The sequence below is a fragment of the Grus americana genome, chromosome 16 (genome assembly GCF_028858705.1).
Source record: "Grus americana isolate bGruAme1 chromosome 16, bGruAme1.mat, whole genome shotgun sequence".
Taxonomy (NCBI): Eukaryota; Metazoa; Chordata; class Aves; order Gruiformes; family Gruidae; genus Grus; species Grus americana.
Window position 1 is genome coordinate 3,577,924 of NC_072867.1, and position 288,358 is coordinate 3,866,281.

The 288,358-nt window shown below is 38.8% G+C and overlaps 1 protein-coding gene across 3 annotated transcripts; it reads left to right on the top strand.

Annotated features, from left to right (window-relative positions):
• Positions 1 to 8,908: 8,908 nt before the first annotated feature.
• On the top strand, positions 8,909 to 209,114 carry MED13L (mediator complex subunit 13L). Of its 3 annotated transcripts, none has more exons than XM_054844011.1 (31): positions 8,909 to 10,923; positions 30,553 to 30,790; positions 103,425 to 103,509; positions 108,050 to 108,133; positions 153,659 to 153,804; positions 155,177 to 155,371; positions 155,762 to 155,953; positions 160,934 to 161,096; positions 161,890 to 161,994; positions 165,338 to 166,069; positions 167,342 to 167,564; positions 168,263 to 168,368; positions 168,803 to 168,927; positions 170,327 to 170,426; positions 173,442 to 173,662; positions 176,843 to 177,048; positions 179,397 to 180,343; positions 181,015 to 181,194; positions 182,753 to 182,976; positions 183,566 to 183,758; positions 185,777 to 186,224; positions 188,239 to 188,458; positions 191,187 to 191,375; positions 194,196 to 194,419; positions 194,874 to 195,016; positions 196,676 to 196,834; positions 197,832 to 198,008; positions 200,240 to 200,394; positions 203,634 to 203,795; positions 205,857 to 205,969; positions 207,191 to 209,114. In XM_054844011.1, the coding sequence occupies exons 1-31, from the start codon at positions 10,852 to 10,854 to the stop codon at positions 207,321 to 207,323; spliced, it is 6,660 nt and encodes a 2,219-aa protein (XP_054699986.1). In that variant the 5' UTR covers positions 8,909 to 10,851; the 3' UTR covers positions 207,324 to 209,114. The 3 variants fall into 3 exon arrangements, with proteins under 3 accessions (XP_054699986.1, XP_054699988.1, XP_054699987.1); XM_054844013.1 differs by lacking the exon at positions 8,909 to 10,923 and adding an exon at positions 11,112 to 11,223; XM_054844012.1 differs by lacking the exon at positions 8,909 to 10,923 and adding an exon at positions 11,357 to 11,584.
• Positions 209,115 to 288,358: the final 79,244 nt, after the last annotated feature.

Here is a 288,358-nt window from a genome sequence, read left to right on the forward strand (position 1 = left end):
GAACAGAATTTAGACACTGCAGTATGAGCTTTGTCGGTCATTTAAAAAAATCTCCGTTAGCAACACTCACTGTACTTCTGACTAAAAACCCCCACATTTCAGAATCAGTTTGTATCCATAAAGCCTCAACAAATGTGAAATAGTCAGCAAGTACAAACACTACTTGTTTCCTAATATGAGTAGAAGGGTTTGTTTAAATCAGCAGAGCTGATCTTTGCCCAAGTTAGGTCCATGTGCCAGAAAGCTGAAGGTCATCCCTGATGAGACTAGAACAGGATCAGAAAATAGTCGCTAACATGAACGCCTGCCTCTCAGTCGAAGTGGGCAGTGGAAGGTAAACCATGAGAAGGCAAGGACAGCCACTGGTTTGGGACCAGAAAGCACGCTCCTATTGTTCTTCCCATCTGGCTTTGCAAATCCATTAAATTTTTTAGTTGCTCTTCAGCATAAAATCTCAATGAAAGGATTTCAGAAAAAAATATCAACTGAGTTGATAGATGGGTGTTAGTTACGTTGTATGTCCTTAAATGAGGCCAAGAGGCTTCAGCCTCCACGTAGGAGAACAGTACATATCTCTGTGTAGTTCATTTACTTATTTGTCAAGCAAAGACAACCATTTCAGTTTCTTCCTGAAATGAGTGTCGGAAAAATCAAAAAAAGCAATACTCACTGGACTGCAGAAAAACAGAAGGAGGAACAGATATCTCTAAGCTTGCCTGGCAGTCTGAAAGATAGGTTCCCTTTAAACAAACATTTCAAGCCATGGCTAGTTTCTTGTGTAATCAAGAAAGCAGTTGATTAAATTAAAAGCAGTTGAAACATTTTATTATATATGACTATAACTTCTTATAAGGTTAATATTTTAATTTTTTTGTCGTAGGAGTGGTAGTAAAATAGGATTTGCTCTGTAATTCCTTTTTAAATTAGGGCTTTTGAAACCTTAAAATCTCAGAGGAATGAGTTGTTTCATTTAAGAGAGCTTGGAAACAGGGATGTCAACACAGGGCATCTATGGAAGTCTTATGTCTAATTCTTTTATTCCTTCTCATAATTTCAGCAAAGGCTTTCAGCACAACATTTATCTGCAGTTGATGGATCACTGAATGCTTACAACTGAAGAAAATGAACATCAAAGATATGCAGTAACTTATTTTAATGGTCGGATCTTTCACAGAGCAAGCTTCACCTTTCATATGTTTTGTTTTCTATAAAAATACAGTTAATATATGTTTTAAAGGCCGAATTTAGCTATAGCTTACTATTTGCTTTGATTTACATTTCTTCTGACCGAGCTGTAAGTGAACTTGACAGCTTTGTGGCCAAAGGGAAGTCCTGATACTAAGGTTCCAGAACAAAAGGGCCTTAATGAGGTCAGAGTGGTAACTGAATGTAAACCAGAACATTTTGTATTCCATCTCATTAGTACTGATGAGCCTCCAGTGGGTCCTCACTAGTTGTTCAGACTCCCAGTTTGGAATGGGGTGGGAGGAAGCGAAGACAGAAGGGAGAACTGGCATAAACTGTGAATAATACAGAAATGATTACAAATATTGAAATGTGTTTGCCTGCTCAGAGTGAAATGCAGGGACATAGCCTTTGTGTTTTTGTCGGTACACCTGTGACTGACAAGCTTGTTTAGTTTTTAGATGAGTTCTTTTCAGAGATATGAGTCTGAACCTTAATCTCTCTTTAAATGAAGTCCATGACAGTGGCATCTACTTCAGACTGGTTTCTGTTCATCTCGTAACTGCTCAGTGACTGCTTGTTTTGTTCAGGATACAGCAGGAACAGTTGCACACCCCTCTTTGGATCTAAAACTTGTTTAATGTTTTGTTCTTGTATCAGTTTGCTTTGTAACCTCAGAAATCTAGAAGTACAAAATGTGGGAGTGTTACGATAGGATATACTTTTAATTGTAAGAAAAATAATTGTACAGGAAAGAGGAGAGAAAAAATTGGCAATTCAAAATTAGTAGTGCTTATGAGGACTTGTATGTGAACGATGGGTGTATGTACGATGAAATATTAAAAATTATCCCTTACAAAGAATCTGCACGCTGGTTGCTAAAAGCCTGAAATTCTAGAGCTGTCATCTAGAAAGAGTCTGTCATACCTTTTCTGATTGTGGTAACTGTTTCTGTATATCCATATAGAAATGCTCTAGCCAAGGCTTTGATAGCGTGGGTACTCTGTTCTTCTGTCTTCTAAAGGATCCTGTTTTTCTTTCTTCCAACAGTGTGTGAAAGTGTTTACACCAAAGTTCAATCAATCAAAAGAGCAAAACAGTTATAAGGAAGTGTTAAAGTCAACTCTCACAGAGCTTTTACTCACTTATAACTGCAGAATCAGGCCCCCAGTATAATTCCATGTCATCAGTATAAAAGCAAAATAACCTGTAATTGAAAGTTACCAACTCCTTTATCTAACATGTTTGCTAACGTAACATTTTAAATTCAAATATATTGTATGGTTGGTTTGGGGTTTTTTTTAGTTTCTTCAGAGTGCTTCACTTTGCAGAAGGATTGTGAACTGAAAACTACAGCTTGGAAATTGCACAATTTGCAACAAGAGGAACAATAACTCTATAAAAGAAAGAATGAATATTTGAAGGGGCAAGAGTTGGAAGATAACAGAAGACAAAGACAGCGAGCTGCATTAGTCCGGGCTCTAATGTGGTCAGTGATCACACACCATAAGCCACAGTTTTTATTCATATTTTTTGTAACAGAACTTGGGCATGACTTAAAAAAGCCCAAAGATTTCTTAAAGCTTACAACAAAAACTTTATCTTATCTTTTCCCACCACAGTAAAGCAAAATGATTTTTAGAATAAAAAAAAAAATTTGACTTATATACTTGATTTGCCATTTGCCTATACTTTTGCTACACTTTGTCTAGAAAGGCCATACTGTCCCTGACAGATTTTTTTTCTGTTTTAATTTTAAGCTGCAAAGTAAACCTCGTAAGCTTGGCAGGAGAAGTCCATATATATTTCAGGGCAATATTTTGCAATTCTTGTTTTTACAGCCATAAACACCTTCTAATGCCAAAGGGGAAGAGGACTTTAATCCAGATAAAATAAGATTCTTAAACACCGAAAACTGTACTCAGATTTATGGGCCAATTTTAGCATTTGAGCTCCCATGCCAAAAGCTGCACATTCCACATGTGCAGCATGGGGTGTTGCTTGACTGGCTGCTTCCAAGGTCAGAGCACGTCAAGCTACATCACCCATCCAGAGTTACCCTAAAATCTATTCCAATAAATAAACAAACTTGGAGTTTTGTTCTCAGAATGTTTGCCAAATGTTATTTCCATATTTACTTTGCCTTTTAGCCTTCAATCTTTTCATTTTTTTCTCTTGTAGTATTTTTATCCTGTATCTTATTTAACACCTTTTAATAAGATGAATTCTTACCAAGCGAGCACAACAACATCTGAAAGATGAAATCTATCTCTTTGATGGTATGAAACCGTGACCCAACAGGCCCATCCTCTGCCTAGAGGGCTAGTAGGAGCTTCATGTTAGATTATTAAATCCTTTAGAAACTGAGGTATGTTTATTCATAATGCAAGGTATCTAGCCAACATCACAATTCTTTCCTCTTCTGAGTGCAAAAATAATTTACAATTAAAAAGTATTTGCCATTTTGCTCTGCCTAAATCATGTTCCCCTTTTATTCCTGAATAGTTTCAGCTGTCATTTGCTGCTTTCTGTTTTTCCAAATAGCTCATTTGCTTTGGTTCTACAGAATATTTAAATGAGCATTTACAATCGTGTCTCACAGAAACCAACAGGGCATGCTGATGCACAAAACTGTTCCTTACCTCCAACTAAAAATAAACACGTTCATTTGTCTTCCTTTGGTAGTTGCCTTTGCAAGATCTTGCTGGCCTGTTCACTTTATACTGAAACTTATACCTTAAGTTCTCAAAGGCCTCTGTGACACATAGAGCATTCTCTTTTTTTTTTTTTTAAAAGTGAAAACTTGCTACCACAGCAATAGCGTTTTGACTGCCCAACAGGACTGCCTAAAGCTTTATTTTTTAATCTTATCTATTACTATTTTAACCACTTTTATTTTTAGCATTATATTTTCTTGAAAGTAACGGTTTGCATTTTGCTATTTGCTTCATCCCTACCAGTTATACCTGAAATGTCATCGAAATATCAGCATGATGTAGGAAAGAAATCAATCTACTTCTCTGCTCCTGAGCTGGTTTTATCCTTCCATCCAAAGCCACATTTCTAGAGACCTTCCTTGTCTTTTCTCAGATTGCTTGCTGGCAATTTAAACTCTAGACAGCCAAAGTTAGCCATCCTTTTTTCCTGACTCCCTCGCACTTCCATCACGAGTAAAGGCACCGTGCTACTAGTATTATGCTTTATAACTAGTCAGGCACCTTTGGTGCCTTCCTTTCTTGCACTGCTTGTTCCTCTGTTCATACCACTCTTCACCGCTCTCACTCAACTCCTGCTGCTACTTCATCCCTAACAGTAAGAGATGACCTTTTCTCTTTCTAGACAGTAAAAGGCCTTTTCTAGGCTCCTCTTGCCCGCCACAGCTTCCTGTCCTGCCTCTCTTCTGTCTTTTACGACCCAGAGAACAAGGAGCTACTAAGATAATTTGTCTATTTTTGATAAAAATATAGGAGCACTTTCTTTTAACTCCATGTACAGCTTTACGTCTGCTTCACCAGAGTAAGCTTAAATGTCTCATTCTTGTCATTATGACTCACCTATTAACTTGAACTTTTTCTCTTTTCACTTTCCTAATGATATGACCTTCAGTTAATCTGAGTCCTCTACAACAGTTTGCAGATTTCTTTCAACATTATCTTGTAGGTGGAAAAAACTTGCCAAAATTGGCTTTCCAGGCCATTCATCTTTCCTCAAACTGCTCCTTAATAGCTACCGTTAGTATACTATTCATATGAGGAAATAAAATAATTTTCAGGGAATTTTCATGTATCTAACTCTCAAGAGGTATGTTGAAACACTGACCTCTGCCACGTGTGTGCTTTTCTGAACCCCCGCACAATCCTGACCCTGAAACAGTTGCGCCTTGTGAGAAACTCGGTCATGTAAATAGTCCCAGTGACATCGATAGATCTAGTCAAGTGAAGCTATTTATTTGTGAAAGGCGTTTGCAAAATCCCCGCAGTATAACTGCTGTGGGGTCTAACATCACATCTGGTACCAGCCTACATTCGGTCTTTTCTTCGTCCTGGAAAAGGAAAAGAAACAGAAACTCTGTGAAGTCCCAGCAGACTGTCCCTGCGGCCGTTGGTTGTCACAGCACAATGCTTAGGTACTGGTGAATGGTAGCACTGTCAGAATCTCAGGTAGCATCGCTTGGGAAGGTTTGGAGTCCTACGGAATGTGTTTGACTTGCTTTTGGGCACTATAAAATAATCCATGTTACTAATTTTGATTAAAAATATACTTCATTTCTATAGGTATTTCTATACTTAGGGATGGTTGTAAACAGACTACATGGATCTATCTTTCAGTATTTATTGATAATGATGGTGAGCAAGGATGACTAATTCAAAGACCATGGTCTAATCACTAGCAGGACTTAAACTATGGGCCTCATGAATGACTCCTCTACAAACAGATCTTTTACTTATGTATTTCTTTCCTCTTACGTAGAAGCACCTATCCCTTCAGAAAATCAATATCTTGTTTTAAAACTCAGGTAATTTTTTATCTTTACTAGGAATAAGCAAACTTACTAATGTGGCCAGTCCTGTATCTTAACAAAATTAAAATGTTAGTTTAGAGGCAATCTGTTTCAATGTTTAAAAAAAAAAAGAACTATTTAGTATGGATTTAATGTGTGAAAAATTTTTATTATTTCTTATGTTAAAATTAGATGCTGTTAATATCTTTATGCCAGTGAAGTAGGTTGGTTTTTTTTTTTCTTCCTCTTAAGTCTTCAATTTGTGGAAGTAGAGGTTTTTGTTTTAATACCAAAATCATTACGGGTTCTTATGTATAAACACTTGAACAAAAAATGTCATTACTGGATGAATTTAAAAACACTTAAGAAATTAAAGCAACCTCATAAAAAGTAGACAATGAGAACACTAGAAACATATCTGGAATTAGGCTGTTCATCTGCACTATATTGAAAGAATGTGCAGTAACAAACTACATAAATCATGGACAAAGAACTTCTAAAATTCTTCGAGTTTTAGTCGTCAATGAAATTACTAACTTGAGTAGGATTTATTTAAGAGCAACTCAAGGAGAGAGAGGAAACAAAATTATTTGCTTTGTATTTTTTTGACATGTAGAATAGTTAAAGACCATTTGCTTGTATTATATTCATAATTTCGGTCTATTATCATTCTCCCCCACTCTCTCCCTTCCATTACTAGGTATTGTAGGCAACTGGAGAGGAAAATTTAGAAAACAGTAAAAATTACACTTGATTAAATTAGACACGAGGCAATCGTTACTTATACTGCCAAAGCTGGAATTTGAGCTGATGAATACCCATAACATCTAACTCAAATATGTGGAAAAATATGTTTTACCTAGAAATGAGTTGTCTTCGACATGAAATGTCAAACATGGCTTCTTTTTGAGTAAAAGACAAAAACTGGCTGATAAAACTTGGCTGAACTCCAGTTCTGCTACTGGTATAAGAAGGACCAAACTCTCCATACCCAGAGCTGGCAGAGCCTGGCCTGAATTGAGTGCTGAAGCCGGTTGTATTGCTCAAGTAAATATTCTTTTCGTAAATCAGAGGTACTTGAACATTCAGCAAAGTGGACATTAAGACAAAATAAACCCAAGCAACTGCTTGACTTTCTAGCTTTGCTTTAGCCTCCTGACATCTTTGTTTCTTCCTCCATCTTTAGTTTGAAGCATAAGCAACACCTGCTGGTGAAAACAAAGTCTATGAAACTGCTGAGCCATCCTCCTGGAAGAACAGGTTGGATCATTACTGTAAGCTCTGGGTAAGTTGTTCTAAAATAAAAGAAGCTTGCCTTTCACTCTTTGGACTAATTTAGTAAGGGCAGGTAACTGGCTCCTTCCCAGAGTGCTTATCAGCTGTGTATGGTGAAGGCTAAGTGTGACCCAGCTGATCTCCCGGAGCCTGGAAACTCCTTTCTGCTTCGGGGTTTTGGTCTTGCAGCTTGCAAGTTAATACATTGGCAGAATTAATTAAGAAGTTCCTGTGCCTTGCTACTGCGGAAAAATGGTTATTTTGTTAAAGCAGAAACCCCAATGTTATTGTTCATGTTCATTGATCAATTTGTTAAAAGAAGTAAAAGAAAACAGGGAATAAAACTTGAATACCCTGAGTTGGGAAACACGTTCCACCGCATACCATCTAGGATAATTAAGCATGAGCAAGTGTCACTTGTATGTGATAACTGTGAGTGGAACAATTTCTGGTTTAAGTGACGCTATTGTCAAAAAAGAGCAAGCAAACTTTCCTAGTTTGGTACTGCAGAGTGAGTGATTAGACTGTAATGATTTCTCTTGTCTGTGATCGCTGAACATAATACAAAGTCAAGTAACTGGCAAACTATATAAAGAAATGCTCTCTTTTTCTCCAGGTTAAAAACAAAATGAACTTTGCAATGCAGAGATGTGGTCAAGAGGTTTGACCAGTAGCCTTTCACAAATGCGAGCAGCAACCTTCACCTTCAGAACATTGACCCGTTACAGGTAATTTAATTATACTAAAAGATGTTTAATTTAAAGAGTAGTTGATGTTCATAAGAATCCTGAAAAATGGCCAAAGCAGCGCAGTGTGAAACATTTCTCCCTGTGAAAATGGATCTGAATCGTGTGTTAAACCCCACATTTTCATGAGAAAATCAAGCATAATAAGTCGTCTCTACTTGGAAGATCCAGAAGAGGAATGCTGACAACTGGAAATACCATTTGGAGGGTAAGCAGCATATGGAAGAAACATGAATTCTGCAGTGTCTAATTCTGTAGAGTATTGTTAGCTTTCTCTGGGATAAGTAATAATGTGATTCTCGATTTCAAAATATTTCTATAATAAGAAAATAATTTTTTCATGATAAGAGATGTTCTTTTATTCCAGAAATAGAACGGATACTTCATCAAAACATTTGTTGTACCCTATGTGTCATTTAGTGATGGGACAGATAACTGATGCTGCCGTGTATTTACAAAGAACTGTACTATTTTAATGCCAAAGGATGTGGCTTTGGGTTGGTTGATACGTTTTGCTTGACATATTTACAAGTGTCAGATTGTGTTCTCTGTTTATTGCCAAGAGAAAGGGTAGTAATATGGTCCAAAGTACTCCCCTGATTCCGGACTGCCAGGCTGTAGCAAGCAATTTCGAGACTCTGGCAGTTTGGCTACTTTGTCAGCTTTGCCTCTTCCCAGTTTGGGGCTTTTATAACATCTTTGTGCCGGTTTTGATTGTCCTAGATGAGGCCCAGTCTTTGCAAGACAGAATTCCTGTTCGGCGTGACGGCGAAGGGAACAGGGCCCGATGGATTGGATTTGTCAGACGAAGAAGGCACGTGGTAAGAACACTGGTCTTGGTGGAAATTTTCTTTTGGCCTCAATTCTATCTATCGCTCTGTGTACGTAAGTTTGCTGTGATGCTTGTTTGTCTTAGAGATTTGTTACTATGAGGTAAGTCCAAACAAACTCCATTCAGTCATTAGAATAGATGCTAATCTTAATATATTACGAACAAAAGTAAATTGCAAAAAAGACGCTTAAATAAGATTAAAATCATGATAAGAAAAGCTGCCATTGAGCACAGAGGGAGAACTTTTTCCACTGAATCAGGTCATTGAAAATGTGCTACGTTTCTGTTATTAAAGCTTATGTTGACTTGCTAAACAATCTTCATCTCTTAAGCAGCAATATTTGCTTTATGTCACCTGTGGAACGCTCCTGTCGGTGAGAAACTCAGGCGGGTGAGCTTTAATCTGCCTAAGCAGATCAGGCTCCCACTGGTTAGAATCAAAGGGTCATTATGAGCAGTGAAAAAATTATATGTTATGAATTATATATTTTCAACGAAGTATTTAAAATTTATTGTTTGTTTTGCGTCTATCCTTTCTTGTGCTCCCGACCATGACTATTACAGGAATGAATTTCACTTCTTTATTTAACTCATGTATTTTTGGGTTCCTTTTGTAAAAAAATAACTGTACGCAGCGTCCTAAAAGCCGTTTCTAGCGGAACGAACGCGGGGCCGCTCTGGATTTCAGCGAAGTCGTGTTTCATGTGCTCTGCGGAACCTGGGCTTGAACTTGACTTTTAAAGGGGAGCTCGTGGGGGCACGCCCCGAGTTAGAAACTGCAAAGTAAGCGTTTTGAAGCCAGTTTTAAACTACTTTGGCAATTCTCAGGTGCTGTGGAAAAACCCGTCGGATGTTTCGCGGAGCGGTTCCACGGACGGCAGCGGGGTCGGGCACTGCCGACGGCTCCGCCGCTGTCCCCGCCCCGCGCAACTGTTTCTAAGTACCGTTTTCTGGCGGCGAGCGTCCCTGGCCACGGGACGGCCGAGCCGAGGCGGGGACAGCCGGAAAAGCGCCCAGGGCAGGCGCCGGCAGAGCTCCGGGGCCGCCGCACCGGCAGCGCCAGCAACGAGAAAGTTTGTCCCGTCCCAAGAGACGGAGGGCGGGAGCCGCTCTCCGGCAGCGCCGTCTCCGGCGGTACCCGGCAGCGGCTCAGCCCGGCGTGGGCGGCCCGGCCGCCGCGGCCTCCCCCGGCCCCGCCGCCGCCGCCGCAGCGCCGCCCTCACCCTGCTCCCGCGCGCCCCCAGCGGCCCGGCGGGCGCCCTGGCGACGGAGGGAGGGGCCGGGGAGAGCCCCAGCGCCGGGCCCCCGCCCTCCGGCGCGCGTCACGTGGGGCGGCGGCGGCCAATGGCGAGGCGAGCTGCGCCTGGCGGCCGCCATTGCTGTCAGAGTGGAGAGAGGCAGAGGCGAGTGTGTGAGGAGGAGCGGGTGAGCGGGGCCGCTGGGCGGGCAGCGCCAGGCGGAGGGGGGCGAGGACGGGCAGGGACAGCGCTCCCTCTCTGGGCCGGGGCTGCCGCCCGCCGCCCGCAGCACCGGGAGCCCCGCACGGAGCGTAAACAAGGCGGCGGCAGCGGCGGCAGCAACAGCAGGAGGAGGAAAACACCATCCACCCACAGCCAGCGGCGGCAGCAGCGAGGGGCGGCCGGGCGGGGAGGGGAGGGGACACGGCCTCCGCCGGCACGCGAGACAGCGCCCCCCGCCCGCCGCCGCCGCCACTGCCCGGGGCCGGGACCCTCCCCCGCCCCGCCCGGCCCGTGTCCCGCAGGGGCCGCCGCCGGGCCGCGAGAGGAGACCCTCCCCTCTCCTTCCCCTCCGCCTTTCGCCGTAACGTGTGCCCTGGCCGGGGGGGGGCCAGACCTGGACGCGGAAGGAGGGCCTCGGGCCCCCCCCCCTTCTTCTTCTCTTCGCCCCGGCGGTGCTGAGGCGGCCTGGAGGACCGGAGAAGGCTTCCCCCCTGCTGCGTGCTGAGGGGCTTGGACCGAGACGCCCCCGCGCCCCGCCGGAGAGGGCCCCCGCCGGACCTGGCCGCGCGGCTTGAGGATTACCGGGCCGGGGACGGGTAGAGAGGATCGCGCCCGCCCCGTCCTCGGCGCCCGCCCGGCGCCCGGGCCGCCCCCCCCCGCCCGCGGCGCGCCCCCTGCCGGCAACGCTCCCCCGCTCCGCGCGGGCCGCCCGCGGCGAGGGGCCGGACCGCGGCTGTTGCCCCGGCCAACGGAGGCTCGGGCCGCACCGAGGAGTGCCTGCTGCTTCTCCCCCCGCGCCGGGCCCGTCTCCTCAGACATGCCCCGCTCTGGCGGCCGGGCTCGCCGAGGATCATGACTGCAGCGGCGAACTGGGTGGCGAACGGGGCCAGCCTGGAGGACTGTCACTCGAACCTCTTCTCGCTGGTGAGTGCCCGGGGATGGGGAACGGCGGCTCCGGCCGCGGCTTAACCGGGCGCTCCGCCGCGCGGCAAGTTTGCCGGTTGGGTGCAGCTGCCAGGGGCTTTATAGTCAGGGCCCGTGGGGCTGCTCCTCCGCTGGCCCCTCCCCCGGCCCGGCTCCCCGTGTTTATTTTGCTCTTTAACGTGGTTTGCTGCGAGTGTGTGTATTGCTCTCCCTGCTGCGCTCCTCTGCATAGGGGAGCGTAGAGGCAACGGATTGTGTGTCCCCTGCCTGTGCCGCCTGCGTGCGCGACCATCTTCTCGGGTAAACAGTCTCTTCTCCCCGCCTCCCTTGGCACTCCGTGCCCTGTGTGCTTTGTGCCTACCGAACTGTGGGGTTTTTCTCTCCTTTCACAATGACAAACGCCATTTCAGCAGCAGCAAACGGTCATGTAGCGTGATTGTCTGTCGGACTTACGCTCTGGGCTCTTGTGACTACATGTCAGCTGTTGTTACAGCGTGGGCTCTTCTTTGCATAGATCGTGCTTGGGGGCAAGAGGTTAAAAAAAAAAACAAACCAAACCCCAAACCTTTTAATTTTTTTCCTTCTCTGAGGAAAAACAGTGGCTGAAAATGTAGTATGCTGCATAGCTTGTTTGCATAGATGCTGTCTACCTATCTTACTGGTAATTGCCAACTTCCTACTCGTATTGCGTGGTTTAATGTTGCAGAAATTATGATATCAGTTTTGGCTAGCTACAGATTTGTAATTTAAATTTAAAACAAGAAAATAATTTGTTTCTGTTTAAGGGTAAAGTCACTTGGAAATACCTTGTTTTATTTTACCTGACATGTATAGGAACATTATCCCTTCTGGCTGGGCTACAGCTGAGTGAGTGAGAGGACTGTTTGATTGTCAGGAGCCTTCTAGTGCTACTAGGGATAATGTTGGAGGGAAGGAGGGACTCTTTTAGTGCATGGTATTGTATGGTACAGTTAAAAAAAAAAACTTGTAACACAAGTTTGGGGATAGCATGTGTGAAGGATTTATGGTAGATACCCCCTCCCCGCATCAGAGCTCTGCCAGAATTGGAGGTGGGTACGTATGTTGTTCTTTCTCTAAGAGAAAGGAGGAGGTTGTTGTTAGCTCTCATATAGGAATTAAGGGCAAAAAAAGGAAATTAATTAAAAATGCAAATGATCAAGCATTTTTTACCTTTTATTGCTGTATGTTCATTATTTTGCCTCTGGGTTTTTGTTTTGGTTTTTTTAATGTTCGTGTGTTTGGTTTTTATTTTGCTCGTACCTATTAAGAATCTGGGACAAGCCGTAGTCACTTATGCTGCTATTAAACAGGCCCAGAGATTCTACCGTGAGGATACATGCAATTCTTAGTTTGTTTTTTTTATTCATTTATTTGTCTAAGTCTGTATCTGTGCTTCTGTTTGATAACACTTTCTGATATTTATAAATATATAGCAGTGCTATATGTGTCAAGATGCAGGTATTGTTACGGTGATTTTGAATACACTGCACTTACCCAGTAAGATAAATGAAGCAGTAAGCATGAGGAGAAACAATTGTATCTGATTGTAAGAGCAAGGTAGTGAATGGTTTGTTCTTTATAGAGAGCGAGCTGTGAAGTGCCCATTTATTAATGGAGACTTGAGCAGCGTGTTTTTTGAGAAGCATAACTTTTCATGTAGTTGCAATCTGCACATCTGTCACTGGTAAAAATAATTGTTGGCATGCAATTAGCATAAATTACACAGCAAAGTTATTTTGTAGTTATTGTGGTTTGGTCTCTTTCTGTTTTTCTCCCCCTCATGCTAGAACAGCAAAATGTTAAATTTTAAATGGGTGTGTAATATCATTGAAATAAGTTTAGCAAAATTCTTTTGCAAGTATGTTTAATAATAACAATGAGTTTAATGTGCAACCCTTCAATTTCCCATGTCATTTTGTGGGAGCTAGCCATACCTGCAGTATGGTGCTATGTATGAAACTAATGTTTTTATTGTTTTCTGGCTCTACTTGCAAAAAAAAGAAGTATTTTTTTAAATATAGCATATATACAAACACACAGTAACTATTAGGATGATTTATTTTAAATTACATTAGTATTTGTTAGTATTTATGCATCAGTGAAAGATACTGAGAAAGGAAATACTGACTGGAAATATGTGGCCAACACCATTGACCCTTTAACCTCAAATTGTCATATTCATTTCAAAATTTATGAAGTGTTAAAGCTGCAGTGGTCTGGATTACTAATTAGAGAAACTTTTGCTAATAATTTATTTTTTCAGTGCAGACAACAAAACCATGCACAAACTAAATCAACTGTTGATGGGAATTCATTCATTCCTTAGGAGTGAGGTGGATTACAAATATTTATTCTTTTTTTAAACTGATTCTGCTATTAGAAGTTGGCAATTAATTTTTTTTGATCGCAGGCTTTCTTCTGAGTGTGAAAAAGAAATGTTTTTGACTGGAGAATTACAGTTCCGAAATAGTTATAATCTACCGTCATTCTGTTTGTTTATGTTTAAATAATATTTCTTCCCACAAACATTTGTTTTGATTGAGAAGGAACGCTGTCTCCCCTCCCCAGAGAAGCCAGAGCTCTGTGGTGAGTCTCGTTGCTGTAGTGGATTCGGGCTGGTTTAACAGTTCATGATTTCTAGCTTATTTTTCTGTCGACTGTAGACAGTCTTTAGTGAGACGTTAGGTACTGCTCTTTCTTCTGAATCTTTTTAATGAAAACATGTTCTGAAAGCTTTTTAGTAACTGATGCTCTTTTATCAGTGATGTTCAGAAAATACAGAGGTCCTTAGTGTTCTTAGCTCAGAATACTTCACGTGAGGGGAAGGCACAGCCTTAAGTTAAGCTTTTAAAGTTAGCTTTGAATATCCAGATGCTGAGTGTGATCCCAGGGTTTGTGAAGTGTCCCTCTGGACTTAGCAAGGCAAAGGGCTGTTGTCTGTATTGTGCGTTGCTCTATAATGAAGCAGAAATCCAGTGCCATTCTAGAAAATGGGTTAATATTTGTATATTCTGTCAGGCAAACCCCCCCATAAACGACCTACACAAAGAAATCTAGAATTTAACTCTAAATGTAAAGCATTTCTTAGTAAGATAAGGGCCAGTTTGCATATTTGTCATCAAATGTAAACTTGTTTATACTGACATACACAGCAGATTAATAAGCTTGCTTATTAAAAATGAAATTGCTATGTTTCTAGCACAGCAGTAGAAGAAATTATATTTATCCTAACTCTGTTTTTGCAGTAGTCAAAATGTCTGCTGCTGCTTCTGAAAAAGAATGTTTATCAAAACAGTATTTAATAAACAATTATTAAGGGCTAGTTTATTTAAATACTAATTAAGAGTTGTCTAATAATTATTTAGAGACAAAATGGTCTGAGGTAGTACGCTTTGTATTAAAACTTAAGACTTGGCTAGCAAACAGTCTTCCTGTGAATAATTCTTAATCATAAAAGTAGCCTTACTGAAATTAAGTTGATTTTTCCTGTGAGTAAAGGTTAATCATACGACAGTGAGGGCTTGCATGAAGACGTTTTCTCAACTCCCATGGTGGATCAAAAGGCACAAGTCAGTCTCTGAAAATTGGGATGAAGTTGCATGACATTTCCTATGCTGGAGCTGGAAAAAGAGTACAGTGAAGGGTGTCAGGAATGACGTAAAATTTGGAGTGGCTTTCATGTGGTAAAAGATTAGGTACTGTAGCAGTAGGAGTCTTCAGCCTGGAAAAGACATGACTGTGTTCTTGGAAAGTGAGACCTATTTATAGAGGACTTTATGGAAGCCGGTATGGAAGATGTTGTGAGTGCTTGTTTGAACATGTTTTCACAGAAACCTGCTGCCAGAAAGGTCCAGTTAGTAGGAATTGTGTCTTTGTTCCACTTAATGTTGCAGGCAAATTTACAAACTGTAAAGGTCATTGCTACTGTTACTTTTTTCAGTTCCATAACAGGAACAGAAGTTGTTGCCTTCGATCATTGAGTTTTGTTGCAGTTTTCAGAATGAAACTGAAAGGAATCAAGGAAATCCGAGATGGCATTTGAATTATTTTCTTAAAGCCTTTTCATGGCATCAGAAAGTGAAGAACGCAGAGGTTGCTGGTGAAGTACTCTTTGGTGTTGCATAATTGTCAGTAAAGGACTTCATAGTAAATGGTTGATTGCCCAACCAAATCCTTTAGTAGTAAATTAACGAGTAGTCATTCTTGCTTATTGTATTATCATAAATGCGGTGCTCCAAGCAGTAGGTTGTTATTTTGGCATGCAGGATGTTACATCACTGCATAGTAGATATCTTGCTTGGTTGAAATTTTATGTAGGTGTGAATTTACACGTGTGTATATATATAAGAAATGGAATTAATCTCTCAGTTTTTCCAAAAGTGTTTGATTCTTTAGTTATCTTTATCCTGAATTTTATTAGATAACAAGATAGAAGTAGAAAAATGACATTAGAAAACTTGCTCATTTCCTGCTAATAAAAGATTATTTCAGGTTTTAAATCACTTCAGCAATAGGCTTTTATTATGTCCTGTCAGAGTATTCAACAGTTTAAAGGTATCTACTAGGGCGTGAGTTTGAAGAAAATAGACCCAGCTTTACAAAGAGATTGGGATGGAGTGACATTCCCATTAGCTTGCCCAGCTTTGGGAGTGGGATTAGTGAACCCATGTTAGGTAACTCACCTCTTCGGAATGTTGCACAAAGAAGATCAAGCGCGTAGGAGTGACATTTGTAGTTTGGGACAAAGTGTGCTGAAGAATCCCAGGCTAGCCACTAAGATATAGTCGAGTGAGGTTTTCTTGAAATCCTGATTATCTTCTGAATGTACCCATATACTGGGGCTGTGAATCCTTCTCCAGTGACTGTGTTCTGATCTTGTGACAGCTCGAGTCCTGTGATGAGGCCGCGGTTGTGAACATCAACATGATTAAGAAAATACTCAAATATTAGACTGATATATTAAAAAAAAACCCCTAGGTTACTATGTCTTAAGAATCTTACTTTTCACTTGCTGTAATACTGTCTGAAAGTACATATTCCTGGATTTTTCCACATGGTGCAGTATTGACTACACAGCCCCACTTTTCAAGCCCCCCAGGTTCATTTGATCTTGAATTTTTTTCCCCTTCTGCATCTGAGAGCACTTCCTCAAGTGAGAGTAAAGAAGGAACTCTTTAATCCTGTATGTAGACCTTTCTTCTATTATTTTCCTTCTTGACAATGCAATTCTTATGAAAAAATCTGAAGAAACTGAAATTTTTGAACTTCAGTGGAAAAAAAATTATGGTGCATATGAGATCTGCCGAATGTGTTAACTTGATTAACTTCGCTCACTTGATGGAGGAGGAATTTTTATGGATTTTGTTTTAATTTTTTTTGAAAACTTAAAGAGATTAAATGTTATGCCTTGGTAAAGGGAGTGTGTGTGCAGATACACTGCTTTTTAAATACCTAAAACTTTGTCAATGTTACTGGAATGTTATAATTTGTTGTAAGCTGAACATCTGTGCATGTATGAAGCTTTCTCTTTACTGGCCGAGAATGCTTAACCTGTTGTCTCCACTTTTCCTTGATTGCTATAGGGAATTACACCCACCCCCAGCCCCAGTCTTTGCTTTTACATCCTTAGTTACTGCAGAATTCTTTTATTGGGGCTTGACTAAACCATCCCTGCTCATGTTAAGAATGCTGGTACAAATTGTCTCTCATGTCCTGTGACTGGTACTGTGTTCCACCTTTCTGTGTTCTTTCCTTGTCTTCCCTTGCTGTTACATCTCCTCGAAGTTACTGTGCTTTCACTTCCAAAGCCTTGAGCCTTGTTCCTTTTCTGCTTTTTATTTTTCATTCAGTACTCACTGACTCCTGACTCCAATGTACACCAGGATCATCACATTATAAATAAGTATTTTTTTTTCTAGTTCCTTTGTATTTGTGGAAGGTTACCAGTTGATGTCCACAGACTTACTATATTGCTGTCCTACAAACCCTTTTCCTAAACTTGTTTGTGGCCTCCTACACACAACCTAATGACACTGAATAGGTGGTTGGTCTTTTCAGACGGTTGCCTTTAAGGCTGACAAGTATAGTTTTATATTCTGTCAAATCTGTGTGTATTCATTTACCGTTCTGTTGGTGAGTAGTGCACTTTTTTGTGTAGAGTCTAGCACAGTGGGATTTGCGACTTGTTGGTGCCATAGTAACACAAATAATATGAAAAAAATACTGCTTTAACTAGAAGCAAGCTTGTTTTAGTATTATCTTGCCAGTTTTAAAAGTGCACAAGTGTTTTCAACAGAAGATCCCAAATCAAATCCAGAAGATTTCATAGAATGGTTTGGGTTGGAAAGGACCTTAAAGCCCATCTAGTTCCAACCCCCTGCCATGGCAGGGACACCCTCCGCTAGGCCAGGTTGCCCAAAGCCATTTGTTTATATGGCATATGTATTTACATGGGGGCATCCTTCTTCCTCAGACCAAGCTTTTATACCGCTTTCATTTAAAGCTCTAAGTATTGCTTTGGAAATAAGTCCTCTTTCCCTGAATTCCATCACATCAACTGGTAGTTTCAAAGAGAAACCAGCTAATAAAAATATTCTACTCTAACAGACCTCAAAGTATTACGTTGTGTTAGATTCCCTCTGCACATGGTTGTGAAGTATACACCACAGGGATAACAGGCCTGTGATACGAAGAATGACAGCTTGCATCGTTTCCTGCTGTGGCTTCAGCTAGGTACGCAGTCGTGCATTAGTATGATCGCTATACTGTAAAATGATAATGACATCTGAACATAAACCACTTTGATACCATATAGTAGGTTTAACTTTTCAGATTGGGAGGGTTCTTAGCATTTTACTTAGTAAGATGATGCCTGTTTTTTAGTATTTCACAAATGTAGAAGGTTTAAGCAGTCGTTCCTTTGGCTTGTGCTGTGAATTTTGATTGATTTTGATAAATCCTGACTCCCACTTCCTACCTCTGTTAAAAAAAATGTTATTTCTCATGGAGTCATGTGTGGCTTAATTCACTTTCCTGAGCAAAATTGCCACAGTGGATATGGAAATGTGACTTGGGCTTTTAGTGGCATTCTCTCTCTTGTTTCTTTGAGAGACGAAATTTTATTGTGTGTTGCTGTTGTATAATGTGCCCCCTAGGCAATATTTACATTTATGTGACTAACGCAGATGAGCTCAAACATACACAAAGACCTTGTCCCTATACTAAGGAATATATTTAATCAGCTTATGAAAATGGAGAAAAATCAAGTCTTGTAAAATTAATTTTTGTATAAGATACGACACACTTCTGTATCATTTCTCATTAGGTACTTGCTTTCTTTAGTTAGCTAGTGTTACAATGTAGTGTACTATTCTTGTTTATGGAAAGAAAAATAATATTAATTACAGAGGAAAAGGTGTGGGTTTTCCCCTCTTTCATTTTTCTCCCTCCCCCTTCACTCTTCTTCCATGCCTTGGTGACCCCAGAAGGATTCAGAAGGTCACATTTAAGCCTGAATCAGGGAACTGACCTAGTGAAAAACTTTTCTCCCTTCTCACTCCCTAGCCAGCTCCATGTACCCCTTATTCCTCTCTCTGCCTACCAAGTTTTGGCAGTGGCATGGATTGAAGCGAGATCAAAGTGGCTGTGTAACCACAATCCACGTCTTGGAGAAGGAATTAAATCAAGTTTTACTGAAGAAGCTTTAAACTTAATCTTTTAGCTTTAAAAGAGCTATGCTGTGGTCAGCGCCTTGTTGTTGCCTATTTTTATAGCTCTGTATTTGCCGATAAATACAATATTTTGTGAGAATAGGGGATTGAAAACAAAATATAGTGGAAAACTCTTCTGTACCTACTGACCAGGCATTGGCAACCTTCTGGTTTTTGGTAATGATGCGTTCATAACTAACAGCTATGAGACACAGAGTTTCAAAATGGCTTGTTTTTTTTTACAGTATAAAACTATGACTTTTTTCTTACTGGAGTCTCTGGTTTACTAGGAAGTTTTCAAATCTAGTCTAGTATATCTGCAATCTCTTAGTGCCAGGTTTTTCTGAGTCTCAGTTCACATATGTCCACAATATTACTGAATTTGTAGGTAGTTCTGTATGAGTTATAAAATTAATACTAGGAACGTCTTCTGGTGACCATGTCAAGTATTTTGATTAAAAAAAAATAATTCTTTGACAGAATACGTTAATTGGTTAAATTACTTTATTCTGAATTTGCTGGTTTCATTTTTATCCCAGTGTTTCTGGTTATTTAATTTTTGTGTGTGTTAATAAAATTTTGACTTGAGTTCTCTGTGAATTTCCATAATCTCCTTCTGGCAGGAGTTGCTGGATTCCTGTCTTTGCAGGAATGACAGTAAGAAAGCTGGCAGAATGAATCTACATGACCAGTCCTGTAGTGGATTTATTTACTACTTTCTATATAAAGGAAGATTCATATGAAGGAGTTCTTGAGGTGGTGGTTTTTTAAAGGGCTAAAGGATTTTGGCAGACTGCCTAACAATTTGAGCTTTATTTGATGTCACTGGTCAAGACGCTATTGATGTTGAAGAACCAGGGCTGTCTGATGGTATTTCTGCACTGCTGCTACCTTCCTAGCCTGGAGCCAGGAGTCTGGGCCAGGGCCCACTTGGGCAGGCAGCGCAGTTTGCTTTGCAGTCCAGCGATGGACACGTGAAACGACTGTGTGAACCGTTGTTGGTATTCACTAAGCAGTTCTGCTTAGATGTGGTGTACAAAAATGCTCTAGTACTGAGCTCTTAAATACAGGGGGTTTTGTATAAGGAAAGAAAAGGAACTGCGTTCTTCAAGTCAGTATGCCAAAGTTTACTCTACTCGGGTTGTTACTTCCTCTAGCCCGCCCCCTTCTTTATTTTTCCTGCCCATATGTCAGATTACTTGGTTTGGGAAACATCTGATAGTCCATTGTATAACTCTGATGTTTGACATTTCCTTCCTCCTTCAGTTAAAAAAAAAAAGAATTAAAGTTGGGGAAAGAGAGAGGGTTCCTTCATATATTTGCAGATTTGCTTATAATTTGGCTCTCTTGTGGGTAACGTGTCCCTTGTCATCTTTTTTTCATGTGTTGGACTACTTTTCTGTAAAAGGGGATTTATTTATTTTTTTTAATTTGGAAAATAGTGACTTAGTTCTAATTTTGCCTTTTTGAAGGGGACTTGTGGGCCTAATCATTCACCCTGTCTTGGAATGAGGAAGAGATTCTTTGGCTAGCAAGCTGCACATTTGTTTGCTTTGTTTTGTGTGCTATCCGAAGTGTGCAGTGGTCACTTTCATTCTGTTACCTGTTCTCAGCCATCTACTCAGAAGTTAAAATATAGTTGATTCCCTTTTGTAAAGCAACTGGCTTAAGTGTTTTGGAACTCAGAGGTACTTTTAGTGTGCTCTGTAAAATAGTGTCTGTAACCTGATCTGCAGGGTAGTTCTCTACCTAAACCTAGGGTTTGTTAAAATGAAAAGAATGTATTCAATTCCTTCTGTCTTTTGTCTTGGAGATGGCTTTTTGCTTCCAGGCATTACATTACTACACTGATATACCTTCGGTCCTGACATGGGTCAACTTCATTCCACTTCTTCCCCTCTTCCCCATAAAAACACCCAAAACAAATCAAAACCCACCTTGTCTTGTTTTTAAATGCTTTTGTCTGTCTTGGCTTTATTGAGTAGGTGTGTTCTCAAAGAACATGGACAGGTCTTGCCTAGTAGCATCCTCTGCAACCTAGATTCATGCCTGGTTTGTTGTTTAGATTGGCTTTTCCGTTTCCCTTTCTCATGCATGGTGGTGAGAGTCTAGCCCGATGTGTCCACATTGTACTTAACGGGTTTGTGCACCAAGAGTATGCCTCTGTGAGCTTCAGTGGCATGCTGACCTGAGAAGATGTTGCTGTCATCTTTCAGTTTCCTTACATTTTTGTATCTTGAATAGTTTTGACTTGAAAGCATCTTTTCAAATAATGGCTAAATCTCAGCCCTTTGGTTTCCAGTCATGCTTATTATGTTAGCCTTTTACATCTCTGATGAACTTAGTTACAGCCTTTACAAGTGGAAAAGAGGCGACGAGCCAGGTGCCAGTTTGGAGCAGTGTACTGAGACTTGCTACATCAGTTAAGGGACTGGAGATTTGCAAACCAAAGCCATTCACTGAAGTAGAAAGATGTTGATAGAACCCAAAGGTCTTCTCTCAGAAATCCCTTCTTTTGTTAATTTTTCTTGTTTTACGATGAAATATTTTAAGAGTTCCTGGAGTTTGTCCTGAGTGATTATTACTGGTTTATTGATGGACTGACTCAAGGGCAGCAGATCTGAGAGCTATTTTGAGGGTGATCATTAAAGCTGCTCCTCATGTGCTGATAAAGATAGCAAAGATGCCAATATGGTACGTGGCCATAAGCATTAGCAGTTACCTGGAGGAGGATATAAGATTAGGTCAAGGATGTAGTAATACTTCCCTTGAATCATCTCCCAGGCTCTAAATATATTTGGTTGAAAGGTTTCTTGAACTAGGTAGATATTTAATAGACAATTTTTAAACTAGTACCTAAGTTTTTATCCTGCCACAAAAACTTCAGCCATCTCATTTCAGTTCGAGTCTGCATTCTGCTAATTTAGTTTGATAACTGGAAGACAAAACCAGCAGCTGTTCTCTAGAGACCCTCATAATTTCCCTCATTTAGACTGAACAGTCTTAATCCTGGAATGCTTTTTGTTGCATGAAATATGTAGTTGTTGAACATTCTTGTAACTTTTCTGTTTTCTCTACTTTTCAATGTGGGGAAACAAGAACCGCAGTTGGCGATGAAGGTGCAGACCTGCGTGTGAATGGTGATGATCTAACAATTTCTGTGTCATCTTCTGTTTCTTTCGTAAGAGTTTGTGACATTCTGTTCTGTTTTACCAACCTGTTTTTACAGTGGACTCTAGGAGGATACTGTTTCTCTTCCAGTATGTCAGCATGTGCTCATTTTCCTTCCTTCTGTTATGTTTTATGTTAGTCTTTTATTTTAGTACTTAACCCTGAAATTCTGTGACTTTGGGATACATATGAGCAATTTGGGCCTTTGCATCAAATTACTCTTTCTTTTATGCTTGCCAATCAAAACTTCTTTGTTGGTAGCTTCTGCATCTGCCAGAGCTGCTGAAATTCGAGCATAAATATTGGAGTCCTTTTATATTTTCCACTGTGAAATATGGTACTTAGTTGCCATCTCGAATTGCTTTTGTGACCAGTCTGACTTTTGTTTCTTTGAAACAATCTATTAGCCTTCTCTCCCATGTAGGTGGAATCACGCTGACATTTAGGAGAGGGGAAAAGAAAATTGATTTCTGTCAGTACTGTTAATGTTTTAGGCATAACAGCTCATGCTATTAGTTTGTGGCTTTTAATAATGGTATATGTGGACTCTATTTTAGAAATATCTTGGTTTTCTGGTCCCTGATACTATGATGTAGTATCTCCAGTGTCCCCGGGTACAGAAGTCCATCAGGAAGATATCTGATAATAGGATTTTGGTTGCAGCTAAATCCTTTGCTGAGACTTGGCAAAGATAAAAGATGACGTACGAACACCCTGACACTGTTGCTTGTCACAAACAGCTCTGAAGTAGTAGCACTTAAATAATCTGTTCCAGGGGGTACGAAGGAAGAGGGCAGCGTGGTATGAAGAGATTTATCCAGCAGAAAGCTGTTTCGGGCACACGTGCTGCATGCAGTAGTGTGCTCAGTTTCTTGCTGGTTTTAAGAGCAAATGAACAAAAAAAAAAAAGGTAATTTTTTCATCCTTCTCTTTAAAAAGATGTCCTTTGTCTAGCCACTTGACTGTGTGCTTACACAAGGAAAGGAATAAAGTCAAATGTTATTCTGCTGTTGATCAGTTGTGTATTAGGAGGAATGATGCTCAACTCAGCTGATCATGCAGGTCTTTGAAGCACTAAGCATGGCACGGGTTTTCTGTTGGCCTTGTGAGGCCCATTTCAGAATTAGATTTTTTTTTGGATGTGTTGTTTTTTCCATTTTTGAGTTCAAAGTATGAAAAAAAAGAAGAACTTTGCTTATGCAGTTATTGCAATACTTGTCTGCCAGTCGCTTTGCCTAACAGAAATGTCATGTTGAAGTTGGGCCACGGCTCGTTCGGTGCACGATAAGGCCTCTCTTCACTGCCATATGTTTCCTCCCTTTTTAAAGGGCAGAAGCGATAAGCCCTGAGGGAAGGGAACACAAACTATTCCTTTTAATTTTATTTTTTTTTAAATGGATAAGCTAAAGAGAGGAATGTTAATATGTAGTTTAGTAAATGATCTGATTTCAGGAGACTACACAGGGTTGAGATGTTTGGTTTGTTTTGGTTTTTTAAGCCAAGAGAGTTACAGACCCGGGAGTAAAAGATAAGAGAGAGCATCTGTGTACAGGTGCTTGCTGCTGCTTCTGTCTCGCTCCAGAAAGTTTTGTTATCCAAATAGGAATTGTTCTGAGTGTAGGAATAATATATAGCTATGAAGGAAATTATTTTTTTTTAGTTAAGCAGTCTCCCCTCTTCCTTGATGTGTCTGTCTTTTTTTCTTGCCTCTGTTCTTTCGATTCACTTGGCAGGGACTTAGGCAGATGTTACTAAATATTTGATTTCAGTGGGAGTGGGGACAGGAGTTCTTGTCAGCCTGTGTGTTTGCCTCCTCCATAAGCACGCGTTGTTACAGTGTATTTTTTCAGTCCTCCTGTCTCTGTCCTTTTGTCCTTCCTTCCTAGGGAGGCATAGCAAGATGACATAAATTTTAGCTGGTATTTAAATGGTTTGAGTAGAGTGTGAAATGATATTTTGTTGCTGTGTGAGGAGGATGTAGTGAAATGAAACACTGTAACCAAAACAGATGGTGCTAATCTTGAATCTGTCTGCAAGATCTTATAGCATTTAATTAAAATGGTGGTGTAATTCCCATGACACCTTTAACTACAGTTTAAATTCTTGGACTATGAACTAAGGGCTTTCTTATGCAGATTTTTACTCATGTGAGTAGTCCTTAGTATGAGTCTCTAGTGGCTTCAGAATAGCTACTTACTTGAATGAAGCTCTCCAAGATGAGACTCTAATAAAACTGGCAATATATATATGGCTTTTACATTTTTTACATTCCAATTTGAAGCATAAATTGTAGACTGAAGACACTTAGCAACTACAGTATCCTACATAGAAGCAAATGTAAAATCTAGATGAGAGGAATTATTTAGATTGCGCCAAACTTCAGAGGCTGGTAAATACAGTTTTAAGGTACCCTGGACAACTTAACATCTTCCCCTTAGTTAGAAGGGTATATGATGAAAGCTTTTTCACTTTTATATTCCCTTTGGTTAACTGAAACTTGTTTGTAGAAATAAATTTAAGTATGACAGATGTGGTGAAGCTTGGTTTAATTTTTTACATCACTTGCTGCTTTTCTTAAGAGAATTAGAGAAACTGATATTTGAAGCACTGTGCAGACCTGAATTTGTCCAGGTAGCACCTTTTGGACAGGCAATTGGGAAATATTTTTATACCTGGTTATTCTGGTTTTGTTTCAGATAGAAGTGAGAAAGATAACATGATCTGAGCAGTGCCATGGAGAAAGTCAGGGTTGGAGCTGAGGGCCTGTGTGATGGATATCTAGTCCTTTTGCTCATAAGACCCTTCAAGCTTTTTCCGTAGATCTTTGCCTCCTTTTCACATGTATCCTTCCTATTGTGGAAGTACTGGGGTGCTGATTTTCTACACTTTTCTCACCTTTCTGTACTAGATGAAGCAGGAAAATGACATGCCATTATGTAATCTTTAGCCATTATTTTTAATGTAGAGAAGGGCAATAATACAGAAATAACTCTGCTTTACACTTGGTCTGACCAAATACAAGAATTTCTCAAACTTTTGATGCTCTGCTTTTTTCTGGTTCTGCTGTGTCTGTATTCTTGTATAATCTCACCAAGGGAGCTTCGTGTATTAAAATGGGTGGAATTACTCAAGTCTTCTGGAGAAGTTAATTTAGAATTGGTCTGTCCGTTTCCTGTACAACACATGTAGTCCAAAAAGCATTTGGTGGAGATGAGGAAAGAAAAAGAGGAGGTGGAAGATGTGTTTTGTTTGTGTTCCATCTGTGAGGACTGCAGAAGAGGAAAATAGTCACAGTGGCTACACAGCACTAATTAAATCTTTAGGGTTGCTGGTAGCATGCCAGAATCAAGTTGTGCAGTGTGAAATGTTACTGGGGAATTGTGATTTTTAGCAGCCTAAACTCTGCCAATCTGAATGGAGTGCTATGAGATCAGCAGAGGACCCTTCCTGCCTGTCTATTACTCTGATTTAAGCCTGAGGGGGAAAAAGAATCAGAGCTTAGGTTTTTCTCTCTGCTAGGAATTTACAGTTCTGGATGCTGTCCTGGAGTTAAAATGGCTACAGCCCTCAGTGGCTGCAGATAGATGCGAAGGTGTCTGTATGTAGGGCAGCCCACTAATGGTTGTAAGAGAAAGTGCTAATTTGCTTTCTCTGTCTCTGCTGCTTGCTTATGTGTATAGGGGATATCAGAGGTTTGAATACTCATAGTTAATTCTTTTGGAAGCCGTTTCACTCTGCAGAGTGTAACAGTTAAGTCACCTAGGAGGAAGGAAACCTGTATTTGCGCTCCTTTTCAAAGGACTGTATAGGACATTCTTTCTACAGCCATGTTTCTGAATGAAAGCGCTGGCCTGATTGTGTTTTCATTAATACCTATTTCTTGGGTGTGTTTGGATGCCTACATGGAATTTCAGGTTTGAACCTTCTCTTCTACTCTGATAGCTGCTTTTGGATACGTCAGAGACAGATCTTTTTGTGGGAATTTTACTGTAAAAAAAAAATTGAAGGTTAGTAAAGATTTTGGATATTACTGTTAGACGTAGAGATCTGATTACTCTTGTTTCCTTACAGGCTTTGCCCAGTGCATTTAGAACAGGCATCTTACAAACACTTTATTCTGTGTCCAATTGCAGTTAACTGAATTTAGAAAAAAAAAATTTTTTTTTCAAAAAGCCCCTCTTATCTTGGAAGTCGAACCCTTCACAGCACAGTCCTCCAAAACATATGTTCCTTTATAAACCACAGCAAAAAAAGTCTCTTGCATAATGCATGATTTACTAATAACGTTGGTTAATAGTAAGTATTTGTAAGGGGTTTTTTTGTCAGGCTTTTTAGTGTTAAGAACATTGCAGCAACCATAATAAGCCAAGACTATGCATATGGGAAAAGATGCAAGAAACACAATAGATTACATCACCTGGCAAGGCTTTTGCTTTGTTCTGCATTCATTTGTAACCAGTTGTGAGTAAAACAGCATGTTCACAGTTTTGTCCTTAGGTTGGCAATCTTGGTTTCTAGCCCAGTGAGTACCTCTGGCTGCTTTAAAACCAGCAGCCTTACTAAAAGGAGCAGCTCTACCCTCCCTGACCTGCTTTCCTGTCCTCTGTCTTACTGGTACAAGCATCTCTGTGGCTTGTTATGAATCAGGTATGGGGACTGATCTGAGTAGAGGGGAAAAAAACCCCTTTAATATAATAATTCTGATTTTTAGTCAGTTCACCTCAGTATGAGTCTACGTGAACAGCAGCACTGCCAGAAAGTGGAAGCGGTGATAAAACCAGGAGCAGAGGATTGATGCAGGGAAGGCAGGCCAGTCCAGGACTGCTTTTGGCACCAGTGCTTGCTTGTGTTGGTTTAAGGTGTACATTAACAACAGCCTCTGTGTGCAGTTTAATGTTCTGTTTTATCTGATCGGAGCCGTCACTGAAAGGGGAGATCCCACTCCACTGCCGCTCTCAGCTGTGCATTCTCACTCCTGCTCTTCTGTCTGCTCTGGTGATGATGTGGCTGCAGGGTGAGCTGTCAGCGTGCTGATCTGATAAACGTATTTCTTTTTGTTTCCCATCTTTAAATGGGTGAACTGATTCCATTCACCCAAGGACTGCGTGATGACAAGCTCTAGTGTCAGATGGGGAGATGGAAATGCATGGCTGGGGTGAGGCAGAGGCTGCCATTTTGGTAGCACCCTGTCTTCACTGCTGATTAAGCATAAATGAAACCACATTTAGTTCTTTAATACAGTCTTCAGAACCACAGGCCATTAGCTGTCTTGTTTGTAAAAACCCTGCTACAGATTGAGGACTTTCAAAACTAGGAATTTTTTGTTGTTTAAATAAGTTGATTTAAAAAAAACCCTCCATGCGGATGCAGATATTCTCCCTATAGTGTGTTAAATACTTTACACAAAAGACTTGTAGAGGCATAGAATATATGTAAGTGTTCCTGGTGCAGTCCTCTCTTGTGTACTACTTCTGGATTCGAATCTTTTGAATTCAGTTTTAATGAACATGGGAACAAAATGTAGAAGTTCTGAGGGGTCAGTATCGATGCTTACCTATAAAAAATTTAAACAGAAACAGACATATCCAAATAAATGCACTGAACCACATCTCTGCAGCTTCAACCAGGTAACGAGGCGTGAGATGTCATTTTATGCTGCTATTAAGTCCAAGCCCCCAGTACTTGTCTCCTTCTTTTCTTGGGAGTCGCTTTCTGTGTGGGTGGTCACTAGTGATCCTGGTTAGCTCTAGTAGTTCATCATTCCTCACCATTTGTAGAATTAGACACTCCAGAAGTTTGTTAGCGTAGAGTGAAATTGGATGCAGCTCTGCTGGTTTCTGTATGCTTTTCCTGACTATATTTAATCCATAATATGGATGGGATGTTATGGGTTGATAACCCTGAGCTGCCAGAAAGCTGCAAGAGCTTCTTCAGCAGTTTCAAACAGCTGATCCGTAGTTATGGCTGTGTTGACCAAGTGAGTGGTGCTGTTGAGTAATGTTTTTTTGTTCAGTTGGGTGGTTTTTGGTTTTGTCATCCTCCTGTTGCATGTTCTTGGTGACTTACCATATATTCCTAGTTGATTATGACATAAACATTTAACACGATTTTTTCCCTAGGTTGCCTATGCTGGCACTAATCTTTGGTGTTCTGTGATTCGTAGTCATATTCCTTACACTATTTCAGAAACTCTGCATGTTCCTTTTCCAAGCTATAGACGGAGATCCATGTAGAACAGATGTAGATGTTTTGGAGGAGCATGTGCAAGTACTTTCTCTTAGAATATTACGTAATGTGTGAGGTATTCTAGTGCTATGCAGCACCCTACTGTGAAAAAATAATTTTCGTCCTTCCCTTTTGCCTCTTCCCTCCTGTGTTCCCATGCCCTCTTTTTGTGCCACGAACATGGCATATACGCTGTGCATCTCGGCCAGTTTTGACTACTTTTCCAATTTGCTTTTCCATAGTTCCCCAACATTGTGAATGGATGATCAGCGTTTCTGTCTGGGTGCAAAAAGGGTAGTGCTGGCTGTAGAAAGTCTTCAGCAGGGATAATCCAGTACTGTCTGCGATTTCCCCAACGTTTGTATCCTGCTGACATGATACAGGATGGTAGCGTCACTTCCACAATGTGGAGCTGAAGATGACTGGTGGTTTAGGAGCATGAAAAAATAAAAACAGTTTCACTGCTGTTGAGTGTTTTGTCAGATTTTTCCCCTTCTCAGCGGAGGTCAGCTACTGTATTCCTGTGTGCTTGGGAGGCCTTTTCAGAGGAAAATTAAATAGGCAGTCTGGGTAATCAGTGTTTGGGGAAATAGTCCTTGAGGCATAGTCACAGGAACTTTAGTCATGGGCCAGAACCCTGCTGTGCTAGGCAGTATACAGGCAGAACGAGGTGAAACTGTTTTAGAGGATATATTTATAAGATCAAAGAAATGCCAGTATTTTTTGCTTGTGTTGTTGGTAACCTTTAGCTCCTCAGCAGTTACCCAGCTAGCTCTTGGACAAGTAACAGCCTACTTCCAGTTATTGTGGTGAAGGAAAGTAAATTTTAGAGTTTAAACTTCTAAATGAACTAAGTTTGTGGAGTTGAAAAGGGAGATTCTTCTGTATTTGACATGCAGGATGGGTTTTGGAGGAGCAGTGTAGGCCAGTAGGTTAAATGTCCTTGTGCAGATGATGAACGTGGAATACGTGATCTGCAAGTCTTTTGTTTTCTTTAGGAGTAAAAATTCACCCTTTTTCTTGTTGATATTATCTATAGGTACTGTTCAGTGAAAGGAAAGGAATGTTTATAGTTTAGATGCAGCTTTATTTATGACTTGGTGGGGGCGGGCATTCCTACAGCTAGTGTTTCCCCTGCTGGGTCTTTCCTCTTCTCCCAGGCAATGACTTTTCTTGTCAAAGGTGTAGATGCTGTATTTGAGATTTTGCAGCTTGTTGCTGTCGACCAGCTGGCTTTTCTTGTAGGACCACTTTAGAGCTGAGCACACCGGCTATTTCTGAGCAGCAAAACGAAGGTGTGAATACTGTAAATGAAGCAGTAGAGGGAATAACAGCAGTGAGAATGTGGTAACACAAGTTAGAAACTAGAATACAAGCCCACTGTGAACACAGAGTATATACATACCACTTTCTTATTTGATAATGATACTCCTACTGGCTAGACTAAAAAAGTCATAGGAGTATTCCCCCTCGTGTCCTGGGCAGGCTCCCAGAGCCAGGGGAGGGTGGAGAGAAGGGAGGTTGGAGCAACAAACTGGGAGCGGAGGAAAAGCAGGGAAACCAGGCAGCAGGCTGGGGAGAGGAAAGGATGAGGGTGAAGGGCAGGGTAATAGAAGTCGATAAAAAGGTAGCAATCTGGGCATTTCAGAGAAGGGAAACTGAATGTGACAGCTGTGAGTATCTGCTATTAAAGGTGAAAAGAAAAAAGAGAACCTTTGCTCTGATGACCTGGTTCTAGCTGCCACCTCTTCCATGGTTTGAGTACCTTGGTGGTTTCTTCCCTGGCAATTGTTTATTCGCACTGCTGTGAATAAACTGCACACTCAGATTTTTCAGCCTGTGTAGAAGAAAATCTTTCCCAAAAGTCTGGGTAGCCATTTTCCTGTTCTTTTTATTCTTCCTTGATTGTTAATAAGAGAATTCTGTCTAGTTGAGAGACAGTAAATGGCAACTTTCTTTATTTTGTTTTTGTTCATTTGAGCAACATAAAAAGCATGTGTGGTAAACCTGTAACATCACAATATGAAACTATATTTCACCATTTTTAGTAAGTCGCTTGTTTTCTTACATCCTGTAGTACTTTCTGTTTGTGATTTTTTTCAAGAGATCGACTTCTAGGCTGACACTGAACTCACTTGACCACCAAGGGAGGGAATGGGCCTTTTTCCTTCTCCTTGTTTGTTTGTTTTTCCTTCTAATTTGTAAGAACACAACAAGATAACAGTAAGGTTAGAAATGAATGAATTTACTGGAAATGAGTCAAGTTGTGGTAAAAAACATAAATGCAAGAGTAAACCAGGCTTATTCGATACGGTTTCTAATTATTTTTTTCCCTGGGTGGGGGGGAAAGAAGAAAATATGGGAACAGGAGGAGTTTAACTTTGGCTGCTTAGAGCTAAATTCTAGGAATTAAACACTGAAAATGAAATAAACCAGTACTATAAATATAACTGAATTTTGAAATAGTGATTTAATGCTGCTTTTTTTTTTTTCCCCCCTGTAGGCTGAACTCACAGGCATCAAATGGCGTAGATACAATTTTGAAGGTCATGGGGACTGTGGCCCTATCATTTCAGCCCCAGCACAGGATGATCCAATTCTGCTCAGCTTCATCCGCTGCTTGCAGGCCAATTTGCTTTGTGTGTGGCGCCGTGACGTCAGACCGGATTGTAAGGAACTGTGGATATTCTGGTGGGGAGATGAACCAAATCTTGTAGATGTGATACATCGTGAATTGCACAGTAAGTTACTCTTTCTTTGTTTCTTGGTTTATTTATTATTTATTTTCCCAGTGAGAAAGGAACGTTGTCATTAAAGGCTTTAACTTGCTACCATATGTGACTTTATCACAATTCGTGTTTTAAGACCTAAAGAAAAAAACCTTTTAATTTTGACTTTGCTGCTGCAAGGGATCTGCAGATAAAGTACAAAATGAAACTTGAAATGATCTTGGGAGACTTATATCCAACATCGTTACTTAGATTTTTGTGAAATCTCAGATGTGCTGTAAGATGAGAGTAAATTCTAGTCTGAAGGATAATAATAAAAAAATAACCACTGGCATAAGGTAATAGTGGCTGGAATAAAGCACCTATACCATAGAGTCAGGTAAACTCCACGGCACCACAGGTAAATCTGCATGGTTAGAACTTGCCATGTTGGTCACGCTATGGGATTTGAGCATAAATGGAGACGGGTTGCAAGAAGTGAATGTAATGAAGGAAGGGGAGGGCAGGACAAAGGTGACAATAGGTTTATGTGATCGTAAGCTTTGTGAAACTTGGGTTGTCCTCAGTGTCTCCAGAATGTGTAGCCTTAAAATGACAGAACAAACCTAACTTTATCTGTTGTGATCCTTTTCAGCTTTGACTATATCCACTCTATATTAATTTCTTTTCAGTAGTGTATTGTTGCTATGAGTAGACCTAGTTTGCCTGAAAGTATACACTTGTAAAAGTTGGTTTTTTTAGACTGCATGAATTTTACCTCTATTCTACCTCTTGTATCTTGAATGAAAACAACTAAGTTTCACCAATCCTGGAATAATAATAGTAATTAAAAAATCCTCCCAACCAATAATAAGCATCAGTTCCTTGTTTTTTTGCAATAAGTTTTCATCCTGGTAGCCTTTAGACTTTCTGGTTATTTGGTGATAAAATTTGTATGCCAGTTCAAATATATGGAATATTGTATTTGTCAAGTGTGCTTTAGTTGTCCTTTATCTCCTCACCTCTGGTTTTGGTTCTGGGTTATGCTGTATTAATTTTCTTATTTGTTATCTTGTTCTAACCACCTATCTTCAGACTGCTACAAACTTCATACTTTCATGAATACCAGATTGTTTATTTGGTAACATAGCCTGTGAAATCACAGATATGAAACCCAGTGTATCTTTAGGCGTATTTCGTGCAGGTAGCTATGTGATCATGTATAATTAAAGAGATGGCTCGGAAGTGCTGCACCAAGCCATTCCACTGACATGAATTTTTTATGAGGCACCTGTTTTGAATGAAGGCATGGGTAGTATTTCTACTTGCCCAGCAAAGCTTTAATAATATATGCTTTTCTCTTTGTGAAATATAGTTTATTTAATATTTCAATATGGGACTTAAGTGTCTTTTTATTTGAGGGGAGTTGCAGGTGATAGCTTCTGTTTCTGTTGTAAGTTGATGTAGCTTGTTTATATCTAACATCTTGGTTACAACAATATAATGCTACTTCCAGTGGTAATGATATGGTGAAGTATTTAAATGTGTGAATAGCTGAACCTGCTCTAGCATAGTATGGGACAGAGTACAGCAAATAGAGAAGAGCATCACTTTGACACATTTTTTTTTTTTGCTTGGTCCAAAATTTTATGAAGCATCTGGGCTGAAGCCTTCAGCACAATAATTTTTAAGTAGAATTAAATCTGAAAATTGTCTGCAAGAGCACTGTTTAAGTGTCCACAGCAGCAGTATCACGCTGATGATAAACAGGCTGAGCGTAGTGTGTTTCACAACACTGCAGTCAGCTGTACTGAAAAGATGTGCCAGCCCTGGTACAACAGCACTGTCACTGAGTGATCCTGATTTGTAATGCTCTCTCAAATGAAAGTAAAAACATCCAAAACAAAAAGAATGCGCAGAGGGATGCGAACAGATGCAAAGTTGAGTTTGGAGATGGAGAAAGGAGGACTATGCCTAACTCATTTAGGGGAATGAAGTACATGGTAATTGAAAGAAGAAGAAATATGCTGCTGCTAACTGTCAGGACCTTACAAGAATTTGGGAAGTAATTTTTTCTGTTCCCTTCCGCTGCAGGTTTTGGAATTCTTTGTAATGTGTGTAAATCATGTAATGATAGCTTTATTTGTTCTGTATTAAAAGCACATTGAAATGCTTGTAGTGACTTATAGGATGATAAAGTGAGGTAATTGTGAAAGTATTATAAATTTTACTGCTGATTGAGCTGTCTTGCTCTCTTCAGTAGTTTTTTTAGAGTTCAAACATTAGTATTGACAAAATATTGAACATCAAATTCTGCCAGCACGAGGCATTTACGTACATGGATTCCTTGAAATAGGACAAAGGACACTGTTCAATGTTTCATGCAGCAGTACGGCAGAAGAAACAAGGTTATTTTGCTTCTTATTGCACTGAAATATTTGATTGTTGAAATTAGTTTCCTGAGTTTACATGCTCTTGAAAATATAAAGGACTTAGTGGGCGTACAAACAGAAAAGAAGTAGGTTACTGAAGCATAGTATTTACTTGCCTGTCAGCTGAGCCACCATAGCGTGGTGTTTGCTTGGGTATAACCTAGTCAGGAAATAGGCTGCATTGGCTTAAAATCTTACTGGTATGGGTTGGATTGTCACTGCAGTCAATAGCTTAGAGTTCAATGACCAGAGCTTTGGTTTTGTGTTGATACTCATATGTTCAAGAGCACATGCCCCAGAAATCTGACACTGCAAATCCAAGTGGAAGACTAGAGTCTATCCAAAATATTTTCAGCTTTACCAATCTGTCTTTTGAAATGTCCGAACGGTAGGAAATAATGGCTGTTAATAAGATCATGAATTCTTACCAAGTACGAAGTTGTTTACGATGTCTTGGATTTCTCTTTTCCTGCCTAGGACTTGTGCTTTAAAGGAAAAAATTTTCATTAGGGTATAAAAAATTTTGTGGCAACTTAAATTTAAGTCTTTATCTTTTATTCATTCAAGTCTAAATTAGAATTATTGATTTTTCTGAATAGCAGAGTCACTCAAATAATATTGATTGACATTTATTAAAATGAGAAGTCCAAACTCAGACTTTTCTTTCAGAAACACTTCTTAAAGTTTTGCAGATAAACTGTGTGGGTTGCCTTACCTTTATAACATTCAAGATAGATGATTTTGGAAGCAACAGTCTGCCTTTAATAAAAGAATTTCAAATAGTCATAGGGAAAACAACTTAGTAATTATAAACAGGAGGTACTAGGAACGGTTGATTATGTAGTAGCTTTCCAAAACTCTGTAGATAATTAAATGCTGTCATGGGAGATTAAGTAAAAACAATTATTTACAGAACTGCTATAGATCAGTTAAGTAGTTAGATTAGCTAGACAGCTGTGAATCTCCTAGGTGTGTCCCTTGCACATACTCCTACACTTTTCTTTCCTGCCAGCCTCAGCCGTTGTGTTCTGTTTTTTATTATGATTGGATTTTAAATCTGAAGACAGGCAGAAGATCTTTATTCTGTCCCAAGTGAAAGAAGCTAATTGGTATGGGGTCACTGAGGGGGAGGAAAAAAAAAAGAGTGATTTTACAAGTTTGAAGATGTTGGGAGTGTTTTAGTTTGTGGAAGTTTTGTTTTCTTAAGGTGTCCTGGTTTTTGGCTGGGACAGAATTAATTTTCACAAGGAGCTGGGAGGGGACACAGCCGGGATAGCTGAGCCAGACTGGCCAAAGGCATATTCCATATGATGTTATGCTCCATATATAAGGGGGGAGCTGGCTAGGAGGAGGAATCACTGCTCTGGAAGGGAGTGGGCATCGGGTTCCGGGCAGCGAGCAAATTGCATTGTGTATAACCCGCTTGTATATTCTAAGTACTGTTGTTATTTTCCTCTCCCTTTGCTGACCCAATAAGCTGTCCTTATCCCAACCCACGAGTTTTAACTTTTTCTTCCGATTCTTCTCCCCATCCTATCTGGCTGCGTGGTGCTTAGTTGCTGGCTGAGGCTAAACCACGACACCAGGGTAAATGCTGTTGAATGATATGCCTGCCTGAAGAGGTTTGAAAAGTGTTACAGCTGCTGTACCTTTTCCCATAAAAATATTTTTTAGTAAATTCCACAGAAGAAATGGAATGGAGAGGAGGTAATATCCTACTGTTGGCAGGTCTTTTGACAGGAAAGTTGTAGATTTGCAAGTTGCAGTGATCTGATTTGCATTTGGTGACCAAATACCATCTGGAGCAGCGTGGAGAATTCATACTTGACTCTTGAGTTTTTTCTTTTCTCCCACCTCCCCCCCCCATGTACCCTATGCATTCCGTGTAGATTATAAGCAGGTGATATCTGCTCCTTAGTTGCCTTCTCTGCTTTTGCAAAGAATACTTAGGTCTGACATTTTAAACAACCTTTTTGCCTGACAGTTTTGTCTATAAACATGTAATCTGCATATTGAGTTTAGGGATATATCCAGCTTTGTTGCATCTGTGGTGCAGAATACTTGAATTATCAGGAATACTGTAGGCAGTATGATGTGCATTGCTGCTGAGAATGTAATCTTGGCCCTGGAGGTGGACTCTGGAAGACTGTCAAAATGTTAGACAGCATCTTGAAAATAAGTAATGAAAATTCTGGGCGTTTGATAGAAGGATGCAGTTTCATTTCAAGAACTATCGACTTGTTTTCCTAAAATTACTGATTCTGGTAGGTAGTTGGCATTGTCATCACGTGTGTTCCTCTGTGGAGCTATGAAGACAAGACAAATGAATATGAGGAACTTTGGGCATCAGTGAGAAACCCCAGACACCCATCTGCACCCTCCAGCCGTTATTGCTGGCCGAAGCAATGCATAGCACGGAAGTGAAACCCCTGTATTGTGGCAGGTGCTTCATCATATAGGTTTAAAATAGAAACGTAACAGTACAAAGTTCGTTGAGAGAAAACAAATATAGTTTTAGCATTTTGCTACTCTTGGGACAATCATCCTTGAAGTGCTGGTAAAGATGCAGTTAATTCTTGACTCGCTCTCGCTTAAAATTCACTTAGAGACATTTTCTCCTTAAATAGATCAGATTGACAGTTCTTCCCATGCAACCTCTTTGTGAAGGAAAGCTGGTATATAAAATGTTACTGTTTTTTCTGCAGGTTGAATTCTTTCGAGCCAAAGTCTTTCTTTTTATGTATTGTTTGGTATACTGCACTTGATCATTAATTGCTGGAGGTGCTTTCCCCCAAAAAAGATACTAATAACCTTTTTACTGTATTGGATGTAGAACATCAGGATTTTGATGGAAACTCTTATGAAGAATATATAATCTTGTATTAATTAGGTAAATCTTTCCTGAAAGATTATTGTTCAGGATATTCACAGCTTGGTAAGTTTAAAAATATAGTTAAAATTTGATCTGTGGCAGGAAAAACATGGAGCTTCAGTTCATTCCTGTTTATGAATTCTTGGCATACTGGGCTGACGCAGTTGTAATCCCCAAGTGCTGACAAATGTTGAGAGGAAAAAATGTTAGCTGTAGGAAGAGCTTTTTGTAGGGTGACCAGTTTAGATCATATAGTTGTGACCCAGATTTAATTTCTGCTGTTGTTTCTCTACCTGCAAATTGCTGATGGGTAGATTTTCACCTACAGAAAAACTGAGCGTGCCAGCTCTGTTTTCAGGGATGTTTCCTGAGAAGAATAACTTGCCAGAGCTCAATTTAGGTATTTTTATTACAGCTAAGTAGACTTCTTGATGTTCGCTTATTAAATTCCAGATTTGGAAGTTTATTTTATCAGTTAAGTCTTCTAAATTAAGTAAATTTTTAACCTATAAGTGTTAAGTAGGTGATTTTTTTTTTTCAGTATTTATTAGGAATTTGAAGAAAATAATGGAACACTTGAATTTTGGGGAAAAAAAATTCTTTTTTTGTTCCATTGATGTAAAAGAATATAAAGGAGTGAGAAATCTCCTTTACTTTCTGTTTCAATTTAAAATATACTATTTAAGGTTCTTTCAAGGTACTGTGTTTGATTTACTGTAGTTGTAAGGAATTGGAAACTCTTTCAGGAGAGATGAAATATGTTCTTAGCCACTGTGTAGCAAGATATGTTAATTATTGAATGAGAAGATGTTCCTGTCTGTCAAAACATATTTTAAGTGTGTGAAGCAATGTGTAAAATGAAGAATAAGCACCCCTTCCTGTGAAATGGGTATACAAATTAATAGTCTTGCTTTTAATGAAAGTACTCTTAAATCTTTCATTCTATTATAAGAGTGTGAAAGCGGGAAAGAAGGGAGTGTTTGCTGCTGAAATTGCATTATGACTAGCTTTGATACTTTCTTGAAATTACCCAGAGGTTATCTCCTTGTTTCCTGCATTGGCGGGCTTAGTTGAAGGGTGTGCAAGCATGGAATGTGTATGACAACAATTTGTTCTATGTACTCTGGAATACATAAAGCCTGTAACTGTTGTCATGCTCGGTATTATTTAGAATGAGACCAGCTAATACATGGAAAAGCAGTTTACGAACAAGGGATAAAAGGAACCTCACAGGAGCTGAAATGGAAGTATTTTTGAAGGCTTTCAATTTAAAAAGAACTACGAATATCAAGCAGCTGAGTATCACTTATTAATAATTTGAAGTTAAATCTGAAAATGGTTAATTACCGGTTCTTGAGTTAAGAGTGGAATTAGCAAGTAGGTTCATATGAGAGAAGACTTTATTGGAATATTAAGTTACTGAAAAGTCTGCTTCTGGGTTGATTAATTTCAATAAGATAAATCATTTGCATTTTCTTAATTGCCTAGCATAGATTATTTCCAAAGAGATGAAAACAAAGTTAAACTTTTACATCCTTTTGGAAAGAAGATAGGACTTAAAAGTGAATTCATACTTTCTCAGCTTGCAGAATTGTTCTGTGACCCTTATATTTGACACTGTTAATTGGTGTCCGGTGATTGCCAGTTGAAGTTTAGCTTAGACAAAATAAACTTTTTCTTTTAAGGAGGCATATTAAATGAGGTTATTATGCCATCATTTGGGATTAAGGAATTGCTTCATGGGAAAATGCCAACTCCTTTTATACACATGCAGTTGACAAGAGCCTTATTGTGTCTGGGCAAGATGTCTTCATTTTATTTTGTTTTCTTTTTAAAATAAACATTCTTCCCACCACCCCAAGTTCTTCCCTCTTTTTACTTTAAAATCGGTTTGTGGTTGTAGACAAAAAGGGTATGAAGTTTTTTTAAAAATAAAATTGAATCTGAGTCTCCCATTTAGAAGTCAGCTTGCACTTACCTTTTCCTTAATTCTTTTTCTCTTCTGTGGCTTTTCTCTCAGCATTAACAGTGAATCCCAGCGTTCGGAGTGGTATCAGATGAATACATATGGCATTCGTGAATTCATTATCCATTCTAGTCAATGATGTACTATTCTAACATACTGCATTTTTCTCTTTTAACAGTCTATAATATCTAAGTCTAAAAGGTAACAAAAAATATGAAATCTACCTTTTTTTTTTAATCTCAAGAATTACCGTTCAAAATCTTTTCATATTTGGAAACTCAGAGGTTTTACCATTAATTGCAACAAATTCCCTTCTGAAAATAGTTTGAAGGAAAGACACTGTTGGAAGGTACAGCCAAGAAATTCTCTACTGAATACCACACTTTTTCCTTTTAATCTTCCTCCTTTCAAACTATAAGCTTAGTTCAATTGAAATAGTTGAAATGTTGAGTAATTAATCTTTAAATTTTATTGGCCACATGATAGCTATTGTTTTTTCTGTTGTGTTTTTGTGGAAAAATGAAGTGGCATTCATTGTGAAACATTAATAGCTGCATTCTGCAGTGCCCATTTAATGATTCTTTTGCAGCACGTAAGACTAGACTTCATAGCAAACCATATACACTTAAGGACAGTATAGGTTTGCTGCTACAAACACGGTAGTGTGCAGAATGTGCTGGAAATCTGAAGCAAGATTGTAATAGCTCAGAATCCTTTTCAAATACAAGCTAGAGTGAGGTATTACTAATGAATTGGAGAGAACTATTGTATAGTATGTGCTTGGAATTAACTGGAGTGTTGAGACCAAACTGAAGTCCAACTTTTGAATGTAAATAAAATTGATGTGTTACCACAGGCAACTCAGTGAACCACGTAATTAGGTTTTTTCCATGAAAAATGAGACATTATACTGCAGCTGCAGCAAAGCAGTATGTAAAGGATTTATATTCTAGTTATATGAAAATTAAACAATCATTAAAAGATTGTATTTTTAAAAGTGCTGCTTGGGGGAGGAAAACGAAAAAATCCAATCAGTAGAATTTATTTTTCAGCAATGTGTTGGGCAATATCATCCACAGTAGTTGATGTTTTTTGCTTCAGGGTATCTTTATTTTTTTTTTTTTTTCCCAGTGAAATGAACTCACTTAACTGTGTGAAGTAAATCTAAGTTAGCTTGAAGTGAAATCTGCATTAATAGAGCTCATTACTGATGTTTGTATTTTCATGTATTCAGTAATCCTAAGAACACAGACTAAGCTCTAATGGTAAACTTCAGCTTTAAAAATAAATGAAATGCCACCTTCAAAAAAAAAAAATTAAAAATTTGCATACAGTTGCATTTTGGTAATGTCATATATGGAATAATTAATGAACTTCTAGTGACATACACATGCTACTGGATCGCAAATAGAAAACCTAGAAACATGACTCTTCTAAAGTTAACCCGTCGTTTCTCTTTAGAGAGGTATGTTTTCCATTACATAAAAGTTATTTTTATTTTAATGCTCCTATTAAAGATTATAAATCTTGATAGAAAATTCTTACACCCCAATTCTGAGACTAGTTTCATTTTAAGTGGACTTAATTATACATATGCACTTACTTATCCAAGGACTTGACAGTAATCTGTATTACAAGTAGCTTGGATACCTAGAAACGTGTACATACAGCAGTTCAGAATAAGATTTGATGTATGGTTCAGTGTGTCAGTGATCAGCTGTGAAATTTAAGAAGCGATGAGAATGAACGTTTTGAAACATGAAGTCTGTTTCCCAATGTTTATTTGAAACTACAGGGCATGCTGAGGTTGGAATATGTCATTTATGAAACAGCATGCCATAAATATGCAAACAAAAACATATTCTTGCATAGAATTAAGAGGAGGAGGGAGTGCAAAGCAATTGAGCTGTAGTACACAGAATGGCTTAAAAATGAGGTTGGATTCTTACCTTTGCTCTTTGCCCATGGGAATTGTGGGTTGCAATAGGAAAAGAAAAGGGTGGAGTTTTGCTGTTAGTTAAATATTAGTTCCTTGTTTAAAAAAACCCAAACAGCTGTGTGTGGCAGTCACTCATGTAATGACAACTAGAATTTGAACTTCCAGTGAAACAGCATTAAATTGATTTTTTCAATACTTAACATTTAAGTAGTTTGAAGGAAAAGCATACACTAGAGGAAAGGCACGCTACTGAAATGTTTTTGCATTCCTGTTGATCTAAACTACACTTTAAATTTTTTTTCCACTTTGAACTGAGCAGTGTAAGCATAACTTGTAACTGAACTACCTGTGCTGACTTTGTCCTCTATCAGAAAACTGACTATTCTCTTGCCTTTAGTCATAAAAGTGCCCTTCAGTTGTTGTCTTTGTATTCTCTTAGCTCAGGTACAGGCTGGCGTGAGACAAGTCACTGTGCCAGTTTCTGTTACAGCTGATGACAAGGTTTGGAGAATCACAGCCCTCGGCTCGCTTCTGCCTTTTACCATCCAAAATTTGACTTGGAATGAGACCACTGCTACTTCTGTGATCTAGCGCAGTAAATTTGGGTGTTCCCCTTAGCGGGCCGTTGCTATGGCTTGAATTACCTGCCTCTGCATGGAAAAGCTGTGGCCTGAAAATAGCCATTCTTGCTAAAAGACCTTTACAGCCCTTATTTCCGTTTTCCACTGGTACAGTATTTGCCAATCTTTTCCTGGATTTTCACAAAATCTTGGGGCATTTTTTGCTTTGGAATAGTCAGTGGGACAGAGGGGTCAAATGGAAATACTACAGATTTGTGTAAGAAATTGATGGGTGGGTAGTGACAAATAGCCAGGTAAAGTTAGAACCTGAAATTTCTGGAGAAATTTAAGTGTGAAGTTCCTATATTAAGGAGTGCGTATTGATAAGCTTGGTCTCAGAAGGAAGAATAGAAGGTGGCAGGTATGGTGGTTTCTAAGCAGAACTCCAAGAAATAAATATCTCTCTTCATGTTTTCAGGAAAACATTTCTTGTTTATAATTCAACTTGTTCCATGACATTCTAGTTGCTCTGTCTTTTCTGAAACATAAGTACTACTTTTTTTACAGCCAAGGGAAACTTCAGCTCATAGGTGATGAAAGTATCATTGTACAGTGTTGTGGATTTTTTTTACTTGAATGGCTTTAAGAATTTCCTGTGTGTTCTTTAATGCTCTCTAAAGAGATGGGAAGTATGAAAATTGTTATTGTGTCTACAGAGGGAACAGAAGGGCTTATAGTCTTATGTGTTTATGGTTCTGGAGAGTTGGTTAACCACTTGGGGAATGGAAGTTAAATCTCTTGGCTCCTTCCGAGTTCAATAAAATTTGTTCTATGCAATACTTTGCAATATATGTCAACAAAATTCACTGGAATCTGCTCTCTAAGGCAAACGAGGCAGAAGTGCGTGGGGTTTTGTCTCCCCTCTATTAAAAGGCTGCTATTTCTGATAACATCATGGTAATAAGGTGTGTGATTATAAAGCAAGTATGGCTTCCATGTTTGATGTTCTGTGCTCTGGTTAAGCAGTGGATATGATGTTGAACTAGGTTGGGTTGGGATAGAATGATGAAAGGCTTAACTGAAAATCCTCCTCTTTCCAGTGATATTCCTGAATGCGCCTGGGAATTCTGCCACTTTAAAAAGCTACTTATCAAGAGGAATATGTGTTTCTGACAAATGTTTTGTACGTTTACTTTAGCATGCAATTGGCCTACTGAAAGATAACATTTTATTTTAATTTTGTACCTGCATTATATTTTTAATAACTTAAAAATGACTTGTGGATTCTGTTGTTGTCCTTATTAGCAGCCGTCAATTGGTAGTCCAATTCTGTGGGGGTTTTTTTGGTTTTTTTTTAAAAGCAAAGTCAGATTTTTTTTCATGGCTGCAACACAACAAGAGCAATTATGGAAACAAGTGTGTGGTGTGGGGTTTTTTTTGTTTTTTGTTTTATTGATGCAAAAGAAATAGATGCAGCTAATTCCACACCTGGAAAGCAAAGGTGGTGGTTCTTTCTTTGTTTCTGTAATAAGTGGAAAGAAATATCTGCTGCAACTTTTTAACTGTTAATATGGACAGTTATCTCCTTTTCATGGTAAGTCACTTCAGAACAAATTAAAAAAAAAATAGACTGATACACGTCTGCCTCCTGGGAAAAGGAAGTTTAGTTCAGTTTTAAGCCATTTAAACCTTTGTGCCATTTCACCTGTGTGCTGAGTATTGCATTGATGTCACCACGAGCTTCATGCGAGGAACTGTATCTCTTTATGTAGATTGCAGTATATTGAATATTATGCTGTATATGCAGAAACTGTATATTTGGGGGGTGAATTGTTATAATTCAGCAATGTGAAAAAAGGATTGAGATAAGTGAAATGCTGGGCTGTTTAATAGAACACATTGAAAATGTAAAGTGATATCAACATTGTTGCTGCTTCTTTTCTGCTGGCTTCTTGGTGCTTGCAGCTATGGTAAGGTCCTCTGATCCTCTGTCTTAGAGTCTGCACAAACTTAGAGCTACAGTTTATACCCAGAAGCATTTTACAGTCCAAGTGGAGGAGTTTCTGCTCATCTATTCCCTTTCCCATTCTTTGGGAAATAATTTGTTCAGGAGCTAATAAGCAGGTGAGGTAAAGCTGAGAGCAATAAACAGCTATGTGTTTCAGAGATCTCTCTAGAGAGACTTTGTACCTGGAGAAGCTATCTATTGAAACATAGAACTTCTGGACAGGTATCCGCTGTCCCAGATGCATGTAGAATTATTGCTTAGTTCCTCCCATCCTTTGCCTTTTTCTTAAACTAAACCAGATTGCAGTAAGCATTATTTTTTATTATTTCTTTTGCTATAAACCACAGTCAAGGCATGAAAAGTGGGAAGAAAAATGTTTTGCCTGCAAGACTGTTACTGCTTAGTTTCAGAAGAAATACACTATGGTACTCCAAACTCCTAACACCTCCCTTTTGCATATATGGGTTCCTGCCTGGCCTTGTCCTGAAAGTTTCTCAGTAAGCCCACAAAATCTGTGTAATTGGTGAGCAAATATTACACACAAGCACTCCTCATTGTTTACTTGGATGTCCATCCTGTCCCAGACAGCTGTCTAAGCTTTGTGCCACAGAGAGATGCTCAGCTTTTAGTGTGGCTGATCCTGTGTTTAACAACTTCTCCAATTAAAGTGCTCAGGTTATTGTCTGTTAGTAATTGAACCAAAAGATCATAATGCTTATAGACAACATTAAATGTGTATTTGTATTAAAAAAACCTCATTACTATTTTTGAGAAAGTAACTTTTGAGTTGAATGGGAATCTACACGAGTTCAATTTTCGGTTCTCTGTCTGGGTTTACAACTACTTTACATATTTATTTATTCCCCAGGAGTAAACTTACCAGCAAACCTGTGTTAATATCCTCTAGGAAATAAGTTTGTTCACTTTTTCTTTCCCGCGTTAGTAACTTTGTTTAACATAATGCACTGAATAGGAGTTAAAAATAAGTTTTTGAACTCAAAACTGGCCAAAATACAAAGTCTGTAGGAGAGCCATGGTAGATATATTTAAAAACAAACAAACAAAACTCTGGCAAAAACCCCTCTGCTTTTAGTAAGTAGAGTCTAGAACTTCACCCCTTGCTGTCTCTGCAGGCCTCCTGCTTATGCTCCCCATCCCTCCCTAAATATTAGAAGCAGCAACTGAAATTCAGTATTTTCATCTGAATTTAATTGCTTAGTTTAATTGACATGTAATCGTTTCACTGAAAAAGTAGAGACCTTGGATTACTCATACATTGGAAAATCTATGGTAGCTATTCATTATTAAAGATACCATTTTATATAGCTGAATGGTATACACAAGAAACACTGTGCTGATTTAGCTGAAATAGCAGAGGGATGTGGAAGGAGCTGCACACAGATAAGGCCACATGATTCATTATGATGTTAGTTCAGAATCTTTCATTGCTCAAACTGCTGAGCTCTGTAGTTTTGTACTGTCATTTGTCTTTGTTTTAATGGGATTAAGTAATTATGTGTGCATTTTCTTTCAACTAACTAGCCTGATAAAAGCATGCAAAACTGAAAGCCTATAAATTGTCAGCTCTTCTGTTCTAGAAAAAGTGCTTTGATTGCACTGCAGTTTTTGAATCTCGGTGCATATATTTAGATGACCTACTGAGGTGAGTAAGACTATAGAAGTAGTTTATGTAACTAATGGGCTGAGAGCCTCCCCTTGGGAATGCGGCTAGGGGAAAGCAGAGCTCAGCCTACAGTACAGAAATGTTAAGAGAACAATGCACAGTGTTTTAAAGCAGAAATAACAGACACGTAACCTAAGGCAGTGTCCTAAGTGACTCTTCAGCTGTTCTCCCAAACCGTGGAATTTGTCTTGATCACGTTTGGTATTGACATTTATACTTTGGCTGTATCAGTAGTAGTTTCAAATTTTGCTACTGCTTTACAAAAATCTCTGCCTCTGTCCCACAACGGTTAAGACTTTGACTAGTTTTTTGTTAGCTTGATACCTGTTTGATTTTTTTTTTTAAGTATTAACTGCTAGTCATGGATCATGTCATATGAAAAGGGGGAACACTTGTGCTTAATGAAATCATCAGGTGTTTGGTATGTGATATCATCAACCCACTTAATTATTTTTATAACTCTATACTTTCTGTATGGTGTGTTTATACATGCAATTTTATCTTTACTATTAATTTAAATTAAGTCTTGTTTTGAGAGTTTATGTAATCTCTTTCATAAAGTGGTTATGTTTGCTTCCTGCTTCTTGTTTCTTATAAATGTTGGTCTGGGGAAGTAAAGGCTTTCATGTTTTCAAAATGATAACTAGCAGTAACTATGCCTTGGTACTTTCTGTTAATTCAATTTTAAATGATATGCATATAAAAAGATTTTTGTACTATTATGCTGTCTCATAATTTCACGCTAGAACAAACTTCTGTTAATTGGCGTTAGTGCTGGTCCATATGGGTCAGAGCTATAGTTTTTTCATTCCTCTTCTGGCTCGAAGTTATGTTGTCAGCAGATCCATTTCTTTTCTGAAGTTTGCAGCTTACACTTCATAATACAGTTTCTGAGTTTTGTGGAATTGTGACTAGTTAATCCCAGGTAGCCATTTAAATTGGCCTCTTATGATGAATAATGAATGATTGTATCCTAAAACAGATTTTTCTTGTCACCTGTACAATTTACCAAAAGGCTTTCTGTGATTGTCCGTATCAGCATTGCGCGTATTAAGCAGCCTTGGTGTAAGAGCAGTAACTTGTAGGACCCATGCTATTAGTGGACAACTTTCCCAATGTCTGCTTTTTGTTATCTCTGGAGGAAAATAAACCAGTCTGTTTGTTTGCCTGTGTTACAAATGGAATTAGTTTGCATCCTGGTTTCTTCATGGAATGGATACACTCTACCAGAGCGTTGAATCTGTCCTATTTTTATACTAGATCTCACTTGGATATTTACAGTGGTTTGTAAACTCTCCTGTAGATTGTTGTAAGACTGAAGATACTAGTGGTTACTCCTGCTTTGGGATTTTTAGCTGCTGAGCTGATTGTAACCAGGAACCCTGAGGTACCTTAGCCCAGCCAAGGTGCCTGGTTTTGTATTTAGCATTTCCCCCCTGGCCACCCGGTCGAAGTTTCCTCAGCACTTTAACTTGTGGGGTTATCCAGGACTTTTGACTGAGGAGGAAAGAGTTCTGGTCCGTGATTGTTTTTATGTGCTACGATAAACAAGCAGGCAATGCAAATGATAAATGAAAGTTAAGGCTTGCTTGCTTATCACTTTGTGGTCTGGTAGCAGAGGCAAATTGGGAAAAGGAGAGGTGTTGTGGAATTGTTTAAAAATAGCAGATATCCAGCATCCCTTTTTGTTGCTCACACTACTCCCAGCTAAGTCTTCATGCTAATCCTCATGTGATTAAGAATGTTGGATGATGACACAAAGACCTCTACAAAGTAATGCTGTAGGAAGATATCCTGCTGTGGGCTTTTGATGCCACATCTGGGATGAGATTATAAATTAAAAAAAAAAAGAAAATGAAACCCTATGAACTGTAGCTTTTTAAAAGTCTTTGAATATATAGAGCTTGAAGAAAATTGAAGGAGTTAAAATGTTTTGTATAAATATATTAGAAAAGAATAGAGAGTGCATTCAGAGTACAAAGACTCAAGTTTTATTTGCCATGGTTGTTGTCAGTATGTAGAGAAACACTTAGCAAGTATTGTCTCAGCCTGTAACATGTTGAGCGTTTGTAGTTGTAAATCCCTGTCGTGTCAGAAACACGAAATTTTGCAACCAAATAAAAACATATTGAAACTTTAGATTCACAAAACTTTATGCCATTTACCATAACTTTGGTTGTAGCTTCTGTTCAGTGTTGCAGCTGGCCAACGTATAAAGGGAGTTTTCAAAATTGTATGTACTGTGAAGATGTAGCTATGTTTATGTAATGATAGTTTATTTAACGGAAGCTTTGCAAAGAATTTGACTGCCCTGTGCAGTGTCCAAGTTAAGTAGGTGAGACACAAAAGAAGTGCTAGGGCACAGCAGAAATTATATTATCAGATTTTTGTGAAAGTAGATTAAGTTTTTCAGAGGTGGTATCTATGTTAGTAAGTCAGTGAAATAAAAGCAGTTCAGTAGATCAAAGCAATCGGGTGGCAGGTCCTGTACTACACACTATATGAAATTTGGGAGTTTGTTTCAGCTGGACCAGAAGCCCTCACCACACACAGCTTTGAATGAATTTAAACAATGAACCTTCAGTTCAGGCCCTTTTGTCCCCTTTTGGGGTTGGGGTGTTTTTCAGCATGTATGTGGAACAGAGATCCTGTCTTTGGTGCTGCCAAAAGGAATCTGTTTTGCATATACCAGAACTGGTGGAGTGCTGAGATAATAGCTGATCAGAGTGGCCCAGTATTTACTGCATAGATGGCATTAGTTCCTGCTGACTTTTCCCTCAAGAGACACCATTTGTCGTGACAACATTTATTTGTCGCATACGTTGGTTTGAGCATGCAAGAGATTCGCTGCATCTTGGAGTTTGTGTGCAAGTACAGCAAGTCTGTTCAGCACGTGTACAGCAAACCTGATGAAGCCAGGGTGTGTTGAATTGATGGTATCCGTGTTACTCTGCTGGTCTGCTCCAGGGTTGCCTTATGGTGGTCATTTCTGTGGGCTGCCAAATGTCAGGAAATTACACGCGAACGATGAAAGTCCTCATGTTTCAGGCACAGTTTCTCGGTATGAGGGGAGAATGGAGCCGCTGAAGGTGTGTGGCTCGTTGCTGTGAACGTGTGTTTCCCTCCTGATGCCATACGTGCTTTTTTCTACTCTGAACGTCAGCATTGTGCTTCTACGCGAGGGAGTGCCTGTGTTCCTGGCCTGTTCGTTAAACTGTAGCATCAGCTACCCTTTTCTTTTAAAGTTACGAAATATTTTAACATTTCATTACTATTTATTAAATATTTAAAAAATGGCCACCACTACTGAATTAAAATGTAAAGGGGCCATTGAAATACAGTTGGGAAAAGCAAGTAGCCTTTACTACTGACTCTTGGATTTCACTTGAATTTAGTCTCGTAAGTAATGTGGTAATGGTTGGCTTCATGTTGTTCTGGATTTAAACTAAAACATCAATTTATATGAGTTATAGAGTTTAAATGCTTTTGCTATTCACATTAGTGTTTCCTTGTATTTTTGTTAAGCAAAATACAAATATTTAACAAGAAATCAAAGAGGATTTCAAAATACTGTGATTTAGTTCTTTTATTTTGAAAGAAATAGTTAACAAATAGGAAAACGCTTTCGGAGTGCTGAATTTCTGGCAAGTACCGTCGGTACAGAGTGTACTGAACTGTAAGTGTTGCAGAGTTAGCACAAATTGTCTGATATAAAAAGCACGTTTTTGTTATAAACACTGGCTGGTTAACAGAGTTGTTCGTCTTACAGAACAGCTTTAAACAGTGACTGTTGCTTTTGAGTAATATTAAATATTTGTCTTTTGGTGAATGTTGTCCTAGGAAAAATCACTGTTGATAACAAATAAACCAATCCTTTTATTATGCAGTATAAGCGCATTTGAACTTGTTTTAATCTAGACTGTTTCAGTTTAACTTATGTGTGTTCGGGAGCTTATTTTTCACTTGAAAAAGTTTTGAGTTTGTTTTTTTTTTTTTTTCTTCAAAAAAGTGTTTGTACAGGTGTCTTCTGATTTCAAAATTAGCTATGTTCTTTCTGAGCTTTGTCTTGTTTTCTTTCTGGCTTTGTACTGAGGCTTTAGTGTGTCTGTTATTGTAGTGTTTCAAGTGACAGGAGTCGCAACAGTAATGGAAAATACCGACTTAAGTAAACATTTTCAGGAAGTATAAAGCAGTGTGAATGTGTAAACCTTTCCAAGCTCAAACTCTGTAAAAACGTTCTCTGGGGTTCTACCTTGTGAATGATGGGCTTACAGATTTATTTTCTGTGGCTCTCTTTTTAATATTAAATGCTACGAACATAATGGCATGCCAAGTGTCTCTAGACGCTGTATTTTGTGAATGATCTGGGGTGTGTTAACTTAGAACAGGATCAACTGGCCTTTTTATTATACAGTGGGATTTGTATATTCTAAATTCTGGGCTTTATATCACCATTCCTTACTTGATCCTGTAGTGTATATCCATCTTTTTTCCAGCTGTCTCTGTGAACTCAGTTGGGGGAAGTGATGCTGTTTGTTTATTTGTGTAGTAGTACATACTAAAAAAGAACAGAATGGAAAAACTACCATTTTGGAGATAAGTTGCATGTTGTTAATCACGATAACCAGTTTACAGTCAAGGATGATAATTTCTGAGGAATCTGTACACAGATTTGTGTTTGTGTTAGAAGAGGAGGACAAAATCTTTAATTTGGTTTATCACTTTAAGTGCATCCGCATTATTTTTTTGTGGGGCTATAAATGACCCAGTTTAATCTTATTTGGATCTTTGGGAGAAGGAAAGCAAAGCCAAAAACCTCTTCCATTCTGTATAAAGCATTTATATATCTTTGTTAGTATAGCAATAATTTTTGATTTATGTCTAGGACACCCGCCAGAGGCCTGCTAGATGCTTGCCTATACCTCAAAGTGTCTCATTACCTTTTAAAATTGGCTCTTGTGTGGCAACCCATCTTTTGAGTCAAATACAATAGTAAAGGTTTGTCTTGAAAATCATGAAGATGTGCCTTGAATGGCATTTTAAATACCTGGAAAGTTACATGTTCGAAACTCCCACCCTGAGACTTGGTGGCTCTGATGAGGAGCAAAAAGGCTTATTGTCCTTTGATGACTATTTTTCTCTTTTATTCTAGTGACTATGTTTAATATTTTAGGAAGATAAATTATCATAGATTTACAGAATAGTTGAGGTTGGAAGGGACCTCTGGGTATCTAGTCCAACCCTCCTGCTCAGAGCAGGTCAGGTAAAGCAGGTGGCTCAGAATGATGTCCCGTTGGGTTTTGAATGTCTCTGAGGGTAGAAACTCCACAGTCTGCCTGGAGAGCCTGTGTTCAGTTAACCTTATGGTACAAAAGCTTTCTCTTTGATTTCAATTTGTGCCCATTCCCTCTTGTCCCACCACTGGATCAAAGAGAAGTGTGCCTCCGTCCTCGTTACTCCTTCCCATCAGATACTTATATGCAATGAAAGATGCCCCCAAGGCTTCTCTTCTCATGGCTAACAGTCCCAGCTCTCCCAGCCTCTCCCTGTGTGACAGCTACTCCAATCGCTTAAGCATCATCATGGCCCTTTGCTGGAATTGGTCCAGTTTGTCCATGTCTGCCTTGTACTGGGGAGCCCAGAACTGGACACAGTACTCCCAGCATGGTCTCCCTAGTGCTGAATAAAGGGGAGTGGGGAAGGAATCACCCGTGTGATCCACTGTAGTTCCTCGCAATAGCTGGGAACCACCGAAGAGACATTTAGGTCACAAGTGTCTACAGAACATCTACCATACACTTTTCTATCAGGAGTCTAAAACTGCTCCTAACACAGTGTGTCATACTTAAGCTATATAAATTAAAAGACCACAACTTGCAAAAACTATCGTGTCACAAAAAACAAGCAAGAGAGATCAAGAATAGTACCAATGTCTTAATTTTGGGGGTTTTTTTGGTGATTGCTCAGAACTGAAGTGAAACGAGTCCTAGGAAATAATAGTTCGAGCATTATAGGAGGGCAAAGTCAAATACAATTTTTCCCTTTTAGGTACTGTTGGGGGGTTTGTGTGTAAACTTAACTTTCTTAACTTGGTTTCATCATCTTTGTAGTAATCCTATTGCTTTGTATTAACCAGAATCGCCTGTTGATTTGGGCACTCCGGAGTGAATAAAGTGCATCGTTGCTATTGGATTTTGAACTGATGGCTACATGACCGTAGCAGTCACTTTGTCTTCACATAGGATAGTTGTTCCTTCTAGTCTTGAAAAGGCTGATGAGAGGTGTGTGAGGGTAGTGTGATTGCTACTGTTGGCATGCCAATTCTATGCTCACTGTCCTTCATCTTCAATGAAATTTAGGTCTGTGTAATTCATTAGGAATATTTTTCTTTAACCCCTCCCCCCTTTGTTTTACTGTGCCCATCTTAATCTAAGCTATGAAATTCTTGGGGGATGGTAGGTGCCTCTGTCCCTTTTCTGGTCTTTGAAGATGAAGCCGGTGCCAGCTGTGTAGGGACCGAGTGCTGGGGCCAGGCCCTCCAGTCAGCAGGAGAGGAGGAGCTGCGTGTGTCGCACCACTGCCGAGTGTGAAAATAACTAACAAATAATGCATTTCTGCTGTCCGCCATCTCCTAGTGTCCCTTCAGAAAAACTGTGTTGGTGGGTAAAAGGGAGAGGAGGGTACCTTCAGGTTTAGATCATAAATGAGCAACCTGTTTATCCCCTTTTTAACAACAAGGAAAATCTAATTACTTAATGCTTAACAAACGAGCCAACCTTAATCCAGTCTGTTTCTTTTTAACAAATTAAGTGTGCATGTCATTATTTAAGTATCTAATGAGATTCTGGAAAATTTGATTAAACCTACTAAGAAAACATTGTGAAATGCAGCCAAGATGAAGTAAGAATTATACTGCAATTGAGCATAAATGATTATTTTTATCAATCTGAGGTATCTATAGCAGTGTTCAGTAATGGAGTGTGCGATATTTTTTTTCGTCTTTGCTTGTTTTGTTTTGTTTTTTTTTTCTTCTGTAAGCATCAGTCTCCCACTGTCTGTTCCGGGAATTCTGCTATAGTGGGATGCTGTGCAACCAAAGGGTTTGAGAGTAAGGAAAGAAGGAACTTGTTTCTTGCTGATAATCTCTCCAGACATCAAGGGAAGAAAGTATCAAAAGGAAACTTTTTTTGAGCTGAACAAATTTTGATTGGAAATGCAAGATTTGGAAATACAAGGCTAGTTTGAAAGGAAGTTGGAAACTTGACATTCTTCCTGTAAAATACGTCCTTTTTCTCTTTGCATGCTACATCTTGTGAGCCTCTGAATCTGCTTCTCTCGTTGTTTTTCCTCGCATGCTTATCATGTGTAGATTCATACACTTATAAAACAACTGAACTTCCTTTGTCACTGGGTAAATGATTAGCAATGGGAAAACGTTAAACAAGAAATACTTTGGAATGTTAATTGTAAACCTAATGACTTCCTTTTAAAATGAACCTGAAGCAAAATTCTAGTAACTGTTATTAGGAGGAGAGACATGTGGCAGTGTAAACTAGATGAAGCTTGCAATAGTTTAAAGGGGATCTGGTGATTTGGGCTTAAAGGGGACTTTCCACTGGCATTTCTAACACATTTTGGGGATATTTTACAGCTTATAATGGAACCGCTGCATGGGGTCAGGTTTTGAAGCCAATGCATTTCTCCTCAGAAATAGTTTTAATTTGAAGGCTTAAAGTTTGGATAAAAGTATATATTAGGAGAATTGAAGGAAATTCAGTTTTGGATTACTGAGTCTTAGAGGATGTGTTGGCAGCAGTAGCTCTTATATATCAGTGGTTATGTAGGTTTTTTAGAACTTAGGTCTTACGTCAACTAGTTAAAAACCAAACAACAATAACAAAAAAACACCAAAAAACAAACCACAACACCCCCCCACCCCCCCCAAAAAAAAAACCAACAGCAACCACCACCAGCCTACTCTCCAAATGTCACACCTGGCTTTAAGTTTTCAGCTCCTAACTTTTTTACTTAGTGTCTTTAAATTTAAGGCCACCATAATATAATTTCAACACTACTAAATACAATTTCAGCTTTCTGTGTGTGACTGTAAGAAGTGACCCCCAAAAGAACAAAGGGAAACTGTAAAGTTAATAATGGAGGTGAAAAATAAAAATTTCAAGTGATGCGTGCTGCGAAGAAGCAAAAATGTGGGCATTTTAATCACAAATTCTCTTGTTTTGCTACTAATATTTGAGAGTCTCATTTGTTGTTTTCTAAAATGAATGAGAAATTATACAAGTGAGGACTTTGCAACATAGATGTGCTATTCTGCCAGAGCATAGCAATTGTATATTTGTATGCCTGTAAGTGTGTCCACAAAATTGGGAAGTGAGGATTATTCTTCCTATTTCAAGTCAGCCATAAAACTTCCACTACTGGGAAAGTTGCTGGATGATTCTTGGTGCAAGTGGCACGACACAATGCGGGGAGCTGCGGTGCAGTCTTGAGTATCTGCTGAGTTCTTACTGGACATCTGGAGTTCTGTGTGTGTCGGTGAAGGCGTATGGTAAGAAGCACTGATGATAACGGAGAGGAGTAAAAATTTCCTTAATTTGGTTAGAAATGACTCCCTCCTACCCCCTTTCAGTATTTGACATATAAAAGGAATATGGTAGAAGATCTCTTCGCTTATTCTGTCACAGCAAACCACAAGAAGAGAAGTTGTTCAAACTAGATACATATTTAGTAGTCACCTTGCCAAAAAAACTTCTTCCTTTCAAACTGTAAATAGTTTTTTCATTCTGAAATAATGATCTTTTTTTATGTGTGTTGCACTTTTCTCTACAGCTAGTCCCTTACTCATAGAAGTTTATTTTTGTAAGGGTTTTCCAGATTTAGGAGCTGCGTTTGATGACTCATAGTATTTTTTTTTTCCTTTGCTTTATGCCAGGTATGAGCAGCTGTGTACTTGATAATTAGCTTACTCTCTGCCTTTGCTTAAACACTGCATTCTTTTCAGTGTGTTCTGGCTGAGGGGGGAAAAACGCCGAATTTTTCTCCCGTTTGCTTTTTGTGTTCAGCCTACAAAAGCCAGTTTTACTAGGCTGCTGAAGCAGCCAGAATATTTAAATAGAGCATCTAAGTAAAAGGAGGACTATAGAACTGCTGTAAATAATCCTTTTTTTCCCCCCTCCATGTTCACTTTCTCTGAACATCGTAATTCTGCGTAGTATTGTGAAAGTACAGAGGCAACAAAAAGCAGATGGTTACTACAGTTTCAGTGAATGAAGGCAGAGTTTTACTTGGCTGAAGGTATTTTCTAATTTCTGTCATCTTGCCTGACATTCATGAAAGGCTTTTATAAATGCATTGAAGTACCGACGCTTTTCATATATCATTTGATCTTTCTTACCTATAAAAGCAGAAGTACTATCTCTGATGTTTTTAAGTACATCCTTATGCTAACGGTTTTATTGCCGCTATGGTTTGCTCGTAACTGCCACTGTTATGCAGTGTCAGTCACGGTCCTCTTCAAGTAAATACCTCCCCCTTTGGATGAAGACAGCTATAACTTCAGGCAGAATTTATTCACCTGAACTTCAGAAAACAAAGCGACAGCCATAGCTTCCATGTAGCGAGTTGAGGTTGCAGTACGGGAAATCATAATAATTAGAACTGTGGAGGAAGCGATTAGATGACATTTTTATGAATCTGCAGTATATGTATGTCTCCGGTCATCTAATAGATGATGTTGATAGAAGTTCTGCAGGAACCTGTGTTATGATAAAATAGACCCTTCAAAATATGAAAGGGATTCTTTTTGCCATTATTGTATTAAACGAGGATCTGCCCTGTGGAAAGCCTTTTTATTTAAAGCTGATGTTGGAGTGGTTAAATCTGAATTTTCTTAAACCAAAACTGTCCCCTCATCCCTGTGTGGACTCTTCTGTTGCAAGATCTTCAGGTCTTGTGTAAAACTTGCTCCATGCTGCTCGAATGCCTTGTCGGGTCTGTGACAGCTGATTCTGTAGCTAAATGATAGCTGTGATCCCAGACAAAATTCCTGTCACTTAATGACATCAGCAGCAATAATTATTCAGCTATAGCCCAATGGCAACCCACCCACCAAAATGAAGAACTTTTACAAACTTCTGCCATAGCGAAATTACAATATATAGGCTTTGCAATATTGAGAATGGTTTTTTGCTGGATATTTAACATTGGAGATTGAAATAAGGAGATAATCTTTTTTCAGAGGAGAGCTTAAGAGTTAACAGGAACATCCCCAAGTAGGTCTGTGCATACTGTTACTGTTAAAGGCACGTGGCCATGCTTTGTTCTAACTTTTGTGGTTGTTGAGCAGAGTTTGACAGAAATTATTTTAGTATGCGTTTAGGTAAGCACACTTACTAGTGTGGAGGAAGACTATTAAAAATTATAGCTTCCATTTTGGTGATACATTTTTGATTTAAATTCCATGAAAGCTTCATGAAACATGCATGACTTTCTGAAAACAAAGTACAAGAAGCGTTTTGTGGTTTAAGTTTGTTAAATTTTTCTTCTGTAAGTTGGGCTGTGTAGATGTCATGCCGCTCCTGCGCACCCTGTGCCTTTTTCTAAACCTCTTGTCAGGAGTTTGGCATCAAGGGGTAAACAAAGACGACATTGTACAAGGGTTCTGACTTCTCTGAAGATGTGGGTAGTAGTAGTAGTCTGTAGGGTGTTTGGGGTTTTTTTTGTTTGTTTTCTTTTTTCTTTTCCCAGACACTTATCTTCCTTGCCTGATAGCTACCCTCTTACTAAAGAATTTACGATAGAGCTTTCGAACCCCTGGCCTGCTAGCCCACAGTGTATTCTGTAAGACAAAATGTAGCGTAACATTTTATACGCTGTATAGCTTTGTAGTGGGTGGTAGGCATTTGTGAAAGAGGACTTCTGTGCAGAAGCCATACTCAAAATAAAAATATTTTTCAGCTTTAAAAAAGCTTTTGTTATAAATTCCGGTGTTTTAATCAGAAATGGTGTTTACAATGGGATCAGTGAAATGCTTCCCCTCTGGAATTGCTGAGCTTTTTAGCTCATGGCTTAAATACTTACATTTAGGGAACCAGAAGCCCTCTGGCTGATCTTTTTTAGTTACTTTGGCTAACAGAAGAGTGTATATGTATATACACAAATATATATACTTAATATATATGAAAACTAGCATTTGAACGGAATACTAAGCATCTTTTGTGCTTCAAATTCAATTAGGAAATCAACATCTTCATAAAGATACACAGGACCGTTCACATTTAATGAATATTTAATTTTATTAAGGTGCACACACTGTGGGGGGAACACGGACATGTGAATCCGGAACATAGCTGGAGTTCACTAATTGCACCCTATTTATATACATTATAAAGTAGTGATCTTGGTATTTCCCTGTATTGTGCATGGTGACTTTGGCATTTGAGAGGTGCTCATTTTGGCAGCATTACAGTTTTCATCACTTTTTTCAGTATTTGAATTGGCATGTAGAACTGAGGAGGAGTAAACAATCCCAACTATTTTAAACTACAGTTACCATTTGTTTTTTAAGATTGGATGAAATTCAGCTTAAACTTCCTTTGTGCCAGCATTGGAATAGCAAGTAAAAAAATAATTACCATTTTAAAAAAAAAAAAGTGAATGTGAAGAATCTACAAGTGAATTCTTTTGATTTATTGATACCACCTCAGGCTGATGGGGTTTTATATTAAATTTATCCCTTATTTTAAGTAATAGATTTTTGCCTTTATAGGTGTTATTGTGACTGTTAGTAGTGTTTTTGCTCTAGAGAATTGTCAGTTTTGTTGTCTTTCACGCACTCTGTAAAATGCCCGCATAATTTAGCATTAATCCACCTTGATTTTGTTTTTTTATTTTCTTACTTGGTAAGAAAAAATTAAGTGACTAGAATAGTAATAAACATAGGAAAGGTTGCTGCTCCATAAGGAAATGCAAGCTGGGAGCAGAGATTCACAGCAAGGGAGGCGGCAGCAGTGGTGTCACCAGCAAGGTCACAGTGTCATCACCGTAGCTGATCAAGGACAGACGGTCCGTGAGGTGGTGACCGGCCAACAGTCCTGACCACTAGATGTGTCCATGGTGATGAAGCAGGTCTGACATAAAGCCAGAAACCTGCGTCAGTGGCTCAGGATCAGAGTCGGAGAGGTACAATACCAGGCACAGGTAGGCACAGACGTACCCGTAGCTTAAGCTTAGGTTCCCACCCTGAGGCTCTGCCTGGACTACAAGCAGCAGAAGGGGGACAAGCCCCTGCTGAGGCTTCTTGTATCTCTTGGTTTCATGCTTGGATGGTTGCACCAGCGAAATTGGCCTGAGCCCAAGTATGTGAGCCCCCAGGAGTGGGGGGATTTGTTCAGGGATCTGACAGAATTATGTAGGATCAAAGATCCATTTAGTATCCTGTAACCGATAATGACCTAGCAAATGTCTAGGGAAAGGATGCAAGAGGAGAGCAAGAATACAGTGAAGTGTCCTCCAGTTCATCTCCAAAGTTCCAGCAACCTCAGACTTCATGACATTTCTTAGCCAGAGGCTGCTTCTTTGTATTTCAAGTCCTTACTTGTTCTGTCCCCCCCAAATTTGTCAGACCTACTTCTTGAAACCCCTTTAATTGCTGACATTAACAGTATCCTGTTGAGAGGTGTTCCCCATCTGAACTCAGCTGTGTAACCAATTCTCTTTGAGCGTACTGCCTGTAGATTGGGCTGGGGTCCCCCTGCTCCAAGGTGCTCTAAGTCACAGATAATTCCGTAGGGAAGAGAAGGCTCTGCTCCCAAGCTGCTTGTTGCTTTGTGCTAGCAAAAAATATTTTATAGTTATCTGTTGAACTGGACTGCGGAACTGTCTGGGTTAAAATGGGAGGAGAGGAGCTGAAAAACTGGTTGAGGACCAGTTTTGGGGAAGGGATGCTGTATTTTATCTTCTTGCTTAATGTGTGATTTGAAGGATGCAGCTTTTAAGTTCTGGACTTGAAGCTTATAAAAGGCTGAATGTAGAGAAGGCAAAACTGAGGAAGGCCTAGAGAGCTGAAGTGATTGCATACAAGGTGAAAACTATCACTTCTAACTGAAAATTAAATAAGCTAATAGGAAATCCGGCTTTTAAATCTTGTTTAAGCTTGTTCTTTTAATTTTTTCTTGGTTTTTTTTTTTTTTGTTCCCCCCCCCCCCCCCCCCCCCCCCCCGCTAAATACAGCTGACACAGACCAAATCCACCACTCCATAACCAGGAAAATGCAGCTTTTTTTCGTCTCTCTCTTTTTCACTTTTTTTTTTTAAATAAAGCTAGCTCTGTCACCTAACATTTCTTAGATTCCTATCTTATGTTTTGGCTATCAAGAAAGATTGCACTTAGTTACTAGATTAAAAATTCTTCCTTTGGTTTGTGCATGTTTTCACTTGACTAAAATTTCAATTAAAGATGTGAAACAAAAATTGTAATCTTACAACTAATTTTATCCTAAATATGTTAAGGACTTACAAAATAGATCAAGCTAATCTAAATCTGTTTTGCCTTGAGACTTTACCAATTGCACTTTTTAAACGTACCTGTTTCGGGCAGTCATGTCTTAGCACTACCAATCTACAAGTGTCTCTTATTTTGCATTTAATCATTTATTTGGTGAATAAGTATCTATGAATACATTGATTGTTTACTTTCCTCTCCTGACACAGTAGATAAATTGAAAGGCATCTTGTCCGAGACACTGAAGGCATTATTGGAGAGATGGAAAGAGGGCTGTAAGAGTTGCAGCTATGAAAGCCAATAGAGAACAATTTTCTGATGTAGAGAATCAGTGCTCAAGTCAAAGGATGGAGAGGAAAGAAGATACGGGGAGAAAAAATGATGTTGCTTAGTAAGGGAAGGGAGAAGACCCCGGTGCGTTGTAGGTAAAAATCTACACAGAATTTGGTGGTTGTCTTGAATTTTCCACACACCCCTTCCCCTAGCTCTCAAAATTTGGGTTTAATAAATGCCTTTTACAGCTTTGGCTAGAAGCCAGATGGACACTTCTAAGAGAAACTAGTGCCAGGACAGGAAAATCTCAACAAGGATTACTATTTCTAGTTAAAAGGTTGGTTAGACTTAAACACTGAGAAGGCTTTGCGCAATCTGTTGTGAGGAAAATGAATGATTCAACAGTGTTTCCATTTAAGAAAGTTATTAACTATTCCTGGCCTCCTCCCTTCATCTTCAAGGCGCAGCTGTTCAAATCGTAACAGGCAAAACTTTAGCAGCTTATCTAAACCAGGTGGCAAAAAAGTAACTTCAGTCTGTAGAAGAAAATAAGTTTTGTCTCTAGGCAAACAGATTGTTGCTGACTTTATCTGTGACTGTGCGTTCCTGTAGACACTGATATCAGATGGGTTCACGCTTTATGATAACTATCAAAGAAAGTTGGAACAGAGTCAAGAAGCCTGTTAATAACACAAAATAACAACATAATGCTTTGTCCCGGATGAAAATTTATGATACAGCTTTTTGAATAATAGACCTCAATAATTCTGCTTTAGCAACGGCCCTTTGTTGTAAAGGAATCCTAAGTCGTTGACATTTAGAATTTGTACTTTTACTTTAGAGATGTTCAGACTTTGTTCCTGGCAGACTGGGCTAGGGTGGAGCAGGGGCAGGGAGAACTGATGTGACCGTGGCTGTGTAATGCTGTCTGTGAACTGTTATTAAACCTTGCCAGCTTGGCTTAGATCTGTACACCCCAATCCTAACACACAGAAATGAATCAAATTTGTTTAGTCTGCTTGAGCAACTAGCATTCCTGGGGTGAAATAAAAATTCTCCATGAAGCAGATCTAGCAGTTTAACCACTAATTGGCCATCTTTCTTTTGATTTCTACAGTTAACTTTTTTTTTGTTTGTGCAGCATCACTGTGTTTTTAAATATTATTTTTTAAAAAAAGAAAAAAAAAACTAGATTCATAAAAACCCAAGACACTGAAATAGCACTGTTTTGTTCAATATCATGATATCCCTGATACCCAGAAGGAAAAAGATTATTAAGGAAAAATCTAAGATCTGCAGGAGCTTCAGCTTTATTCCTGCTTGGTTATGGAGTGGATAAGTTGAAACCCTAAACATCTTAATCTCTTAAAGGGTGCCACGGGGTTTTTCCTGTTGTTAAAGCCTGGAAGACTTTGATGTACATAAATATAAGGGGGAGTAATTGCAAGGCACTGTACTGTATGCGTATTGGTCTTTTAATAAGTAATAAAAATATAGATGGACTGTGATATGAAAATAACTTGCTGGAGGAAAAATTCTCCAGTATACCTGATTATTCCCGGTATGTACTGCTGTAAGTATGGAAAACTGTACAACAAATCATGTCTGATATTAATGTTGTGCTTTTCTGAGTCTACTCTTTAAAGATCTGCGCTTGAAAAAATGAAATAATTTTTAAAGCTATTTTGCTTACCATTTCAGAGGAAGTTTAAAATTGAGAAGGGTTGGGGGTGATTTGGAGGCTGTTGTTACCTATAATTTTGCAAGGTGTCTATTTGGAAAAAGCATTTTATGGCATAATCTCTTTTTTTAATATTTAAATTTTATTCACAATGAGTTTAGAAATTGAATAATCCTAGGTGTACTTTTCTGATAGCTTTTCACGTTCCTCTAATAAATACCAGAAAATCACTTCATTATCAGAAATAATTAAAAAGCAAAATTACTAGTGGTCTTTCCTCCTGTTTACTCTCTGAAATTCTGAAGTATGACTTCCTGAGCATTTATTACAAAAATAAGAAGGTTGGTTTTATCTGTTATCTAAGAATTTTCAAAGGTTGAGCTTTTAGCTTTTGTAGGTAAAACACTTTTCATCGAAAAGTCTGTTTAATGTACACTTCTGGAACTACAGTGGGGTTTGTATTTCTGCTTTAAAACATAACAGCAGTACTTCTTTCTTCTTAGTAACCCAAGCTCATCTGCAAGAGGCACAGCCTGATTTAAGATAAACATCTCCATGTACCGTATTTCGGAACCCTTGGCTTTACCTCATTAGTACTTCCTGCATTTTGCATTGAATTCAATGTACGCTGCCTTTTGTAATAATCATGACAAACTAGCCTTTTGGTTTTCTGTTGTTTTGTTAGATTTCTGTGAATCCATCATCTCTGAATTGGTTTTACATCTTAATCTAATTATCTGTACTGTTGCTTGCTGAATTCATTTGAACAAATAGAGCTGAACAATTTATGAAAATTTTCAAAAACTAGTTCATTTATGGTATTTTTGACCTTACTATTTTTCCTAAACTTACACTTTCTTCAATGAAAATGTGTATGAAGCATTCATAAATAAATTTAAAATATAGATTGAGCTGCTTAAAATTCTGAATTGCCACAGTAGCATTAGACTTTCAAAAAATACTTTGCAGTCAGAAGAGCCCTATCTCCTTGTGAGCTTATTATTTAAGATCTTCTCACTGCCTAGGGCAGCGCAAGTAATTTTCTCTTCAGAGAAAGAGAAGAAAAAATTTATTTAAAAAAAAAAAAAAACCACCCTGTTGTTGAAGCCCAAAAGTTATCTTTTTAAGAAGTGGATTTTTCAGAAAGCTGTAATAGTGAAAACCAATTTCCTTTACCTTTGGTTCCATTAGATGACAGTCTTTGGTTCAGTCCAAGTTTTCCTGCTGTGTTATTCTGCATTCTCTATTATTCAAAGTATCGTAGATAAATTGTGTTCTGTGCTCACATACGAGGATTAAGCTGATAGAGGTGGTGTTTGGGACTTCAGTGTTTTTTTCCATGCTAAAATTATTGGCCATCCCTGACTGCCTCTTTCAAATGCCTCTTGCTCACTAGAAACTTGTTTCAGTCAAGAGCCAGAATGTGAGCATTAAAATATTTCCACTTTTATGGAGTGGGCTATTGGATGTTTCCTCATCCCACACCAAAAGCAGGACGATGGTTGGATATTGTTCAAGAAGTGACTTTCAAGTGTTGAGCCTGGCAGGAGATGATGTACAGTGAGAGGCTGGTAGCAATAAATGCCCCAATGTGTTCCCACTGGTCTTTTTTATTTGTGTTTCTGTGTTTCAGCATCGTTTGGCTTTCTTGACACTTCTGAAATGAAAAGAAATTCCTAGGGCAGCATAAATATTGACCTCTCTCAGGTTAAAATACTATTACGTAAACTGGTTTTCCAACTGATCTATGCAACTCTTCTGGTGGATATCCCGGCGTGCGAGGAGCTCTCCATCCTGTTCGATAGCCACTGTGCTTCAACCAAGTCTGTCGCAGCAGAGGGAGGGGACAGTCAGAGGCTGCTGCTGTTTGGATCGGGGTTGCTAGTAAATATTGTATCAGTCCTGTCTGATGGGACTGGTGTCTCAAAGAATGAGAACTGGCAGTGTTCCCCATCCGGATGAGCGTTTCTTTCCTTCTGTAAGTTTTATCAGCCCTCTGAACTTCTTTAGAAAGAGTCTTCCCAGTCATTTTACTGCTTTGAATTTCTTTTTCTTAAGTCTTCATCAGGCCATTGTTCCCTCTCTGCTTTTCTTACAAGGGTACTGTACAGTGTGTATCTTCACTGCACTAACCCTGCTGTTAGATTAGGCTTTATTTCCAAGCACTGATGAAACCGGGTTATAGAATTAGAAAACCAACTCCGGTGACTTTGGGTTTTGTTTTCCTTAACTAGAGGTTACAGGTTTTCCCGTGGGTAAGAGGAGATACACTCCAAAGCTAAATTTAAATCTGTTATTTCAGGAGTTTGAGCACATAATGCTTAAACAGGGATTGCTTTTGTAGATTTGTTTGTATACATTAAGTTTACTCCGTGGTGGGATTCTGTCAGCCATTGGTGCTACTTACCTGATTCAAGTAACAGTTGATACTTTTTTTTCTGGCTATTTTTTAATCGCTTGCTTATTTGTTTTCCCTGTTCAGCTCTCATGTTGAGTGAGGGAAGAACTGTCAGCTGTAAAAATATTTGACTATACTTTGAGAATATATTTATTTGTTTAAACTAAGAAATACTGTCACTAGAAAAAAGCTGAGTGGAAGATGATGAGCATGAGTGATATATTGTGGTGTTTAGTCACATTAGGGGGCTTTATTTGTCTTAAGTGAGACCAAAATTTTAAATTACTTAGCTTATTAAGTTTGTAGATCTTACTAAAAGACCTGCTTTATTTCAGCGCTTTGGTTTGGAAACACATTGCCCTGTTAGTGTTATAATAAGCTAAATGTATTTAACTGAGTAGGCTGAATTGGGTAAGTTACAGGATAACATTAATTGCAAGGAGACTGGGGTTTGTTTGTTTTGAGCAGAAAAATAGAAAAGGCCTGTGGGTTTTGTTGGGGTCCCTTCTTTCCTGTGAAATGGCTTAATTTTTATTCTGAATACCCTGGCTACAGAGCCACGTAGAATGGATTTCATTTCTGGCAGCGATGAGACTTCAGACTTTCAGTGTGATGGAGCTGAAGTGAAACTACTGCTGAGTAGCAAACCTGGTGTAATGTAGTGACGTGCGTGTTTGGCGTGCGTGTTTGTTTGCAGGGCCAAATTCTGGATTGGGGGGGGGGGCATTGGGGATTTTTTTTGAGTGCGTAATTGGTCTTTGTTTAATCCAAACTCACTGAACTGCTGCCATTCTCTACTTCAGTTAAGCAGTATGGATTCTTTACTGTGGAGGGAGAGTCCACATACTCTGTAATGTTTTCCAGGGAGGAATCGGCATTCCTTTTGAAGTGAGCCAAAACTGAAATGGTAGCGTCTTTATTTGCATTTTCAGTAACTTGTAATAACATCTGGGTTATGTAATCACCATATTTGTCTTAAGTGCGCTCTGCTTTCAATATTTATCTACTGCTTGGTAACTTCTGGCAAGTAATTAAAACCCTGAATCTGTTTGATGTTGGGGATTCCTGTCTCACCTCCATTCCCTCTCCCACTTTAAAGGGTAAGAGAACTGATTCTGTATGTAATGTCAGTCTTCATGGGTTTCCTACTGCTGTTAGCACTTGCTAGTCTCTTAGGGCTCCTGGATTTTATCTGTTAATTTTCCGTTGACCAGTACTGTCTGTATATGCGTATATAGCTGTCCTTCATTACATAAGGAAGACTGAGTTACCTGGGTTAGACATCTGGGCTTAAAATGCCAACAGGCAGAGGTTTATACAAATCTGTGTTTAAAAAAAAAAAACCCAAACAAAACCCCAAACCATTAGATGCCAGGAGTAGAAATTCTTAATCATACTTACAGTTGGAGGTTACTTCTAGTTACACTCAGATGTATAAATCCAGAGATACTATATAAGGGAAAACTTTTTATGAGAACTTGCTTCTTAAAATGAGAAAATTCTAATAACACTTGCAAGTTTACTCCTGTAATAAAGCTCCGTGGATGATGTTAGGCACTCTACCAAAGAAAAAGAATTAAAACCATCTTTGTACTGAGTAAGAGTTTCTAGAATTGCATTAAAGAGTTACTTCTGTAATCTAAGTGATTCCAGTGTTAAATCTAACAATTCATTTTTTAAAAAGAATGAATGAAAGTGATTTAAAGGGAATCACTCGGTATAATAGATACCTGACAGTAGTGCTAATAGGGAAGCATTAATTGTGATTGGCAAGCATTCTCACCACTGGCAGAAATAGATGACCGTGCATTTAGGACACCTGAGGAAGAAAAATACTTTTAAATTGCTTCCTCTTTCTTTTTGTTTGTTTGTTTTAATTTGTTAGGTAAAAAGGCAGCTCAGAGCTTTGTTAACTTTACTTGGCTTTCACCAACGACTTTCAGAGGCCCTCCACCAGTAGGGCAGCCCCTGTGAGGAAGGAAGACAGCAGCCGTATGGACCAGGAGCTGCCCGTTCTGGGTGACTTCTGATGCCAGACTTGGGGTTGTCTTTGTCCCCTCTAGGAAAACACAGATCTGTGGGTTGTTAATGCTGTAAACTGTAAGTTCTGAAATGCATCTCGTCCAAAAGACACTGCTAGGTCAAAGTAAATAACCATTTCTTGACATAAACGTACTCATTTGAAATTCAGCTCAAGGGATGCCCTGGATATAAAGGGTATCACTAAAATGGTCAGGGAAGCATTATGGTAATGTTTTATGAAATTGTATTTATTGAATAAGTATTTATTACCTGCTTTTCAATAGGTATTCTAAGTGTTATTGCTTTCACACTATTACAAAAATAAGATACAGAAAAAGTTGTGGCTTAAGTACCTCCGAGGAGTCCCTTTATTAGCTCAGACTGAGTCATGTGTCTTACTTGGGATGACTTTGGCTTATAATTTTAAATGAAATTACTGAAGTTTGCAGTGTTTTGTGCAAGGGCAATAAAGGTAAAAACAAGATTTGATCACCACACCTGTTCAAGGACTTATCTTGCAGACAGTAAGCAATTGTTCGATTTAATGGAATCTCTTTAGGAGAGAGAACAGTAAGTGCAAACATATGGAACTTATTCCCTTGACAGGCTGTGCCAGGTTTATTTGTATGCAGAATGAGCTGTGCACAGATTTTGAATCGCTTGCGTTGTAACCAGTGCTGTGACTTAGCTTTTCCTTCTTTTTTATTCTTTTCCTTTACATTTTTTATTCTGACCCAGCTCTGGGCTTAGATTGCTCAATAAAATATGTGTATCAAAGTTGTGTGGAACACTTTTAGATTACTGAAAGTCCTGAAAAGCCATAAAGGTGATTCCTCGTTGATCGCTTGAAACAGGACGCTTTTCCTACAAGTCAGTGGTGTTACGCATACTGCCACACAGGCCTGAGGCTCATGATATACAAGTTTATGAATATCTGCTCTGCATAGTTTAGGAAGATACATTTAAAAAGCAGAATGATTTATTTTCAAATTAATTACAGAAGTGTTCTTCTCCTCTTACAGGATGGTATTGTCTAATGATGTTTTCATTCATGATAAGAGGCATTACTAGATGCTGTCGTGAATCAAATATTTTTGATGCAAAAAAACCCTTTGACCTTTCTCAAAAATCAGTTTTTGTGGAGACAGAGTAGGTGTTGGTAAAAGATTTTTTACTTTTTTTTTTTTTTTAGTAGGACAGTTTAACAATCAAAAAACCAGCATATTGTTAAGGAATGACAGATTGCTTCATTCCAAGCATCTGAGATCATGAATAACCTCAGAAATCATCTTTATATTTTTGATTTCCTGAACTGAAAATCTGATTTGGTTGTGAAAACAAAAAGCACTTGTGAGTTTTTGCCGTAGCCCCCTTTCCACTTGCATTTTTCAAAAATTTGCACAACCTTAAACAACTTAGATGCACAGTCACTTTTAGGGGTGATTCAGTCCAGTCCTAAATCAGAGCTCCTGCCAGTTTTCTGTTCCTAAACTCCTTTCAGACTTTGCAGCATCTTTGCTATGGATGTCATATTCCCTGTCTGTCTTCATTTGAAGAGTGCTGTGCTAGTAAGTTTGCTACTCTTGTCGAGACATTTCAACTGAAATTATACTTAATGAAGCTTTTTATATATTGGCAGTAGTAATAGCAATGCAGAGCTTAATATTAACCTGCGTTTAGGCTGGTGTTAGAAGCAGTGATCTGCATTTGGCCTCTGTGCCAGTAAGACTTGTCATCAAAAGGCTGGAGAATGCCAGTGGGCTTTCTAGGCAGGTACACTATATATATATTTTTTTTTAAAAGTGGTCATTTGATTTGAAAGCCTTCAGAGTTTCAGAATAATGCAAGGTTTCAGCTAACCTGGCACTGTCAATATTAAGTAGGAGTGAATCCCATCATTGGGAAAACCACTTGGGAAAAGGACTGCTTTTCTGCTGTAACTTTACTAGGTAACTCAGGAAATACCCTCTTTGCCTTCTGTTCTGAAGGTGATTGAAGGTTAAAGCAAAGTATTTTGCTTTTTGTTTTTAATGTACTAATTTTAATTTTTCCCTCTCTCACAGCGCTCTTTAATTCCCTGTTGATCATACCATTTTCATTTCAGTCTTCAACTAGTCTGAAGTATCCACTAGAATTTCTGCAACTTCCAGTAACAGATCTTAGATAGATCAGGCTCTCCTCTGTTGTGCTGTCTTTCCATGGTGGACTTCCTGCCTTTTAATTTGTTGCTGCCATGAACCTGCATTTTTAAGAACAAAAAGGAGGCTTTCCCTGCAGAGCAAATTCAGCTTTGCACTACTGCAATGGCAATCCAGGGCTTTAGCATAATTTGATGAGATTAAACACTGCTGGCTAAGGTGCAAATTATTATTATTATAATTTATTTTTTAGTGCATTGAACTAATGTTGTCTGGTAAGGATTTTAAGCATGGTAAATTGCTTTCCTAGCCCTGAGAGCAGTATCTGTAGCTTCAGTTACTGAGATCCCTGTCATAATTTCTCGAAACTCTCAAATTCTACTGCCATTATTTAGCTGCAAAAAAAATCCTGGTGGTAAAGATGAGTACAGTGTTACTTTCGCTATAGTTTTCAGGAGAAGCAACATAGTAAACCACTGTATTATTTCTGGTTTACATTGCTCAGAATTTGTGAAACAAGTGCAGAAGTAGTCTTACCTCCATTGGATTTGACCCTCTCTCTTCTTAGCTTCCGTAATGGAATGCTTCATGGCCCTAGTAAGTTTTCAATATGTCGTTCTTATGGAAGTTAAAATTCTGCTAGGTAATATTTGTAGAAAATAATGGTTGAAAAACAATGCATGCATACATGTTTGTATAAATCCAGTTAGTGTCTAACAGTCATCTTTATGCTGTTAGGTCACCTGCTTCAGATGGTTTTCTGACAGCTGTGCAGTTAGGTGGAGAGTATTGGATAAAAGTGTAAAACCTAATATGTGGTAAAATTAAGAAGAGCACGTAAAAAGGAGTAGGGTATCTGCTGCACTTCAAACAGTGGAAGTGCATCAGTAACATATATTTCATTTTTTACCATCTGTTGGGACATCACAGGTTAATCTAAAGTTGTGGGGGTTTAGGGTTAACAAGAGGAAAGTGTTTGTAGAAACACCATTTGTCTCAAAGGTGCCTGTGTATTCTCGAGCTGTTGATTGAATAATGTTTGTGGAAAAAAATGGAGCCGGTTACCTTTAATAAATACAGTGATATAATTTACTAGGAATTTTTTCAGTGTTGCTCAGTGTTAAAATTGAAGAGATGAGTTTGAACAGGCATGGACTTGATTAAAACAGTTGAATCATCCTCCAGAGTTAGCAGATATTGGTCATGTGTAGGTGGACTCTTTAAAATGTAAATTAGGATAAAATGAGCTGTTAAAAGCATACTGTGAGTAGGTTTTGTTGGATTTGTTTGTGATCAAATAATGCAGGCAGGGATTTGTGAAACATAAGAAGCAAAAATTCCTTTATGGATAGCTTTTGATAAGCAACCGAAAAAGTAATATCTGCTCTAACCCTCCTCCTCCTGTAACTTTTCCTGTTGCACACCTGCAGTTCAGTCATAGCTGTGATCCAGCACAGGTATCCATATGGATAGCAAATCGATTTTTAAAGGCTGAGAGGGAACAAAACCAGTTTTCCATCCCATTTATCCTTACAAAAAGTCAAGTATTGTGGTGATGATCCCGCAGTTAGGAAAATGAACTGCAGCCAGATGGGGCTTGCGTTTTATAGTAAAGCTGTTTAATTATCTGACTTTCCCCTGCCTTTATGGGCTCAAAATGTGAGAGTTTTAAGGTATGGCATTAAGTATTTTATTAGACTGACTGTCATTATTAGCAGCATTACATGTCAGTGGGTGCTTTTACATCAAATGTGCTGGTTTCACAGTAGTTGTGCTCAGTGCTTCAGAAAAGGAGAATGAGGTGAAACTAAAGATAAAACCTACTGCTTTTAGTAGTCTTAGAAACAATATCGTTGGTTGGGTAAGCAATAGCAAGGTGCAGTAATCTTGATGTTCAAGTACTATTGAAAATCCTGTATGCTTTGTGCTGAACAATGAACCAAATATGTTTCCTGTGGTATTAACTATTACAAGGAGACTGGAGCGTTCTGAAGAGCAGCGTATGTCTGTGTGCTAATATACCAAATGATGTGACTTGATTGCTTTCTATTGAGTTGAAACAACTATGCTTTTCAGTGCTTTGTCTTAGAAGGTCTGCAGTTGTTATTAAAAGGTTTTACAGTGCTCTTACTTGAGTGGCTGAGAATGAATTTTAATTTGCGACCTGTTGTCACTATAAGGATTCTATTTTTTGGGGGGAAATAGTCTTATTTCTGTGAATGTCAGAAGTTAACGGTCAGCTGTGTTGCTGTTTCTATTTATGAACCTCTGTTTACAGACTCTTTATTTGGTTCTTTTGAAAATGCATTTTATAAGAATAGTCACGTCATTTGAAACACTTTCTTGCCAAAATTGGATTGATCATCTGCACCGCTCTACAATGTTGGTTGCATTAATTTAGACATCCTTGGCTTCTTCTGTTGCAACTTAACTTATCAAAGTTTATACCTTCCACGGTGTGTTTGGAAATAATGGTATGTGTTGAACGAATTCCATAATTGCATTGTGTAGTAGGTTTTGACAGAACTCCACGTGAAACCATTGAGGAATAAGCTAAAGCTGGAATATTAATAGTGTCCAGAGCAAGGAGTTGCCTGTAAATTGCGATTTAATGGAAATGGTGTCTGAATTCCATGAACTGTTTTGAGAAATTAACCTAAAAATCTGTTCAAGCCTATAATAATAATTTAATAATAATGTGAAATGACAGTATAATTATCTCATTTTTATTTAAATTCTATATTGCAAGTGTTGCTTAGTGCACAAGATGAATTGCTGCATAGTGATAGTTTTCTCTAGCTTTAATGTTCTCCTGATAAAGAGCCTTTTTATAGGTGCATCAACCACACTGTTTGCTCATGGGTTATATCCACTTTGAGACTGGATGCAGTTACTATTTGTTGTGGATTGGGTGAATGGGAAAGGGCAGGTGATCGGCACTCCTCCAGCTTCCACAGCAGTACCATTTTTTGGAGGCTGTTTCACTTCTGCTTTAGCTCATACTTTTATGGGTCAGTTTCAGAACTGTTATTGTCTCCCTGACAAAATAAACAAGACATGAGTATTTGCGTTTTCTATTAAAAAAAAAAAAGAATATGAACTGCAAGCAGCTATGAAAATATTAAATGCCTCTCTTGTTTGCAGGGAAGACTATGTGGACGTATTTGAAGCTCTGCGTTTCCTACTGGGGTGGTTTGTGTACAATTTCTATCCATGACAAAACAGAAGACAAAGTGGTTCATGAATTGTCCAAAATATATTCATTCTTCTTGCTTTGTGCACGGAATGCTTCCTTTTCATCTTTCTGCAGCAGAGGAGTTGGTTGCCAGGTCAACTTTCCTGTTTGCTGGTAACTGTTCTGGGATCCTGAGGCTGAACTCATGGAAGAAGCGACTTGAATTCCCTTACAGAGACCTTAGCGGAGATGTAGGCTTCACAGTGCTTGGTGATCAAAGTTCATCTCCCTCTCTTAGGCACTGGCTGACAGTTTTAGGGAATATGTATTTGGATCAGTCAAGGTCGAGTTTCTTCTCCAGCGAGCCCTGGAATTTAACTAATTCGTTTCTCAAGTAGCAGCAACTGTACGGTGTAGCGTACTTTGCAGTCCTTGTTCTGTGTGTAATTCTTGGTTTAAATATTTCTTCCTTGAAAGCTTAAAACTTCATGTTAAGTAATATGACATCTGTGAAATTCAGTGGGTTAATAGCAGGGTACTAATGAACCTTCGGAAGCTCTGGGTTTGCCATTTTGAGATGTCCTTTGTCAATTCCATCGTCTTCTACAGATTCTGAGCTTAACTGATGAGGTTTTAATATGCACATCAAACTAATTTGCCTCAACTGTCATGTAGGACTGATGAAAATGATTTCTAATGTTTTAGCGACCATACTGTTCTGTTCTTCTTCAGGGTAAAACTGTAGCAGGCAGGTTTTCAGTAGAAGCGTGATTCTTTCCAGTAAACCGGTCTTCTGTAACCTCGCTTCCACCTTTTTTTGTTTGTGTCCGTACAGAGAATGACAAAGGACATGCTTGGAGTGCCGTACAAACAATACAAGACCCTGAAGGCATTCATTTATTCATTCATGATTTATGGGCTTGGAAACAAAGGTCTTATCTTTCTCCAGAAGTAAAAGAAAACAAAATGGACAGAAGTGCCAGAAAATAAACAGTAGCATATTTCTGGTTTTAAATCAAGTTACGAATCAAGAAAACAAACCATTTAACACTAATCTATAACATGGAGTTTCAGCCATCCTCAGATTCCTCATTTATTATGCTTCTGTTATTATTAAGCTCTCATTGTTCCTCGTTTACTGTGCTTCATAAAACAGCTGAAAAAAATGGTTTTCTGTATGTGGATTTTGTGATTAAGCTCTTTTAACCTTTTTTTTCTTTTGCTTCCAAAACTTCACAATTACTTTTTTCTAAGGAAGAGACTTTCTTCGCTTTTGTTGGTTTGGTTGTGTTTTAGCTTATTTTGTGATATAAATATGCCAGTCTTTCCAGTCCTCTTTGTACTTATTTTTCTTTAGGCAGTGCTTAAAAAAAGTAAAAATGTTATTGTTTGAAGTGTTTCAGCTAGGAAGAGTTATTTCTGGCAGAGAATGTGCCTTCTCTCAGCCAGCCTGCATCTGCTGTTCTGTAACCGTTTCCTGTCGGGAGGCCTGATCCGTGAGCTCTTTCCTCCCCGGGTACTTAGGGAATTGGGGGGAATGAGAAATATCGCCAGAATCTGCACGACAGGTAACATGGAGTAAATGAATCGCTTCGTGGATTTGTTTATAAGTAGTACTTCCATCTCGCATTCGGAGCCACCCTCCTGTGAACTTGAGCTTGAGCTTCAAGACAGGTGAACGACCTCATCACGGGGGAAAAAGGGGCAAATGTGCTTTCCAGTTCTGTTACCTCCACAAATTTAGAAAGCCTGTTGCAACACAAGGTTTAGTTCATTTCAGGTAGTGAATTTGTAGTATTAACGTGCATACTATTTAGGTATTAAAAAGCTTTAATAGGCTTTGATAATCTGGCGCAGTGCGTAGGAAGTGTGCGCGTGGGAGCCCCACCGGCAGGTCTGAACCAGTCTTCGTTCTCATGCTTGTAATTGTGAGAAGCAGCTGAGGACGGTGACCTCTGGCACAACCGCGCGGACGTATATCCACAGCGACAGTGAGAAATATGAGAGTTTTGGTTTTTTAAAGCAACTAAAATAGAAAAGTAACTTTCGTATGAAATTATCTTATTATCAAATTACTTGGAGAATTTTTAAATTGCTTTGAACAGCTGTGTTACCTTCAGTATTGAACACCACTTTCGTATCTACAGGGTTTTTTTAATGGATCTTGCAGATTTTTTTTCCTTTCCCAAGTTAGGCTTTCCTTTCCTTTGTGGTAAAATGTGTTTTTAATATAATGAAGAAAAAAGTCGAACCCTTCTTCAGAGCTATACTCTGTTATAAATACCTTAAAAAAAATTTCTATTATTCCATAAGAAAAAGTTTGTTTCATTTTATAGAAAATTTCCTCTGCAAATTTAATTTAATCAAATCCTGAAAGCTTTATCTGACAGTCATGATAGTCAGTCATTTTCTATTTGAGCTATTTTTATTGGTTATTCTTTCAGGAATTAGGCAATGGTTATTTCTCATTATGGGAGGTTTCTCCATAACCTACAAAAATTATAGTATGTACTTTTACTGCAATTCAGAGAAAATAAATCTCTTACCAGACTTTTTTTTTTTTTCTTAAATTCAGATTAATTGGCTGTGGTAGTAGTTGTTCTTTTAATGATTTCTAACAAGGTCATATATTGAACAATAAAAGGTTGCAGTAGCCTTCTGAGATGGTGTACTTCTGTAAGGTAAGCATTTTGTCTGAAAGGGAATACACGGGAGACAGCGGTGTTGTACATCATTCTAGGCATGAAAAAGCTATTAAATACACGGAATGAATGAGAAATGCGGCACTGTTGTTGGCACTCTCCTGTTCCACAGACTTGCATGTAGGCAGGGCAGACTCCTTTCTTGCTGTTTTCAAGAGGCCATTTGCTGGTTTTTGTTGAAAAGAAAAGCCTCCCTCTCTCCTTCCTTTTTTTTTTTTTTTTTTTTTTTTTTTTAAGCAAAAGCTCCCCAGGCCCTGTGAATTATTAAGATCTGTTAGCACAGTTGCTCTTTCTTTGGGAAATTGGCTGTCAGAACTAGCAAGAGAGCTCTTAGGAGTCTCTTTGCTTTTGATTAAGTGGAACAGTTGGATCGGTAACAGATTCCAGATTTTATATGACAGTTACTCATTTCTACACAACCTGTGCGATTAGAACAAATTCTCTGAAATATGCATGTGTAGCTCCATGCACATGCATATGGAATTACAAGAATTTGCCCGAATCATAGGCATTGTGTGTATACACACACAAACACAAAATGAGACATACTTTAGGTTGCCACAGTGTTCTCTTTGTGTTTCTCTGAGCACAAAATGTTCAAAAATTATATGTTGAGGTGGATTTCATAGTGGTGTCTTTCTTACTAAGTAGAATCTACAGTGATATGATATGATAAATATCGTGTCACTCAAAACGTAATGAAATTTGTATCTGCCACCTACTAATAAAGATATAGTCCAAATTCTTTAAAATCCTGAAGTGTTGGTTTTGAAAATAATCTTTGAGAGAATCAAAATACACAGCTTTCCTTCCCTGTAGAACCGGGAAGACTGGCAGTGTATTCTATTTTTAGGTCAGTTGGTCTGTTTTCTTTAGCTTCTAGCAGGAAAAGAGGATTTCTCCTTAAGTCCATGTTGTCCATCAGTTAGGGACAAACGGATGCACTTGATTCAGTTTTCCATTGAGCCTGTTTGCAATGTAGTGCAGTGTGGTACGTTCATGTCTGGGAGGGTAATGAATATGTATTTCAATGAAAAGCCTTTTTTGATGAATGTTTTGAAGTTTACCTCTTCTTGAAACAGGTTTAGAGCTCTGAGGATTAGCTTACTGAACTGTTAGCATATATTAGCATATATAACTTTATGGTGGAGGGAGATTTGTTTGCAGTAGCATCATATGGAATATGTTTGCATCTTTTAAATGGAATATTTTTCTTCTTACTGGACAATTCTGACCTGGGCCAGTTTAAAAAGCTGGAAAGACCATGGAATGAGCCTTCTAGAGGGGGGCAACAGCATTTAGAGAACTCTGAATTTTCTGATTTCAGTGCCATCTTCTGGAATCTACTTGGACAAACTTATGCCTGCTATTTGAATACTTTGGATCTCTGTAGTGGCCAACTGGCTGAGCCGCTAGGCTCCAAGACAAATGGTTAGTGGTTCAAAGTCCAATTGGCATTCTAGGTTAGCAACACTGTTTTTCGATAGTTAATACTAGATTTGATGCAAAACGTTGCACCTGGGATGGAATAATGTTATGCACCAACTGTTACAGCCTGGAGCCAACAAAGCAGTTTTGTGGAAAATGATCTGGGGTCCTGGTGAGCAACAAGTTGAATATGAATGTGAGTCAGTAGCAACGCTCTTGTGGATAATTGCCAACTGCTCTGGAAATTGGACAGTGGTGGGACTGCGTCTGGAGTACTGGGTTCAATTTTGAGCCCCTCAGATGGGGTGAGTCCAGCAGAAGGTGGCCAGAGTACGTCTCGTAGCGAGGGGGCTGTGTCCTCTGCGGCCTGAAGAGGAGAAGGTTGAAAGGAGGACCTGATCGCTGGTCTTGGCCAGCTGCTGCGGGGCTCTACAGCAGGAGGATGCAGACTCTTTTTCTCTGTATATGGCCAAGAAAAATGAAAGACAACAGAAACAAATTACCACAAATGGATGGAAATTTCAATTAGGTATCAGATGTATTATTTTTTCCAACAAGGATGGTCAAACACTGGAACAAGTTGTCCAGAGAGGTGGTGGAATCTTCATCGTTGGAGATGCCCCAAACTTCTCTGGGTGCAGCATTACCTAACTTTGGATTCGACCCTGGTATGACCAGGGGGGTTACAGAAGTTAGCTTCAAGGTTTTCAGTCAAAATTATTTTGTGATTCCTTTGCTTAAAGTATTTTTGGAAGCCAACACCTCACTTGAGGACTTAGGTGGCCCAGAATAGATGGAGATGCAGGTCTTGTTGAGAGGAAGAAGCTGCCTGTTTTCTGGTGTAATACAAGGTTGATCTTAAGAGATTGGACATAATGAGCGAAATAATATTATGAATAGAATTTCTCTGTTTGGTGCACTCTGTGCCACACACCACCTGCTTTGTGAAAATTTCCCCCTTTTATTTCAGCTTGTTTTCTGAGGTAGAAATATTTTTTCTATAGTATTTCAGTCTTAAAGAAATTAAAGTTCTCTGAACTGAAACATCCACTTTGCTATTTAGAGCAGTTTGAACATTCATCGGTGGTGATGCATTGTGCTCTGACCCCTTTTTATACCCTGCAAAGCATTTAATTACCATTCTGTAATACAGCCTTAAAAGAAGAATACAGCATTTGCCATACTCTCTATCCTTTCACACATGGTTTTCTGCTCTCTTTTATGGGCCAGAGTTGCTTTCTGTTTAAATTTAGAATCGCAGTTTCCTGATATATAGCAGTCAAGACTCAAGATGATGTAAATTGAACAAGAAGAGTATTTTATGCTCAGTTGTACAAAAGACATCAGAATTAAAAGACTCGGGGCATTGGCAAACCTCTAACTAAATGCATGAACCAATTCTGGGCTGTCTTACGGATTTTACTTGGTCATCAGCCTGACAGGGATGTGTGTGCTTTGTTAAATCTTCTTTTTCTCTTTAAGAACCTATGCTGTAGCTGCTTTTAACTACCTGCTACCTTCCTCTTCTGTACTGTGATTTGAACGTCAGAATACTCTGTGACCTTCTGTGGATCTCTTTGTATAAGCCAGATATTTATGTTGAGGGGACCTTATTCTTAATGAAGCTGTGCTGTTTTGGTGGTGCTGAGGAGTTTGCATGTGTGAGATCCTGGGTGCCTGACATGCCTTCTCCACCTAGAAGTTATGCTTTAGAAAATTAGAGGAAGTTGGTAAGAGGGAGAGAATAATTTGTGAGATACAATCAAGCTATTTTTTTTTTTTTTAGCATGTTATCTGCTTCCTCTTTTAGGAAAATATTTCCTCCAAACTATCATCATATAAAGGTCCATCATGCAATTTTGTACTCTGAAACCAAAGCCTGCTGTTGGGGAAGTTGCTAATTAGGCAGAAATGGGATTTAACCTGTCTTATCTTAAAAGGCCAGTTCATCCTGTTGTATCTACAGTCATGAAAACACAAGCGTAGTATCTTTTTAACACACAAAGTCAAGTCCTGGCTTTGTTGTGTTGAACCACATTTTCGGCAATTTCTATGGGCCAGAACTTGTTGTTCCTTATTTTCAGACAGATTACTGAGTTTCAGAGGACAAATAGTTTGCTAGCTACAGCAGGATTGCTTGGCACATAGCTTTGTGTCGAAAAGTTATTGAAATTGGTAAGGAGTGGGGCTGGGTCTATGTCACAGCAACCCCATAGCTTTAGTGAAGCAAAGATTAAATAAAACCATATTTATGTATTAGTAAAATGGTACAGCTACCCAAACCACTAATGTTTTGGAAAGGCTGAGCAAAAGCCACGCCAGGCAAGGTGAAAGGTTTCCCGTGAAGTAACGTTGCAGTTGCAAAAGCAAGAGTACCGATTAGTGACTCGTGTACTTATTTTAGAGAAGCAGGAGAAGCTATCGGAGAAGTCGGGTCAGGAAAACTGGAGCCATGATCAGAATAAACTTTGCAATGGAGCTGTAAGAAAACCTCAGAAATGGTTTGGATCATTTGTTGTGTAGAAGGAAACTTGGAGCTGTGACCAGAATTGCTATTTCTTGCTGTTTGATTTCAGCTCTGTGCAAGGAACTAGAAAGAGTCGAAGGATGTAGCCCTGATCTCTGTTTTGGTGATTAAAATCTTTTGAAGGTGCTGTGCCCAGGATTGATTCTGGTAGGCAGTGTACTTTCTAGGGGCACAACGTGCAAATAAAGCTGGATTCAAGTTTGGATCCGTATTGCTATGATAAATAGATAAAATAGCTTAGGAAAGCTTTTTGTTTTCTGTGGTTAGCTGTATATTCTTTCATGCCTTGGAGGAAATTGGAATGGTTTGTTGGGTAAAGCATAAGATTTAAGACTAAAGAGATGTCAGATTTCATTGTTAGCCCACTTCCAGTAGGAGCTATGGTGTATCTCCTTTTTATGTTCTTCCTTGCAAGTTAAAATAAAAAAAGACAAGATCTTCCCTCCCTTACAGGAGGGCTGTGTTTCAAATCTTTCCTTTCCTTCTGAAGCTATTTGAAGGACCGTATATTTGAAATATTGTTACTAATAATATACATATAAACTTTAAAAAAAAAAAGTTGGAAGATCAGTATATTTTGTATAGGTATAGTGCATTTGACTGCAAATTTTATAATTAGGTAAGGGTAACAAAGTTTAAAAAAAAATTTTTTTTGCTTTGTTGGTGTGACCTGCAGAACAGCTCCAAACAGCTCTGAAACCTTCAGAATTATTATATGCTGATTAAAAAAAAAAAAAAAAATCCCTTTACTCTTATTAGTGTGTTATAGTGTGTTATTACATTATCCAAGAACCACTTACAGGTGGTACTGTGAATCATGTTTAAAGTGGACTTCCCATTCCAAAAGCAGAGAACACAGTAAGCACACATGATATTTATACGAGGGCTTAGATCACTTCTCGTTCTCCCTCTGTTTCAGCTTTCTTTTTTTCCTGTTTTTGTTTCCTGGAATTGGTTTTTCAATAGAGCTGTAAAGTAGCATTGTGAAACTACACTGAAATACAGCAAAATGTGAGTGCTGTGCCTGTTTCTTTGGAACCTAAGATAGGGCAAAGCTGAAAATTGAATTTTGGGTAATAATGCCTCTCAGTCTCACACTTAGAAGAATTTTGGATGTACACAGCAGCATGAGATAGTGGTGATGATTTATTGTTTCATCTGTTTATCCCTCTTCTGTAGGTGAGCTTTAGAGGAGATATGTAGGGAATGTTTCTTCTAGAGATAGAGACACTTGTTGGACTTTGTTTTATGACCTATGGGTGGTGTGTATAGTTTGTCTTCTTTTGATTACAGAAAAGGATGTAAAGAATGTAATGAGTTAAGATAAGGAGTAGAAAACACAAAGAAAATACAATGGCAAAACTTCAAAATAATACATGAATAACCTATAAATTTAAAATAATGTGAATACCGTGTGCCTATATAAATAATAGGTTTGAGTTGCGGCATGAGTGAAATAATTAGAAATTATGTTTTGTTTGTCAACAAATAGGGCATTCATAAGGAAAAAAATACAAAGACTAACCTAAAAAAGCATTTAAGATTTCTTTTCCTCATTAGATGAAATAAACCTGAACAGCTGCAAAAAATAAGCACTACCTACCAAGTTGATCCTGTATTAGGTTAAAAAATTAAAAAGACAAATCTGTAATTTTCATAAATTGTCATGTTTGTACATTGGAAGAGGTGCAGTGCGCTCTTTCATTTTAAGCAGGTGGTGTTCTCTTAAGGTTCAGAAAACAAAAAGCATGGTTAAAGAGGCGAAACCGAGATGTAGAATGTAGTTACATTTTAAAAAGATTACGGACAGGAACTGGAATGCTAACACTTCTCAGGTGGAATATGAGAATGGTAAAAACACAAAGTCGTAGTCTTTGTAAATTTACCCTTTGATTTGCACACAGTTATGAAGTACTACCTCTGGTGCTGTCTGCATTCTGTGTATATTCTCCATTTTCATATTTTTAGTAGCGAGAGAAACATTATTTTATCAGTGTCTTCTTTCTCTAAACTACAAATTAGTGTAAATTAATCACAGTTAGTGGTTGCTTTTGAAGGAAGCGCTTTGAGGATGGATGGCTTTTGTGTGTGTTTAATATGTTGATACTTCTTGTCGAATAGACTTTCTCACACTGAGTATTCTCTGAGTAATGGACTCTGAGAGGGTAAGGGAATTAAATCCCCATTTATTCAGTGGCTTATTGTTTCTCTATTTCATCCCTGAAAACCTCTGAAAGATTAACTAATGGATGACAAACATCTCAGCTTCATATATCCATCTGAAACACATGATGTAACTTATGGCTCATAATAAATTTATTATTACATTAGCAGTAAAAAGATATTAAATAATGCAAAATTGACAGAAACCCCAAAATCTCCAGCCTAATATTGATAAAAGGACAAAGAATTGTCCCAAAGTTGTGATATTCCTTAACCGATCAAGGGCATTTAGCTCTTAATTGCTGTGATTGAAGCCACTTCAGCACGCTGTGCCGTGTTTTCCAGGAGGAAGGCCGAGCTGCCACGCAAGGGGCAGACTGGCTTCTCGCTTCGTTTTGTCCTCCTCGTAACAGCAGAAATATGAAATTTGTTCTTACAAAGCACTATAAAATGTCATAACATAAAATGCCCTTTTTAGGCCTCTCTGGATGCTCTGAAGAAAAGTTATTTATGCACTGCGGCTTTTTGCAACCATAACAGGATTACAATATCTTAGATATTTGTGTAGTTGTTTTTAAGCCCTTTAGGCTATACAGAAACACAACGTTGTATTTGTAATTACTGTGTGCGTTACACGTGTAGCTTGTTTAGATGTTTTAGACAGGGACATGTTGTTTACGGCACATGAACCCTAATTCACAGTCATGTATATTGCAGAAATTCTGTTTAAACAATAATTAATCATGCAATTTGTTTTCTATTTCCAGATTATTTCCCATTAAGCCTATATTCTGAGTGATACTGGAAATCTTAGGTCCTCTTGCCTCTAGAAGGAGACGCTTCCAGCTGTGTTTTCAGGATCATCTTCCCTTGAATCTGATCTACTTCCAAAAGAAACTGCTAATTCCTTCTCCCTTGCTTCCAGATGTGCTTTTCTGTCCCCATCTTTGTCACTGTTAGTGACTGGAAGTCACACGAGGTCTACATGCTTGCAAATTCTGATAGAAGCTGAAAAACAGTTTGAGGAAAAAGTAAGGATGACAGAATGGAAGAGAAATAGAGGGAGGAAAAAAATGAGGGAGAGAGAGGTCAGGCTGTAGAAGCCAGGGAGCAGATGTCACACGCAATGATAGAATACATAGTCAGCCTGTGTTGTGACAGGGGTAGTAAGTTGTAGACCTTGAAATACCTTGAGGGCCTTCAGTGTAGCAGCATCTAAAGTGAGAAGAGCGGGGACTCAAGTGCTTACGCTAAGTTCAGACAAAAACTCTGCGCTGGGGTTTTCCTAATGCTGTGCCCGAAATGTGTTTCTGTACCTTCACCGCTGTCGAATCAAAGTTTTTTGTGCTCTCTGTGGAAAACGATCTTGGATGTGAATTGTTAAAAATATATAAGGTGAAATTCTGGGAGGTCCTGGAAAAAATACCAGGGTGTAAGTGTAAGTAGAGGTCTTTAGGTACCAGCACGGGAGCAGTACCTGCATTCCCGGAGCGCTGGATGCTGCGTAGCTGCACTGAGCACAGCAATGAGTCCTGGCTGGTGAGGGTCTCCAAGCTCTTGCCTTAAGTCCTGAGTAAGCATGCCACGCTCACGTTTCCTTCACGTTGGAAGCTTATGCATGGCTTTGAAATTTTCAGTCATAATTTTAGCAAATTAATCTGCAGATTAAATCAAGAGCAAATTCTAGTCCGCACCTGTATCCAGGTACGTAATTCCACCTGCACGGTGGCGTGCGTAGCAGCCATTACCAGATTGTGTGTGTGCACATAAATACCTAGATGACTTCTTCTCACTAGGAATTTTTTTATTGCTCCTGATCCAGAAGCTATTGATAGTTGCTTTTCTTCCCCCCCCCCCCCGCCTCTGAAAGAGAGCCAGAGCAGGAATGGCCAGCATTAGCCTGTGGTCATACCTCGGCCGTTGGCTTTCCATCGCGTTTGTCAGACGGTACAGCTAGAGCGTAGCTAGATTAGGGTGCGTCTGTGTAAGGAATTTAGTACAGTAAATGTAAATCACTTTGCATGATGATAGGACATATTATAGGGTATTTCCATAAGAGTATTTTCCTTTCTTTTTCATAAGCAGATCTAAAAAAAAAAAAAAAAAAAAGAGGAAGGAGACCTAAATCTTCTAATTTTTATTAAGGTTTATTTTAATTTTCATTCCATCCAAAGTTTGAGATAATTGGCGGTGTTTTGTGCAGAAATGTCCCTTACACGCGTGTTAGTCATAGGTGGGAAAGGCTGGGTTGGTTTGGGTTTTTTTCTTTCTTTCTAAGATGAATGAATTCATACTGGTTGGTCTTTTTGGATGATGAAGCTGAAGTACAAATATTGAGTTACTTAAGTCGTGGCTTTGTGAACAGGAGGAACAGGAATAAAAGACAAGATTTCTCATTTTGATTTATTTTTAGAGCTTTATCCATTATTTCTATTTCCTTATGACTCTAGCTTAAACACATAGATCAGGTAGCCAATGTGGTTTTGGGGGAACTGACAGAATAAAATTTCCCAGTATTTTCTTTGAAAACATATTTTCTGTTCATAAATGCTCTAATATTTAAAAAAATTTATTTACTCTCCCTCTTTTCAGATGTGGCTATTTTGCTGCATAGTAAATACAACTATGTATAAAAAAAAAAAAACCACTCTGATTTTGAATTCTAAAAGTTAACAAGGTCTTGTTTTTCAAAAATCAAACCATTCCAGATCAGTTTTAACCTAGATATTTCAAACGTGAATTGGTTTGAGAGGAACAGTTCTGTGAATGCTAACTAGAAAATATCATCCCTCTGGGCAGATGCCATTAAATAAACATGTGTTCACTACTACATAAGAATATTATTTTTTCTAATGTGGCATATGCATGACAAGCACAGAAGGCTTAACTGTCAAACTTGAAAAAATATCTGTATAGCTAATTCTGTGCTTGCTCTTAAACTAGCTTTTGCATATGCTGTAAGTGTTGTTTTTCTGCATAAAATTCTTTACTTTTGCTTTTAAATATCCATTGTAATACTGGGACTATAATAATCCATGAAGTAATAGAAAATCACTGAGCCCCTTTCAGGAAAATGATTTAAAGGAGAATATATGCTGATATAAATTAGATGGTATTAAAACACCTGACATATGTCGATGTAATTCATGATTAATTTGTTTATACTGAATAATTTTGGAGAACTCTCTTCTCTTCAGACACTTTGAATAGGCTGAACAGAGCAAAATAAAAAAATCCCACCTGCTTATCTGAGAATGAGATCAATTGAACTGCGTTTTGGAAAATGTCAGTTCTGTGCTTTCTAACCCATCTTTAAAAGGAAGTTTAGCACAAAATCCATTTTACTGGATATCATAGTTATTAAATTAAAAAATAAAAAAACTTAAAAATCTGTGTTTTAAAAAGAAACCTTCAGATTTCTTCCCTGATCTTCTGGCCTGAATAAACAAGATGGAGGAAATGCAAGATTTGCTGGTTAGAAAGACATCATGTTCTAATACCTAATAAAAACATTTTTAACTCTAAACTCAAGATTCTTAATTATCCTCTATTAGTATTATCAACAACCTGTCAGGGTGAGAACAGTGCAGAAATCCTCTGTGGCTAAATAATCAGATTCTTTTGTTTTAACTTTTGAAAACGGGCTGTTCCTAAATCAAAGTTACTGGATTATGATGTGTTGTGTGTGTTGATTAACGTATGCAGTAGTAACTCTCTTGGGAGGTTATAATGTTAATTTTTCAAAAGTGTCGTGATTTACATTGAGATTAATGAGATTTAAAAAATCCTATTTATTTCAACTACTTGTCTATGGGCAATTATAGATGGTGGTTTTCTTCTGTTGGATATTGTTCCGTTCTGGAGTTTTCCTTATTCAGGTTCTTGAGGAAGTGAGACTTTTTTTTTTGTTTTTCTTTCTCCTCCTCTTCTGCCTCCCCAGAGCCCAGGTGAGGGTTACTGAGAACACGGGAAGGTTTGAGCATGGCGTACCGGTGGGATGATGTCAGCATGCTGAAGCTGGGGGCTTATCCTGGGATGGGATGGAGCCCTGTGAAAATTGCATTCTGCATCCGTTCCTCATTCCTCACCTTCTCTTCCCATCACCTTAAAATTTACTTTATCTTGTGCAGCCAAATGTAACATTTACTTTGTGCCAGTGGGAATAAGAGCCCTTACTATGAGCGTAAATGTGTACAATGTATTAGACTTGAGCATTTGATAGTGAAGGGTAGGAAGTAAGATGACTGGAGCCAGTAGGTATGTCAGCACTTGGGACAAGCGAAGGGGAGAGAAGTGGTTCTAGAAAAGAAGTTCTAGGTAAGAAGTGAAAAATTTTGGTAAAGGTGATCTTTGGCATTTCCAGACATTTGATCTATTGATTCTGTTTTTGCTGTCTAGACTATAGTTTGCTTTGTGTCCTTGGACTAGCAAAGTCTTGACTTTGAAGTTCAGCAGTGAGTACTGGTTGCATCTGTGTTTTGGGAGGGGAGCAGATGAGTGGTTCAATGTGTCCTGAGAAATGATCAGGATTAATTTATGAAATTAGCCAGGCCGAAGACCTCAGAAATATTAGCTTGGTTCAGCCCATCCTCTTTCTCTTGACAACTGCCTAGAAACATCATGTGTTCTCTCCAGGCCAAGGTCTGCGCGAGCGGGCTGCGCAGCACGGACAGCTTTCTGCGAATTGCTGCTTCTGGGTCTGTAGGGCACGACCAAAATGAAATGATTGCTTTTAAAGGGTCCATTGTAAGCTTAAATATAATAATCAACAGAGATTACATTATTAACAGTGTCTTCCTTTCCCAGATGCTGTAAAAACATTGTCTAATTAATCAAATATATCTGGACAGTTAAAATAAACAATTTTGCAGTGATGCATGTCTGTAGAGAGCAGGAGAAAATGATGTTACTGTCTGTGGACTGGAGAGTCACAGTGGTGGTATGTCACCGGGACGGACACGGGGCTGCTTCATGGCTGCAGGAATGGAGCCATCAGTTTCTTGTAAGGCTCCAGATTAAATTTTTTTGGTCACGAATTCATCTGTGACTTAACATTTGTCCATTTTACAGAGCCAAAAAGCGATCCAGTGAAATGGAATTGTTTGAAAGTTTTAGGCAGCAGACAGACAAGAAGAGTAACTTAAGTTCACAGCAGCTTACGGGTAAGGTGACCTGTCACACACGCGTGTCACCTATCAGCCATGCATTTTGGCTCAATAAAAAATTGCTAGTTTCTGACTTCGAAGTAGTACCTTTCTCCAAACCTACTAAAAATGATGAGCAAAACCAAATGCAGCACATCACACCTCTGTTCGTTAATTGTGGTGACTCCTACTTACATAATCAGTTGCATCTTTTACTAAATTTTGAAAAATCAGGACATATCGACATTCTAGAGAAGGTTTTAAAAAATGGAAGTTTAGTAATCATAACACTGAGAATTGTCTGAGAAATCTGTATGTTGTAGATTTTTCTAAGTAGTAATCACAGGGCCTACTTAACTAACTCCATATGGCCAAAAGCATGCAGTCAGCCTTTAAGTGGGACAAAGAGTGTTGGAGTCTTAATGAAATATGCAGTAATCATCGGGGCTGCGTGGCTGCGTTAGCTCTTTACGTTATTTCACACTGCTGCTTTGAAACAAAGAACAGGATGTGGCACATTTAATGCTTTCCCCTTGAGAATCAGTTGGAGTAAAGTTCAGTTTTTAATTCAAAAGGCAAGGGAAGCTGTTACGGAATTAAAGATGTGGATGCTGCCCAGATGAGCTATAAATAACTGATCCATGAACAGCAAAACCTCTCTAACAGTCATGAAAAGATAAATGTACACTCCTCCCAAACCTCTTCTCTCAGATGTAGTTTTTGGTGGTGTGGGGTTTTTGTGTTTTTTTCCTGCTGAGTAATTTAGCTATAAAAGACTGCAACCAGTTAAACTGAATTAAACCAGGAGATGCAAATAAGAACTGTACCTTGCAATCATAATTGCAAGTGCCTTTCTTTTCGTTGTTACGTGTACCTCTTCTCAGAGAGCGTTTTGTGGTTGTGCTGTTGGGGTGTGCGTACAACCTGTGCTCCTCGGTCTTCCGAGGCATGCAGAGTAGAGTGGCAGCAATCTCGATTCTTTTGGCTCCCATCGTTATTTTTTTGGATTGACACTCACACTCACTCACTCACTCACTCATTCACTCTCACACACACACACACACACACACACACACACACACACACTCTCTCTCTCTCTCTCTCTCTCTCTCTCTCTCTCTCTCTCTCCAATTTACTGTTTAGCTTCTGGTGCTGAGTTTGTATAGCCAATGGTTTTGGTAGATTTTAAGGAATATCAAAGAGCTGTTGAAATTGCTCCTGTCTCTAGCTGACTAGCATTCCGAACTATTACACACGCCAGGACTTCACAACTTAGTGTCAAAATTTACTCAGCTCGTTTCAGGAATCTAAAAGTCTGAAATAGGTGAGCTAGCAAGTAGGACTGTGTTCTTTGACGGTAATTCTTGGCTCGTACACCAAGGTCAGGAGAAGAGCATTCCAGTACCTTTTTGACTGGTGGATCTGCAGTTCTTTACGAATAACATCATGGAAGGGTGGTTCTTGTCAGCAAGCTGCAGTGGGATCCTTCTGCCGTATGTCCGTGGTTCTTGCAGACGTCGTATCCCCAATGCTACCTCGTATTTCTAGCTGTTGGAGACTGCGAGCATAGATAATGTAGGTGTGCTCCTACAGGGGCTTCTTGGTTAAAAATAGCATGCTGAAGAGCAATAGTTGCTGTAGGGTAACTGTTCTTTTTTTGGCACAACTCCCAAAGTGAAAATGTTGTTATTGTATTGAGGTAATACTTCAATCTTGATAGATTTGAAATTGCTTGTGAGGTTCCTCCCTCCCATTCTGTTGTTTGGATTCAAATGTATTCTGGTATCCACTGGGCAGCCAGCCAGTACTAAATTAACAGCTTCCACTGAAAAGCCTTTATGTGTTCCAAGGTTTTAGTGTGCACTTGTTTGACATGAATATCTCAGAGTTTGGAAGGTATCATTCCTAAGCATTATCAGTAGATAATCCAGTATGTACTTTCTTTTTTTCCTATTTTGTGTTTAAAAGTGACTGTGGAGCTTTTGCTAATATTTTCTTGAATAATGAATTTACTTGAAAATTGATTTAATGTTTTTAAAGGGTGGTGAAGAGTATAAGACCCTTTTAATTTTTTTATATATACACATACATGCACATCTTTTTTAAAAAAAAGAGTTTGTTAAACTGCTACAGGATGATGCCTGTCATTTCCACTTCTCTTTCTTAATTCGTAGTTTAAAAATGAGCCAAATGAAACGTTAATTCATTTTTTCCTTTTACTTCAGCTTGTGTGTATCTGATTCTGCGATTTTTACCAAAATTACCTCACTTATAAATACTTGTTTGCACGCTATAGCATCTCCTGTGTCTCTGTAACCTCTGCTTTCAAAGTATTCTCCTAGTACATTCAGCAAAGCATGTAAGGAATCCTGCTGTCTGTGCTTAAGCGTGTGCTTAAATCCTGTTCTCATTTACTATTCGTTTCGTAATGGCTTGTAAGGGGGTCAGTCATCTCAGAAATCCTTCTGTTGCCCTGTGGACAGGATTGGGCTGAGACTGTTACAGGAAGGAGTCACTGTTGTTTTGAAATGATCACTTCTTGTAAATAAGAGTTGCTGAGAATTAAGCAAGCAGTAAGTTCAAAGAAACTTCCATTAATCTTGTCAGCACTTTTAATTTCGTCATCTTATTTTCTTACCCGGTTTGGTGTTGGCGAGCGTTGTCTCCTGCTGACAGACACAGTGACACCGTGTGCTGTTCTGAATGAAACTTCAGCCGTGAAGCATGAACCTGGGCTCCTGACACAGAGAATTGGGGGGAGTGGGGGGGTGTGTGTCTGTCTCAAATGACCAAGGTGGTGATGTAATCTATTTGTGATCCATTACAACTGCCTCTAGTGTAATTTTTTTAATATTATTGTTCATATATTGTTTGATTTTATTTTTTTTAAACCTCTCTGATGTAAATTGCTATCTGTACATTAATTTTTCTTGATTTAAGGTGTCCTTGGCTGAGCATACAGGACAGGGAATCCATCTCTCTAGTTCTGTGCTTCTCTAATGGCTGGAGAAAGGAGAAGCTGTCACTTAATACTGTAATTAGGCCCTTAGCATTTCCAGCGTAAGAAAGTCTCAGGATGAGGCCAGTGTACGAGGTTGCTGTGTATGTGCAAGTGCTAAATATTGTCCTTAACTCTGCCTGTGAAGCCACCCATGGGTGCAGCAGTACTGAGTCTCCGACAGATGTTTTGTGCTAACGCTGGCCATGTGCAGCAAACGAGAGGAAATGATGCAGTAACTTCTAAGTCTTTTGGACTAATTTGTCTGATGTCATGTTAAAAGGCATTTTAAAATATATAGAGACCAAGTAGAAGTTGAGTGGCGTAGACTTTTTTTTTGAAATGCAGAATAAATATAGCGTTCCAATGGTGACATCTTGTCAAAAGAAAAGACATTCGAAACAGTTCTTGTGAAATGCAAGAAATTACAGCAGTGAGAACATTGAGTATTTATTGCCTTACAGATTTGCTGACAATTCATTGGGAATTTGTTGGGAATGAGAAGAATTTGAGGTATCAAACACTGCTTTAGCAAACTTGTTTTCCTATTGCAGTATGAATCTCTTGCTTTATGCTGAAAGATATTCCAGTGGAAATGAGCTACTTGTTAAATAATTCGTCTGTCACTTACTGTTCTGTCTTGTCCTTGGTGGTGAAATTCTTTCTCATGCTTAAAGGTAAGAGCTTATGCCTTTCCTACCAAGGTTCTGGAAGTTTTTCATCACTTGATTGATTTACATCTTGCATAAATGAAAAATAACAATAATTTTCCAGAATTACCCCCACTGACCTAATTTGTATTCCTTGCTGAAGTCACAGGCAAAGCCCACCGCTTCTATGGCTGAAAGTAACTGGTGGAGATAGAGGTTAAATGCTAGCAGTAGTGACCTTTATTTTTTATTTTCAATGAAAACAATTACTTTAGACATTAAATCCTCTCTAATAATTGTTATTAGAGAGAGGCTGCATATTGACAATTCAATGTAATAAATAAGGGGGGAAAATAAGCACCACAGAACATAGATATTGGTTAATATTTGTGAAATTAAGATATTTTTTGCTTCTTGTGTGATACTTTCTGCAAAATACGAGGGCAATCGTCATGTGTCTGTAGAATTAAGTTTATGGGAAACAATCACTGCCATGATTACGTTAACAGCTAATTCAAGGAGGTGTACGACCAATGGAGTATTGATGGTGGATTGAATACTTGAGTACAGTTGGGTCAGGAGATAGAGCTGCATAGAAAGCTGTGATCAGAACGTAAGGAGCATAAAGATTGATACAGGAGATGATTTTTATGTAAGACAGCTTAAGATGGTAGCTCAGAGCAATTACATCTAGCATTATTAAACTGGGATTATCTCCCTATTTGCTACCCTCTTTAAACAACCTAGATAGGTTTTGTAGAAATTTAAATGTATTATGTCTGGGGGTTTATGCCAGCAAAATAATATCTGGAGTAATTGCATGTTTTGTGCTTAAAGGCAGAGGCCTCTTACGGCTAAACAAGGAGGAAAGAATGAAAGAAAATAAATGAAATTGTCGGTAGCATCAATCATTGATCTGTTGGTTATGTTTGATAATTGCTTTTTATCAGGATAAAGAAGATGTAATTTAATAAATTTCCAACAGGATATGTTTCCAGTTATTTTATATTCTACTGGGGGGGGGAGCAAAACCCAGCCTTGTAGTAATTTTCAGTTGGAAGCCTCATTTGCTGTCAGATTATGTTTAAATGTTACAAGCTAGTGAAATTCTTTGGCCAGGAGAGATCAAGCTGAGCAGAGCTGCCAACTTGATGTGATATTTCAGATGGGGATTTTTCATTGTTAATTTGCAGTTTAAACTCGAGCGCTGTGATTTTTATTTAGCAATGTAGGAGTGTGTATGTGGTTTGCAGTAGTTAAGAGTTGCTTTTTACATCCCTAGCATGACAAAGTCAATTAAGTATGGCTTTTCTGCTTCTGTTGTAAGTAGGTGAGAATTTGTGTATGGTTGTAGGCGTTCTGAAGTGAAAGATTTATCATACATGTAAGCTTATTTTTGCTTACAGTTCTTGCAGGCAGTCTTTTGGCTATATAACTGTATGTGTACTTAGTTTTTGACATTAAAATTGTTGACAGAAAGGGAAAATTATGATGTCTGTTACAGTAGCTAAATGTCAGTTAAAACAGCCTGACCTCAGATTTCTTCTCCCTTCCCTCCCCCCCATTTGATAATGATCCCACAAATTCCCCGTCATATTCAGTCAATATCCTGAATTTCCTTCTTAAATTTTGGAACGTCCAGTGGAGTTGGTTTGATGTACGTGAGAGGAGGCTGTGGCCGAAGGCAAGCACAAAAGGACGAAACCCTTCACTGCTGCGCAAATGTTATCTGAAGCTAATGCGTGGTGACGTGGGCTGCATGGTCAGCCGGAACAGAGTTTCGGCTTACGGCGTACGGAGATTGCTGGGATCACAGTGTCAGCTCTGATTTCAATTAAGTCTTTGCAGAGCGTTCTGTGCGTAGGTCCTTCTGCTTGACAGCTAAGGTCTTTCTTTTAGGATACATAAATATATGGGGTTTATTTACTGAAATATTAGGAAAAAATTAAGTAGACTGAAGTATAATCTTCATATAGGTGTGTTTTTAAACAGGATTACATTGTTTTAATAAAATAAAAATTCAATTTTTAATTATTTTTTTTCTTAAATAGCATTTTGTGTTCTCATGTACAGCAAAGCCCTGGGCTAGATGCACAGAACCATTTTGAGTCTAGAAAGAAGCTTCATGGCTGTGTGTGCATAGCACTGTCCTTGAGTGAATTTGTCTAAATCGCAGCTAGATGCCAGCTTGTGAGTGTGCGGTACTACCGTGTGTGGATTGACGAGAGCAAATCTCTGCCAGCGCGGGGATCTCTGCACTTCATATTGCATCCTGCAGACATTCCTCAAACGTCTGTGCTGCTCTTGCTCATGTTTGGTTCCATTTGATGCTTTTGGTATTTCAGCATGGTGCTGTAGTGTGTGTTCAAGACTGTCTTGTAGTCTTGTCTACGTTTTATTGCCTTCTGATCCTGGACTTTCTTAAATTTTTAGAATTACAGGAGGAATATCCTTCAAGGAAGATAAATTCTTCATATTATTCCTTGTACAGTAGCTATTGCTTACTGTTCAGGGCTTATCTACGTGGCTGAGTTCCTGCTGGCGTGCCTGTATTGGTGGCCCCCCGGCCCCACAGCGGAGATGTGTTAGTTCTAGAATAGAGGGTCTGGGAATCAAATTGAACAGTCCCAATCAAGAAATGTTCTGAAAGTGAGTGATTAATTAACAACCCTGATTTCTTTAAATGAGAATATGTAGCAAGTAAAATACCAAAGACAAGAAAGTCAAGCCAAGTTAATGGGTGGTACCCCTCCTTGCTTCCTTTGGGTTACACTTCAGAAACAAATCCATGTGTGGAATAAAACTGTCCTTAGCTCTTAAACTAACCCTCGCTTCACGTATAAAGCTGATGGCTGGCAGGTGGAGGGTAAGGTGCCACGGCCTGCCCCTTTTTTCCCAGTTACACTCTTGCGTATCTCACTTTTTCTGTGTCTTCTTTCCGATATCCAGAAGACAACATCAACCAGGGTGATGTTGGTTTGCGGCTGTTTTGCCCTTTAAGTTACTGAATTAAAAATAGGAGCAGGAACACAGTGTATAGGTGACCCCTTTTAAACACAATTCTTCAGATTATTCCAGAACACCTGATGCACATCTGCACCTGCTGTAGAATTGAAGCTAAGAAATACAGCTTGCTGCGAGGGACCGTGCTTTCTGTTTAACTGGAAGGGTTACTGTTCATTGAGTATTTTATTAGTAGTAGCAGATCTTATAAGCAAGTGAATTAAACAGGTTAAAACAAGGAGTTAGAACATCTTCCAAAGGCTAGTAAAGCTGCAGTTACAGAATACCTCTCTTTTAAAAAGACGTCAAGAAACTATTTTTATTTTCTATTTGTTCAGCTTTTCAGCAGCCATTTGAGTTTCAGAGAGATTGGAACAGCAAGCACTTTTTTGTGTGCGTGTAGATAGATATATATATCTACACACACACAAATATATATGTTTCTTCTCTCTCTGCATGCTCTTTCCCCCTAAGTGGGTGGGGACATAGGAGCAAAAAACCTATCTAGTGAATTATGATGGAGAGCTCAGTAGTGGGGGACTGAGGAAAAGGGTAAGACTCCTCATGAGGTGGAATGGGGAAGTGGAAGCCACAGATGAGACCAGGGAAAATAGTCTTGGATTGTGAAAGATGAGCTCTGTTGTCTGAACTTGTGTAAACGGTGGATGGCTGGTTTGAATGCAGGGGTTGGATTTTTTCCATTTCATATGCAATTCAAGTAAGTTTGAAAAGAGGGAGAACACTTTACGTGCCATTGTAAGTAGATGAGCTACTTATCATTGAACTAGTAGACTTGGATAAAAGCGCCACAAGACCTCAGAAACATAGGCCAGTTCTGAGGCTTTTTTTTTCCTATTTGAACTGACAAAGGCAATACTCAGAAGTTGAGTGACTCAGTTACCAAGAGGGTCGGAGAGCTTCACAGTAGTGGAGTTGGTTAGACAGCGCAAGAATTCTCCTTACAAAAGTGCTGCCCCCACCTTTGGGGGGATCTTTGGTGTCTTGGTGACTGTGATGGTAGGAAATGTGTATACGTTGATTCCCACGTCATGTGAATGCTCCAATTTGTAGGCAGTTTATTGCCTGGCAGGCCTGAGTAGGCAGGCATGGCCATTCCTGCCCCAGTTGCTGTGCGTCTTTCGACTTAATTAAACCCACTTTCAGAAAAGCTTAACTGGGAAAAAGATTAAACAAGACATTTTGACTAATTGAAAATGAGAGAAATCCTGGATTCCCTTCGTTCTAAAAGATGTAAATCGACTGTGAACATCGGGTGTGCTTTATACTGCATTACACTTTTCTCTAAGCTAAATTATTCTTTCCTTCTGTGTGTGCGTGTGTGTTTACGGATAAAGTAGATTAATTTATCATATTCCTAACTATTGTTTTAATAAGGCAAAGGCAAGTTTTGTTACTGTTTATTCCTGGAGTCCTTGGAGAGCAAAACTTTAGAAATATGTGCAGGTAATGATTTTTAAGGGCAATCTGCAAACCTGATTTTTCAGAAATAAAGAACTTGCAATTGCCATGTTTCTGACATGGTCCATTTTATGCAATAAATGTAGTTGGTTAGTTAAAAAGTAGCTGGAATAAAAGGAAAAGGTGGAGGGAGTCCCGAACGCATTGCTGGGATGGTTAGCCACTGCCTGATGTTTAAGGTGAGAGATTTGGAAACAGCGAAGATGTTTTCAGCCATGGTGAAAAGCTAAATTACAGAAGTGCTGCTACAGTTTTTGCTGAGGAGGTCCCACTGTGCAGGTAACAGTCCAATAAAATTAAAAAGTAAAATTAAATAGGTAATTTGTAATTTTTTAGGTAGCATTGTTGAATGTTTCTTTACAGGAAAACTAAATTAAAATACAAATTTGTCTTTTTTTCTGTGTGATTTGTACAACAGTTGCTTAAATATGCTTTCTTAGATGAGTTCTTATTCTCCTGCTTACAAGCCCTTTCATTTTGTTTCTGCAATGAAGATGTAACAATTTATGACATCACATTAATATCCATGGCAACAGACTGTAACGTGAACAACATATTACATTTGCATTGCAGAATCAGCAGCGAGGGAGATGGCCTCTGTTGAAACACGGATATGGGAAATAACTATCAGGAGATGCTCGTGAAGGGGAAATCTTTTTGTGGATGTGTTTTTTCTCAAATCTTCTGAAGCTAATCTTTAAAAAGGATTCCAAGTACAAAACACAGTCAGAAGTTGCATCACTTCTTTGGTTGACTAGAACGTCGTCATTTCTTCCTCACGGTGCCTGCTTATCATCAGGGCAATCGTTCTCTGTTCTGATTTCCGTTTGCAGTCACTCTCGTAGAAGAGATCTTTACAGAAGAGAGATCTCTGTAGAACAGGACTGGCTTTAAATAAGTAATTGCTATATATATTCAGCTTTAATGATTATGAGAAAAGGTGCATATTTGATGGTCTCGGGTAGCCCATAAAATCTTGATGCTTAGTTCATTATTGTGCACAATTCCAAGGATTCACATATTTCCAGAATGGCTCTGCAGTAATTTGTTTTTTTCCATTCCCAATGCTGTATACCGTGTTGTGTCATCTTCATTACTTTTTCCCTGTAATAACTTCTGTTTGTAAATAAGGATAAATAAACAAATACTTACAAATAAGAATATGCTGATTAAGAAATTGCTTTTCTGTGTCCAGCAGAAAGACCATCTATATTATTCCCTGCTTGAAAAGGCTGACTGGACTAGATGGGGATGGGGAGGCAGAGGGTTTGTTTTTCAATGGTGAATTTTCAGTACGTGCGGTTTGGGGCAGTAGCGTTTGTCCCTCGTGCTTTGGCTGGCCAACCTCACGGACAGCCGTGTACTGTGCTTGTCTCATCAGCACTTTGGCGATTCCGTGAAAGGGGAGGAAGAATCTGAGCACATCTACATTGATTAATTTTATAGTTGAAGTTTCCTGTGTTGAAAGGTGCCACCAACATAGCGATTGTAATAATAAGTAGCGGTAGTGAAGCTCAGCATTATAAAAAAGGCACCTCGGTGTCGCGCAATCCCTAATCGTTGCGGCTGCCTGGCTAAGCGCGAACTGAAAAACTCGGAAATGTGGAAACTTTCCAGGGAAGACTGAATGTGTGAAACAATATTAGTTAAAAATCAAAGGTGCCTGAAAATACAGAAGTATCTATTCAACCAGTGGAAGTAATGGACGTGGGGACTTTCAAAGATCTTATTTAGCCTTTCCCAAGGGATCATTTTACAGATTTGATACTGGGCACTTTGACTGGAATATTTTTCAAGGAAGTTATTCTGCTTTTAAAGCTGTTTCATACAGAGGGTTTTATTTTAAAACTGGCAATTAAACTGTTCCTACTCAAAATCGTCCCACTTCTAACATGTTTATTATTGAATGCAGTCATTTTTTTTTTCCCCGAAGTTTTATTTTTAGCATGTATGATCTCGTATCCTTTTCTTAATCTGAAAAACAGATCCTCCGGGAAGACTGCAGGAACTGGTTCCATGCAGCTCCCTCTGCCGGCTCTCTGTCGGAAGACAACAAAAATATATTTAAAAACCCGCTTGACATTCTGCTGCCTGAATTTCAGACCACTTCGTTGGCAGAACTCAATACATGCTGGAGTTGCACAAAAGCTGTTATTTCACTTCAGTAAAAACTTAAGCGGCCAACGACAGCAAACATTTGCTCGCAGAAGAGCACAGAGTATTTTGGCATGCTTCTTGGGGAACACTACAATCCAGTAAAGAACAAACAAAAATGACAAAAATATGGTTGTCTGGTCTCTGAAGTCTTTTCTAGCCTTTTATCCTGTGCCTGTGGTTTTGAAAGTCTACTGTTCTCTCCAAAAAGACGGGTGTATGGGGGAAACGGTTTGCACTGTCGCATTTTTGAAGAGAGACTTCATTTCAACCCCTTCTGTTCTTCTTAATACCTAAACTTCAGAAGCACTTTTTTTTTTCCAAAATATAGTAGCAAAACTGCGAGACTGGAAACGTACCATTCCTTTTGAAAATACAGTACTTCATTTGTAAGCATCTAGTCTGACCGTAAACATTTTTATGGTGATGTTAGATTATTGCTGAAGCCTGAACCCTCTGCTTCTAAAGTATGTATCAACATTATAGCTGAAATATATTGCTTAACTTTGTTACACAGAAAACCCTGCCAGCAATCTTAAATTTGTTTTTGCCTGTTGCTAACTATTAGTTTCGACTTGTATATTTAGTGATTGATGGGTGGGGTTTGGGTTTTTTGAAATTGCTTCAACTTTCGCTTCAGCAAGTTTTCAAGTAAACAGATTGCAAAGACGGTTTTGTAGTTTACTCCTGTGTGAAAAATTATAATGGCTTCCAGTAGGGCAGTAGGAAAACAATGGGTAAAATAAGCTTTAGCACATTATTTTCAAGTGATACATGAACTAGAAGCAAACGTGTTTGCTGAATTCTTTTTCTTGTTTTCAAAATGTAGTGGGAAGAGGACTTATCTAACGTGTTCCGCGTATAATGGAATTAGTGTTGTAGTTCACACTTACAACCTCTGGCTGTTACATGACGTATGTTTAAATTGGGAGGCTGCTATAAAAATATTTCCCAATATTCCTTAGTCAAATCAAAATCTTGTTTTCTCACAATATAGTGTTACAAGCAAGTTAAGGAAAAGAAGACTTGCTAATGAAAATTGTTATTTCTAATAACAATTAGATTGAAAAAAAATAAAAGGAGGAGACAGCAGTCTGGAGGCTCTAAGTAATGACATGGTACCAAGAGGAAGCATGAACTGAGAAAAAGGGAGTCCAATTCTTTATTTTCATGCAGAAAAGTAAACTCTAAAATTAGCTAATGGAAACCCAAATATTTGCTTGGTTAAATAAGCATACATCTGACATGGAAATTGTACAGGTTTTTGTTCCACAGTGTACAGCATAGCTGGGTAGAAGGAAGATAGCCGTGATCAGGGAGAGACTGGGCAACATCCCACCCTTCAATTCTCTATAAATGTATCTTTGGATGCGTTGGAGATCTTGTCTGTCTTCCATTAATCATCTTAATGTATCAATTAAAAGCTGTGGCAGCCTGCAAGCGTAGTGCAAAGCAGCAAATAATACTGAAAAAAAGCTGGATTTCTTAAAGATGATTATATTTTTTGCTGTCTGTAAATGTGCTCGTTGTGTAACGCGAATGCATTAGCCTCTGCAAAATGTAAGAAATGAAAGGCAGCAAGAAGCTGTTCCATTGTTATCACTCCAGGCATGTCTAATGAATCGTGTTTCCCTGTTCTCTCGGTCACGCTGCAGAGTGCCCTTAGCCAGGGCTAAGCCTCCTGTAAAATGCTCTTTAGGGTGATTGTAGCAAGCGCAGAAATGCCGGCTGTGGGGGAGCGGGGAGGGAACGCTGCCCTGCTTTTCCCTACAGCTGCGGGGATTACTCACCAGGGCCGGCGCAGGAGTGACGGCCAACTGGTCGAGTGGCGAGTGGAAGGCTTTTCAGGGACTTGGCTCATCAGAATTGCAGCGCAAAATGGAATCGTCTGTCTTGAGCTGTGCAAGTGTTTTGAAGGCAAACCTGTGTTGAAGAGGAGGGAACAAAGTATCCCGGTCCCGCTTTCCAAAATGATCTATCTGTATTTCAAGAATGACGTCTTGCATACTTTATAAATGAGAAAAGACTTCTGGTTCCTTTCGCTTTCCAAGTATGGATTAATATGAACTGTATTTTTCCTAAGAACAAGCCTTGCGTCCCTCTCGTGATGGCTGAACTTGCTCTAATTTCTCTTTAGAGAGGCTTGCAGCCCTTGTACATTCTGTTACCTCGAACAGAGCTCCTCGGCTGTAGGGGATGGGGAAATATGCTGTACGTGCTTTCAATGAAAACCCAACATTTTCAGAAGAAAAATAAAAGTCTACATTCTTATTGCATTATCAGTGCAGAAAGGAATATCTTACTGATGCAGATCTAATTCAGTAGTTTTATTTTCTTTGAACCTGGAAAGATCAAAAGGCAGAGGTGAGGGTTTGCAGCTGAGGAATGAGCGTTGCACGGGTTGGAAGTCTGATGTGGTCAGTGAAAATGGGAGGAAATGAAGAAAACTTGGAGATCTGAAAGGGGAACAAAGAGAGCAAATCAAGTTTGGAGGGTAGAGATTGTCTTCTGGGATTAGGAAAGCATAGCAATACTCTTAAATTTATTTTCCTTCAAATTTTTTTTGCATTACTTTTATGTTCTTCTGAGAAATTTTTTTTTTTTTAAATGACCTTATACCAAAGACTCAAAGAGGGGAAACAAGATGTACCAGAAGTGGAAAGTGCAGAATTATGGGAAGACATGCTAGAAACTCCCAGGAGTAAACTCTTAAGAAAGTACTTCTTTCTTAGTGGCATCCTTAGCCCGGAACACTTTAGAGGAAGATGGTGAGAATCTCTCCAAACTTTTAGTCCGTTTTCACTATGGTCAGGTTAATGCTTTTCATCTATAGGAAATACCTCTGCAAAGAAATATGAAGCAGCTTGAAAACACAAATACATGGTGGGACAGTGTAAATCAGGGATTTGGGGGGGATTTTCTGGGGAACGAGAGCAGGTTTCACACTGCAAACAACTTCCCGCTTTAGGAAGCAGTGTAAACCACATAAAAATTAGACCGTATTTATGTTCATTTTACTCTTTCTTGGGATAGAGTGGGTGATTGTAAAAAGCATTCAAAGCAAAAACCGCACAGCAAACTTAACTATTTTATTTGGAATCTCTTACATCTCTGAAGCAAGCTGCTCAGCTCTCTGGCATAGCTAATTTTGCATTCCTACATAGAAAGCAGACTTGAGCTATAATTACACAGAAATGTTTATACTGATTTCATAGATAATAATTTTGGTTTTGGAGAAGTTAGATATTACCCCTGGATTTTTGGAATATTTTGAAGTGAACTTCTAAAGAACCAGAAGTGATTACATATTTTGCGTGACTGGTTTGTTCCCGATGCCTTTTGAAATAGTTTGTAGTTTACCATGATACTGAGAGAATTCCACTGTAAAGATCTGCCTTGTGGTGTGTACAATGGAAAGGCAAAAGAGACCGTGCAGGGGTAAAGGAATGTGAGAATATGGGAGGAAATGTAACATATAATGTATATTTTTAAAAAAAAAAACCAATTTTGTACCTACTGGGAGTGAGGAAGCGATAAAAGTAATACTTTAAGTAGTGCTAACGTAATCTAAGTGCAGATAGTTACCTACCATCTGTTTTTCAATAAATAGCTATTATGCTAATTTCTGTTTCAATGCGCAACAATTAAAGCGCCGTAGTATTCCTGTGATATTCAACAGCTGTTGCCTTTGAAGGTTTTATTTATCTTTTTCTGAAGTGCAACAATTTTAGTTTCATAGTCGACTCTGCTTGGAAGTGTAAGTTCTTATATAGAAAATTACGGTCCATTGAAATGCAAACGTGGGTCGTGTCTGAACAGCGATCTTCAGCGATAGTCTTCATTAATATTCTGATTTCCCTGGAAGTGGGGTGCAGAACTCGTGCCGTAACAGATACCTTGTAGGACACTGATTGTAAATGGTTTTGTGCGTGCACGGTGCACGTTCGCAGAGCTTCGCGTGAGCTCTGTTTGCAGATAGATGACCAGAAAGGGATCGCGCTGGTGAGCGTTTCTTCTGTGTTGCTTCCTTGTTGGCTGACGAGTTGACTTGGGAGACGGAGAGCCAAGATGAATTCGCAGTACTGTAAGAGTAAGCAGTACAATTTCCCTACAATCATAACCAGGGCAAGGAAATTAGATCTCTAAGTGGGTTGAATCTGATTTAGTAATAAGTCAATTTAATCACTAATGACTTCAAACGCAGATTTTACAAGGTGATCAATGGCAGTATAACAATGATCGATCAGTAGCATTGCGTTTAATTGGATTTTTATGGGTATAATATAGTTTTTCAGAACTAATGTACCATTGCATTGCTTTGTTACTCTTTTAACTCAATTTTTTAGAAGAAACGATGCTTCAAAATGCTAGCTGGTCTTTGAAATATTGTTGTAAGGGCACAGTTAATAAAAATTAAAATGAAAAATTAAATGGTAGTTTTTAGTAATTGAATTTCTGATTTTGTTCAAGTTATTTGGCCCTGTGTTTTTAAAAACTGTGTCTACACAGCCCCACATTCTTCATATTTCGTGGTAATGGGGAGACAAGATACCAAAGAGTAAGAGGGAACATATACTGCTCTGAATATGAATCCTGAGTACCTGAGTAACTCCCCTTCCGTAGCAGTTTGACATAGTAATCTTCCCTCCAAGTAATCTCCCTGTCCCATGTGTCCTGCTTTAATCTATCAGTATTTCTGCAGTGTGCAGCAAGAAATTGATTTTCAGTAATTTTAATGGCTGAATAACTGGTCCTGTCCCAGAGTGTTTTTTCATATTTGCAGTGGCCAATGTGGTAACTGAAGTCAGTGTTCTGGATAATAGGTTTCATTAGTTTTGATGCCTGAGGTAAAAAAGCAGTAGGTGGGAATAAAGACTGTTTTTGATGTCTAGACGTTCATTTCAGCTGTTGCTGCAATATGATACATTAAAAGGAAATATGTAACATAGCTCTGAGGAAATATGTATTCTTTGAAACTAATTCTACTTTTAAACTGCATAAGGCAGTGTGACCTGAATTATTAAAATGTGGGTGGCTGAATTTCTTAAAGGTGTAACTATCTCTGCAATGCCGACACAGTCTCAACTTGCTTTCTCTCCTTCCTTCCTAGATTTCTTTTAAGTAAAATATGTCAGTTTGGTCACTGAAGCAGAACAGAGATCTTATTATCTTTCCAGTATCTCTGCTGGGAGACCTAAAATTATTGAAGTATTTGCTTTGATATTTTGCTGTGACTTCTCTCCTTGAAATTTTTATAATGGTTCTTTCTTTCTTTTTTTTTTTTTTTTTTGAGAACATGACTGGCTTAATAAAAATCATTGGACACTTTGAAGACCTTAATATCTCTGACTTGAAAATAAAAAAAAGACCCCAAGCACACTAAGCTGCTCATTAATGTATGTTTAAATTATAAATTTCCAGTGTAAGTCTAAATTATTGTAGTTGTCTTTAATTCTTTTAACATCCAATCTGCAAGGATAAACTTCAAAATCAGCACAAATGTTGTATTCATTTTTTGAACCTATGAAAACAAAATTATAACAAATATTTAAAGACTTTATATGTAAAGGGTATTGATGAATTCCCATTCTGTATGAATACTAGCAGTGAGATTTAGCACCTCAGTCATTAGCCATTACGATAAGTGTCAAATACACCTTTTTTCCCTTTTTGGGTTTTCTGCTAATAATCTTTTGGCAATCAGAAAATAAAAAGTATTTTCTCTGTGGGAGATTTGTTTGCAATTGAAAAACACTGCACTTTAGTGTTTTATTAACTTTCCATGAAAATTTAAATGACTATTTATATTTTCACTTTCTTAACTCTTTTAGATTGAAACAATGATGCCTCTTCAGATAAATGAGTAGCATATTCTTGTACAAAACTGGTTATCTCAAGCTGTGGGATTGTTTTTTTCCTTCCTCCTCACTTTTGAAAGATACTGAAAATTTCGCAGTTCTTTCTGGATCCATATGCTTCTTTAGTGCTCTCTACCTCCACTGTATTTAAAGAACCTGTATTGAGAATGATGTAGTAAGGGCGGTTAGACTGACTATCTTGACTGAGCAGTTTATAGAGGTACAGTTAATGGCAGAGATGATATGACCTTATCTTCTTGATTTTTTTTTTCCCCAAGAATCCAGATTTTTTAAAGGTGGAGTATTAATAGATTTAGTTGTTTATTCTGAGAGGTGATTGCATTTAAAAAAAAAAAAAAAAAAAAAAGAACCAACACCACAAACACCCCCCCACCCCCCAAACCCCCAACAAAACACATGTAGTAGTTGCTTATTTTGGTGAGAAATGTAGTGGTAAAGTTATCCCCCTATTGCAGGACAAACAGCGAGAAGGGGATGAACTGCCTTTTTTCCAAGAAACTAAATGCTACTCCCAGTTGTCATCCTTGACTAATCTGGAATGTACACATGCTTAGATAAGGTATTTAGCATCTACAGATAAATGTGTGTATATGCACAGATACAGAGAGATATAGATATTTATATAAATCTTATCCCAGCAGAGGATCAGTGGATCTGACAGATCACACAGGTGAGAAGGAGCTTGGGCTCCTGGAGGTCATCCAGCCTGACATCCCACTCAGAATGGGATTGCCACAACCAACGGCTCAGATTAGCAATGGCTTTCTCTACCCCTGTCCTGGGAAGTGGTGCTCCACGGTTTTGTCCTATCTGCTTTGCTGTCGCTCCAAAATTCTGGTCTCCTCTCTAACTTTCATGGAGGAAAAGGTAGTTACCTGCTCTGTCCTACTCTTTCTCTTACTAAAGTTCAACCGTTACTTGATTCTTCCCCTAGAAGTTTTCTTTTTCAAAAATGGCTTTCACAGCTGTTGTCTAGTGTCAAATCTGTTGCCTCTGAAGAGAAATATTTCAACTAGAATAACAGAAAATACCATCAGGACAGGATATAGGTGCTTGGCATAAGTACATTTCTGAACCTGTGCAGCACCTGCTTTCTGTTAGCTGTGTGCCTGAAAATGCTGTCAGGCACCACTGACAGGGGGACGAGGGCTTGAGTTGAAAGTATTGAGTGTTAAAAGCATTACAAATCATTGTGTAGACAGAGACCAACAATTATTTCCTACTCTTCAAAATCTAAAGTCTAGTTGCATCGTTGCAGTGTGAGGAACTTTGCAGTTTACAGGGATAGCCTAACCTCTAGTGTTTTGCCAAGTTTTGTTACTGCTCACCGTCTGCATCTCGAAGTTGTAACTTGCTCTGATTATTGAAGCTCTTTTCTTTCGGAGACTGGATCAGGAAGCCAAAGAGAAGGGAAGAAGTGAAATGCTGCATTCCTAAATATTTTTCTCCCCATTTTTACTGTAACAGACACATGTACATACTCGCAGTTGTGAGATGAACATTTTAGTAGGATGAAGAAGTATTTGAAGTAATTAGAGTAAGTATAGTGCATTAATATACTTGGGAATCAAAAGCATTATTTATTATAGGAAAATGGTTATGATGATGTCCTATGATATACTTTGAGTTAAATTTAATAGGGAGATAATTTTATTTCCATTTCACATATAATTTGTGAATGCTGAGTAATAAAAAAAAACAACAAATTGGAAAATTAGAATATTGAGCGATGCTACCACTTCAGACTTTCCCCTTTGCCCCGTCCCACTCAATTGCTGCCCCTCAGCCAGTCCGATCTCACTGGCAGACTTGACCTTAGGGACTTCCACCGCGAGGTTAACGTTGCTTTTACAGCATAAAGCTGTGTGATCTGATCGTCTGTCTTCTGGAGGCAGTGGCAAAATGAGGCTTGCAGAAAATAGTTTTGAGAGATGATAGGAGCTGGTCTTTACTTGGGGTCCCGTTAGTTTGTTGTGCATGCTCGGGAGTGGAAGAGAAGAGGGATAGTGAGTTAGGATTGAGAACATGGGAGCTGGCTGTGAGAAGTTTCCTGTAAAATCTTGTCTCTTCTGTTTTGCATGAAGTTTTTAATGGAGGTACAGTACTGGCTTCTGGCACAGATGCTCAAAGAGCATTAGGGTGAAACTTGAGAAGAGCTCAGTGCTGTGTAATAGTGAATTTCTTTGGGCTTTTACAAATTCTGACAAAACATTTGAATTTTTATTTAAAAGCGGAGTTTTCACAGAGGTCAGCTCAGGTGTGATCTTTCTCATACTGTAATACATAACCGCTTACGTATTTGAGAATTGTGCAGTTTTTAAGTGCACGCGTTTCTTAAGGTTCAGTAGTTCTGAACTGTATAGAACATCAGTAGTTCTGAAAATGCTTGGAGATCCTGAATTTTCTTAATACTGTTTTAAACATGAAATCTGAGGCCACGTGAAGTTCTACCTAGTAAACAGCTACAGCGCATTACATACTCAGTGTCAGTAAGGTTTTGCAAGCATTAAAGGGACCTTTAATGGTTTTACAGGGAAGGATATTTGGCTCGCGCTTGTGCCCAAAAGCACAAGTCTGCCTTTTCATTCTTCTGAGGAAGTAACTGTGCTATTCGATAAGGTGATTCAGGTAGTAAAGCCCTGACTTTTCCATTCCGCAACAGGAGAGAGACTCTGTTACCAGTATTAGCATATCACAACATTACACGTTCAAGTGTGCCTCCTCTTGTTTGAGGTTGCGTGACTTATGGTTACTGGGAGAAGCAGCAGAATAACGAACAATGCTGGGTTTTGAGGCTTTGAAACTGTAGTTGAAGACTGCTGGCAAAATTAGCATTTTTCATACAGCAGAAACTCTTTAGAAGCTTTACTTTAAACATGATTGTAGCGTAAACTATACTTAGATAATAATCGCTGCATGATAGACGTGCTGTTGGAAGGTTTCAGCTTTTAAATTGGCCAAGGAGGGGTGTTAAGTATTCAGTTCTTAACACGCTGGAGAACTTTGTCTGCATTTCTGAAGATCTGCAGAATATTCCTGTTAAATTGAAATGACAGAACTCAGATAATTAACAAATTCTTACTCCTTGACAAAGTTATTTAATCATCTGTTTTTACTCTGCAGCTGAGATTGCATCTTCTGGCTGCATAAGATTTAGACTCTGGTATGGGCGTACCAAAAATAGTTTTACTCTTGGTAGTTTTAGCATCCAAAAGCAATGGAGTAAGGACAGCAGATATTTTTGAGGTTTGTATATCCTTCAGGTGCTCATTCAGGTGACTAGTTCATGCTGTGCTCTGCAGTCAGAGATTAACAGATTATTTAAGTCTCTCAAATCTCGGCAGTTTGGTACTGAGTTTACAGGTTTTGTTTTGGCGTAAGAAACCTGCTGTGTATTTCATGTATTTGCTGTGTACTGCTGAAACTGCAATAGTTTAAGTCAGTACAATGGAGGAATTTCACTTGAGTGTGAGAGGTGGGATACTTGTTTAATGTTGTTTAGGTTATGTAAATTGATTTTATGCCTTTAACGATTCACTTTGCTTCTTGATCGTCTGCATCTGCAGTTAAGTGTTAAAGGATCTCTCAGCAGTCATGGCAGGGAAGGATCATGAGTTCTTCACCTCCCTGCCTTAATATTGAATGCTACGAACAAACGTGTTTGCTTTTGTATTTTCGTTTTTTTTTTTTTTTTTAAGTTCAAAGTTGGTGTCTTCAGCAAGCAAAGATTAAAGCTACTTTGGCAATATAGGTAGTTGTTGAAACACTTTCACGAAACATGCTGCTGTTGAAATTTAAAGCTGATGGAGCTATGTTTTGTACAAATCCTTGTATTGCCCTGTTCTGAGCATGTTGACATTTTATGTTTTTGTAGTGGTGGAAGAAGGATTGTGGGAGAATGGACTTTCCTATGAGTGTAGGACCCTGCTCTTCAAAGCAATTCATAATCTCCTGGAAAGGTAAGAAAAATTCTATTGCACTCAAATATTTCATTTTGATATTTAAAATAATGCAGGATATCTACAGACCATTTATGTTATTATTGATCTTAAACCATATTTTTTGAGAGGTAGAACTGTAGTGCAGGAGATGCAGGATAGAGATGGATCTCTCAAGTCATTGACTCTGGTAATGTATCCTAAAATACTGTGCAGACTAATTAAACACACAAAGAATAATGTCAATATGTATTTCTCCTTGAATTCTTGTTGGGGAGCTATTTCAAAAGAAAAAAAAAGTTTTCACCTTCTTGAAGTGCTTATAGAGAATAATTGTGCCTGACCCCCAACCCCTTTGATGAGGTTAAGTAGTATATATCTTAACAGATAATGTTTAAAGATCTTACCTCTGTTCTTCCAGTCATCCACTTATGTGCATGTTACAATTTGACTAAATTTGTGCACAATATTCAGGGTGAAGTTTAACAGTTCTTGGCTCTGATGCGTCTAGTGTATCCTGGAATTGCTTTCTTTGTCATATGTATATACACACACATGTATGACTGACTGCAGAGTTATTATGTGATTAGTTAATACACTTACGGCTTTTTCCTCTTAATCCAGCTATCAACTCTTAAGCTTACTGGAGATTATCGTGTTATTAGACCTCCAGTGTATGACCTGGCATCTCGGACTATTGCGTTTTATTCCCTCTCTGTTACTGCAGTTCTTCATCATCTTCCTGTATTATATTTCAGTTCTATTTACAAATGTGGAGATGTTCTCAGAATTAAGTGTCTTTAGGCTATTCATACTTTTTCTGAATGCATAATAATAATAACAACAAAATATAATGTACCTCTCCTGTACCTTTTATTTACAGTAATTTTGCAGAATGTAGTGTTGAATATTTGTTCTTTCAGAAAATAAGCTAATTGAAAATACTTTTATCTTGTCTCATTTTAGTATCCTGTTTGCTTTGATGTAGATTTACTAGTCCTCGGGTTTGCCGTATGTTCCTGAGGTGGTGTTTCCGTGAGTGTAGTAACTGTCCCCTTGACTGTTTAGTTACCTGTCCGTAGCTGCTAGCAAGTGCGGTTTGAATGGCATGTACACAGGTACAAGGACTAGATGTTGTATTTCCTGTTTTCTATCTCGTCAGTCTCTTTAGGGGATTTTTACGTAAGTAATAGACTACTTAGAGTGAATAAAAGCATAGAAATTAAATCCCCAGTCTAGAATGTTCACTAGTTCTTTTGTAGCTTTGCAGTATATAAGTGAAAAATAATTTTATATGTGTTTATTAGTCTGTGGTACCCAGCCAAAGTATGACTTCTAGTGGATATTTTTATTCATTTGACTTTAAGCTTGTGAAGTAAATTTTTAATTATCCTTTTGAAATAACTCAATTGAAATCAGTTGGCAGAGTTAGAATTGTTCTGTCCAGCTGTGACCGAAAAGTCTTCAGCGCTCTCTTTCTCTGTCATAATCTCTGAAATGCAGTTGGTCAACCAAATCTTGTTAGTCATAATTATTTAATTTAAAATAGCAATAATTGTGTAGGCTTTATTAAAAAGAGAAGTAATACAGTTAAACACCCATTTTAGGAAAAGCTTGATTAATAAAAAAAGAAAAGTTAAATTTCTTTCTGATCTTATCAGGAGGTGACAGGGCTGTTCCCTGTGTTTGAAGTTTGGGGCCGGGGGGGGCAGTGTTTGGTTTGTTTTGCAGTTAGTGAAGGACAGATTTGCTTCTCTCAGAAACCTGGTGTCCCCTCAAGATGTTATTTTCCTAGCAGGGCAGGCTTTGGTCCCTCTGACTCCTGACAGCTTGGGCACTTCAGCTCCTACAAGGAGCGGTGGCCTCCATGGGACAGAGGGGAGAGCGGGTGGGAGGAGGCTGCCAGCTGCCTCCTGCTGCCCAGAACCAGTTCCAGCCGGTTCTGTCACACAGGGATCTCCCGCCAGCCAGGTGAGCTCACAGCACCGGGGCTCAGCACCGCTCAAGGAAGAAAGCGGCAACCACTGGAGAAGGAACATGGAAAATTATTGCTGTAGAAAGCAAATGGTGGGAGGAAGCAAATGGTGGGAGGAAGCGCGGTGATGTAGGTAACCCCCACGTCCTCCTCCACCCCTCACCTCACCCAGGAGCTGGGAGGGATTGAGTGAAACCCGCAGTGAAAATCTGAGAAGTTGTGACTAGAAAGAAGGGAGGAGAGGTGTTTGGTTTAAGTTAACCCTGGGAAGGGAGAGAAAGGGTGTTTACACAACTGTTTATGTTCTTTTTTTTTTTTTTTCTTTTTCTCAGTACCCAAATTAGTGATCAGGAGTTTATGTTAATTAGCAATTTAGAAAATGTTAGAGGATCTGAGGAAATAATACTCAAAATATTATGATATTATTTCATAATCATTAGTGTACCCTTCTCAGGCCATTTTTTTCACAGAAAAATCAGAAATACGAGGGGTCAAGTGACAGCGAAATGCTATAAAAGCTGTACTGCTTGGAAAGAAAATATCACTCAGCCTTAACTAGAGAAATGAGCCAAGGAGTTCAGGGTATTTTATGTCCTTTTTCATATGATTAAATAACTGCTTTTAAGTGTACACTCATTTGGATTTTTATGACCAGCTTTTTTTTTTATAATGCAAGTTCATTGTTACAGCTTACTGTTAAAGACTAGTTACATTGGGTGCTTATACAGCAAAAATAATACAGTACTGTCATTAATTGTTCACTCAGCCAAATCTTTGAGATCCATGCTTCTGCAGTCATGTTTCCCATTTCATATGGGATTATACCTTAAATAACCTGTGATTTAGTTCAGCGTGTGAGGGTCGGTTGATTTTTAAGGCCAAGTCTACCCATGAAGACTTTTTTTCTAGGAAAGTAGCATTAGTTTGAGGCAGTTAAACCTGCCACCGTGAGACATGATGATGTGGCATTAAAGCGTGTGTGTGTGTGGTGGGGGAGAGTTTATTATGTTTTTTGCTAGTACCGATTATTTTTTTTAGGGATCTGACGTAAAACTTCACAGACTTCCTTTTGTTTGTATAAAGCGTGCTGACACTGACAGACTTTCTCTGATAGCAAATATTTCCTAGGGAAGCCGTTGCTGAAGCATACTTTTCCACCCCCCCCACCAGCACAAGAGCAGTGTCTTTAGATCTCTGCTGGTTTAGCTTTCATATTCAGTTTAAGCTATTGGTGTGTTCAACTGAGCTGGGTTCTTTTTGCTTTAATTGAGAAAGTGCTGTTAGAATTTTCTTCAGCCTAGCTTTAACTTTGGAAAATCCTGCCAAGTTTATACAGAAGAATTAGGATCATATTAGTGTCTACATTGTCTGTCCTCCATTTCCTATTTGTGTTTTCTAGGTATGCTTTTGAAATATAGATCACACAGTTTATTTAAACCTTGCAGAATGTACTTTCTCAGAAGGTTTCATGTGACTTTAATTTTTTTTATTTTGGTTAAGCTCTAGCAACTGCTATAGAAATAAACTATTGGAAGACTTTGAAGAATGGAGAAGTATAGTTCTTCCATTTAAATAGATACTGATTAGACATGAAATACACAGGGAAAGCTCGTATATTGCTCGAAATAGTAACTACAGCACTAGCAACAAATGACCAGTCTTTCAGAATTTTTGAAACACAATATTTACCTTACTGAAAATTATTCCTTCATAACAAATTTCTGTATGTGATCCCTTGGGCAGTATGTTCAACCGCGTGTTTAATGTATGAAGCATACTTAAATAGTGTTGGCATATTGCCAGTGTCATTTATCTGTACAGGTGGACACAGAAAGGCATCAAGCACTCCTTGACTTGTCAACTGAAATTGGTTATTAATCACTTTGCATCCTCACTGTTGGGTGTTTTTTTTTAAAGCCACAGAATATAGTTTCTATAAAGAAATTGTGCACTTCTAGAGGGACCACAGAAAATGGATAACTTAATGTTCTAAATTTAGTGACGCGGGAGCATGTTTGTTGGAGTGAGGTTTTCTGAGTGAGGTAACGGTAATTATGGAGGTTTCAACACCTGAAATCATGCTGTGGATCATGTGGAGGAAAAATGGTTTATTGTTATATTTGGTTAATACAGTTTCCTGTCATTCATATGCCATACTGTGCCATTTACATGCCAAAATACAGGAATGCATATTCTTTATTATGAAGTCTGAGAGGAACACTGAATAGAAAAGAATCAGTGCTATGAATTGTCTTTGTTCAAAAAGAGTATTTTGAAAAATAGGATGATGGATCATGCAGCAAAAGGGAGTAGCATGGAGTGGAAAAGATTCCGTCAGAGATGAGGGGAGAATGCATATGTGAAGATCAGCATGAGTGACAGCATCATGAGACTGGACAGTGATTCTCTATGACTAGTATGGGAAAATAGAAAATGGCAGAGTTACATGAAACCCAAAAGCTACAAAGTTGATTTCAATATGATGGAAATTCAGCTGCTTAATCCCTTAGATTGACTGAGTTCAAAGACTGCTTTTAATTACATTTTAAAATGTAACTAGTAATTGTTGCTGTCATTATTTTCTAGGTGCTTGATGGATAAAAACTTCGTAAGAATTGGAAAATGGTTCATAAGACCCTATGACAAAGATGAGAAGCCTGTTAATAAAAGGTAAGGTGATCTATATATCAAGTACTGTTCATGTTGTATGTTACATGATGGTAATTCGATGCTGTATTTTGGTGGTATTTTTTCCATGTAACAAGTAAAAACAGACACTTATTGTCCATTTCAGTAATACATAGAAAGCAATTAAGTGATTTTTCAGGTCTTGTTATGATAATTTAAGATAAGAAGGTGAGGTTGGTATTTATCCCTTAACTCCATAGAAATACCACGTTTTATGTATCTTTTGAATAGCGTCTGCCAGTTTCTCTCATTGTGCAACAGAATTCCAGGTAGTTATAACAAATGATTTGAAGTTCTGGACACTTAACCCCAACCTGACATTTTAAGCAGTAAAATAAGTAGTATATAGATTTACTTATTTAAAGATGCCAGTCTTGATATACAGCTTTCACTGATGAAGCAGGCTGACAAATCAGACCTCTATGTCTGAGGAATGCGCTTCTCTTGTAGCAAGATAACCATGGAAGAGGGGTAGCTGTCTCTACTTGCTCATTGCTATTTCCTCTCCTGGCTCTAAAGGTTACAATGTTCTCAGATCTTCTGGTACTTGCATTTATAGTCATCCGCTAAACAAGTTCTGTCAAAAATAATCTGAGTTAAGCCGAAACACAGATTTTCTAACGCGAATCATTTTGACAGAACTAGGTTAGGAAGTGACTAAACATGCAGTTATGCTGGAAGATTTGAAGGTAATGAGCAAGTGCAGATGAAATGGGGTGGCAACTTCTTCATCCAGTGTAGCTATAGTCACAGCAGTGTGTCTGATGGCAGCTGCAGGTACAGGTGGAAATCATTCTGTAGATCATACGTACCGTCTCCCTCTTATCTCTTTATCTCACTGCATTGTCTTACAACAGAAATGTCTTACCTCTGTTGCAATCTAATAGTACGAACAGTTGGTTTCATTCTATAACAGACTCTGTGTTAACCAGGTACTTCCAAACAGCAGGGTTTTTTTTAAGATGTAATGCAGTAATTAAGCATGGATTTGTCTCCTTTTTAAAAACAGAAAGCATTAACTTAACATAGGCATATCTCTTTCTTTGCTATTTACTCTCCGTGGCTAAGTAGGCATACACTGTGTATGTGTAATCTTGCCATCAATCTAATGGCAAGAAGCCATTGAAAGGTCTAGGTTTTTCCATACCTTCCTCTGTCCTGGTTGTATGTAACCTCCTTCCTCCCTCGTGTTTTCTCTTCTGCTTTTCTGATCACACCGAGATCTAGTTTAATTTTCTGGAAGATTAATTCCCTAAAGTGACATAAGCAGTGGTGTCTTTTCCAGCTTCTGGAAAAGGGAGACAGCTCCCTTCAGCAAAAGCTATTTGTTTTATCAGCTTTATTGCAGCCTTAGTGCTTAGATTAAATGTATTTGTGAGTCTCGTGTCTGTTCCTGGTGTGTATCAATTTAAGAACTGAAGCATCTCTGATACAATAGATGGTGTCTGTCAAAAACAGCAGCAGCAGCACTGGCATGGAAGGTGTTGTTACATTAGACTTCTGACAGATTAGTAGGTCCTGTGTCTTATTTACATGTATGTAACACTGAATCACTTGTACAGTGAGGTAATCTGCAGGGAATAATTCTATTTGTAAATATATGTACAGTACACATATAAATATGTCCAGGCTGGAACATACTACAAACAATACATTCATGTTGAACGTAAATTGTATTTGAAGTATTCTTGTATATAAACGTGTAATTTTTTATTGAGAACTTCAGGGTTGAAGGGTAGACTCTTCATTTGAAGATGATGATGTTTGTTGTTGGTTTACGTGGATTGTTGGTTTGGTTTTTTATAATGTATTTGTCACCATAGCTCCTATGGATAGACACCATTTTAAGAGCATTTATTTAGCAATAATACATATGGCCTAATTTGAGATGATAACATGAAACAACACAAAGCTAATTTTTCTGCTATAAATGCATCATTGGAGTTAACTAATCATACTGAACGATGGTAGTAAAGACTGTAAAAGTTGATGGTAGTCAACTGTGGACAGTAGCAGTGAATAGTAGGAGGCTTTGGGGACTAATTTGTCCAGACATATTTTATTTATTCTTTTAAGCTTTCTTTCTCAGTATAGCACAAAAAGCTATCTTTACACAAATTGTGATTCACGTTAATTCCATATACATTCTTTGTGAAACTCTTGCTCTAAACAGCCACTTGCTGTAGATAAAACAATAAGGAGCAGTTGCAGGAAGAAGAGGCCAACTGAGAGTGTTTAAGTATTTTAGCACTGTGGGTAATGCCTTCATAACCAAATAAAGTGATATTTTAAAAAATAGTAGCTAAACCCATGTTAATATATAAAATACTAGAAATAAGTTGCAGGTATGTAACAGGATGAGGTTGAAGCCTGGGAACAAGTAATCCCTATTGAAAATGCATGCACTGTTCTTCTTGAATGGGGAAAAATATAGATAGATAGATCGATATAGATATATACCCTCCTTGAGTGGAGAAAAACTGATCCAGTGTGATTCTGGCAAAGAAATACAAATAGTTCCAAAGTCTGCTTTTATACTTCTACTTCTGGCAAATTTAGTCATCTCAAATTTCCAGCATCCTGAGTTGCTAACTTCATTTCAGGAATATACTGAAAAGTCTTGGACTGAGTATAAATAAATGGGGAAGGAGTTAAAACTCATGTGGCTGGCTTTTGAGGCGTAAATTCATTCAGTGCCTGTGATTTTTGTGAATGGCATTAAAGGAGAAGGGCGGGGGGGTCTGTGATTTTTAGAATGAAGTCAGAGATGAAGTGGAGCATGGCAGTGGCCATGACCTAGTTAGTCTAAGAACAATAGATGACCTTCCGAGGCAGTATTAGAAACGATATGCAAGATGAGCTTTTCTAGTCTTTTCAGGAGGCGTGAGGGAACAGCAGAGGGAGTTAGACAGATCCGTATATGGTTTTGTTTTCCTTACACTGCAAACCAGAGGCTTTTGACAGAAAATATAGAGCAGAACTTGTGGGGTTTCTTTCCAGAGTATCTTTTTTGTATCCTAATGTTGTGTGTCACTTAGTAAATAATTCTTCATGTTTTATTGTCTCTTCTACAGCAGTGTGTGTCTAAAGTATGTTTCCACACTACTGCTGGAAAATGGCAAACTTGCTTATTTATCCATGCAGCTCCCTAAAGGAGATGAGTATGTTTGGAGCTTACAGAATTTTCTGATACAAGACATTGATAGTGCCTTCCACTGTGTGGTGGAAATTCATCTGCACAGTCTATTCGGAATCACTTTCTGAGTTTTGTATGGGGTTTTTTGGTTTTGGAAAGCACCATCAGAAAATGTTAAACATCTTACTGGCAAAAAAAAAAATAATGACCATATTATGCAAGAATCTTTGCTAATTATTTTAGTGATTGTTTTCTTGGTGTGTAGTAGGAAATTGGGGGAAAAATAAGTTTGTTTTGAACTGTATGATCAACTTGACATAAGTTGTTAAGCTCTAATTTGCTTAAATGTAAAGGATGTGGGAGGGAAGTTGCGCTTTGTAGCTTAAATAACTGATGGATCGTCCCCTGTTCCAAAAGCCTGTTAGGTTGGGGTTTTTTAGCCTTGAGAAGAAATGAAGTTCCATCAGTGAAATATTTTGAAGTAGAGTTTTTCTTTTTTATTGCTAGATGAGAAGGCTGAAAGATAGGAATGATATCTAAATAGCCACACTACCCTCTGTGCACTTGAAATAGGCTGCAATGAAATACAGTTTTTTTAATTTCAGTTTCCAAACAGATTTCTATGTTACTGACTCATAAGACAGTTGATCATGACAACCTCATGGGATGGTGATAGAATACAGAAATTTCCAAGTTACGAGTGCATGGGCTGTATCTTATTAAATAACCGTATCCTAAGCATTCATATGTCAGCTCTCTCCCCTTAGATCTAATCCATGAACTTTTACCACTGTAACAGAGTCCAGTCAGTACATCCGTATCCAGTTTTGCTCAATAGCTGTGTTCATTTCTTTGCAAGCATCAAAATCATGTATTAATCAGTGCCATCAAAACTTGAAGACTGCAGACACTTGAAGCACTGCTTCCTCTTTGTGATCCTGGAAATTATCATCGCCTTCAGTTTCCTGGGAGTAGTCATAGGACTTATCCAAGGAACATCTAGATCAGTGATACCAAAATTGACATTCAGCATTGTGGCAAGCTGCATTCGCTTTCTGCCATGCTAGGAGCTCCCGTCAGTAGGTATCTTCATCTGAGAACAGCACATTTAGTGAGGCCTAAAGAAAAACTGCAGTGCTGTGGCAGGAGGAATTGGAAAGTAGTGGAACTAGTGCCTGTCTAAGGCTGGAGCTCCTTGTCTGAATCTCATCTGGAGGTTTGGTCCTGGCACATGACATCACACAGATAATGTCTTTTGGCAAATAGTATTAAGGTGTTTCATTAAATGATGACATAATTCACTAAAAGCATGGTAAACCAGGTTTAAGTGATCTATTTTAATTTTTAATAAGATTTGAATTTCACAGCTGAGAAATGGTAACTGATTGATTGCGCACGTATGGTTCGCTGCAGTGCAGTGAGAGTGGCTCAACTTAAAACTGGAGGGGTTTATTTTCTTGAATTTGAGAAAAAGAAGCCATTTAAATGGTTTCAAATCTGCAAGTTTGTGTACTTGTATATTAAGCATGTTTAAAAAACCCCTCAGTAATGTAATCTTATGGGTTTCTTGAAAATGGTGTACAGTGATACTGTAGTAATATATATGTACAGTGTTGCCAACTAACACCATCATAAATGAGGAAAGACTAGGAAGGAAAATTAAAAAAAAAATCTGATTTAACTTTAATTAATATGTGCTTATTCCTGGCTTGTCAAAATAAATGTGGTAAAAATACTGCAAATTTTTCAATAATTCTTCCTACCCTTATAAAAATAAGCTTTTCTATTTCAGTATAAGAGGCTTAGTTCCCAGACAATTATTTTTGTAACTTTGAGGTTTAAATTTTGAAATGTTCATCTTTGCTGAGTTTCTTCTCAGTCTCACTTACGGTTTCAGTAAAATCATACACCAAGCCTAGTGTATTATATCTGGTTTTAGGGGGGGGTGTTTGCTTGGTTGTGTTTTTTAATTTATAATCCTGTGTGTGCTAAAGCTGACTTAATTCTTATCTACTCTGAAATACTGGGTAGTGTACCCAATGGAATACAATCTACATTCATATTTTTGCAGAAGGAATAGATATAAAATACAGATTATAAAAGATGTGTTTTCACATGCATTTTTCAGCAAAAGCTGGGGTGTCATTGATATCAGTATGCTTATATTTATAAATATAATTCAAGTATATTAATCTAATACCATTAATAAACAGAATGTATTTTTATGTTTTATGGACAGAAGACAGTAAAACATTATTAACAACTCAGCGTTACTTAAGGATACTATTAAGATGGTTTGGGAAAATGCTAATCAAGCGCTACCATTTTAATTACTATTTTCTATTGTAGATATATGCTATTGGTAGTCTTGGGTTATTTTGCTTGTGTCATATTCCAAGAATCTTGTATATAAAATTATTGATTGAAAATGTTAGCACACTGTGTAGGAAAAAAGGCATTTTGGACTGAAGGTCTTAACGTTTGTATGCTTTAGTAATAAAGTAACTTTCTCGGTGAGCTATAAATTAAGGAGTGTTCTGCATTCAGTCATCTGATGTTTTTCATTCAATAATGAAAATAATAAAACAGTATTTTCTAAAAGATGGTAAGAACTCTGACAGAGCATACTGTAAAATTTTCATTGAAAATATTAAATATATGACCCAGTTTGCATTACCTCTGCGCAGCTCTACATTATGGTATGTTGCTACAGCCATTATGGGAAGCTAGATTGGTATATTGGAGCAGCTACCACTGAGGACTAATGTCTTCATGATAATGACCTAACCTTTTCATCTTCCTTTCCTGGGGTAAGAGCATTAAAAAGACAGTGGCAAAGTAACCCCAGGCACCGATTCTTCAGATTCCTTGACCCTTGCCAATCAAGATGAAGTCCGTGAACAACAGAAGGACTCGCTGCGTGGGGTCATTGGTAAGATGCCCATGGAGCAATGCTTCTAGTATGCTGTGTATACCCACTTCAATGCATTCGAATGATGCTGTAGTGTATCTTACGCAGCTGTTTGCTGAACACATGGAACTGAGACAGACAAAATATAAGGGATGTTGATATATGTGCCATTGGTTCTTCAGTTGTGTCATATTTTGTGTTTTGTTGATAGACATGAGTTTGAAATTCCTTCTTTGCAAGTATACCCTTGTCTTGATAATGGGGTTACATTATTGCAGTGTCCTCTCCGTATGGATACAGCGTTATCTCAGAATGGGACTGCTGCTAATAAAATCTGTTGTGATATTTGCACTGTGTGTTTTGGAGTGCCTATGTGTCTCTGGCAGCTACAGTGTAGGTTGTGGGTCCCTGATTTCATACAGACATTCCAAAATGTGGGCAGGAGGGTATGCAGCAGAATTGGCAAAGGTTGGTGATCTGGTGTGGCAGAATCTCGTAAAGGGATGTGTGTGAGCTCTAGTTGTTTGGCTCCTAGTGAGTTTCCAACACAGAAGCAAAATACTACTGACCAACATCTACCAGTTTGAAATGAATTGTTGGCAGAATTCTTATCCCTTTCTGTCCTGAGAATAGAAGAATACCATCTGCCCCACTGCCTTTAAAGGTAGCCTGTTTTCCTGTGCTGTACTTGAGCCAGCAGAAATATTCAAGCTGCTGTCACAGAGCATCGTGGAGCTTTCACAGCTTTGATTTTGAGACTTTAGATTGCCTTTTTCCTTCTGAAATACTCTGAATCTATTTTCAGCGTATGTTTATAACTACCATTTCCTTGTAGGATTTTGAGGAAGCCGGTATATACAGGATGTGTGCATTGGGATATATGTGTTTTCATGTGCAGCTGGTTACGCAGTTCAGGTTGCCTCTTTCACCATTTTGGGGTGATATGGTGGCATATACTTTTGTAGATTCCAGTTGTTTATAATGCCCATCAGTTTTCTCTAGAATTATGAAGTTAAGGATCTTTTTACTGATTTAATGAATGTAAATGAGCAAATACATAAAGCCACTCTTGTCATCTTTAACTTCTGGATTTTGTAAAACCTTCTCTTGCAGTTATTTGCTGGCAACATCTATTGTATATACAAATATTTACGTATGTAAGGTTACTGGAATGCCTACATATATCCCAAATATTTGCATTATTTAATGTAATTGAGACACTACGTTATTATTCATATTTCTGTAATTTTTTAAAAAGATAGTTATTTAAACAGTTGAAATACTTTGGCCTAGGGGTATACAAATGGCAAGTAGTTCAAGAAGATCATAGTTGCACATTTCTGATTTCTGTTTCTTTTCTTTTTTTGTGCCTTATTTTTATTTATGTAGTTAAGAAGTTACTTAGTATCTTTAAGTGTTTTTCGGATACACTTGTCAGACACTTGAACCTCAATAATTATATATGAAGCCTGGCTTAATCAGGACTTGGTGACCAATTAGTGAAGTCCCACTAATGTTTAAGCTCCTTTTCTCATTATACACTCACTATTGGCACTGTATGTAAAGGATAAACTGAGTGCCCCTGATGTGCTCTTAATTAGATTTGTCAGGACTCCCAGTTGTACTCTCTGCCAAACACAAGTGTTGTCACTTACTGTATCAGTAATGAATTGACTTAAGGGCTTTTGTAGATATTTAGAGGGCCTTGGTTTTGAATACTTAAATCTGTTGCAACTATAATTGTAGTTACAGCTCTAGCTCTGCTTTCTGTACTGCAAGAACCTCCGCAAACAAGAGGTATCGACTTTCTTGACTTTCTGAAAATCGAGTTGGATTTTGTGCTTAAACTGATTTAAAATCCTGGCAGGCAGCATGTGGTCTTTTGAGTTGTGCAAAAACAATGGCACTATAGGATTTGTTTTAAGTCCAATTCAGAAGTAAATACACTTCCTCATATTCCCAAATAAAATTGGTGCCTAAAGCCAAAAAATTCTTCAATCTTTCTCCAAAAATAGGGAAGAAAACTTCAGTTGAAAGCAATTCCATTGAATTATTTCAGTCAACAATAATACCTTTTTCATTTATTTTTCTGACACTTTTATACCTCTTTAAAATAACTTAATCTTGAAACACAGCTCTGTTTCAGAACTGAGTTATGTAGGTTATTTATTCTGAAAGTCTTTTTCTGAGACTTATGTTCACTTAAAAATTTCTTCGCTGACCTTTATTTTCTGAGGACTCAGACCAAAATGGAATTGTACTACAGTATGTTTGACTGATTGTTCTTTTTTTCCTCTTTTAGTCAGTATGGAATCATTTCATTCTGGGTTAATCCAGCCTGCTAGCACACCTTAGGGCATTAATGCCACTTTTGTGATCTTGTTCATTTTAACTGGTTGAAATAATTATTTTGACTCTTTTCTCCTTTACTTCCCCCAAATCTTTCTTTCCCAGTCTTTGTCTTCCTCTTAGCAGGTTTGGTTGCATATTCCTTTTGTGAGTTCTCTTGAATATGAGTTGTAGCAGGTAGCGTGCCAGCACAGTGTTCTGTGCATCTCAGTAGTCTGTGGAACAAGTATTTTAAAATATTGCAAAATAGTGTCATCTTTGTGCAATACCACACTACCCTTTAGACATTGTGCAATCAGGTTGCTTGTTTAAGAAATCATCTGATGATGTGATATAAACTGACTGTTCTGTGACTGAAATATCAAAAAAGTTATGGAAATGCTTACTTTTAAAAGATGATTGGCTGGAACCATATGTAAAGTTGAAGAGGAAGCTGAATTAGTCTATTGAATGCTTTTAATGTTTTGGCTTATTAAATTTTCAGATTGAGGATAGCAACACACCTTTAAAATAGCGTGTCTTTGGTATTGATTTACTGCTGGGTTAGAAGATAGGGAACTTGAATGAACACTTGATATATCGTATATAATCTAAATAGGGCTATATAAACCAATTATCTATGTAGGACAGGTAATATAAACAAACCTATGCTCTTCCTTTTAATAATGATCCAATGAGCTGTAGGCCATCATTTTCATGACTAAAATGAACATTGCAGAGGACCAGTCTGCTGATGTACATTAATTACAGAGTGGATACATCTTAAAATATATCATCACTAATGAATTCTGTTAGCTTCAATTTACTTGGCAACTGAGTAAAGCAAAATAAGTTCTGAAGTATGGCTCCAGTCCATTGTTGAAAGTACAGAAATAATGCTTGCTGAGGTTTTCGAGTTACTTCTTCCCACCTTTCTCCCTTGTTTGCCTCTGAGGGTTCGTTCTTTTCTCCTGCATAATCACCGTAACTGAACTCTGTTCTGAGCTCAGTAATACTTGTTTTTAAACCTGCCTAGAATGGGAGGACCTGCAGCTAGAGCAGTTATGTTTGGTGGTACAAACTGAATAGAGTTTGATTAGTAAAGTGTATTAAGAAGCCACTGCTTGTTATTCTTGGATGCTTGCTCTGAGTACATCGTAGCAAGAAGTATTGACTAGGCTTTTACTTATAGTCTTTGAAAAAATGTCATATTGGAAAAAGTCTTGCTTTTTCCTTGAAAAGAGTGGGACAGGATGGGTAGGGAGGATGAGGGTCTGGCAACAGATGTGTAATGGGTTGCCTGCATACCTCCTTCAAACTGAGATTTTTTGCATGAATCGTTGAGGAATTTTGCCCTTTGAGAGCAAAACCTCAGGAAAATGCCTCCTGTCCTCCTGCCTGGAGTTGTACAGTAAACCTTGTTCCTTCAGTCTGAACTTCAGACAAGTTATATAAGGTGTAAGCCTGAGGCAGGGTGAAGAGCATGTGTGGAGCAGGTCATTTCTCAATCACAAATACTGGGCAACTTTTAAGTGGTGCTTAGTTTGACAGAGAAATAACTTTATATCTTCTGAGTGTATGCACTTACAAAGTTGAGAAATCTTGGACAAGTGAGCAAATTCCGTATAAAATTTTGGAAAGAGAAAACTGGGGCCACTTGTTGTGTTTGGGTCTGAGCTTACTAGAGTCACTGAGTTGGATTATATCCACTTGTATGGCTCCCTTGCTTCTGATTTACGGTGGCAGGCAGTCCTCTTCTTCACACTGTTAGTCATGGCAGACATTATATGTACGTTAAGTTTTCTTTCTGAAAAAACAGTAAATATAAAAAGTAATCTTTATAAGTCAGAGTGCATTTTTTCTCTCTAGACTTCACCCTGATAGTAACGCTTAGACTGAGTAATTACGAAGGAGTAGACTTTTTTTCCAGGTGCCCAGTAAAGAGCTTATCTCTTCGAGTATTGACAAACTAATCTTCTTTACCAATAATATGCTTCATACTGCCATCTACTGACATCACATTTTGTCATTGCAGCAGCGGATCAAATCATGGCTTGCCTCTGTGGTAAAACATGTGGTTCAAACTGCTTTCTTATAATTATACCTCTGCAGATTTGCCATTATAATACTTGGATGTGGATACTGTTCTTCAGGATTTAAAGTACTACTTTTGGATTACCTTATGTCCGTTATAAAGAGTTTGTATTACATAGGGAAAAGACACTCTAAATCCTGAAACTATGTTTGTGTAGAATTACTTCAGTCAATGTTTTGGTCAAGGTTCATCAATCCGGGGAACTGCAGGTAAAGTATACTCTGATCTCAAGTCACTCATGTGGCAATGCCTTTTGATCCTTGGTGATCTATAAGAGAAAGCCCAATCATTCCTGTGCATCATGGGATTTAGCAATGTCTGTGAGAACTTCTTCCATGTGTGACCTTCAAGTCTACATGAGTAGACTTCCCCCTTTTCTCTCCACCCTTTCTCCTTGGCTTGTGGTTCAGGTTTTCTGTGGATTTCTGAGAACTAGATCAGACTGGACTGAAAAGCAGTTTTCTTAAGGTATATTCTGTAATGATTGCCATCTTTAAGTTCAGCAGTGTATTACTAGATACCAAAATACTTGGGAAAATTGAAACTTGCATGGAGAAAAATTGCCCTCCCCTAATTTTCTTTTTTTAGTGGTGACAATTTTTCTTTTGAAATTTCCTCCTTGAAGGGGGGAAGGCATTCCATGAGAAGTGGGGGCCACCATCTTGTAGGTAGCTATGTGAATCATTCTAGGACATCCAAAATATGGTCTCGTGGTTCATGACATGACATGGGAGAGTGAGAGACTAATCCTAACGGCCACTCTGTCTGCACTCATAACAGGACTGTTAGGAGGAGAATCTTAGGACAAGATGGTATTTCAGGGAAAGATTGGATTTCCCACCGGAGAAGGGAATTTTCTGTGTTCTGAGGAAAGCAAGCTGCAAAAATTACTTGAGGGATCTCATTTCTTTTTTAATCTCTTCATGTTACCAGCTGTTAAAGACATGGAGAACTGCAAGTGTTTTTTGGATGATGGTATCAGTACATTTAATTATATAATTTCCATCTGTTGACTGGATAGCTGATGGAGAAGATCTGAAGGAAGAACATTAAAATATCTTTTTCTTTTTTTCTTGTTGAGGAATTCAACAGTCTAATTTATTGAATTGGATGTCTAACGTATGGAATTATCTTTTTGCTAGTCTTCAGATTATGTAGAAACATGTCTGTGTGCACATATAATGTTGCTTAAACCACATTTATGACGATGCTTTGAAGAACAGTTCCCTAGCACAGGAACATATAGTGAAATTATTTCTGTCCCACCCAATTCCTAGAAAAAGATTTGGTTTAGGAAGGAACAGAGATGTTGCCTGAAGAGTTTCAGATCCTGTCTACTTTGGACACAGCCATGGGACAGATGTGCCATTTAACCGAGTAAGATAAAAAGCAGTGTAATATAGTCACTCTGGATGTTTCAGGAAGCTGTCTGCTATTAAGTGCTCCTAGTTTCTTATAAATATACCCATATAGTCTTCTTAAATAATCCCTTAATGTAAAAATTGTCTTCAGCAGTGGTCAAAAGTAGAACAGCTTAGGGAAGACTGTAAGTTCACGCCAAGAATACAGTTATTTTTCTGTACACTCGGTCAGCTTCCTGCTGGTTTTGGCAATACAACTTGACATATTTTTGTGTTTAACAGTTGTTGATGAATTTTTCTTTTGTGAGTTTAATTGAGTTTGAACCCATACAGAATTTCAGCATGCACAAATACTTGTTGGTAATTAATACCATAGCTCATCTGTGCAATGGGTGGAAAAAAGTCTGGAGTTTTTGTTTTAACTTTTTCATTCATTTGTGTAGTGTTAGGTTGTCATATATGAAGGAGAGAATGTAACTATATCCTTTTTTTGTCTCAGTGCTTTTGATTTTTAGTACACATCTGCTCTCTCCCTGTTCAGTTAATCTCATTCACAATGAAGACTCCTTATATATTTATCTGTTTGTTGTATGGAAACCACTCCATATTCCTTACCTTTCTTGTTACCTCCTTGTGCATCTCTTATTCCTACTGTCATTCCTTTAGACTTCATGGTTTTCTGGGCTCTTGCAATGGTATCTTCTGTTTCCTCTGCATCCCTTTCCAAATTCTGAAAATGGTTGTGGTTTTTGTTTGGGATTTTTTTCTTATTTCTGAACTGATGTATCTCTGTAGAAATGTTTACTATTAGAGTCAAGAACTTCTTTCGTGGCCAGTGATATCTTGTTCAAAGCCAAAATCCCTAAGAAAGAATTTTTTTTTTCCTCCTGTACCTTTTCTCTATATTTCTCTATATTGAATTTCATTTGTGGTTTGGTTGGTTGTTTTTTCCCCTCATCCGGTCACTAACTCTTGTGAAGTTGTACTCCAGTTCTTTTGCCTTGAGTTCTGGTGTTCATACTTTTTTCAATATCGTAGTAGCAGAATCTGTTATCGTGCTGTTAGCCCTCTTTTTCTAATTCTCATTATTTAGCTTTAATAATTGTGCCATTTCTTTTAAATGCAAAGTTAAGTCAAGGACTGTGTCTCAATACTGTGAAGAAATCAAAGGAAGCTAAGTGATCTCAGGAGAGGTACTTAAGCAGCTGTAGTGTTTGTGTAAATGAGAGAACTAAAAGAACTGATTAAAGTAAGCTGAAGCAATGTATAAGCTACCCACACAGACCTGTTTAATACAGTTTAATCCAAAGGTGCAGGACCTTTATTGTATAATCATAAAAATCAATAGAGAAATAAATATCTTACCAATGGAAGTTACCATAGAAAAAGCTATTCTAAATGAATTAAATATTGTAGAACAGTTGATTGAGAAATTCTACTAGCCAGTGGGTTTAATTATCCATTCCCCCACTCCGTGCATCACATTTTAATTTTATTTACAGGACATAACACTAATACTGTTAGTGGGACTAAATGTCTCTTCTTCCATTATACTGAGTGTTCTCTTAATATGTAATAAAATGTGCAGTATAGCAGCATTTTCTGTTGTACTTCATTTTTCTTAAGGCCACTATTCTTGCAAAAATGTGAATGTTCACAATCACGTCACACATACACTGGCAATTTCAGCTATATTCTCTTTTTTCCTTTATGTAGCATTTATGGTCTTTGAAGATTCATTTTAGATGTAAATGACTAGTTCAAGAGTATAAAAAGAAAAATCTACTTAATGTTCCAAATTTGAATGACTGTTTCATGTGAGTGGAGATGATTTGAGTTGAAAAATAAGCTAGTCAATCCTTTTACAATATACTGTCATAACAGTTCTGGGAATAAGAGTGTTAGTTCGGTGATTTTTGTTTTGTTCAAGATGAATACTGTAAACCACTGTTTTGAGACTGGACTGACTTTGTTTTATGGCATATTTTTTATGAAAGTTCTTTTGATTATATATTTTTAAGAACAGCTTCATATACTGCAGCTTTGTCATTTGTGTGGTATTACAGAAAAATCCAGCTCTCCTGGAGAACAGATGGACCGATAAACTCTTCACCAAACCTCCATACTTACTTTAGAATCTATTTCTGGTACAGTGCAATCAACAGCAACAAAAAAATAAAAATAGCATTGCTTTATTTTAGACTGTCATAATGCCTTTCTGCTTTCTGACAGCATGCTGTATATTACTTACACACTCATATGACCTGCCTACTACTAGGAGGTGTGTTTGTGGTTTGGTTTTTTTGTGCTCCCTGTTTTGCTGTGGACTGCTTTAATAAAGCTGGGCACAAAATTTCCTTGATGCAAAACTCAAGACATCAAAGTAAGAATACTTGGCTTCCCCCACACTTTTAAGAGTGTTAAGCATTACTCTTTAAATGACAAAGTTTATAATTTGAAGAAATAATCTGGACCAGTCTTTTAAAAATAATGATGTTTCCTATAAACATTAATAAAAAGTTAGAATTGCAATTGAAATCAAGTGCTTATGCAGTTGGCAGTGTTACAGTAATTTCACCTGTCTTTACACTTTGCAGATGCATACTGAAATTCCAGGGCTTTGTTTTGAAAAGTACTAAGCTGACTTTATTGATGTGATTTTACTGTTAAGCTTTTAAATGTTATTACTTTTTGTAAAGGTCTCTGTAAAAGCCAGTCAAATGAATCTTTACATACTGCATTGGTAGCATATTAAAGCAAATAAATAGCTTAAAGTTGTTTATAGCAAAAAGTACATTGGAAATGTAAACATATATTAAGCAAGAAAAAGATGTGGTTAGATACACACAGAAAACAACTAAAAGATCAGAGAGAGTCAGCCGTATTTATTAAACAGTCAGATGGCACTGCAAAATAATAAGATCAATGTCATTCTGCCAAAAGCAAGCAGATTGCCAACTGAACTGTGTAAAAGACTCATCTCTCTTCTACTGTTCCTAAATCTGTAAGATAATTTTTCATTGTAGTTAAAAATCTTGAGAAACTTGTTTTTGGGGGACAGTTAATAGCATCTATGTGATTTAATATGCAGGTAGCTACTTGTAGGGTTTTCAGACATGTTTAGGCACCTACTTTGTGTTTATTTCAGTTGGAGTTGGGCATTATTTGTTTAAGGTCTTGCTTGGTGTCTTTGTCTGTCTTACAGTAACCAATTGCTTTTAAAATATAGCTCCAAAGTTAGTTGGTGATGCAAGTCCTGTGTTCAGAAGTGAGTAAAGAATATTAAATCCAACTGAGGGTTTATGAGATTTAATAATTTAAATGCCTGAATGTTTTTTGAAAAAGGACTTAAACTTCTTCAGAAAGTTTTATATGAAAGCTTTAATTTTGTCATTTGGTCCTGTTAGCTTTCTTTTACAGTCAGCTTCTCAAGTAGTTTCTGTTAAATGAGGAAGACTTTTCCAAATGTTTTTGAAAATGTCAGTAGAAATATGTATTTGTTAAAATTTTTAGTTATGGATAGAATTATTTAGCTTTGCATTCATATGGTGGTGTGTGTGCATATGTGCACATAATCTCAAAATAGAATTTTTATGCATGTAGTTTCTGTCAGCATGCTAGAGAATATAGTTCATGAGCAAAGAACCCTCAGCTGACACACTGCTCTTCCTGGCTGGCTTTGTTTTGAAACAATTCTGGAGCATCTGTCATTGTTTCACACAATTTCCTGTAAAGCTGCCTGTGGCAGTTGCACTCATTCTTTATTACCCAAGGGCTTTGCTAGCTATAAAATAATGTATCTGACTACCTAATAGCCTAATATTCAGCCTTCCCTGGAGAAGTGGGAGTGGAAAGCTGGTTTTACTTTTTTGCTGACCATGCAAACCTGACCCTGTCTGAGAAGCTTTTATCTGTATTGTGAATGAAGTAGAAGGGGTTTCCTATGATAATGGCTTTTCTAGCTACTAGATGCCCCCTTCTATGTACCAAAGAATGGCACTGATCAAATTATATTAAAGTTCTGCCTTAATAGAGATGACACATCTGTATGTGATCATCTTTTTAACAACCTCTTGGTTTTTTGCTTTGTTTATTAGTTTAGAGGCCCCTTATACTGAAATAAACTGTAGAAATGGTAAAAAAATACAATGCCTACAGATGCCTAGACTCTGCTTGCAGGATCATTACAGCATATGCACACACATTACATCTTCTGTACATATCTATAGATAGATATGTATTGCTGCTGTTCTTTTTAACTAGATTTTTGGGTAAGGAAAATAATTTTAAGATGTTTTTAGTGAAAACCAGAAATGCATGTACAGAGCTGCTCTTCTGTTTTGTAGTTGAATAAACAAATGTTTCGTCCATAGAAATTTGTCTATAAAAACCTAAATAACAGCAGTTAGAATTAATTTAAATTTCCAAAGCCAAATGGTATTGCTTAAATATCAAGATGTGGCGAATGCTTCACTATTAGTTAATTTTGCGTGTGAACAGTTCCATTGAGATTACATATGAAACTTTATAAGGGTATGTTTGAAGAATTAAATTATGCTTTTATGTGTTGGTGCTGGAAAACCCCAACCATGGACCTACTGTACTGGTATGCCCTGTAACTTGATGTTACTAAAACAAACAAAACCCAAATGCAACAAAAAACCTGTCCTAAAACATTAAAAATCATAGAGCAAATGAATACTTAAATACCACTATTTATTTATTTTTCTTTTAAATTAGTTACTTGCAAATAAAAAAATGTTAATATAGGTTTGACTTATCATGAGGCAGGCCTCATAAGTAATGAAGTGAGATAATGAGAGTAATGGTCAGGAAACATGGTTTTGTGGGTGACTGTCTCAAAGTGAGCATAAACTCGATATACATCTGTATTGTAGAAGGCAAAAGTGCAATGTGTTCTGAACTAGGGTAAATAATGATAGAAGAAATGCATTTTGACTGTTTCAGTTACAACATCATGTAAGAAGTATCGTAGATGATGCATGCTGGTTTTAATAGTGCTCTGACTCCTTCATCTGCAGTTTGATTACTTCAAGTTCTTATTTAAAAAAACACTTGAGCTGCACATAATTTCAGAATATCACATTCCATTGAAGCCATTGTAACCACATGATTGATTAAAGTTATGTCCTTACTTCCTTGTCTGGCTGAATTAGGATACAGTCTTCATTTGTACATTCCAAACTCATGAGCAGCTTCAAAGAGATTATTTTCCCAGCCAAACAGCCTGCCAGTGATACTTCAGTGGAATCGAATTCTCCATTTGAAATTGAGCAACTTTTTTGGACTGTTTCCTAAAGTAGGTATCAGCTATGTTTGGAATAGAAGATTGTGTGATACACTGTAAAGGCTTAACTGGCATCTAAGCTGCCTAAATCACTTCTGGACTTTCCACTTGCAAAGCAGTTCAGCAATCCTGAACGTGTATTAAGAAAACCTCTCTGATTGTGTCAACACATGGAAAAAACAGGAATTGTGTATTCATGTTACATATTCATGTTATACTATCTTACGCTAGATACTTATTATTCACATGTTGTTGCAATTAATTCATTAATCATATACCAGTCTTGTACCTATACTATCTTAAAACTTTCCCAACGCGACATTAGGTTCCAAAGTACACCGTACGTTTGGCTATATTTACTCACAGGATGAAGGGAGTTAGGTTCTTCCTCCCTCCTCCCTATATGATTTTGTACAGGTGATTGAGATTGTGATATTTCTAAACACACATACAGATATATATACACACACACACACTCCCCATATATTAGCAATGTCCACATCACTGTTATGTTATTTTTTCTAATTAAAATATGATTTTCTAGGATGATTTGGTTGGCAGAATGTACACAATATAGCTTGCATTTCAAGAAGCACTTCAAAAATGTAGTCATATTTTCAGGAGCTTAATTTTAGATGTGAATTTTGTGGCCGGATAACTTATAGTTTAAGCCAATATTGAGATTTTTTTTCTTGTTTGGCACTTGCTCTGGCCTAGTCTTCATACTAGATAGTAGCATTTTAAGAATGTTAACAAAATCTTTTTGATTAAAATTTGCCTTTCAACAGAAGCATAGTGAAAACATTTCCTAATGGTTGAAAAATGTTAGCTGAGCTGTTCTGTTCAGGTCATTTTAATATTGGGAGAGCGTTTGTTGTTGCAAGTAAGAAAGGAATGCAGGTAGTCTGATTCTTTTCCAAGGAAATAAATTATTCTAATGCAGAGTTCATACTTTATATCTGTATCTTCAAAAGCAGGTATACCATAGTATTATTTTTATCATTTGTCAAAAACCCATTGTGCTAGGCTAATCAGTTAAAGCCCAGCAACCACCTTACCATTGAAGTCTAAAATGGCACAAGAGGAAACAGCTGAAGCAATGTAAGATAACTGATACAGAATTGACCTCCATAATAGATGGCAATTTAACCACCTCTGAGCAGTAGCATAACACCCACTAGGATCATCTGTGTAATAGTTTGCACATAAGTGTTAAGCTGTGAACTGAAAGACTAAGGACAAGGCAAAATTCACACGGACTTTATTCACTTCTGTTTGCAGTGCGCTCTCTTGCTTTTACTAACTGACTCTTGCTGCATTTAATAGCTCACCCTGTGTAGAAGGCAGCACTGTGAAATACTGCCATGCTCAATAGCTGGAGCTGGTTGGTTCAGCTAGTGATAAAAGATGATACTGGATTCTGGCAAGGTGTATTGCTAGAATTTTTTACCCACTCTGTCACGACGAGCTTACTATAGAAAAGTCACCTGACAGAAACCAGCAGTCACAATTCTGTTCCACTGCAGGCAACAGAGACCTTCTTCTGGAGTGGAGTGGTGGGCTTTGCAACCCACCCACGTGCCTTGAGTTAGAAATGGTATGTCTCGCAGGAAGTTCTAGTATATCTTGGATTGTGGGAATTAGTGAATTTTATGTTCTCTTGTCAAGTGTTTTCAATGAAGCCAGCCAGATCCCGGGAAGTGGCTGCATTCAACTTTTTTCTTAATGTATGTCTGTTTTTACTTAAATTTTTCCTTTATTCTACTGAGAATCTACTTAAAATATTGAGATTGGAGGTGGACACTAACAAAAGAATTACTCATTTTTTACTGTTGGTTTAATAAAGAAAATGAATGACCCTGCCCTGCTGAGGTACAGGGTAGGAATGCACGAAGGGTAATCCTAAATCTTTTTCTGACTACTCCTAAAGCTTTTACATTGTTATCCTTTTTTAACCCAAGCCACTTCATTCCATATGAGAAGGGTTAGCTCTTGTGTGTTACAGATAGACCATATAAAGGTGTGGTACAAAGTTGTCTTAAATAGGTTTACAGAACTAAACGTAAGCCTTTTTTTTTATCCTGCCCTCTGGAACAAAAGGGTCAAACCATGTTAGTGTTTAAACCTAGCTAATACTACTGCAGAGTAGTAACTTTTTGTAGGAGTCTAGAACTCACACCCACACTTATGGCTTATATGTACCTCCATGGTACTGGTTTCTTCAGCTCAATGGTCGCAGTCTGTGCTTCTAGAAGGAAAGAAATCATAGAGAAATCTGTTTTTTCAAATAATTCTCCTTATTCCCAAACTCAGCTGCGTGTTACTCTGCGCATGCAACATTAATAGGATCAGATAATATCGAAGACTTGTGGGGTTTTTTTCATAATTTTCTGTTTAACCTTGTGATTGAGGGTAATGTATCTTCTCCATCTGTTACTAACTCCGCTGAAGTAAAATTAGTTTGTCTGTTTGGAGGCTGTTGGCTTAAATGCTGATGAATAACCGTGAGAAGCCATGAATAATGCAATTAACTGACTTTCTATCATTTTTAAAGGTAAAAATGGTTATTGATGCAGGCCACCAGTATGAATTCTAGATCAAAAAATTTCAGAGCCATGTTAATTCTGATAGATGTTTTGCAATCATTGTGTGAAGGAATTTTGTAGATGCTGTTTCAACTTCCATGTTCTGAAACTCATCACTGCACTTCACACTAATGAGCAGACTGGGGAAAGAAGCCAAGAAATTAATGGACCATAGAAACTAAATTACCCTTTCAACCCTGAAGGAAGTCTTCTCTCATACTCAACTCATGAATTGATCCTAACACAAGGAAAACAGAATCTGCTAAAGCCATTTGACAGCAGTGTCTTGCCTTGGTGTTAAATCTGCATAGTTTTTACAAAACCAAGCTGTGTCTTGTTTCTAAATAGTTTTCCTAGATTTAGATCTCTTTCGAACTTCCACATGTAATAAAATTTGGCAACTATCTGAAGTGATTATTTTCTTTTTTTTTTTCCTCTGCTCCTTTGAATTCCCATCACTGCTGGAAAATTGAAATCCTTTCTGGTTTATGAAGAGAAGTTTAGAAATGGAAATTCTAGGGCTAGCTTGGATCAGTTTTGCACTACTTACGATCAGCCTTTGTTATGTTACAGAAGAACAAATTGCGAGGAAAAACATAGTTAACTACGAATTCTCGTGGGACACGTGTTTTTAGGTACTTTAAGAATCTTGGTATTGTTTGCTTAAGAAAAAATAAAGCTGTATGGAACCCAGTCTGTAATTAGTTTCATATGGTTTAATTCTTTGGCAACAACTGTAGGGTGTATACTGTACCCAACCAGAGCTATATACTAGTTCATACGTAGGCATAGGTAGTTAGCTACAATACTAGCTGTTACTTGCAGCGAGGCACTGTTCTTAAAATCATCGCGAGTTTTGCCAGTACTGGTCATTTTTTTAAAGTCCGTACATGTCTTACTCCAGTAATTTTGTACTCCAAAAAGATGTTACCCTCCTCCTGAAGCCCGTACAGACACAGTATTTTACAGCCAATTACATATTTGGTTTTTCTCTTAGGTGACCTTATTCTTACAGTTCACATGTACTCTATATGATCATTATATATATATTTTTACAGACAAGTTTTTTAAAAGATTAATATGGCTGCCTTGTTTTCAGCAGTCACTATGACTGCGCAATGAAGATGGATTTTCAATGCATATACCTCACCATTCCCACCTCTAAATGTTGACTGTAGTGACTCAACAACTAAGACTACTGAAAAGTCTTTCTCTACTTAAGAGTTTGTGAAGAAATGAACCACCAAATCTGTCTAATGCTGATATAGCTTATATTTGTAATAATTATTGTATTCAGATGGTTTAAAGAAGTTCTTGAGAAATCATACTAGCAAAAGGTAACTCTTTGCTCATACAGATTCATCTGCAGGAGGGCTTTTGCCAGCATGGTTATGTCTCTGAGGAATGGAGGGGATTAGAGCTTTCCTCTTTATGCCAGCAAATGTTTTGAAGTGTCAGCTGTGTTTCATTGGGATTTTTACACTTGAAAATCGTCTCTAAGTGTTCCATGCTCTTCAGCTTAAGACAAGTAATCATATTTGTTCTCTTGTCTGGTTCTTTTTTTCTAAGAAGAAATCAGTGAAATAGATCAGGAGAACTGACTAGATGTCTTGACTGAGATGAGCAGTTTCTAATTCTCTTAACTCTTTTCAAGATATTCTTAGGAGTACCAGAAAGAGCAGCTTCCCCTTAAACTTGGTGGAGGACAAGTTATGTGATTGAAATAAGAATATCACGTTCCATCACTATATACTAAAACTTCCTTGTAGAAGGTTATGTGCAACACTTAGTTGGTGGTTTCTAGCCATTACACAGCTGCCAACCTCTCAAACTTATGCAGTACTTCTACTGGGATAAAATAGGAATAGATTCATGCAGGAATTTTGATACAGGTCTCACTTTGAAACTACTTATGTGGCAAAAATAATTTTACATATGAATATCTAAATATATTTTCACAAACGTATTTCACTTTTGTCATTGAAATGTTTCTTCCTCTAAATATAACTTGTTGAAACTTATATTTATGTAAAATACAAATGTGTAGCTTTTTACATAATGTTAGAAATTTCTGTGTAATGCATACACACTGACAGAAACAAATTGTCTCGTTACCAATACTCATTGCAAGTTGCTGGCTGTCTAAATAGAGAATGTTCACAACTTCTGTCACTTATGTATTATTGGCCAGTGTAACAAAAAACCTAACACTTTGAACATTAATTTTACACTTAAAATTCTATATTCCAAGGAAGCTTTTACTTTTTTCTCTGAAAGCCTGTCTTAACTAACAGCGTCTTAAAGAGGGAAAAATAGTCTACAGAATGCATAAGAAAAGTAGGCACTTCGATCACTGTAGGCCATTGAAGTACCAAGAAAGTATGAAATCACTCACACCTCTTATTAATTTGGCTGGGTTTTTTTGTGTGGCGATGGGGGAAGAGGGTGCTTTTCTGTCCTTTTTTTTTTTTTTTTTTTTTTTTAATAACTTAGAACTGCTGGACTACTGCTTCTGGTGGTTTGGCCTTTGGTTAGGAGGTAGGACGTGGTGTATGATCTTTGGCTTCCTCAGGATCATAAATGTTCTGCTCCTTGGTTGTTGTTTGGTGTTTTCCTTCATTTGAATTCTCTTTATGAAGTCGCTTAATAAATTTCATTTCATTGAGAAATGTAGATGCAGTTGTGTTAAGCTGCATACTTAAGTGTAAGTGATTGGGTTTGACCAAAAGTTACAATGATGAGATGAGAATATAAATCAATTTCCTTTCCCTGCTCCAGTCTTTTAATTGTATTGTCATCCAGCACGCCCTTCAAGGCTCTCTTCTTTCTCTCATTAAAGTGCCAGTCCTCTGTTTTTGCAGAAATTTTTTGCATTCATTCATTCATATATTCAGTATTTTCTCTTTCATGGGTAGAAATTTGATTCTCATGCAATCTTGCTGTAATTAAAAGTGAATGCTAAGAGTCATTACATTGGTGCAATGCACAGCTCCAAGGAATCGCAGTGCTGTGCTGTGTGTGCAGGCAGAGCCGATTTGCTGCTTCTGCACTGGGTGGATCTGGGATGTCCCAGGGTTTGTCACCTGTCCTTGGATACCTGCAAGGGCTGGGCAAGTAGTTCTCTTCCCATTTATTCCAGAGACTGGAACAGTGTACAAAATTGGATAAAACTTTTTTTTTTGTGCCAAACTTAAGTCTCCCTTAAGTACTAAGAGCACAGGCACCTGATAAGAGATATACTTGCCTGGTCAGCTTATTAGTATTGGCAGCTAATACTGCCATGGGAATGGAGTTGAAGCAAAATCTTGTGTGAAGTTGTTTATTGCTTGTCTGCATTCCTATGTGCAGTGTTTGCCACATCTTAAAGGAATTCCTACGCTGATGTCATTAATTTTGCATTCATGCAGTTAGACTAAATGAATGTAACTTTATGGATGTAACTAAAGAATGATTTTCTGCATCTGCTTTTTGATTTTGTTCTTGAAGCAGACTGAGTATAAGAAGAAACAAGAAAACATTTTCTTCAGTTTGGGTATTTTGCTTAATCACTTACTGTAGTGTCTTAGCTTAATGAGCAATCTTAGAGCCTTGTATTGATTTTACCTTTTTCAGTCCTAAGTTGCAGTAATTGTGTTGAACTGTAGAATAGTGGCATAGGCTTCATTATTTTTTTCTTTGCTGAAACAGTATATATTGTTTATTAGAAAACATTTCTTAAGCCAGTTGTTCAGGTGCTTTCTCTAAACTGATTGGCCTCTAGCTTCTCTTAATCTGTAGTAGTATTATTTTTCCTTACATTTCCTTTCTGTGGGTTTATTATAGTGTATAGGAAGTTGTTGCAAAGCACTAATAGTGGGAAGTGGCAGTTCTCTGCTCTGTGTAGGTATGTGAAGAATACTGCTAAAAATTGATTTAGGGCATTCAAAAACTTTTATTTAAACTAATGATGGGCTTACTGGAGGTACAGTGTTATGTTAAGAGCAGTTTTCATTTCTTTTCCTCCAATGTTGTTTAAAGTATAGAAAGGCAATTTCTTCAGTGACATAAGAGGTACTACAGTGAGATTGTTTATTTTGTCTCTTCTGCCAAAGAGGAAGGTACTGTTACCAGGGATGTGCTTACTTTTGTCTGTTCTTATTAGAGAGTAATAAAATAAGACATAAATGTATGAATGCTGTGTCTAACAAGCAGCGTTCTCAGCAGGAACACAGCAAAATCTTTTATAGCTTCTGACATGTTTTCTGCTCTTGGACATAAAGTACTCATATGATTTTCTTTGCAAATACGTTACCAATAAACAGTAGACTTACTTTGAATCAACATTCATAGTATTCATACCTAAAGTTGTTATCCAAAAACATGCCTACAAGTATTATGCTGTGATGAATTCACAGGCAGAACTTTGGGGTTTTTGATCCTGAGTGGGTTTACACAACATCTTTGCACAGGAGTTAGAAGAGCTCATTGAAAGAGCTTTAAACTTGATCTGAAGGGGAAAAGGGATAAACCCGAGCTCACTAGAGGTAAGCCTGGGGGCAGCACACCAGTGTTTGAGGGACAGTGTGCTAGCAAGATCCCTCGGTCTGCTGTCTTAGTGGAGGTTAGGGGATGGAGATCCATGTGACAGCAAAGACGCAAGGGTTATTGAGGCGTTAGAAACCACGGAAGCACCTGAGAATGGTCATGTAGGAATTAGGGCTTCTTCCCAAAAAGGTGGCGGGATCAATAGCTGAACTGAAGTGCATCTACACCAATGCATGCAGCATGGGCAGCACACAGGAGGCGCTGGAAGCCATTGTACAGCAGGAAAACTATGATATAGTTGGTGTCACAGAAACACAGTGAGATGACTTGCAGAACTGGAGTGCTGCAATGGATGGCTACAAACTCTTCAGAAGGGCTAGGCAAGGAGGGAGAGGTGGTGGGGTGGCCCTGTATGTTAGGGAGTGTTTTGATTATCTAGAGTGTAATGATGGTGATGATAGGGTTGAGTGTTTATGGGTAAGAATCAGGGGGAAGGCCAACAAGGCAGATGTCATTGGGGGAGTCTGTTATAGACCACCCAACCAGGATGAAGAGGCAGACAAAATATTCTATAAGCAGCTGGAGAAGCCTCACAATCGCTAGCCCTTGTTCTCATGGGGGACTTTGACTTACCAGACGTTTGCTGGAAATACAATACAGCAGAGAGGAAACAGTCCAGGAGATTCCTGGAGTTTGTGGAAGAGAGCTTCCTGACACAGCTAGTGAGGGAGCCAACTAGGGAAGCCGCCCCGCTGGACCTGTTGTTTGCGAACAGAGAAGGACTTGTGGGTGATGTGATGGTTGGAGGCCATCTTGAGCACAGCGACCGTGAAGTGATAGTTTTTGATTCTTGGAGAAGTTAGGAGGGGTGGGGGGCAGCAGAACTGCCCCCTTGGACTTCTGGAGGGCAGACTTTGACCTGTTTAGGAGACTGGTTGAGAGAGTCCCTTGGGTGGCAGGCCTGAAGAGGAGGAAGATGATCTTCACAAAGAGTAATTGCATGTGATTGACAGTGGGAAGAGTCTGCTGTGGTATGAAATGAAAATGTAATAACGATATTTTACATTTTAATCCAGAGATTAAAGATATTTAAAGATATTTAAGCCTCATAGTGTCTATGCTCTCCTTTTGTATTTAATAAATAAATAAAAAGGATTATTTTAAGAAATTTAAGACTGTTGGACCTCTGCACAATGTAAGTCCAACTTGTGCTCCATGTTTGACCATGCAACTGAATGATTAGGTCTCTATCTATTTCTGTGCCAAGAGAGTTCTATTTTTCTCACGTGCACAGAGAAATGTTAAGAAACAGAGAATCTGTTGGATTTCTTCTGACAAGGTTAACAGTAAAGATGACAAGTGGGAAGAGAGGTTTGGGGCTTCAAGCAGTAACACTCTACTAAGGTCTGCCAGGCTAGGCTTAGAATCAAGGTCTCAAAAAAACCCCACAACAACCAAACCCACCCTCCTTTTCAAAAAAACACCCAAGACACCCCCCACCCCCCCAAAAAAAACCCCAACCCCCCAAAAAAACCAACCCCCACAACAAAACAATACAAAAAACCCACAACAAAACCCCACTTTATTTTCCCCTCACTAAAAAGAAGGAAGAAGTATATTTTACAAGCTTAATATTTTCCTTTCTTCTGTGTCTCCATGACTTGGTAGCATATTTTACAGTTCATACTTTCTGCCTGCCCAAAAACAGTCAGATCGCTTCAGAATTTTGTTCTCAGCTGGACTAATAAGAGAATCTTCTCTTTCTGATTAATGTCTTTAAAAAAATAAATCAGTGCTAAGAAAATACTCTCTCCTTTAAGAGTGATGTTTGTAACACTTCTAAGCATTCTTGTATCTTGGCCATTTTGAAGCTTGTTGTTTTGTTAAATCTGCTGTTTCTTCCTAATTATTGGTTTTTGAAGGAAAATAAGGCCTCATCTTTATGAAGTAAGTACCATTATTATTAATGTATTGGTAAAACTAACGCATCAAAAAAAGAGAAGTCTTTTAATTGTCTTTTAATTGTGTGCAGAAGACAAATGCCTGTAGCCTGATTCTCAAAAACACCTAGCATAAGGATTTCCAAAAATTGTAGCCTCAGTAAAAATGCCCACTGTCCTAATAAAATAGTTTGTAAATCTGAAAGTAATGCCTTGAATCTGACTCAGAATCACTTGTAGAAGATAGTGACACTTATGAAATTTTTTTCAGGTCATCCCTAATAAATTTCCATCATATATCACTTGTAAAATGACATGCTTTGAAATTAAAGCACATATGTAGAATTCTTATTTAATATATGAGTCACTTCATGAGTGAAAACAAAAGACCTTGGTAGAGTTTGCTGAATATTTTCTACTTGCTGGTTACATCCCTGGACTAAACGTTCCTCAGCGTTATGTACCTTTGTACTCAATATAGTCTTCTGTACTTTTCATCTGTCATGAAAAAAAAAATGGAAAAATAAAGAATTTATCAAGAAATTTTAGGTCAAAGCCTTTTCTACACATGGAGGATTTTAGATTTTTCCCAAAACTGCACTGCATGTCACCACAGTGAGGTCTTATCACTAGTACTGCTTTCCAAGCTTTGGATTGTCTCAAAGGAACAGTAGACACCCTGCCTAAAAATAAAGCCGCATCCATCTGCACCCATTCTGCTCTTCCTCTAGCGTAGGATGTGATCACAAATACTAGCACAGTCTCTGAAATTCAGTTGTGCTTACTGGGAGGTATGCATAAGTCCATGGTAACAAAACAAAAGCACTCCAAGGGAGTAAAGGGCCTTTGTTTTAACCCTTGTGAAATAAGACTTTGTCTCATTCTCTCTCTTAAGTGTATAGTTGTTTGGGTTGTGATACACTCCATTTCCAGTTAGTGATTGTGTAGAGTGACACTGACTCTGTAGCAGTTGCTATGGTAACAGGGTTTAAGCAGTAAAGATGCAGGTGTGATGTCACTAGGGCAGCATTGCCTCTTTTCCCCTTCAAGTTGAGAACAGAGTGAATTTACAGATATTTTTAAACAACATTGTGTGACTCCATTCTGCACTGATTTTGTGCAAACAATTACCTCTTACGTTTTAGACTTAAATTCTGGAATAAAATGCAAGTGTGGACTTACCCTTTTTGCTGTTCTATTGATAAGAACATTTCCACAGGCCAGTTCTGTCATTTCCATGACAGTAAAGTCAGAAAAGTTTTTAAGACACAATAAAGGAGCTCAGTGGTACCTTTTTGTGCAATGTATCTGTTGCCATCTGTAAACAATGGTATCTCTGATCCTAAAGAGCTTCTGTAACACCTGAAAACAGTCTCATTTTGCAGTGGAATTTTTTAATAGGTCACTAAGCAAGGACAAAGAAGGCTTGTGTTTTTCTGATAGTTACGTTGGGTGGGTAGCCTGCGTATTGAGGAAATCATACGTCCTGAAGGAAAAAGTAAAATAATTTGCATGTTCTTTACTCCTTTCATTAATTTTCAATCTTAATATTACCAACCTGTTCCACACAAAACACCACACATCATAACCTTTGCTGTGACTTTCCTCTTTGCTCTTCTGCTCACGCATATTTGTGTGTCCTTTTTTCTAGAATAGTTGAATGTATCTCCTGCAGGAGTTGATTGTGCTAAAACAAAGGAGCTTGATAAAGGTCTATGTGCAGACAGCTATTTAAGTGTGCGATGGAAGCCTGACATCTCTGTGGGAACAGTGTTAAGATTGTGCAGCCTATTGTACTTGCATCTTCAAAAACCTTCTCATGTTTCCTGATAGAAATCAGACTGGTGAACAATCCCACCATTTACCAGAATATTTTCAAAAGGAAGTCATTCCTCCCTTCGTAGGGCATGTAAACACAATATTGTGAAGACTCTGACTTCAGGTGCCAGAGGTGAAAAAAGAGCAGTTCAGTGTTACCAAGAAATTTCTATTTTCTGCTGTTAGCTCTCTTTCCTTTGGAGCAGAGGGATACCAGAATAGAACATATGCTGTCACTGCTGGGATGTGGTGGATCCAGACAGCTCAGGGTTGATACATAGCTCTAGAGAGCAGACTGAGTACTGGATGAGGCTGCACATTGCATAAAATAGTTGTCCACACCACAGAGGGAAAGATGTGCCCAATACAGAGACTCTTGCTGATGTGGTGCAAGAATGTCCTGGTAGGGATGATCTTTGACCATACCTTTCACTGTCTTGGGTTGTTTCTAATTGTCTGCTCTTTACAACAGCACTTGTTCTTTTCCATGGTAATAAAAGTGCTGGGAGGACCGACAGGAGTGATTCCGGAACTGTTTCAGGAATTCTGAACTACCGACAAAGAAAAATTTTCTCAGGCCACCTTGCTCCTTCTGAGCTGCAGTGGAACAGCAAGTCAAAACAGTATAAAACATAACATGCCAGCCAGTGATTGAGGATGTACATCTAAACAAACAACCTTGCATTAAACAAAGCTGCGATAGGTTCTTTCAGGGTGTGATGTGGATTGGCGAAAGTTGACTCCTTGGGGGTAAAAATTTTTTTATCTGTCAAAATAGCTTCTAAATAAACTGTGTGTGTGCTCTATAGCTGATGAGGCATTGCTTAATGTGACTTGCAAAAGTGAGAAGCCTCAAAAAAACACAGTAGAGGAAATGGATGTACAACTCCTTTTCTTTTCGTTCTATTTTATTAATTATGGTATGAGATGTTTTCTATAGGCTAGACTGAAAAAACTTGGATCCTGAAGCTGCAGACTATACTGAGGGATATCAATATGATTTCAGTCTAACTCATTTCCCTTCTCCCACGTTTACTGGTAACACCTGTGTTTTCTCCATTTGCGGATTCTTCAGGAATAGGATGGTAATGGTAATAGCTGCAGCATGGACTTGAGTTTAAGTGTTCAGAAGCTTTGGCAGGCTGTCAAGTTGGGGGGGGGGGGGGGGGGGGAGGAGGAACCAGAATTGGGAAGTGGTTATTTATTTTTTCTTCACCCTATAATTCAGTCAAAATTTAACAATATTTAATTGAAAGCATGAAGAGAATGTTTCTGACCTTGAGGAAAATCCTGCCAAATCTCAGTGACCTGTTAGAAATAATGAAGTCTTAGGGGTTTTCAGCAAAGTTTCATGAACCTTGTACAATCTAAACACTTCAGAGGTATGTGTAAGTATGGCTAATTTACTTTATACTAGCTTGCATGTATAGTTTATGGAGTTCAGCTTTTCTTTTCATTTAGATTCCCTTTCAGTGCTTAATCTGTTGAGGCTGGTTTGAAGATCAGGACAAACTGCACCTCTTCCCTGCATGTAACTTACATGTGGGTTTGCATTGTCCACTGCAGCTCAGAATTAGACAATGCCTATACACAGGCAGGAGTATGTGCTTTCTGCACGGTAATTAATAGACTGAGCTAGCCCTTAGAGTAATTTCTGTAATTTTATTTCCATTTCTGGATTGTAGTAATTTTGAACAGCGTTGTTTCTCACTTGCAAACAAACATGTACCATCACAGTAGCTAGCATTGCAGAAGCAGCCTAAAGTTTCAACCATTTCATTTCTCTACGTGGGTGAGAATTCAGAGCAAAATTGGTGGTTGCAGCACATTCCTGCCTAAGGAATTGTTTGAACTGGCAGAGATCCTGAGTCAGCAGTATAGATGGTAATATAGGCCAAGGCACAGGCCTGGGTTTTAAAGAGACTTAAGCCTACTTAGGGTTTGCACAGAGTTCTCATGTGTTTTAGAATGGACAAATCAGTAACTGCTTATGGCAACTGAAGATTAAAGATGAATAAATGATACTGCTTTTCCTTTCTCTGGTGGTCGTTTTGTTTCAGTGTCCCAGGTGAATGGGTGCTGTTCACAAGTGCTTTCTGTTTGGTTAAGCATACTCGGCAGCAGTATTTGTAGTTTCATTCTTGCAAAGGCACATAATTGGTATGCCAGGCATTTATATAAAATACCTCTCACCGCAGAAATGTTTTTGTGTGTGGTGGTGGGTTTTTTTTGTTTTTTTTTGTTTTTTTTCCGTTTTAGCAGCAGTTTCAGACAGAAACTTGTTCTTAATTCAAGGGAAAAACTGAGGAGGAAATAATTTATATTGTAAGATTACTTGGTGGAACTGAAAACAAGAAATCTTGCATTTAGTATGATAGAATAATTATTTTTCCTTCTTGTGATTTTCTTGAATTGTGTTCTTGGAACGTCCTTTCTTTAGTTTTCAGATAATATGTTTATCATATGTTTATGTATATGTTAAAAATATAACAAATACTGGACTGATGCACAGAAATAATATTTTCCTTTAATTTCTATTCATTTGAGCTTCATGTGGCTTCAGGAGGTATTTTTAACTACAGTTTATTTGAATAATTTTTCTTTTTAAACTTGCTTGATTGGCAGCTTAGTGAAAAGATGAATTCCTTGACTCATTTTCAAATTCAACTTTTTGTTTCAATAGCGAAATCCCATGTTCATTCTAATACCCTTCAACGTGTTATCTGTGGGAAACTAAAACGTCATATCCAGTTCTAATATTAATGAGAGTGTGAGTGGTTTCAATAGGCCAAAAACTCAATTAATTTTTTTTTCCCCTCCTAAGATTGTGTTGCTGGAGTTTACTGGTTTGGGATGATGTCAGATACCTCTGTTACCCATCTGAGTAATGATTTCCTTGGCTGACAGATCCAGCTCTCCCTATCTTTAATGCCAAATCATTTTCCAGTACCTCATAAAGAAATGAAGTTGCAGTCTTAGCGAAGTGATGTGAAGCGATACAGTGTGACTAAATTTGTTAAACTAGGTATGTGTGCTTGGCAAGAAGAAATGAAATCCTGATCACAGAAGAGTAATCCTAGAAGGAAGATGGTTATTACAGAACCTGAAATCTGGGGCTTTTGAGTCAAGAAATGAGAGAGTAAATAAGACATTGTCTTCCAGAATTAATTCAGGCCAATTTAGCATTAACTTTACATATACAAAAGATAGAAAAGCAGAAGGCTAAGGTGACATAGAGAAGAGAGGAGCAGTAGGTAGATGAGGACTAGAAGCTAACGAAAATTAAAATAATTATCTGGGACCTGCAATTGTCATTAAAAAAAAAAAAAACCATTCAGGATATGATTGGGAGCTGGAGCTCTAGAGAATAGAGAGTGAAAATGGTTGACTGAATTGTCTTTATTTTTAATACTTCATATCCCTGCTAACGCAGTTCTTTCTCTATTACTAGACGTGATTTGTGTGCCACCTGTTTCAACTGCGTTCACTCTCCAGGGACATCAAATGGGAGTCAGCATGTAGAAGCTAAATTATTTGGAGAGGAATCAGTGATTGACTTAAACGTAAAGGGATTAATTGGTCTCTAAACTAGTCAATTAAACTGTACTCTGAAAGTGGAAAGATCACATATGCATGGCAATGAATAAATTAATGCATTTTTCATGGTTTTAATACTTTCTACATGTTGCTTAATATTGTTTTGGATCATGAAATTTATTCTCTGAATTGTGATCATACTGCATAATGGACACATGTGAAATAATTTTGTGCAACCATCCTCCTAACAGACAGCTGATAGCAGTCTTAGAGCACAAATTTGAATCTGTATTTACAGTTATTTACATATTTTGCAGTTTCTTTTTCAGACAATACAGCAAAGGATAACAAATTTTCTCTGAAACCATGCTGTAAAAATAACAGGCTTCATGTCTCTCTTAAAAATTTGGGTCCATTCTGTGTAACTCATTAATCTTTGTGCTCTTTAATAGCAGTGTGAGGGATGTCATATACTTAGTGCTTGGGACTTGAGCCAGGTGTGCAGTACAAAGAAATGTAGAGAGATCTGGATACTTTGCTCGGTTTTGGTTTTTGTGTGTGTTTGGGGTTGGTTTTTAGTCAAGGTATAGTTGAGGTTTTTTCATTTTAGGGGACAAAATAGGCATTCATTTTACAGTAGTGCTATCCTCCTGCCAAATTTAAGAATTTAGCTGCAAGTCCTAGGAATATTAAAGCTCTCCATCAAGATTCATATCTCTTGTTCTGTAATTTAAATATAAGGTTATTATCATAGGTTTATAATCATGTAAATGTATCACAAGATTTGTGTTGGGAGAGAACTGAACATAGAGGGGAATCAAGTCTTCCAGCACTTGCAAATCCTGTTTCCAGTTGTCATTTTTAAGTTGATCTAAGATGGTCAGAAGTTACCTAGCTTACATGTTCTAAGAGCATGGCTGCTGCTTCACTGGAGAGCTCCCAATGCTGAATTTTACCTGCAAGATCAACTAAAAATTGGCTCACACTGGACAATGGGTACATGAGTTTAATACCAGATGACTTTGGATTTTTTTAAGGTGGTGTGAATCAATGATGTAAAACTCATGACATAATGTTTTTACTTCTAGTTTTCCCTTGAAGTGCCCATGGTAAGCAGCTGTTTGAAAGCCCAAATCAAAACTGCAACAAATTTTTTAGATTTTGAGAATAATATTCTTCCTCTTTTTCCTGTGTTGAAGAAAGTAAGTAACCATATTTGCCCCTGATGAGGTACTTGCTTTGTGAATGAAACTGATAAGTGTAATTTCATCTTCAGTGAACCTATTGACAACAAAGTATGGGCTTATGTCCGTCCTTCCCCTTCAGTTTGCCATATTTTTTCAAGAATATCCTTTCTGAATGGCCTTAATCTAATATAATGCTACTTTGGATAATAGCATTCAGCTTTCATGGGGGTGAAGGGAAGAAGGGTGCATTAACCTACATTAGCAGACAGCAAAAATAAGCCTGTGTTCAGAGGCCTTGCTAAGAGGAGGAGTGGCATTTGATACGCTGTGTTTTTATTTTTATAACTTAGACGTCAAAAGTATGCTATGTATTTGTGGTCTGGTATCTTAACTGCGGTGACAGAGCCTGCATGCATGTCTGGAAAGCATCTTTGTGACTGAGCGAAAAAGTAATTTAAATTGAGATCCAGCAAATTAATTGTAGTGTCTTTTAACTTGTGAATTACTATGGATTGATATTACCATGACAGTGCTTCTTAAATTAGTGAAAAAGCAATGAAAAAAGAAGGCTGCATGCTTTTTAGAAAATTAGGTTCCATTATTATAAGAAACATTTGTCTTTTATGAGATCTCAGGTTTCATTTTTTGAGCCCTATTTTTAGGATTTATGGACAACGATCTTACAATCTTTGATGATTTTGTATTAAACACATGCAAGCAGGAATGGTTAAGTGGCAGCATCTTAGTATCTGCTTCACTTTCTTTCCTCATGCTATTAGCAATCTGAGAATCATCTTATATTCACGTATTATTTCCCCTTATACTTTATACCTTCTAGTTAGGGTTGTTGTAGAGCGGTTGACAGCTGGTTTTGTTCTCATTTTCTTTAAATTTTTAGGTTCCTTTAACCTTGTTTGAACAGTACTGTGGTAGTTGTTTCAACTAAGTGTTCCCACACTGAGAAAATGTTGTGTCGGTTACTGAAAAACTCAGAGCTATGGTATTTGTACAGAGGGCCGCATGTATTACATAAACAAATAATGTGGTATTTCAGACTTTGCATACGTAATTATACAGTAGCCCTATAAAAATACATACAGTAAGGCTTATCTACTTCACACTATTCTTTCAAGTTACAGAGGTCTTGAGAGTAATCATTTCTAATAAATTGCTATTGAGATCAAAGCCATTTTAAGGCAAACCAGATTATCAAACATCTTAGATTTTTAGCTTTCAGAGCTAATTGTGACGTAACCATCAAGACAGACTTTAGGTAATTTTTGGTATTTTGTTATGAAAGAAATTCTGTATTATCCCGTGTTAATAGTCTTTTCAAGTAAGTGCAGTTTTGAATCTAGTAGAATACGGAGCAAAGATGTGGTGACAAACTTATTTGTGGCTTTGAGTGAATCTGTGCAACAAGGACATGTAAAAGAAAAGAATAGTCTAACACAATTACTAACAGACTGATAATGACTTGTGGCTTTACTCTAGAGTAGTATTAATTTATGAAAATGAAGCTCCTAATATAAATGTGCTTTGATACTCTTATGTACCTGTGCGTTAAATATTCTTTTTGTTTATAAGCTGAACATGATTACATCGCTAACTTGACTTAACATACAACTGGGGCTATTAAGGTGTAATATTGAAAACTATGCTAACTTAATTTGAAAAAAGTCATCTTATTTAATCGTCCGGACCATATGGACTGACTTGTTCCATACATGCTAGTGCCTGTCGTGTATCAGATGTCAAACCTCTCAACTTTTCCCTTGCCCTTTCCCCCTTTCTGCAGAGGGGTAGGAGGACTCTGCTTTCACAGTTAAGATGCCTGGCAGAGTGCAGATGGCACAGCTGGCAGAATAAGATGCCTGGTATTAGACATTTCAGTAGCCCAATGATCACCAGCATGCAACAGCTGCTAATTCTAGAGCAGCATGACACAAATATTAATGGAAGGGATGACATTTTTACCCACTTTATGACTACTGAAAACATCTCTATGGCGGGTAAGGAGAAGCCTCCTTTTTCCAAAGCTTCAGCTATACGTGGGTCTGTGACCCACAGGTTAATCGTTGTGCAACTGTGCCAGTCAGTGATTCTAATACAGCTCACTTTGTGAGATGGAGTAATTGATAGCTGTATTATCTGTGATAAAATTACCAAGGAAGCTTAAATTTAAGGAGACCCAGGCTTTAAACTTTGCAGTACTGAGCTGTTAAGAAAAGGTCAGTTTATGCCTCAGGCTGAAAAAATGGAATAGTTGGTTGGCGAACCTCCATCAGTGCTAGTCAGGCTTGTTCTTGAGTTTTGAGTTATTAATATTCAAAAGGATTTTTTTTCAATCCTGATCTCTAGAGCACAACTGCTCATGACAGTTCTGAGGTGATTTTATGCCTGTATGGTATTTAATAAAATGCTAAGACTAACAGCACAAAAAGAGGGCTTTTCTGGAGATACCACATGTAACTTAACATGTAACTTATTCATGTGCCCTGACTTATGTGTCACTTTGAATATATGTGCTTATTGGGCTGCATTCCTGTTTTAAAGAGCATTAGATCTTCTGTGGAAATGAATTTTCCAAAGGAGTCCATGTCAAACACTGTGTGAAAACGCAGTGATTCAGACAAGGAGAGAGAGATGCCAGGAGGGTGAGAACAGCAGTGATTTCGGAAGTTTACATGCCATTTTTCTTGATGTTGGCTTTATGAGTATGCTAAAGCAAAAAAGATTGCATCCATTCTGACAATTTTCTAGTTAATTCTAATTCATTTTGTAGTTATTATCAGCTGGTGCTATTGGTTTTAGAATAACTGGTAATACTGGTACAGATATGAGCAAGTTCCTGATTTTTGTTAAGGACATATATCTGAAGCAGCTCAGAATTTCCAGTGAAAAATGTGTGTTTATTTCAGCATTATCCTGAATGTACCTTTAATAGACTTGATGTTGGGTTTTTTGGTATACTTTTATTGCAAAACCTATATCCTGTATTACAATCAAAATATGGTCACAATAACTTCTGTGTTTCCTAAATATGGCAGGATCAAGTGTCTTATCACAATGAATTTATATTCATAATGAATATGACAAACCTGCAGCACAATTTTGTGGTACTTACATTTTAAATAATTCAAAATAGTTGTAGCTCTAAATCAGCACTATTCTGGATTGTAACACAAATGTAAAAAAAAAAAACGCATTCAATAATCATTAGTGCCTCAAGCTATACATTGTGGTAAAGTGCTGACTACATCACTTACCTGCTGCTAAAGGAAGAATGTTGGTGGTGATTTTGTTGCAGAAATTTTATTTCATAGATCCATGAGACTTCTTTTTTCTCTTTCTTCTTTTTTCAATTTTATCTGGTATTGATTAGATTTAGTAAAAACTGGATTTTATTTTAAAAAAATCATAATTTAGCACATAAAATTTTTTAAGTGATCTGAATTTCTGTTAGAGGGAAACTATTTCTCTAATCTTCTTGACTCCAGACAGTGTATTTTCCAACCTGAAGTGCCTTACATCTTCGTAAATTTTAAGTATTAGTAGGAAGATGCACATGATCTTCATCTATTTAGTAGTACTGTTTGGATTCCTGTAGTTTGATCTGCAGGTGGCATCCTGTTACAGAGATGAATCATGTCCCATTTGCAGAGCAGGAATCATGTAAAGTTGTTTTGAATGGGTTGTGCTTCTAGTCATGAAGTGTTAACTAAAAAAACTTGCATTGCCATACTCTGATTTTAACTGGTTAATTTTTATATTAGCAGATATATTGGCCAACCTTTTCATGCCGTCTGTCATTGTCCCATATTTCACATATATGGTGCGAGGATAAACTTTATCCTTGGTCCAGGGGCTTTCAGCCTTCCTTCTTACTCCATGTTGCCTTTGGTATTAACTGATGTGAAGAGCAGGATGCATAGCAGTGGTCATGGCAGCCTTCTGCCTAATTTAATTATTGAGGGATGTTGTATCAGTTTGGATTATTTCTTTAGTAACCATCACCAGTCTAGGAATTATTTCAGTTCATCTTTAAAATAACGAGAGGCAAATTTTAGAACAGCTTATTTTGACAAGCCACTTCATATACACATGTGCAGCTAGTAATAAATCAATAAATTTCCATGTTAAACATGCAACACATTTAATATAGAAAAATAAGATTTTGAATGTGAATATTTATGGTAGATTCTCACTTATGGTGTACTATTTCATTGAGGATCGCAGGAATAAAACTGCTACTTCAGTTGTGCAAGGAAGGAAATCTCAAAATGCCAGTAGGCTGGAGGAGCTACTTATACATTTTAAATAATCCATTAATAAAAACAAACTAAATATTAAACACTGTTTTAATGCATTGTAAAAATATGCTTATTTCTATATAGGTATAGGTTTCAGGGAAGGAGTGAGATGGCTATTACTGTAGAACATGTTCTTCCCTGCAGAAATCTTGTGGCAAAAGCTCGATGATCTTCCTTCCCAAAGTGAAAACTTCTCTCCTCCTAAGCCTGAGCACTGTCACAGTATAATTTACTTAACAGCATGTAAGCCCCGTTACGTTGCTCTGTATATAGTCCAGTCTGTCTTTATTAAGGTCATTTAAAAAAGCCAAACATGGAACTATCTTAATCTAAGACATCATAAATAGCCAGGGCAGAAAATGCAGAGCAGTTCGTACTGTGTTCACAGTAAAGGTTGCGTACGTTGTACGTGACCTTTCCTCCAGCAAAGACTTGAAGTAGGTCTTGTACGTAGAGAGACTACAATGTAATTACTCCTCAGAATGTTAGCTAATGTGATGTGCAGCAGTTTCCCCTTGACTTGTTGGAGGTGTTCACACTGCTGTTAGCCCTGTCATGCTGCAGATTGATGTATCCATTTGAAGTATAAACTCCAGTATCCCTCCAGGCTAGCAGGTCATCTTGTGCATACATTTATACAGAGAAAAGAATAGAAGGTTGTTAGAGATGGGATCAGGGAGAGAATCTCTATAGCGAGGCATATATTAGCCTTGGCAAGAGGTTTTGTTGGTGACAACTGAGGAAGTGTTGAGATAATAAGTCTGTAACACAGAAAGCGTTTAGATAATGTTATCGAAATGCTTGCTGCATTGTGAAACTGTTATCTTAGTACTTTACTCCACCACTGGAAAAACACTAAAGGTAATTAATATTTATACCAAGTTTCTGTGCACACATCTCATACATTTAAAAAAAACCCAACAGAATATATGAGACAACACATCGACTTATAAAATAGAATCATTAAAAGACCTGAGTAGTTCTGGGAACTGCTGTTCTCTTTTCCGTCTTTCCACACACACACACCTTTTTTTGTGGTGGTGGGGAAAGACACAACAAAAGAAAAGAGAAAAGCAGTAATTACCAAAGCAGTATGATTTAATCTGCAGCTTGGTCTCCCGTAGTCTTATTCTCTGCTGTACAAAATTTGTGACGCTAGGCAGAAAGGCTGCAGAAACGCAGATCGTTTCCCCTGTGTAACCAGGTTTCTCCCAGTATTGGTTTCCCTTGTTCATGAGACAACAGCATGTGTCCTTTCACATCCTGTGGCACAGTGTAATGGCTGCAACACATGGCTTCAGCTGGGTCTTCAGTAGCTTTCAAACAAGCTCCTGCTGAAGGGACTGCTGCAGTTCAGTGCCACCACCCTCTCTCCAGCTCTAACACACAGCATATGTTGGATGCAGCAGGTCTTCAGTTACTAGTGGTTACTATATGGTGCTATAGAGCACGAAATATGCTCTAGGTTGCTGTGTCACGTATTCAAAGAGGCCTGCATCTGAAGCCATAGCATAGAGAAACCAACTGTGTGAGATTCATGCGTAGTACAGAAATGTGGTCAGCTTTGTGCTGCCTACGATTTGTTGGAAGGCTGTTGTATCCAGAAAATTCTGGAATTGTCTTATGTCTGGAAATGCTTTCCTTGTTTAGTTTAGTTGTGGTTTCTGCAAAAACTGTTAGTAATTATGCCATGTTTCCTGAATGTATATTGCAAACTACTGAAGTTGTATTTCTGAATAACTAACTTTGTCTTATTTTGGCTTGGGCAACATTCAGAGTCCATCTGTCAGGCAGAGAGTATGTTATGGGTTACTTGCAAGTATGAGAAATGCCACATAAATGTTTTGCCTCTCAGACCGTATCTGCACTACTTACTAGACGAGACAGGTCATGATCTCAAGAACTGGCGTGCTATCATCCAGACTGCTTTACTGTTGCATGCTCCCTACTTGGCTTTGAGCAGTGACAGCTAGCGCTCTTCCAAGGTAATGCCCAGGAGAGGTTCTGGGGATAGCACAGCCAAGGCCCGTTCCCAGTAAACCAGTGTAGACTGTCTCCCTTATGGGGATGAGGAGCTTTTACTGTATGAACACACTATTTCCCCTAAAGGCCAGAAAATGTGTCCTGCCCTTTTTTATTTGCTGCTGTTGATGAAGTCTCAGTTCCACGTCCTCTTCTGCTCTCTTGGTATATGTGAAGAAGCTCTCTCTGCTAACACAGCTGCCTGGCAGGTCCCTGTGGTTCCTAAATTGGACCATTGTATGTCCTAGAGAAATGTACTGGAGAGCTGGGCGCTATGAGAGTGCCTCGTTTCTCTCATTTAAGGAGAGTGCATAGGCCACTATGCATTGGAACAGAAGGTCTGACTTCTCTAAAATCAGAGCAGAAGCCCTTTCTTCTCTCTTCCCATTACCTTCAGTCTGTGGTTGTTGTGGGAGCATTTATTTATTTCCAGATTATTTAGAAAGAGGTAGTTTTCATACTAGGCTATTAATTTGCTCTCACCTGTTCGAGAGTGTTATTGACTGTAGGTGCATCCAGGTGCTGCCATCTCCTGTCCAGACCACCACTGTGACCTGCTACGAAGTGTCCTATTGCTTTAGACAAATTTAAAGGAAATTATTTTATTATGCTCTCACTTACTCTTATGTTCCAAATCTGTGCAGAGCCTTTTCATACCCTCTGTTTTATAGTCCACATCAAAGAAGTGATTAGTCTCATTGGTATGACTGTTTCCCTAATGCATGTGGCTTACTGCTGCCTCTTTGCTGAGATCAGACTTGATAAAGCTATTTTGAGGTAACTGAGTTGAGGGCTTTCAGATCCCAACCCTAATTTTGATGGGAATTAGAACAGCCATACAATTTATTGGTCATAAAATACAATTAATTGTACACAGTCAGTGGCTTTATGGACAATTGCTTATAAACTAAAGGCAAGAAACAAGAGATTGCCAGCAGCCTGGTGGCAGGAAAGGGAGCTCAAGCTCATCTGCAGAGAAATAAGTATTTAAAAAATTCTCATCCTTGAAATTGTTCCAAAACCAGGATGAATGTTTACAAATACAGGATTCTCAAATTTTCACCATGTTCTAAGTAACCTTTAGTGTCAGTATTATCATCTGTTTCCCATTGACTTTCTGGGTGTGTAAGTACGTTGCAGTGTTTGGGATAAAACCCAGCTTAGAAACTGTATGCTGCACAGCAGCAACTCTTTCAAAATAGAAAAGCACTTTTCAGTGAATTATTCCAAATCATTAAAATCGTAACAATGAAAATCATATCATAAAACTATTTTTGGAATATCCCTCTAATAAGGAAAAAAAATTTGTGATTGTTCTTTTAAGTGTTTTGGGGTTTTTTTTTAGATACTTCTTGGTGCCCCCCAAATCCCAAAGTAATTGTTATTGGCATTTTTTATTATTTTCCTGAAGGAATTGATTTCCACATTTGCCATCCAAAAGGAGGTGTTTTGAAATCTGTTATGAGGTACAGTTTGGCTTTGTACACAGATGTACATTTAGTACATACATTCAAAACTCAGTTGTGAATTGCAGTACCTTGGCATTTTTTTCATTGAGGTTGTTCATATGGAAATTATCTCTTTAAAGTTTGAATGCAGACTAGTGTAGTTTCCATTGGGTATTTATATAAACCTACTAACAAATGGAAAAAATACATAAATCCATCAGATGTTCTCCTTTCTCTGCCAGTGTTGTGTAGTTTAAACAGTCATGTTTTCATACTCCTCACCTGATTTTTATATATATAAGTAAATGTAACGCAATGTTATTTCCTTTAAGTGATTTATAGTTACTGCAGGATTGGCATTCATAAAGATTAGGGGAGATCCTAAATATTACATTGACAAAGTATTCAGATACATTTTTAGGCATCTCAAAGGTTTTTTAAGGTAATAAAGATCCCAGAGGAAACATCAGGGAGACAGTTGTTGCCAGTTGCAGGTGATTAGATGCAAAGTTGAAACTTTGATTAATGTAAATACTCTTTATTTGAAGATTTTTCTGTGTTACGGGGGAAAAAAAAACCAACCAAACCCTGCAATACTTAGGACAAGGACATAGATCTTTTCTTTTGTTATAAAAGATTATGTGACATTGATAAGGAAAAGTCCCAAAAAAGAAATAGCAATTTCCTTGCTCGTAAAAGGTAGGAATCTAAACACCAAGAATAAATTCAAAATAAAATTAAGGGAAATGGCACAGAATATTCGTCACTGTGTAACTGGGGAGTGATTACATTTTGTTTTCTTTGTATTTCTATTAATAGAAGCCTTTTATTTAAACAATTATTTTAATTTTAGCACATAAGTCTCAGTGAATATAGTAGAAGTATTCTTCAAAGCGTATGCTCAAGTATTCTGCTGGCTCAAGACCACAGTGCTCAGCATTTTTCAGACCTCAGCCTTAATGCAGCTATAGTTGGAAATAACATATATTTTATATATGTTCTATATATTCTATTTAGGAAGGTGACATCCTAACTGAGGCAGCCATCCGTCACCTGTAAAGGAAAGAAAGGTTTCTGAAAAGAGACAACAATTTCTGTGTAGTGCGATGAGAGTAACGTTAATGATTTGCATTCTTCCTAAATGTTTCCAATTTTTATAAAATTGGATGAAAAGAATAGGCCTTACTTAAGTTTGTGTTGAAATTTTCTGATGGAAAACTTCTGTAGCTACTACTGTCTCTGGTGGCACTGTTTGTATGCCTGAAAAAAAATGAGGAAAGGAAAAAATTACAAACCTCAAACCCTAAATGGTAGGTAGTTGAATTAATCCATCTGAACTATGTTTCGTACAAAGTTCATGGGTACATTACTAAGCATTTCCACTTTGTACTACACCCAAGTCATAAATAATTTTAAATGCCCCCAACTATATTTTTTTAATGCATTGGATGCTTCAGTTTGAGATTTCTGATTTGGAACTGCTTCTAGGGAATATATGGCATGTTGTACTCCCTGATAAGGATCAGGAATGTCTAGTGGCTTGCTCAGGATGGCCACCGTGCTTTCACACTCACGTAAAGAGATTTTGTCCCTTCTTCCTTTCCTCTGGGTAGCAGTATAGGCTCAAAAACATGATTCTGAAGCTAGTTTGGGGTTTGTGTAATTCATTAATACATGCGAAGTAAATGTATAATGCAGCTATTCAAAATTGGTAGTATTTTTATTGTTGTACTTGTTCTGAACAGATATAAATTGACAGCCCAAGGTATTCCAGTAGACATTGTAGAGTAGCGGAAATAGTTTGGAAGCCATTTCACATGCGCCTCTGGTGGTTTCTGGTATTTTGAATGTCAGGAGATGAGAGAGAGTACAGAAATGAGCAAGTTTAAAAACCTGGAGAGATAGTAGAGTGGATTCTCAAAAGCCTGTCAGCTTCAGTTTTTGAACTAGGTTGAAATAAATTTCAATAAAATAAAAAAAAAATCAGTCTGAACATGGTGTTGAACATTTTTAGAGGCTCTAGTTTGATCTGCATTTTGTGTTTAGCTTTTTTACGGTGCCTGTGTTAACACAAAGAGTAGTAGATCTGTTAAGAAAACTGGATGTTGAGAAAACACTGTTGGAAGACTCTAGTCAGAACGTGAACCATTTATGTATTTTAGAGCTTTAGTTTGAAGTATGTAGGTCTTCATGTACACTGTAGTGCTATTGCTAAATGGTTATTGAAAGCAAAGTCTGAGTGCTCAGTCTGCTTCTGAATGCTGACTGGTTTTAGCTTGGTAAGTTTTCTTCTACTTGAATTTTATTCAGAGATCTGTCTCACATTTGTAGCGAGAGTGATTTCTGCAGCTTGGTATTTAAGGAATTGTGTGAAATGTACTAAAGACAGGAATGTCAGGAGGCTAGGGTGTACATGCCTGAGTGGAATACATCACAGAGTGTGCTGACGCTATTTGCTTGAAATAAAATTCATATTTGTTACTAAAGTAAACATTTTACTCAGAATCTGCCAGAAGCTTATTAGGAGTGTAGGAAGTCCCCAGACCTTGATCTTTATTATTTTTGCTCTTGAAAGCTGAGCTTATAGCAATGACTCTGGCACCAAAGGGAGCATAAAATTTATGTAAGTGTTTCTTCTCTTGCAAAGCACTGTAAGACCACCCCCAGGAGGAAGGCTTGGGGAAGGGAGCAGAAAGAAAGCTGAACGCTGGACACGCGCAGGCTGGCTGGAGGCTTACTTGCTCGGCAGAGAGTGCTTCGTACCATAAGGACGTAGTAGCTGTTGTCTGAAGAAATGGAATACTTGAGTGACTGAGATTTGTTGGTTCTCTTTCTCTAGCTGAGCAAGATTTACTTTGGATCCAGTGGTAGAAATCATCCATCTTTCACTAATGAAGTATTTATTGCTGGTCATGAGTAGTGATATTAATTCCCATTATTCTTTAATCTGTCATATTTGCAGGAAGGTAAAATGGGCTAATACTGTACTTGTATATCTTTTTTCCTCTAATTAGTTGTATACACTTTTAATCTGAGGCAATTTAATTTTCTGAACTTAATGATTAATTTTGGTATTAGATGATTCTCAGTTGAAAATGTTAGTGGCATGTATTCCCTTCCCTGCAAAAACAAATGAAGCTTTTGTCTTTTAAACTCTGATTTTGTCTATTTCTTATTCTGACAGTGTTTATGGATAGTTGTGAATGTTGCATAAGATTGCACAGGATTTGGTCATGCCAGACCACTTTGCAAGAGACTTGAAAGAGTCCCTGTGTGGTCCCAGAAGGCTATTTTTTTCATCAGTTCAATAGAAGACAAGCAAGACTTTCACAGTCAAACACTGTAGGAAGCTTGCAGAATCAGGAGGATTTCTGTGTAATATCCCAAAGACAGGAGTTGAAAATGACTACTTTACAAATAGCTTTGCTCTCCACTTTAGAAAGGCTGACCTGCTGCATGCTGAACTCTTTGCAGAGATTATCCCCGTTTGATCTTGGACCAGATTTCTCATGTTTCTTTATTTACTAAGACCTTTTTTATACTAAGGGCTATCATCCTATATAAGGAGACTAATGGGTTTTGATCAAATAATTGGGCTTTGCTTTTATTTTTTATTTCTGGTCTGTGCAGAAATCCATTGTTCAATTTTTAATTTTTTTTAACATGAATTGATTTGTTTTTCTTCTTGGGGCAAGATAGCTGGATAGAAACACCTGGCATCTATGACCCATTTTGTCCCATGTCCCATTCCTTCCCTTTCCCTCTCCTTCCCCTTATGTAAATTAGTGATAGATCTACTTCTGCAACACTGATAGTGAAATGTCTTTCCCTTGTGAAAATGGAAATCTAATGAAACTTTTTATTTCATGGAATTAAATTATTGCTACAAAGTACTTCTGAATACAGGATGATAGCACCAAGGAAGTTTAGTTGTTATCTGTCATTTAAGTAGCCTTTTCTCTCCAGATTTTTCTGAGCTGACCATTTTCTTCAGGTTTTTTGTGGTACTATTTGAGGCTCAGAGAAGAACAACTTGTAGTACAGGATGAAAAGTTCTACACGATGTGTAGAATCACTCAGAGATTTAGTAAGATTAAAACAGCTTCGTATGCTAGACCATCAGTGCCTTTGTTTAAAAGTAGCTGACAGTAGTACAGCTGGTTGACTTAAATACTAAAGTGAAATTGTTATAATTGCCTGTGTTGATTCCTTTTGGTGAAGGTAGTTAAGAGCTGTCTTTAAAATACTGGTTACATTATGGCTGGCCCAGTGCCAAAGCCAACAGCAATAAAACTACACACAGCTATTGTATTGGACAGAAAAATTACTGCATATTATTTACTGCAGTTCAGCTCTGTAAATTTTTAGTTGATTAAAATGACGATAAGCATGAAATGGGTTTTGTTTTCTTTTTTCTTGTGGCTTTGTGGCAAGGAATATTTAAGCAAATAGCTGTGATGGGAGGTCATTCGATGGGTAGAATAAAGTGGGAACATTTTAAATACCATTCATTTCCAATTAAGTTTAATTATCAGTGGCAAATCCATGCTTCATCTTAGACCATTGTCAACTTTTTGTACTCTTCATATGCTGTTATTTTCTTCAATGGACAGTCTCATGAGATGTTAGAGAAATATCTTTTCTGTTCCTTTTTTATTCCTTTTCGGCCAGAATTTTTAAGAATTTATGAAGACCCTTATTTTTAATACTTAAATCCTGGTTAAAATCCCATTTGTTTGTAATGATCTTATTAATTGAAATAAGTAGGAAAACAAATCTTTGAGACAGTTGCCAACATTGTCAAATAATTGTCTAGTGGCAAGTCATTCTGTTGTATATGGTCATCAATCAGTCGATGAACCTGTACTCAGTACTGACAAGTGACAAAACAGAAGAGTATATATTTGGCCTCTAAGGCTATGGAATCACTACCTCCTATGAGTTCATTAACATGCTAATAAATCTCTTTCTTGTTTGTCTCCTCCCTCCTCCAGTGAACATTTGTCGTGTGCCTTCACATTCTTTCTTCATGGGGAAAGCAATGTGTGCACAAGCGTGGAGATTGCTCAACACCAGCCGATCTACCTGATCAACGAAGAGCATATCCATATGGCCCAGTCCTCACCATCACCGTTCCAAGGTAAGGGAGCTGGATTTGGAACTTTGTATGCTTTATCCTCACTTCTGTACAGCAGGGACTTGGCTTCTGGTGATGTTATCTTCGGAGGTGAATAAAGTAAGATTAAGTAACTCTTCAAACAGGTTAAATTTCTGTTCAGGAAGTTGTGGACATAAAGGAAAATGTTGTTAGGGCTTCAACACTGTAGCCAGCCATAAATGGTATGGGAATTTTCTAGAGCTTTCTATTCATTAACATTGTTTTTAAAGGTACATGCATATAGTAAATAAACCAAAGAAATTGATCATTTTTGTTTAAAAAGACTTGTTATTTAAGTCTAGGTCAGTTGGCTCAAATCTGTAACTTCAATGCTATGTGAATACAAATACTGAGCTTATCTAATTCAGGAATATTTTTCATTCATAGATTGTCAACTATTTTGGTTTAAGAAAAAAAAAGGTGTGTGAAAATGTATCAGAAACAATGAAAAACTTGAAGTATCTGTGACTATTTATTTGCCCGTGTAAGAAATCGGGGTTTTACAGAAATAAGTTAATGGCTTAATAAATTCATGATGCAATTCTGGTGCAGAGCTCTACATCAAAAAAGTTAAGAATATTCGACTCATTGAGTTATTCTGTCTTTACTACAGTCTGAAATTATAATTTCAAAGCAATTAAAGCAAGAAACCTTTATAAAATTACATACAGTAAATAAACACCCAGAGACTTACAAAATGAGCATTTATAGAGACATTAATTTATAGAAGCTTTATTGAAAAATATTTTGGTTCTAAACGTAAAGTTTTGACAGAGGCCCAGACACTTAAATCATAGAAGGTTTAATTTCAGTGAGCTAAATTCATTTCTCTCTCAAATCAAATATGACTGAAAGCAAAATTGAGTCTGAATGGAAATACCTGTTGTTGAGCAACTAGTTCTCCTTATTTGTCGTGACTGTGGTCTTCTCCATATATTGTTATCTCTGTCCTTTTTAATGCTGAGAAGTCTCTAGTACATATGTTCCTGGTAAAAACCCTATTGTTGAATATCTATCCTCTATTTCTTCCATGTATGGTCATCCCTTTGCCATAGCAAGTGCTGTTTCAGTATACTTAGATTAGTTCATTGTGGAAATTATTAAACTAAGCTGCAAAAAGGCCCATTTTTAGTTCAGTAAGGGTGGCTGTACAGGAAGCTAGTGCAAAATAACGTAGCTTTAAATTGACACCCTTGCCTGATTTCGCAGTAGCTTTCCCCTGAAGACAGATCCGTAAACCAGCACGCGAATGGAACAGTGACTCCAGCTAGAGAGGCAGAGCCTGACTGATCCATAGGTGACATACACACACTGTAGGGACCGTTGTTTCTTACTTTGCTTTCTTACTTTGCAGTTTTGGTGAGTCCTTATGGTTTAAATGGTACACTCACGGGCCAGTCATATAAGATGTCAGACCCAGCAACTCGTAAATTGATGGAAGAATGGCAGTATTTTTACCCTATGGTGCTGAAGAAAAAAGAAGGCATGAAAGAGGAAGAAGAGTTGGGATATGACAACGATTTCCCTGTGGCAGTTGAAGTCATTGTTGGTAAGTTTCAGTATTCTGCCTGAAGGGTTATTTTCCTCCACATGATTTAAAAATAAAATTAAAAAATCCAATTAATCAGAACCAGCCATTATAATTTTCCTATATTCTCCTGTAGCTCTCTTGACACTGGAACATCTGACTAGTTATCTTGCCTCAAGCTTCTGTACTCCCTGTATCCCATATGCTATTATTCACAGTATCAAGCTACATGTTTCAGCTCTGTACTGGTTATAGATGGTTAGACGTATATAACTATGTGAAATCGCTTAGGTCTTTGTATTTCGGATAATAAGTTTTGTCTAAATTGACATTGGAAACAAGTTGAAGTAGCTACGGCTGCTGAATATTATTGGGTATATTTAAGACACTTGCTTTTCTATTTCTTTGTAGGTGGTGTAAGGATGGTATATCCTTCAGCCTTTGTTCTCATCTCCCAGAGTGACATCCCCATGTCACAGATCGCTGCCAATACTGGAGGCCATATAAATGTGGGACAGCAGGGGCTTGGGAGCATGAAGGATCCTGCTAGTACCTGTGGGATGCCACTCACTCCCCCCACTTCTCCAGAGCAGGCCGTTATGGGTAAGCAATAAACTTAGGAGGCTGGAGTCAGGCTTTTATTTTTGCATAGCTCACAGTAAGTGAGGATAAGTATGTGAACAGTAGCAGATTAAAGACAGGCAATAGACTGAAAGTTAGGAGAGGACTTTTTCTGTTGGTCTGTGGTAAATGAAAGCCCGTGCTTTAAACACCCCTGAAGAAGACACCTTTAAACAAAACTTGGTGAATTCAGCTAAGCTCCCTTTTCTATAACTGCATTATCTTTGTGCAGTAGTGCAAATACCTGAAAGACTAGATTCTGTCAGTGTTTCAGACAGATTTTGCCAGTGTTTATGAAGCGTTGGTTTTCGTGTGTTGGGATGGGAGGAGGGTGTTGATTCATTGTGGTACAAGAATACAAATGAACATATAAGAGTATGTAGCTCTTCTTGTAAAGAGCTAGAAATGCAACACTTAAGCATTCATGTTGGTATAATAAAAATTTGCAAATGCTAGCTACTCTTTCTGCCCCACAGAGTCAGGTTTTAATTAAGGGCCGTTCAAAAGAAATGCTCTTCTCTGGGAACTGGTAAGAAGGAGCTGGGCTTCCCAAATGAGGTCTGACATAGGCTTGTATCATATGCAGATGGCCAACAGAATGCTGCATAGTATTTGCAAGTGAGTTAGGTGTTTTGTCTGGATAGAGTATGCCCCTTTCAAGTTTTTGGATCCATAGTAGTTCTAATGGGAGAAGCCATCCAAATGCTTGGTATGTGTGGTACTAGATCCTTAATATCTGGCTTGTTGAAATGAATATGTATATCCTGTTGCTCCTCAGAAATGAAAATAAGTATCTATAACCTGTCATCATCTGACATACAGACAAGACCTTAACATTAGTTGCTGTCAGGGTGGTTATGTTGTAACAAATTCAGAACTGCAATTTCAAATGAGAATGAAGGGATAGAGGAGTCAAATGTTTGTCTGAGTGCAAACTTCTAAGATAAAAAAAGTAAAAAAAAAAAAAAATCTGATATAGAAGAAAGAAATTGAGTGATTTTTTTTTTTCTTCCTTAAAAATGTTTTGAAAGCATGTGTACAACTAATTATTTTTTTCCTGTGTAGTTCTTCTGAACTTGCTCTTTACAGACTTGCCAGTTACTAACAGAATTACAAGATAGCTGAGGTTGGAAGGGACCTCCGGAGATTGTCTTATCCAACCCTTCTGCTCAAAGCAGGGTCAGATAGAGCAGGTTGCTGAGGACATTGTCCAGTCATGTTTTGAATATCTCCAAGGACAGAGACTCCGCAACCTCTCTGGGCAACCACAACTTACCTTCATAGTAAAAAGTTCCTTCTTATGCTTAAAAGGGATTTCCTGTATTTCAGTTTATGCCCATTGCCTTTTATCCTTTCATTGGATACCACTGGTTATATCCTCTCTGTTCTCCCTGTCAAGTATTTGTATACATTGATAAGATTCCTGCCCCAGGTTTCTCGGCCTCTCCTTGTAACCTTTATTAATACTAATTTCACAAGTACAGGCATGTTTTATGCTTTGCAAATGACTATTATTTGGAATTGAGTTCTCAGTTCACAGAAGATTCTCTGGCTTGAGTCACAGTAGCAAAATCATTAGAGACCACTCATCACCGGGCAACCTTCTTCTGCTTGAACTTGTACTTTTTTTGAACTTATTGATTACTGCTTACCAAATTTCACGGAGCAATAGAAGTGTGGAAGGCATGAAGTTACTGCAAGTTTCTGTGAGACTGTGCAGCCAGATGGGAATAAAGAATCCTTGTTACACCCTCACTGAGGTCTAAGGAGCTACCAAGCTAGCTTAGCCTTTATTAGATAGTTCTGTCACATCAAGAGGGTCAATCTTGATGCAAAGCCAAAGAAAACTAATCATCATTGGCTTCCTTGCCATGGAAGTACTTGTCTGGATTCACTTGTCCATGAACAGTGCCTGTATATGAAGACAATAAAAATATTTTGTGTTTACTTCTAATAATAGAGAATGTGAGATTTAAATTCACTTTGAATAGTGTTTTTCAAGGCAACTGATAGTTAAAAAGCTGATAGCAAAAAGCTTATTAGTAACTACCTGAAGCCAGACCATCAACTTCTAAATAACAATCTGTTGAAGTATTGATGCGTATTTTAATGTGCTGTTGTATTTTTAAATTTTTCAGATTCCTGTTAAACTTGTACAGTATCTCAAGGGGATTCTATTTTAGAATATTTATAAACTATTACTATCTAAAAAGTGTTCATATTGTCCAATCTGGCAGTCACAGTTTCTGTTTGATCTCTGCTATTGTTTGAGGGCAATATGAAATTGTATCAGTGAACAATGAAAGGACTCCTTTATATTATATCATACCATACACCATTTTAAAAGACTTGAAAAATTGGAGAAATGGATTGGAAAAACATGTCATGCAGTTCAGAATCAGTAAATGGAGTACATAAACTGGATTAGTCTGAGGCACGTGAACTATACTTCAGTTCTGCCTCACACTAGTAAAAACGTGGTTGTAGTACCATGTCCAGTTTTGAACACTTAAAGATGTGGACAAATTGGATGGAGTCCAGAAAAATGCAGTGAGAATGATTATAGATTTTGCAAACAGGATCTACGGGAAAAGATGGAAAGAACTGAGGTTGTTTAGTCTAGAGAACAGAAATTTGAAGGAGAGACGGTGTAACAGTCTTCAGAGACATAAAAGGAGAAAAAGAATAATCTTTTCTCTGCATCCAATATGTAATGAACCTAAACTGGAGCAAAGCAAAACTAGGTTAAACATGAGTAAAAACTTTCTCTGAGGAAGGATAATGAAGTGTTAGAATGAATTGGCTGGTGGGAAGCTACAGCATTACCATTAGCAGAGAGGTGGGTGGGTTATTGGGGTTTTGTTGGGGGGGATGGGGGGAGTGTGTTTTTGCAGAACAGGTTAGTCGAATATGTTGATCCAGCTTTGAAGTGGGGGATGGACTATATAATATCTTCAGGTCTCTTTCAATCATATTTTCCATGATTGTGCCTAAAGTACGTAATAAAACAAATTGCTACTGAAACTAGGGAATGGTATTTTTCACGTGTAGAAGCAGACTGCATGGCAGGGATTGTGAAGCGACCTCTGGTGAGTGGCTGGTTGTTCCTCCAGCATTTATACCATAGAACCATAGAATGGTTTGGGTTGGACGGGACCTTAAAGATCATCTAGTTCCAATTATATGACGTAGTTATTTGTGTGTGTTCCAGTGTTTTGTCAGTGATTTTCATGGATAAAAATTAGTGTCGGTGTATGAGAACAAAATGGTTCTGCCTGCCACAAAGTTCTGTTTCATGTTATGCCATGTATTGTTGTACTGTATAGTACAAAAATATTACAGAATTTTGGAAGACAATAATTAACGCACTCAAGTGTAACTTGAAAGCTCTGGTAGCTCCTTGGTTATCCTCTCATACCTCCTATCTGTCCCTTTCCAACACACTTGTTTTTTTCCTGGCAGTTGTAACTGTCCTGCCATTGACGTATGCAATGTATATGTGCGCACATTATGTCTGTTTATATACACACATTCCTTCCCGCCCCAAGGAGGACAGATTTACTAATTCTGAAGTTTTGACTTGTTTATTTGATCATCTGCCAAGTTCGGAATGTTGTAGAACATTTGAAAGCCAGTGAAATAAATTATTAGAGCCACAAGCCTCAGTATGTCTAGGAATTAATGGTTTTGACTACCCTTTTTTTTTTTAATTAGAATTCTTTACAAAAAGAGAATCAAGGAAGGTCTAACTGGAGAAAAAATATATAAGCATGAAGAATCAAAGAAGATACAGGGTTAGGCAGCTTGTGCACAATTTTAGAAGTTGTATTTTGAAAGTCACCTAATAGAAATCAGCAGAATTACCTTGTTAGATGCAGTGATGTATAGCAGTGAATCCTTTCAGCGTTTCATTCTTAAGGCTTCTTAAATTGCGTCAGGCAGAAGGACGAAGTGTTCTGTACACTGATTTGACCTTGTTAAAATGCGGCATAATCTTACTTACTTTTCCATCCAGAGCACAGAGTAGTGTTAGTCAGTTGCCAGGCCAAACAAGCCTAAAGCTCCCTCTACTGTTGTAGTTTATGTTTGTAAAGATGACTGTGTTGGATTTCAGTTCATCTAAACCAAAAACATATTTCATAGTAAAGAAAAAGAAACATCTGCTGATACAAGAGCTGGTACGGTTTCTGCATCACAGACAGAAAGAAGTGAAGTGCAGAATGTAAATCAGTTTTCAGGCTATTAACACATTGAAATCATAGTAATCACATGGTATTACTGAGAGCCTCACGTATTATAGTATATACTACTGATCAACTGTTGAACAATTTCTTTAGTAGTATACATCTCAACTCTAAGATTTTACCAAAGTAAGTTTTGATTCTGATATTTCAATTCAGGCATATTATAAAGAAATAGCATTGCACTAATCCATTCATTTATTCTGTGAGGTTTTATCTCGAGTATAAAGAACTGATTCTTGCTTTGAAATAGTCTACATAAATTATTGGTTCTCTTAATAGATGCTTTTAGAACCTTCCATATTATAATAAATTTAGTCTTTAAAGCAACTCACCAAAGACTATATAAATTCAAGTTTAATATCCAGGATAATTGGGAAAAACTTCTATCTGCACTATTTCTTAGTGATTCAATTACAAGGCTGTAGGGGGCTATCTGAACTGCTATCCATTTACGCGGCAGAGTATATTCTCTCATGTGAGGTGCAGTACCTGCCCAACTGCATTGCACATCTACCTGGTATAACCTAGTGCCATCTTTGTTACCCCAAAGACAAGGGTTGCTTTGAAATGTGGTTTAGTCGGTCTTTTGTAGTGATGCTTTAAGCCTTTTCTAGTGAATCTGTGTAGTCAGCAGCCTTATAAGAGGGAAAGTCTTTTCAGGAAAATGTATCATAATATTAAGAATGGCTATAACATTAATGCTTAATTTATATTGCAGGAGAAAGTGGATGCTCTCAGAGCAATATCAGCCATTCAGCTGTACAGGAGGGGACAGTCAGTGTACACAGTCCAAAGAAATCAGGCAAGATTACTCCAAAATTTCACAATCGTATGGTTCACCGTGTCTGGAAGGAATGCATTCTCAACCGGTCACAGTCCAAGTAAGGCAGTAGTCTTCATGGTTTTGTTTATTAATAACACATAATATATAGTTAAAATTGTAATAGTTTTGCCCTAGATAACGTTATTCCTCACAAAAAGCTAATGATGCAGAACTGCATTATCAAAGAAAATTTGTTACTGTGTTCAAATGAAAACCCCTAACACTTAGCATTGCATTTGCAGTTGTGTATCTGTGTGACAATCTTTGAAGTTACAAATCTAGGTGTTTTCAGATACATTGATTGCAGTTTCTAGCTCCAGTTGTAGTTACTAGATTGAAAGTTGAGTGGCTAAAGAATAAATAATTATTATTTGATATTTACAACTCTAAGGGTAATATTTGTAAAGCATTACATTACATGTGTTGGACTAAAATTCCAGTCGACAAGGATATGGTAAATTAATGTTGTTAGTATCATAGGCCTTTATTACTGGAGATTTAGATTATATTTATGGCACGATGTGCCCTGAAATCTTCATTTTTCACTATATCCATGCAATTTACAGATTGGATATGTCAGAAGAATTTCCAGATTCAGTTTAAATTGCTTGCCGCTTCTGCTCAAACGCCAGACAGAGCTCTCTGATGTAGAGCTGGTACCATCCTCCGACATAAATCAAAGTTTTAAGGAGTAGTAGAGGGAACTACTATTAAATACAGAATTCTATGTCAGAGGTGAAGTAGAAGGAAGTAATTTATTTGAGGGGAACATATGTGAATTTATGCATATGAATTTTTAAATTTTGTTTTATAAAAGGTGTTAACTACTAAAATAATTTTATCTTCTTCAGGAGAAATCAAATTACAGCTGCAAATTTGGAAGAGGAAATTCCTAACAATACTGTTTCTTGGGATTTTGTGGATCCAGTCCAAAGAGTCAGTTGTTCTTGTTCCAGGTGAGCTTTGAAGAGAGTAAGCATTTATCATATTGGAGGAGTCCCATTGAATTCAGAGGTACACTTAGAAAAGGGAGTTATGTTTTAGCTGAGAGAAGAGGAAGCTGTAATATCAGAACTGTGATCATCACTCATATTCAGGTGATTAATATGTGTCTGCTATCATTGTCACTTGCAGTAGTCAACTTGAGTGGAAAAATGATCCTAGACTAGAGAATGAGGACTAGAATCATTCAAACATTTCTTGTTTGCAATGAGCTCATCCTTTAGGCTTTTCAGAAATGTGAGCTTTGAAGTTTGGAGAGGTAAGACTCATGATGAAGAGAGGCAGAAGCTGCGTAAGTTTCAGAGCATCCTGACTGAGGGATAGCGCTACTATCCCTCTTGGAAGGAAGAGGGAAAATATCCCTAAGAATCACTTTACTCCCTGTACCTCTAGGCAATCTGCCATGACTCATCGGACACCAAAAAACACCCAAGAGAATATAAAACCTTTGCAGCATGGTCATCCACTGTCAGCTGATCAAAAAGAAATCACAGCTCACTTACACAAACACTTTAAGAGTTTATTAAATTATCTGTCATCTTTGATGTTCCAGTACTACTCACTCAGGAAAGGCAAGCCAGCACCACTAGTTCTGCTTAACATTTGTAAAATTATCAGAGATGTTATGGGGCTAGAAAACAGTTTCCAGTGAAATAGTCCTGTGAAACGGCTGTTACTGAAATTTTTAATTCCTAAGGTCACATCTACTTAAAAGATTAGTAAAGATGTTTTTACGACCTAAAGAAGTTATTCCTTAAGTCTGCACAGATGTAAATGTCATTTGTATGATCAAACAGAAATGCTAATCAGGCTGTGCTATCCCCTTTGGTATTTGTTCTTCCTACCTCTCTCTCTCTCCCATTCCCCCCTCCGCCAACTGCAGTAAGGGTCTTTGTCCAAATAATAGTCAACACAACAGCCAGTGATGTGGCTGCAATGATTCTTTGCTCTTCATCTGGCTGAGGCATCGCTGGTTTTCTTTTTTCTTTTAACAGCAAGGCAAACTCAAGAAAATACTGTTATTAATAAGAGTAATATATTCTCTAACCAATTCCTTAAATGAGCTTTCTGTGTAGATTTGGCCGTACAGAGAAATTTAGGAGTGTAGCGTTTTCACAATCTCTGAAGGGTTGTTGGTTAGAAATTTCCATTGTCCAAAATTGAATGAAGCGAGATTGTGTCCTTGTACCTTTTGTGTTTGACTTCACATGAAGCCAGTTCTTCTTTGTGTATTTAGAAGAAGAGATAAAGGGATGCAGAGGAATTGTGCATCATACAGAGGGCAGAGGGTTCCACCTGGAGATCTGTGCTGTATCCAGAGTGAAAGTGTTGCTCTTCTACAGCTTTGCTCTTTACCTCTGATTATTTGTTGCTAGTATGTATATACTCAAGAATGTAGAACAGGTACATGTTTTGTCAGGACGTGGAGTGTTCCCTATGGAAAACTGAGATCCAGCCTCACCTAGAAAGCATGGGGAATCAATAGTGTACAATGGAAACCTGAATCCATGGAACGGTTCAGCTGCATTTGCAATTTCACACTGTCTCTTAACACCTCCAGTGATAACTACATCATGCTGGAGGTAGTAAACACAACAACTGGGAAATTAAAACATTATCCTCTAAGTGAAGGCAATACCTGATTTCAAACAGCAATAAAAATTTTCCGTATAGCTGCAGAAACTGGACAGCTACTGTCATATAGATATTGGTTTAGTCATTACTGTGCCCGTTCTATGTATTGTATAAATGAGAGTATAAACGTCAAGATATGATCTTAAATATGGAGTCTTAAAGGTTTATCTGGTACTTGGCATCAAATTAAATCTTCTATAGTCCCAACTTTGTGTGTTGAACAACAGACTGTCTAAAATAATTTTCTGTGGTCAGTTAAAATAAGGCGAATGATGGAGAATTAAGTCAATGAAATTTTACAAGGACATGCTTAAGGCAAATCTTCAGTTACTAGGGCATTAGCTCCACATTATGGGTGATTGCAGCTAAAGACCATCTGCTGTGGCAGAGAATTTGCAACGTGTCCTAATAACAGCAAAGCCCACAAAGAAAGCCAGGACAATGCCACACAACATGGATGGTTAGAGGAAAAAGATGTACAAGAAGTTGTATTAGTACCATTTGACAGCTGCTGTGTACTACAAAACTTGGATGTTTTCATAGCTAAGGCATAAAAGCAGAACTGGTTTTCTTCAATTTAGTAGTCCAATTTACTTGCAATAATGTAGTTTATCTTTCTGAATTAGAAGCATACTATATGTTTTGAAATGTTTTGTTGCTGTCCTAGATAGTGCTGTTTATAAACAAAAACAGAGATGGAGGGATTTATTTTGCAATGGTATTTAACTTTAAACAGGTATAAATATTAAGCACAATATGTCCTTCAATTTCTGCTTAGCTTAAAAAAAACAAATAAACAACTAAACAAAAACAGCAAACAACAAAAAAGGCCAATAAAAATATGGACAGAGTTAGATGTCCCTGTTGTAACATCCTTGGGGACCATCAGCTATGTGATGAAAATAGTGTTTAGCAGTACCTGAAATACTGAAGTTCCGTCCTGTGCTTCCCAGTTTTAAAGATACCAGATACAAATTGAAAAAAAAGCCATATTAAAATATAAAGCCAGTAATAAGTTTGTATGTTACTGCATTTTTTGTTTTGGATATTTTAAAATATTTATTCATGCTTTCTTCATCAGTTGGTAGTTGGTTTTTTCTAGTTTCTTTTTTTGTGTGGTTGTTTTGGTTTTGGACTAGAGTTGTGCTTATTTTTCCTTACCTGATACGGAGGAGGAAACTGCCATAAAAGCATCTTGGCATGTATCATGTCTGTGAACCTCACTGAACCAACTCCGATCTGTATCTTTTGTAACAGATGCTCAAGAGTGTGCAGGAGTAGTGGTGTAGTTCCACAGCAGTCATTTTATTTGAAAGGCTATCTTTCTTTAGAGTAATGAAAACAACAGTAGCTTGGATTTTTTTTTTTTATATTACCTTCCGTCTGAGCAATACTAAGCTTCTATAAACATTAACTTTTTCCTTCAAATGCTATTTTCTGGAGACTGTCATTTTCCATTTTATAGGTCAGTGAAAATGCAGCCGAGTTGGCTTGAATGACCTGGTCCAGATCATGTGACAGTTCCAGAATCTGTTAAAAGATCAGGAGTAGACATAAGATTTCTCAGTGTTGTTCTTTGAGTTTGGATTTGTGGGGTTTTTTTCCGTTAGATCCAATAACCGTATAAACCATGCAGTGACTCGTTTCTGCCTCTGCTTTCAGGCACAAGGTTTTCAAACAACGTTGTGCTGCTGGCTCCAGCCGTCCCCCAACGATAAATCAGCCAGGATTCAGTGTGGGAACATCATCATCATCTTCATCGTTGCCACCTCCTGCCTCTTCAAAGCACAAAACAACAGAGAGACAGGAAAAAGGAGACAAACTGCAAAAAAGGCCTATGATGCCATTTCACCATCGGCCCTCTGTGAGCGAAGAGCTATGCATGGAGCAGGACACATCAGGGCAGAAACTGGGATTAGCAGGAATGGAACCCTCTTTAGAAGTCCCTAGTTCCAGAAAATACGAGAAGCCGCTATCTATACCTGCTAGAAATCCAAGCAAGCAAATTAATATGAATCCTATGGATTCACCCCATTCCCCTACTTCCCCTCTGCCTCCCACACTTAGCCCCCAGCCAAGAGGTCAGGAAGCAGAGAACCTGGACCCGCCTTCCATCCCTGTAAACCCAGCACTCTATGGCAGTGGGCTGGAGCTTCAGCCTTTGCCCAGCTTAGATGATAGGACAGTCCTCGTTGGACAGAGGTTACCTCTGATGGCAGAGGTCAGTGAGACAGCATTATACTGTGGGTTAATTCAGAACAATGAGTCACTAGATATGTGGAGGACCTATAGTGTCCCGTCAAGTGACGATCCACAGTTCAGGCCGCCAGACCTTCCATGTGAGAGATACGATGCCAAGATGGAAATAAACTCGGACAGCACTGCACTGAAAAGGTAAGAGTGCAAGTTGATCTGAGTGGTGGGTTTAGTAAATGATAAGCATGACCAAACACTGTTTTGAGTTGAAACTGAAACGAGTAGAAGGCTTCACTGCAACATCAAAGATGGTGAATGAATGCTGGAGATAATGTTAAATACTCGAATAGAAATGTGCTGTTGTAGTATGCCTTGTTTTTTTCATATCTGGCTTTCTGTTGGACATTATAAGAATTGGTAAATCTGTTTGTAACCTATATTGCAGTAATTTGAGCAAATGTAAAAGTTTTATTAAGCTTTTATCTTTTGGTCATTTAAAAAAAACCCCAAACCATCTGTGTTTAGTTACACAACCTTCCAGCTACAGAAATGCCTGGTTTTGAGTGAAATTCTGTTTATGGCACTGTAGAGGCACTTCCGTGTGGTTTGTCCAATTGTGTGGGTTTAAAATGGCACTGTACCACGCTTGCTGTAAGTAGTAGTTGATACTACATTATGGAATAATGCTGCTTTTTTTTGTAAACCCACTGTGGGATCTTTGAAATTAATAGAAGCTTTACTATTAACTTCAGTCTCTGTAGGATTGAAACAGAAAACCCTAACAGTCTCTCTGGTCTGTACACCAAAGAGAGTAAATGCTAATCTCTTATAAATGTTACTTTAGAAAAACTACGGTTTATATACAGTGTGTTCCTCAGTGAATAACATGAGCTACCTAAATTTTAAGAAATGTTTAACTCTTTCTTTGTTTATTATTTTTAAATATGGATTTTCTTTTATGCAAAGATATTTATCTATGTAATTATTTATTTACTTTTAACTTTGAATTAATTTTATGTCAGCCTAAAAACTACTTTTGCAATTTGACAATGCATAGAAAAAAACATACCAAAGAGAGTAGCTAATGAAAATGTATAAGGTAAAATTAATTGAGGAAGAATTTTTGAGTTATGACAACATTGATTTTGGTAATTACATTGAAGTTTTCTAGGCTAGAAGGCTTATGTGTACTTCAGAGTGCTTTGATTTCTATAGTGACAAGATGAATTCTTTTTTCATTGTCCCAGAGTAGGAGTTCTTAATACAGTAAGATGTTTAATACTAAATCTAGGCAAATGCATCCTTTATTTGAGGAAAAACCATATTTCTGCTAAATCAAGGAGGATGGAGTGGGATATGGGCTGTGTGTGACTGCTACAGATCCTAAGAGCTGTTCGTTTTCTTTGCTGTAAAAGGTATATTTGTTTTGTTTCATGATGGCTTTGTTTGCTTGCTTATTTTTACTTTCAGGCTCTTAGCACAACCTAATAAAAGGTTTAAAATTTTGAAAGAGCGGAAACCAGTGCAGCCAGTGAACTATCTTGACCCCTTGCCTCTAATACAACAACCTGGAGAAGGCTTGGGAGACGCTAGTGATCCTTACACTTTTGAAGATGGCGATATAAAGTACAGCTTCACTGGCAATAAAAAATGCAAACTTGGGGCTGAGAAGGATCCTTTGAAGAAGAACAAGGTAAGGTGTAAATCCAGAGTCTTTATCATGAGCATTATCGGACTTACAGTACTGCAGCACAGTATTTGCTCTGCAGCTCTCGGGAAGACACAAGCCTTTTCCACAGATCAAAATCAGAGAGATTATGTGTTTCTTTCCCACACTGGCTCCCAGGAAAAAACTTTGTTCCACTATGGTATTTTTGAACTGGTATTTGCTGGCATCCCTCTGAACCTGTTTGTATATGAAAACATTGCTCTTGCAAGGAGTACTTCCTGTTTATGTATATTCAGCTTGACCAGCAGCAGCTTCCAGATTTAAGCTAAGAAATAAAATATTTTTAGCATTATATTCACTTGTAGAGATCAAAGAATTTGCTGGGCTTCAGCTTGATATATCAGTCACCTCACTGCAAATCTCAGATCTCCCCAGCCCAAGTTTTTTTCTTCCTTTGGGCAAAATTAGTGTAGCCTTCTGCTGAGGGGCTTTGTGGCAGGGATGCTGCATTGGTTTGATCATTTCCAGAGAGGTGTTCTTCCGTATGTGAGAAACAAATTTGATCACTGTTGGTCATTACCTGCCCTGCATGCATGATACTTTTTATGTATCTTCTCAGAGCATTGAATCGAGCCCTGAGTTTGGCTTGACATAGGAAAACAGTTGTTCTTATACAGCTTAAATTAATACCCATGAAAAACTCTTGGATTTTTTTTGTACAGTCAGAGGATGGAATTGGTACCAAGGAAATCCCCACAACGGGTCATTCTGCACCAGTTCCTGATGGAAAAGACGCCATGTCTATTTTCAGTTCTGCCCCTAAGGCTGGTGAGTAAAAGCTCTTTAATTTACTCTGCAAAGAAAAAAATACTTAAAGCTATGCAGTAAGATCTGAAAGGAAAAAAATCACATACTGAATATTTGACTGTAACATGAGAGCTCTATACAGCTCCTGAGATGGACAAAACTTGATATGTTAATGATATATGAAAACTTTTTATGATAATGTAATTTTTCATTTATTTATTTATTTATAATATTGAAGTTGAGCAAGTAGCTACCTTCACTGTTTCCTGATTGACGTTCGGTGCTTGCTTAAAACTTGACTGCAAGGTTATTTCTAGACTACATCACAGAAAAGGGGCCTCAGTGATTCTCGCTTGTCTCCTGTTTAGAGTGAGAAGTAAAATTGACAAAAGGCAATTTTGTGTCTCTTAACTTTGCTCCCATTTTTCAAGTGTTTTTCCCTTTCTTTTTGATAGATACCCGGCAAGACAATGCTGCAGGCCGTGTAGGCTCCGGTAGCCTCACGCAGGTGACGGATCTGGCTCCATCGCTTCATGATCTAGATAATATCTTTGATAATTCAGATGAAGATGAGCTTGGTGTAAGTCTTTGTAGGACTGAGTGTTTTGTAGACTTGAACCATAGCCAAAAAAAGAGGAGGAGGGGAAGGAGGAGGAGGATGGAATCCTAGTGGCGAGTAATTATCCCAGATAGATAGGAGAGGGAGTTTCTGGGTAGGCAGGCTTGGATTTCAGCTAGGAAGAATTGCTAGCAAAGAGAGATATCCTTTCAGGAGATCCATCAAAGGGAGAAATCATCACTGTGTATCATTTAGGAACATTAGAATGTGACTTAGGTAACATCAAACTTGTGTTGTCTGACAGTATTTCAGTCACGAGGGGAACCTGTATACAGCTACCTTGCTGACTCAGGCATTGCATAGGCAGGCTATAAGAATACTTCCATAAGTAAAGCAATGTACTTGCTTTCTAAACGCATTACATCTAGTTTCGTGTACGGAGCTTTTCAGTGTTTTGTGTGTGTTTGAGAGTTACGGAAAAGATCCTAGTTTCATTAACTGGTGATTTGTTCTTTTACCTTGTCTGAGAAGCTGCTCAAAGAAATACAAATTCAGCTTTACTGAATTTCAGTAATTCTCTGAAGCATGTTTCTTTCTATTCCTGCAAGCAGTTTATTTCAGTGCAAAGAGGAATAGTTGCTGAGTATTAGGAAATACAGAAGGAAAAGCAGATTTACATCAATTACCAGGACAAAAAATCAGACAAAGATTTGAATAATTGCTGGTTTTAAGCTTAATTTAATGTAGCCATAATGATACACCAGGTGATCCTACACTGACTGATAGTAGACAATATGGTTTAAAAGTCTTAACGTCTGGTTCTTGGCAGTACTTTTCAAGTACACCAATTTATTTACCACTTCCAAACTGCACTTATGATGTTACGGTTAACATCCAAATCTACTAGAGGACTGTCCTGTCAAAATAAAACATTACCTTTTTCTGTGAAGTTGGCCTGGACAGACCTAATGTGCTTCCTGTCTTAAAACTTGCACGTGTTGAGCTGTCCCCTGTGCTGCTCTGTATATGGCTTTACTCTGCATCATGTTCTCATTATTATCTTAGAGTGGTCCAACATGTAAGCAAGTAGTCACATTAACTTCAAGTTCAGTGTTTGTGATAACATTTTCAGTATAATTTGTGTGTGTGAGATGCATATGCTTATAGGTATGTGTCTTTGTATGGGGGCAGGGGGTGTACACAGGCAAATATTTCAGAGACTTTTGTTTTGTTTTAGTGTTGAAAGAGAGGAAAAAGAAATCCAGATTCCTTCAAGGGGAGAGAATGGGAGAGTAGAAAATTACACTTTTTTTTCTTTCTTGTGAAATCTCTTTCAGAGAGTTTTCAGACTTTTTAATAGCTTATGAATTATAATATTTTGTATATTTTTTAATATGGAATGTGATTATTCTGCTTGTAGGCTGTATCACCAGCTCTTCGGTCATCAAAAATGCCCACAGTAGGGTCTGAGGAACGCCCTGTAGGGAAGGATGGTAGAACAGCAGTACCTTACCCACCAAGTAAGTAGCAACAACTGATTACCACTTTGTGGACAGTTAAAATCTCCTTATAGCTACCATACCATACTGCCTTTTCGTAGGAGGCTTATAATGTCACTTTTTCAGGACTAAGAGGTCGTGTGCTTATTTTGTTCTGTAATTACCAGATGCCAATATTAAAAGAGGGTAAGCAGATTTTATTGAAGACAGTGGATGGTAATATAAGCATATATTTTTTATGTGCCTGCTGAGATTCGAGATGCTCTTCTTTTGGCATTATTGTCTTCGATTGGAAGAATGGGAGGGATTTGTTACAAATCTTTATTTAGAAGCTTTCCTTCTATTCTCAATTCAGTATTTAATCTCAGTTAGTCACTTACACCATTACCGTATCCCTCTTTAAGTATAAATCATTCTTCTTCTTTTAAAAGAATTTAAAGCTTTGACTTACCAATTGGCTGTTACGGTGCAACCTGTCCTGGAAGAAAATTGCATTCAGCATATGACAAATTCAGACCAAAATCACCTTCAGGGTTTAATCTAGATGCGGAAGTGCGTGATTAAAATTGAAGAACTAGGTTCTAACTGAACCTTGTAAACCTTTTACAGATGGTTATGGTAGAAACGATGCTTGTGCAGGCACTACACATGTACAAGGAAGGCTGTAGGAGTGCAGGAAACTTGGAAACTAAATTTAGTATGCTGAAAATGTATGAAATGCAGATGAAAACAATAGGGCTTTTTTGAAAGGACTGTGCCAACAACTATTGGGAATGATAACTTTTACTCTCTGAGACATATGGGCTTTCTTGCATTATTTATATAGGTGGCATTTCTCTTGAGATGAAAGAGAAATGTGTATATGTATGTGTGAGAGGAGGAAGGTGAGAATTTTTGGTATAATACAGATCAAATTACGAATTACAAATTACTTAGTGGTGAGGAGGAAGAATGTTTGATTTTTGTGGCCACTATAAGCAGAAATCAAATCTCTCTGCAAATCATTCTTTAATGCCTTCTCATTAACTTTAGCTGGTAATGAGAACAAATTGAGAAGAAAAAAAAAAAACCAGGCTGAAGGAGATGAGTCAGAGTTTTATGGACCCATAAAAGCTGTGCTGATTTACTCAAATGTAGAAGTCTGAAGTACACAGAGATTGGATTTTGACAGGTTTAGTTGATCCATAGCTTTTTAAAATATGCAAAGCTTTTTCAAGCATGACACACATGAAAATGAATAATGATAGCCTGTTGCTGTAGGGTTGGGGGATTTTTTGTAATTAAACTTTTTTTATTAATCTGCACTGCAGAATTTTGCTAACTGGAGTGAGCTAGAATGTGAGAAAATTATATACTATAGAGCTGTATGGAATAAGTTCAATAGATATGCTCCACTTCCGTTTTGTAGCTGTCCCCTTGACACCAGCTGTCGAGGCATAACAGTATCTGCAGGGAACTGAAATGCCTTGTACATCATAATACAGTCCGACTAACTACATTTCATTTTAACCTTCCTTCCTTCCCGTCCCCTGTTCTGCACTTTCTAAAAGCACACTTCTCTTTGTTGAAAAACAGAGGCAGTAGCTAGTCCCGCTGCCATCCTGAAGATTATATTTCATATTAGCATTGAGTGGAAAATAGTTTGTTTCCGTTCTACTGAACTTGTTCTCAACATTAAAATTTATCCTGTATCAGGACAAGACTAAGGTATTTTCATTCAAAGACTGAGAAGGGAGAAAACAAATAAACAAACAACAGAGTGGGAATAATTCTTAGCTTATTATTTACTCTACTACTCCAGGTTGTGAAAGACATTGGGTTCAGCTTTGACTGTTCTTACCAACAGAACTCCATTTTGAGAGGGCTTCACCTATTTGAGTTGTTTCACTTTGTCTAAGTAATTAAATAGACTGGCTGTCTCATCTCTGTGCACAAAAGAACGAAATTCAGATTTTGGCTCTGTTAAGGCAGTGTGCAGACACACCCTGAGGTTGCAGCCTCCTACAAAAATGTACTGTTAGTGTGTGTATTTGTGCAGTAGGTATAATTTTAATTCCATCACTTACTTTTGTCTTGTTCAATGAGTTTTCAAGAGTAGTACTGTGTTTCACCAGTTTGGATTTCCACAACGCAGTACTTACCAGTCAGAAATCCATCTGTATTTGTTTATGAATTTTCCATACTCTTTAGGCTGCAAAAGTTACTGAACACAAGTATGTCCTTGTGTCCTACCACTGTGGTTGGATGTACGTATAGGAGTGGAAATGGAATTGGGCCTTTAGTCTGTCAGAAAAGGGATTTAAAAAGAGAGACCTACGGGAATCTATCCTTCTCTAATTTGAGTATTTTAACAGTGAATTCACCAGAGTGATGGTTATGTCCAGAGAATATCTGTCCTAATACAGGTCAGGAAAAGATAGCATATATTCTGGATTTTAAGCAAAATAAATATGGAAGCTGGTAGCTGGAAGGAAAAAGAATGTAGCTGGGGAGAAAAATACAAGGCTTTATTCTGATTTTTGTTTGACTGCAATACACTTTATTAAATGTTTCTGTTGGGGTTATTTGTTTGATTTGCTTAAAGAAGAAAAATATACAGTGGATGATTACATTACATTCATTTACTGAGAAGTAATTTAGGGATTTTACTGGCTTAATGTCTTGTAATGCAAAATTATTATTATAATTTTGTGGCTTCCTCTGACACTTGTCACTGTTGGATGCCTGGCAGTCTGATTCTTAAGCAAAACTGCCTGTGTTTGTGTTAGCAACAGTAGCCTGTCCTCTCTTCAGGACTTATGTCGCTATGGACCAAATGAGACTACAATGACTGTATGTCAGTAGAAAAATGCGGCTAAATGCATGCTAATTCTAAAAGCTTCCTGTTTTAGGGCTCAGTATCAACTCTAAAAAAGGGAAGAAACTACTCTGTATCTCCTTAGTAACAGTTGCTGGGGTGAACTTTGCATTGATTATTGGATTTCCTTGAGAATTTGTATTTTAATGATTAACAGTGCATTATTTCGTCATATTTAGCTGTGGCAGATCTCCAAAGGATGTTCCCAACACCACCTTCTTTAGAACAACACCCTGCCTTCTCCCCGGTAATGAATTATAAAGATGGAATAAGTTCAGAGACAGTGACTACCTTGGGAATGATGGAAAGTCCCATGGTCAACATGGTTCCAACACAGCTTGCTGAGTTTAAAATGGAGGTGGAAGATGGATTAGGTAGCCCTAAACCTGAAGAAATTAAGGTAACATGCCAAAGAGGCGGTATTATTACGGTCTCATCTCTGTGTTTTGATTTTTATAAAGAAGTCACATGTACTGTAGTGCGTGTAGCAGACTAACAAATGGGAACTGGATCCATCTAAAGTACATGTCAGTCTTTAGTTGGAAAAAAATTCTTCTCTAGTAAAAGAGCTTTTTAACTGTTTCCCTGATTTTAAACTATAGGTATTTTTCGTCTTGTAATTCTATGTTTGTAATGTTTTTGAGTGTTCTCAGGAAACAAAGAATATTGTATGTGAAATGAACGCTATGAATGCACGTATATGAAAAAAACATCATACTTGTATGAAAAAAATCATACTTGTGATTAAGTAGCTGTTAAAAGATTGATTTCTTCAGATAATTTTTCTGTAGCACCTTTTATGTATAGCCACTCCTTGCTGCCAGTCTCTGGGGATGCAGCTAGGATAAAATCGTGCATGTAGAAAGGCTGCCTTTTTCTCTCTGAAATGTTGCCTTTTTTGGTTAGGGTTGAAAATCTCTGAGAAAGCCCAGGGGTTGAACTTGCTCTGTTTCTTCTTCAGCTGATGTTACTTCACAAGTTTTAAGGCCAGATGGGACCATTCTTATCTGACTTTCTGTATAACACAGGTCAGGTAATGTCACATAGTTACTCCTATATCGAGTCCATAGTGTATCTGAGTAAAGAACTATTTTTAAATGGGGACTCTGCTGCTGGGTACGAGTAGTCACCTCCCCGACTTTACATATCAAGATGTATCCATTTTTCCATAGCATCACATAAAAGGACTTAACATAAGCACCTAGTGTACATTGGTTTGTATTTCATTGTTCCATCTTTAGCACAGGTGAAGAGGTAGGATAAAATCATTCTGCCTGCTTGTGTGTATTCTGCATTACTTAACTTTTTGGGCCAATTTTTGTCACACTTGTCAGAAGTTATTGTTACCATATTTCCATGCATATAGCCTGAGGGATTTTTTTATTTAAAAATGCACATTTCCATGTAGAAATACGCATCACCTTGTTCTGCAGCAAGCTCATTTGTACGCAGGTAATAAAAAGGGAGATACACACTATTATTCTGTCTTTCTGGTAGTCCCCAACCCTTGATTTTACAGCATAATTCTCCTTCAGGCCCAGCCCGTCCCTACTGTGCCACAGCCTGTTCCTTCTGTTGCAGCAGGCATTTCTCTCCCCAGCACCACCTCCTTCCCTCTCACTTTGTGCTCCTGTGAATGTTGGAATTAAGGCTTATTTTTAAGCATCTGCATTGCTGAGCGAGCTATACATGGAAAGATACAGCACTTGCAGTTGCATGTTACGAGAAGTGGCTATATATCAATATGAGAATACTGATACATAATTTATCTTAGTATAACTGATTTAGCTATGAATTAGTATGTTTTCCTGCATGGCAGCAATAGTATACCTTAGGCAGACCGAAAGTAAAGCACAGGCAAGCCCCAGGGTGATTTTCTCTGTAAGAGCATTCAGTTCTGTCCCTGGGAGAGGAGGAAGTCCCTGTCCCTGGGGGAAGTAAGACAGCATGTCGCGTTCAGGTATTACGTCTCCATATCACGATCGAGTGTGTCTAGTCAGAGCCAGGAGTTACCGGCTCACTGCAAATGAAGCTGACACCTCTGAAGGGGCTGAGCTGGTAGAGAGCTTTTACAAACAATTCCGTTGAGAAAAAGACTTTGCAGAAATGTAAGGGAGTCAGTTATCGGTGTGCCCCTCGTGAAGACAGGTAACCGCCTGGAGAGCTAGGCACATCTGGCAAGTCTGCTTTGTTATTGCAAGATCTCTTCTTCCTTCTGTCCTGACTTAGTAACTTGAAGGCATGATGAGAAAAGGCATCTTCTTCGAGGCTTTACTGAGGTAGTTGTCCATTCGCCTTGTATAGTTCATGTACCTGCCAATTTTTATACCGTTACAGAAGTTTGAAATAATTTTTTTATAAGGTTTGTAAGACTTTGCCTTGCCACGGACCTTGCTGGTTTTTTTCTTCTGTTTGTGCAGTAAACTATTTGCTTAAGACTAGGATAATTTGGGCCTGGAAAGAAAATCTGTATCGTAATTTGTTGAGCTAAAAGTTTTTGAGTGGGAACAGATTTTAGGGCATCATTGATACTGAAGCTATTTTAATCTCCCTCACAACTATGTTAGGAGTATTAAAATACATATTTCAATTTTGCCTGATAACATTTCCAACAGCACAGTTTACTTGCTTTTAAGTGTGTCACACCCGCTCATATACACCAGTGGGGAAAACAAGCACCTAAACCCATTGCTAATCATTTTGAGAACATGTAAGTAGATTTCTTGTGCTGAGTATTCAGCAGCTGAAGATAGGAATCCACACATCTCTCATCTCTCAATGCTTTACAAGGCGCAAGGGAAAAAATGCAAAATCTAACGAGATGTTAAGTACTGAAATTCTGAGACAGACTACTGTTACTATTTTAATAATGATTTTTACTTTGCAGTAGTGCCTCAAAAGGAGTAGCTCTTCTGAAAGAAACATGGAATAGCTCTAGAAACTCTGGCTGAAGGTCTTGTCATCATTCTCTGCAAACAAACATGACAGTCAATGAAAGTCCAGTTCGACTGGACTTGATATTGATATTTATATTTAATATTATGTTTATGAGATTGTTTCTATATTTTTATTCAATATTTGGCATGTGTAAAGTGTCCCCTGTTATTACTTGGATTATATTAATGCCCAAGGTGGGGGTTATTCAGAGAGGCTGTTCTAAGGCACCTAAGGTTTCTTCACACTGCGACTCGGCCTCTCTCTCCATTGTCGGTATAGAAGTCTTGCAAAGATCAATCTTTTAAGTGCCTAAACTGGGTGCTTAAAGTTCAGTAGTATGAAAATGTCATAGTAAACTCCTCACTTTTCAGACATAGCTTGTCTTAAATGAGTCTAGTCTATTTGTGAAATCTACTGACATTAAAGTTGTATCAGATCTCAGTGTAACAAGGAGCCTCAGCTGAGTTTCCTTGAAGGAACTGCCCTTGAATATTTTGTAGAATGAATAAATATATGTAATTTTGGAAAAAATGCAGTTGTAGAGGGTTCAAACAGTATAATAAGTTTTAATTAAAAATAAATATCTAAATATAAAGCACAACTTTACCGTATTATTGTAAACAATGTCACTTGGATGTTACAGGATTTTTCGTACGTGCACAAAGTTCCATCATTTCAACCTTTTGTGGGCTCTTCCGTATTTGCTCCACTGAAGATATTGCCAAGTCAGTGCCTCCTACCTCTGAAGATACCAGATGCCTGCATTTTCAGGCCTTCTTGGGCTGTTCCTCCTAAAATTGAACAACTTCCTTTGCCGCCTGCAGCCACTTTCATTAGAGATGGCTACAAGTAAGTAAAAATTAGTTGGTCATGGCCCATACATAAAATGGCTCATTAATTAAAACGTTCGCATATATTAACAGTGCTTTACTATGCGCCAGAACCATACAATAACCTGCAAATGTATTTTAAACCTTTTAAGTTTGTCATTGTCCGAGATCAAAAAAGTTCTGATAGTAGGAACATTTGAATTAAAAACAGCTTTTGGAAATTGGTGCTGTTACAGCATGTGTCCACTGCACTGTTAGTGCTTTTAAAAGAACAGTAATGTGGTACTTGAATTAATTGCTAACAGAAGTGTTAGGGAATAAAATTAATGCACTTAACCTCCCACCTCAGTGCCCAGTTCTCTAGCCTAGTCAGGCTCCCCTCTGGTTTGTACTCGTGTATTCAATGTGAGATTCAGTCTGATCATGTTCCTGATGATACCAGTTTGCCTTCTGAGGGCTCTTAAAATTTTAGAGTAAGCCTGTTACAGCTCTCTTCTCCGCGTTCTCATGTTAGCCTCTCTGAGTTCTTGTGATTTAACCCGAATGGGTCACATACAGAGCTGCTAATCAGACAGATGCTGATCGCATGTTTGCTGTCCTCTCCTTTCTAAATGCTAATAGAGAAGATGCCAAGTATGAGAGTGCTGCGACCTATAAGCAAAGACTGCCATTGAATTTAAAAGCTTGTGTTCCTTACTCAGTTCTCAGAAATTAGTGATGTTTATGGAAGAAATTCATTGCTGGAGATTTTGAAAGCTATCAAGAAATTAAATTCATAAAACCTCTCAAAAGGAATAATAGTAGTACAAAGGTCTCCTGCTGCACTGCATTCATTTCTAGAGGAGGTGGCCTGTATCTTTAAATCAGTCTGTAAATCCTTTAAATCAGTCCTTTTCCAGCTCCAAAGGATCCTTCAGCATTCTCAAAAGAATTGCAAAGAAGAAATTGTAAACCCTTGATAGTGCCTAGGGAGCAATTTAATTTTCAGTTTTTTTCATAATAGTAACTGATTCACCAGGCCTGAGCCGGTTATTAATTTCAGGTATTTGTTGGGGAAAAAACCCCTTTCATTTTCAATATAATCCAATTAGATTGAAGATTATTACTGCAGGCTTCCGACAGAGTGGTGATTGCCAATCAAGGTTTCTAGGTCACCTTTTCTTATTAGTCTGAGGCATTCAGTATGCTTCAGATTCAGAACTCCTTCAAACCTTTGTTCATTTTTTTCTTCCTCTCTTGCTTTGAGTTGGACATACATCAGTTCAAGGTAATAAAATGATTCTAAGGAATAAGGTCTTCACTATTTTCCTTTTCAAGTCACTAATGATATGTGAGCATTAAAATAGTACTCCTTTTAAATCACACACAAACTCCATGGTAAGAACAAACATGAAAAAACCCTATTTCCTCTCCTTTATACAGAGACTCATTGAGTCCTTACATTTTTTCCTTGCCCTGATATGTAATTAACACATTTCAAGAAAAGTGAGCAGCTTATTAGCATCTTGGAAAGAGAAAAGTTAAGCAAAGATCTTAGTCTTTTGACTGGCCCCTTATTACTTGTTTGTTGATGTGAGTCATTCCAAAGAGAAGATAGATCTCATGGGAATGTACAAACTGTGCTTTGGTCACTTGAATTTGGCCGAAAATGACAAGAACAGAATAAGAAAGCCAGTCATGACAGGAGATGACCCAAAAATAAGATTCTTGGCTTTACTGGACTAAGAGTTTAGTAATGGGCTATGTGATATTGTGCTGTAGACTGTGTAATCCTAAATGAGTATTTGCACTTTGAGTATCTAAAATACTGCTATCAGTTGCATACACCATGAGGCAGTATCATATATGAGTGCCACATACGTGACTTCTGACAGCTATTTAAAGTGATGATTTCTAAAATAATGTAAGATTTCTATGCCTTTGAAATATTTTCATCATTTCCACTAATCTGTATCTCTTTACAGATAATTGTGTTTAAAACAGCAACTACAATTCTTTCTGTTTTTATCTAAAAGAATTACAAATATCCTAAAATGTTAACTTGATAATTTATCTAGAGATTCTTCTCTAGAGCATTTGAGTTTTAGGCCGTGGGAATAGTCTTTAGGAGGGTGAAGTGCCTGAGATGATAGCTTTTTATTATACTGATAAGAAACAATGCTGTTCATGATGAGAATTACAATTTTAGTTGAGACACATGAGTAAAAGGTTAGGAGCAGAATGTGTGTTCATTCTTTACTACAGTTACAATGAATCCTTCCAGTTTTCACCATCTCCTTGTATTTAAAAATAAGTTTTGACAAAATCAGTCCTCACGACCAACCAGTTTGTGATGGCATTTGACTCTGTTTCATTTATTTCTTGTAGCAATGTGCCTAGCGTTGGGAGTTTGGCTGACCAAGACTATCTTCAGATGAACACTCCCCAGATGAATACACCAGTGACGCTCAATAGTACCGCTCCGGCCAGCAACAGCGGAGCAGGAGTTCTGCCATCACCAGCAACTCCCCGCTTCTCTGTCCCTACCCCGCGCACACCCAGGACCCCAAGGACTCCTAGAGGTGGGGGTACTGCGAGCGGCCAAGGGTCTGTAAAATACGACAGCACAGATCAAGGTTCGCCTGCTTCTACCCCATCTACAACACGACCGCTTAATTCTGTGGAGCCAGCCACTGTCCAGCCCATCCCCGAAGCCCACAGCCTGTACGTCACCTTGATTCTTTCAGACTCTGTGTTGAACATCTTCAAAGACCGTAACTTTGACAGTTGTTGTATATGCGCCTGTAATATGAATATTAAAGGTGCAGATGTTGGGTTATACATCCCAGATTCATCTAACGAGGATCAGTACCGTTGCACCTGTGGCTTTAGCGCTATTATGAACCGCAAATTAGGTTACAACTCTGGGCTCTTCATTGAGGACGAGCTGGATATTTTTGGCAAGACCTCAGACATTGGCCAAGCTGCAGAGAGACGACTGATGATATGTCAAAGCAACTTGATCTCTCAGATGGGAGAGGGAGCTAGAAGGACCCAGGAACCTCCGATGAGCCTCCTCCTCCTCCTCCAGAATCAGCACACACAGCCTTTCACATCTCTGAGCTGCTTGGATTACATGTCCTCCAACAATCGTCAGACACTCCCATGTACGAACTGGAGTTATGACAGACTGCAGGCAGACAGTAACGACTCCTGGGTAGAATGCTTCAATGCCCTTGAGCAAGGCAGGCAGTACGTGGACAACCCCACTGGCGGAAAAGTGGACGAAGCCCTCGTAAGGAGTGCCACTGTTCATTCTTGGCCTCACAGCAACGGTATGGGTCAAAACAGGGTTTTTTTTTTCCTTTGAATTTTTTGTGACCTCTATAAATCTGTTTGAAGCTTGCCAATCATGTGCCACTTAATCTTTATGTGGGAAATTATATGCCTAAAAATGTTTTAGAAATAAAGTACATTTCTGAAAGCTTTATAAATTACATCTAAAGGGCCAGTAATCCAGTTGTCCTTAGACTTTATGGTCTAAATTGTGAAAGGGTCTGTGGAAGTTCACAAATCTGAAGCAGAGATGCAAAACAAATACAAGTATTGGGGAGAAGGCAGAATTATGACCCCCTTTTTTGGAGAAGGGTATAAGCAGTCAGCAGAAAAGAAATGCTCTGTAGGAAAGTGTCACTAGCGAAAATAAAAGTGCTTGTATAATCAAATATTACCTGTTTATATGCTGAAGATGCTCTGAGTTCTTATGAACCGAGCTGGACAAAGTAACATTGAAAGGTATGTGAAAAGGACTGTGATGACAGCTTTATTTCAGCAACGTTTTCATGAAGTACCACATTTAATGCCATTAAGCTAATTAAAGTTGTACAAATTTTATGGGCATTGTGAAGAGCAATACAATGGAACAGTACACCAAAATATGTTGGTACTTCCGAATAATTCTTCCTGTTCCTCACTGAAAATGACTGATGCTCCTTTTCATTTGCAGTATTGGATATCAGCATGCTCTCCTCCCAGGACGTGGTGCGCATGCTGCTGTCGCTCCAGCCCTTTCTCCAGGATGCTATCCAGAAGAAGCGAACAGGAAGGACCTGGGAGAACATCCAGCACGTGCAGGGACCACTCACCTGGCAGCAATTCCATAAGATGGCAGGACGGGGAACCTATGGTACATGTATTGTGTTATATGCCAACAGTTCAATGAAAGCATAGCTTAAAAGGCATTTGAAGCACATGCTCGAATACTGCAGTGGAGGTTTTACCCTTCCAGATAGATGAATATTTACAGAGTGCAAAAATGCTGGGTGAGGATCCTGTCTGCTTCCGTATTTTGGGCTTGTACTGAAAACTAGTGGTGTATAAATAACATGAAGAGAGGAAGCTGTTAAAATTATACCAAATCATAGTGGGGAAGAGGGGCTTTCTGGCCTACGCAAACGTACAAAAAGTGGGTATGCTTTGTCCACAGAGGTTTACTTCTTCTAAGGTTTCCCGTAGTCTTAATAAGAAGTTTCAGTTTAAGTATCTCCTGGTTACAAGTGACGCTTCTGGAAAATAGAAGTCACAAAATAGATTTTGTATGTGCACATTTGCAAAATAACAACTGACCTTTAAATATGCATTTCTCGCCTGCAATTTATTTCAGTCTTAACTGAGCCAGTCTTGCTTAGGTGTTTTTTCTCCAGTTCCATCGTGCTTTGCTTTATTTTCTCTCTGTTGGTATTTAATATGTTGCTGCTTTCCTTTGGGGCTGGGACAACTTGTGGGAACTCCAGTTCCTTTCTAGAGCTCTTGTGCTTCAGGAGGAGTACTTCTAATCTAATAATTTTTCCAGCATTTGTAACTTTACGAGTTAGGATTTCCCAATTGTTACCAGAGAATAAAACCTAAATTACCATACAGTAAGTAGCAGAGCCTTTGAGATAGATTCAGTAATTTTTACTGAATGTTGACGTTTTAATAAAGTTGGATTATAGTCTGCAGAAATTACTGGGTATATTTTCGCTTGACATTTTCAACAGTATTTCTTCTAATGAGGACAGTGTCTGGGAGGTACTATGTTAACTGGATCATAATCCTCTCGGCTGTGACACTGGAGCGCTTCCTCTGGAGGGGAGCAGGAGGCGATTTTTAGAATTAGGATAACTCTGCCTGGTATTATATATACCTGGCAATAAGTTTGCCTAACCATTTTACTTAGTAATTTTGCACAACCAGGCGGAGGCAGATGAAGAACTGTAAAATCAGATGTTATGTATTCATGTTATTACTTCTGGTTGAAGAGGAACTTGTGAGATGTGGTTATGGTTATGACAAAGTAAAACCACGAGATTAAGCCTCAGGAAGGGCAATACCTGTCTTTACAGTATACTGGAAGATGTTTTATTGCAACTTTCTAGGAAAGTTTAAATGGTGCTTGGATCGGCTCCCTCTACTTTGGCTGACTGATTTTATGACATTTCTTAAGTACAATATAAATCTGTCTTCTCCTTTGTTAAATATTTTTTCCCAAGAAAAAAGACTATGGGAGAACACGGTTTATCAGGCATGATGCAGCCTCAGTATATGTTTCTACACTATGGTCAAATTTCTAGGAAACTCAGCGTGGCAAGGGATTAGTTATTTCCAACATCATGTAGAAGAGCTCACTTCCTGGTACGTCAGAGAACCCACTGCAGTTAAACCAGTTACTTTAACGTTTTTTCTTTCTCTTTTTCTCTCTGAAGGCTCTGAGGAATCTCCTGAGCCTCTTCCGATCCCGACTTTACTAGTGGGTTATGACAAGGACTTCCTGACAATCTCTCCATTCTCCTTGCCGTTCTGGGAGAGGCTGTTGCTAGACCCATACGGGGGCCATCGGGATGTCGCCTATATCGTGGTGTGTCCGGAAAATGAGGCCTTGCTCGATGGAGCCAAAACTTTCTTCAGGGACTTGAGTGCTGTATACGAGGTTGGAAAGAGGAACCACACTGAATTATTTCTTCTTAAGTGTCACTTCTGCTGTACTGCATGTTCATTGGGAGAAATCCATGTTTTTAAAAGTAACAATTATTTGAATAAGGCTATCTTTCATTTTGAGGACTTTCTGCACTTTCAGAGTCCAAGATGCTATCTAATTAGGTTATATTGTGATTCTCTGTGCATTTTGGGGTATTTGTTGCCATCCGCTTTCCAGTACACATTCTCTTATTTTACAGAGGATATAACACAAGTATTAATACAATTTAACACATGGAGGCCCAACCAAGCCTAAAGAGCAATGAGTAGATTAAAGAAACTGTTGCTTTCTTGTAATTGCTAGGCTGGAGTGGAGACCATTTCCTTTTCTTACCATGCACATTGTGCACTACTGAATATGTAAGATTACTTCTGCTGTAAGTGCAATTCAAGTCAACAGATAAACGTAGCCTTTGGGTTTATAATTATTAAGAAGCCACCAGATGTGTGCTGGTACTAAAGGGTTTACACTGCAAACCAGTCTGCATAACTTACTCAGGTGCCTGACATCTAGTTACAAGCATTTCTTCTTTCCTCACCAGATGTGTAGACTTGGCCAGCACAAACCAATCTGCAAAGTGTTACGTGATGGGATTATGCGGGTGGGAAAGACTGTGGCACAAAAGCTAACGGATGAGCTCGTGAGCGAATGGTTTACCCAGCCCTGGGGCACTGAGGAGTGCGACAATCATTCCAGACTCAAACTTTATGCGCAAGTTTGCCGGCATCACTTAGGTAAGTCTACCGTGGTGCTAGCGAGGCTCTTTTGTTTTCCGTAGGTAGTTTACAGGTATCTGCAGTAGGTGGAAACGGGGGGCTTTTTCTTAAGGTACGGATTATGATCTGTCTAAAATGAAAAAAGGTGTTATGAGGCTTCATCTTAATTTCTTAATCCTTCCAAGTTAGATTTGCCTACTGTAGAATGTTTTGTTGTTGTTATCAGCCTGGTGATGATGTGAGAGATTCAAAAGCCAATTCTTACCTTTTTAGAAAAGCCCGTTTGGTATAAGATGTCTCAAAGATGTTCCACACAAGACAATGTATAAATTGATCTGGTTTATATGCTGCTGCTATGTGTCATCACACCAGTGTGACAGAATGATGTGCATGGTGCCTTCAAACATAACATTTATTTATGTAAGAGGCAAGTGCACTAAAACTCTGCAAAGAATGAGTTAACAGAGGTGAAAAAGAGAAAGTATCAGTATGCTTGATGGCTGGGGCCTCAATCTGCTGGGTGTGGATACTCGGAACCACATTCCCAGAACCACCTTCCCCTACCCACATGAAGGCATGGTCTCCTCTGGACCTAATGTAGGCTTATTTCTGTCCTGAAACAGTGACATGTTTTGAAAGATTAGTCTTTCCTTTTTGTTGTTTTGTTTCGTTATGGCAACCTGCCATATTTCTTCTTTTATAACAATGTCAGGTGTGCTTGTTTCCTGAAGGAGTGTAGAATCTGAGAGGATGGAAGGCACGAAGTTTGCTGGGGTAGTGTCAGAAGGCTAGTCCCGGCTGAGCCTGGACGAGTCCCTTGACTCATCTGACATTGCTCCCAGATTTCGCCTGGGCGAGAGACGTGGTTGTTCCCTTCCAGAGTGGATCCAGAGGCAGCTTATCATGTATTGTGTATATGACTGAAAATGAGATCTTAGCACAAGACACCAACCCATCCAAAATGTCACTGGAAATATGTTTGCCGAGACAGTGCTGGTCACCAAGACAGGCAGCGATCATAGAACGCCAGCTACGGAAATGTTTCAGCTTGAGCTGAAATGTGCAAACTATTTTTTTGTTTAAACATAGCCAGGAACTTTTAAGTGGTTTCTTGAGAAGTGCTTACTCCCTTTACTCTGAGAAAGGTGTGACAATTCTTAGGTCTGCTTACTTTGAGGACTTTTTTGATCGGGTTTTGGAAAAAAGTGCATTTCAGAGTTAGCTGGGCAGTTCTACGGACTGCTGAATGTTCGCCCCATCCTGTGAGGAAAGTTTGGCAGGACAGGCTAGGACTCATCCATCTCAAATGACCCTGTTGCCTCATTCAGTCTGCTTTTAGTTTTAATTTACCACATAACTGGGAGGAAGAAATTGTTACAATGCTACTTAACATAAATACCCCAGGGTTACATGCAGAAATATGTGCACAGCCAGTTGAGGAACTGGGCTGCTCAATTCACACCTGAGGCGTCTGGCAGGGGCGGTGTTGGAAACTTCCCCTGCTGGTGATTTACCACCTCTGACAGTGAATAAATAATAAATATCTATTTACTTATTTTTTACTCATTTATTACTTAAAAATAATCACTGTGATATCTCCTTTTCTGACACTGAGGAGCAGAAATAATTATATTAAAGTTTGCCATTATTGTAGCTCAGATAAAAAGACTTTTAGATTTTTTTAGTCTGACAGAGATAACCTGTAGTAGATTGCAAAGCTGAACGCTATATAAAGCTGTTATCGCAACACAATCTAGCCAGAGGTAATGACATGTCAGTGCCAACCTCGCTTCACAAAGCTCTGCAAAGTCAGTCCTGTTTTTAAAGACATTTGATTCATATCAGTTAGAACTGAAACCCTGAAGAATGGATTCCAAAGTAAATATTTATAATGGAGATTATATTCACTTAGCCTTTGTATACTCTTAGAATATTCTAAAAGCACAGAAAATATTGTATGACTTTATGGTTACTGCAGTTCACTTTGATCTGACAGACTGTCATTAATCTCCTTTCCTCTTGATATGCTGTTTCAGCACCTTACTTAGCCACTCTGCAGCTTGACAGCAGCCTATTGCTACCACCTAAGTACCAAACCCCAGCGCCAGCAAGCCAGACGCAGACAGTACCTGGGAACACTGGACCCGTACCCTCGAATTCAACGTGTGTCTCAGCTGCTGGGGCACCACCAACAGGCAATTCCTTTAACTCCACACCCAGTGGTGGGACCACCAGCCTTCCAGCAGGAAGTAGTAGTTCATCCTCTGCATCCTCTGTGTCACAGCTGTCAGCATCTTCTGCAACACCCGGCATTAACCAGATGACCACTACCTCTACTCCAGGGTTTAGTGGGAACATTGGTTCAGGGCAGAACACCAGCACTGGGGGAAACGCAGCAGACCGCTCGCAAGGCAGCACAGGTCCTGGAGGAGATGCAGAATCAAGTCAAAACTTACCACAACAGCAACAGGAAGGACAGGAAGGGTAAGTTACTTAAGTGCTCCAATTACTCAGAGTACTTCTAATTAAATCCACTGTTCTCCTGCTTTCATACAACTCATAACTGTAAAGCCTTACGTAAATCCTTGAAAGGAGAGGACCCTCTGCCATGTGCAGTACTACTGACCAGTTGCAAATGGAGCAGGGCCCATTTTTATTTGTTTGTAGTGGTTACTGATAAAGGGGAGCTGGAAAAAACAAGAAACAAAGCTTGATTCAGCTGCATGAACATGGGTGGTGGTGTTCCGTTGGAGATGCCCTGGGATACCCCACCTGGCCTGCCTTTGCAGTACAAGACACACACAAGATGGCTCAGGTCCTGTGCCATACCTGCTAGCTTGGTCACCTGTGTCAGATACTGCAGGATACCTCATGTGGCACTGAATGCCTCCTGACATGAGCAGCTCCATCACACCTGTAATGTTCACAGATACAAAATGCAATCCATGAATTTTTTTTTCCCCTAATTTGCTTGCATTGCAAGTGTTGTTTTGCAAGCAGGTATACTGTGAGGACAGGAAACAGGATTATATTGCTGTTACTTTAAAATACGTTTAGCAGCACAAGTTTTTTAAAGACTTCATTATAAATAGTCATCCATCAAACATAAAAATTAGGAAAAGGGGATTTTTTTAATATCTTATGTAAGTAACTTCCTGAGTGAACATGTTTTTCATTACTCTCATAATAATGCATATTACTAATAGTCACGATATATGTTATGGAGTTCCTGTATCTTAAGTGAAAAGCCCACATCCTGTTGTAGTTCGGGTTATCCTTAAGACATCTGTTCGCTGGATCTATGCAAAATACCATTTTATCAACTGCAGCATGGTTTCTGACACAGTAAGTCTGAGCTGCTTTTTATCACTTGCAGATGTTGAGCCTCCCATTCGTGGTTGAGGCATGGAGAAGTGTTTTACCAAGTAAAAAACATTCAGTTTCTCCTTCCATTACCAGTGGAGCCTTTTCTGTAACTAAACAGAGGGCTTCAGTCTCAACGGATATTACTTTGGCTTTTTTCCTCAGTTCTCAATTCCTTCTCTCCCCCTTCCACCTCTCCCAAAACCCCCCCCCCCTAAACAGCACCAAAATCTAGGCATGTATATACGTAAAACGAAAATTCACACAGCTAATAAGTCAACTTTTCCATAGTCTTCAGATGTAATCTGATTGCATTAAATGAGATTATCTTAGACTTTACAGTGAGTATCTTTAAAGCATAATTAATAACAGGTATTTTGGATTAACAACTATGAGTAGAAGTCATCTTCCCCTCAATCACTGTTGTCATGTTTTTTAGTTTTGCTTCTGAACATAAGAATCACTTTGCACTCCCCTTTTTCCTCCTCTGCTTCAGCCTTGCACACCTTTACAGAAAAACAATAATTATCGATTTGGCCTGGTTCCGGCTGTGATAGAGTTAATTTTCTTCCTGGCAGCTGGTATAGTGCTGTGGCTTGGATTTAGGATTAGAATAATGTTGATAATACACTGATATTTTAGTTGTTGCCAAGCAGTCAAGGACTCTTCAACTTCTCATCCTGCCCTGCCAATCAGAAGGCTGGGGGCACCCAAGGAGATGGGAGGGGACACGGCCAGGACAGCTGATCCCAACTGGCCAAAGGGATATTCCATACCATATGACATCATGCTCCGTATATAACTAGGGGGTTGACTGGGACGTGGGTGCTCAGGAACTGGCTGAGCATCAGCCTCAGGTGGCGAGCAATTGTGCTGTGCATCACTTAGTTTGTATATTCTTGTAGCATTACCATTATTATATTATTCTCTTCCTTTTCTGTCCTAGTCAACTGTCTTTATCTCAACTATCTTTATCAACCCACAAGTTTTACCTTTTTCTTTTCAATTCTCTCCCCCATCCTGCTGTGGGGAAGGGAGTGAGGGAATGACTGCGTGGTTGTTTTAGCTGTCTGCCAGCTTAAACCACAAGACAAATGCAACTTGCCTTTGAATTTAACAATGTGTATGTCTCTAGTGTTACAGAGAGGGAGAGAATCGGGATTCCCACAGAACCAGAGTCTGCGGACAGCAATGCCTATCCTCCAGCAGTTGTCATCTACATGGTGGATCCTTTCACCTACACTGCAGATGAAGAATCTGCCTCCACCAACTTCTGGCTGTTAAGTTTGATGAGATGCTACACAGAAATGTTGGATAACTTGCCTGAGAATATGAGGAATTCTTTCATTCTCCAGGTAATTCTGCCTTCCTTTGTATCTTCACACTGGAGAGTCATTCTGTCACAGTATTCCGTTCATATGTACGCTACACTAAAAGATACGAAATGGAAGATAATATATAAAATTTAGGTGATGTTTACAAATTATTTTGTTGGCAGTACCAGGCTATATATTAAAAAACCACTTGCTTTTGTTTTGATGAGGAAATTAATTTAAGGCAGCCACAGTATCCTGGCACAAATCTGTTGCACAGTTCTAGCAATCATATACGCTTGGTGCTTCCTCAGGAGGGATTTCAATTATTTAAGTTGCAGTTGGGTTGCCATTGCCAAAAATGTCCAGTTGCTCCTTTGATTACTTTGCATGTTGAGTTGTTTGCTTTTTATATTCTCTCTGATATATACTTTTTAATCCAAAAGAAGTATGTGAAACCAGACATTTAATGCATAATTTAACTATTGTATTGTTATTATCTGCTTCTTAAAAATAATTTACCATGTAACTTGGCATATAATAATAGTTACTTACTATGGAATTACTTAAGAATTGAATTTATGTAGTCAGAAGCAGGTCTTGGCCTATTGCCCAGACTGCCTGTGTTTTGCCATGCCTCCTCCTCTTTCCCAGTGCCTCCCTCTAAATAAACGGGGGGAAAACGGGAGGCCAGAGATGACAAGCTAAGGATGTACGTGTGCACATATGCAAGAAGCAGCATACGAGTGATTTCTGTAGACCTTATTCATGTATGCTCAACTTGGGTTAAAAGTATTTTAATTTAAATGGTTAAAAAGAATTAGAAGTTCTTAGTGTCTCAAATTGGCACAGCAAACACTGGTCATTTTTGGTAATCTTGACCTCCTCGTTCCCTGAAATAATGGGGGAAACTGTCACCAAAATATTTTAGGCTTGGGAGTGAACTGGAAATCAGATTCACAACTCCATATTGTGGTAGACTGCAGGCAATGTAACTGATTCAGGCCTGAAGATACTAAAAATAAAATAGCCACTGATATAATGTCTGAAATCCAAGAACATGTGAACTGTATAGTGGAATTCTGTCTTAGTCTGTATAAGACAACTGATGGGCTTACCAACTCTTTCCGAGTACTGTTTATTTTTTGGGCACTTACCGTTTGTTTCCCAAAATATGTGGCATTTTGCCAGTTTCAGTCAAAATAGTAGACAATTTTCTCTAAGTAAAGGGCAGCAGGATATAGTTACCAGCACAATCTTCTCACAGCTGTACCACAGTATACACAAACATACAGCTATTTCAAAATAAATCAAACCCAAATGTTTACAGATTTATTACAATTCATCTATAGAGTGGAAATGCCCAGCTTCTGAAATTCTTGGATAAAGCAGTTGTCTTTTAAAAACACACAGTCATATTTACTAAGTTGAATGCGCTACCAAAGTTCCAATGGTTCAAGCAAGAACCACAGAGTAGTTAAAAGTTTTGTGATACTTAAGTTTTATTACTACTGTATTTGTTAAAAGTATTACTAAGTATTTGCTAAAATGCTTGGTCTCATGGTGTTAGATACAACATGAATGTTTTGCATGGACGGTTTCTGCGCCAAAGATCTCACTGTTCAAAAGAAAAGACGTTTTCCACGGCCATGTGTAGGACATTTAAAAAAAAAAAATTACAGGGATGTAATGCTGATTTTTAAAATGATTTGAACGGAAAAGATTATTTTTGTTACGCTTTGTTTACTTCTGAAGGAATGTTGTGGCATTTCTCCTTCCTGTTCTTGTTGTGCAGATGGGTCATAACCACCAAACTCAAACTTCACAGGCAAATCATACTGTAGTTCTGTTTCACAGTGCTTTCTGAAACAAATAAAACTGAACAGCAGCGTAAGATTGCTGAGTTTCCTGTTTACTAGATTGAGAAGGAGAAACCACCACATAAATCGTTACAAGAGAATCTTAATTCTGCTCTGTACAGTCTTTAAGAATGACACCTTAGTGCCGATTCCCACATGAACAGCAAACAAACACTAATTCTAACCACAGACTATGTAACCAAACCTCCCTAAACTCAAAGTTCAGAATACCGAGATTATATAGTAGACACTACCTGCAAATGAAACGATCAGAAAAACAATTTTTAAAAAATAAAGGTATTTGAATACCGGTGTTTTGGTTTGGACCCCAAGTATTAAAGTATTGCTTTTAAAAGCCACTAGTAGTTACTACTTGTGGTATACTTCGATAAATGTTATACATGTAATTAATTATATGCCCTTCCCGAATTGTAGTATGAAAGAGAAAGTGGACTTCAGAAGAATAAGGCGACTAGGGAAAATAATCTGTTCTTTTCGTGCAGTTGATTTGGTTTCTCATTCAATGATGTTTGTATCACAGAAAGCAAAATTCATGTAGTAGTTCCTACTATAGGAACTACAGTCAGCTATTACTGCTAGATTTTAGAACTACTCGGTTATTGTTGCCCTATTTCCATTATATTGGACAGAAGGAGCCTTCACGTTCTGAGAGGTTTTGCAACCTTAAATATATGATTATAATGGAATCGGGGAATATAGTCGCTGACTGTTGCAGCCATTCATGCAAAAGGGCAGTAGGAAGCTACTGGTGCTGTCATGCAAATACCTGAATACCACATAGAGTGTCATGGCTGTTAAATGACTAATGAACATGTGAATCCGGTTGGATATTAATGAACAGCTATGCAACGACTTTCAATCCTGTTTTATTGTTTACATGCGTTGTCTAGATTGTGCCTTGCCAGTACATGCTGCAGACAATGAAGGACGAACAGGTTTTCTACATTCAGCACTTGAAGTCTTTGGCATTTTCAGTGTACTGCCAGTGCAGGAGGCCCCTGCCCACACAGATTCACATCAAGTCTCTCACAGGCTTCGGGCCAGCTGCCAGCATTGAGATGACCCTCAAAAATCCTGAGGTGAGTACTGGTGACAAAAAAAGGAAAGCCTGCTAAGAAACTGTGTACCCACTTTTCTCAAATGTCAAAAAAAAAAGTGGAGAAAATACTTTTAGGAGTATTTTTTCAAAGTATAGAAGACAATGACAATATGAAGGGAAAAGGTAAGCTAATACTAAATAGAAAATAATAAGAAAAATGTCAGGCTACTTGCTTTCAAAACATTTTAAGCTTCTGGTTTTGAGTCATAAAGTAAAAGGTTAATTTAAAGTTCAGTATGAAAGAAGAGAAAATGTATGTCATTGCTTGGGATTCTGAGACATTTTGTAGTTTTAGTCTATAGTACGCCTACAAGAAAGTGTTTGTGTCCAACCTTTATTTATATACCTATCTATGTATGCATATATATGAAATAAGTTCCCTGTGCCTAATTGCAGATGATATATTAATTCCCTGAGGTAATGGAGAAATCCCCCTATTTCAGTGGGTTTATCTTTCATCTGTTTTTTAAACTGTAAATATTCAAGCCCTGTTTCTGGAATTCCAGGGATTTCAAAAGAAGAATAATCCATCCTATTTTTCACGAATGTTTTTCATTCTTTGAAACATAATGATGACTTTTATTTAGATTTAGTGGACCAACTAAACACTTACCTTGGGATAAAGAAAGACATACTTGTTAGGGTTTAAAAACAAGGTTTCAAAATCATCATAAAACCAACCTATCGGCACATTTCATTACTCAGTTAAAACCCTAAGCTCTCACTGAAAATTTCTAAAAGCAGTATCACCCCAGGCATCTCCTCTTCACATTCTCTCCTCACACTAACTTCGGAAAGGTATCTGTTCCACAGGATGGATTTTGCAGCAGGTTACAACAGTCATACTTGAAGCGATTTAGGTGTAAGGGGAAGAGCAATAAACGTGAAGGCCCATGCAAGCATCTCCCTCCCTTTAATTAGTGTTCCTGCACTGTTGCCGGAGCAGAATACTTCTAGAAAGTGACTTAAGCAGCAACACGATATCCCTTAATGTCTCTAAGAAAACACTGTAACGTACTTTTCCTCTAAGCTGATTAACTTGCACTTTGCATTTCATGTTTAATTTCCTGAAGATACAAAAGACACCAACAAAGGGGGGCAAATGTTTTCACGAGCAGCTTGCATTCAGCATACTTAATTAATCAGATGTCTCCTTTTTCCATTTTACATGCGTTTGCTATCAGTCTGCACTGCAGACTTCCAAACTTTGCCTGAAAAATTAAGAAAATACCCTGACCATTTCTAAATTACTGAGCAAGTCTTGTCAGGCTCATCATTGTTTTCTTCAGAGAGGAGTTAGAAAGCAAAGATGGGTTTGGGGCCAACCAGCTCAAAAGCAGCTTTGCAGATGATGACCTGGAAGCGCTTTTGGACAAGTTGAACATGAGCCAGCAACGTGCCCTTGCAGCAAAGAAAGGCTGCGTTGGGAAGGGTGCTGGCGCTCGGGCAAGGGAGGTAATGATTCTCCTGCCTCAGCACTGCTGAGGCCTCACCTGGGACATGCTGTGTCTGGTTCTGGCCTCTGCAGTACAGGAGACACGGACGTACCAGAGCAAGTCCAGCGAAGGGCCACGGAGATTATTAAGGGACAGGAGCATCTGACAACTGAGGAGATACTGAGAGCACTGCAGTTGGGCCAGGAGGGCTCTGATAAATGTGTGTAAATACCTGATGGGAGGCAGTAAAGATGATGGACCCAGGTTCTTCTTGGTGGTATCCAGTGATAGGACAAGAGGCGGAGGGGACAAACCAAAATACAAGAAATTCCATTTAAATGAAAAAACACAAGAAAACTTTTTTACTGTAGGAGCGAGCAAACACTGGAACTAGCTGCCCAGGCAGGCTGAACATCTCCATCATTGGAGATGATATCCAGTACCTGTATGTCCAGTGATGGAGATTGAATATCCTGTGGAACCTGCTCTAATCGACCATGCTTTGAGCAGGAGGATGGGACTAGATGATCAGAGGTCCCTTTCAGTCTCAGCCTCCTGTGATTTCGTTTTTTTTAATTATTTTTTTAAATAACAGATGGATTTAATAACTTATTACTGTCAGAGTCTGCAGGAGGACTGCACGTGTATTATTTACAATACTAATTTGCTTCTGCTTATGATTAAATGGTGTCGAATGGCCTTGATTTCTTACAGCCTTTCACAGGTTGCTTTTCTGAGGGGCAGATTGTTTCTTTAACGAGAAGCACTACCACACATACAGCAGATCTGATTAATTAGTTCAGTTCTGATTTGAAAACCAAAGTATTTCTGAAACCAAACTGTAAGCTGTAAGACTTAAAGAATTTCTGACATCATGCCTGGTGTTCATGAAAGTAAGTTATACCTAATGCCCAGACAGAAAACCACACGTGAAGTTTGAGCTCTGTCCAAGTCCTCAGTAGTTCCCATCAGGTCGTGCTGTCCATTATTCTGCAGGTAGCATGTGAGTGAATGGAGGTGAGCGGATGCCGTCAATTTTAGCAAAAGGATACACAGAATAACAGGTTTAAACTCCTGACCATTTCAGAGATTGGTATCACCCTGTCCAAAGACTGTTTTCAGTCCTTAGTTTCCCTGGATATAAAAAGAAATCTTTAGGTAATTTTTGAAGTGCATAAGTTTTAACTAGCTTGAATAAATGGTCTATAACCACCCTTTTCCTAATAAGTCTGTTGAGTATGAATGCCTTGAATTTATTTATTGTTTCAAACTCGCATTTTTCTGTACTCACTGCCAATCTGTGTGTTTCTTGCATTAAATAGTTTTTGATAGATCTGATGATGATTGTGTTGATTTTATTGCAGAGGCCCAGCCCAATCCAGCTATACTCGCCTCCTTTCATATTGGCACCCATCAAAGACAAACAGACAGAGCTGGGAGAAACATTTGGAGAGGCCAGTCAGAAATACAACGTGCTTTTTGTTGGATATTGTTTGTCTCACGATCAGCGTTGGCTTCTGGCATCCTGCACTGACCTTCATGGCGAATTGCTGGAAACCTGCATAGTTAATATCGATTTACCAAACAGGTAGAAACCTTTCCTTTTTACACTGTATCTAGGTCTATAGTGCTCACTCATTACTTTCTTGCACATCCCTTCTAGTGATGTTTCCTGCTGATGTGATCATGACAATGTTACAGTGATAACATTTCAATTGGCACTTATTTATAACTTATAAACTACAGAGAAAAAAAGTTACTGTGTCATACTTGTTTTAGAAATCCTGCCTACAAATCATACTTTCAAGAGCAACTGGTATCTTGCTCAGCATATTGACACCTCTCGCATGCCACTGCAGTAATAGTACTGAAAGCAGGCACATACTTGTGCTGCTGCTCGTTATTAAAAGGTAAGTTAGGCACTCCACAGAGCTGTAACAACTCCTATAGAGGGTAAGCAGTGAAATAATTATATAGAATAAAAATCTGAATATTGTCCTCAATTCTCTTTTTTTTTTTTTTTCCCCTTCCTTAACCTCCAGGTCAAGGAGGAGCAAGTTGTCTGCACGTAAAATTGGTCTGCAGAAGCTATGGGAATGGTGCATTGGTATTGTACAGATGACATCACTACCTTGGAGAGTCGTAATCGGGCGGCTTGGCCGCCTAGGCCATGGGGAGTTGAAAGGTAGGAAACGTCAGTGCTGTCACTACCTGTGGTTCTGCAATGAAAACGTGGCCTTAGTGTGCAAGGCAGAACGACTTACAGAATTGGTCATGAGCCTTTAAAACCAGAAAATTGAGAGTGGTCATCCTACCCTGGGACTGAGTTTTTGAATTGGTTTACATAAACAATTTGCTTGTTTGTACACTGGGTTTGACATTACTCCCTCGTGTCTTGTAGATGTGCAGATTAACAAGTATTTGCGCAGTGCCTTTCCAAGTGGAAGTCATGGGTTTCATCACATGTTAGAAAAAGATCTGAACAATAGTTATCCTGTCACAGAAATAGAAACATGATTCAATTCTGATTCCTAAACTTAAACATAAACTAAACACACAAAACATTCTTGCAAAAAAGTTACTGAACAAAAAAAAAAAATTTTTTTTTTCTGTAGTAAACAAAACTAAGTGATAATCAGTGTTAATCAGCAATAAGGTGCTCTCTGCAGCCTGCAAAGAGTTCCCAGGATTTAGCACTCTCAACAGCTCTGTGGGAACTAAAAGGGAGCTCTGGAGTATGTAAGGTGTAGGTGCCTTAATCCCATAGGGGAGGGACTGCCTTGATTCACTTCAACAGTGATTCCTCTTGCTAATTTAAATTCATCCATTCAGCATCTTTTCTCCAATTTTTAATAGCTGTGTCCACTATTCAGGTTTTGTTTGGCAACTGATTGGAAGAAAATGGATTCTGAGAGGGTGCTCTCAGTCTTCTCTTGTCACCTGAGTTGGAACATGAAGATAAATTAGACAGGAGGATAAAGTTATTTCATGAGTGTTTGTCCTTTTACGTTACAGCTTATTGTAAGAGATTCTGTATTTCATGAGATGGAAAAAAAAATTGAAAAACGGTGCGCAATAAAAATTCAGTCTGAAAGCACAAAGAAATACTCTGAAGGGGGGGGGAAAGCAGTAATTAAATGCCTTCTCCCGTATCGTACTGCAGGGAAGAAGAGCTGTTGCCTGCCCTGGTAGGGACAGGAGTTACATGGAATGAAGGCAGGAAAACAGATTAAGGATTTGATCAGCAACTCCCTTCCTCTGTTTGGACACATAATGTCATTTAAATGGCTAAAAATAGTTTATTGAATGTATATCTGCACCTCCACTGAAATTTGCTTTATTTAGTGTATTTTATTTATGAATAAAATACAAAGTTTAAGAAAATTTCACTAATGTTGAGTGTGTGAATTCATGTGTCTGCTTACATTTCAAGTATGCCAATTATGCAGCATGTTAGATGAAAACAGAAGTCCTTTTTGAAAAAAGAATCAGTGCAGTTCAGGAAAAGATTTGTATGTAAATAAAACACATTTTAAAAAATCTTAAAAATAGAATCCTTATATGTTGCCCTGTTTCATATCAGATAAGTACCTCCTCTACCTTACAGGTAGAATGAAAGACTCATTCTTAAAGAAATACATAATCTTCAGTGAAAAGCAGGTAGCTCATGGGAAAACCAACAAACTGCCACAGAGTTGCAGAGCCACGCAGCTTGTTTACATGGGGAGGCAGTCCAGAATAGCAGTGTTAAATGCAAAGTGTTACTAATATTTTTCTATTTTCAAGGAAGTGCTGGCTATTTCAGAACCCCACTCTGTTTCTATCATGATATTATTCATTTCAGACTGGAGTATCCTCCTTGGGGAATGTTCCCTGCAGACAATCAGCAAACAACTAAAGGAGGTGTGCCGCATGTGTGGCATCTCATCAGCAGACTCTCCTTCTATCCTCAGTGCCTGCTTAGTTGCCATGGAGCCACAGGGGTCGTTTGTTGTGATGCCAGGTAAATTTTATCCAACTATTTAACTGCCAATGAAACTCTTCTTTCTTTATCGTACTTATCACATAAGCACATTAATTCTGGGAGACTTTTGAGTCCAACAAGACGACCTTGACTAGCGTGGCTAAATGTGGTAGAAAATAGGTTGAGGCAGCAGAATTCCCCAAAATACTATGAAGGGGGAGAGATTACTGTGTGCCGCTGTCGGACTGATGACCTTTTCCTTGGGGAGGTTTTCAGGTAGAGCAGTTCTCATCAGCTCAGATGGGATGTTGCAGACGCCCTCGTGCAAGGAGGACTGCAGACACTGTAGAGTCTACAGTGTGAAAGAGTAGGAGTCCATGTAAATGGGAGTAAGGATAAACCGCCTTGCCTTTTCATATACTTAAGTTCTATAGAGAGTTCTATTATAAGCAGCAGTCCACAGAGTTAAGTTGAAATAAAATTAAGTTTTGAGGTTCTCTTTACTTATATGTTGTATTTTTTAATGTATGTGGTGACATATCCTTACAAGCTGCCCTGGTTTTTTAGTTTAGAAATAAAAGATTACTACATGGAACAGAATTAAATGAGCTTGAAAATTACTCATCAAGTTGAACTATTTTCCAAGCAGTGTTTTTGTAACGTGAGAAAATAGATGGCAAGTAATGCTTTTTTCATGTCAACCAAAGCGGGGTATATTGCAATACTATACAGATGTGTATGTCAAAAATCAATTTAACTTGCTCATTTAACAAGTAAATCTTTGATTAAGGGGCAGCAGAATGAAAGGAAAGGTGGGGCACTGCATGGGAATTCACATAGGTAAACACTATCTATACAACTTGTGATCTTAATTTCAAGCTCTGCTAGTAATTTATTCTTTTTAAGATAAGAACCTTTAAACATGTGTATTAGCTTGCAAACCTAGATTAGATGCAGAGAAATTTAATTGAACACAGAACATATATTTTGAAGATGATGCAAATTAATGTCTCTGCTGTTGCTTCTGTTCTGTAAGATGCTGTCACTATGGGATCAGTGTTTGGCCGGAGTACTGCGCTCAACCTGCAGTCCTCTCAGCTGAATACCCCTCAGGATGCCTCCTGTACACACATCCTGGTTTTCCCAACCTCTGCTACTATCCAGGTAGCACCAGCAAACTACCCCAATGAGGATGGATTCAGCCCTACTAACGGTGAGTAAGGATGTGTCTAGTGTGAGAGGTGAAATCTTGCAAATGCTCAGCCGCCTGTTCAGAACATCAGCAGAGCTGTACCGGTCATGAATAAAAAACCTGAGTGGAGCAGCGTTCTCCCACAGACCCCACACCACCCTAAATTAATTTAACGAGAACAACACTGTACTTCATAGTTACAGGATAATATACTATGGTTTTTTGAAGTCTATTTTCAGATAATCATGCTGATTTTTTCCAAAAGTGATACGGACCAATCAGTACGCAAAATGGCACAGACTATAAACGGCTTTTTCTTCTTGTTGTGACTTGATCAGGCCGACTTGTTTTTTACAGAAGTGGTTCGCTTCATGCTCTGTTGTATACAAAGCTTGTGAAGAAGGAGGTACTTGTTTTAGAATTTTAGTCTTCCTGTAAAGTAGGCAAAATAGACCGACCTGAGAATTCTTTATGTTGGCAGTGTGCTTTTTCAAGCATATTTAACCCTATAGTTTGTGTCAGCAAACTCTGGTTAATACTTTATATCAAATAAGTATTTTCCTAACTGTTTTGCCATTAGTCCTTCAAAATAATTGTAAAATTATTTAAACTGAGAGTAACTACAAACATTTACCATAGAAGTATTTTATGAAGAGGGACATTACCGAAGAGCGAGGAGAAAAGGCCCACTATTTTTAATGAAAGAGTCTGCTTTGATCTGTTCCTGCTGGAATTTCAGTGGGCCTCACAGAAGGGAAGTTACCCCTCCTAAGACTTAAGCAGCTGTCCTTTCAAGGCCCCAGAATCCTGACTGAATGCTGTGCTGACAAATATTTAACCTGCATTAACCTGCCCTTTAGTGCTTCAGATGCTAATTAGAATCAGGTACAAGAACTGGCGTTTTCCAAAATGGTGTTAAATTTAATTTTCTTAACTCTGTTCTACTTAATGATTAAACTGCTTCCTATGCTATTAGCCATCTCATTTATGCTTTGGAGGCTAAGCGGAGCATGACATTAGTTCTGTTTTGTTTACTGAGGTTGTAGGACAGAAGTTAATCAACTAAGTTAATTCATTGCTCTTGCAACCCAGTGTTTCTCTTCATAAGATGAAGAAAAACAACAACCTGCCTATTTCAGCACTAGGACTTCAGGTGAAATTAGCTCAGGGCACACACATTCTTCTCCTTCTTCATGGGAAGGAAATTCTTTGTTTTCAAGATAAATTATTTATTATAATATGTAGAAATGCATGACTTATTTAGGGCTCCATGTGTTTCAGTATAAATTTGGCTACAATTCTAATTGATCCACTTAATTCAGACAGCTCCCACTGTCCCTTTCTGTCCCCTAAAATGTACTTTAAATGTCATTATACTGTTTCAACATCTTTGCCTGCTGAGAAATCTGGATAAGGAAAAAACCCTATAAACCATTTTGTGATGCTTGTAATTTTTTGCTCTGTGTTTTATAATGCCTTAGCTTTCCATCATGTAAATTACTCATGGTATCATAACCTGTGTTTCAAATGACTGAGCAATGGAAGGTACTTCTCATGGAATGCAAATGCATTTTCACTGTATCTTTATACCCTTCCCACGTATTAACGTCAACCAAATTAAAATAACAAGTTATGGTAATACAACTGTATTTAATTTCTGAGATGAAAGTAAAATATTAAAAGCTGGATTGTAGGAAATCCTGGTGCAGTATGTGAAATAATCATGAAAGTACATTGCGTGAGCATGGAGCAGGCCTTGCTGCCCTTACCGACTCTGTGAGCCATTGCCTTGAAGCTGCCAGGTCTGCTCCCAAACGTGCCAAAGCGCTGGTGTGTAGCGCTAGAAGCCTGAAGAGCAGCACCTGCTGAGAGTAACATACGTAGGTTTGTTTAATGTATTTCAAGTATTTTCTGTGACCGACTGTATAGAGGTGTCATTTTTTCTGTTACAAAGTTCAACTGGGATTTTTATTAAGCTGGTATGACAGGATTTTTGTTCACTCTATCACCATTGTTAAAATTCATGATGTTAATAGATGTCTGCCAACTTTTCCTTTCAAGTCTGTGCGGTTGCAGTCAAAGGTACTAAGAAGGATTAAACAGTAAAGTGTTTATCTCTGCTTTCATCTGTCTCAAGAGTATGTTAAAAAAAAAGTAATGATAATAAATTAAAGGGAATGATAATAAATTACAAAAATTTCTTGACAAAAAATGACTACGGCACATTGGAAATTACTTCTTTTCCTTTTCAGATGACATGTTTGACCTCCCATTCCCAGATGACATGGACAATGACATTAGAATTTTAATAACAGGGAATCTTCACTCTTCACCAAATTCCTCCCCAGTTCCTTCCCCTGGATCACCATCTGGCATTGGAGTGGGATCTCACTTCCAGCATAGTAGGGTAAGGCTGTAGCACTTTGGGGCATATGTGACTTAAAATAAAACACAAAAAAGACCCAAATCCTCCAACAAAATCTTTTTCCTGTAGATTCTCAGGCATAATTAGGTCAAGAGCAAGCAGAAATTAACATTAAAATTGAAGGTGCTGGTTAAATACTATTGTAGAAGATGCCTCTGCCTTGACTGTTAACATCTCTAAAGTTAATTGTTAGTGTACAAGATAATTGAGAGGAAGAGAGGAGGAGGAAAGACAAGATTTATTTTTGTGTGGCAGAGCTGTATCTAATGACCCTGTATAAATTTAATCTGTACTCATCCATTTTTTTCTGGAAAATCATATGGAATGTGAGAAATCTTAAAGAGAAAGGAAGATATGACAGCTCTGTTCACATGAATTTCTAGGGGAGGCAGGAAGGGTAATAATTCTCCTAATAAGAAAACTCTACTCATAGAAACTCTGCAGGTGCTGGATGTTTATGCAAATGTTTTCTTAGTAAAAATTAGCCCAGAGCACATAGTGTTTGTAAGTTATTTTTGTTTGAAGTGGCTTTTATAAAGTTGGTTCCAACACCAGTGATTACTTAAAATGCAAATTATTTTTGGTAATTCAAGGTATTTTTTTGAATCCGCTTTAGCATACTTTGGATCATGTCGATGGAATTTTTACTCACGCATTTCATTGTGTAAGAGACTTAGCTGTACTCTTACTTCCATCACAAGTATGTGAAAGTTTGACACTTCATAATTTCCTGTGGAGAAACTTTATTCTAAAAATAGTTCATTTAAAGCAGTAGCATATTACTTCTTTACTAAATAATAGAGTATTGTTTGAAGGAAACAGGCTAACTTTTATACAAGAAAGTTTTTTTTTATAAAAGTTCTGGTTTAGTAATCTGTAATCTGTACCTGTGACTATCACTGGTGGCTTTCAACAATCACAAGAGAAACTATAAATCTGTTTTGAAACAAAGTGCCAAATAGATACTCAGAGGAGGTATACGTACAGCTATGCGATTTGCCCCTGAATGATGTTACTTCTTCAGCCTCTGTAACAAAGCAGTGCATTTTTCTACATGTAAATAAGACTTCTTAAGAAAAGCATTCTCGCTCCCTGAAAATGCCTAACTAAATGATGGTAGTTTCACCACCTAGAAAGAAAAAGTCCTGCCTGTATTTTTCTTGGAACTTCTGCCAAAATGATTCAGTGGTCCGCTTAATACAGTCTGTGAGTGAAAAATTACTTCTGCATCAGCCACAGAAATGCTAATACTGTATTTTGTGATCTCAGTACACAACCACCTTACCTTATGCTAATACTCCAACCCACTTCTCAAAGGCTAAATAATTGCACATTACTGTCACTTGGTTATTTCAAACTGGTATGTGGGCAAATTAAAAGTTTTAAATTCTGTTACCAAACCCTCCAGCCATATATCACAACCATCACTCATTACAGTTTCTCTCTCTTATTTAGTTCATTCAACAATCTCTATTCTGTACTGCTTTTAGTATTGCATTTACAAAACTTACTCTCAATGGAACTCCATCCAAGTGGCTTAAGAACAGCACTGAAAGGTTAATGAGCAAAGAACTTAGAGACCTGGACAAGCCATTTCTAGATGAACCTGTCATAGTAATTCAGTTTAACCATTAACAAGGACCTAGTAATTGATGTGTAATTTTTGGTTTTAAAAAAGCAACAGCGTGTGATCATTACCTTGTGGGTCGGGGAAGGTCAAGCCTTCGTCCATGTAACCCATAATTGATTGCTGCAGTTTAGCAGTCTAAGTCCTGATTGCTCAGCAGCCAGTTTCAAAGTTTGCTGTTAGGCTTTGAGTGCCCACAGCCAGGTGAGCTGCAGCCTTCTCTGAGCTTTATGGAGTGTTTCACTTTCTTTGATTACTGATCAAGATATTGCTGTTGGAGAAAGACCTGCTTCAAGGACTGGCAGTGAAGGCTTTGCGATTTAAGCCAGTTTCTGTGCAGTGGAATTTTTTTTTTTTTTTTTTAACCTATTGACTGAAAAGATGCTTATGGATTAAGTGAACTGCTATACCAATTCTTCTGGGATAAGTTTCAAGCTAAAATACTTCACAGGTATCTTTTGGGGTTTTCCTCTATGAAATAAAAGTAAAGGCAAAATAATAAAGGGTTTTTCAAAAAAAAAAAAAAAAACCAACCCCAAATGCCTTTAACATAGGAATGCACTCTAGAATGGAATGGCAGCACCCTTTCTGATACCTAAGGAGACCCTTGTAGGTTTGGAAATGCGGTTCATGGTGGATAAGAATATGTATGTACACACATGGGATGAAGTAAGCAAGCTCCCATCGAGCATTCCTATCCAACAGCCTCGGTATGGAAGATTCATCTAGGTTTTGTCACAGAAATAAAATCACAAACACATATGCTGACAGGCAGCGACTCAAAGTCTGATAAAATTTGTCTTACAGCCAGTTTCTCATTGTTTAACTCTCTCCTTTCCAAATAACTCTTTGGTCCATATATAAGAATATGAGTAACTAATACTGCAGAAATACAGTATATAAATAAATTAATAAGTGATACAAATTGAAAAGCAGGACAGCTTTTCCCCACACTTCTGCGCTTTGTAGTACAAGCACAAACAAAGCATGGTATTTTCTGTCTGAGTGTCCATAGCAAGGAATAGCAAGTGTAGCATTTTTTTCTAACTATCAATGTAACTAACTGAAAAAGCAAACACAACCAAACTTACACAGATGAAGATACTCTCTGTTCTTCCATATGCGAGTGTGTAACACATCCTTCCACTAGCCAAAGTCAAGAAGAGCTGCAGTGCAAACTACTGGTTTTGATATGTTTAGGAAAAGCCGATGAGGCTTTATAAACTTTATAAATTCAACACTGGTCAGCTCTCTGCATGCACAGAAGCAGCTGTTCAGATTCATAGCCAGAGACCAATACCTCTAAGTTGCTCTGTAGCATCAAATTCCACATGTGCTGGGTTTGATTTAGGAGGTTAACATTGCTGTTTGGGAATCTAAAGTGATTCTGGACCATAAGCCTGGAGAACCCAGCTACAGGGGAAAAAGGAAGGAATTAGCTTTGGCTAAGATTCATCAATGACTAAAGGACAGCTCATTAATAACAAACCAGAACTGGATTAAATACTGAGTAATTAGTAAACAAAATTAATGTTATTGGAGTGGGATGTGATGACATAAAACAACAAACCTGCCTTTTCGACTCTTCTTTCAGAGCCAAGGGGAACGTCTTCTTTCCAGAGAAGCCCCTGAAGAACTGAAGCAGCAACCTCTTGCTCTTGGATACTTCGTATCAACTGCCAAAGCTGAGAATCTTCCCCAGTGGTTCTGGTCATCTTGTCCTCAGGCACAAAACCAGTGTCCCCTCTTCCTGAAGGTCTGTCTTGGTATCTGTTGACAGGAGAAGGAGAACAAAAACCCTATTTATATCTTATGAATTTTCTTTGAAAATGTTGGTTTTGCACGTTACCACTACTGTGACAGTACCAGAAATGGAAATGCAATTTTAAGTTTAAATTTGCTTAAGATATCTGGCTTATTAAAACTTAATTCTCTTTTCCTAAAGCCCTTACCTGAAAATGGAATAGTTTGGCAGCTTCTAAATACAGAATCATCGAAGCCGTATCTGGTATTACAGAAGGGATGTACTTTGTATTCTGCCATAATCCAGTTATGACACATAGATTAAAAGATAGAAGGGAAAGTAGCACCTCCAGATGGAGTATTTACTATCCATTTCTATTTCCCTAGTTGTAACAGTTGCACAGCGGAGTCTGTAGTATCAGAGTGAACCTGATACCTTCCATTCCAGAATTGCAAGGGCTTGCAAGATGTATACAGCAGAATTGGTTCAACTACTAGAGAGTCACTGATCCCTGTAGCTTCTTATTTGAACAAATCGAAAAAATGTTAACTAGTGAGCATGGAAGGAAGGTGAAAAATCTGCCATGAATAGCATCACATAACTATTTGAGCAAACAACGTACAGAATAATAGAGATAGTACCACTTACTTTATCCATTCCCAGCGTAATGAACGAATATTAAACATTTTTGCAAGTCTCTTAACTAAATTCTCTCATCAACATCTATCAGGCAATTACCAGAGTAAAGGTGCACAATAGTTCTCAATTCTTTCCTCATGCAAAATAAGCAATTTTAGGATTGATGTTAATGGCTTGCAGTCAGCATGGCAGGCTTTATACTCAGTATAGCACCTCCACCAGCAAAGTTCTGAACCTTATTCCTTAACACTCGGCACTTTGCATGGATAGACTTCCCTGAAGTATGTGCTTTTCTTTAAACCTACAGAATGGAGATCTCAAAATAATATGAAAAATAAACCACCGTGGTTTTGGAGCTAAAGATGAAGTTTTATGCTAAACTTAAAACTACCTTTTTTTGGTGAATGAGTAATCCAAAGACTGTGTTTCAGTTCCAGCAGTAAAAACACAGTCAGCAGAGCTCCAGGCAACTTGATGAATTCCTTCCATAAGCTTATACTAGATTTGTACTAGAGAGAAGGAGCCACCACCCTTCCCTACACCACCTCCCCCCAGCCCAACACAATTGCTCTCTCAGATCTAGGATGAATTAAATGTTTAATTTGACTTGGAACACGCTGTTTTGGTTTGGACAATTTTTAATAAAAGCAAGAGGCTGGATTCATGCAGTAACTTGTACACCATTCAGTGAGCAGGTGGTGCTGTCTCCTTTATGCTGCACAGTGCTGCAATTAGGGAGCGTGTATGGCATGTGAGGCATACAGATTCAAGTCATTTTTGTCTGATTTGGATTAAGGATTTCTGAGCTAAAGTATTTCACCTCTAACGTGCGTGCCATAATTGGAGGAGTATCAATTAGAGGTTTTGCCTCGGCAGGCTGCGCGGCGTATTAGGCTACCCACTTGAAAGGCTTACATGGTTGCTCTGCCCCCAGCACATGATCGATATGAAATCCCTTTTCTACTCCTGTATAAACTAATGCACAAGCCTTGAAGAGATGGATGGAGAGAGCGTATCAGCAGAGAGCAGGACAAAGGCTGCTCTGGCTGGACACCCAGCCTCTGTGTGGGGATCTCTGATGGCTCTCCTACTGGCAGAGTTTGACAAATTGGGATGGTTTGTTACTGAAACACCAAAAGAACCACTGACACATCCCAAGCGTTTCCCCTCGTCACTTCTTCCCTGACTAACATTAAGAACAGAATGCAGCATTCTTTTTTAAAGATCCTTGATTCCAGTCAAAAAGAGAAGCCAATTTATTCAAAAATGTAATCATTATGGAACTTGGAAATACGCATGGTCATGGCGGGTTCAACAAAGAATCGCCAGCTTTCCATGCTGCCCTGAGACAACTCAGAACATGTTTGTTCACTGTGAATCTTTGGAAGTACTTGCTATATGAAGAGTTAATTTGTGCTTTCTTCCTTTACACAGGCCTCATTACATCACCATATCTCTGTAGCGCAGACAGATGAGCTCCTACCTGCCAGAAATTCTCAGCGAGTCCCTCACCCCCTTGACTCTAAAACTACATCAGATGTCTTGAGGTAACGCCTTTCAGATTGTGCATTTCCTCCCTAAGGCTATGGGGACTGAGCTCTGAAATTTCAGAGGGACCTTTTCTTCTCAACCTTCTTAGCTTTATCAACAGCTTACAACTCTGCTGTGCCCTGTGTGTGTGTGTCAGAGCAGTGGGCAACTCTTGCTACAGCTGCTACCTCCACCACCAAAGAGCAGGACTTTGAGGGTTACTTCATCAGTTTCCCATACTACTATATAAAAGTATGTGAAGAACACTTAGAAACAGCTTTGCCTTACCAAGTGGACACCTTGGTTTGCCTCCAAACAATTGTTCTGTTTAGCTGGTAGTCTAACCTGGACTGTGTCAATAATTATTTTTACTTGCGAAACCAAATTGATTTATAGTCGGAGATAAAAGTACTCTCCTGATACCAGTATCTTAGGAATTGGGATATAAAGGAAACAGACATTCTTCCTGAATTAATACAGGGTTGTGTACAAGACAACTAGAGGACTGTTTGCCTCCTGTTGGGGACTGAAAAAAGTTCTGGTTTATGAGACAGCATACAGGGTGGAGCACACCAGTGAGCAAACATGTACATTTCACCAAGTAGAGAGTATCAGCAAGAAACACGAAGGATAATCCAATCTGAGAAAATTGGTGGTGTTTGTATTATTCTAGATTATCTGAATTTGCATCCTCTTAGAGGACTGAGCTATCACAGCTGTCCTGAGGTACTACTGTCTTTGTTTTGAGTAAAAGATGATGCAGTGCACAGGGAAAGAACGAGATACAACAGACACCAGTTACAACATAAGAAATTGTAATCAAATACAGGATCACACAAAAAGTGTGACCGAATATTGGCACGGGTTGCCTAGAGAGGCTGTGGAACCTCCGCCCTTAGAGGTGTTTAAGATTCAAAGCTTTGAATACAACAGCGGACCAAACCTCCAGAGGTTCCTTCCAGCCTAAATTACTCTACGATTCCATAATCTCTACTAGGTATTGGGGCGGGCCTACATTCAGATAGCTTGGTTCAAGTTCAAACATATTAAAACTAAAAATTCGTGCTTTCCCCTCCACCCCTTTTCAGTGAGTTTCCTACTTTGCCAACACCACCAGAGTTAATACAGCCAGGCAGTCCTCATGACAGAGATAAATTTAAGTAAATCTTCTAGAAAAGGCAAGAAGGAAAGGAGTAAACAATTCCAGTTTCATTTCTCCCTGTGTTTCTCTTCTGCAGGTTCGTTTTGGAGCAGTACAATGCACTGTCCTGGCTTACGTGTAACCCTGCCACTCAGGATCGCAGCTCTTGCCTTCCTGTCCACTTTGTGGTGCTCACTCAGTTGTACAATGCCATCATGAATATACTTTAATAGATAGAAAAGCACTTGTTCTTCTGGCTTCTTCTCCCCTCAACCTGAGAAACGTGCCACAGTCTGCAAAGATCACAATTTTGCTTCTCTTCAGACCAGTCCTGTGCTGTGCTTCTGTTCCTCCAAAAGCACATGTGAATTCTGCAGTGTTCAAAACTAAACTACCCATTAACATCTCTGGCAGCTTCAGTCCAAAATCTGGGAACATCCAAGAACAGTGAACACAGAGTAACCTCAAGCCAGTGTTAGTTTGGTGGCCCAGTAACTACTGGTCAGTGTGATTATTTTTTTTAATATTTTATTTTTTTAAGGAAGACTTTTTGCATTAGGAACTCTGATAAACAACCGAGAGCAGTTTCAGCCCTGCAAGTAAAAATACCTTGTAGTGACCAGTTTGGGTTGTCCAAAACTTATTTTGTTGTTTGATCATCGTAAACTGGGACTTTGCAGGAGAAAAAAAAACCACAAAACCCACGCAGTTGTAGTCTCGTATAAATATTGGAGTTTTCTGTCTACCTGGAGTTCCTGTCAGAGTGGATTGGGATGAATGCATGCATTTGTTACCTGTCCATGTAGATATGAATGGTCTGGAGATACTTTATTTATTTTTAGGTTTGGGGAGGGGAGGGATTAAATTATAAAGGACCAGGAACAGTAGAATATCTTCAAAATCCAGCTCCGTTCCACTGTAGGGTTATTTATCTACGTACCTCTCACTCTTCTGACTTAGAAATCAAAAGTGAAGCTAATAACAATCAAAGTCCAAGCTGGGAAGGAAGCATATTCTGGTAAGGATGTACTTGGATTTTAAGGAACTCTCACCTGCATTTAGCCTGGTTAAAGCAAGAAATGGCCAGTGTTTAATGAAGGATAACACTACCTAATGGAAGAAGAGTGAGAGAAACGTAGGGAGGAAAAATACTTTAAAGCCCAATGTAAGGGCACATGACAAGTGGCAAATTAATCTATTGTAGAGCTATGATTGAAATATATTTCCAGTAAATTTAGTGATGCTAGAAAACTATTTACTGAAACCCAAGTCGCCCTTTAATTCTGGGCAGACTCGTCCGTGTACATATCCAAAAATATGGTTTTTGTTTACACTAAATCAGTTACAAATCTGGTGTATTTTTTCTGACTATAGGAATATTATTTCAAAGAAATAATTTTTAAAAATTATATCATTAAATTAGTACTTGAAGTTATACCACTGTGGTGGAAAAGTTACTTTGTTTAGCAAAATGATTGCCATTTAAAGGTTAATGGCTAATTGAAGTATTTTTATGACTCCTCCATTCCAGGCTTCAAGGGGTTTATATTTAAACTCCATTTCCTAATGTTTGTTGTTGCACTGTGCAGCAGGCATGGACTGCCTTATGTGAGGGGTCGGGCACTTTGATCAGGCTGTGTGACCTAGTTATCTATCTGTGGAGAAAAAAACTACAAATTTTAAAGTTCTTCCAAAAGACTTTCATGTTCTGGTTAAAAAAAATGAAATTCTATGATTTTAAAAAGTATTTTTCTTGAGATAATGTAACATTTAAAACAAATTATATAAAATAAAAAAAAAAAAGAATTGCTTGTGTAATGAGAAGGTGAAGTCAGAGAAGTAACCTGTAAATCGATTATTTCATTCTCTGCACCAAACCTCCCATGTGGGTGTCCTCTTTGCAATGTATAGGTTAAAAAAAAAAAAAATCTGATATCAAACCATTTGTATCTAATGTGTACAGTGTAAAATTGACTTTAAAAATATTGCAGTACTATTTTTTCTTAATCAGAAAAGAAAATTCTCAAGGCCTTTTGAAGAGCATAAAAAGATGAAGATTGTAAACTTGTATAAAAAAATTTAACTTGGGGAGGAAAAAATGTAAAGTAGACATTTGTAATCTTTTACCATTTGGGGGTTATTTGTTCCCAGGATTCATCTGAACTTTGGATTATTATTTTGTTTGTTCTTTTTAAATGGGCTGTTTTTATCCAGGGGCGTTTCTTCCCCAGAAACCTGGTTCTAAGCAAAAATTAAAAATAAAAAAAGGGCAGCAAGGAGTAGTTTTCATCTGGTGTCTTTTATTTAATTTTTTTAAGTTAAGAGAAGCTGGTGACATATTTATACGTTTTTGTGCAAAATAAATGAATGGCAATAGATTTTAAAGAAAAATCTTATGTACTTCAGTGTGAAAAGTTCTGTATAATATTTCCCTTAAATATGCATTATTTTACTTGTGAGTTTTTTACTGAATTAATCTGAAATGTACAAGCCCTGGCTTTCCTACAGAGTGAAGAAAGTTATTTTATTTTTTTTTTATTTCTAACTTTGGAAATTCATGCCTAAATCAGAATTATTATTACAGTTGTTTGAGCTAAAGGGAGAGGGAGGGGGTGGGGAATGTCCAGCATGCTTGTATGTATATTTCAGAACCTTTTTTAAATGTAAAAGCTGTACATTTCTGGGGAGTTCTGAATTTCTTTTTGGTTTTGTTTTGTTTTTTTTTTTTTTCTCTGAGCATTTTGCAGTGAGCTTCTTTTATATATAGCCAACAATTTGAAAGAAAACAAAAAAAAATGTGAAGTTCATTTTAAATCTACAGTATATCGCTGGTACAATACACTAAAAAAAGACTTTGATAAAAAGAAACAATAATAATAAAGACCTCCATTTTAAATGTCATTCATATATACCTTGTGGATGAGAGCTATATACTTTTACACACTTTTTTAGATGAATAAATTATTGAATTACTGAAACTGTTGGTGGAGTTTTATTCTTCTGAGTATTTTCTTTAACTCCTTAAGTTTTAGCATTCCTAGTGAAGGAGGGCTTGCATTACAAAGTAGAGATTCCACGCGACATGAATGGAACTGAAATGAATTTAAAGGCTCTTTAATGTTTAGTTACTTTAGAGACAGGCACTGCTGCCTTTCCTGAATTAACCCAGCGCCTGCCTGCCTTTTAGATTGGCTGCTAAAGCTGCAGTTTTGGTAAAATCGAAATTAAAGCAAACTAGTACAGTCATTCTACTTAAAATCATGCCTGCTGAGAGGAAATTTGGTGCCACTAATGTAGATGCCAAGATGAACGGATTAAAATTCTCCCAAGTGGGGTGGGTGGAAGCAACCTGGGATAATCTGGGAACACGTGAGCAATAGTTGTTTTACATTAGCAACTGTAATCGCAGGAGCTTCATCAGTTACAGATGAAATTCCTCTGTGTACACCAGGTAATTCTTTAATAGGAGATTTCAATGGCATACCAGTCTTGCAACCTCCTCCCCCCTGCAGCAGGGTTACGGATGGGATAACTGAAGTGCAGTCAGCCCTGGATGAAAGAGGAATACAAATCAGATCTGCTGCTCCGGGTTGCTCAGAGCAGCTGTAGAATCTCCATCCTGGAGGAGCTGAAGGCTCAGCTGGATGCGTCCTTGAGCAGCCTCGTCAAATTATACCTGCTTTGGCCAGGGGCTTGGTTGGACTGTGAGACTTGAGGAGGTCCTTCCCAAACCAAGCATTCTGTATTTAGCAGTTCTGCTTCTAAACACAGACGTGATAAATTAACAACCTGACCCTGAGCCCTTTCACAGTGGTACGCCTTAAGCTTTTATACAAAACCTGAGGTCAATTTTGCATTCATCTCCCATAAGAATAAATCTGGAAGATCTTAGAACAGAATCTTCAGGTAATATATATTTTTCTGTGCTTGAAGAAGTGACAAATCTGTGACCTCCCTAAGTATGTTTTAAATACCATATCCCTTGCTTTAATCTTGAACAAGAAAAAATCAAAGCAAACTACAACCTGCCCCTTCCTTTCTTTCCAGTTGTCACTACACTATCAGCTACGGGTAGCCTGTGCTGCTGGTGGGAGCCATCTATTTTCAGCAGTGGTGGCTGTCAAAATGAGATGAGAGTTTCTGCAGACCCAAAATGCTTTTAGAACTGATCTGAGTAGCTCACTCTCCTATAAAGTATATTAGAAGAACTGCTTTGCCTTGAAGAGATAGAGCCCGCGTTTGCATCCAGCTCCTGTGATTGTATTAAGGCATTGCCACTCAGTTTCATGGCTGTTTTAACTAGTTGTTATTTCTAGCCCACTTCAATTTTGGTATATCTTATTTCTAAATTTAAAGTTATGTAGTTACAAAAATAGTCCATAACATTTTGCCTTTTTTATTCTTAAACTTTCAAGCTTGTACAAGTTCCTACAGAATAGTTACACTTCAGCCTTCCATTGTGAGTGCTATAAGTAGATGGAATTATGGCAGAGCTATATTTTTTAAATGGAGATTACTTTCTGGCTAACTCATTGGCTTTGATGACAAAAGCTAGCAATTAAATATTCTGTTCCATGAGGACCATAAGGAAAAATTGAATGCAAGCACTAAAATCTCAGCTGATTTGTAACAATAATGTAATATTTATGACAAATGGGTACAGCAATGTGGTGATGGTCTCTTGAATACCAATGAAAGAAATTTTTGAAAACTAGGTTGACATTAAACTACTTTCCTTTTTCCAACTGCCATTTCTATTTTTGGCAAAACATCATGGCCACCTGAAAACAGTTTAAGCACATGTAGAAAGGATCAGAAGTCGTGAAAGTAAACATTAAGTTTATGGTCAGTCTCTCACCATTTGTAGTGGAAATAGAAACAGTCCTGAGATCCCAAAACAGGAAGTCTTTGGTCTTTAACAACAAAGCAGTATTTATAAAATTGTGCTGCTTCTACTTCCCTGTTTTGAAACTGAACAGTAACACTCTAACAAATGTTTATGTGGGCAGACCCTGGTTTATGCTGAACTGACCATTCCCCTGCCAGGTATCAAAGCAGCAGTCCCATAGGGCTTTCCAGGGCGTGTATAATCCCCAGTGCTATTTTAATGAAACCTGAAATACTCTTCAAAAACTTAGACCGAGATGGCACCAGCTTCTGTGTGAGGCCACCCTTGAATACAGGCTGCCCTCAGCTGCCACTGTCAGATCCGCTGTGCCGATTAACCCTGCTCAAGTCAGCGTTCAGGCTCCAGTTCTGAGACCACTCAGTACACATCAGCTCTCGCTCTGGTTCCAGAATGGGACTTGTCAGCCAACTGGCAGGGTAAGCATGCTATTAGCATATATAATATAGCTTTCTATAAGCTATAAACATATAATATATGCTCATTTATCTGTATAAGCATTAGCTTTTTTGACCATAAGAACTGCTTAAAGTCTTTCAGAATTAGAATACCATTAAAAACCAAAACCAAACAAAAAAATGCTTAGCATCACAGCCCCTTCCAGAAAGCCAGCATGGACACTAATTGCTAGAACTTACAACAAAGTCTTTCTACAAGAATATTCTTTCATTGTCCTGCAATGAGTCAAGAGCAACACCTGCCAGAATTCATGGGCTACCTCTGCTTCCTCCGCAGAGTGTGCCCAAGAGGCCCAGAAACTGGTTTAATGACAGAAGGCATTACCAGGCTCTAGCGTGGATTTGACCAGCCTCTGCTGTCAACGGCTTCTCCACTCCCAAAAGCCATGTTTCATTTTCCAGTTCTTAACTAGCCTTCCAGAACCCAGCTTCTACCTTTACATCCCAGGAACACAGTTTCTGTCCTACTGCACATGCACCTTTTTCTGTTTGACAGATGTTTCATTTCAGGAATACCTGCTCCTGCAAGATATTTGTCATACACACATCAACATCATCCAACTTCACAGGCAGTGACGCTCACGCCAGCTGGTTCATTTTAAAAGACGCAGACATGCCAGCAGAAAACTGATTCAGCCCACGTGGCAACTATAGCAGGCTTCAGTCCTTCACAAATGGAATTTATTTTCCTTACACAGTAAACTAGACAGATGTTTAAAAAAGTCCTACCAGCCTGACACTCTCTTTGTTTTTTTTATTTAAATATTATGCCATTTTGAAAATGTCAAACTGGTATAAATCTAGGAACAAACTACATTCTGAAATGCATCGCTGCTACCTCGAGTTTTTTGGAACTTCCTGTCAACATATTCCAACATCCAGAATCCCAATTTAAAAAGGAACACACACCCCTGCACAAGAAGCTCACAGGTTCCTGCAGTTCTGTAAAAACCTAATCCCACGGATGAGAGAGGAAAAAAAAAAAAATTAAAAAAAAAATTTTTTTTAACTTTGCAGCTGGGCAAATACTTTACAAAATCTTTCTAAGCCAACCATTTTCGAGTTATGTGTGATTTCCCGCGATCAGTGACAGCTGTGACGTGTCACATCAATGACATCTATGATACTCTGTGCGGGGTTGCCGGCCACATTAATGAGCCGCGTCATGTCCCTGCTCTTCCAGCAGGGGTCGCTCTCTGATGGGAAATGAGACCGCAGGTTCCCCCTGGGCCGCGCTTTTAAAACCCAAGTGCACGCACCTACAGAGCTCCATCATTAAAGGTCAACCACGCGAACAGGAGTGGGTTCATTGGTCAAAGTGCTCCACCCCTACTTGTAATCGGTTTCGGTGGTAATTTCATTAGTGCCTGGGGAAAAGACGAGAGAGGCAGGTGATGGGGTAAGGTGTGTGCGGCAGGGAAAGAGAGGCTGCTAATCCCAGCAGGGTAATGGCCCGTAGAAGTGCTAAAAGAAAGGTGCTGCGAGCAACTCTCCTAGCTGCTGGGTTAAGCAGCATTTTAGAGTTAGAAGTAATTGCCCTTGTATTTCTTTCCCCATTCAAAAGTGGGGAGCGTGTGGAGAAGGTGTTCTGCTGCAATGACACACGCTAGTGCACAACTGTATTGTCAAGCAACGGACAGGAGAGAGAAAAGAAACTGGAATGGGAACATGGAATAGCCAGCATTTGACCCTGGTCTCAGGGTGACTTTAGACATAACTAATAGGGAGTCCAAGCAGAAAACAACTTACGCTTCAGAGAGGGCCTGTCTCCTCAAGATCCACGTTGCTCTCTATTGCAGCAGAATGCCAGAGGGAGATAGGACACTTCTCCTTTGCTGCTAGCCGTAGAACTGGAGATTTCCCCCCATCGCTTGTTTGCCCTTCTCTTAGCACTTTATGTTGTTGGCTTGTTTTTTCAATGTTGGGATTTTTTAGCTAGTGAAATGCTTGCTTCTATTTAAAAGAATCATTCTTCCTTTAGCATACTCAAGTGACCATACAACACTCTTTCCACAAGTGCATTTTTTCACTGAGGTGGCAAAATCTTTCCTCCCTTAACAATTTCAGTCAGAAGCAAAAAGAACATAGAGGGGGAAAAAGACAAGCAAGGGAGAAAGGTGAATTAAAAAAGGAAGAAGGTGAATTAAAATGTTTCCGCAACTAACCTGAGAACACCTGTGTGTGGAAAGTGGCTCTGTTCCCCCAACTGTGGGAGCTACGCTTCATTTCCCAGAATACCTCTGCTTTTGTTAAGTTATTAAGGCAACTTAGATCACTGAGTCTTCTGTCCACACGGACAACAGAAACCCTCTGTTGTAGTTTACAGATTCTTGATCAGGCAGTGAGACTGAGGGTGACCTCCGTTATCTTTGCAAGATTCTCATCTGTAGGGTCCTCCACCACAATTACTTTCTTGTTACTTTTGACACTTGTCGACTTACGTTCTTTCTAAATACCACAGTGCAAGAACCAAGGCCCAACTTAAGAGTCTGCACTCACTTCTGCTTAAAAAATAAGAATGGGGAAAAAAAAAAAAGGTTCTATTCAATGTCATTGCAAAGGAAAACCTGAAAGCAAAATCTCAGTGCAAATTAGAAACTCAGAAATTGGGTTTTTCTTCTTTTATACAGCTTGGAAATACAGCGGTTCAGTTCAGACTGGTGATTGCACACCCTTAACCATACACAATGTACCCACGCAGGCAGAGAGCTGGACAGAAGGTCTTGTTCCTTCTGCTGAACGCAACAGCCATGCGCAAACGCACACAAGCAGCCAAGCTGCCAAGTGGCACCTTGTTCTCTGCAGCTATCAAGCAAAGCCATGCAAAGAGCACCAGGCCACGCTTCCGCCTTTCCCTTCTCTCATGGTTCTGCAGGAGACACCCTGCTTCCTGTCCTGCAGTCCCAGTTAGACCTCTGCCCGCTCCTGCCTCCCTCCTTCGTGGTGACATTTAGCAAGCAGTGAGGGAGTGTGATGCTGTCTCAGTTTCACAGGCATTACCACCAAATCAGCTAACAGAGCAAGCAGGTGGCAGCCCATGGTACCTATGGAGAGGTGAAGGGCACGAGCACTAAACATTAATGCATAATCCTGGTATGCCAGACGCCAAGCAGTTATGGAATGGAACTGCTGTTCCAAACACCATATCCGTCACCGCTACAACTAAAAAGAAAAAGTGGAAGCAGACATCAACTCATTTAGTAAGGGATGAAGAAGCTTCCGATTCTCTCCCCCATCCCACCAGGGCAGTGGTGTGTGCGCAAGCGGCTGTGTGGTGCTTAGTTGTCAGCTGGGGTTAAACCATGACAACAGGCCAGGCCAGCTGAGTACAGGGGATGAGGCCCACCAAGGAAATATCACCCGCCTAAACGGGGTTTCTCCCTAACCTGAAACAGAGCCAAGACCAATCAGTCCCCTGCGCTAGGCTGCCCCAGCCAAAAATGACCACAGCAGAAGTGCTGGTGATGTCACTTAGCCGCTACAAGTACAGCCCAATGGCTCAGCTCCGTTGTGCTTGTAGCACGGCATCACACCACAGGAAACAGGCAGGCCTTCAGGGCAGGGGCAAGCGGACTCCGACACCCCTTCACACGCAGGATTGACCTGAAGAGGTGTGCATCACCAAGCACCTCAGGCCTCACTGGAGGAGGTGTTGGCAGAGATGCAGCCAGCCACACCTCTGGTGGGGATCCATCTGCATCCTTCCCCTCAGTTCCCCCTGCTCTGGAACTCTTTGCAGCTCCCGATGATAAATCCCCTCCGGAATCCACAGGAATAAGCTGCCACAAGCACACCGCCCAGCCCAGGCCATTGCCTCACTGCGCCCTGGAGAGCTCTGTGGCCTTGACGCAATCACTCCCCTAATGGGGAGTGTCAAATGGGAAGCTTGTCTGTTCAAGATGGTGAGCACTTTCCTGCCAAAAATGGCTTCATCCTAGGCGCCAATTCAAGCTAAAGTCTAGTGAAATACAGACATCCACTGTTTCCTCAGTAGAATGGTAACAGGGCAGATACTGCACCTTCATTCTTCCTGAATGAAGATAATTCCTCTGGCTGCACTACAGGTAAAAGTGCCCTGTTTTATATCATTCTTTATTAAAGAACTACTCTCCCCATTCTCTCCCCAGCATGTCTAAGAAGTTTGGCTGAAATTTCAGCATCATAACACCCCATCAATGCTGTGTAAAACATTCCTGTAGGCCAACACTGGGGAAGTATCCATCTGGAATCCATCCCTGGCATGGATCAACGTCACATGAGAGCCTGTACCCAGACATTCAGGAGACTCTGCTGCGGGGAGAGGAGGCTTGTGGTAGTCCTGAGCATTTGAGACTTCTGATCAGGTCTAGCTGTCAGTAGCCCAAACTCTCTGTCCATGAATTATGCTCTGGCTGGTGGAGGCAACGCAGAGAATATCCTGTTGTAAAGGGAGCTTGCTCATCTTTGACCAGAACCAGCCAGGTAAACCCTCACTGCTTTGCATGGTGAAACAAAGCTGAAGCTTCCAGCAAGGAGCAAGCACCAGCTGAAGAGGAAAAGTCTGAACTCTTGCAATTGATCTGAGCAGGAAGCAAAACAGCAGGCATTCAGCAACTGGCTGAACTAAGGACCAAATCAGTACAGAGATGGGATGGGGAAAGAAGATCTTCACATACAAAAGGTCTGCTTTTTTCCTCTCATACATTGTGTCAAGGAATCAGAGAAGGAACTGTAAAATCTAGGACAACTTTTTTCAGAACCCCATGCCCTGCTTGACGGATAGAAAAATGCAGGCCATATATGTATTACATTCATAACAGACATCTGCAGTGCATTCAGGGCCTACACAAAAGTGAGCTCCTATCCAGCTGGGACCATAGCCACTGTGCACAGTTCTCCTTATTGGCCTAGACCAAATTCTGACCATCTCCAAAGAGAGATGTGCGGTTTCCACTGACCAGAGCAGCACAGAGGAAGGGAGTTTCTTGTGAGATAGTGCCTGATAGGTTCCCACACAGCAAGCTGGCTGAAGTTTAAATTATCTACTTCAGAGCAGTGATGGACTGATGTGCTTGAACTCTGTAAGGTTTAAATTACTCGAACACCTTCTCTGACTTCAATCTTTGGAAATAAATCAGAAGGGGGATGATTAATGCCAAGCTCACACCCTGCTCCCCCTACAGGTTCGAGGATGCAGGCATGGCATCTTTGGTCCACAAGAAGACCTTGCAGTTATCTCCGTTGTGCCTGTCTCTCAACAAATGGCCTCCTTTTCCCAGAGATTTTGACTCTGGCAGCACTTGGCCCTCAACACATATCCATTGATATATAGTGCTTGTCTGGACACATTTGGACCAGTTCTGATTCTCTGCCCCTTTCTTCTCTCCTCTGCTTTCCAAATAGCCATCCATGACTGTTTACTTTGGCAACGCCTGCAAAAAAAAATAGTCTCAATGAAAAGGAAAAAATCCATTAGGAAAAGCCAGCTGAGTGCTAAAAGGCCCCTAATCAGTGGAAAGTTTAAAGAGTGCCGCTCTGAGAAAGGCTGCGGTGCCTTTCCAACACCTTCACAGCAATGTGTGAGGCTATGACATGTCAAAGTGAAGCCCCAAACACAGGCACTGTGCCAAAAGAACTGGTTTTGTTAGGGCTGAGGAGAGCATCTATGTCCGGGTGGGTGGTGGGGAGGGAGTTGCTTGTGTAGAAACAAATGCGTCAGAGCAAATAACTGCAATCAAATTCATACGATTTCCCGTGGCTAGTTACAGCACACAACCTTGGCTATTCTTCTCAGTCAAAAGTGAAATGAGAGGTTTATCTACAGCTCAGAATTACACCTTGACCAAAGCAGAAACTTGTATTTTAAGGGCCAATGCAGGTCAACGTAAGGGGATGTAAGCAAAGCCAGCTGGGGCAGAAAGGCAGTGTTATAAGAGGATCTGGTGCTGTGGAGAAAGAAATGTCCTCAAAACTGTTGTCTTCCTTGACGTCTGAAACAAGAAATTCAGCCAATAGCTGGAGAAAGCAGGGAATACAGTTCAAGCTAAAATGCAGCTGCCCAAGAAACACCCCTCAGCTACTGTCCAAAGTGAGAAATGACTATTCACTTAAGCTATATGAGGTACCTTTTGTTCCAGTCTCTGGGTAGAGTTACTTGCTTTGGGTTGCAAACTCTCTATATTTCAGCCCACCATCATCTAACTTTTCACAAGTCCACCAAATTACAGATTTCAAAGCATCATACAGAAGTCAACAAACTGCTCCTTTCAGTTCCCCTGCAAAGAAGAAAGCTGCATGTTTTTCTTTCAGGGAGCGATCAAAATATTTGTAATGAATCTGCTGCTCTGTGAACTGGGGTTTTTTTTAAAGCTTTTAGAAACAGTCAGGATTAGGTTTAGTCCCTTCTCCTTCATGTTCTGTAGTTCTTAATCCAGCATGTAATGAAACTCAGGCACAATTTAGCCTCTAGAAAGTCTATGCCATGAAAGTATGTGTACATTGCAGTCCAAAGGTGAGCTTGCACATCAGGAAAACCTACTCAAGCTAATATTGCAAGCTCAGCCTTTTGTGTGCACTGTACAAGCTTGTCTTCAATTCCAGGTAATCACACTGTATCTACAGCCTAAATCACTGCCATAACATCTTTCAGAATCTGTGCTATCTAGCTGAAGATAGCTCAGTATATCTACATAATATCCAAACATGGACAATAATATAGAGCAGCCCTTATTTGCATGCCATAGCAAGCACAGCAGTTTCAAATTGCTGCAGGTGGAATATACTCTTGGAAGGTGCTTTGATTATTGAAACTAAAACCTTTAATTTTCCACAGAAGAGAAGAAGGATTGGGTGAAGGGCTTGGACTGGTGCTACAGTGTACTATTACAGTAAATGTGATCTCTGCTGCTGCTCAAGATGAAGAACAGGTAATGAAATTTGACTACTTGAGGTAGAAGCAAAAGGGAGACAAGAAAGAGAAGGGCATTTTGATACAACACTTTGAGCTATTTTTTATCTTTCACATAAGCCATGTAGACATCCCTACTCTATACAAAATTCTAAGACATGCCTAAAAAGGTATCAATAATTTAAATTTTTTAAATTATTAAATTTAAGTTATGTTGGGCTACATATAAAGCCATACAAGAGGTAGAAGTGTCATTATGTAAGACGCTTTCAAAGTCCGGGGTTGCTCTGATGGGAACAAATTCGCTTCCTCCTCCGATCTATTTGGAAACTTTCAATGAAGGAAACTTAGAAACTGCATATTGTTTTGAAATATTCAAAATGTCTCAGTGTCAACTTTTAAGAATTTTGCATTTGTACAGAAAAGCAAAAAGGTATTTTGGAGGCTTTTAGAAGTCTTCCCATAACTCTAATTTTTATTACAGAATAAAATTCTAGTGAAACATTCTAAACTGAGAAAGCCATGAAATTTCAGAGAAGTCTCTATCACACTATGAAAATTTAATCACCTAACCCTAGATGAGATCCATACAGCCGGGAATGATTTAAGTACAAAGACTGCGGCATAAACTGAGTTTCCCTTCTAGCAATTAGAAATTAAACTGATATGGAAGAATTAAAACAGCTGTGTCCTGAACCTTTTATCATCTGTAACAGCTGTAGAAAAACCCATTACCCTCAAATGGGCAGAAGGAGCAGGTAGAGATGAAATGCCTTTGAATTAATTGATTATACTTTTTGGAACAGCCTCCATCCCATCAACAAAATCTGGAAATATCCAGCATGCCTGCTGGAGCAGAAACAGCATGCAGTCTGGGCTTTCCCAAGAAATACTGTACTGTTGACAACATGTAAATATGTTGCTATAGTAAAACATCCCTATCCGGGCAAGGCTCAACCCACTTCAATTATCTTCTTGTTAGAGGACTTGATAGATTCACTATTTTCACCTGTCTCTGCTGTCAGCCAATCCTAAATTACCATCTGTCTCTCTTGCTGATCAATCCCATTTGGCCTTTCAGGTATACATAGATAGGTATATATGCACACAGCTGCTCTCTGCCTCTCCTAGCTATATAAGCCTCATGTGAGGTATGAGGCCTTCATGTTGGGGTGGGGAGGGTGTGGTGGTGTCTGTTCTTTCTTTCTTTCTTTTTTGCTGTTTGGGGTTTCCAAGTAATCCACATTTAAGGACCTATTACTAATCTGGGGAATAAGTTTCCAGCTACAGTAGCCTGCAAGGTAAGAAGACTTCTCTTGTACTGATAAACTTTTCATGTATGTGGTGTTGTGTTGGTATCTTTTCTGCTGTTCTATATGGTGATTTGGTTGGGGTTTTTATTCATTTGGAAGGACTTGCATCAGACGAGGATGTAGTAGGCTTGCTTTCTCACAGAGAGCTGTATAAGGATTGTAAAACTATACCTTGTTGTTAATAGCTTGTTTCCTGGTTAGGAGATTGGTTTGGTTTGGATGACTACTGTGTGCTTCTTAGCCTAAGACTCTTTCTGATGCAAAACCACGTATCTGAATGGCAAGCCTTAATGGGCTTATAGAAGCAATCTTTGCTTATGAATATGTAGAAGTAAACAGTTCCTGTGCCCTCCATGGAGTTTTGCCTACAAAGGTGTTATTAAAAGTACTTGAGAATCTCATGGGTTGATCAATAGAATAGTTCTGGAAACCTCTCCTTGAATTCTGATGGAGGAATTGAGAATAATATACTACCCTATGCTAAATAATCTGATTTGCTGGCTGGTCTCTGTGTAGATCCCTGCCTATGAGACATCTTGCATATCCTTGACACACTCTAGTCATCCTGTAGTTGGGTTTTTTCCTCTGTTAGTACTGAATCCCTATATCTTCTGTTTAGCTGCCATAAATGCACTGCTGCTCCTTCCCCAAACTGACAACAAGCCTTCTGTTTATCAGCTGCCTACTCTTGCACTTCAATGCTATTACTTCAAAGGTTTTTTTCAGGCTTTCTGCCTGGCATTGTGACTGCTGCTCCTACATGTTTGTCCAAAATACAAAAGGAAAGGTTACAGAAAAGGTAGGGAGTATGTATAGAGTAAGCCACAACTCATGGTGAGTGGTCCTGACACTTTACTTTTGCAAGCTCTTTCTTCTTTTCCATTTCAGGTGGAAAAAGAGGGCTGGTGGCAGCTGGCCACTGGGGCTACCCAAAGAGGAGTGTTTGGGGCTGGCTCCTGTCAAGCTAATGGGTTTTTGCCTTGTGTTATCTGTTTCTAGGACACACACTTTTTCTAGCTGGGTTGTAGTTCTTTGACTGTGTAGGTTAGGTTTGAATTTGACTGCAAATGTGGTCAGGTTTCAAGCTGTAATGTATTTTTCTTTTATCATAGGCTGTAGTAGCTGCTTATATTCTTCCAGAAGGAACTTGAAAATATTTTATATTGTCTATATTCTGCTTTTACAATCAAGAGCAGATATTACTCTAATGTCCATATGGAAAAATAATTGGGTCCCCTGATTGGACCCCTTAAGAATGGGAAATGTCTTGGATCACGTAACGGCCATCTACCCTCTAAATGATAAGCATTTCAGTCTTTTACAGTCCCTTCTAGTCAGGGTCCTAAAAGCAATGTAAGATCAGAACTGAAGCGCATGATTGTCATTTTCTAATACAGCAATAAACTTAACCTCTTGCTAAAAGAGAAACTGAGGCACAGAAAATGGAACTGACCTGTCAATAGTTGCTCAGGAAGTCTGGGAAGGCTAATTAGCAGTGGTGACCTAAACTTTGATTCACAGGCCTATACTTTTGGGTAGCCTTCCTTGCCCTTTCTCTTTTTTCACCTTCATCTGTAAAAAAAAAAATAAGCTCTGCAGGTAAATGTTTGTTCTTCATCTTCCATGGATTGAAATTTCAGTCCTAAGAGTACCTGACCATCTCTCTTTCCATCTACCAGCGTCCAGTCTCAAATATGACAATGTCCAGCCCCTGCTCCCAAACCAAAGGTGCCAGCACCAAAAGGTGTTTCTGGCCTGAAACTTCCCTCTGTGGCCCTTTCACAGCCATGGTAACAGTGGGGTTGCAGGCTTGCCTAGCCACCGAAACAGGCCTAATAGTGCCTTAACATCCCTCCTGTGTTCTACCAGTGTCCAGCCTCAAAACTGAAAACGTCCAGCCCCTGCTCCCTGATGAAAGATGCCAGCACGAAAAGATGTTTCTGGCCTGAAACTTCCCTCAGCAGAAGGCCTCTTCTGTCTCTTGGGCAGCAAGAGTCTGGGAGACTGAACAATTTGTGGCTCATGTATGTGTTTGGAAGACCAAGGGTCATAAAAGCCATTCTAAATGGGCACTTTACTGACAGCACTCACCTTTAATGGCCTTTTTGTGAAGTTACAGCTTGGCTCTTAGGCCCTTTTTGCAATTCATCACTTAATCCATACACGCTACCTTGGCCAAGAGTCGGACAATGGGGCCCACTGTGTCTGGTTTTGTTATGGAGTAGCCAGAGTGGCTTTTAGTTAAAACAATGTATCTGAAGGAGAAAAATGTAATCACCTTGAATTCCCAACTGATTCAACTTGCTTAAGGCAGCTTTGCAGACACTGGTGTGTGCAATCAATGAAATCAAACCTGAAGCCACATAAGTATGGCAGAAAGGAGTAAGAATGGATGTGCCTCTGCATGTATAAAATGGGGGGGGGGGGCGGGGAGAAAAAGTGCAGGGTAGAAAGAAACTTATACTTGCAGCTAGGTCTGGAAAAAGACTGTTTTTCTATTATATGAAATCTTTCATGATTAAATATAAGGGTCTATTAGATTGGCAAGAAAGTACTGTTATGCAGCTCTGAAATCAGCTGGGGGCCTTTCTAAAGGGCCTTTCAAAAATCATATGTCTTCTGGGACAGATCAATCCTGTAATCCATTTGTCAGTTCCTTTTAGGAAGTGGAGGTGAAAAGAGGGTAAATCTGATCCCCCCCTGCCCCCCCCAGTCTTCTAATGCTGCTGCACAAAGGATATGTGGTTTGCCCTGGGACATGTAAGCCCAGGGTACCTTGGTAGCAAAAAAGGAACAGCCCAAGCCCTGCTGAGACTTGGAATACATCAAACCAACTTGCCTAACTCTCCTGCTAAAACACTCTTGGATACAAATGGAAGAGGTATATGCACACCCTTATTTGGGGGAAAAGGGGAAGGACTCCTTCTCTAGGCACCAAGGAAATGTGTAACTTGCCTTCTGGCACTACTGTTGATCTTGACAGATCCCCTTACCCACAGGAGAGAGTCCCTCACTGAAATCTACTGGTGATTCCACACATACTTCCTCTTCCCAGGGTCCTGACTACTGTGAATCCAGTGGGAGCAGGGACACGTGGTACAAGGAAGGCTTTGGCTTCAGTGTGGTGGAGGAGGAGTATCTATATTATCACCGTTTGTCTTGGGAAGCTTAGTAACTTGCTATTTCAAGGTAGGGCACTCAAATGAGACCTAAGGGGTAATCTTTATTTTCCCCAAACCTGAGCTGTCAAATTAAGATTTTTTTTTTGAAGAGATGGTATTTTTGTCTTGGGTTCCAGTGGAAATGTGTAGCTAATATGGAAAGCCACACATCTTTGTAGGCTTCTAGAACCAATTCAAAAGACAAAAGTAAAGCCTTTAGAAAGCCAGTAGGGAGCACTAAACCCTTCTGTGGAATTTATCCCACTTTAATTTGGCTCTAGGTACCTAAAGTAAAGCCACAAATCTGGCAACCAAATAAGTGGGTGGCCAGTCCAATACTTTCTAGAGTAACCATTAACCTCAGTTAATTTTCTTTCAACAGTTGATCCCTTTCTATGTTTAGTCATTCCACCCACGTCCTGATTTTATCAGGCCTTCAGTCTTCCAAAGAATCTCCCCCCAAAAGGGAAGGAAGACACACTCCCCTCCTTTGACTTCAATGTGTAACAGAAACCAAAGCAGGCAAGAAGAATTCAGCAATGGTGGCATTTGCTTGTTGAGACTGAAGCTTGAATGACTCTGTGCAGTAGGCCTGTTGAAGCATTAACTCCATTTGCTTTTTGTCTCTTAGACCCCCACACCTGCCTGCCATTTAGCTGCCTCTGAAGGCTGGCCAAGGGACATCAGATCAAATAATAAAAGCCACATTGAAGCAGTGTTTCAGCTGAAACAGTATGAGTGGAGGCGAGATGGGGATTGGAAAAGGCTCCCTATAAAAGAGCCCACACATACATGCGAGAAGGTCATTAACTCATGCCTTGTGCTATCTTTGCAGTCTCCGCTCCCTTTCTCTCAATTATTACATCAGAAGGAAATGAGAGAGCACTTTGCCAAATACTAATGGACTTGATGTTTTCATAATCTCAAGTGCACAACAATCAGAGCTGTTTATTTTCCAAAGAAGATGGGAACCAGGGGAGGAGGCTGAAGACTGTGAAGAGGTTCCAGAAAGCTCGAGCCAGTTCTATATTCATCTCTTGCTCCATCTTTAGCTGCCAGGCTGATATTTATCTGAATCATTCACTAGATGAGGCCTTGTGTTTCCTCAGGAATGTGTCAAAAGCCTGAGAATTGCAAAGAGGCCTCAGAAACTGTAATATTGTTCCTCTGTTAAGCCATCTGTGCCATCCTGTTAAGGAGGGCAGGGGGGGGAAACCCTTATAGAGAAGGGCTGAGACTGAAATACAAGCATCTAGGAACACTCTTGCAGTTAAAACTCTAACACTAATTTCTGGGGGGAAAAGGTAACAGGAGTAGCTAGATACTGTCCTGTAGTTAGTTTTCCTGTACTGTTAACTATATAGCAACTGACAGTATGTGTCTGAGTTTACAAAACACTTTAGAATCCCACTTCAGCTTGAATTAAGAAGCTTTAGTCTGCTTTTTGTATGTCTGAATGTAATGATACTACTACATGTTTGTTTCTGAAGAGTAGCAAGAACCATTACTGTGGTGCTGAGGAGACATGAGAGGCTATGTCTGAGCTGACAGGATGGGTCTCTGCAGTGGCATGAAGAAGTCAATTCTGTTTCCTGTTGTCAGTACCCAATTTGCCCACAACTTCAGACTTGAAGCCTGCATGAAATCCCAGGTCTTGTTTACAGAGGGAGCTTAGCAGGATACTTGTGCATCCTTGGATCTATGCTGGTGTACAAATACTGAAGTTCCCTCAGAGTCAGCTAGGACTGTGAGCCTTCTGAGCTGCAGTAGTCACCAGGCTGTTTCACCTGGTGGACTTGCATAGACAATTCTAGTCCCATCAGTGGTGTGTGGCTCAGTGGAGCTATGGAAGACATTTGCTTTTACTAAGTGGAGCCCAAGTCATCACTAGGAAGATAAGGACACTTTGTTATCTTCCTTGCTGCTCAGACTTTGGGAAGTTCTGCCTTTGACAGGGGTCTTAATTTCTCAGCCCCCATTAGAGTGTAACAGACACCAGTAACAGGAATGTGTATGCAGGGGCTGATATAGAAACCAGTCACACAAAGAATTTTCAAAGGATCCCCCAACAGCATCTAACATTCTCATACATCACCTTTCAAAGGACATAACCAGAACAAAGGCTTTGCATAATCTGGGAGAGACTTTGGGCTAAATTGGGACTTAACAACTTTCCTAGTGTATGCATGTACTTATTTATACCTAGGATCAACTGCCAGGAGCTGCCTATGTTCATCTATACAGGCATACGTTCTGGGCATTTGACAATTCTGCACTGGGTCAAGAAGCAATGGGGCTCTTCATTACCATTGTTCAAGTGTTTTTCCCCACTATCTGAGCAGTTAGATTCTAGCTGTCTTGTACAGAAAAGAGCTTATAATCTTGTCTCCTACAAACTTAATATTGTTGTTGTATGCCAGATCAGAAAGTTTTCCTGATAGTAAAACAAAGGATTGCCTAGTCTGCTTCTCTGAAGACTGAATAAAACAAATATCAAGTAGGAATGAATTTCCGGGACCCCGTATTAACTTCTAAAATCAAAAGGATATTTATAAATGGCCGATTTGAGTATCAGAAAAAAAAACTAGTCGCAGTAGAGGAAGGGCAGCTTGTGGCGTTCCTCAGGCACACAGCCCTGTGACAGTCGCGGAGTCCCGGGTCACTCCCGGCAGCACCCGGGAGGTGTCGCCGCAGCCCAAGGCTGGTGAGCGCCGGGGAGCCGGGAGGGGACCTGCCAGCCGTGTCCGACTGCCGCGGTGTAACAAGGGCCCCTGCACCCACCTCAGTGGGTGTCTTTTGCCCGCGCTGGAGAAACTGGTTTCTAAAAAGGGCCTGTGGGACAACTGAATTTCAAATGCTAGAACTAGACTACCTGGGGTGTCTCCTCTATGATGCTCTCTGACAGCAGCAGGTTGAAATTCTTTGTGCAAATCTTTCATTTGCACATTCGGAGTTGTTAGTGCTTTTGCTGTGCAAACAGGATTTCACCTGCAAGCCTGTAGGCCAGGGCTGAAGGTGTGGGTCTCTACCTGCTGATTGCTGAACCTGCTGCCAGAGGGGATGTCTTCTGTGTGGCATCCTTTGTATTAAAGCCTAATAAATGCTCAAATACAGAGGGATTTTGATCAATTTCAATCTGGAAAAATACTGAAATTTTGCACATGGAAGAGATCTGATAAAGATCTGTTTTACTTGTATTAAAGCAGACACAAATTTAAAGAATGCTTTCACTGAGGACATAACTGTCTTGGAATCATGGGACTACTACGAGAGTGGAAGGTGGTATTGGGCATCTTGTGGACCATGTCAGTAACTCCATGATTTTCAAGTGTCATGAGTGCCATTAGACTTTAAGAAATTTGATTAGTGCTTGTGTGTGTTGCTATTGATGCATTAATTTTGTTGTACTTGGAAAATACAGCACCCGGTACAACAGATTGTCAGGACTGGCTGGTCTTGTGGCATTTTCTAAGTACAAACTGGGCAACAGTGGATAATCTAGGGTGGTGATTTATAACCATGCACATCAGATCCAGAGGTTTTCCATATGCCTCTCTGATGCAGGCATCACAATGAAGTAGACAATGAATATTTTAGTACCAATCTTTAAACATATTTTACATCCCAAACAGTAATTATAAGCTGCTGGTACACAGGAAGAGACAAATGTGGCTGAGATAGGAAGTTATGATTATCCCCTGCTTAAAGTTAAACTGGATATAGGAATACTGAATGTGGATGAACTGCCTGTGTCACTTTCAGAAAAAGGAAACATCCCAGACTGCAGAGATTCTACTTTGAAGAAGGGATATTAAAAAAAAAAAAAAAAAAACCACAACACAAACCCCAAAACCAAACAACAAATCCACAAACAACCAACCCACCAAAAAACTAAAACATAGGGCAATCACTCTAATACTTTGGAGCTGATAGTTGGAAAGGTACCCAAACCGCATCGTGAGTAGAAAGTCCATCCTCCAAGAAAAAACAGATGGGGATCCTTTGTGTCCCACATGGATCCTCCCTGTGTATTCACTTATGCACTACTCATTAGAATCTCATGGAAATCTCTAATTCAATGAAATCAACCTTCTACTCCCTGGTGGAGTGTTCCTTCAATAACAACCAAAGGTTTCTTAACAATTACTACAAAATGTGTTAATGAAAAGGAGAGGCAGATGGCATCACCAAGGGCTGGGCAACATGGGCTGCAGCTATACAAGCAGGTATTCTCATATATACCCTGATAGCTGGTCCTGCACCACACCCATTCCTGATCTGCAGCACTCTTGTACTATTCTCTCCCTTGTTCTTGTCTTGAGCAATCCAGCAAGGTTATGTTTTTTCCCATCAATCTCTAACAATGCATTACAGTCCTTGATACCCACTGGTGGCCCTGCTGAGACATCAAAGCAGCTTGTTTATTGTTTTCAGATTCCTTCTCCTAAGTATTTCTGGATGCAACATTCAGGAGTTCTCCTCCTAGGGCTTTTGCTCTCTGAGATTTCCATTAACTTTGCCCCCCCTTGTTTCCTCCCTTAAGAATTTAAGTACGTAGCTCAGGCAGGTACTTGCCTCACTTTAAGCAGTGGCCAAGGGCTATTTAATGATTTTGGTTTATACAAATCACACTGCCTGCCTAAGGAACAAAGTACCTGTGATACGTGGTAAAAGCACAAATTCTTCTGTTAGAAACAGGTTTGTGTTTAAAACAAACTAATGTACACCCAGAGCTTTCCTCAGTAATGACCAGGTGAAAGCTGTCCAGCCCAAATTAGCCAGCTCTCAACTGTCAAAACTTTCTTTCTACTTTGGACAACTGCTTAGACAGACGGGAGGGCAGGGGGAGTGTGGAGGGTGTTAGTTTCTGGTTTAACATTTTTTTCAGAATCAACAGTGAAGGACAGCAGGAGTAGTGTTGTGGTTCCAAGTTCTTTTTATCTTCAGCTACTTTAGATCGTAGTGGGTTTTTTTATGTTAGAATTTTCCTACCAAAGCTTCTCATGGCTAGAGTGCTTGAATTCTTGAAATAGGTCTGAGTGATTACTGCCCCTCACTCAGGACAGTTAGTAGCCCTTTAAAACCTTGCTTATACTTGTTCTTTTATGTTGCACCCTCTCCATTATAAGTATGTGTGTGGGAGATGCCCTAAAAATTGACCAAGTACATAGGTTTCAATGCTGGTGACAAAAGGAGGTTAGTATTCGCAAGCAACCAATGTAATTTCTCTTGGCATTAAACGATTTTTCTCTCCACTCAGATGGCCAAGTATCTACTGATAAAAGCCTCTGGTTTTACCATATTGTTAGGTGTTGCAGGATTCTTCTGTTTGGCATGTATGTACCTCAGAGTTGAAAGTGCCCAGTCTGCTTGCTGGGGCTCACCAGGCTGTCTTCTGTAGTTCCTTTTGAGGTCCTCCTGCATCATAGGACTAGGTAAAAGCCTCTGTCTGTGGGGAACCTTGGAGAAAGCAGGTAAGGGTTGATCTAGTTGTGGGACATGGAAGTTGTTCTTGTAATCTATTCCTGATTGGAAAACTGAAGGTATGGTGCCTTAGAACAAGAATGGCCTACTAGCAAATCTTACTCCCATGAGAGGGGAAAAATATTTTAAAAATTCATCCCTCCCCCTGCAAACTTTGGACCTTGATGGTTTTTAATTCAATTATTTTTAATGAAGTTCTAATTCTGGGTTAGTAAGACCCACAGAAAGACTGTGGCTCCCCTTAAAAAGTGTTAAGTACAAGAGTGGGGATCTGGTAGAGAGGTGTTGATAGCTAAACATTTAAAAGAAAAAGGTCTAATGGAAGCCATGTAGGTAAATATTCTGCAGCCTTTTGACAGCTTTGGAACAGTGTTGTCCAGCTGCAGCATCACCAAACAGAAAAAAATATCTGAAGGTCACATTTTCAGCTTCCCAGAGCACTTGAATCTAGGGCAAGTGTTATGGGGACAGATCCAGGTCTGCTACTCTGCATGGCATTCTTCCTTTTGTGCATCACCATGGTAAACAGTTAGGGTTGCCAGGAGCTTGGATGCATTGCTTGTCTCACTCCCTCATCCACTCTCCCCCTCCTTCACCAAATGCTTTCTCAGTGATTAGTTACTGAGTAGAAGGGGCTCCAGTTACCATGCAGCCTGCCATCTCTCCTCATTTTATTGGAACTAATATCCCACCTGCAATGATAAGGTTTAAACTTGTTTAATCTCCCAGCTTAGCTGTGGTGTTTTAATATTTTTAAAATGGTTGTTTCAGAAAAAGAGGGATTTAAACAGGTTTGAATAAATAATAAAAGCCTTTCTCACAGGTTGCAATGCAGGCTGGGAGACATGAACCATTTTCATCAGGTCAGATTTCACGTTGGGTTATCCCAAGGTGGCCTGACTTTGTGGCTACGGATTTATAATGAAACAGTCAGATGCAAAGCAGTTTATGGAGGAGAAACTGCTTTAATAATGTATTTCCTGCTCAGCAAACAGCAGATACAATGACATTCATAGGGAATGGGAAAGGGAACAAAATCTCTCAGAAAAGGAACCAGTTTCTCCCTGGAGTTTAATAACTTTTTTTGCTCCTACAACATATTTGGGGAGATAAAGGTTGACCTGAGATATATCAGAATGTATGGCTTTCAGGTGAGAAATAAGAGACAGGCTTGTAACATCTTGGGCCTGATAAGCTGAAGCCCCATCTGCATTGTTTCAAATTTAAAGGAAGGAAAATAGGTTCTCCTTTTATGGTGAAATTTCACTGGTATAAACGTAAGACTCTCCCTCTGGAATAAGCTGGATGAAGTGTGTTGTGCTGATGCATACAACACCTTGGTTTGTCTCCCACCCCTTGCTCCTTGGACTGGGAATGCTGTGTTCGGCCTCAAGAGGATGACTACTCCTGACTTGTCTGAGCCAAATCAAAGCTATAATACCAGATGTTCAGCAAAGTCTTGTCCTCTTAGTCCAAGTCATTAGTATGCACTTCAGGCTTACAGAAGCGTGTGTGCTTGATTTGGGTTATAAAGCCTGTAATACTAGGCAAGATTTTTACAGCTTTGTTCAAGACAGTTCTCACTTCTTCTGCATACTTAGGCACAATTTGTGTTGAAATTTGAGTAAAGTAAAACACAGTGATAAAGCAGAGGTGGCCCACCCTTTTTCTAAAGGCAAAATCCTGCCAGAAGGCAGTCCACTGATCTATGGCTGTTTCAGAAGAGCCCAAGCAGCACCAACCGGATGACCTTAGTGCTGTGCAACCCTTCTTATGGTGGAAGAAAAGATAAGGTGGGCATAGAGCTGTTATACAAATACTCTTTATATTATTTCTGTTCTGGGAAAAAGCCCTGTCAAACATAGTAATTCTGTGCCTGAGTCATACCAGAAGGGAACTCGACTGCAGTTAGCTTCAAGTGAAGAGAGTGCCATTGTCTCAAAGATGGATCTTGCCAAGCTCTGAGCTTATGCTTGCACAGATGAATTTGGAAGTGTAACTTGTATAAACAAAACTAGCTATAATTAGATGAACTACCCATATCACCCCAGATGGCCTCCTCGCTGACTTGGTTGAGAAGAAGAGGTGGACACAAGTCATGTTGGGGTAGCAATGAGGACAGCGGAGAGGATAAAATTTTCATTGGTACATAAAACTCTGTCTTACATAGCTAAAATTACCTTTGAGCTCCCCCAGAAAGCTTTTATGGACAAACCAGCAAATAAGAGAAATTTACCTCACAGCATATAATCATATTTCCAGTACTCCTACCTATTCAACATAAACAACCAGAGGGCAAAAACATGTAAAATCCAGATCAGATTGGGTAAATAGATAACAATAACAAACCAGTGCCTTCATGGTACCTTCTGTTTGAGGGAAAAGAGGCTGTTTCAGCATGATTTTAAAAGCACTACTCTAGTTTTGCATCACCTTGAAATAGTGAAGTATTATCCCTATCTTTTTGAGCAAGGCCACAGAAGTCAGGTAATGACTTGCTACATATACTTCAGACTTTGTGAAAAGCCCTGTGGGCAGAGCCTAAACACCCTGAACTGCAGTTGTCTGCCTCAACACAAAAGCATCCTTCCTCACCAAAACCAAACCCGCACCTAAATTCTTTATGGAAAAGATGTGGCAGTGCAGGTTGAAGGGGATGTATAAAACAGGAAAGATTTTTCTTTCTTTTTTTTTTAAAGGAAGAGTGGGATCTATTTGTCTACTAAAATGAAGGTAGGGAAAAGAGCTGAATAGAATATGTCAATGAAAAGATAGGCAGTTTACTTTGTGAACCTTAAAGGGCGGGGGGGTGTAGCTTAAAACATCAATATTAAGGTGGAACTTGAACTGCAGGACAACTAAATATACTGCCATAGGTTCACAATATTACATATGAGAACCATCCGTATCTTTGGTCATCTCGTGTATGGAAGAAGCAATTTCCACATGGACCCTGTACTAACAGTGTTTAGCTGGAACTTCACTAAATCAGACAACAATGCAGGAAAGCTCTGTAGTTAGTCTGACACTAGATACCTATATGAATACTAATCAGCTCCACTAATTGCCAATAAAGCTAAGATTTGTATAATATTCATTACATGTGATGCTTCAAGACTATTCTAAGGCAAAATTTCAGACTACAGTTATAGGTTGCTACAGTGCTTTTGTTTTTCTACCAAGTGTGGTTTTTCAACTAGCATCTGTTCTTCCACAAGGTATTATGTTCAATTTTTTAGAGTATACTAATTACAGTAAAGATAAATAGTGGGATAATGAGTTCAAAATTAGCTATACCTCTCTGTGCTTTGTACCAGCCTGTGCCTCTGCTTAACTGAACCATACTTTGATCTGTTTCATAGCCTTTTGTCCCTTTTAACACTTAGTAGCATCAAGTAAGATTTTTTTCTCCTGCCTTAGCTCTTCTCAGTACACTTCTTCCAGAAGAAAACTTGACTGGTGTTCCAACAAAGTAATCTACTGTCCTATACCCTGCCTTAGCTTTACTACAGCATCAAGGAGGAACCTTTATCCTGAAGAACAATAATCTTCACCACCACAGCAAAGACCTTTTAGAAGCAGCAGAAAGTCCTCCCTGTTTCTCTGCAAACAGTTCAGCTCACAGAAAGGCAATACCAAAGGCCCTGAGAGGCTGACTGTCCTGTACAAACTGAGGTTTCCTGAGGACCAATTAAAAATCAAGATTGTTGATCCTTTTTGGAGGAAATACTAAAGCTGTGTGTTACATCTAGATGGGATAAAAGTTGCAAGTAACGAAACTATTATTTTTGTCTGATTAAGTATTTGTCAATACATAGATGTTGGCAGAGGCACAGGGGAGAAATGCCTGAAATAAGTGTGCTTAATGCAGTGTTGCATGCTGTATCATAACTGGATTCTTTCCTTCTTGCTGTAACTTGGACTGAAAAGCCATCAGGAAACCTTCATGCAGTGGCAGAAAGATTGACACTATCCCTTAACAAAATAGGGAAAGTAACTTTCAGGATCGTGAGTGCATAACAAACTCTCACTGTCCTTGAAGATTGTAGTACATTCCCAAGTTCAGTTAAAATATTACTAACATACATGCCTAACATACATCAGATGACAGGTGAGAATACTTGATGAGATGCCATAAGCAAACTTTTTGGTTATATATGATGGCAAGATGTATTGGTCTGAAAATGCCAACCCTGGACAACGTTTAGGTTTTTATCTAAATCAGTCCCTGCTGTGACTGCTGCTGAATTATGGAACACAAACATCACTGTAGGACAATCGTAGTTGAATCTCACTTCTGATGCCTGTGATGCTGATGTCTTTATTTCATGGGGATGCCTTTGTCTTGACTTGAATGGACAGGGGCTGTATACCAAGGAAACAGGTTGTGTGAGAAGGACCTGTGTGCAAAATACAATCAGCTAGTGATAAAAGAATGCACATGGCGATTCCACTTTCTGGAAATGTAAAGGAAAAGGACTTTTTTTATGCATGCCAAACCTCTGAATACAGGTGCATTCTCGTGGGAGGCTATCCATGCACATAATCTCTCCCCCAGTAAAGTCACTGTTTTGACACCATCACCACCCCTGAGTAAGCATGAGATGGGCAGAGAAATGGATGGAGGACTGATTTGTCCAGTATATCACATCTCAATGCCAGGATGAGAAATGCAGTTCCACTCTGACCATCCTCTCTTTGGTGCTGTTGAGTACAGTGCCTTTCAGATTAGGTTGTGGGGACGATGTTCTATGTCCTATCGTCCTGGTTTTGGCAGGGATAGCATTAATTTTCTTCTTAGTAGCTGATATAGTGCTGTGTTTTGGATTTAGGATGAGAACAATGTTGACAACACATTGATGTTTTTAGTTGTTGCCAAGCAGTCAAGGACTTCACAACTACAGGCTGGGCAGGGAATGGATTGAAAGAAGGAGAAGGAAACTGAGGAGAAGGAGTTGGGGGTATTGATTGATGAAAAGCTCCACATCAGCTGGCAGCATGTGCTTGCAGCCCAGACAGCCAACCGTGTCCTCGGCTGCATCAAAAGAAGTGTGACCAGCAGGTCGATGGAGGTGATTCTGCCCCTTTACTCCACTCTTGTGAGACCCCACCTGGAGCGCTGCATCCAGCTCTGGGGGCCCCAGTACAAGACAGACATGGAGCAGTTGGAGAGAGTCCAGAGGAGGCCATGAAGCCGATTGGAGGGCTGGAGCACCTCTCCTATGAGGACAGGCTGAGGGAGTTGGGATTGTTCAGCCTGGAGAAGAGAAGATCTACCAGTACCTGAAGGGGGCCTGCAGGAAAGATGGTGAGGGACTCTTTATCAGGGAGTGTAGTGATAGCAAAAGGGGTAATGGGTTTAAGCTGAAGGAGGGTCGATTTAGATTAGATGTTAGAAAGAAATTCTTTACTGTTAGGGTGGTGAGGCACTGGAACAGGTTGCCCAGAGAGGTTGTGGAGGCCCCATCCCTGGAAGTGTTTAACACCAGGTTGAATGAAGCTTTGGGCAACGTGGTCTAGTGGAGGGTGTCCCTGCCTGCAGCAGGGGGGTTGGAACTAGATGATCTTTGAGGTCCCTTCCAACCCAAACCATTCTATGAACCATTCAGCTTCTCATACTGGCCTGCCAATGAGAAGGTGGAGGGGTGCCCAGGAAGCTGGGAGGGGACACAGCCAGGACAGCTGATCCCAACTGGCTAAAGGGATATTCCATACCATATGATGTCATGCCCAGTATATAACCAGAGGTTGGCCAGGAGGCAGGTGGCTCAGGAACTAGCTGAGCATCAGCTTTGGGTGGTGAGCAATTGTGCTGTGCATCACTTGTTTTGCATATTCTTTTATTATTATTGTTCTCTTCCTTTTCTGTCTTTATCTCAACCCTTTTAACCTTTTTTCTTTTCAATTCTCTCCCCTATCCCACCGTGAGGGAGGGGGAGTGAGCAAATGGCTGTGTGGTTGTTTTAGCTGCCTGATGGGTTAAACCACAACACCTATGTAGAGGAAATAAGCAATAGGTACCACTGAATAACTTGTGTATTGCATCAGTAGGAGTTGAAAAAATTTTGGGTGGTGTTTTCTTTCTTGGTGAGAGTGGAAAATCTGATGTATGCGGATCCAGCTACAGAAAATAGGGGTCATTTAACGTTGTAGAAATTAGAATCTGCACAAGTGGGTCTAGAATGCTACCAGTCTGGCTTGCAAACAATTTAGCAAAGGAGCCAGCAATTGAACATGACTGAAAACAGGAAAGGAGCAAACCCAGTGGAAACAGCCATTTGTGAAGCAATCATTATTCCTTAAGTGGAAGGTCACTGGAGGAAAGCAGCGTCTAGAATTAGAAAAGTGACAAGTTCTGCTCAGTAAAGTATTATGGCAGACTTTTTTAGCAGTGAATCTGACTTAGGGCTTCCTAGTCATGGCCTTGGGTGCTGCTTTCAGTTATGCTGGTTAACTGTTTGTGGTGCAGCAGTATAGACTGAATCACTGAAGTAGCCACCTGTAAAGGTTACTTAAAACCAGAAAAATTTACCTGCTTCAGCTGAGCATCCAGCCCTGTGAACCTTTGTACTGTTATAACAGCCAATTTCTAGCAGCTCAGGTAAGTAGCTAGGAGTAATGGGATGGGGGAAGCTAGGGAAAGAACTGCTTCAGAGGAGTTTGCTGCTGATGGAAGGATATTGTGGAAATGCCCTTTTAATTTTTAGGGTTTTGATCTGCAAATCTCATACTTAATCAGTAAATCCTATTCACAAAAAGATCTTGTTGACTTCAAACAATCCCCCAAGAATGCAATTTTTAACAAAACCAGCAAAGACTTAAGCTTCTGCATTAGAAGAGCACTTTTGTCCACAGATTTCCTATTTAAAAATACATTAGAAAGTAAACTATATATTTTCCAGATAAAACTAGCCCATTGTCCTACCTGCCATAGGTTCTATATTATATTTGTGAAGAAAGCAGCTAGCTTTTTGCTGCCAGCCCCCAGTGTCCTCAGGTGCAGGACATGCATATAATTTGCTCTTGTACCTCAATCAGTGAGCAAGCAGAAAAAATAGAGGAAATTAATTTCTCTTGTTCCTTTTCCCTGTCCTATTTTTTACAAGAGCCTTTTAAAAATGTTGCTTACTATATGATTATGCACAGCAGGGGTTTGTAACAACCTCATCTTAACTCAACTACCTCTGCCCTTGCTGTGGAATGATTGGTTGCCTTGGCAATTTTCTACATGCGGTGCTCAGGAGCTACAATTATAGTGCTCTTCTCGGTAGTGATCCTCTTAGTTCCTTTTCTTAGAAGTTCATGAGAAGGAGATACAAAAAGATATGTATAATGGATTTTATTGCTCCAGCCTTCTGTCTCCTTCATCCCTGAAGGAAGCAAATCTGCACTATCTAACCTGTTTGCGCTGCAGCAAGGAGAAAAACCTTCTGTTTGTGTAGATGAAGTACTGTGTTAGCCAAGTATCACAACCAGATAAGTTAAGCTACCCAAGGTGGTAACTCTGAGTCCTATATAAACGCTGAGGACTAGAGCAAGGGCCTCCTGGGCCATTCTACAGCAAAAGCAACTGTGAAGGAAACATTGTTTTGTATTGCATTACAAAGACTTCAGACCATGCTTACTTTGCAAGTAAAATGATGGCAACTTTAACTGCTGGCTCTGCAAACTCAAGATAAATGCATATGAGCAGTAGTTCACACTGAAATGGGAGGCCCAGTTGCCTCAACTTCTTATCAGTTTAGTGTTTATAGGCCAAACCTTCTGCTAAAATACACCAGTTGCATATTATCTGTGTACAATAGTGATGGACAAAAGTAAGATCTTTGTCAGCTCTGTGACATTAGCAAGAGACACTAAAACCCAGTGCACTATTTTTCTTGACTGTACTTGCTCTGCTGGTTGGACGTGTGGGGTTTTTTAAATACATTTTTTTAAAAAAAAATCTGTCCCTGAAGTTGAATATGACTGGTAACAGGGGGAGCAAAAAAGTGAAGTAAACCCTCACATAGATCATTATTTTAGAGAGAAATCTGAGGATAGAAGTTAGGTTAGTTCTTATCTCTGTTATCTGTAAGCAGTGGATGGATGCACAAAAGGGTCATATATTGTTTAAATCTACATGCTGAAACTCTGTATTGTGTTCCTCCATTTGTTGACCATGTGAGTACCTGAGGAAAGACACCTGTTTTTCTTACTGTTGAGATCAGTAGGCTTGCACAGTGAGGGAAGTTGTTCTCACCGTGTACAAACTGTGGGACTTCATAACAGAAATGCCTAATTGCAGCTGGCACTTTGGACACTTTCAGTGCCTGTGCCAGTGGGCACTTGGCTGATGAGTGACATCCTTTCTGACACGAGCAGCGTGAAAACTGCAGAGGAGACTAAAATGCTAAACTGCTGGTTCAAGAATTAAGAGTTGGGAAAAATAATAATAAAAAAATTTAAGCAGTCCTAAAGCATAAACAGTTCAGTTCCTAACTGCTAAAACACAATTTTAAAAAGGGAACATAGGTTTGCAATTTTGTATACATGTGTCTCCTCCTCTTTCCCCTCTGCTGTCAAGTGTGACCAGAGATGGTGCTTTGAACCAAGATGGCAGCTACCAGCAGCTGGCTGAGATGCCACTGTTGATTAAAGTCTTCATTCTCAAATGCTGCTCAGGTTCAGGAAAGGGTGAAAAATGCCACATGTGAGGGCCATGGAAACAGCATTATCTCACAACCAAAATCACTAATGCTGAACACTTCCAGGCAGATCACACAAATACTTGGCATACATAGAACAAATTCAAATCTGACTTGGAGGAACAAAACTCCACTAACAATAAAAGTTCTTGTTTCAATTGAGAAGTTACATGAAGAATATAAGAACCAGCTCTTCATATATTACATACTCTTTCAGTACCCTTTTGAAGGGTCCTTGCTCTCAAATGTGTGTGCAGTGTTGGGGAAGGAAAGTGGCAGGCTGTTCCTACAGAACCAAAATGCACTGATTCTTCTTAAAAAAAAAAAAAGTTTGGGAGAAATCACAAGTGTCACCCTCTCACTGATAGTCCAGGTGTGTAAGAGTGAGTCTGCTAACATAAGTTCTGAAATTGTCACCCTTCACATGGGTGTAGATATATCTAATGAATCAAGGTTGAAAAGACTTCTATATATCAGAGCTGTCTCTTTCCAAGACACTGTAGCAAAGTGACTTTGCAGTAGAGGAGGAAAGGTCTGCAAGCCTTTGGTGTGGTATTCAATATGATAGATTTTTCTCAGTGTGATGTTCAACCCAATACTGAAATGCTATACGAGAGAAGCCCTTTGCTAGGTTCATTCTAGCAGATGCAAATGGCCTCTCTAAAGCTTGGCTAGTTGATGTTTTTTAAGAAACAAAACTAAATCTTCAAAAGTAGGACTTGGCGATAACAGTTGTCACCAATTAAAAGGCAGCGATTCCTACAGTGAAGTAGTTTTCCTTATTCAGCCATCTTACCTTTATCGAGAAAAATGTGTTGCCTCTATCTCCCTATGCAGTTTTCAATACAGAGGGATAACTTCTGAACTCGGTCCCATCCTGCTATGACAACCCAGATATCGACTTGTCACTGAGCACCTTCAAGCTCTACAGTTTTAGCAGTTGGAGTAGAGTACCTGACTAACTTTTGTTCTCCTGTGTATTTTAATGGCTGGGGTTTATGGTTTTTTCCTCTGGAATATTCATTACTACATGGCAATATATTTGCTTTTTTTCTCATGTAGCTGAGGCAGGTGGTTGAACATGAAGTCCCATTCTTGTTGGTTTTTTAACTATTTGTCTTTGTATTACTGGTGGGGCTCATTATAACATTAAACTCCAATGGGAAAATGTAATTCAAAAAATGTCCTGCTTAGATTGTTCTGAGCAGTTCTGTGCAGGAATTAATCACAAAGCAAGAAGTCAAAGTAACTTGCTTTCAAGTCTACTTTATAAATTTTACATAATAAGAACATGTAGAGGGTAGTCAGGTTGCTAGACATAGGACAGAACATTCCTGCTCAGACTCGCCCAGTGCAGTTTCCTTTGCTGTTATATACTTTTTTATTTCTAGACTAGCCACCTCTTTTTCCAAGGTTCATTTCCTCAAAAGATGGAAACTGGTGTCTGGATCAATATGATGAATGCAAGACAACTGTTCTTTATGGTCACAGCATTGTGCTGTTCATAGTCCTCCATACCCATCATTCAGTGACACTTGCTACATCAGGCATGGTTAATCCTGCTTAATGGTATTTCAGGATTTATCAAATTCCCTTGCTGAGAGTTGGGATTGTTCGGCCTGGAGAAAAGAAGGCTCTGGGGAGATCTAATTGCGGCTTACCGGTACCTGAAGGGGGCCTACAGGAAAGATGGTGAGGGACTGTTTATCAGGGAGTGTAGTGACAGGACAAGGGGGAATGGGTTTAAGTTAAACAAGGGTCGATTTAGATTAGATGTTAGAAAGAAATTCTTTACTGTTAGAGTGGTGAGGCACTGGAACAGGTTGCCCAGAGAGGTTGTGGAGGCCCCATCCCTGGAAGTGTTTAAGGCCAGGTTGGATGAGGCTTTGGGCAACGTGGTCTAGTGGAGGGTGTCCCTGCCCGCAGCAGGGGGGTTGGAACTAGATGATCTCTGAGGTCCCTTCCAACCCAAACCATTCTATGATTTCTATGATATACCAAATCAACTGTATTTTTCTGAATGATTTATAGTGAAAATCAAACAAACTCTTTATAATGACCATAGGCACCTTACCCAAATGTCATACAGAACAATCCCTGTGAGTCTTTTGAAAATCACCAGCTCTTGCATAAAAGTTTAAATCTTCAGTTTGAATATGAGTTTATTAGACTGGCCTCCCTGTGCTTGGCTGGTAGTAACGCTTATCTAACACTGTCTACCTACACATTTCAAGGTGCTTTATAAAGAGTATCTTCATTCCTGCCCTCATATCTCAGGAAACTGAGTCACTCATACTAGTCATAGCTGACAGCATTTTAGATATCTTAAGTATTTTAGGGAGCATTTTATTCCTACATACTGGCAGTCATCAGGTTGTTCTGCTTATACACAGCAGTAGTATGTTTATCAAGCTCATTTTTTCTTCATCTATATACTAATCTCAAAGCTTGGGACATAGCATCCAGCACAAATTTGCTTTTTCTCATTTAGTTAAGTGGCACAAGCCAAAATTCATTGAAGTCAGCTGGAAAGCATCTTACAGGCTTCAAAATTACTTTGAAAGAGTTTTCACTATAAGGGTTTTTATTACTATTAGTTCAGGATCAGGTTTCCTGGCTTTAGAAAGAAAATAGAGAGCTATTAATCTGATCTGGTTTGTTACGTTTCACAGCATATCAGTAATGTATCTGCTCATTTCAGATTACATGAAGTCTCTGGACCTTAGGTCAAACAGCAAACACAATACACGGGTACTCTTGACTGACTTGGTACCAGCACACTCTGTAGCCAGTTATGAAGTCCATGTTTGTTTTTCCTTCCAAGCACCAAGCAACCCAATAGCATAGGTGCAGCAAGTTTCTGCTTCAGCAATGACCCAAGCTTGGTTTTGGGCAAACAAGGAGTAGCATTAATCCAACACTTAATTGCAGCCACCTTCAAGGCAGAAATTGGCAGCCATTTGACGTGACGGAGTCATGTTACACAATAGTTGAGGACAGAAAGCAGAGAAACATGTATCCATTGAAAATTCAATGAGACATTAATGGAGAGAATATAATTACAGCCAGAATTTGGATGGGATGTCAGGATTAGCACCTCTATACTTGCAAAGAGTGCCGCAGGATGTTTAGTAACCATGCCACCCAATGAATTACATGATCTACGTCACTAAATGCAATGCTGCATGTACTTGGGAGCTCTTATCGTTGATTGCTCTGTAATTCTGTTTAAAATGTATGGAATTTGACAAGATCACATCTTGAGATGGCATGCAAGCTACAACTGCACTTAACTAAATCTCAAAGAATCTATGCATCTTTACCTTTTTGCCCTTTTCTTTTTCTTGTGTTTGTTGTACAGTCAAAGGAAACAGCTTTTTATGTGAATGATGATTAATAAGCAGTCCTGTTGAAGGGTGATGTAGCCTGTGTTAAGAACAGCCTCTTTTAATAGACACTTTAAAATGTGTTCTAACATGTGAAAATGATAGGCTGTCAAATCACCATTCAGGTGTACACCAAGATAATAACATGCATTTGAGAAAAATGATAAGGTAAAATACACATTTTCACAGTATGAAGATAAATAGTGAAATACACGGTTGCGTGCCTCAATGCAAAATAAGAGGAAAAAAAGAGAAAAATCCATTTAGAGTGGAATTGTGAGTAGTCTGGACATCTCCATTGCCTTGTGCTTGAAATATAATCAACTGAATGTGTCTGATCTGCCGTATTTGTGCTTGAATCAAAGATATAAAGCATTTTCAGTGTCTGTTTATTGGCTGTTATCAAAATCTTTCCACAAGAATGAAGACATCTCAAGACAGGACTTTGTTTAAAGGTTATGGCTATAGTTTCAGTATGCAAATTCTTAGGCAGAAACAAGATGGAATCTTTTTGAAAATAGCATAATTAATGGGAAACAATGAAAATGAAGCAGTAGGGTGTCTGGTTTGCTTGAGATCAGTGCCAAAACATCACCTTTCTTATTTGTGTAGAATCTTGACCAAGTAGTAATTCAAGTTGTGGGCTAGTGAAAGGATAGTTGTCCTCTTCTAATTTTTTGGAAGTATACTGCAGTCCAGAATCCCCTTCCCTGATTGCTATGTTGACCTCTTAAGAACAAAGTGCCCAAGCATTTGAAGTTTAACCTTAGATACATGTAGTGAATAATAGGCATCTTCCCATTCCTGTTAATGTTGCCATTTTCAAGATCTGATAAATATTAAGTCCTCTCCCTTTATAAAATATTTTGATGTTCAGTTCTTATTTCATTCTTTAATCTTTGCTATGTGCCCAACAAAAGCATTCAGAACACTTCCCAAAAATAGCATGAGACACCAAACATAGGGTGCCAGCCCTTTAAAAGACTAGAGGAATTAACTCTGCGACTGCTGTGGATGTACTGAAAAATCTAGGGAAACTTCCTGTACTGATTCTTTGCCTTCCAGGATTTCTTAGTTAACAAGATAACCTGAGCAGTTTGCAGTACGATCTTCCAGCTAGCTGAGTTTCAATGAAAAGGATACAGGGCCAAATGACATGCACACTGCAGAGAGCTGTTCAGTTAAGGATTTGCATGTACTGATGTTACTCAACTTGAACTAGAGCCAAAATGAAACAAGCCTTCAGAGATGTACTTCAGGTGTATATTAGACTTCTACATAAAGGCTTGAACTCAAGTTCTAGCAGCTAGAGACTTCTTAATGTTTAAGGTTACTCTAATTCTCCAGCTGGCTAAACTTTGAATAAAACAGATGTTTAGAAGTGGATCCCGATGTTTTAAATAGCATCTAGATGGCCTAATTGGGTTAAACCAGGGCTAGATTAACATACCCTCAGCTATGTGTAGCAACTGCGATCCAAACCTGAACTCAGAGCCTGCATTTGCAGCTCAGGAAAATCCTGAGTTATTTTAAATGGGAATTCTGGTTGCATGACTTCAGCTACCTTTTTTAATTTAAATACAGAATCACAACCACTGATAAGGAGACAGAGTACTCTCTTTTTAGAGACATCTTCTTTGATTTTAAAAGATCCTGCAAATTCTCAACTGCATTTGTTTTGGATTCAAAAAAATCAGGATTGTGTCTACTCTTTCCAGAAAAATTTACTTCCTTTGAGTAGGTCCCGAATGCTTGTATATATTGATCACAGTTTGAAAGGCTCATGCCCCAGTTCAAATAGATAACAGTTGTTCCTCTTTTGTCTCCGGGGGGGGGGCGGGGGGAGCGATGCCCAGAATGCCAGTTTGAACCATTGCAGGAAACTCTCCTCACCTGAGTAGACTGCCCTGGGGAGACAGGGTAGATACCCTATGTGGAGTTGTTCCAAGCTCTTCAAACCAAGCATCAAAGAAGTAACCCTCTGGCTTAGAGGTGAGAAAATGATGCCCTGAGGTGCAGCTTCTGTGTCAGGCAGATAGCAAGCAATGGGCTCATAAAACAATATTTGAAGAAAGGTAAAAAAGAACATGAGGGAAAGGGAAGAGATTCTTATTAGCTGCAAAGTAAGGCTTTTCGATCACAATCTTTGACAAAGAACAGCACTACTTGGACAGTAAATCACTGTGGCCCACTGAGAAACCTGTGCTGATAAAAGAGTCTGACAGGCCAAGGAAGAGGTTCAGGGTGGCTTGCAGGGAAAATCTTTCATTCCAAACACACACCAGACCAGCAGAGGCAGGAGGAGCAGGTACAGGCAGGCAGTCCTGAACAGGAGGGTGAAACGGGATTCAGTTCTTCCCTTCTACAAAGAGGATAGGAAAGCCCCTCTCTAATATGTTTATTTGAGGAAAGAGAGGGCTGCCTTAAAATTCTTCAACCTATGTCTTCTCATCAGCACTTGGTTTAGTGACAGAATCCTAAATGACAGGGCAGTAAGGCAGATCTATCAGTTTTGGGGCACAAACTTGAGCAAGTACCACTTGTTTGATGGCAGCTAAGTATGGCTGTGGAAGGTATTTGCAAATCACACAGCTGGATGCTTGTTAAAAAGAGAAAGAAAATAAAGTACATAGAGTTGGTCGGACTTGAGCAAGATAAGTGAGCTCAGTCACAATATAATGACACTGAGTGCATTCAGAGATTGCCCTTCATGCATTTGGTACACAGCTAGCAGGATATGAGTGACCTATATAACATTGTGCATTTCTTGTAAAACTTGCACTTCTTTGAACCTGCTGACTTTATAGTGGCATGAATATCACATTCTTTCCCTTCCTTTTTCCTTCCTACTCTTCCTACCCTTATGTGCTTCAGTTTTGCCACCATTGCAAGAAGGAGTTTAATATGGTGTAATTTACATCTCCTAGAGGTAAGAAGGAGGCAGATCGGAGGAAAAGCAGCTAAGTGAAGAGTTTAAGCACTTTTCTCTTGATTCCTCAAACACCATAGGTATAGTATTTCACTATTTTGCAGAATTTGTGGGAGATATCTGGAAGACCTGAATTAAAAACATGATTAGAAAGGAAAATAACAAGGAAAGGTTTAAGAAAAGCTTAGGCAGGTTGCTTTTGTTCCTTTGCTAACGGATGGGACAGATATGGAAGACTACACTTTGCTCTTGATGCTAGTTGCTAACCTTCACATTATTCCATTTTAATTATACCTGCTTTCCAGGGGCTGCTCTGTAGCATTAGTGTAGAACCACCCCAGCACTTTCATATTCCTCTTACTTTCCAGTGTTCCTCTTGTGTTCCATCCCTCTTAAATTTCAGTAAGCTCGATATAAGGACTAGGCAACCCATGCAGTAGTTTGCCCCCAGGCCATTTCTGCCGGTCCTGCAAGGGTATATTGTGCCAACAGAGCGGCAGAAAGGCTCAAAATGCATCAAAGATTCAATTTCTGAAATTTTAGCAGTTGAGTTTCTCATTGAGGTCATTCTGTGATATCTAAAGGTACAAAACAGCAATGCTGAGGCTCTTTCCCCTCTATATTTGAGGTTTACGTTCCACTGGTCATAGCAGATTCTCTCTGCAATCAACATTTGCCCAGAACATCTTGCTATGTTGTTTTTTGCATTTTACTACTGGCCCAGCTAACTTAGCATTCAAATGCTAAGTTGCAATTTACTTATGAAATTCCTTGATATGCTTGAGGGAATGGGGGGAGGAGACATACATAGGTGTTGAAGCACTAGACTGTGCTATGAATGAGCAAAAATACATTTAGAAAGTATTAAACAGAGTATTAAAAACAAAAAACACAACAGCAACAAAAAACCCCCAACAAACAGCTAGAGTCTACTGTCTTCTTTCTACTATGGGAAGCCTGAAAGGGGAATTCCAGCTTCTGCCATTATAAATAAATTGCCAACAGCAAGGAGGTACTAACTAGTTAGACACGGTACTTTCCCCAGGAGAAGAGTATCCTGTTATATCATTGAGAAACATTCTAACCTGAGGCAACTGATCTTAACAGTTCAGTGTCTTAAATTTAGGGAGAGAGAAAAGAATGATAGCACTTGCTCTTCATTGAGGCACTTGCCTCAAGAGGCCTCTCAATTCCACTTTAGATGAACAAAGTCACTGTCCTTTTGTCAAGCACTTACATGCAACACAGTTCCATAACTTCACTGATCGAGACTATCTAAATTGGGTAAACCTTGTAAATCTTCTCACTGGAGAGACAGCGTCTTGAAGCCACTATCAAATCACACAAGTGGAGTCAGACGAGATCACGGTTAAATCTATCCCAGCCTCCTGTCTCTTACAATGGTCATTAGTGGTTGCAAATGGAAAGCTTATAAGAAACAAGGTAAGTATGAAGTAATCTTGTACCAACTCAGTCCTCCCAGGAATTAGGGATGTTACAAATAGATGACTAATATTCTCATAACAGGCTTTCACCTAATGAAAGCCACCTTTCCTACCTCTTCCATCTCTACTTCAAAACTGCAACCTTACAGTCAAGATGTATGCAGAAAAATACATCTGTTATGGGTTAAGATAGGAAAATTTCTCAGCAAAATTCCCACACATTGACAAAAATTAAGGTTGAGATGGCAAAAGAGCTTCAACTGAGGGGAGGCGTTAAAAAAAGTTGAGGGCTTGACAAAGTCTTCATCCTTGTAACTAATAACCTGTCTTAAACACTCATTCACTTCTTGACCTGTATGTTGCATCTTCCTTAAGAAAGCACTGACACAAGGCTGTTAGATATTTGGGGACAGAGAGATGCTCTTGATCACTCAGGTTTAGTTCTATTTTATTTTTTTAAATAAAATATTAAGCCTAGGCATAAGCAAGTCTAACTGTAGCACACTCTTCAGGCCACTCAGGTTAGATGTGGGCTCAGTTTACTTCAGATAGAAAGGCGTAATGGAACTGGGCCTTCTAAGTCCTTTGGTGGACACTTTCAATAAGAGGTTAACAAGTAAAGGAACAATGGCAAGTACTTTTATGAACATAACCTCTGGGGTTTTGTCTGTCTTAAATGCTCGCTCTCTTCTTCCTGCATGAAATGGCTAGGTCTGTTTTGGTTTGAGTTAGAATGCTTGTTTTTTAATACTATATAGAACTTTCTGCCTCATTTTAGTAGCAAAATTAATAATTTAATATAATCTGAACCTGTTTTGTTGTCTTGATTTGTTTGTCTTGATTTGGCTGTTAGATTCTTACACACACATCCACCCATCAAATTAATTATTGAGAAGCTTAAATGTGGGAGATCCTGTATTTTCTAACAGGAACTGAAGGGCATGGACATCTCTCAATTGGCAGTTTAGCTGTTTCTGACCAAGAGTGACAAGTAGTTAATGTGTTCATGTTTCTCTATTCCAATACTTGGCAATAAGCTATTCAGTGGACTGATCCAAGTGTTCACAAGCATGCAGAAAACCCAACCCAGAACACATTTTCACGAGTAGGTAGCAAAATGTCCAGATTAAGATCCTTTTCTCTTCAAAGATCAGATCCAGTGAAGCTGGAAGAGAACATGTTTAGAAATTCCTCAAGTATTCACACGATGTTCTCTTATGTATATGGTGTCATACAGAACAGTATTTCAGAGTTCACATTCCAGAGACCCTCGCTCTGAGAGGTAGCTCGCTTAACCGCAATATGACCATTCTGAATGGCTGCCTTCACTAAAGCTAATTTCTTCCTTCTGTTTTGACCGAAAGAATTTTGTGCCAATGAGTCTGGGTTTTTTCCTTCTTTAGAAGGTGCTAAGTAAATAGATGGAGCCATTTACAATAACAAAAACAGTTTTAGAATGTTAATTCTTGACCTCTGATAATTAAGGGTACAGTATTTAATATATATACATATTTCCAGCAGGCTACAGCTACGTCCTTTTGTTTCGCAAACTGTATAACCCTACTACAAAGGAATGGAGGCTTAAAACATGGGAAATTATACCCTTTTGGTTGAAGGTACTCAGAAAAAGTCAACTCCAGGCAGATTGTTTTAAATACATGGGAGGTGCTTCTTGAAAGTCTTATTAGGCCCATGTCTAAAAATCTGAGTACTAGACCTTCTACATTTCTAAATCTGGTCTAGGAATTTCTTCCTCTTCCTCATCCATCTCCTGCTTTCTCCCAAAAACGGTTACAGAACAACAAGTTGCAATCTGGAACTGAGTGCATGGCCATCCAGGTCACTGCATTGAGGACACACGCAGGGGAAAGCTGATAGACTATGTTATTTGAAAGAGAAAGCCAAGAACTTTCTTTTACTTCCTCTCATCCTGGGTCGGTACCTAAAAGAGATTTTTGTTTTAATAACGCTGTATTCCACCTAGAAAAATGGAATTTATGCCTGACTACCAGGCTGCAGAACATAAGCTGCTACTGTTGATCCTTTTTAAAACACAGAGAAATACAGGTGGATCAAATTGTGCTGTATAACTGTGGGTAAATAATGCCATACTCTAGGCTTCATACTCAGGTATTCAAAAGAAAAGACCTAATTTTACATGTAATTACCTCACTCTCAGTTTCTAGAACCTACCTGCCAATTAATCATCCAGTGTGGGAGGCCCTCACCTGAGAAATGGAGTATGATTGTAGGCAGTGGGGGAGCCCAATCTCTCAAATTCTCCAACCCATGTGTGCACTCGGGATGTATCTTTTTTGTTTATCAGTATGTGTCTGTCTCTTACAAGAACACAAACACTTACTGTCCTGTAGACCCTGAGAGTTAAGAACAGGTACAGCTGAAAGTCCTCTTCAAACCTTTCCAAGGTCAGAATGCAGACCCCCTGCGGCAGCTCTGACCTGTCTCAGCACAGTACAGATACTCTACCGTTCTGACAGGCTGGCAGTTCATCACCCAGATGAAAGGCTCTGATCTCCCCTGTTTGTCAGCAGAGCTGTCACAGGTGAAATCTTGCAGATTTCCAAAGGTAGGTGAATTACAGAGTCAAACATGACTTGGGGGCAGAGGCAGAGAGGAGGGCAGGGAGTATGCAGTTATAATTTCTTTAAGTGTTCAAGATGTCTCAGGCATGGTACTTGGTGCTTCTGTCTGGCACTTGCCCATGACTGTACTGGAAGAGGCCTAAGGGACAGTTCATGGAATTGTTCAGATTGTCAGGGACCTGCTGCTCAGCCAATGGGCTACATACGGATTTCTCAGCTCTAGGAGGTAAAGGTTTATGCCCTATATTGAGCAATCTTCAAGATTTTCAGACTTTGAATATTCATATTAAATAGGGCCTTCTGAGACCAAAACCTCTCTTATACATGAAACTTTACTTTTTCATAAAGTCTGATATTTTGAAGTAGGAATCTTATGAGCATGGAAACATGAATCCTGTATATCTTGTACATAGGTATGATACAGGGCTCTGAATCTAGTAATTCCAGTACTTCAGAACTCTCTTGAGCTGTCAGAATGCAGAATGAGACTTAAATTTTGGTGTTGAGTTGTGAGTAACAATAATGAACATCAGCTAGTCGTGTTCCTTTTTTATAGTGGAAACTTGAAAATAGCCACAGACCAACAATCATTTTAAGGACTCCTCAAAAAGAAGCAGCAGGCATCTCGGGAAAAGCTTAACCACGTCCAATAGTAGAGGAAAGAGAAAGGTTATAGGTTTATCAAGCAGGAAAACTAGTTACACTAAAAGCAAGAACTATAGTAAGCAGAACTGATCAATCTATACACCACTTACGTATTCCCTAGCTAATCTTGCTTGGGCTCTGATACTTATCCCAATCACCACGTACCTGAGAGGAAAGCAGGAAATTCTCATAGATAAGTCTAGTACGCTAGTCTTACCATTTATGTGGATGTGATCTCTACCTTCCTAATGCCATCAAGGTGACTCAAAGGAAAATAAAGTATAACAGAGGCAGCTCAGGTTCATATCATGTGCTGCTGTGAATAGTGTGGAGAGGATGATGTTAAATGTGCAACCCCTTCCTTTTTTCAAATTTATTTATCTATTCTATGTTGGGAATGAACTGCCCAACTGAAATATTTCTAAATGCCAACAGCAATGTTTGTGGATTAGGAACATTGTGTGAAATATCTTCAGAGATGCAATTTCCCCAGTGTCCCACATGTGGGCATATGATGAATGCCCATCACGAAAATAAACATACCATTCTACTAAATGTTCTTTATATATAAAAGAATTTGCATAAACAAATGTGTAGTTTACGTGAGCCAAGTTTCTGTCTCTTACAGGAACTGGTACCAAATGCTACAGATGAAGGTGAAATAAAATAAAAACTGATAGGACAACTTGGCCCAAGGAGAATTCTTCCTATTATGAAAAGTTAGAGAATGGCTGAAAGATGAGTTCAGACAGTACAAAAGGATATAGATATCAAAAAAGGGACACATGCAGGGAGAGTTTTGCCAATTATGCAACTATGCATAAGCTAAGGTATTGGGGGGTTTTTCACACAGACTAAGTTCCTTTAGATTTTATATGATGGCTTTTTAAACATATGTGAACAAACCATATGCTTGGCTCTGACAGGACACCATAGAGGGCTGCATTCTCACCAACATCCATGTAAGCCTCTAAATAAACTGTACTGGGTGAAAACTTTCCGAAGAACTCCCCAGTTTTCATAGCACAGCCCATCAGAGGGGTCACAGTGAAGCCTCATGATGAGTGGCTATGGTGCATCTGGAAGGGGTGTCTGGTTTCTTAGTCAAGAGGCAGAAGCGGGACCCCAAGGGAAGGCTCTGTCCCTGACCCCCTTTGCCCTCCCTTGTTCTGATCTTTATTGGGCCGTCTGCCTCATAGCATCAAAGGCAAAAGCAGGCCCGTGATTTGTCCTACAACAGCTCTATAAAAAACATAATTGCCCAATAACCCTCTGTCTGCAAACCAAGCCATCTTCCTGTTTCTTCTCTCATAAAGACTATTTGACAAGCCTGTTCCATCAGCTTATAAAAACCTAGAAATAGTTGCCTTCCCTGGAAAGAAACTTTGGAGAAAAACAGAAAAGAAACTCGTTTCTCTTACATATGTATGTAGATTGTATGTGTATATATACATACACACTGAGATTTCCACAAGTAAAATATGTAAACCAGCCAAATTACCTACCAGCATGACAAACAAAAGAATTATTCCTTCTTAAAATAAGGATGTAAGCACTACATATTGAATTTATAGCATCAGAAATGTTCTGTACTTTAAACAAAAGTGGAGTATATGCTGATAAACTAGAAATGGAATGATCTAAAAGTGGTGCAGTAAAGAATTATTCTGAATATCCTGGCATTATTCTGAACTTGCATATGATCAGAGACAATTTAAGATTGTTCTTTTTATACTTCTCTTTCTCTCTTCTTAAAGAGCTTGTTTGCCCTCATAACAACATTGATGCAAGACTCACCAACAAGAATGATTCTTCAGCCTTCCTTCAATGCGAATGCTGATGTAAATTGTCCAGTCACCTTCTGGTTAGTGTAGGGAGTAGCTCATTCAGGCGACATTCTATCCTCAAGCATCTTTGAGAAAATACAGAGAAACTCCAAATTAAAATTGGTATACTTAAGCTTTAAATCTAGATCACACTGTGTTTCAGCCACTAAAAAGCAATTTTAAGTAATCCTTTGAATAATCTTGCTTCTGATGAGAAGTTTTAAAAAGATCAGTTATCCAACAACTTGTCTGACTGTCACTGGTTTCATTTGAAATATTTAACACAGATACAGAATTTATATTTGATTTGTGGTGCTGAGATTTATACTCCTGGCAAATGTAAGAATACTGCATTTTAATTTACTTTCAATACAAAATAGTTGCTTTGATATGCCTGAGAACAACTGCCTTGGGATCTGTTCCTCCCAAATGACGTCAAATAAGAATTCCTCTATTAACATTAGTGGATGAAGGATCAGGCTCTTCAAAAACAAACAAAGAAATAATTTACGACTACTGCTATGGGCCAAATCTTGAAGCGTTTATTTTATTACACATGCAAGACTGTCCTTGAAGTCAATGAGGCCCTCAATGAGAAAGGTGTTGTCAAAGCTGAGGGAAGATGCTGATTTTAGATTCCACTGTTTTAAATGCATGGGTGTTTCAGAATACTCTGATTCACACTGGTGTATTTGTGACCCAAGATTTGATTTTACAGTTCTGTAAAAACCCAAAATCTGGGACAATGATAAAACCAGAATCCCTAAGGTGCCCTTGAAGATAAAGCCATCCTAAGAGGATGACAGAAGTCATTTTGCTGCTCATTTTACAGCTAAGGCATTTTTAGATTCTGTATCTGAACTCAGGGCAGTGGGTGCCTTTTTCTTGACTTCTAACTTCTATGACAAACAACAGTCTGAAGTGGACTGAATAACTTTTCATCTAATAGGACTGATAATTTCTCCCTAGCTCAACTGGTAAACTGTATGTTCCAGATGTTTATCAAGCACATATCTAGATTTCCAAGTCACAGCATGCAGCACTCTACTGTCTATCAATGAGCTGGTGTCCTTAACCAACAGCATCACACCTTAGCTACAGGGAAGCCAGGCCTGGAATTAATTCAGCTACTTTGAATATGCCAGTTCCAACTTAGTTTGCTCACCAGTCTTAAGACAGATGCTTCAGTATCTCCTAAATTCAGTCTTGGCATAACTTCAACATTTCTGTCAAAATGAACAAAGTTCATCAGGCAGATTTTTTGCGAAATACGGTGGATGAGTAAGAACTAATAGTTTCTTGGACCACTGCTGTAAGTTCTCATGCATCAGCTAGTCTAAAGTCATGTGATTCAACTTTTTAAAAGCAGATTGACAAAACAGATTGTCCGTTAGTCTTACCACAATAAATGTATAATACATAGCTATAATGTTGAATAACGTCAGCAGCTGTAGTCTGAAAGTTTCAAGTAATATAATAAATTATTTCATTCACAGTATGTAGGATGTCTCTTCATATATTCGCCTAGCTTTTTTTCAGTCTTACATAGAAATTAAGTATTTAATTTCTTTTCCATTCAGTTATCTGTTCTCTGATTTGTATTCACGTAACTAATTGTCTCTGTGGAACTGAATCTTGATTACAGTTATCTATCTCCAGATTTTTATACAGCTGCCAGTTGCTGCTGGCAAACAATCTGGTTTCAACATTCACTTTCTTGATTTCTTATAATGCATTGATTTATCTCTGTTCAGTGGCCTCCTGTGATTAGACGACTGAGTTGTCAAAAAAGAACCATTTCCCAAGCCGCCTCTATTTTCTCTGCATTCCTTCTGTTCATCACAAGGCCAATGCATCTTCATGTAGGACTGTGCTTCACACCTCCCCAGCAGATACCACTGCAACTTTTCAGTAGTTACGCTTCTGAAGTATCTTCTACCCCCTCTTCAGGTTCTTTCCCTACCTTTGTATTTAGTGGAGAAGCAATACCTCTCCATCTTTTCACAAATTGGAAAGAATTAATCTCCCAAGCAGCTACATTCACAGTGACTTGCCTGGTATGGGCATGAGTGCCTATGGCCCAAGGCAATGCGTTTGGCTTGTCTTACAATGTGAGATGATACAGGAGTCCTACTTGTTGTCTGAAACACTGTAAAGCCAGTCTTAAAGAACTAAACCAACTTTAAAAATGCAAAAGAAGAGCCAATCACCTAAAACTAGTGACTGCCTCTGTCCTGGTTTCTGCTGTGATGGAGTTAATTTTCTTCTTAGTAGCAGGTATAGTGCTGTGGTTTGGATTTAGGATGAGAATAATGTTGATAACACACTGATAATTTTGGTTGTTGATAGGCAGTATTTACACCAAGTCAGCTTCTTATCCTGCCCCACCAGCAAGGAGGCTGGGGGTGCACAAGAAGCTGGGAGGGGACACGGCCAGGACAGCTGACCCTAACTGGCCAAAGGGATATTCCACACCATATGACATCATGCTCCGTATATAACTGGGGGGAAGCTGGCTGTGGGTTTAGACCACAACTCAGGAACTAGGTGGGCATCGGTGGTCTGTGGGTGGTGAGCAACTGTGCTGTGCATCACTTGTTTTGTATATTCTTTTATTGTTGTTGTTGTTATTCACTTCCTCTTCTGTCATATTGAATTGTCTTTATCTCAACCCACGAGTTTTACTTTTTTTTCTGAGTCTCTCCCTCATCCCACTGCGGGAGAGGGGAGGTGAGCAAACAGCTGTGTGGTTGTTATAGCTGCCTGCCAGGTTAAACCATGACAGCCTTTTTCTCCTGATGTTTCAACTCTTCTCACCAATCCTCTTAGTGTTTCCCTCTATCTCATCCCTGGATAGCTTGTTCCCTCTTAGTTCATCTAAGTGGTGAACGCAAATATTCTTAAAACACTTTCAGAAGTAATGTATATACATTGAATGAATACTGAGCTCACTGTATGATGAGAAGATAGTATTTTTCACCAATGAAGGCTTCAGGCAGTCTCAAGTGCAGCTCATCCAAAAGAGCAGACAGATAGTGGTCAGTCATATACCTCAGTCATTCCCATCTTATTCTACGTACTGCCCAACCTAGAAATTTCTTCTTCCTTGTATCTACCAGTAGTCTTGTCTTCTGTTCAGGAGTCTACTCCTCCCACCCAATTCGTCTCAGAGACTCCCTAGTGATTTATTCTCCTCTTTGCCAAGGAAACCTCTCAGCAGCATACCTAACCCTGTTTCTGTAAAACTGTCCCTTCCCTAGCCTTACTCTAGCCCTGTGTGCCCTCTGCAAATGGTATGCCAGTCTTAGGAGCCAATTGCTAGCACAGATACCTCCACCTGGGGGAAGCAGAGAACCACAAAGAGATCCTTGCTTTTGGAAGGTTCTGAGTACTCTTCTGCTTCAGACAGGAAGCTAGCTCCTAAATATGCATAATCGGACTCCAGGTGTAACAATTGTGCCGTGTCCAATACTAGCATTGAAGAACCAGAACTTGGCCTAAAACCTGCTATGGGCAGGAGTTCTCATCTAAAAGAGGCCTTGTGTTGGTTTGTGTTGCCCTGAGAACAACTAGACTGGCATCGCCTTTGGGAAGATTGATATACTTAGGAATTTACATGCATTTCCTCCATAAATGACTCTTCCATGTAAACACCAAATTCTGAATCTGTTTAAACCTCAGACCTCCAATTTATCAATCTTGATGGTTTCTCCCAACGAAGAATTGGACCCAAAGGTGGAGTTTCCTCTGTAGCTGTATATGGCTTTGGGATTGATGCAGTACAGTGAGGTAATAAAAAGCAAATGGCATGATGCTGGACTGATTCATTGCTCTTGAAGTTGGAATGTTAAGCTTGTCCGGGCCGCCAGGCTGTAATGCGTGTATTCCATTAATGAAGGTTGTGTTACATACATTGAATGATTACTACAGTAGTAATTCTTAATTCTACAGTATTGGAGAAGAAAAAAAAAGTACACCATTTGTAATGATATATACTATTAGTATGCAGTATTTATGCAGTAAACTGTATCGACTTCTATAAGGAAAGCAGAAGGGTGCTGGATATAGCACTTAGCATGGCAGACTGAAGTTTGAGCAAAAAATGGAAACAAATGGCTGCTCTTAAAAAAAAAAAATTAATCAATGTGTCAGTGGTGAAAAAAGTCCATGCCGAGCTGCAGGAACCTATTTTATTTAGAGTCTCCTCTGAAGATGCTAGTATAGTAAAAAAAATGGTAACTTGCCTTGAAACATTCAAAACTTGAGTTGGCCCATCTGATATTTAGATCTGTGGCCCAATGCCTTCAAGCCCAGCACTGACCTTTAAGACTCCCTGCTCGGCAACTGTTCCACAAAGTTGTTTAAAATGAAGGTCTTTATCCTGCTTAGCAAATCTGCATGGTATAAAGCTGAGCTAAACCAGAGCCTTGTTAAACAAAATAAGGTTCAGTGCTGGCTAGGAAGTTTGCTCATGCTGTACAGAACTGAGACTCAAAGTAGAGGCAGGTAAAATAAAACATGGAAGAACAAAACTTTCCTCTAGCTCCATCACTCAGGCTCTTACACATGTTGAAAAATAAACAATCACCAACTTTTACAGCAGCAGTACTTGGAGTGCGCTATCGGGAAACCCACTAAATCTTTAAAGGAGGTAACTTTGGAAATATTTTATAGACACTCATCTCCCCAGCAGGAAAGTTAGTGCTGGAAAGAGACATCTTTAACAAATAAATAATAGCTTATTAAGTCACTTGTCTCCACAGCAGGAAATAAACTAGGGGGTGGGGAAGGAGGGTGGTGGGGTGACAAAGGAAGGGAAACAAAAAACGTTACCCTTGCAACCTCTCTGCTCCAACAGAGCTGTATTTATTTAAAACACTCTTCTCCTAAGACAGATGGAAAAAATAATTAAACCAGCCACCCACCCCTTTTATTAAACTCCTTTGTGACCACCAGGGATACGATTAACATGGCCACCATAAAAACCCAGTTCCCTACCCCCAAAATAAAGAGAAAAACACAAGCAAGAGTGAGACACCGTGCAGGGCAGGAAGTAAATTAAGAACCTGCCTCTAGGGTGGTGAGAATATTTTTTAGAGTGCCTGCTGGAAAATTTGACAAGAGAATCGAAGTAAAGGGGTAAGCATTCAGTTTAACTCAGCTAGGCCTCGAGGGCTCATGGAAGAAAAGAATCTTCCTCTTAGGCAATCAACTTGGTGTGGAGATGCTTTGTGGAACCGCCATAGCTCAACAAAGGAGCAAGCACAAAGGATACATAGCCACTTGTGAGGACAGAATGGCAAGATACAAGTTGTCTCAAACTTTCCAAGTTTTGAAGCTTGCCCAAATCTTCTGATGTCCCATGTGCAATCATAGAGACAATTCTTGTGGTGCTAGGCATCTCATCTGTTCTTTTTATTTAATTCACTGGACTTTTCTGTTGTCCTCCTGCTGCTTTAAGACATGCCATCCCCACAGAAGGTTAGGCCAGCTTTCCCAGAAAAATCCATCTTCACTTATACAGTGCAATAGAAGTCAGGATTTCTCTAGTGGATTACACAGCACCATGGCAAATCTAGGTACATGGATCCCATGCAGCAGATCTTTTTTTTCCCCCATACCAATTCCCTTTCATAGTCACCGGCACCTTAGTTTGCAGTCCAAACCAGCCCCCCTTCCACAAGATCAGAGGTATTCAGGACAAACAACTTTCATCCCTTTGTGATGATTCTTCTGTGATCTCTTAAACTCCACTACCCTGTCTGTCATCAGAATTGTAGGAAAAGCAAGAAATCTTAAACCTATCTGTGGCTATTCACATGCATTCTCATTGGCACAGTGGCTACAAAACAAGATGGGAAGAAAATAGCTTAATTAACACAAGGTTAGAGCAGGCTTTACATACATGACTCTGCAGCTACAGAGTCAATACTGGAGGCATCACTGTACTTAGATACTGACTTTATTGTATTATTTCCATGTTATCTTTAGTAATAAACCTACCTTTCTGAACATGTGTATACTGACATTTACTCCTGACTGCAGCAGTTTGTTAGCATTACCCCTGGGCAAAAGGAGATCAGCCAGAATCAGTATGTAGAAGGCTTTTCATCAAGCAGTCTGACTAAAAACTGTTATGCGTAGCATCTATCAGTGCATAATGGTGATCAGAAGCCATGCCAAATATGGCAGCCTAGAACAAGAAGCTGCCAGGATAAAATGATAGTCATCTCTATGGTATAAGATCTGTCAGCTTCCCAAACCAAAGATTTCCTTTCCATGATTGCCAAGGAAGCTCCTTGCACACGTAGGGAAGCATTGAAAACATTTTAAATATCTTGTAAGAACACATTCATAGAAAATAGTCCTTATTACGTTTGATTTCAAGCTGACCTCTGAAGCATTTTGCTTGCCTTCTATTAACCACAGACCTGAATGTTCTATTCTCCTTCCTTTAGGAAAAACAGGAGGCCTAATGGCTTAATCATAGGTTGTTAACATAGAGCAAGCTTGTGATTAGGATCCCCTGTGCTGTTGATCTTGACTGTAGGAGGAGGAGTGATACCAGCTCAAGTACAGAATGAACAAAATCACTTGTTGTATGGATAAAAGGTCTCCATTGAGTTGTCACAGTGACAACTGTTTATAGTGTTCTGTAAATACAGAAAAGAGAGGAGTGCATGTAAGAGGAACATACAGCCCAGAGTGACCATTTGCTATAGAGAAAAGGACTGAAATTGAAGATGCTCCCACTTTAAGGGACCTTTTTGAAACAAAAACGGGAAGAATAATATTAGCACTGCGTAGGTCAATCTCCCCCATCCCCTTAGTAAATGAAGCTTTTCTTTAGTAAAAAGGTTTAATAATGCATGATTAGTAGGAACAGAGGGATGGCAAGATGGTAACTACAATACTATCCAGTTAGGTAAACAGTAAGCAAAATCAGAAAAGTATGTATTAATTATATCTAATATTTGTTAGTGTCTCTTTTCTTAGAAGACCTGAATACACTTTATAAGCGTTATATTACTGGTATGCAGGGTTTTGATGACTACTGTATATGATTGCAGATGCTAGAGAAGATTAGACTAGTAGAGTGTGGTTCAGCAAAAGGGCACAGAGTCAGGAAACTGTAATTGCATCTATTGCTGGCTCTGCCACTAAAGTGTTTTGAGACTGTGAGTAAATCACTTTGTCCCTACCTATGAAATAGGGACAAATGGGCTTCCTTTATAAGACATATATTGACATAAATGGATAAAAAGTGTTAAAATGAAAGATGAATGTTATTGGATAGCTGAGATTGGACTTAACAAAGCATTACTGGAACGTACTGTCTGGGTGGAAGTGGGAATATCCGCCATCTGAGCTGGATGTGGAAGTCTCATAAAAGTATCTTTCATGACTATGTGGAGATGACAGCCTCATAATTTTAATGCCCTGTCTGGATGGCTTTTACACAGCAACATGCACACTGTTCAGTACAGTTTAGGATATCTTTACATAGCTATTTTAATATCTAGCTACTAACCTAACTACTTTAAAAATTGTTTTCATTTACCTGCATTGTATCGTGTTCTCAGCAGGGATAGCAAGTCAACATCCAGGCCTTAGGATCTGAGGGAAGAACTGACCTGGCCAGAATTTCAACTTAGGGTTATTGGAAATAAAAGTACTTCTATCTTGCTGCTCTGACAGTCACTCTGTTCATATGGCAAGCAGTTATTAAACAGTTGATGCGGGTTGGCCCTGCTCACTGGCATTTTATCATCACTTGTAGCATTCATGCACTGCTCATAGGGATGGATCTTGAAGGAGAGATTTTGAGGGTTTTAATCCATTTCCAGAGTTCTGCCCATCAACAGCGTCTTCATTTCCTGCCACTTTATAAAACAGGGTTAAGTTACAGTCACAGACTTGTTTTGGGTTATTCTAACTAATCCCACTGAGCTGCTTCAAGTTTACACTCATCGGGTATCCTGCTGCAAAGACTATGGTGATTGATGGGAATCTTCAGCAGACTTTGTATCAGGTCTTCCAGCCTTGATCCTACATTGTTCAAATCTATCAAAATTTTACCATTCACTTGAATAGAAGCAGGAAAAAAAGCCTAATGAAGTGGCAGTTCAGCCCTCACCATGTAAATTGTTCGTGGATTGGAAAAAAATATCAGAGCAGTTGGAAAACTGCTGTCTTTATAATCCTGCACTGAATGAGTGTAATAACTTTTGCATTTAAGTCCTTTCATGTAATATTTAACTAAGAACTAGTGGGTGCTGCTTTCTTGTTTTATTCTGAAAGAGATCAATATCTGAGTTTTATGCTAGTATGGTATGAAAAAAGATTAATGTATACATAAAGATTTTCAATATTTGGCTCTTACCTAGATGTTTCTGATAACCTAGAGTTTAGCTTCTATGGGACAAAATTTTGCCTAAGTAAAATTTTACACTCTTAGGACTGTGAAGTGTACTTACGCGAGTTGTAGCTTGGAGAGTTATCAGGCACTTGACTAGGCCTGTTAAGAAAAGTCCAAGTGTGTTAGGTACATTGATTGCTCTGATTTTTATGATATCAAATGAGTTTCTAAAACAAGTTTCCATGTTTATTTATTGACATGACTTCCCTTGACAATTTTGTCTCACTGACACACAGATCTGTGATTCATTCATGCATAGGACATTGTGTTTAAAGGAATCATCTGATATGACAACTATGGCGTTTTTTTCTTTTCTTTTTCTTTTTTTTTAGAACGGTGAGGTTTTTTTCTTCTTTTTTGTGTTATTTGGCAGGTGAATAATGAAATAATGAAAGCAGATAATCTAAACCAGCACGTACTACAATTAATGACAGAATCATAGGTGCTACTGGGGGATTAGTGTGGGAAAAACTGCTCAGCATTTTTACTAAAATGACTGTCTTCAGTAAGATAAGGTAGAGTAGCTTTGTTGCCACAAACCTGGTCTGTGTTGTCACTTGAACCTGGTCTCTAGTTACTGTGAGGTAACAGTCTACATAAGAGAAAATCACCTAATAAGATTTTGCTGACATGAAATTTAGGTTAAAGTTCTCAAAAGCAAGTGATCACAAAACTGTGTATCTACCTTATTTCCAATTTCATTTTAAATAATATTCTTGTGAGTGCTTTAATTTATGTATCACAGTAAAGTGGGTTTGCTCATACTCAGGCAAGCAATATATTTTGATGTGTCACTGTCTCTCAACTAATATATATAATTCTCTTCTTAAGCTTAGCCCACTTTTGACAGATAATTCAAGGAGATGGCTCAATTGTGTCAGGAAAGAATCCTAATAGGAACCAATATTTAACCAAAATTTTCTGCTCACGTCAACCAACCATTTGTCCATGAATTATTGATGGCTTTTCACAACATATTCTAACTTGAATTTAACGCTCTTTCCTCTTTATTTTTTTGTATCGCCTCTTGGAATTACATCAAAACTGAGAAGCCTGGGAACCTAGTTTGCTTGAGAGAAAATGTGACAAGTGCAAATGTCTGCTTTGGCACAAAGATTTCTGCTCTTAAAGAAAACAAAAGTGTTAGAAAGATGAAAACCTTGATCCTGGAAAAAAATGACTTTATGTACTTCTGAGAACTTGGGCCAAATTTAATTAGCTGTCAGGCATGAAAGGAAAAAAATATTTGCTTATGCTTTCAAAATACTGTGCATGGTCAGAAGTTCTAAAAAAACACTGTAAAGCATTACTGTGATTAATCAATACTGGTGTGCCATTTGAGTGAAAAATGCATTATCTCACAAATGAATAAGGATTTCAAGCAGACCAGCCTAATTAGACAGAATATCTATTTATGTATCCATCTACTTTATACCATAATAATAAACTGTAATAATAAACAATACGTGAAAATGGATTCTAGGAACCTGATCAAATATGCATTTAGTTCAATATACTCTTTCCATTGGCTTCAGTATTCACCATTGTTTACATTGTAATGCTAAAGAGTATTGAAATTAAGACATTTATAAAAAAGGTAGAGCAAGTTGTCACTGGAGAGGACGTTGATATTTATTCAGCACACAGAAATCCTAAAACTCTGCAAGGTGCTAAGTATAATTAATACATTCCTTCTTTCATTATGGGTATAGTTTAAATTCTATGGTTCTCATTCACTGAAACACTTTACCCTGTATCTGACTCCCAAGATCCTAAAGCACACCACAGTCAAATTAGGTGTATGCTTAAATGCTTTTGCTGTATAGGGGCAGATTTAAATTAATAAGCACCAAAATCTATTACGTAAACAGATTTCTAAGTGCAAACCGATACCATAAAATTAGTTATTTTTCTATATTTGTTTTCCAAAGAAATATTATGGACAAAGAATATCAAAACTGAAAAGTCAAGTACTCAGACTTTGGGAAATAAATCAAGGTTGCCCATGTACAACTGCACCTATAACAGTGTACTCCGCCACAGATGTATTTATGACAAAGCAGACGCCAGACACAGTGATTGTGTGCTGGTTTTTCTACTGTTTTTGCCACTCCTTGCTCAAGCAAATATCTTTAAAAATGAATTAAAAAATCAAGGAAAGCTTGGTCTGGATTAAGAACTCTGAAAACAACAGGCAAGGAAATGAGAATTTGAAGAAAATGAACCTCATAGCCTAAGTGAAGATAGCTTCTATAAAATATTTTTGTAACTGAATAACCATGATAATGCAGCAGTCTGATTCTCTTTGATAGCATGGTCATTACTCTTTCCTCAATCACTGTCTATAAAATAATAAATACTACTATCTCCTGGTTTAGATATGTAGATGTTATACTGTGTCTTGGCATGCTACTGGGAAAACCCTCAGACAAAATTAGTCTAGCAACAGTTCAAGAGCAAACTACATACTCGACTCTGGTTTGATTTTTGAAGCAGAAAGGTTGATGATTTTGATTTGGTTCATCATAAAGATAGGCAAGTCTTCACAAAACTTTTATTCAGGCTTATCTTGAGAGAAACCCTAATATCCACATAATGGCAGTGTTGGTAGCTCCTAGTGCTGCTTTTGTCAAGGGTCAGAAACTGCAGCTCCTACTGTTAAAAGTTATTTAATCACTGTGTGAGACGTACATAAGAATCAGTGGAATATGTGATTTATTTCTCCACAGAATTCTTAAAAAGGATTTGTAATTTAGTTGCACTGAAAACCTGGGGAAGGACAAGGTTTAACAGAAAGAAGAAATGGGAAAGAATTTTATATCTATAAGGAAAAAGGAAAGAAAAGGCTGTAGCTGAAAGATTTTGTTAAAAGATCTTGCTTTGTTACTAGAACCCTAAGAAGCATGATGTGATAGCAGGTTTATTCACTTCTAATTATGAACACGGCTTTATCTGCAAGTCTTCTTCCCCTTCCTCTGCTAACTGCCCCCCCCCCCGCCTTTTTCCTCCTGTCCCCTGGGGCAGCACTGTGGTGGGGCTCAATCACTCTTTTATTAGTTGTGATATACTGTGGCTAATTCCCTTAATCTGGACCTTGCTTTCCTATAAAGCCCAGACCTCAGGTATTGAATTTCCCTGATCAAAGTGCAACCAGTGTGGGACACAGCAATCTCCACTAAACAGGGGAGCTTGGGAAAGCTCGTAAATGGAGTAAAAGAAATACACATACACACACGCACTCACAAGATGGTGCAATCAATTGGTAGAACAATCACGTGTGAAATATTACTGGCTCCTTAAAGTGCTGGTTCTGGGATTTACTGCAGTGTATTAATCTGCTATGCTTAATGCGTTGACCTTTCACCCCTAGCAATTCAGTAGATGGTGCTTGAATTGCCAGAAGCTAATACAATGGATTAGGAGCAGAAAGAGCCCACCATATTGAAGTGCCACGACAGCCCTAAACCATATGACCAGTAACTTCTCCATCTTAATAGATAGTGCCAGACAATGTGGCTACAACAGAAAGGCCAGTACTGACAGCAGAATTTCTGGAAAGGGAGATAGTGGAATAAAGGTGTGTTATAACACAATAGAGAAGGGCAGTCTTGTGACTGAGTCACAAGACAGGGATTTGGAAGAATTTGTTTTATACCATGCAGTCATTCTCTCCTTGTGTGTGACCTTAGGCAAGACAATTCACGTCTTAGGATCATGTCCTTCCTATCTGTAAAACTGGGATAATGGCACTTACCTAATTTTCTCATGGGCAATGGGGAGGCTTTGTTCACTGACATTTAAAAGACACTTTAGGATCACAGGATTGAAAATGTTATATATTCACGCAAAATAGTATGATATTCAGTTCATCAAATATCCATATAGATGGAGAAGAGAATGGAAGAGAACCTCCCTTCGTACGTACACCAGGAAAATCAATCATTAATCTAAAAGCTTTCTCTTGAAAGTGCTGTGTTCACTTGAACCAAAAAGTTAGCTCAGGTATAAAAATATGTGCTACACAGACTTGCAGAAATGTGTAGAAATAAATTACATGGAGAGCAATGCGTATCTGTAATGGTGACACCATCAAATGTCCTTTTCCTGCTTCCTTGGTCATTCAAAATCTCTACATTTCATGTACAGAAAACCCTTTGGAATTCAATTTCCAATGTTAATTCTTCAATGTCATCTTTAACTATTCCATATATTTAACAAACAGTTATACAGTACTACTGAATTCGAGAGGAGTGTCCAAAAAACCTCATAAAGGAGATTATTCTAAGTAATTGCTATCAAATACTATTAAATTCTGAATAGCGTTAAGCCCCCTCCACCCGCCTGCACAGGCACTCTCATTTAGGATTAAAGGGACCTTTATTTGATTTGTTTTACTTCAACACAAAATAAATTAGGTTGACCTGAATTAGGGCCTCTTCGATACTCAGGAAGAGTGTCTACACAGGGATTTACTATGCTTTAATTGGTCCACTTCAAAAGTTAATTTGGATATTTTTTCCTGACATGCTCAGAAACTACCACTGAGTACACGTGTCATATTTATAAAATGGCGCAGAATTTAGAAAACAGGGCTCTGTGAATATACATTCAGAATTTACCACTTCAGTGAACTTACTGGTACTGCTGTGTACTCCTCAGAACCGGAATATACTTATAATGATGAATAACAGTGAGATTCACTTCATCACACTTCGGTTATCTAAAGTTAGGTGTCTAACCAAAGTTTGTTGCTTATACTAATTCAACAGAAAGACATGCAACCCTAGAAGATGGTATGCATTTCTAAGGTTGCCGTTATATGATTGCTTTAAGTCAACATAAGAGGAGGCTGTCCCCCAAAAAGTTCACCTCATATTTCCTTGTGCCTAGCTGCACATTTCACCATGTCTTGTGCCAGCAAGCATTGATACAGCCGCATAACAAATCGAATTGGGAAACTGATCCAACTAAAACCAACTCTGAATAATAACAACAACAATAACAGAGAGAAAAAAGATTAGTTACAGAAGAGTCGCTACATGAGGACTTAGGCAGGCTTAATTTTGATTGTACAGCCATATCCTAAAATAAGCAGGATGAATTGTTTTCCAGAGATATTTCTTTCACTCTACCAATTATACAAGCTTTGCAAGTTAGTTTATAGCAAACACCTAATGTAAGATAATTGAAGAGAAAGAAGCCTAGCCACAAGAAATCGTACTTGTGCAAGCTCCTATGAATGGAAGCAGGTCTGAGTTTCAGAGCAATATTTATACCTCATTCCTTGTGGCTAAGCGTCTTTCTTCAATTTTTCACAAGTGCTGGCAAAGACAGTTGGAAACTGTCTTTTAAGCGCCCAATTTATAGTACTTTAAAGGGACCTGGTTTTCAGAAAGTGCTGGGAGCCCATCCTGAGAAAACCATCACTCATTTAGGGCACTCAAAACAGCTAATCAGTTTTGAAACTTTTGGCCCTATCTAAAAGGAGTTACGTTCATATAATTTTTTTTTTAATAATAAGCCAATACATATATATTTTAATCCAGCCACGTGAATATGAAGAAACAATCTTCATCTGTGTGGTGCTGATGATTGTGTGACACATGGATCAGACAACACACTGTACGTTTCAAGAACATCTTGACTCAAAACATTGCGGCCAAAAGGCCTGAGTGTTCAACTTGAATGGCTTTGAAACCAGAGCCCTTCAAATCATAATTCAAGGACTTGGGAGCAGCAAAGGGCAGAAGAGATGAATGGTGTAAGAGCCAAGAATGGATCTGAGCAGAAGGGATGTCACAGGGCCACAAAGGACAGTTGGGAAATTTCTTTGCCCTGGTGGGTTGTGGGCCCTACTGCTCACTGCCTGACATCAGCCACTTGGAATGCCAGTAATATAACACCCCTGCGACACTCGGTGCTCCTGCCGTACAGTTTTATTGCCCTGCTTCCACTCTCTCTGGTTTATATCGGATTGTGTTTTCCAAAGACAGGCAATAAAGAGGGGAGGAGGGGAAGGGGGATTTATAGCCTGCTAAACTAAACTTCCCTGGTCTTGCTGTCCTCTGTCCCAGCCCTCCTCTTGCTGCCCTGACTGGTCTGGAGGAATAGTGCTTATAGCAAGGTCTCAGGGTGTGAAGGACAAGGCTTGTCAGAGACTACTTCAGTTCTCTTCTTGGGAGGTCAGAGAGCACACACCGGTCATCCACCAAGTCAGTTGCTTCAATGTACCAGCCACTGCGCCATGCTTTTATGGAAAAGCATTTTTGGGTTTTTTTCGCATGCTGATAATCTTGAGACCAATCTTGAATGGCGTACTTAGAGTTTGCCACACAAGGCTCTCACTGTTTGTGGAAGAAGTGTGGGACAAGGCTTACAAAAATCTGGCTTAGTGTAGGCATCTTTAATACTTCTGCTTCTGTGAAATGATTGTCAAGGTCTCTGTCTCAACAGATTTAATGTGAAGGTTTGGCTTGCTGCATGCATGATTTCAAGCATAGTATCACAGTACGATGCGGCTTGGTATCTTTATAATATAGATCTAACTAAGCTGAGAGCTTTTAGAACGTGAAGATGAAACATCTGGCTAGTCCTGATGAGGACCTCCAAAATACCACTGTGCCACTGGCTGTCCTATTAAGGTATCTGAGGTGAATACATGTAGCTAGAAACAATGGCAACTGTAGTTTTCTCAGGCAATGCTGTTTCTGCAAGAGGTAGCTAGAATCCTGAAAGGCTGCCATTTAGGCATATCTGCTTTGTGACAGGCATAACAATGGCAGAATGTGATTTTGACCTGCTCTATAAATATGGGGGATGGGGCAGAGAGGAGATGAGGAAGGATTGTTATACTGTGGGGGAAAATTTAGCAATGGCAGAGATGAGCGGTGTAATGGGACTTTTGAATCTTACCTTTCTCTGATTGAGAGACTGCATTTCATAGCTTCTAAGTCCAGTTCAGCTGCACATCACTTGACATGCCAAATGATACCAATCAAAGGACCACCCAACATTTAGGTTAGCAAGTGGGTTTTTTTCCTTTTTAATCTTCTCTCACAAACCAAAATGGTGTTGTGCTCTTTGGTGTATTATTAGGAGCTAGACAAAGGAAGGACTTGGAACTTCACTTTCCAGGGGATTTTGGGTTTTGCAGTATTACATGTATTACTTTAGGGAGAACTTGGTTTCAGCTCAGCATGAGGGACTGCTGTGTGCAACATATAAAAAAAGGAAGGTGCAATCTGTATCTGGACATGCAAAGAGAAATCCCTCATCGCTTTCCTAGTCACAGGGACGAGATCTTTGTATATTGTGTACTCAGAACTTATCTACATCTGTGTACTTATACTAGCCCCTTTTCTTCTTGCTTATTGGCCAAGCAGTTTGTGAATCTTTGCTTCTGTCCAGTTATCACCTGCCTGACAGGCTGAAGTCATTATTACTTCCACTATATGGATTCAGAGATAGCGAGGAAAGGGCAAGATTGTATGCAAAGATACTTCTTTTGCAGATGACAGGGTGGCATTCAGGAAGCTTATGCTACTGAATCAAGTGGAATGTCTGTGAGGTCAACCCGGAGAGGGAAATCATCATCTGTTAGAAAGGCAGCAGAGAGATACACGAAGCACATGAATTTTCTGCAGAACCCCCAACTCTTCTGGAGAGTCCTGCCTGACTTCAAACCCTACCAGAAGACATGAGAGCATATGCACCAAGTATAAATGAAATATCTATTCAGCCATGTAGCCATCCAACAGTTTTTATTTCATGCCCTTTATTGCAATAGTATGCAGTCACATTTAAAATACACCAAGGATATGCATGCCTGGATATAAAAAATAAAAAAAAAGCTTTGCCATCACTTCTTCTATAGCAAGAAGGTTTTAACTCATTTTAGGAAAAGTGCTACTCAACTCTACAATTCAAAAGCAACACCTTAAGTGCACATGAAATGGTGAGCAATAAGTTGCTAGAGTTCCTGGAGAACAGTAGGCTTCTGGAGATGCTCTCAAACAGTTTTCCACTAAGGTGATTTAGTGTCCAAAGGCTCTGGGTTTAAGGGGGCAGGGATCTATTTTGTGCTGCTATGAAGAATAATAAGAGACTTCAGATGTCTTTAGAGACTGGAACCCAATCAATATTCATACTAAAATTCAAGTTTCACAAAATTTCAAGGAATGCAACCCTGGTGTTCTCTGTGATGCATCACATGGATGTGCAAGGCTAGAAGCTGCATACAAAACTCTCAAAAATTCAGTGAAACACAAGCTGAGTATCTAGGATACAGCCTACATTTTGTTGCAATGATAGGTCATGCTAAATGCAAATGTGCCACTTACAAGTTAATCTCTAGAGACAATTTGTTCTGTATTACAGACTGGTAAGCAAAAACAACACTGGAATAATTAATTCCAACTTCTTTTAGAAGAGATCCAGCATAAACTGGCTAAGGATTCATTTTGACTTGTTAGTTCCTGGAAGAACAAGTAACTACTCTGGACACTCCTAATTAAACTGACATTTCTCTATTATTGAGCCATAGCACTTCTATTCAGGTCTTCCCTTGTTCAGAGGGACAGCAAGAGATAAAGGCACCATTTATATTGCAGAATTACAGATTAGGTCTAAGTGGGAGTCATATTTGCATGCCCGGCACTGATCATCTACATGGGAATTAATTTTACTGTTTGTGAGTGAGAATGCAAGTGCTGTCATGTTTTTCGAACGTTACTATGGCTTTTTTTCTCAGGGAAGTTTCAGATTCAACTACTCTGAAAAATTTGTCTTAACACAGACCTCTGCGAAGACACCTGACAAACACACTGCGCTTTAAACAGTTATGGAATCTCAACCTATCTTGAATGCTGCCAGGATTTCAGGTATAGCCTGGCAACACACAAATTACAGCACTATGTTCTGCCAGGTTTTCAGTATGTAAATCCGATACAAACATCTCTCCCGCCTTCATGTTTTTAGTTCCAGATTGCCCTGCATTGTATCTAATGCATTTAACGATTACTTCATCTGAAATATTTCTGGTGGAATAATGAAAACAAATCCTGGATCCCCCTCCTCCTCTATTTCTGCTGCTTATTAACCCAAGGTGATTTAGGACGTCCTTGAACCTTACAGCAATTGAAATTTATTTCAGGAGCTGTGTGCTTAGGGACATGTGGAAGAGGTTATTTATTCCAAAGAGCCATCCAGCAATGATGATGTCATAGGAGCTAGCAAAATACCATATCAACTTAGTTAGTTTGCTACCAAATCACTGCCTGCAGTTTCCTATACGTGGTGGCACCTGCTGATATACTGGGTGCCTGAATATAATTGGCATATATATTGCTTAATTTTTATAAATACTTAAAGTTACCTTTCATCCTCTTATGTTTGGGCTTCTTTAACCCCCTGTTAGTAAACTTTTGCAGTTTTATTTGCAATAGGCAAAACAAGTAAACAAGTTCCATCTTAATCTAAATTGAAATGCAGCTCAGTCATGGCAAGCTGAACTGCAGGCAGCTCTTTGCTTCCTTTGCATATACAATAACAAATGACAGATTTGTGAATAAAGTGATCTATAATGAGGATATTTTTCTATAGACTCCTATTCAGATGTAGTTGAGTGTGAAGAAATTCTGCTTCAGGTAGCTAGCATTATTGAGGCCTATTTCAGAGCTGTTTCTAAAATTCATGGCTTCCTCCTGAGACTAGCAGTATTTAAACTTTGCTCTTGGTTCTGAGGCAACATATACTGGTAAAAACTACCTTAGGTAACAAGTAGAGACAACCACTTCACTATGGTTTGTGTAGTTATAACTTGCTGCTGGGAAGGCTAAATACCAAACAGTGGAGAGTCTCAGACTTATTTTGTGGAACACAGCATAGAATCCTAGAAAACAGGGCAGAAAGGAATCCTAACAGGTCATCTAAGCCATCTCCTTGCCCAGGATAGCTATACTTGCGGTGTTCCTTGATGGGGAGTCAAGGATTGGGGTTGGGTGGGAAGTTTTTTACAGGCTGAACTACAGGTTCCCTATACAATCTTCAGGAAATTATTCAGCACAGCATAAACAAAGCAGTATAATTCCTCTGTGTCTTATATGGGTATTGAGTAGCCTAAATACTGCTGGTAAAATGCTGTAGGACCTTTGCATTTGCTGGATTAAAATGCATATCATTACTGAAGGTGCCTGAAGTATTTTTTTTCCCTTATAGTTTGACTCTTTTGGCATCTGATTCTGTGGGACTTAGAAGTCTATGGGAAGATTCTGTCTGACTTTGAGTACTGAATTAGGTCCTTTATAGTACTGAGCTATTTGTAAGTGGATTGTGACATTCTGAAATATCAAATTATGCATTATTACTTGTAAATGTTGGTGTGCAATATTCCTCATTGCGAATAGCTCATAACTAGCCTGCTGTTAATATCCCATCTGCAAATTCACCCAAAGTGGGTTAGTTACAGGACTCAGGTGATGTGAATACTCACTGGTTACCAAACAGCACATTCCAAGTATGTTATGAACAACTGTACCATTCAGCGTGTGCTTTCTGCAAATATTCAGATATTAAATTCTCCCTCTGTAGGTACAGTGCTATATAACTTGAACATTCACTGGCCTACAGAGTATCCTGCTATGATTAAGTCCATAATTCTTTCAAAATCCTAGGATACGTTCATAGAAATATTACTCAACACTTAGTTATAATAAGTACAAGAGTGGAGTTCTCTGCTAGAGAGGTGGTCAGAATATTATTGGGACATAATGGGAGCAATAGGTGTGAAACAGTTATTTCCTACCCGGGAGCTTGGGAAGGAAGGAAGATAAGTGTAAAGAGGAACCACATTGTCAGTGTAAGAGTGAGTAGGTCACTTTGTGGTGGTGTTGTCTCAACAAGTACAATCTGTACTGGGTGAGGATCCACATCCTTTTGACAGCTTTCTAGCCCGATGTCCTGAAGCCAGAAGTGGTCCCACTGGTCTTTTTATAATTCTATTTTAATTTACACCGATCTTTCCTTTATATCTCTTTCACAAGGATGATACAGGCAGTCACTGGTATCAGTCACTTGCTCTAAGCAAGCACATTCTTTTAACATGGTCTCTCCCACACTTTTCTTTGGAAGCTCTTTTTTTTTTTTTCCCCTCAAAATGCATTGTTTCCTATCAATTGCTCTTCTCCATTCCCTTAACTTCAAGCAAACAAAGCAGATTACGTCCCACATAATAGGATAACACCTCTAGGGAAGAATTTGGTTCTTATGTGGTGTTCCTCTACTTTTTTAATTCTTCTCTTGATAAATTTCCCTTAAGCCAATTCCCCATGTTACTCCTTCTCTCTCGTTCACTTCTTATTCCCTTCATGGATCAGAATCTTTCCTATATCTGCTACAGACTTCTTAAGGTGTCCATGTATGGTTAAAGAGTCCTATTAACAACAGGGATAGTTTGTATGACCTAATTAGATTTCCACAGAGACAGCCTTATTAGGCCCTTTTGGGTTTTTTGATTGTCTGCAAAGTAATAGTGCAATGGCAGCGTTCATTTTGCTTGGCTGTATCAGGCCATATATCACATCCTTTTCCTTCCAGTCCTTCAAATAAGCTTGTCTCATTCTTATTTTGCTTTCAAATTATGGATTATAAATTTCACTTCTCCCCACTTTTCTCTATAATTTGACCCCCAGCTGTTGAAACTACTTCAAGTGATTCCCCCTGCCCACCATCCACCCACCCCCATTGCTAACAGTTTCGTATGAAAGACAGCCCTAGCTTTAGGAACAAATGACGTCTCTCAGACCAGCTGTGTCTAATAAAACCCCAACCTCCAACTCTCACTTCCCTTCCTCAAAAGGATAAAATTGATTTGAAAGTGCTGACGATAAGATACATGGGGATGCAAAATCTCCTTCAGTCAACAGACCAAAGCTGTGCACTGTGACATCATTGTATCCAAAAGAAACGATGCTGTCAGTTCCTTCACTGCCCTACGACTAGAAGTTACTACACTTGTCCTGTAGAAGAGATATTTGGTTCTTTTAATTTAGCCTTGTTTAGTCTGGCTAGAGCTATTTTCATTCCTGAAGTGCCATAACAAGCACTGAAAAATACCAGTTCCCCTCCAGGCTCCATTAGAATCAATTGATGTTGTGAAAAACACTTACTAGTATTGGATGACCACTTGAAACAATTTTACAGTAACACTGCAGAGTACCTAAACCGGGAAAACAAGATGGCATTCTGCTAGAAATGACCCTGTGGTGCCTGTTGTACACATAGACAGAACTGGTAGGTGGCATGAGCCTATACTACTTACTCTTTACATGTTGGATGTCCTGGCAGGTAGACCAATGGTTGACTATACATGGCTATATGACTGAATGCAGCTGCATCAGAGAGCAGATGAAGTTTCAAATCACTCCATTGCCTGAGCAACCTAGAAAGAGAGCAGAGATGATCCTTAAGGCTGAGTATTCAAAAATCTTCTGTTTCTCTGTGTTTTCCTATCATCAGCCAAAGCAGGGTATTTCTGTAATACTTAGTGCTGCAGGCAAAAACAATAACTTGGATTCTTTTTTTCCTGTTAGCCACTGGAGGTTTATTCTGTTCAGCATCTCCAAACTTTAAAAACCTGCATCCATCCCTCTCTTCACCCTTTTCTCAATTCTACTTGGATGGCTTTGGGCATTTCTCTAGACATGTTTGATTAAGAACATCTTCTGGAACTTTCATATGTAAAACATTATTTTAATGAGATTTCTAGTATATCTGGGTCTTGGTCAATTTAGAGATACTACTCTCTGGTTTTTAGTTCCATTTCATCCTTCAGTTCCCAAATTAAGCCGATACAGGACAGCTACACATGATTTGAGAAAAATAGTCTCAAATCTTTAAAGTTCAGAAGAGGTTTCTTGTTTAGCTAGGGAATGAAGAGATATAACTGCAAATTTAATGCTTTTGTTACTACTATACAGTGTGAAAGTTTTGATGACAAACAGGAATAAATATATCAACGCTCTATTCAAATTTTGAATGAAGTCTGCTCTTGCCCATTCCCACTTTTCATTAGGGGCCTGATTCTGCAGATATAACCCTTCTCTGTCACTGAAAACTGTTTAATTTCAATGAATTCAGTGGGAGTCAAGGTTACTTATCACCTTCCAGAAAGTTCTGAAGAACTTGTAGAGGCGAACCCTCAACTATACACAGATGAACAGTCTAGGCAAGACAGCTGGCAAATCACAGGCTTTCTCACAGCTGCTAACACCCATGGTTCATGTAGTGAGTCACAGAAATCCTGGAGAGAGACTATGAGCTTGTTTTTATCCTGAAACTGCTGCCCGCAGAATATTTTGTACAATGTAATTACAAATGGCTGTAATAATAGGGCCTCTGCGAGTTCCTTTGGAAGACAGTTTCACTATCTAACAAATCTCATCATTTGGAAATGTTTCTGGTGCTCAGCTAAAACATAGTAATATCCTCTTGTTAATCAGAACTGCAGTCTTGCTTTAGTTTGTTGTGTCATTCTACATGACTCCGGCTCTTCTTTGGAGGATACAAATCTGCAGCGATGTAGAATAACATACCCTGTGATGAGGAAAGCAGTACTGTACATACTAAAAGAAATAAGGTACAGGGACTGGGAAGCATGCTGTATAAGGTAAGTGCTATTGTTTGTAATCAGCATTGAAAATCTGCAGAAATATGTATCTTCTTTAGATAACTAGATAACATGTCAACAAACCGGTACATGATCTTCTGTTCTAGTGCGCACAACATCTTTCTCCCTTATTGCCTCAGAAATCACTCTCCTTTCTAGCATATGAAGTTTGAAATCAGCCTCCTGCATCTGTTAGGGAATTCCCTCCAACCCAAAGAGGACCACTCACAACTGAAGAGGTTTCAGAAATCAGCCTCCCTGCTTTGTGGTAGCACACTACAAATTTGATTTAGCAAAGTACAATGATTTGATATTACGACACAGAAAAGGAACGTGTCAAGTTGTTCTTTGCAACAGATCTTTCCACACATGAAGTCCTAGGGTTAATCCTACCTAGCTAGCAGAACAATCACATTTCAAGTGATAGGTAGTATTATTCTGCTGATGGGTAGAGGCAGCTTTTTGGGCCATTGTAAGGATTTGTGTTTGATAAAGTTGAGAACAGTTCATAATGTAATTGATTTATTTCAAAAATATTTGCACGTCCTGATACCTCAAACAGGACAGTAGTATGTAATGCATATGTAATCTTCTGGACCTCAAAAACTAGGTATCTTACGTGTTTCCAAAGACAGCTACTTTGCATTTGTTTCCCTTTAAAACTTTGCACAGATGTCTCTTCTTAATCATCCTCTCTCTTCTACAAAAACTCATCCAGACCAGTGGCTAGAACACTAAGTACCAACTTGCTTTCAGACAGTTCATCAGTACCACATAGCAATTTCATGTTTCAAATATCAGACAAAAGAAATGTTCTACTCCACAATATTCTTAGTAAATCTCTTGGTTCAAGCACTGCACAGGACAGCACCTTGATCTCTTCCTAGGAGTGGTATCAGTGATGCCTGCCATGCCAGCCATTAGCACATTCAAGCATAATGTTAAACACATTAAAGAATTTTGAAATTTCTCAAGAGAGAATCTGTAAGCCTTTTGATGATCATACACTGCAACACCCAGTAGTACAGTATCACTGATCAATGGACAATGAGTTGATATAGTCTAGAGTGAGATACATGAGAATAAATTTCAGGAAAATGAGAATCCCAGGGAGAATTTTTTAATTTTTCAGGACATTGCCTCAATTACAATAAACGCTGATTTTAGTCCTACGAAACTATTTTAGGAGGAACATCTTGATTCTCCCCCCTTCTCAGTTTCTGTCTGTATTGTTGTCTGAATGCTTACATCTTGCTCATGCCAGTGTAGATCAGGAGGAACTCCGCTCAAGCCCACACAACAGGAAGAGTCTGCTTCAGGGTGACAAAATTGTTTAGATCACTCAATAAAGCAGGAGCGAGCTTAACTGACTACCAGGAAGCTGGGTTTGCTTTTTGGGAATTAATTGTCCCTATTCATCCCCAGTGGACATCGATGGCGCTGTCAGTGAAGTTAATGCACTGTTTCTGACTTCAAGATTTGTCTTTGGCAGCCTATGGTAGTTGGCTAAGTTAGCACACTGATAGGGCATAATATCAAGAGCCATCCTCATCTACTAGCTGAGGATAATCCAATATTATCCTTTTACAGGGTCCCAATGCCTTCAATTAGCAGAAAACCACAGATCACACCTGGGATTTTCCCCGTGTCACACAAAAGCAGCTAGAGAACTGCCCCCCCCCGCCCCGTCAGCTTGGCACCTCCTCCCCTCCCAGCAGGGTGGACTGCATGGAGCCAGGCACAATGCTACACGGGAGCATTTTCTCCTCATTCTGACAGGACAAACCTCCTCAGGTGCGAACCTCCCACCTGTCCGGGGCGTCCATGCCACTGAAATGGGCACTGAGGAGCTCCTTGCAGTACAGGGATGACAAGTTACTTGCTGAAGTAGCAACGACCTTGCCTTGAACTGCTTGGATTTGCTCCTCTCAGCGGGGGTCGGGTGAGCTCACTATCCCCCCTACCGGGGTCGAGCCCTCTGCCTCTGCAAGTCGCTTAGGAGCCAGCCGGGCGGTGGGGAGAGGCAGTAGGACACTGAGGAGTTAAATGGGCCTGAGGCGCGGAGCCGCACGAGAAGACACTGAGGAGCGGAGGGGTATGGAGACACCAAATAGCGGTGAAGGGGCCCTGAGGCGCGGAGCCTCACGCCCGAGGGCGGGCCTCCAAAGTTCACGAAGCTCTGAGGCGCGCAGCGATACGGAGGCATCGAATAGCGGTGAGACGGCCGTGAGGCGCACGCACCAGGGCGGGCCGCTAAAGTTCACGAAGCCCTGAGGCATGGGGGGCTACGGAGGCATCGCGTAGCTGTGAGGCGGCCTTGTGGTACGCTGTAGGGGGTGCTGAGTAGCGGTGGGGCATGCGTAGAGGCACTCGACGGATGAGGCCCTCGGTGAGAGGTGGCGGCTGGTGAGTAGGGGCTGCAGGACGAGTTAGTAAGTTTAAAGCATATGTGGTTTTTGTCCATTAGTTTTCATTAAGTTTGTTGCAGATGACCTGAAGCTTTTGGTTGTGATGTTTCAGAATCAAAAAGCAATTTAATGTTAAATTCAATGAAAAACTTGAAGATTTTTTATTCCAAAGTCTGTATTTTCAACATTATGTTTATTTTTGCTTATAAATGTGGACAGCTTTCATCAAAATGCTCTTTTTCTTTGAAATGTATTCAGCAGATCGATGCCTTTTGAGTCACATGTGTTGCTCCTGGTTTTTCCCCTGTGTCTAATGCATCCTGGGACAAAATTACGTCAGGGCTAGAGCCTTTGGTGGCACATATCCGCTTCACTCAGCAAAGCTGGACTGGCTTGCCCAGGAAACCTGTGAATATGCACAATCATGAACATCTTAGTACAGTTGTTTAGTAATAACTTCCATTATTTGTAGGGTTGTACAGTGGTAGAGCAAGGCTCCAAGGGACTCAATTTCTGTGAGACCTGGGCTAAAAATGAATATTTCACATGATGAAACATTAAACAGTGGGAGCCAGATGAGAGAAGCAGAGTACTGGTGAGAAGGTGGAGGGGTTGGACAGGCCAGGTGTGCCTGAACACATTTATATATTTATTTATTTATAGAAGCCTTGCACTTGTATCACCTAACCTTTTTGAACCGTGGTTGAAGTGACATCATCCCTTATCTCTAAATTACCTACTATTTCAACTGTAAATGAAGTTTTGGTGGGTATTTATGCATTAACTACAAAGGATTTGGTGCTTTAAATAAACTAATAGAATTGTAACCCTGAATCTTCTGACTGGAGCCACAGCTTCTATTTTAAAAGAACTGTTTGTCAGCATAGTTTATAAGAATTTCCTTCTCCCCAAGATAAACTGTGCAAGCAAATTGACTGTTGGTTGTTCTGTTGTTTTTTGTTGGGTGTTTGGGTTTTTTTTTTTTTTACTAATTTTAAATGCATACATATTAGGGTTACTGGAATAATTGTCTCTACACCTAGCCAAGACCAATATTCTCATGCATCTTTTAAGTGTAGGCAAGGTTGTGGTTTTCTATTCTAAACTATCATTGTGTTCCTCTGCTAGCTATGAAATTAGTGAAAACACATTGTTTTGGAAAGCTGAATGAACCTCCTTTTGATAGAAATGGGAATTTTTGAATTGTATGACAATGCAATTTCCAATAGCAAACTATAATGTGAAAATATTTAAAATATTAAAAAAAAAAAAAAAGGAAAACCATTGAAAACTGAAGGCCCAGTGTTTCTTGTGGTTTCCCAAACAAATGTGGTTTCATTATCAGGTGTTCTTTTAGTTAAGAGGTGTTAAAAAAAGCAAATAAAACTTCTACATGGAAATTGTTACACTTCTCTCTCTTGCTTTAACATTTGGTAAATATTTCCCCAAATTATTTGAATTTAGCCTATCCAGGTAAGTCAACTGAAATTCATTTAAATTCTGATTCAGACATAGTTGCAACCTGTGTGAGTTGCTTTAAAGAAAGGCTTAAAAAGATAGTGTAAGTAGGCCCAAACATTTGCCATTCTCTGTCTAGTATTCCTACTTTATTCCTATTCTTAAGTTGGGAAACATCAGGGAAATAAGTACTTTAGTAATGTAGATGTTATTAACAGCACTAAGAACAGCCTTTGTTTAGGTCATGCTTGCCCCCAGTGGGAATCGTTCCAAACAAAATGGTAACAGAAATGGTTGACAAGGCTTGAATGGCATCTACAGATGAAGGGCATCTCATCTATCAATAGGGAAGTGCCTGGCGGTTTTAGTTTAGTCTATAGCTGAGCATGATGATTGCATTCTGGTGATCTCTGCTGGAGGAGCTTGATGTTGACATAGGCTAGGGCCACATGGTTCATGCTGTGAACCATGTGGCTGTCAGCTCATTCAGAGGCAGAGCTTTAGCACTGTCTTACACCACATCTCCTGCCATGAGTGCCTCAGAGTAGAATAGGTCCTGTGTGCTTCCTAGCAGGCACTGCTGCTACGCTGAGGCAACCACAGTGCCCTACAGAGACTCACATGTTCTACTGATTATCCAGCACACTTAAACTTTGAGTTATAAGGGTGACCCCAGCCAGTTGGCTGAAAAAATATATTTGACATCATTGAAAATGTATGCTGCTGCTGAAGCATGGATTTTAATTTGAGGAAAATGTCGGCCATAATCTAGCATACATTAAAAAATATATCTTTTTATTTCCATATGGGTCACGTTAAGGAAAATATTAAAAAAAAAAAAAGCAACCCTATTATATGAAGTCTCATTAAAGCAGCCTGGAAAAGTTTAGCCAATTTACAGGCTATACATCTTAATCTCCCCAAATTACAGGAATGATAGAAAAACGGGTGGTTGAGAGGGAAAGCGGGACCAGCAGAACCTGGCTGGGGTCCAAACAATGGATCAAGTAGCCCTTGCTTTCACTTGACTGCTACCCCTTGTTACTTAAAGAAAAGAAAGGATTTTCAAAGAAAGGCCTGGAAATGGCAAAGTATGGAAGGTACTTCCTTCTTCAGAAGAAAATTAAGACCAAAGCTTGGTTATTTTAACATGGTGCCTTGCCCCAGCTTTCTAGTGTCTAGAGAGAGAGATTTCTGATAATTCCTGAGAGAAAATAAAATACCTGCAATTCTGTTCTTTCAGTTCTAGGGTAAAATGCGGGCAGGGGAGGTAATGTGGTGCATGATGGGAATGGGACCCAAGCATCAGTAGTAAACCAGAGAATATCTTTTTTACAGCTCAAGGAGAAAAGGTAGTAACTGCACATCTTTCTGTTTGTGTGACTGTTTGGCTGCATATTCGTGAAACTTTTTTCTTCTATAGTTGTTAGCAGACGGGTATTTAAGTACTGACTGTACCATCTTGGACAGTGTCTGCAGCGAAGCCAAGAGTGGAGTGAGTATAGAGAAGAATATGGAGACAAAATGGCCAGAGGCAAAAGGAAGGACGCAGTCAGATACGAAATGGCAGAGAGGTAATTGTCATGACTAAATTCAGTGCTGTATGTGTGGAAAAACTACCTGGTTACTGGTTTTGCTGCTGTTGCACTATGTTGCAGGGCTCTGCTCCAGTGGCGTAAGAGGCTGCGTGAAGGGAGCATGGAGAAGTTGGGGTAAATCATTGTTGCCTCTTGCACCGTCTAACAGGCCAGAGTCTGCAGAAAGCATTAAAGGAGGTGAAGCATCCAGGCATGAATTAGGGGATACGTTAAGAGCCAGCAAGGGAAACAAACCTGATCAGCAGAAGGACAAGGAGAGGAGCTACAAGATCTTGAGTGTTTGCAAATCAGCCTGTTCTTAGCTAAAGCCAAGGCTGGCTGAATGCACGCATCTGTGAAGAGAGTAGGAATATGACTGCTAGAAAGGTATTAGGTTGGTCTAAAAGAAACCTTTTCTTTCCATAGTATTTTCAGTGAATAAGAACTTGGAATTGCAGCTCAGACTAGAAGTGCATGGCGGAAGTCAATGGTGTTTTCCCCTTGTAGGTCTGATTACAGTTGACTAACCTCATCTCCTGTTTCTGTGGTACCTAGAAAGCATACCGGTGGCAAGCTGTCTGGCTGCCTGGGTAGACGGAGGTGCTCTCTGTTTACCTCCCTGCCCTTTCAAGATGGATGTCTCTATGCCGATATTAACCTGCTGTGCATTTAAGTATTTATTAGGCAAATTACAGATGACTGATAAAGCAGTTCTGTGCTTTTTTTGGAAGATTTTGTCTCACTGAACCATCTATTTTATGCTTTTAGATCAGGGTATTTACTGCAGGCGAAGTTGCTGGAGATAAGTTTTTTCCTGGGCTCTGGTAGGCAGTCTTTCACTATGGTATTCCATGAGCTGGATCTTCTGTTGCTGCCTTCCTATTCCTCAAGCCCTCTGGCCAGGGATTGCCCCATTATCAATGTAACAACCGAAGGGAGGGGTTACACTTTTTGTGTAGCCAGCTCTGGCTTGTTTGAGGAGTTTCCTGCTGACTTGTTTGCTCGAGGAAACTTACAGCTTGGCAAATGGGTTGCACAGCCTGCTTTCTTGTGTATTTGAGAGTGGTTTTTGCATGTGTGTATGTCTCTGTTTGCCATGCCCTACCTTTTTCTTCTTTTGCATAGTACTTTGAAACGTTGCCCGTAGGGGCTAAGGCATTTTGTGTGCCTTCGATGTGAAATGCGTCTTACAGTATGTGCATGTGGTAATGTTAATATGGGCGTGTCTTGGAGACAAGTTTATTAATACAACTAGAGATAATGGCCTTGGCAATATCTTGAAGCATCCTGCTCCATTAAATTATAGACTCTGTGGAGACAAAGAGATTAGGGAGAGCAAGGAAGATTATTTCACAAAACAAAATATCATCGTAATTTGCTAGTCTTAAAAACTTTGCAGAATTTGGTGGGAAAAATTAGAGGCCTTAAATATGCTGAAATTCCTACAGCTAGGCTTGATGCATGACTGGCTCCACCTTACCAGTTTGTGTCCAAGAATACACAAAGCAATATATGTTTGTACGCTCATACTGTTAAAACCATTTGTAAGTGATCAGTGGTGCATTTGGAAAAAAAAACAACCCAATTCTTGGCTTTGTAGAGGTTTGCTAGGATAAGTAATAGTGCGTATTTTCTCCTGATGAATTTAATTTTTTCCATCCCTGTTCTTGTTCATGGCTTGTATGCAGTCAGACCATAGAACATCCTCACTATTCAACATTTGTGAATTCCTTTTATTATCTTAAACACAAATAGTTACAGATAGGGGCCATCACTTCTTATATGTTCCTACTATGCTTAATATAGTGACATCTAAGTGCAGTTTTGGGCACCACAGTATAAAAAGGACATAAAACTATTGGAGAGTGCCCAAAGGAGGGCAACAAAGATGGTGAAGGGTCTAGAGGGGAAGGCATATGAGGAGAGGCTGAAGTCCCTTGGTTTGTTCAGCCTAGAGAAGAGGAGACTGAGGGGAGACCTCATCGTGGCCTACAACTTCCTCACAAGGGGGGAGCGAAGGGGCAGGCGCTGATCTCTTCCTTCTGGTGACCAGTGATAGAACCCGAGGGAATGGAATGAAGCTGTGACAGGGGAGGTTTAGGTTGGATATCAGGAAAAGGTTCTTCACTGAGAGGGTGGTTGGGCACTGGAACAGGCTCCCCTGGGAAGTGGTCACAGCACCGAGCTTGACTGAGTTCAAGAAGTGTCTGGATTACGCTCTCGGTTATGTGCTCTGTTTTGGCTGGTCCTGTGTGGAGCCAAGAGTTGGACTTGATGATCCTTATGGATCCCTTCCAACTCAGGATATTCTATGATCTCAGTCTGGACTGAATTTGGTTGTCTGGGCAATGCTTTTCCTGCATATAGTAATTTATTTTCAATAGAGTTTTTTGGGCCACTTTACCTATCCATCTTTTGACACTTTTTTGTTGGTATAAATGTCTAAGATTTTCCCAGGGTTTCCACTGGATTTTCATGACTTCTCTCCTGTTCATCCAGCCGTTCAAATTCACATTATACATCTCTGCTATGGGTTTAGTGACTTTCATTTGAACCTAGCTCCTAACACCACCTCAGCCTCAGGTAGGCTGTCAGACATCATAGATTCCTACTGATGTCATTTACTTTTAATAGTTACTTTTACTTCCCATTACCATTCCTTCAAATGTGTCTGAATATCTGACATACGCATATGTCTGGTCAGGGTCTTCTGACAGAAGGAAAAAATGTCATTGTTTATTAACATCTGCACTGAAAATACTTTTGTGATGTATTTGTCTGAGCCACTAGGAAGAGGTGTTGACACTATCTTTCCTGTGTTTTCTTTCATTTTAACTTTCTTTTGGTATTTTTTTTTTTTTTTCCTCAAAAGCATTCTGAGACAGCCCGCAATTGAGCGGGTAAATGGTTGAGAGAGATGCTAGGGAATACAAAGTCACTGAAGTTCCCCAGGGAAAAACTTTAAGTTCATGCTTAGATCTGGAGCTTCTGGGATGCAGCCTTCCTTCAGTGGGATTTGACTGAGGTAGTCAACAATCCAGAGTTGCTACTATCCACATTTGAAATCTCAGTGAATGCAGATGTATGAGCTGGCAGATGTCACTGCCAATTTCAGAATAAATCTGCATATAGGTTTCACTGTACTGTCTCTGGTGTTCTATGACACTGTAGATCTTATATCTTTTGGTAATTGTGACTTATCACTAACGTTTATCCTGCCTAATATTTGAGTAATTGTGCACCAGAGATTGCTAACTCAGGGTGTGTGTCTACAGTTCTAAGTGAGAAGTTCAGGCAGTACTTCCCCTGTCTGTGCTGTCTTCTGGGTTTCAGGGAAAGTTGCTTTTCCAAGCGTGAAAGATTCCGTAGAACCTGCATGCCAGGATTTTACAAATGAGCCACAAAGAGTGAAATGCTGATCATCCACTGAAAATCAATGTGAGCTGGATAGCTGTCATACTGTTTTTTGAAAGGTTCTAGTCAGATTAAGGAAGAATCAGGATAATGCTATCTGCATGACACTTGAAGTTCTCAGAGAAACTGAGAAAATAGAATGGGGACTTGAGTGGTGTTGCTCGTGACTTTTGTTAGCCCTTCAAGCTTACTTCTAGAATCTGCATGCAGACATTCAAAAAAACAATATTAAGGGATTCCCCTTTTTTCTTTTTCTTTTTTTAAATTCTTTCATTGAAACAAACTCCATTCATCTCAAGTTTGTAGTTATTTTATGAAATTCTTTACCCTCTGTAGATTAGCTTTGACTCTAAAAGCCACAGGAGGACAAAAGCGGAAAAGAAGGAAACACGCACACTAGATGGTATTCTATCAGTGGTTGTGTATCAGCAGGTTTGAAGGAATGAGTTCAAGCTTGGGACTTAGGAAGCATAGTATCTTATCCTGCTTGGCCACCAGCTCCATATATGGCATTGGACAAATCCTTTTACTTTTTGCTTTCTGTTATTCAAGCACTGCAATAAACATACTTTCCAAAGCAATATCTGGTCATTCAGAGAAAATAACAGTTAACTCTTACATACCAGCTAGATTCTTGTTACTTTAAACTCTCCATATTGCTTTTTGGAAGGGGGCCTTTAAAGCTCTTTGGTTGTGTTGTCAGGCTCTTTTGGTGTATATGAATCTTTGAAGAAAATTAATGTTGTTAACCTTCTGTTGGTGCTCTTTGTTCGCATCATAAGCATGTAATGGTACACCCATCTCGGAGCAGCATGGGATTATAACAATGCAGAGACTAGCTACACCAAAGCTTTTTTGTTTTCTATTTGTACTTCATTACTATAAATGGAACCCTTATTACAGAACATAGGTCCTTACTGGCACAGAGCTCTCATTTGCTCTTATTTGGAGCTCCTCAAATCTTCTGTCATACTGATACTAACTGTACTCTTTTTCCATACTGAACATCATAGCAAGACATTCTAGATTACACCTATATTTGTGATTGTATTGCTTAAGTATTTGGGGAAACAAGGACTGTAAAAGCTGGTGTGGATATATATGTGTATGTGCATAATATAAAAGGGAAAGTTTTGAATTCTTAGAATTCTTTCTTGCATATGTTGTATTAACTACTAACTAGGGATAAATTTACTGTACGCTGCATGAAACTCCAAACACTGTTTAATGGGAATCTTGACTGTTCCTGAGACTGAAAGTTGAAAGGGAAAGAATGCTTGCTTAACCTGCTATTTGGATGCTGAACCCGTTTCTTGGGGCAGTGTTTCCCTAAGGAGGAAGGGTGAAAGATTTTGCCAATTGCCTCAGGAGAGCATGGCAGTTCTAGCTGTGGTCAACTTTCCCTCTCACGTAGGAAGGAAGTTCATCAGTTCCCTAAGATGGACCTGGTCTTTTACAGTACAAATACAGATAATATAACATGACTGTGCTTACGTTGATGATGTTTTCCTTTACAGTGGAGATGAATGCATGTAATTTGGGCACTGCCCAATAATGTATTCAGGCAGGAAAAAAGTAGATAAGCATTTGTCTGTCCTTCTATCTTTGCCTGTATTGTAGAGATAGCACAGGCAAATGGAGAGTGTTTAAGGCTGGTATCTCAGTAAAATCTGATCTAATTTCCCCTGCTGATGATCCACGTCTTTGTGTGGTTCACAGTTCTCATGATTTCAGTTTTGTTTTGTTTTGTTTTTATTTTGCTATGTAGAGAGCACTGTGATTGTTGATCAGGTAGCACATGTGTAGGATGCTAGAGCGCTTGGTCATCTTCTCTGTTTCTGTCTGATGAGTGAATCACAGTCCCTGGGCCCTTTCTCCACAAACTGATAATACCTGAAAATTAAAAAATAAAGTTTTAAATGAGCCTGACCTTGAGAGGTCAAGAGCTACCCATCTTGGTAGATCATCTGTATGTCCATTTATGATTGTACCTCATGACTTTTATTTGTCATTACTGCTAGAAATTCGAGACGTGTGCAACTGAGAGATCTACATTTGGCTTTTTTGTTCATTTATGCTCTTTACTGGCCTGCTTGTCTATCTAACTGCTACACAGCTATTCTTTCCAGTCAAGAAGAGGGATGGAACAAGAAAATAATCCAATTCTGAAAAATGTTGTATATTCTGCTCTAAGGAAGCCCCTTTGATTCTAAAAATATGATGTGGCGGTTTCAAGAACAAAGCATTTCCATATCACGCTTTTAATTGTCTGGTTTTTAAGAACTTAGTTTGTCTCTTTTACCAATGACCATTATTTATTAAAAATTATTAATAGGGTAAAAATTAAATTCAGAATTCTAAGTGTCTTTCAGTGCACTTCTTATATGCCTTAAACATGTGGACGCTTTTGAAAATTTGACCCAGTCAATACATCCTACGTCTGTGTCTGAATCTCTGCCTTGCTTCTCTAGAATGTACAAGTCTCAAGGGGCAGAAGCTACCACTATATATGTTTGCAGAGTGTCCAGCAATACCAGACGCTCATCTTTTTCAGAGCTCTTGAATGCTTCTGTCATACAGCACTTTTTTAAATGGAACATTTACCAAATCTCTGAGATATACTGCTTAGGCACCGAGTTTGTGCAGATTAAACATGTTCTTGGATACCATTCACTTCTGAAGCAGTTGTACAGGCCTTCTACTGTACCTAAATTGGCAGAGCTTCTGGGACCAGCATTAAATGGAGACAAAAGCAACTCTATCTGTCATGTGGAACAATGGAATAACCTTAGCTAATGCTGCAAGAAAGCAGGTAGAGAATGTCTTTGTGCTGTGCTAATGCTGGGAAGTTAGCAGGAGTCGTCAGGCACACAGCTCCTATGAGCTTCTGGAAAGCAAGAGGAGTGAGTTTGCTTTCTTCCTTTTTTTCTTTTTTTGTCAAAGTTTAAGTTGATTCTCTCTTCTACTCTATTGCCCCCCTTCCCCCTCTGCTCCCTAAGCCTGCTTTTGATTTGGTTTTATTGGCTAGTGAAAGGAATCATTTACTAGTCAAGGGCCAAGCAGTGACAAAGGAATGCAGGTAAATTAGTTTCAGTTCCTATTTCTCCCCGTCTTCCTCCTTTGGAATTTGAGCTTTAGAAAATAAAGTCTTTTTACTCATACCGTGTCGTGTCCCCCCCCCCCGCCCCTGCCTTTTTCTAAAAGGATTTTCCACCCTCCACCACCCCCCCCCAAACCTCTCTTTCAAGAACTTCATTTTTGTAACTAAGAAAACCCCCATTAAAGTACCTAAAATGTCAAGGTGTACAACACATTCAATGAAATCCAACTGAAATGCATTTTAAAAAACAAAACAAAAAAACCTTTCTACATGCACCTTAAAAATGCAGAAATAAACTGCAAGTGCTATAAAGCTTGTTTTAATGAATAACTGTGTACACACTGGGAAGTTTTACATGCACATATATCATGCTTCAAATGCTAAAATATAGTTAAAGTTTAAACATTTTGCTGGAGAAAATATGCAAAAGAACTTGCAGAGAATCGACATGGAGAAAACCTGTATGTTCAGTCTTTCATCACTCAGTAGTATTGAAGTATTAAGCACTGAACTAATAGTAGCATTCAAACTCAATTTTTTTCTTTTTTGTTTTTTTCCCTTTGTAGCTTGCTTTCTTTCTGACAAAATGCTTCAAATGTACCTGGATGTTTCACCAGCTGAACTCTTAGGCAAAAATCTTTAGAGTATTGAGTCCTCGGTTTTTGCATTGCAATGGTGCCCTTGGTAAATAATCCAAAATGCTATGTGATGTTAAATAGTACAGGGCATTGTGTAGCATTAATTACAGAAAAGTTTGTTTTTCTTTGGTAGCTATTCCTGTTAGTTATTTCCACATTCTTAACCTAGAAATAAAACCATGATTTGTCTTTTTTTTAACATACCAAAAAGTAGTTTATTCAATCTTGTAGTTGTCTTCACAATTAGACACATTTTGTGTTTATGCACGCACAACACAAACTTGAAATACAAAAGAACTAAGTTATGCCTAAACAACAATAAAGTTTTGGACACCAGCTGGAAGAAGCCAGGAAATCTAAGTTAAGGCTGATATTCCCTACTTGCCTCACACTATTGTAAGTACGTTTTGTGGGGAAAAAGCACAATGACGAGAGAGGTAAGAACGCAGCGTCAGTCATAACACTGCATTTCCTGGCTTTTGTTGGTTTGTGTCACAACTTTAAAAAATTGTCTTTAATTTCCTCAAAAAAGGGGCAAATATATTTTTCAGAATGTTGTAATATATACAAACATAATTTATCTGTGCAGTTATTGGGAAGTAGCATCTGAATTTGAGAAGAATTTCTTAGAAAACTCTCCTCCTGTATTTTCCAGCTGTGTTTAAGTGAAGCTTACTTCAGTTTGTAATTTCCAACTAGTATTTAAATGACTGTTGGAGACCAAGAATTCCTCTTCCCAATGGAGCAGTATCTTTCATTCAAACACATGCTAAAGGTATTTTTTACAAATGATTTCTATGGTTTAGTGTTTTAGTCTGCTGCTACTCAATTTAGAGCCACTGAGTCAGTTTCTTGTCTCGTGGCAGATTAGGAAGTACTGAACTTGCTTGAAAGTTGTGCAGTCAGATGGTATGAATGAGTGAATCTGCTCAGAATAAGATCTGTTGTCTCCTCACCGGAACAATGATTAAGTTAGATCCAGATGCCATTGTAGTCGATTGAAAGATGTAGGTAAGAAATGAAGGTCTTAGTTGTGTAAGAACTGAAGGACAGGATGGTTGTTCGTTGCTTGGTGTGAAAGAAAAATTGTAGATCGTACTCTCAAGATGATTAACGTGTGTGTATGTGCATACCTACATGATTGACAAATTGTAGTGGTTTTTATCTGACACGGTTTTTTCTACTTCATGATTTTGTCAACAGATTTTGAAATACTTTCCTATTTGCATGTCTTCCTACGTTTTTAACTTTTCAGGTAACTTACAAGGCAGAAACCTCCATTGATTATATATTAAATGTTGTTTCAAGTTCTATAGATTCTTTTCAAAGCATTACTGTAAATGCAAATTGATGTTTTGCACTGAGCTGTCCTGTATAGCAGGATAGTACCAAGGATGTATGGTATTTGTACAGGTTCCCATTCTGAGACATTATGATGATGATGAATTTGATACGCAAGCATTTTGAGATACCAAACTTAAAAATATTAGATTTATTTAATGCATTTTTAAATTTTCTGTAAGTGTATATGGTATAGGAAAAAATTATCAGAAATACCAAAATCACATGAAATATCCGACTTAAGAATTCTTCAGCCTAGTATTCTCTTTACCATTGAAAATAAATGTATGTGTGCTAGTAATCTAAAACTAAACAGTTGTATTTCTTACTGGCGTGAACTTCTGTCTAGTTTCACCTGAAAGAATGGTTTGGGAAGGAAGACTTTACACAATAATAAGAAAAATAGTGAAGGCAATAACAGTGAAATTGTTTAACAACAAAAATTGTGGGATATATTGACCCCAATTTGTGATTAATTTTACATCTTAATGTTAAAACATTATAATGAAGTCCTTCTGCCTCTATAGCAATTTTTAGCAGATAAACAAAAGATTTGGGATCAACAGATCTTTATGTCTCAAAAATACTGTGATTAGTTTTCAGGTTTGCACCCCCAAGATATTTTGCGCAGTGAATTATGTCTTAATGAAGCAATAAACTGGATCCTTATAGTCTACCACACTTCAGATATATTTTGTGTAGTGAATTATGTCTTAATGAAGCAATAAACTGGATCCTTATAGTCTATCACACTTTAGATATTTTTATTATATAAAAAAACCCCTAAATTTCATGACTTTGAAACCAAACTGAAATTGGCAGTCTTGTAATAAAGATAGATCAGTGTAGGACTACCGGCTTTTACTCAGTATATTTTTTTATAAATATGGAAGTATGACAGACTTTTTTTTTTTACATGGTGAATGCTTTCCCCGCTTCAGTATGATAGCATTAAATATAAGAGTTTAAAAAAAAATTATGAGAAGCCTATAATAATGATGGTTAAACTATCAGAAAAAAACTCTGTTCACGAAGACTTTAAATAATTCTAAGCAGTTCTTCATGCATGCTCACACCTTAGCAATCTAGACCTGTAGAAGATTAAAATCTTTTGGAAGTAAAAAAAAAGATCTCGACTAAATTGGGTTTAAGGGGAAAAAGTGGAAGAGTGTGGTGGGTGTTTTTAACGATTTGAAATAACTAGGGAGTTATTCTCGCTCTCTCCTCTTGCCAGCTCCGAGCAGCAAAGGTCCTGGCAGCGTTCGCCAGTCTCCCCGAGAGCTGGAAGCACGGCAAGGTGGGGAGGGCGAGGCCGGGGCGGCAGAGCTTGCCCGTCCCACCTCCAGGGGGCGCTGTGACACCACGAACCCCCCCAAACCCGGACTGGTTTACGTAGTCCTTTAAACACCACCACACAAAAAATCGAACTTTGAAATCCTTTTTGTCTTCAGATGTTCCAAACCAGTATTCCAGCAAAGGAAATGAAAAAGGGAAACTAAATGAGCTCCCCCCCGCCCC

Excerpts from the sequence above, each read along its gene's own strand:
- MED13L (XM_054844011.1), top strand. The coding sequence starts at position 10,852 with ATGACTGCAGCGGCGAACTGGGTGGCGAACGGGGCCAGCCTGGAGGAC. Across the intron at positions 168,928-170,326 it reads CAGATGAAGATGAGCTTGGT|GCTGTATCACCAGCTCTTCG; the intron begins GTAAGTCTTTGT and ends TTCTGCTTGTAG. Across the intron at positions 200,395-203,633 it reads CTCACTTCCAGCATAGTAGG|AGCCAAGGGGAACGTCTTCT; the intron begins GTAAGGCTGTAG and ends CTCTTCTTTCAG.